At 39.3% G+C, this 288358-nt stretch overlaps 2 protein-coding genes across 2 annotated transcripts; one reads left to right on the forward strand and one right to left on the reverse strand.

Annotated features, from left to right (window-relative positions):
* Window positions 1–2227: 2227 nt before the first annotated feature.
* Window positions 2228–175686, reverse strand: SLC9A9 (solute carrier family 9 member A9). Its single transcript, XM_054282689.1, has 16 exons — window positions 175407–175686; window positions 169573–169775; window positions 166656–166733; window positions 165997–166073; window positions 136794–136909; window positions 127968–128073; window positions 104753–104891; window positions 103822–103927; window positions 94968–95056; window positions 75960–76073; window positions 74338–74449; window positions 68897–69050; window positions 44814–44862; window positions 39658–39737; window positions 3012–3117; window positions 2228–2506 (listed from the first exon to the last, which is right to left on the reverse strand). The coding sequence occupies exons 1-16, from the start codon at window positions 175579–175581 to the stop codon at window positions 2303–2305; spliced, it is 1908 nt and encodes a 635-aa protein (XP_054138664.1). The 5' UTR covers window positions 175582–175686; the 3' UTR covers window positions 2228–2302.
* Window positions 175687–200034: 24348 nt separating this feature from the next.
* Window positions 200035–216241, forward strand: DIPK2A (divergent protein kinase domain 2A). The gene is made up of 3 exons (XM_054282465.1): window positions 200035–200699; window positions 212375–212678; window positions 215152–216241. The coding sequence occupies exons 1-3, from the start codon at window positions 200046–200048 to the stop codon at window positions 215481–215483; spliced, it is 1290 nt and encodes a 429-aa protein (XP_054138440.1). The 5' UTR covers window positions 200035–200045; the 3' UTR covers window positions 215484–216241.
* Window positions 216242–288358: the final 72117 nt, after the last annotated feature.

Here is a 288358-nt window from a genome sequence, read left to right on the forward strand (position 1 = left end):
TCAGACCCCAATGATAAATTTATCCATTTATCATTGTACAAATGTGAGAAACCTGGACATAGGCACAATAAATAAATCAATCAGTAAGCCCCTGTACAGTATGCTGTAGGATGCATTTCAGAGTAGAATCTAAGAGCAGAACTATTGAAGAACTTGTCATTTCCAGTTCATGATGCAGTTGTGAAAAACAGCTTTGCATCTTCGTTATGCTACAGCAATTTATTGATTTCCAGTATAATCTAAGGACTGGAATCCAAGAAGCTTGGTAAGCCTGGTGGCACACGTCAGCACTTCCAGAGGCTGAAACCAGAAACTGGCTGCTGAAATCAGGGTGGTGTTAGCACCTACCCCAAGAGCTTCTTGCTGGGTTGCCACATTTTCACCTCACTCCAGTGTGTGTCTGCTTCTCCTTCCTCTGTTCTGTGCTGTCTCTCAGTACCTGGTGACAGAACCTTCCCTCCCTACCCATTCTCCATCCCTTCTTGCAAGCTGCTGCACATCTTTTCCCAGCCCAGGCAGCTAAACAAAGCAAAGCATGGAGTTGGAAATTCAATAGTTCTTCTAAGGACTTATCTTGAGTAAGTGAATAAGTTAATGCTTGAATATTATTTGTTTTAACCCACATGGGGATTAAGGCCCTTTGAAGATCCTTGATTAGGGTTTAGGAAAACATGAAATGCCAGTTTAAGCTTCTGATTTCTTGCAACAGTACATACAACGCCATTGTGTTCCAATTTATGCTTAAAATGGTTGTTCTAGAGTCACATATAGCCAGAAACTTATTACACTGGAAAAGATGATTAAAAATTGATTATATTTGCACTTTAGTTTTTTTTTTTGGCAAAATTAAGACCTATTCATCTTTAGGACTTATCAATAGAGACAGTTTGATTATTTTATTTTTATTTATTTTCTAGATAAATTTCTTCTTGCGTGGTATCTTTGTATACTAAGGATGATCTTCCTTAAAAACTCTTGATGTTTTGACTTTCTTAGTAGGAACATGATCATGCATAGTTGAAACTTGTGCTGTGACAAAAGGCACGTGCTCTAACAACAGAAGCCTGGCTCTGTCCCTGGTTTTGCACTGCTTAGCTCTGCTGTGTGCCAAAGCTATCTGTACTAATGCCTTACAGTGTTTGACAGCCAGCTGTACGTATGGCTGAGCAGTTGGTTATCCATTTACTGTCTTTATGCAGAACAATGAGCACTTTGATACCTGTCTCTTGTGTGGTGTGTGGCTTTTTCCCTCCCCTCTTTTGTTTCTAACCACCACAGTCCTCGTTTCTAGCATAACATTGAGTGCCCAGCATAAGAAGAGAGACAGACAAATTTATCCTTGGAGCAGACAGTCTGAAGATATAATTGTTTTGCAGAAATATTTGATTAGAAACAACTCTTCTTAAACAGTAAAAACCAGAAACATTTTGGTTCTTAAAGCAAAGTATATGTTTAGAATTATCTTGCAAAACAAAAACCCTTTTCCCCCCATTTAAGCTTTGCATGTTGCCAAGCTGTAAGGACAAATGCCTTTTGGAATTACTGCTGGCTTTAAGCAGTGGTTGTGCTCATTCAGGGCTGCCTGAAGGGTGTTTGTTGCTGATTTCATACACCTCCATGTCTCCTACTATCAGTGTTCAGTTTGTGGCAGCCTAGAGAAACCCTCTGTGGACCAGGCTATAAGGTGCATTTAGAAAGAAAATATTTGGCTGGATGTCAGGACAAGTCTATGCCGTGAGCACAAGGCTTTATCTATGAAGACTGAGGTGCTGCAAAGCATATTTTAAGCATTTTCACATCACAACTACTTGGACAAGGAATCTTCTGCTTTTTCCTTGTAATAGCTGCTGAGTAGTTATGTGTGGATCTTGTCAGGATCAGCCATAGAAAAGAGCTGTCATCATGTGAGCATGAATGGTAGGAAGCTACTTCTCTCCATTCCAACTTACTGAAGACTCGAAGCAATATTCCAAGGCCTGTGTACATGTGAGTGGCAGATAGAGCCAAGTGCTGAGACAAAACATTACTGCAGTGGATTTACAGTGGGCTGGTACTGCCCTATGCCTTTATCCTAAAAACTGATACAGTCATAAGACCTGCATATGGTTGTAAATATATGGATGTGATAGCAAACTCCTTTCCTGGGAGGAGCAGGCAGTTAGTTGCTGAAATCTAATTTTTTTTTGATTCTTGTGCTTAGTACATTTTTTTCTGACCTCTTGTTTACATAACAGCATCTCTTGTTTCACTGTTTTCATCTTCTTTCTTGTGATTAACATTACACTGCTCATGCCAATGAGTTCTAGGGTTGACCTGCAGTGTGTTGAAGCTGGAGTTTGTATCCTCCTAATCCTAGGTCTCCTTCCTGAATATCTTCCTTGCCTGTAGCCTGGGTGGAGGCTGTGCTGTCCTGTGCTGGCACTGCTATGTGAGAAGATGATTCATAGTTTTCAGTCAATTCATCATTATTGATGATATAAACTGTGTCTCCATCCTTCAGTTGGTCCTGTATTGAAACAAAGAAAAAGATCTGTGAAAGAGAGGCTCTTGAGGGAGATTTTTGTTAAAGCTTAAATGAACAAGAACTCTGATGCAATTTCACTTTCATTTTGTTTCATTACATGCTTATTTTCTCAGGTGTTCATTTACCATCTTGTTGATTAAATCCAATAGTTGCTTACCATGTTCTGCTCTCAAGCAGTGTTGAGAAACATAACCTACCCTTCAGATGTTGTAGATAATTTCAGTGCTTAAACATTGCTGATGGGTAGCCAATACTTTCAGCATCTGGATGAATTATTTAGAATATATCACTCACATTTGAAGCTCACAGTATTTAGTGGCCATTCATGAAAATGTACCTTGGTGTCTTCTTCACAACTGAAGAAATGGTGTCGTGCTTAGCATTAAAAGTGAAAAGTTTTAGAGAGGGGACTATACTGAAGTGATCAGTGCAAAGTGGCAGGTTTTGGCCAACACCTTGAAGACAATGAACCAGGCTGGGTACTTACCCCATATGCCCTGGGGCTGGTCAGAATCCTGGCCACCGGGTTGCACCATTCAGGCAATGTGGATGTGAGAGGTGGCCCGGCGTGGGTTAGGAGAGGCTTTAGATATCTGTGAGGTTTGTTAAAGGATATTTGCAATAGCCACACTGGTGTCAACATGCTGCTCTATTACACTAAGAAATTTAATTGTAAAGCACAAAAAATCATCTAACTAAACAGAAGTATATAAAATACTATCTCTTTATGTCCCCCCCCACCTCCCCCATTACTGCATACGTTCACCTGTCATCAGTCTTGTTGAATGCTTTTCAGTAACAGGAAAAAAACAACCTGAAAACTCCCCCCAAACCATCTGATGCTCAAAACCTGTCTTTAAGGGGTATCAGAATGGCTAAAGGCAATGTCATGGCATACATAATGCAGCAGGAGCTGAAACACAGGAAGTGTACACTAGATTGTCTCCTGATCAAATTGCATAAAAAAAAATCACACTTGGAGCAAGACACAGAAGAGTAAACAGGACAATTTAAAATGCCATTTTATCAGCTAATTTATGTCAGAACAGTAGCAAATGTTTTCTTAAATACATATCTTTAGCCTTTTGTAAAATCAATATATTTCTTCAACAGACAAAATGTATTTCATCAAATATTAAATTCCTTTATCACTGGGAGTGTAAGTAAGTTGTTCTCTGTAATACCTGATCTTCAGCATTCAATGCATTTCTTTTCCACTTCATACATCAACTCTTCTCTACATGAAATTATGTAAGTTACGAACAGGCTTTATGCTATTGTCTCATACCTGCCTTTCCAATCTTTTTTCCAGAAGTGCTTTATTGAGATAAAAGAAAAACCTGCTCATCTTGAGCAATTACATCATCTGCATGTCTGTCAATAGCAGCTCTCCCATGACTCCTTCAAGTTGCTGTATCTTCTCTGCCACTTTTACTCACAAAGTAATTTTCAGTGTTCTTTGGGAAGCAGATCTGTCAGCTATTTTTGCTGCTAGGGAAAATTTACTTTATTGATTTGTTGTCCCACTTTCTCTCCCCTGCTCCTTCTCTTGCTTTCTGGCTTGTGCCATCTTCCCCAGTCTTTCTCCCTGCCTCCTTAAACAGGAAGGAACAAATGTAATAATAGTGATTCAGGTTCTGCAGCAATATTGTAGAAATACTGAGGAAGGAACACTGAGTCTTGGGCCTATCCACACCAGTGCCTCTTTTTCTTTCCTTGTTGGCTGTTTATGGTATCACTGCTTTACACACAAAGCACAAATTCTTTATCCTGAAGAGATGTAAAATATGCTTTTGATCTCAGTTAAAAATTGCAAGGCTAAATAATTTTATATGTCCTATATGTTGAAGACATGGAAATTGTTTTATAGTGGTGCTTTTACGTGCACATTTTGTATTTATTTTTAAAATTTAACTTTTAAAAATAAATGGAAAGCAGCTTAAGTCAGGAGATTGGGTGGTTTTTTCACCCAAGGTCATATACCGAGTTTGTGTGAAAAATTAATTAAGTCTACTTCAGAAAAGATGGTGAGATCTTAATATAAATTCTTATCAGAACCATGATCAAGGTGAGAATCTCATGAGATCTAATTGTGTAGGGAAAGTTTAGATTTGTCTCACTTCTGTTAGAGTAAAATCAAGCCAAACAGTCTTTTCTGATCCATTCCCAATTTGATCTGAAACCTCCAAACTGCCAGGCTGTTAAGAGCTATTATTAAAAAGCAAAGTATGAAAGCCATTAATTAGAGTTGCTCTGTTTTCAGCACTTCAGAAAAACCTAATTAAAAGGCTAAAAATGGAAATACAAACCTCATGCTAGGTTTTTAATCTTTGGAAATATTTGCTTTGTTATTACAAACAACCTGAATTGTTTGAACTGAGTTGTCAGACTGAGTGTAAGAAGTGCAGGCTTGTATAGGAAGTTATATTTGATTGTACTGAGTTCTGTCTGCTCTGTCCTTTCATTCTTTTCCAGAATAAGTAATTGAAGATGAGTATTACTCTACCTTTCTTAATCCAGTGATGTCTGAGCTAGGCCTTACTTGTAAGCAGCCTTATGATTTCCTAATGAGCATTTATCCCACTCTGTAAAAATGAGTCCTCTTCTGCCCATGCTAGCACAGAGCCTTGACCACACAGAGCAGGAGGGGCTGTGTGCTGAGGCAGACAATCTGCCCGGCCACCACAGCAATCTGCAGTCCCTTGAGCCACGACTACTTTTAGCTTAAACTTTTGTCTGGTGTGTTTCAGTGGCTGGCGTTTCTATATGTGGATATTCTGAAGTTGAGTGATTACTCCATTTTGCAACAGGTTCTCTAAATCCCCTTCATTTTGCATTTGCTCTGACACATTCATTGTGTGCTGTCCGTGCTTCTGCTCTGAAGCCTCTTGAGATGCAGTTTAAAGTGAATGCAATTTTCTTGTGCTTGTTGTGTTGATTCTGTAATAAATTATTTATCTTTGTTCCTTATTTAACTAGTTATTATTCAGCCCACTCAAGGAACTTAAATTGCACTGGCCTATTTTTCATTGTTTTAATAACCTATGCCATAAATGATTCCTCTTTATAGTTGACACAGTTGCTTTATAGTATTACAGAAATAATCACATCGTTTAGGGCAGCATAAAAGAGGAAGAAAAATCTGTGTGTGCAGTGCTGGCATTTCAAAAGCATATCAGATGTGGGTCCTACAGCATTTTAAGGCTGGCAAGAAGCCTTATCACACTCCAGCTGCTCTGGTTGCATCTCCAGGGAGATATAATTTAAATAGCGTAATAGAAAAAGGTAGATGTTGCACTAAGGCTGCTTTAAAAATTTGGAAAAACGAAGTGCAAACCTCTTGGCATAACTGGGAAATTACAGTCAGACCAAATTTGTGCCTGCCCCGTTCAGGGATGGGAGAAGAGAGCAGGGCAGAGCTGCTTTGCACTGCAGCCCTCCCTGGGCACACAGCCCACCCCAGGGCTGTGCCACAGCGCTGCCTGAATTGAAGAATGACATTAATATTGGAAAGGTGGCGCCTGCTGAGCTCTGAAACTGGATTAAGGGTGCCAGTGTAGGCACGTGCAGAGGATTTTAATCCATGTGTAATGCAGGAATGTTACCATGCCCTGCTTTTATAATCAAATACCCATTTTCCCATTGATCTCTGGCTTCCACTCTCAGTTCACATACCCAGAGATGTTTACCCTGGTTTGCCTCATTGCTGTTTGAAACTGCCCAGGCAGTTTCAGTCTTGCCAGGCGCAGTTCTCCCTTTCTGTCTCACAGAAACCAGGCTCAATATCTAAATCTGTTTCCTCAGTCCTGGTTCAGCTTCTGTCTATTCTGAATTTGACTGGTCTGATGTCCTCTTTACTCGAAGTGCAATGTATTTAAAAATTATCTCATGAAGATTTATCAGGAATCAAACCATGGAGTTGTGCTTTTTTTTTTTTTTTTTTTAGCATTGTCTGAAATAAATATCTATTATTGAAATCTTCCTTCTGTGTAGCTCCTGCTTCACAAAGACACAGGTAACCTGAAAGAACATTTTTAAGTGAGAAGTCCCAGGTAAATCTGAGGAGAAATGCTCCTGCCATCAGCCATATTGCAGAATGTTTAGCTTTTCCATCATACAGAAAAACTGAAGGTGTAAAGAGAAGTTGTGACTTAATATTAGGATGCACGATCAGAACTTAAAAATTTCTGTGGCCACACTTTGTTTAATTGACATGTTCTGTCAGATTTTGAGGATGCTGGTGAAAATCACTATTTTTGATAAAAAAGGATTACCATGTTCAAATAGAGAAAGATATTCTGCCAGAAATGTTGTGGCTGTTTAGACTTGGACTTCAGAGTTCACTTTCTTTTTGTTGGAGGAGCAGAATCCTGGCCCAGTCCTAATCCTAGCCCTGCTGTGAAAATTATCCTAGTAAGAGAGAAATAACTTGCTAGGGGGGACACCTGTCCCCCAATAAACCAAACACAACCACACAGAAATTCAAGCACCCCACCCACCCCCTCAGCAAAGCAGCAGCTGTGGTCCCAGGTGGAAATACATGTGGCAGCTCTGGAAAATCCTGCATTTGGCCCCAAAGGTAGTTTGCCTTTTGCCTGATCACGTAATGGGGGCTCTGTAACTGAAGGCAATCCTACCCTCCTCAAAGGAAAATATGCTCGCACTTTATTTACTATTAAAAAGCACCAAAGTATAGGAATTTTTGCGCTACTAATCCAAATTACATAGAATATTTTTTCAGAGGATGTTTTCCTATATCAGACTGCTATAAGTGCACTATTGTTGCATATGTTGTTTGGTATTCTTCTGCTAGGTGCTATATTTCTGCTGCAGGCATGAATCTCTAGAAGTTAATGTCACCACACCCCAAATTCATCCTTTGTGTTTTTAAGATTTCTTGAGCTTTGCAGCTTTTTGTTTTAGTGTCCTTTTGGTGAATATTTTGGAGTCTCAATTTGTAGATTACTTATGAGTTTTTGATAGTACTTTTTGTTGTGTTTATGAAGAAATATAATTAAGAAAGGTATGAAAGTGAAGAGATCACTTTCTGTTTTCTGTAATAAAGAGAAACCACATTTTGCTCTTTGTTGGAGTTCAGTTTGTGTGTGGGTTTTTTTTAAAGGATGATTTGGTATAAATTACATGTTAGCCTAAAGAGCAAACGTTTCCATTTTGGCGGTGTTTGACAGGGAGCGGGCAAACCGTGGAACTTTTCTCTGGCTGAGCCGTGCACGTGGCTGGCTCCTGCCACCATCTGACTGAGATTGTTGGGGCCCTGCAGAGCACAGCCTGTGTGCAGGACTGAGCTGGGGAGGCACAGAGACATCACCAGCTCTGCAGGGCATGTGCAGCAGATGAAAAATCTGCCCCAGAGCAGGAGAGGGGTTTTAGGGGAGCTCTCCTCTTGGCTTTTGTAAGAGAGGATGCTCTACATGCTCTTGTGTACCATGGAATTTGTAGAGGATGGGGAGCTATCACTATAGACTGGTTGAAAAATTGGGTAATGGTTATTTTGGATGTAATTGTTAGAATAACAGATGTGTGTTTGAAAAACCCGTGAGATCTATTGTGATTTAACATGTAAAGATAAGTTAATCTGCACTGTGGAGAAAGCTGAGGAGGAATCACTGAATCTGTATAAATTACATTTTAATTTTAACTTATAGCTGTTACTAGCAAATTCTGTTTTAGTTCTTTGTAACTTTTTAAAATCTTTTCAAGGAGTGGTTAAAAAAAAATTAAAGGTCTGCTACTGTTGTAACTTAAAATACTAAATAATTGAGGATAAAAAGAATAATACTGTAGCTCTGCAAAGTCAAATCATCAGGTCTCTTTTTTTTAAAGATTCATTCTTTCTGTCTTTGTCTTTCTCATGTCTGAAAACAGGGAGAGTAATGAAAATCAGTATTAATAAGATCTGGTTCAATGTGCATTAATGGGAAAGTCTGTCTGACTTAAGTTCCAGATCCAGATGTAATGTCAGACCCTAAGAATTAACTCTGGCTTTTCTGCAGAATAGGGCTAAAAATTTGCTGCGTTCAACTTTGAAACTGGAAGCATTGTAGAGATGTGGGCAATGTGGAGGAAGTCGGTGGAACTGATCTTAGTCACATCTTTTTATTTATAAGTAGCTGCAGACTGAGAAGTGGCTTGTTCTCTTATGTGTGCTGAGTAAAGTGTCTGGGATATTTGCAGACCACAGTCTCAGCTGATAGCTCCCTGAGGCAGAGCAGAAAATCAAGAGATCTTACTCAAGTTATTTGAAGTCTATTATATCCTGAATATAACGCCTCCACGTAAGTAAAAATCAGAGACCTAAATGGAAACCTGCTTATGTAACTGATGAGTGGTAATGCAGCTACTCTTGAAAGTGGAAGGATAGAGCATGCAAAGGGTGGAAGAATACTCATATAGGATTAAAAAAGAATATATGAAGAGACAAATTAACATTAGAAGGAAGTTTGGAAAATGCAGGCTACGTGAGGCAGATAAAGAATAGAAGAAAGACTTTCCCTGCCATCAGTTGTATAGTAACAAGAAAATGTTACTTGTCTTTTTTTGTCTTCTTCTGACCAAAAACTAGCAACTGCCCCTCAAAATAGCCTTCCAACCCTCCCCAAACAAAACAAGCACTACCACCCCCACCACAAAAAATCAAAACCCCAAACAAATGAAAAATACCAAAAAACTTACAACCGACTAAACAGCACCACCAGAGATGCATAAGTCAGCTACACACAGCGAATAGGTGAGGCTGCTGTGCAAATTACATTGGTGTTCAGGATATGCACAGGACTTTTCTGAAAAATGTGTGTGATGTTAAGTTGGCATCATTGGTATCCCCCTATTTTCAGACATCTTTCAGCAGGTTATCAGGCAGACATCTAACCTGCCAGTATTACTTTTTCATCAGCAAAGAGAAATGGCCAAATCCAAGACTTAATTCCAGCACTGAAAGGAGTCATTCATAATTGGAATGAATTGAGATTAGGATGAGTTTCTTTCCCTTTCTGGACTGTAAACAGTTTAAACAATTCAATTAGATGTAGATGCCCAATAATTAAGTTAGTAAAACTTGGTGAAATGAATCACACTTCAGAACATGAGGATATAGAATTCCTAAGGCAAAATATAAGAAATCAAACACAATGTTCTCCATACCAAGGAAACTAGGAGTGTATAAAAGACATCCATTTTCATAATAAGAAAGCACTACATTAAATACATCTAGAAGAAAAAGATAAAAACCATGTAAATTCTGTGTAATAAGTATGGCACCAAACCCAGCAAAACTGTAAATGTTTAGCTAGTGAGAACCTGAGTGAACATGGGATTCATAAAAAGAAATTTGACCTCGGAAAATTTAAAAGGATTTTCTGGCATGTTTTAAGGCATAGAAATTTCTCAGGACATTCCAAAACTGTTCTGCCTGTAGCTTGGCAATAGGGTTTATTTTCCTACAGAAGAGGAACTTCTGCATTTGGTACATTTAACATGATTACAGAATGGGAGATACCATTGGTATGAGTAAGAATAATTATTGCATTAGAAAGGATGAACTCTGTTGTGACCTGGCTGTGCACAGGCCCTTAAAGCCTTAGGAAGTCTCTGGTACCAGCTGCCTCAGGTGAGATCACTTTGAAGCTCTTCACTTGAAGTGTAGCTTTTGTATAAAACACTTGAACCCTGGTGCTGGCAGAGGGAACTAATTTAGAAGCACAGGAAGTTAGCAGGGCTTTCTGAACTCTGTGTGGAAGATTGCTTCATGATATTGTCCTTGGCATCACCATCTGGCAGAGAAGTATTCCAGAAAGCAGATGTGTGAAGAATGTGAACTGGCAGTGGTTACACCCCTTGTTGATGACAGTTTGATACCAGTGGCACCACAAATCGAATCATTTGTGGACTGCAGGGAGAATAAATCTTAAAAATTAAATGCAGTGAAGTAGAAGTACAAATTGTTTTTGATCAAGTAAATTGCTTCAATATCACAGAGGAGAAGAGAGAAGGTCTGATTCAAGTAAAGTGAAAGCTTTCAGGAACCTTTCATCAATAAATTATGTCAGGTAAAATGAATCTGCACCAAGACAGCTCCTGAGGAGATAGCAGTGGTTGTGGTGTCTCTACCCTGTAAAAGAAGAACCTTGGGAGCACGAGTATGATGGAAGTCGAGGGTAACAAGAGAATAATCTGAGCAAGAGTTTCCAAACCAATGGGCAGCATTCTGCTCAAACTAAAATACTGCAGTGAAAGCAAAGCAAGGAAATGGCTGCTAGACCTTTGTGAGTAACAACTGGACTAATGGACTTTCTACAGGCCTCTGGTGATGGAGAGCTAAAGCCAATGCACCAAAATTATGTTTAAAGTAGAAAAAGAATTATTTGGCATTTTTCAGGAAGTCAGATGAGCTATTTAATCAAATACATGAGATATAGCAGCATTATAGTAGTTAAAATAGTTCACAGATCTGTGGAGAGGGTTTTTGAGAAATCTCCAGCTTCTGCATTGCCACAAGTCAAAGAATGCTCTCAGAGTTTAAAAGGTACAACTTGAAAGGAAAATACAATCCCTTGTGAGAAAAATCCTGTAAAGAACTTCTTTTCTTGCAGAATTTAATAGAAGGACAAGCAACAAACATGGAAAAAGGTTTGGAGGAACAATATCTCCTTTATTGTGATGCTTGCTTGTTTTTGTAAAGATAAAAAATAGAAACAAAAGTGACCGTTCACTACATATTTTAGAAAAGAAAATCTGTATAAAGATAATAGAATCTCTCTTTCTTTGTCAGAAGACTGGTATAAAGAATAAAAAATGAGATTGGTGTCATGTCTGAGGGGAACAGTAGATCCAAGGAAAATGAAAATTCTGAGAAAGTCTCCAAAAAACTGTTTGGTGCAGTGGTGAGGATACACTGGACTGCTGCTCTCTTAGCCCAGTATGTGTGTACAAACAGAACTTGTAGTCAGGGCTGTGTGTGTCCCTGTGGAATGCAAAAGCAGCATCCCAACATGAGCTGTGCTGGGTGAAGCCCTTGAGCGAGCTGACAGCACCTACACAACTTACAGTGTGCTCCTGGAAATGTAGCATTGCTTTTGTGTGACTGTGAGACACCAGGCTCGTTCCAGACATGGAACTAGATTCAAAAGCTGTGTGGCAAGATCAGGACATGGTTTAGCATTTTGCAGAAGTGTATTTTACTCAGTAGCATGCTGTACCTCTGGGCAGATTGGTAATGACTAAGAAGTGCTGGGACTGGCTTAAAATAAGCAGTCCTTACATCTCCCTGTGCTGAGAGCAGAACAACTTTTGTAAAGTCCTGCTAATACAAGACTTTATTTTAATACATCCTCTGAAAATCTCTACTCCTGTGAGCAGATTGGTCCAAGGGCTGCATTCAGATTCTCCAGCAGATTTTTCCAATGTGTAACCCCTGTTATAGGCACAAGTAGCTGGTTGGGTGAAGTTGGAACTCTCTAATAGGCTTCTGAAGAAAGCACATTAAGAAGGGGAGGGCTCAGTGTTGAAGAGGTGAAGACACATTGCCCAGGAATAGGTTTTGCTGTGATCCAAAGAAAGCAGCCTTCTGGCAAGCCAGATCTTTGCTGTTGTAAGGATATTTTAATACAGAGAAAGACCCACTAGAAAGCCCTCACAAAATAATGTTCCCTAAGAGATATGGAAATTCTAGTGCAAAGAACAAATGAGGATAATTAATTATGGCTCATATCTAAGAATAAAATAGGTTAGTGATCATGGAAAGAAATATGAGGTATTTATTCTAATATTAGTTTAAAATTCTGAATAGATAAACCAGAATACTTTATGAACAGTGCCAGATTAAAATAACAGAACAGAGGATACATATTAAGAGATCAAATTACCTTTTGATCAGCAGTGATCAAATATAAATCAGAAATAGGAAAAGTCAGATCTTCAGCCAGGGTGGCTCATCTCCCTGCTCCTGTCCCTCATTAGTCTGGAGCAGGACAATTGTCTTGAGAGGGCCTGAGGTTTCCTGTGAGCCTGTGAATGCTGGCACACTGTGAGTGGGGACAGTGGGATGTGATGGGCAAAGCTGGACAAACGTGGGGCAGGACGTAGGTGGGAACAAGACAGATTTCTGCAAGTGTGAAAAGTGACTTCTGTGGTTGGCATCAGTCCCTTGTGTTGATTGCCAGTACACTGCACACACACACACACTGGTGCTGCCCCTGACACAAATACAGACTGTGATAGAGGTGGGGAAAGTACAGCACAGCATGAATGAGCATGAGGTTTTCTCATTCTGTGTTTGATTACAGGGAGGAAGCCACTTGTCAGGGTTTCAGTCATGAGCTGCTCCTAATACAAAAGCCACCAATATTATGCATGAGCAGGTGTAGCTGTTCTATGAACATGATTTGGTTAAGAAACACATTTATTGAGATCACTGTTTTTCTTTCTCGTCTTTGACAAGTCCTGTGCTAACTCCTAATCTAGAGTGGATACCAAAACTTTGAGTTTGCCACTCAGATTTCACTCTAGTAACTTGGTTCCACACTCTTTCATAGTAGTTCTTGGTCCGCTCTCAAGTAAGCTGATTAGTGAGGGATTTGAACTAAATTTCTGCAAGACGTTAGATTATGATTTATAATAGAAGTATCTTTGATTTCTCAGTAGGAAATAATTCAGGGTTTAGATGCTAGACACTTCAATGAAAAGTCAAAATTTTTCCAAGGGCTTTTTCATTCAGTTGAAAGCTGAGTTTTCAGTTGAAAAAAAATTTGACCATCACATTTAATACAGCTTTGTCTGACTTATGGTAGTAGTCAAGGACAGAGATTTGTAAATATTTTGGATTGAGGATGGCTGTGTATGTCTGACCTCAGTACCAAACAAAGTCTCTGAACCACTTTTGAAGGAAAAGGGTAGTTCAAGGACATGGAGTTACATAGAAAATTGGATAAAATGCAATGTGTTTTTAACAAAAGCCAATTGTGTCAGATTAGACCAGTATCTGTCTTCGATAAGAACTGTTTGGCTGGACAAGGTTGAAGTAGCAAATCAAATCTATATATGTAGTTCTGAGTAAGGCACATAAGGTACCCTGCCTCACGGGATATTACTGTTTGAGAGAGACAAAAGGGAATAGTATGCATTTGAAGACAGACAAGAAATTAATTTCCTGTTTAGCCAGCTTGGGTCATCTTAGAAAGGACCTGTAGAAAGGTAAGGGAGAGCGTAAGGGGTGTGCCTTGAGCCCCAGTCTTGGCAACAGAGGACTTTGAATCTGGTGGTGTTGCATGGCTGTCCTTTGCTGTGTTTGTGAATATCAGTTACTATAAAATATGTTATGCCCTCTCTCTATCATTCCCTCCTTGATTTTCTTATTTCTAGTTGTTTTTCTCAGTATCATGCTGATTGTCACTTACAGTAAAGCACTCTGACACATGAGAAGTGCCTGAGACATGCAGGTTTCCTCTCCTGTCACTCTGGGGCACTGAGGCATTGTCCTGTGAACCTTCTCAGGTGAGCAAACTGAAAGGAGCCTGTGACACATGAAGTGGAAGGAATTTAAGATGCAGAAAGGTTTAGTAGCAGAGCACTCTTTTGACCTCACAGTTTTGACAGAGAAACTCTTAAAACATCACATGGAGAGGCAAGCAGAAGACTTTTTAACCTGAAAGAAAAGATGACAGCAGATTATCTTTTATGGCTGCAGTAACAACGTCTGAATGGTTAAATCCGCCTTCCGTGCTTGTGTAAAGATGAGATGGAACTTAGAACAGACCTATCATCGTTTTGAGATTGTGTGTGTCAGGTTGTTTTATTGGCCTGCATCTCAGCTCTGTCACTGAGGAACCTGAGAGAACTCATTCAATCTTTGGCCATAACCTGCTGAGCTACATCCATGTCATGTTCTGTGCCTCACTTCAGCAAAGCACAGAAAATACTCTGCAGTTTCCTTCAGGAATTGAGACTGGCAGGTCCCAGCTCCCAGGCAGTATCTGTGCCTCTGCTGTATCAACTCATTCTGGTGTACTCAATATTGCATGGTCTGTACCTGCAGGGTTTGACTTTCAGTTAAGGCATGGTTGATCCCTGTGTGTGTATGTGTGATAACATTATGGGGCAGCCTAGCAAAGGGCAGAAAATTCAAATACACAATACCAGTACTAATAGAAGCCTGATTTTCTTATTGGCAGTGTAATGCTTTATATGAGTTCATAATGCTTTATATGAGTTTATATGAGAACTCATATAAACATTTCCATTTTGAATGTTTTTTTGGTAACCAAGGGGTGATTATTTTGGAATACACTTGTGATTCACTTTCTTCCCTCCTCCAGTTCTAAACCCACCCTACTGATCCTTGTCTTTTAGATGCCAAGATAAACTATTGTACATGTGCATTTGTGCTTATACCATGAAAATTAGTGTGAACTTGGAGGAGTTGGGAGGTGATAACAAGGGACATGGAACAGCATAATTGGATGAATTTTGCAACTGGAAGATTCTGACCTTTTGTTAAGCAAGCTAGATGAAGGGGTTAGGAGAGGAGGCTCATCAGCTTGTCATAGTGTACTGACTCCTGATGTTTGTCTGGAGAGTTGGCAGCTGAGCAAAGCCCTCAGTGGGCAGGTGGATAGAAAAATAGTAGCATGTGCACTGATCATTCAAACCTGAGCAAAATAGTTTTAAAGGAAAAAATAGCCTTTGTAGATAAACGTTGGTTTGTACCATTGTGTACACTGCATGCCGAATGAAAATAGTAGAGATATTTTCCAACTTTTGGAGCTGAAACACTGCAGCTTTAGAAGAGCACAGCCTTTAGGTGTGCTGCTGTTACAAAGAGTGGGTCCTGCTAAGGGGTTGTTGCCTTATGCCCTAGATTTGAGACTTGGTGATGATGTGTCATTCTTAATCCCAGGGGGTTCATGTACACTGTTTGTCCTCCCTTTTTGTTTCTTCTTCCTTTTCACTCTTTCTTGTCTTTTTCCCTGGCTTTTCTGCTTGACATAACTTTCACAGTAACTCCCACCCCATCATTCCTCTCTTACTCAGGATTAAGAATTGTCCCTCTACCTCAACATCATCTTAGCACATGTTATCTACATATTACATTTTCCAGACAGCATGTTCTTTGTGTTGTCCCTCTCACTTCCACTGAGTTTTCTTAGACAAATGCTTCAGAAAAGCTTTAACTAGTTTGAGTTCCTTAAAGTATTATAATAGTATATTAAAAATATACTATGTAATAGAGAGAAGTATAGAAAGAAATTATCTGTATCTCTGTATGGTGTTATGTCTTGCAGGTTGCTGTCCTGTAGCGTGTGGGAAAACTTTGGTTTTTGTGCAGTGTTGAGCACAGCAGAGTCTATAGTTTGTTACTGATTGTTCTGAGAACAAAGAGTATAGTAGTAATAATAAAAAAATAAGCTCATGATTTTTCATTAATATTGTGCAGGAGTTTTCTATCATGCTTATACACACATTCACTGTCATACCTCACCCCAAATGTTAAGCATAAAAAGAGATTTACAATTAAAATGGTGCCTACTCACCATTTAAGACCAAAATTAAAACTAGAAAAAGTAAAAACTCAAACCCTTAGAAATAACTAACAATTTGGGTTTTGTTTGTTTGTTTGTTTTCATTCTGTTTTCTCAGTACCCTTTTACCCAGTGCAGGAGTGATTTCCTCAAAATGAGTTTCTCTTTGACTTTTGGGCATTAATGTGCCAATTTTCTTTCTGCTGCTGAATATTATCTGATCCTGAAGCTGGCTACAGTCGAATTAATGTTGCTGTCAATCACAGCTGCTTATCTGAGTCTTATTGGGGCTGAAATTGAAAATTCCTTAATAGTGTGGTGTCAGAGCTTAGGTGTTTTCTCACCATGGCCAAACGGTGTTGTTCCCTCCCTCCTTGCCCTCTGCCTGCCCCATTCTGTGCCAGCTGCAGTGGGTGCAGCCTCTGCCAGGCCTTGGGTCGAACCTGTGCATTTCCCCTGTGAGGAGTGAGGGGTGCATGGCAGGAAGGAGTTGTCAGCTGAGAGCAGGAGCCAGCCAAGCTCTTCAGCTCTCCTCCTGCACTGCAGCAGCTGGAAGGTGAGGCTGCCCTGTCACACGTGAAGGACGATCCTGACCCAGCCTCTTTCCCTAGGTTTTGCAGGATGCAGCTTCCTTCTCCTCTACTGCACAGCTCCCAGGAGGTGTTAGAATCACATCATGTCCAGATATCTGTCCTCAAACTAACAACTCATATTAATAATTAATTTGCTAGTAAGGGTTGTGTTTACAAGACAGTATAGCTTTACATTGTGAGCAAAATTTGATGAAAATCATGCTGGGGAAAAAACGAAAAGAAAGCATTAAAGGGTGTCTATAAAAAGTTGTAGTGGGAAATAGTTATAGAAAAGAAACTAAACCAACATGCAATTTTGAAGTATTGAGAAAGAACTCAACACTCTAAACCCACCATTTTGCTTATCTTTATAATGGAGCTGTGTAAAGGCAAGATTAATTTTAATAGTTTTAAGATTTAAACAGTGTTTATGCATAGCATAATATTAAGTCTAATTTCTACCCAGCTAAAGCATTGATTTCTGCTCCTTCAGAGAAATCATAAAACAAAGATAAAAGATCCTTTTTGCAGCTTGTTTCATGCCTCTTTTCTTTTATATTTGGTATAACTAGGTTGTGTCACATACTCTATGGAAAATTTGGTTTAAATTGGTGAAGCATAGCATAAGCCAAAACAGTCACATGACTTCTAGCACAGCACAGTTTTGGTGTTTATGAAGTCTTGGGAATCTATCAAATGCCCAAGATTCACAAATTGGAACCAAGGGGAAACAGTTTCTCTCAGACAGTTTTTCAGACTCCTTTATCTCTTTACAGTTCTGAGTAAATATCCTCAGGTTTTGATTCGATGGGATTAATGTAACGATTCATGTGAAACAGTTTGCAAAGTAGGTATAAGTTGTTTGGCTTGTTTCAGAAAAACTCTTGGAGTCCCATCCACGTTAGAGTTTTTGGTGAAGACAAAGCATGCTGATGGGTACTGGAGCACACTGAATCCCATTAGCCCACTTGTATGCGTGCACAGATGAATCTATTCACACCAGGAGCCGGTGCAGAACAGATGTTACCTTTGAAAAATTGATTTGTTCATAGAGTGTATTTATTCTGTTTGTGCTATTAAACTTTGGCATCTCTCCAAAGAACTGCTAGACTGCTCAGACTTTTTGCTGTGTTTTGCTATTTAATTTGTTAGCTTTGGGCACATTTATATTCAGGGCTGTACCGCTGAAACTTTAAATCAGGTAATTCAATAATAAATTAGGTACATTGAGTGTCTAGTGCACTAAAGGTGTCCACTCAAGGTTTTGCCTGACTTTAAGTCAGTTTTAAAATATCTCTATGGAGCCAGCGTGACTTTGAATAAAGATTGGGTGGAAGTTCTCCACCTGCTTAATGGGGTAATGCTGAGAACAGGGGAAGAGAGACATTTCACAAGAAACATTACAGAGCAGCAGTCTCATAAACCAAACTGCCAGATGAAAATAGCAAGCCCATGCAACACAGTCCTGCAAAGATGGATTGCTTCCCTTTCCCCTTATCCTGTCTAGCCAGTGTGACTGGGCAGGACTTTGTTCTGAAACAGGGGTGCCCTGTGCCACTGCCCAGGCTGCAGACACCTCTTTTAAAAACAGAGAAGGAAGTAACTAATTTTTGCAATCAGCGGTGAACCAAGTGTGGTGGTAGTTACATAATAATGTAGAAAAGGTAATGGACACCCTCATGTAGTTATGATATTATTTTGTTATAATAGGTCAGGGGGTGCAGTTCTATGGTCCTTGTTGATAAACCATTTTCTCAGCAAGCCCCTGAGCCTCTCATTTGTGTAGGTGCTATGTAGTGTGCACAGGAGTTATGGAACTCCATCTGCTGAGGTTCTCTAAAGTCTTTATGAAATATGTTTGTGAAACTGATTCTTTGGGATATTTGGTTGTTGTCACAGTCAGCACTGCAACACCTAAATGCCAGACCCCAAAGTGCCTGTGAGACAGCTTTGAGTTCCATTGTAACAAGGCTTAGTCATAAAGAGAGTTTAGAGTCCTGATGAGTGAAAATTCCCTGAAGCTACATAAAAATGAGATGCTGAGAGGGTGGGAAGCAAAAGTTCCTCTCCCTGTTTAGCTCTCTGCTCTGGGGGGCACTGACATCAGTGGATCTGCCTTGGGTTTTGGACTAGAGTCTGGTGTTAGATATTCTCTCTGGAAAGCACTGCTGCCTCCCAGAACTCCAGACACCTCTGGCCCAGGGGAACAGAGCACATTCCAAAGCCTTGTTTCACATTTCCTTTGCCTCATCCAGAGTTGCAAGGTGAACCACAGTGAGGGCTCCATGACATTCGGTGATATCCTCTGAGGGTCCCATCTGTGATAGTAGTGGTAGTACTATTTACCTATTTATCCTCAATTTTCCTCATGAAGCAAAGACAGGCTTCAGTGCATTCATCTCTCTGCCTCAGGGACTGTTTAATCATTTAGACAAGGTAAAGTTGTTCTATTGTGAGAAACCAAGAGAACTCTGTAACTGAAGGGGTTTTCTAAAAATTTGGATTCATTCTCTGATGCAAACATGTGGCTCTTTATGCCTTAAATAGCCAGTGAGCTGTGCTGGGATGGGGAAAAGCTGCCCTCAAAGGGTCCTGTCCTGTTGCGAGCACACCTACAGGATAGCAGCAGTGGCAGCTGGCAGGGCATGCCAGCCTGCAGGCACGCTCCAGGATGGCAGCTGGGTTAAGGGCTTTGCGTGCTGGTGGCAATACAAACATCTGGGCCAGGAATTTACCATCACAGAATGTAGGTGCTTCTGGAAACAGTTCACAAATAAAGACTAGCATGTCTGCCATTTAGATTGATAACCATCACCATTTGTAAATGCTGGGAAGCTTTTAACTTATTTTGGACACTTTTCCTGGAAATTATATAACTCTGATATACTGCTTCGCATGCCCTTGTATAATTTTACTTGGGTACACTGAAAGTGTGTTCTTGAATCCAAGTTTTGTTCCTTTGAGTTTATCCTATGAATCATGCTATAGCTCTATGAAACAAGCTTACAGCCCTAAATATATCAGGAGCATAATGCATATAAATATTATTTTATCTCAGCACTGCAACCATTTTAGAGAATTATTTACACAGAGAAGCACAATAATATAAGAAATACATCATGTGAGATGTCTATGCAAATCAAGTCAGTATATACTAAAAACCAAGAAGTAATTGATGCCCTTGGGTGACAGACTAAAGAGGAAATAGAAAAGTGAGAAATAGCATAATAAATCTAAGTATTATTAGAATTAGGAAATCTGTTTAGGATATCAGCCTGCAAAATGGAAGAGTATTCTATGGAATTTTATTTACATTAGTTAGCCAAGAAGGCTATTTATTGTGCAAAAATGGCAGTTATTCTTTAATTTTGATTTGGTCTTCTCTGTTTTCAAATGCAGCATGGTCCAGTGCTGAGTGCACTGATTTCTGCAGGCTTACATGCTTATCCAGAAGATTATTGTCAAGTCACGCTAAGGATTTCCTGTACTGAAAAAGCCAGGTGTGTGGGATATGGTATTTTGTAATAAAGTGAGCCCTTTCCCAAGGTGTTATCTGCTTTTTTCTTCTTAGTATCCAGATACACCTATCCTTTGTGTGTTTGTAACTGGATACTAAGAAAAGAGGCTGTTGGAGTCAGTAAGAAAGCAAATACATACAGAAAAAAACCCCTGTAGCTAAATGAGTATTTTGGGGAAAAAAAAAGTAGCCTAACAACTCAATTTTGCCCACGTGAGGTTGTTCTGCTGTAGGAATATTTTGTAGTCATCTCAGTGTCACTTTAAAACATTTGGCAAGAGGAGTAGTGCTTTGCTAATTAATCAGAAGTAGATGGACCTGTCCTCTCAACATGTTCTGTCTTTAGAAACCTTCTCAGAGCATTCCTTCGCCAGCCAAAGGTCTGCCTGCTCTGCTCAGAGCCTGCTCCCCAGCAGCCAGGACTGTGGAAAGGCAATATCCTACATGGATCAAGCTGCTGAGGAAAGCAGAGGCAGCTGCTAGCACTGGACACTTTCAGTGGGAACACACAGAGAAGGGGGAGGGCTGATTTCCTTCCCTGCTCCCTGCGGTCAGGTCAGCATTCTGGTCAGTCACAGATAAAACAAACATCCTGTCTGTAGCTTTTCCCTGCTAGTTTTTTGCCTTTTTCTGGCTTCTGTTCCAGGCACTTTTCTCTTTCCCCATAACTCACTTTTTAAATGCACAGGTAATAGCTTTTTTTTTTTTTTTTTTTTGACATTCAGAATTACATTCAAAATTTCTGCATTTAATATACTACATTGTAACTGAGGACTAGTAATGTGTTTTACTCTTTTTTTTTCTTTGTATCTAAATGCACAAATACTTTAAAAATATGTTGACCTTTGTGATTACTAAACCTGAAATTTGTTTTGGATGTTTTTGCATCTTGCTTTTCTCTGTCAGCTGAATATTGTTATGATTGAATTAGGTTTGTGTGTTGCATTTCAAATGTCTTGTATTGTTTTGAGTACATGCTGGCTTTGTGGATTAGTTGTAACTTACTCTAGCTATTAGAAACACAAGAACTGATGTCCCTGCTTGATATCTGTCCAAGGAACACCAGGAAACATTCAAGTTTCTACTCTTGAATCAAAACATCTTTTTTAGTTGTAACCTGAAATATGTTTACAAATCTCCTTCTTTGCTGAAAGCATATTCTTCATTGAGAAAAAAATCCTTAGTGTTGTTTGACAGTTACTACAGTATGAGTAAACACAAAGATGTATTTTATTTTTCATTATAGCTTGGATTTACTACCAGGCATCAGATTTAATAGTAGGGACTTAACAGCTTGTGCATTAGGCAGCATAAAATTTTTATCTAGCACTGCGGATTTATCAAATAATTCAATTATATTTGAGACAAATTTTTTCTCTCCTATGAGAAACCCTCAGATGCCTCTACTCAGGACAGAAATTAAATTAGTACAGTGGTTTTACATCTTAATTTTAAAAAAGTGCTTAAAATTGAAAATAATTGCTTGATACCTCATATGTGAAGATAGTACTTATCTGTCCTCTATTCTGAAGTTCATGAGATGTCTTTCACACCTGCCAAAGCAACAGGACCTAATTCTTCATATGGCAGATATCACTGCAGGTACAGACAGGCCATTGTGCTGTGGTGAGAGGGAACAGTGTCCTTGAGAAACTTAAAAGAAAAGAAAGTCTGTCTTCCAGAAGGTCTTCTTGGTCTGGTAGATAAACGTTACTAGATCAACATTGATGATGGCAGCATAACAGAAATTACAGAATATTCTGTGTTGGAAGGGACCTATCAGGGTCACTGAGTACAGCTCCTGGCCCTGCACAGGACAGCCCAGAATCCCACCCTGTGCCTGAGAACCTTGTCTAAAAAATACTTCTGAGCTCTGCCAGGCTGATGCTGTGAGAGAGCATCATGGAGAGCCTGTTCCAGTGCCCAACCACCCTCTGGAGGAAGAACCTTTTTTCTAATGCCCAACTTAAAGCGCCCCTGACACGACTTGAGGCCGTTCCCTCAATCCTGTCACTGGTCAGCACAGGGCAGAGATCAGAGCCTGCCCCTCCTCTTCCCCTCATGAGGAAGCTGTAACTGCAGTGAGGTGTCCCCTCAATCTCCTCCTGGCTGAACATAAAAAAGTGACCTCAGCTGCTCCTCACATGGCTACATATGGCTGGTTTGTTTTAGATTGGCAGACAGTACTGGCTTCTTCACAGAAAAATGACAAATGAAAGGGCAGATGGGGAAGACATTGCTCTGGGATTCTCATCATGATATTAGATAAAATTCAGAGCTCCACCATGAAGTTCAAGATAAGGGAAATAAATCTAGAATACAGTTAAGATACCTGAAGGTCACATAAGTATGTCAGCCTACTGTAAACATAGAGCTTTTGAGATGAGATTCAAAGATAGCAAAACAGAGAAAGTGTCATAAAATGCAGATTATTAGGAGCAGAATATAAGGTTGTGCCAAACTTCTTAGAATTTCTTCCAAATTTAGGGATGCTAGTTAAGAACCAGGGCTTGGATCTATTTAGTTAATCTATGAACACTCTATGCGGCGAGATAAATCAGGCTCTCAAAGACCAGAATTTTACATAAGCTTCACTTTGTTCAAAATTTGCCAGTTAATAGTTAATATTTTATTTATCTGAGTAGTGAAAGCAGGTGCATTTTACTCCCTTTCTTAATAACTGTGGTACTTTAAAGGATTTTCCCCAAATTAGATTACTGCAAAGAAAATAAAACCTGGTGAGAGCTGAAGTGAAAGAAATGCACAGCACCTCTTGAGTATCAACAAGTGCTCACCTGGCTTTTCCAGGACTGACCAAGGCTGACATTCCAGCTGCAGAAACCAGTTAATCATTCCCTTAGAAAACATATACATCATTTTTCCTCCCTTACTTGGAAAGAAGAGTGAGAAGAAAAATGTACAGTAATCCATGGAAAATGGGGAAAGTCTAACATGAATTTTCAAATAGCTAATGAAATCATATTAACTTTTGGGAACTGATCTATTTTTAGTTATTGTAAGGTGTTTGTAGAATATTAAAATGTACTTTGTGTTTGTCATGAGCAGGAAAATAACTCACATCTTCTAATGCTGGCAAGTGTGTGCAGTTTGGGAAGGACAGCTGCTATTAATTTTTTTTCCCAGTAGGAAATACTCTGAGGTCATCAGGCTTCCACACATAAGTAGGTCAAGAAAGACTTCCAAAATTTTTACTTTTTAGCTGCAAACAGGAAACTATTCCTCATTTTTATGTCCAAAAGGCCATACTAAACCTGACCTTGAGCTTGTGTACAGTTTTACTTGACCTTTATTTAGAATCCCTTCTGCTAGAAAATTGCCTTTTGTTGTCACTAAAAATACACTTCACCGTCACACTGAGTCAGTACTCAAAGAGAAAAGCTTTCTATCCAGTATAGAGGTGCAATAGAATCCTGACTTCAGTGATGTCAGTGGAAATGTTTTCAACTGTTCTGATACCACTAATATTTTCTTCCACCTACTTTATTATGTCAATTGCTTTCCTTAGATTTTTTTCCCTTTTTTTTTCCTCTGGATCACAAAAAACTCCCATTTTTTAAATGGAGCAGCATATGTGTTTGTAGATATAGAAGCATTCAGTTCTGCATTTATGGAGTGGCAGATTGTGTAACTGGCATTCTTCATCACTCCCATCTTTATGAAAGCAATGGTGTATTACTTTTGCCTCTCCTCAATTGTTTAACATGTGCACAAAAGCAGAATTCACAAACTTGCTTCTCATTCTGTTATTTCTTCTAAATATCACCCTATTTATTTTTGCTGCCTGCAGGCAGCACACTTGATAGCATAAGAAATGCTCGCTGGCCAGTTTTGTGTCTTGCTTCTCTCATGACAGCAAATCTGATGAGAGAGTTTTAATAAGAGCTGGAACAATAGCAAAATAGAGACCTATGAAGTCAAGGTTTTCTTTCTTTCTAACAGTTTAAAACAGTCTAGGTAATTTTTTTCTCCAGACTGTCTTCCATACCATGAACACTTTTCCTTTCTATTGGCAAGTACTTTTATAACTACTACTTGTGCAGAGAAAAAAATCCTTATAAAAAGTGTGAATCATCTTTGAAAGCAAAGTTGCAGGTGCAATTTACTGTCACTGCATCTGTAGAAATGAATATCTGGAACTTAAAGGCTCTGTACTATGGGTTATTCAGCTACAAAAAGGGAACAGGAGTATTTATATCATGCACGCTTTTGAAAGAATAAATATTGTAGGATCATTTGAGACTTGTGCTAACAGATTTTTCTTACACATGCATTAAAGGCCTTTGGTTTGAAAATTTCACCCAAAGAGGCCCAAATCTGTGCGTATTGAGAGATAAAAAGCTTCCCTTGACTTCACTAGTGCTGATCATGTTCCCTGCATCTTCGGCAAGTTACACAGTGAAACTGCTGAGATTCTGGGCACAGAAGACCAAGGTCCTTTACCTTGCAAATCTCTGTCATATGCTAAAATTTCTGGTAAGTAGAAATTTCCTGAAGATTCTTCTCAAAAGTTCAGGGTATTTCTAAATCAGCAGTTCTCAAATATTTAGTGTATTTTGTGAAATTTGACTCTTAAAGTTAGAGCCATTTTTAAAAGGGAGAAAAAAAAAATCATACAAGTTGGGCAATATTCTTGCTTTTTATGTCCAAGCAGTATTAACAAATTAAGACATATAGCAGCAGCATGAAAACAAACTTACATAGTGTTTTGACATGTGCATCTCATGGAAGGATTGCTAATTGGTGAAAATGCCAATCATTACAGAAAGTGATTCATGCTCAGGGGTGGATGATATCTACTGGTGCCACATGGCATAGAATCAATGCTGTGGGAACCAGTCATGACCAATATTTGAAGTATTTGGGAGAGATTTCAGCATTCAAAATTTTCCATAGGAATAAAAAGCACAGAAAAAGGAGAGTTGGTTTTTAAGGGAACATTGGTGTAAAGAAGAACAAGAAATTGCTAAAAGAAAAAAAAAAAAGATGTATCCATATTTTAATTTTCTTAAAAAGGAAAAATGATGCCAATTGCCCACTGTAGGCAGTGGTGTTGAAGAATCACTACAGAGAGTCACCATGGGAGTGGTGTGGTGTGAGTGCCCAGCTGATGGATGGTAGCTGGGGTTCCCTAAAGCCCTGCCTGGGGACAGGGTGGTGCTGCCTCTGGGACACCCAGCCTGGGCAAGGCTGCTGGGGTTCAGTGGCTGTGCTGTGCTGGGAGAGCATGGAAAAGGCACTGGGTGAGCCAGAGCTCTGCTCTTCCCCAGATATTCCCCTGTGCCCTCAGCACTCAGAGATATTGCTGTGCATCTTATTAAAAAAATAATAAAATAGCACATAATCTTTGCCCATCCTTGCTTCCCAAGACTGGAGACAAAGCTTACCTCAAGTGTCTGAGGAGCTGTCAGCCCCGTGAGGCAGGACATGGTTGGGTTGTTATGCCAAAGTTCATCCTTCTGACTTGTCCCTTACCCTGTAGCTGCAGTGCTGTCCTGGGTACAGCATCCCCAGGGCTCACAGGGGAGCATCCCTGGGAGCTGCCCCAGCTGCCAGAACAGCCCTGCACTGCTGGGAGCACACAGGCCAGCCTTGGCACAGCCATTCCATCCAGGAAAATACAGAACTTGCTCTCTCTGTCAGGGATAAAGAGCAACCGAAGTTTCATTAACGGGTCATTATCAAGTGCTTGTGAACATCATGAAATAGGCTTCCATTCACTCGAGGTTAACAACTTGCCTTCTCCACTGGCTCTTAGTCGCAGCCTGTTGGTGTTAGAGCTTACAATTTGCTAAGCAGGGGCTGTGCTGGGGTATGTTTAACTGAAGAATGAGAAACCTTGAGAGATGTGCACTTGAATTGTAAGGATCAACATTTTGAAAAAGTCTCTAAATGAAATATAAGCTAAAATATGTCATAGGAACAAAGTGCTGATTTTCAGCTGGAGGGCAACTCAGTGCTCTTGGGGGTTGGGGTAGGGAAGAAATTCAACTACTTCAGAGTTTCACAGATTACCAAGACACAATTTTGATAATGGGGTAGTGGGCAGAACCTTTTCTTCCTGCATCCTTTGCAGAGAATTCTTTGCCTTGGAGATTTCTCCAGGTACTAGAGAAAATACCTCAGTGAGCTTTTCTGAATTGCAAGTTTGCTGGCTTGTAATTTTCAGGCTGGAGGAGGAGAGCTGTGTTTAAATATGTGATCCTGTATTTCTCCCTTTATAGATCAGTTCAAAGTACTGTGATTTGTCCTAGTGAGGAAGAGAGGAGATAATTACGCTGGTGGGAGGCTTTGTGTGTAATTATGGAAGTTGCCTTCCACATAAATAGAGAGGTTTTGAATGCCTCATTTTGGAATTGTACTGTATTGTATGTGGCTTAACAAATATTTGTGAAAAGGGTTCTTCTAAGTTTTCACATATATCTAACTCATGCCATTTAACATCTATGAAACTTAAAAAAAATGTACTGCGTGCATATGTGCAATAAAATCTGTGTGTAGCACTTCAAACCAGTCATGAGGCAACATTAAAATCTGAAAATGCTGTAATAATACTGAGAAAATGGATGATTCCAACAAAGATAATGAATCTATGAAAAGAATACCTGTTGATTTATGGAGATCTTTTAACTTACAGATTAGGGCTGATCAAAGTCTTGTTTCTTCTATGCAGATGGTGTTATTAAATAATGGATGACATGCCAAAGTTTAGATCAGTCCAGTAAAGCCATGTAGGATGATCAAAAGGATGAGATCTCACTGATTATTTTCTTTTTGGTGAAGATTTTACATCACTCTTACCACCCAAATGAAACAACTGGAAGGAGTCACCAAGGAAAATTCTGCCCTCAGAGCAATTCTAAGGCAGAGTAACAAACTCCATCTGTGCTGGGTTCAGCACTTGGAGCAAGAGCTAAGTTATGTCAGGAGTCATTCAATTCCATTCATTCCAAAGGGCTTATTTTGGATTTACTTTTTTGTTGGGCCATTTGTTGTTTTATTGATGCTAATACAAGATGACAGTGAATTGTGTGCTATTTTTGCATGAAATGAATCTATATACTTTTCCTGTATGCTGTTTTTACAACAATTTGTGTAACTGTAGGGGTTTTTTTTTAAACAGATCAGAACAGTTACCTGTGTGCTCTAATGCCATGCCTTTTACAAGTGTGATTGATGTACAGTCTAAGGGGACTAGCTGAAACTCTTTGTGGAATCACTATACCTCCTGACCTTCCAAGCTCTTTATCATTTACTGTGATTTTTTTTTTCTGGAAGACTTTACTCACCTCTTTTGTTTCCCCTTCCCTGAAATTTGTGCACTCTAGCAGCAGGCATCAAAACTGCAGGTATTAAGGCACGGGGTACAGAATCACAGGAATCCAATAATCTCCTGACTGTGATAGATCGTGGCTCATGAGAATTAGTCTTGAGCGTTGTTTGATAGTTACAGTTTTGCACACAGGAGCTCTCAAAAATGCTCATTGCTGAGGAACTTACACCCACCCCTGCAAGCAAGAAGAATTCAAATGAATGGTAATAAGAATTGTTCATGCATCAGAAGGGGGAAAGAATGCAAGAAAAGTAATTTCTCTCCTGGAGCAGCCTGTCTCCTTGACTGTCAGGAGAAGGAACGCATACCTTAGGAAATCAGTCTTCTCTTGTTAATTCCAGCTGAAATGGCTCAAAAAGGTTTCTTCCAAGTGTTTTGACAGAAAGTACAGAGAAGGATAAGAGATATATTCCTCTGATACTTCAGCTAGAACTAACACAGGAAGGCTTTTAAAAAATAATATAGTGAGGGGGCTCTATAGTGAAAATGGGAGCTTATGCATTATTATCCAAGTTAAAACTTCTACATCTGAAAAATTAAAAAAAAAAAAGAAAAGAAGGAAAATCTTGCTAAAAAATAGAGGCCTCTTAACAAGTGGAAGTAAGGACTTCATCCTCTTGTCCAGTGCCTGGAAAAAACAGGGCTCACAAAGGTTGGTGCTGACAGCATGTCTTACGAGAGGAAGTCAGGAAGATCCGCATGCATCAAATGCAAAGCAAATAAGCATTTTAATTCAATCTGTCAAAATTAATTAGAAACAAGATTAAAAAGCTCCTCACAATCAGATGAAGCATTAGCTTGTTAACGTTAATTCCCATTCTGTTGTTGTGATAAACTGAGTCATAGCTATTTGCTTTGCAGCTGATCAGCTGCTCTGCAGAAATTTTGAGTAGAAAATATCTATCTGTAGTGACAAGCATGGAGAGGGAGGCAAGGTCTTGCTGCAGCTTCTGCTGCGGGAACTCCCTCCCCACACTGGAGAGCAGCACACCTTTCAGGGAAGGGGATGGGAGAGAGTCCCCAGTGTATCCTCTGAGGAACTCCTGAGAAAGCCCTTGTGATGCGTTTGCCCTGAGCTCCCCAGGCTGATCAGATCCCCAGCTTTTTGCTTGCAGCTGTGTTTCACAGCTGAACTCCCTGACCTGTTCCTGGCTGTGCATGCAGGAGGCAGCAGCTCCAGCCTGGCACAGCTCTCAGGGTGGTTCAGGTACCAATTCCCGGGCGCAGGGAGGCAGAGCTGGCTTGGGAGTGTTTGGGCTCATTTGTGTGGAGTGGGGCTGCCCCAGTGTGCATGAAATCATACCCCAAACTTCCTTCAGGCCTTGTGTCAGGTTTGTCTGAGCAGCTCTGCCGGGATGTCCCTGGACACTCTCTGCGTGCACTCAGAACTGCTGTGTGCCCAAGCTCAGTGCAGTGAGCTTTGGTCCAGGAGATGTCCATTGTCATCAGACCTGTCTAATACTAGGAAAATATTTTAAGTGTGTCATTACTGAAATAGGTAGCAGATTACAATTCTGTGCTGCACACATGATAGATATGTTAATAGAGAAAGTCTGAGAAAAAGCAATCCAAGGCATAATGTTCATTTTGCAGTTGTACCATAATGGAAGCATCCATGCACTTATGCTTAAAAAATAGATCTAGCTTTTCTATGTGCAAAAGTAAAGCTATCACCATAAATTTGTGGCTGTTTTGTTAAAACTGTAGCAACAGAGCCTAAAGCAAAAACATAGAGAAGGAGGTATATTTATTGCTATGTAATAGGTTAAAGTAGCAATGTAATTTTCAGCTGTACTTTGTGTGCTTGGAAAAATTGGTGAACGTGCATAAAAGGAGCACAGTTGGCATTTTACCCTGTTAAGAATAAACCACAAGTCACCTGCATTATTAGCCACTAATCTCCTTAGGCTCCTAATCATATCCCTGGGCTGGGAAGAGACGTATCAAAGTGGAGGATGCCTTAGTGTCCCTGTAACTTGGAAAGGGTTCTGAAGATATTTCATTTCTGCCTTATTTCCTAAAGTGACATGCTAAGTTAGTTGTCCTTGTACAATCCCTAACTCATTGAGACAGCAGTGAGTTGAACCAAAAAACCCCTCATGCTGCCAGGTGAGTTACTGGCCACTTTTTTACATAATAGCCTAGGTGTTAAAGCACTGATCTGTGAAGGGAAAGATCAGGGTTTTTGATTCCTCTTAGCCCAAGAGGGTTTAAAACTGCTGTTTATGTTTCCTAAAAATATCCTAGCAGGCATGATAGAGATCAGCCTGTGTGGAGGCTCTGCTTTCTCTCTTCAGTCCTGCTGCTGAGGTTGTACTGTTGTGTGAGTGAGAATGCAAGTTGGGGAGATGACAGTAGAAAAATATTGCATTCAATGTGGACTGCATATGTGTTATATTTTAATACTATTCTTTCCTTATATTTTAAAATCTAAGATATTATTGAATTGACAATCAAAGATTACTAAGCATAATACTGTTTTTATATTGCCTCTTTAAATTTGTGTGGCAACTTATGGAACAATCTGGTATAGAGTTGTTTTATCTGCATTTTCATGGATCATTAGCAAACAGAATTTTCTGCATCACACAAATTGAAAGTCTCCAGTTTAGCTGGGAGGACCAAGCCCTAGTGACCAATCACAATCTTAATTCACTCCTGTTCCATCTGATACTTGCCATGATACAAAACATCAATAGCAATTTAACTGTGTCATAGCAGCCTGTATGGATGTATTTTTTACCACTGAGTTTTAACTAAGTGGGAATAAGCCTCATATGCAGTCATTTGTGCAGCAAGTGTAACCATATTTTATGCAGTTGAAACTTTTGGATGCCTGCGGTAAATGAAAAGCACTCTATGGGCTCTTGAATTATTGCATATTTCATTATAATGTAACTCTGTATTAGATATTCTATTTATGCAGAATCCAAAAATAGTTCATGCTGCGTAGCAATGCAAATTTTGGTGAATAATCCACAAAGAATTTCAAAGCCTTAACCATTTGTGACATGCACTGTTCTGTATCTTTAATGAGGACTCAACCTTTGAACAAATTATATTGGCCTTTTTATGAGTAAAAACCATTTCTGTGCTTCCCTGTTAAAGAACAGTCTATCACTTCTTAGCTTAATGATATCAGAAATGTTAGGGGTTATTGTTACTGCTGAAAATTCTTAGAACTGGTTTTAGATGTTCTATCAACAGAAGAACAGTAAATCAGGTCTCTGCACCTGAGGGCTGTCCCCCTTCCCACCTGAGAGCTGATCCCCAGAGAAGGGAACAGCACCAGCAAGGCCATGGCTGTGCAGGACAGTGCAATGGCTGAGGAAAAATCCACTTTCCTCACACTTCACCTCAAGGAACCCAGCTTAAACCAAGGTAGAATGAAGGGAATTTCCCACAGTGTGGGGAAATGATGGATGTGAGTAGGGATGGTTTTTTTCACCTGGAGAATCTAAGGCTGAGGACACTGAAGCCCAGATGTGCAGTGAAGGGCCTGCAGTGTGCACTGCCAGCTCCCCTGCACGGCAGGGCTGTGCCACTGGTGCTCTGCTGGTGGAGGGATAGCAGCTGAGATGAGACCACGGGTCCTTAGTCGAACAAGCATCAAAATGAAACAAGAGGGGGACTTCCTCTTGAACTATTTAAGACATGTTGGAAAGCTGGGGCTTTCTACTGTTTAAAATAGATAGCACTGATCAGAAATTTGCCTACTGAGGATATAATAAATAACAATTTACAGAATCAGTTCAGAAAAGCATCAGCTTGCTTTTAGCAAATTGAGTAAAACATTTCTTATAAGCTCCTAATGAACAAATAGCAAAGCACTCCAAGTCTATCAGCACTTGGAATTTTTTAAAATTTGAATGAGATTTTACTATTCAAAGCACAACTGTGTTCAGTACATAATTACATGGAAGAACAAAATAAAAAAATCTGTAGAGCTGCCTGCCTAAATAAGACATCCTTTAAATAAGACATATTTTAAAATAAGTATTTAAGAGATTAAAACTTTTTTCTTTGGGAATATTTGCACAAATGAAAAAATTTGAAGAAAATAATCAGATCAAAATACTTATTCCATTCCTTCATGCATTTAAGCATGCATATCAAGAAGCTTGTATTATAGTGTAAGCTGTAAGACAGCCTTTGTCTTGGGACTTTTACATCCTCTGACAAAAGTTAAAGTGAGCTAGTCAGATGTGAAGGTCTGCTGCAATACCTCATGCAGACTTGTAGTCAGACCTATGTCAGTTTATTCATTCCTCTGATCTGTCCTTTCCACCTTTCCTTGGCATCCCCTTGAGAAGAGCTGAATTAAGAACTGGTACTAAGATTGGTTGATTCACAGTCTGTCTGAATGCAGGATGATGTTCATGTTCCAGTGAATCATGTGCCTATTTCAATATCAGAAATAGAAAATGGCTCTTGAGTTTTTCTGCTGCCAGAAATTGCTTCATTTTGAATTGCTGATTGCCTGAGTGTTCTTAAAAATAGAGGCAAAAAAAGTTTTTTCCTCTCACATTTGCACATTTGCCTCAGCCTTATTGGTGCTGCTGTGTTAAGGTGTTAAAGTAGTTTAACTAAACTTGAAACTATCATAGCCAACACAAACCAAGGGGACCAGTGGTGCTTTTTCTAGAGCAACCACTTAAAATGGGGAGGATGTGCCAATAATACAGAGCAATCTTCCAAATAAGAATTGTGTGGAAGGTCTTGTTCACACCTACTTGAAGGAACTGGAACATATCATTGACTTTATAAGGAGTTTGCATCCAGATATTAACTTTCTGTAAAAGAGTTCAATTCAACACTATTTTCTGATGGAAGATCATTAATGTGCTCTTTGCCATTCCTGCTTGATAAAATTAATCATCCTGATCCCTTTAGTCTCCCAGCTTTTACCGGAATCCCACTGCAATTTAACATTAATAACAGCCCCTTACTAGGAAGTATTACCAATTTCTTGCCTAGGTGAGGTTATAATTAGCAGTATCTTGCTGTGACAATTGCTGCTGTGAAAGAAGTGCCATTTATAGATGGTATTACAGATGCAGATGTGCTGTGTGCACATCCAGGCGTTCCAATACACATGAAATGTCTGGAAACACAACAGTGGAAGACATACATGCAGAAGAACACTTTAAAACACTTTAGATGTACTGCAAAGTAACTTTTTGCATATACAGAGGTGTAAATGAAATCATAGGAGACTTGAAAGAGAATTCTAAGTTATGCTTGATTAAATCTGTGCTATAAGCTTCTGGTACTCTGATATCATACTTGGGTCTCTTGGGTGCTATTAAGTATTGTCAGTCAACAAACTATAATTTCATGCTTGAGTGGACTGATACAAGCCTAGGCTTCTACTTCTTTGTACAGTCAGCCTTCAGTTTGCTGTGATAATAAAGTGAGAAGGGGAGGGAAAGAAAGAATTGTCACACAGAATGATAATACTTATCAGAAAAATCAGATACTATGATGGTTTAAGCTATAATTTGTTCAGGTCAATAAACTGTGAGTCCATTTACTTTACTAAGCTTTAGATCAACTCCTTCAAGTTCTGGGTTTCATTTGACAGGTACTGTAACAGGCAGCTATGCAAGTAGAAGTAAGCTGCAGAACTGGAAGGTGTTTTCTGTTTGGTTTGGGGTTGTTTTTGTTTTTTTGCTTTTTTTTTTTTGGAGCGGTTTTGTACTGGAAAGACTAAAGTGTATTTCCTCTATGAACAATTTTATTTTTAAATTATAAAACTCTATATGAGATTAGTGTTTGTGATTTCTATCTATTGCAGGTTCTAATAGTTTTAATATATTACATGAAAGAAAGTCATATAATTGCATAAAGAGCCAAGTACTTATATTGGGACACCTAGAATCTGTGAGAGGTCTCTGTATTCAGCTGAGGTCCTTGTTATCAGAAATTCAGAGAACAGCACACACAAAAGGTATAATATATCATGTGAGCCAGGATGTTCAATAGAAAAGCTGGTAATTCTAAGCAACTGTCCACAACAAGCTCCAGGCCAGGTTCTGCCTTTGATGCTGTGCAAAACTTTTATAAAAATCAATGAGCATTTGATGCAAAGAAATGAAAACCTGGCCCAGCACCTCTGATAGATGACAACAAGGATTTAGTAACAGTTCAAGGAAAGCATTCCCTGCTCCTCAGACTGCAACAATAATGACATGTTCTCCTGCACTTGTCCCATCCCTGCATTGTTTAACCATTACTTTGAACATTGATTTATTTTTTTAATCCCATAAAGCTTTTCCCATGTGACTATTTCTTCCTTTAAAGGCAAAAGCAATGCATAGTGTTTTGAAGGCTTTAAAGAAATCAAGAAGTTTGACATAATGGCTTTGTTACCAGTGAAGTAACACCTTTGGCAAGAAAAAGTCCTACTCCAGAATGACTTAGTATTTGTATTGTTTTATGTAACTTTAAGAGTTAAGATGAGACTATGAAAAAGCATCTGATTTTTCTATAGTTTCCCCTTGTCTGTTCCTTTCCCCCCTAATTTAATTTTTTGCTTTTGTTTTAAACATGTAAACAGGCCTTTCTGCAATGTACTGAATCTTAGTGTCAGGATGAAAGATCTAAATAGTAAAAATTCAAGCTTTATTTCCTTTTGATTATATTTTGTGGAAACAAAATACCTGAAGCTCCCTTATTCCAGGATTGTGATGAGGAAAGGGTGGGCTGAAAGATTTGCATTTTTTGATAAAAACATCAAGAAATGATAACGAATAATTATGTGTGTCTCCATGTAATGTAACTGTGAAAAGGATTATATGTCAAATATTGTAAAAAACCCAAAGATTTTTCATTTAATACTTTGTACTTAATTTTGCATTCATACTTGTTATTTAAGTCATGCTTAGTCATTTTTCACTGTAAAAAATATCTGGACATGAATGAGACTTTCAAAGAATTGACATAAGTTAAACATTTTAAATGAAAAGGATTTTACTGGCTTATTCAATGTGGAATTGTTTCAGAATTATTTGTCTAGGTTTCTTTCTGTGAATGGAGGACAAATTGAGGTCACTTATTATTCTGGTTAATTATTAGCCATGTTTATTTATTAGATTAATTTGCAGAGTTTCAACAATCCTATGTCCTTGAAAGGGTCAGGAAATAACACCAAATCGGCTATACTGATTATCTATGCTGCAGAAAGAACAATGAGCTTTTCTAGATCATGTTATTGAAAATATATTTTGGGAATGAGCTTTGAACCAAGTCCAGGCAATTTTTTCTAATGATAAAATCCCTTCTGGGACCCTCCCAGTGCAGTTTAAGTTTGCACTGTTTGAGGAAGCCTTATGATACAGGCAGCTGCTTTTGCTGAGCTCATGTTCTGAGATCCACTCTAACTCATTTACTGGTTTGTGCTTTCCTCTCAGCTTTTAGGATCTGCTTTCAACAGCTGCAAAGCTGATTTCTGGGCTCTCTTGGCATTTCTGTGCTATGCTGGCTACCTTTTCTGCCAGCCCTTCCTGCAGCAGTGCTTCTGTGGTACTAGCTTGGCTTGGGCTGTGTTATCTAATGCTGCTTTGGTTCATGATTGGACTGAATTGTCTCTCAGATAAGATTCTTTTCTGTTTGAAAACTGCGTATCAGAATGCGTTTCTGGGCCAAAACCAGGGCCCTATGTGCAATTTTGTTGTTTTCACTGAAGTGCTAAAAGAAGAATAAATCAAAATATTGATTTATATTGATAAACTTTTAGTTCTCCAGCAGGTAAAAGAAAACAGCATGCATGTGCATGCTTTCAGGCTCTTCCTTGCTTTTTTCTTCCAAAGATGTCTGTCTCTGATAGGAAAGTGACAAGCCAGCCCAGAAGGAAAATTCAGCTGAAAGGACCACAAAATGCTGAGTTTGTCTTTGATTGTCAGTTCACCCCAGAATGCACTTTTGCTTTTAGTAGGTTTTCCATTTTCTCCCAGGCACAGAATAGTACTTATCTTGCTCAATAGTCAGCCATTATGTCTGTTTTATCCACGTACAAAGCACAGGAGAAATAAAATGATAGGTGCCCTGATAAGGAGGATAAACTTTTGAAGTCTATGAAGAATGCAATTCTTTTTGGCTGATGGATTTCAGGCAAGTGCAAAGGACATAAACAGTTCTTTTTTTTTTTTTTCTTTTTTCTTTTAACCAAACTTAAAGGCATGAATTTCAATGGTGGACAACTGCAGTTTAAGCAGAAACACTTTAAGGAGTTACTTTATGGAGAATTGTCTCACTCTGCCCCAGACACCTGCTTCTATTCAGTGTAACTTAGTGTTAGTTCCTCACATTGAAAATAAATCTGTATAGAAGGAGAAAGCTCTCCTCCCTCTGCTTTCCAGGGATCAGTGTGTGTGAACCACTCAAAAAGCAGAGTTTTGTGCAAAGTTAGACAGCTGCATTGCTCTTTGGGGGCTTGGGGCAGTACCAGGGGTGCAGTAGGTCTGTCATTGCAAAGCTCCTGTCCAGCCAGCTGACAGCAACCACAGTCCCTGTCCTGCCTCCCCCTCACTCATGCCAAGGACAGGCAGCCCTGGTGCTCTGCTTGTGTTACTCTTGGAGGGCCACACCTTGTGCAGTGCCATCCTCATCCCTTTGCCACAAAAACAGGATTACACTTTGCTGCCAGTGGGACCAAAACTTCTCTTGTAATTTAACACAAAGTATTTAAAGAAACTTACTGTGCATTTGATGCCCTTGTCTCCCTTCCCTTCTTGCTTTTTTTCTGTTTTATCTTGCTCTGCCCATACACACACAGACTCTTGCCCTTGCAGGATGGAATTCCCACCTACTCATTCATTTGTTAGCTAAACTTGCCTACATCTGCTTTGAAAAAAACACAACATTTTAAAGATGTATATAAAATGCTGGATTGTAAATCTGTGATGTCTCTTTCTCCTGATAAATTCTTGAAACCTTTTTGATGCCCTTGCTTTCCCACTAGCCTTCAGTAGGATATTATGGCTTCAAATGGTGTAATGCACTGTAGGCTGTAAAAACTAAACTAGACTCACTGGAAGTGACCCCTGCCAGATGCAACTATTTTATTTTGCATTTTTCTTGTTTAAATTATTGAGATGGAAATCCAAGAGGATAACTCTACCTACTAAAATTGATCTATTCTTCATTTTTGTTATTTCAATGTTATGATTTCTTAGCCTAGATTTTAGAGAAAAATATATTTTTCCAAGGCGTCAATACCTGATTCAAAGGAACTTTTGCTGAAAGAATACAATCTTCATTGAACCCGTTTGGCTCTGGATCAGGCTCCTTATGTTTCTTTCAGAATAGAAATAAAATGTGCTTCTCAAACAGAATTGCAGGGATTTTTTTGCATAGTTCTACCCCAGCATGGCATTTTGCTATTGCCTAAGATCACTGAACTAATTGGGAATCATTCATAAAGACAGCAAAGAACAGCAAAACTTTTTGATTTCCTTAGTGATATTTCCTCCTTCTTGCTTTCCTCCCGTGAAATAAATATAGGCATAAGAGATGTCATTGCCAGAAGAGTGGGTAGATTTGTGTTAATGCCTAAGAGCAAATGTCAAACTATAGAAATGTCACAGTCTTGTATGCTTTGGAAGTATATGAACAGATATGTAGGCACTCAGTTTGTGGTGATTGGGCTGGGCTGAGCCCCATCCCCAGCTGGTTTCAGCTGTGAGCAGCAGGTGAGCAGCACTGACAGCAATGAGCCATGGAGTGCCCAGGGGCACTGACCAACCACCAAAGGGAGCAGAGGGCACACAGGTGCAGGGCATCAACAGGAGGGGATAAAAGGCTGGGCTAAAGAACAAGAAGGGCAGATGCTTGCAGCCTTCTGAGGTGATCTGATGTTACTCTGTGTGGGCAGACACCTGAAGCCTTCTGATGAGGTAAGGTGTTACTGTGTATGGAGAATGCTTAAAGCCTTCTGGAGTTGTATGATAATATTCTGTGTATCCTGGCTGTCTCAACTGTGACACAGTTTATTAGTTTGCTGTATCATTTCTTTGAAAACTTTGTCATAATCCTCTCTGCAGTCTTGTACTGGGGACAAATACTATGCTACGTGGCAATTTCTTCTAAATCTAGCAACATGGCTTTGTAATATTAGGCAAGGCAAAAGAAAGTTTGGGTGAATAATTTTTCTTTCCTTGAAAAGAATGTCTTTCAGAAGTATTCTTACCAAAGAAAAGCTTAGAGCTGTGAGTCACAGCATTAGTGGGTTGAACTATGATTCCATGGAGGAATATGGGCACACACTTTCAGGATTAGTGAAATGTAGATGTATTATTTGTAATAAATATATATTTTAGGGTAAAGGCACAGCTATAATCTCTGAACATCTGAATTCTAAAGAAAGATTACGGCTTGACTGGTAGTGAGACTGACATGAATAAATATGTTCTTTAAAAATTCTATTTTTTAAAATCACTTAAAATATTTTCTTGAAATGCAAAGGGACATAGAAACCAGAATTTATAGAATAAAGCATCAGGCACCCATATTCAAGATCTCTAGCATACAGATCATCTCTGAGAAGTGGTGCTTCTGGTGCCTTCTACAGACTTTTCATTTTGCATGTACTGCTGTCTGACTTTTTCACATTGATTTCTCTTTCCCTCTTCTGCCTCTGTCCCTTGTTTTCTATTTCTGCCCTTGTTCTCTTTCATGTCTTTAATTCATGCTTCTGTCCTGCTTCTGCATTCCACATTTTTTGCTTGCTCTTTTTTGTTTTTTATCTTCAGAGGAAAAATTCCCCCTTCCCCTCACCCTGTTGATCTGTTCCTTCTGACTTATAGTTTCTAGGATATACCACCACCACAGGCTATTTCTTCTGAAAAATGGGTGGTTAAAGCCAGTTGTGTTGGTACTCAACATTAACATTTAAACATATTTTCTCACTTCATATAATCTTTACCTACTATTTCTATGTAATCTTGAAGAATTATCCAAGGGAAAAATTTTAATGCTAAGTCCTTTTTGGCCTTTAAAACTGCTTGAGTAGATGAATTAAGGAAAAACCATCCATTTCTAACCAAAAAGTTGTTTTTCCATCGAAAGTCTCTTTGAAGGATAACTTCAGTTGAACTCTCCAAGGAAGCTGTATTCCCAAAGAATTACATTTTATCAGCTGAAATGTTTCATTCTGGTTTGCTGCAGCTGGTATCAGGAAGAACACACATGCAGCCTGAGCATTAATTCTGCTCAGTGGTGCAGGGTGACTGACCAATGGATGTGCTGCTGGATAATGGGGACAGCATTGGCAGGGCTTTGCCTGCTCAGCTCCTGAGCCAGGATGCACAGAAATCACCAGGTGGGCTTCTCCTGTATCCACTGCGTGCCTGCTAAAGGCTTGGGGGGGATTGTTGCTGTAGGATCTCACCGGCAGCTCTGCAAAGCCTGTGCAGAGTCAGTTTCAAATGACAGTAAATCAGAATGGTTGTGTTTACAGGTTTTGCACAGGCATTAGTGTCAGATTATATGTTCTGCCTTGGCTTAGGGAGGATGTTCTTTTATCACTTAAACTATTTTCCTGAAATGCAAAGACATGGAAACCAGACTTCCTGGAGTGAAGCACCAGACACCCATACTCACGGTCTGTACAGCACATGCCTCAGCAGGAATGTGAATAAAAGCACAAAGGTTTAGGAATCCAGGGATTAGGAAGCATGAGCTTCAGAATGTCCTGGGAGCTTTTCATAGTGGATGCCTCTTTCTCTGTTTTCTTAGAAGTGTGGGTAAACCAGTGTTGTCTTATTTTTTCCTTAGGTAGCTACTGCTTTCTGAGTATATGGTCAGGCAGCAGGCATTTGGCTGCTTCTGGCTCCAACCTCCTGGTTCCCCAAACACAGGATCTACAACCTATCAAAATAATGATAGGGTTGGTTTTATCCAGCAATTTAAGAAGATTCATTAATTTAAATGTATTGTCTATATGCTGCTGTAGCTCAGACCTCCTTACCTCCTTGTAGCCTCAGTCATGGCTGGACCTTGTGCTCCCTTGGATTTACAAGATTTCTTCTCCTTAGTAACACATTAAAATAGATTACACTTTTGTTTTGGTTTATAAAAGTATAATAATTTTTGGTTATTAAACATTTTGAAGGTGAATTGTAGTGCAGCTCTCATTCATGGTTTATAACAGAAAAGGATACTTGTGGTCAAAGCCATACCATATTCTGAACAGCCATGCACTCTCAGCTTTGGTTGTATTTTTATCCAAGTTAGGTGCACTCTGCAAAATAAACAAATGAATGAAGTGAGAAGCATTTTTATAAAATAAGTAAAACATGGAGTTCTGATATTAAGAATACATGTCAGACCAAATTACAATTAAATGTACTTTTTTAATTTAAAAAAAGCTTTTTTGTTGCACAAATGTCATCCCTGTGAATCAGTTCAGGAGAAAATTGGCTCATACAGCACATTTCTCATTGCTGCACTCATTTCAAGAATGTAGCATTTATTCTTATGAATGATTCCAATTTTTTAAGCAGTTGAGAAGTGCTATACTCTGAGATCAATAAAATGATATTTTGATTTAATTGCCGTTGTGGGATTACTTCAGTTTACTCCTACAAGATCAGAGGCTGTTTGTGTACGTCTAACAAAATGCCTTTCCCAAAGGGACTGAGATGTTGTAATAACTAGGAAAGTCCTTTCTACTTCCTTCCAAGGGGAGGGGGACATGAGTTGAATTGAAAAGGCTCAAAATACCCTTTCCATACTACAAGGGTATTAATTCTGTAACATGCTGCACAGGTAGAGAGGTGGACTATCCTTTTCCTCAGGGTCCTAATTTGGAATAATAAATTAGGAACAGTTATCTGTACAAAGACAGGCAGTTTGGTCATACTCTAGGTATCACATCAGTACTAGTGGAAGAATTGCTATCAGGATGAAATTAGGAATAGGGTGGCCAGTTCTCTAACAATATTGAACTGTCTTGGTTTTGTTTTGTGGCAAGTTAGGTTAGTTTAAATGAGAATATTTTTCTTTATGCACTTTTAAACCAATTAATCTGTTAATTTTCATGTTTTAATCTAATAATATATTAAAATAGAATACTTTATAATAGATTAATATACATGTAAATTGGTGATGATAATGTCAATGGTCTGACCCTCAAAAGTGTAAGGTCTAGTTCCCAGGCAACCTGTTCATGGGAACTTTGGAACAATGGGAGCATTGATGTAATTGAGTTTTGAATAAGGTTAGACAGAATCCATGCTGTAACTGTTCTGATTTTGGTAATGTGGTCACACTGAACATGCAAATGCACCAAATAGAACAACTATTATTCTTGGGATCTGTTTCCTGGTTAACTGATTTGACTATTTTAGCAACCCCTCCCAGTAACTGGGGGAAGCTGTGGGGGGAGGGGGAAGAAGATGATACTAATCCCTAACCAAGCAGCAGAACACTCTTCCAAGCTCTAAACATCTTAAAGTGCATTTTGGCAAGGTCAAGATTGGGTTGAAACATTTAAGCAGGAATTGATTGTAAGCAAAATCTGTGTTAGGTCAGAAGAAGAAGAACACTGAATAAAGGAGAGGGAAGGACTTGAGCTCACAGGGGTAGAGATGAGGAAGAGAAGGACAGGCATGGAAATAAACATATTGTCCTCATGTGTGGGGCAGAAGACAGCTTGTTAAAAGCACAGTGAGCTCTGTAAATGGCTTGTGTCCTTTGTTTGCATTGTCATGTTGTTGTTGGTTAATTCCTCTTTCCAAACTCATTGTACCTCTAGCTTCCTCTTAAGGAAGGAGGTTTCCTCACTCAGGAACATGAATTGTTGAAAGCAGTGGACAAAGAGATCTACACAAGAGTATAATCCCCCAGGGGCTTTCTGGTCCTGAGCTGGGCCTTCTTTTATTTCTAGTTTGACATGTGGCACCTTCCTCCTTTTGTCTATGAAATCTGTGTTGTGTTATCAGCTCTTGCAGCAGTGGGGATCTGGGTGGTTATCTGGAGTGCAGCTCCTGCAGAAACAGCGCAAGGGAGGACAGGAGATGTTGGTGTGAATGTTTCAGGGCTCTTGCAGATCCTTGGATCCTATTTTGGATCTTAAGATTTTAAAGAGTAACTTTTCACTTTCCCTACAGTTCAGAGAGGTAAAAGTAGTTCTCTCTGGGAAGGGAAAATGCCAAAGTTTTTCACATCTCTTCTTCCATATGGGAATTGCCCATATGGAGATTACTCTCATTAGTCCTTGCAATAAATTCACCAACCAGCTGGCAGATGAAACTGATGAGAACAGTGTAACTAAATTCCTTATTATACTTACAAAGATGTAGGGACAGTTAAATAAACTATGCAGATTAGTTTGACAGAGATGATATTGATAAGCATTTTGCATGCTATTTAGTTTTTTCCTGAGATCAATAGCCTATCTACGACTTTTTTTCTGAAGTGCTTGTAGAAAATAATTTCTTACCCTCTCTCAACTGAAGTTAACATAGCAGAATTTGAGATACATAAGCCATCTGAATGAAATATCCTATTGACTATGTTTTTTAATGGGAATTTAGTTAAATGGCTCACTTCCACAAAGCTTTTGCCTTTTTAAAATAGACCCACTTTATAACTATGCTTAGTGATTGTGTCCCTGCATTGTGCTTTTCAGAGTTAGCTTTTGGTATTTGTACACTGAATGTACATGATATGCAGCAAAGTGGTTTGTTTTACATACTGTTTTCTATACAATAACATATATTATTTTAGTATGTATTCTGTAGTTTCTCTCACAACTAAGTTATGACAGTCCCTCAATAAGCAAATGTCTATGAATATGAGGCTACTTCCTTTTGTTAATGCTCATGCTGTGATAATGATTTAATGATAAATTTAAGGGTGGCAAGACAGAATTGAAACTGAGATATGCTTCTGATGGATGATGATATGGTGTAGTACAGATGTTAATTATACATGAAAAGATCTGCACCTTTTCTAGGGAAGGAGCTCTGGGTTCCAGGTCTTACAGTTTCAACTGGAATTTGCTGCCAGCTGACTGCCAAAATTATTGGTTCATGTATCCCAAAGTAAAACATAATCAGAAGTGTAGAAATAACTGTGTATATAGATTTATTCAAGAAATCAGATCTCTTCACAGAAAATTGAATTTTTGGGAGGCAAAGGAAGGAAAGAAGGGAGAAAAAGATGATGAGGTAAGGAAGGAAAAGGGTTTTGCACTCATATAGCTGGTGTTGCATCTGACTTAGTACCCATGAGGTGGAAGGTCTCTAAGGCTTCTTCTGCCCCTAAAAAAAAAAAATCTAGGTATGGTTACAGACATGGATTGAGAGACTCCCACAAGGTACCCATGTCCTGGTAGTTAGAGTGGTCACAGAGGAGCTAAATTCAAATCTTGGTAACAGACCTTGTAGCTTTCCCATTCTGGCTGAGTACTCTGACTGAGCAGAGAGAGGCCTAGAGGTTTCTTTTCCATTAATTTTTGCTCTCCTTTAAACATCTTGTTCTTGAAGATATTTTGTTCTTATTTCTGATACAATCTCCCCTGAGCTTCAATTAACAGCACTGAGAGTGGGCATGTGGTTTAAAGTTCATCTGGGCAAGAGCTTTAAGTGGCAGTGGGAGGTACTGGCACCTGACCCAATATTTGTGCAGGGATGGATGTGCAGGAAAATCAACTGCTTCCACTGTGAAAGTCCAGTAACATAGGAAGAAAATAAGCTATGAAAGGTAAACTGAGTAAAAACATCACTTTGGAAATAAAGGGAAAGCAAAGAGAAACACGGGAGGAAGAGAAAATTAGAAGAAACAACCTGACTTGAATAACTATGATAGGTACTGAGCTAAAACAGTGAGGACTACAGAGAATGCAGCAAAGGTTTGAATTACTCAAATGTTGAGATGTCAAATATAAAAAAAATTCAGACAAATAAAAATAAAATTCTATGGGAGGAGGAAAGAATAATCAGAACAGCAAAACTTTTTTCTGAGGTATAATATACTACTATAAGGAATGCTGAACTGGACATGATAGGGCATGAAAAGTGTTATATTTATTTACACCTTCTGTGTTGTATTGCTCAGTTTTGTCAGAAGGGATAGGTGTTAATTCACAGAGCACAGTTGGGGCACTGGATGTGTTACTGTTGTAAATAAACATTATTATTTTCATTTTCAGTAAAAAAATGAGAAAATTAGATGCCTAGCAGCTTCTGAAGAAATCAGGTTTTTGCAAAACATGCATTCAGTCAATTTTATGCTGCATTCCCTGATCTTTGATAATTCATGAGTGCTGAGAAGGTGAAAATTTCTGCGGTTCTGTGTCTCTGTACTCCAGTCAAGAATAGACTATGGTTCTGTGTCCTGCTCTTGTTCAGAATTTGGGCAGAGGCATTGCTGGAATTCCTACCAAGATGCTTAGGGAAGTGAATTTAGCATGAGGCCCCTCAGACTCAGAACAAAACGGTGCCTTGCTATGGTGCAGTGAAGGGTTATGCTAAACCTTATCAATAGTGACTGGGTTGTAGAATGAAAGATGTGGTCGGTGTAAACAATGTTGTTTTCCTTCTTTTAAAAGAAACATTAGGGTAATTAGGCACCTGAGTTCTACTTGTTACAATGAAAATTGAGATTCACCTTATGTGCCTTCAGAAATGTGCAAATGTGTAAATGTTAGGAACACTCAGCACATAGGAGATATTAAAGTTTTGCCTAATGGTATTGCTAATGTATTTTGAAATGAAAAAAAGTATCTTATATCTTACTCAGCTTATTTTCTACATTTTTGTTCTTGTTGGATGATTTCAATTTCAGTTCCAGTTGTGCTGTCTGAAAGGGTGCATGGGATGGTATCACCAGCATCAGGCACTTGTTGGCTTTTTGCTTTGGCACCTTGTCAGCTGTACTGTGGCTTCTCCTCAGTCCCCCTGCTGTTGCACTCACTGTGCTGAGCCACAGGTCCTGTCTCTGTGCATTGACTGTACAGATTCCTCCTGCTGCTGCAGGCAGTGCTGCACTTGAAACTGCACCACATATATAATATTGATATATATATATATATATGACAAAAATGGAAGGGCACAGATGAACAGCTGCAGCTTGTTCAGGAGCCCCCTTCAGAGGCTTCAAGTTCACAATGTACTCAGGCTTCCATGTGAAAAATAACTGAAAAATATTTTCATACACCTGACCTACTAGAGTTGAGAATTAAAAATTCTGCTTTTTAATTCTGAGGTATTAAAGGTTGTTCTGAGATCTCTCATTTCCACAGGTGCAGCCATGATCTGCCAAACACTGAACTCTTTTAAATGCAGCATGTATGTCCAAAAGCCTGACATACCTGGCTTGCAGCTCTAGCTTTCAGATCTTCATCTGGATCTACGCCAACTCTGAAAAAAAGCCCAAAAAACCAAACCTGAGGACATATGGTAATGATCTGGTGTATATTAGACAGCTTTGAGTGTAAAAATGCTTCTTGTGTCACTCATTTCCTACTAGGTGAGAAATGAGGAGAAGAGCTGGGAAAACATCAGGATCACTTTTTAAATTAAGGAAGTTCTGAAGTTTTTAGGGAACTTAAGTTTCCATGTAGCTGCCACTCCTAACACCTGAGACTAGATCTTTCTCCTGGCTCTGATCCATCTCTGGGGAGAGACAATCAAGCTGTTACCCTGTGCTAGGAAATGCTTAATTGCTGTCAGAGGAGCAGGGCTGAGCAACTGCAGTTGGAAGTGGGGGCTGGGATTGCACAACTCCAGTCTGTCTTGCCTGTGCTGCATTGTGGATCTCTTGAGGCACTTGGAAAAGGCTTTACTTGGCACACCAGGTACGAGGAAGCAACCCAGAAGGGAGGGGAGACTGCAGGGAGTGATGTACAACATGGTGATAACCTGGGTGCCACTTTCCCATCCCATATGGATGGGAAAAAAATAAAATTGGCTCTTTAAAGGGATGTGGTTTAAAGGAAGAATTGACATATTTTGATTATGGCTGATACTCAGAGCTGAGGAGAAATGCAATTGAAAAATGTTTTAAGTTGAACAACTGAGGCTTGTGCTGATGAAAGACACAAGAAAGTATGGAAAGCAGTGAGGGATGATAAATAATACACCTTATTATCACCCAAATCTGAAGTCTACAGCTAAGGTGACCAACAACCCCCATGCACCTTGCAAGCTCCCACATAAGTAGTTGGTCCAACCAGAATTTTCTGATGCAAAGAAAATGTAGTCTTTCACTGGATATTAATTTAAGGCCACTATACTGGTTTTCTGATAGTCCTAATTTTTGAGTATAGATTTGCTTTTGGTAATAACACATCACATTATATTTTAAAATAATATTTAATATTAACAATTGCATACCTCAACATTCTTTCCTGTGAATGTTATGCATACACTCTTATTGGACTGGAGACAATGACAGGAACTATATGCAAAGTAGATGCTTTTTATATGTAAATACTGAATGGACAAAAAACCCAGACATTTCTTTCTATCATAGCTCTAGAGCTTCAACAAACCTGAGTCCTTCAGGCATAAATATTTCTATCTTTTTATTAAAAATAACCATCCTGGAGGTGACTCAACAAAGAGACAGAATGAATAGCAGATTCTCATTCTTTTATTTTCTTTCGTTTTTGTCCTCTTGGCCCTTAAATTGCAAGGAAAAGCTTCTGATGACACTAACCCTATTCATTAGTTTGGAATAAAGCAAGTAAGGTATTTCCATTTCATTAAAATGGAAACATTTACATATGAAAAGGAAAAGAATCATTACCCAGAGGTTTAACCATCTATCTGGCAGTGGGTTTGCCATTGCCATGTGCAGAACAGAAGTGTCCAGAGCCTTATCTGTGCTCAGCCCTGTAAAACAGAGCAGTGTGAGAGCCCTGCCCTGCCCAGGCTGCAGGGTAAGGACAGTGCCTGCAGTGGAGGCTGCAGCAGTGGCACAAATGTGGGTGCTGTGGTCCCAAACTCATAACCCAGGTCAGAACCAGAAAGCCAATCTGTTTCCTGAGCACAGGCACTGTTTGCTAGACTGTGCTGATTCATTAGATGTGTGCACCAGCACCAGGCCAAGATAAACCCACCAGCAGCACATCAGCTGGAGCCTGCAGAGCTCTGGAAGTAAAAAAATCCAACATATTTACATGTGTTCGTGCTGCAGCCCTGCCTTTCAGCTGCACCTGACTTCCCAACACTCCTCTTAATGAGCTTAACTTGATCTCAAAAAAGGTCACTTCTGGGACAGAGGTAATTTAGCCTTCATGCAGCTCTCACCTCACTGGAGCTGAGAAACCTCCACTCCTGGCTGTGAGTGTTGGAGTTGTGATGTGTTATTAGAGACTGAGCTAAGACAACAGAAAACATTTCACCCAGGACTCAAAGGACTGTAATAGCAAATGGAAAAAGGGAGAAGCCATGGGGATGGTAGGAGCAGAGTTTCTGGCTGTGATATTGATTCAGTAGCAGGATATAACTAATAGCTAATTCCACTGACAGCAGGAATTAACTGGTATTGTAAATCCTAATTTTTTTCCTGAGTTCTGCAGAATCTGTGGTGTGCTGAAGCTTCTCTGCATCTATAATTTCTCATCCTTATAGCTACAGCCACAGCTAGACATTTTGCTTTATTTATTTTGCAGACAACAGATTATTATAATACAGCACAAATGAAGATTCTCACATGACATCCTAACAGGAGTATTACATTTAAGGCTGGAAAAAAACCAACCATAAATATGGAGTTCAACCTTAGGTTTTTAATGTATGAAAATGAAAAGAAAGCTTCTATGCCACATGAATTCACAGAGCCTGAGCTGACACTTTATTTGGTCTGTTCTTTGCCCTCATTTAAAATACATGGTCAGATGTAATTGCTGTTTTTCTCATGGAATAGTATCTCACTACTGGGAGTTAGTCTGGATACCAGAATATTACCAGGTGATTTAAAGTCCTGTGGGAGAAGAACCAAATTATTCTTTGCATTATATGGGAGAGTTCTTTAATGCATTAAAACAGCAATGTGTTTCTGTAATTTAATGAAGTATGAACTATGTTAACTCAGTCTAATCAGTTCTGAAATTGTGGCTAATTATTTCATATCCAGCCATAGGCTTGGGAGCCTAATATCATGCCCCTAGGATTAAAAGTCATGGTCTTCTAGAATTAGCTCTGATACACTTGACATGAAGTAGAATTTAATATTTCTAAATATTAAATATTGAAAAAACAAACTATACCAAATTATATGCAACTGAAAATAATCATAGATATGCACTTGGAGTTTACAACCTTGAATTCTTCAAAAGGCCTGCTAGATCAAATGCTATTGCCAGTAGAATTTGGAAACTTTAAATACGTGTGAATTACTGTAACTGCCTCTAAGAGGTATCCTGAAAATATTTGTACAAACATCTTTCCCCCTTTAACAGTCTCAGATTTCTATTCCTGTGAGAAAAATCTAATGCATGCTCAGAAAAAATATTTTCTTAGTATTTTTTCTCTTTTCTTTCTATCAACTCTTGTCTCTATTCTCCTGTTGTCTTTTACTTCCTGCAGCCTCTCTTCTGCCTTTCTGTCCCACTTTGCCTGGCTGCTCTCTGTTCCTTGTTTGTCTTCTAAATATTGTATGCTTTTATTTCTGCATCTTATTCTATACATTAAACATTAGGATGATTTCTCTTCCATGAAGACAAATTCAAAGACTTCTTAATCAGTTCTACCCTGCAGTGAAGTTTACTTTATGTATTTAGATAGGCTTTGGCAATACCTCAGGTCCAAATGCCCTAGATAGGGAGGAAATCATACCCCTGGCAGCTACTCCGTATTGCCCTTTTCAGGATTTTGGGGTGGGGGATTGGGGTGTGGTAGGTCATGTGCCGTGTTTTTTTTGTCTTTAAATAAGGACTGGATCAAAACCTGGGTTCAGGGAATGCTTCCAGTTGCTCTGCTCAAAATGTGGAAGGGAAGATTTGACTTCAGGCAGCCTTTAGCAATTAGGCCTAAGAATTGCTGGGAACTGTGCATTAATCTGCACAAGTACCCCTTGCAGTGGATGGATTTAAATCCCTGTGTGCTATCAAGTGCATAATTTTTTTAGCAAAAGTCAGTATGTGCTTGGTAATAAGAGAAGGAATTTGTCACTGAATACAAAGCAGTTGATAACATCTTTCCTTATGTGGTTTGAAAAGAAAATGGATCAAAAGATAAATCCCAAATTGCCAGGGGAATCAGTAATAAAAAATGCACCACCAATCCCTAGGAATACTGAGCAGTAAATCACTATTCAGACATTGTAAACTTTTAATTCCCTTAAATCACCACAAAAACAACAGTGTAGGATAAAATCTCTGCTTTCTAGAGTGGAGTCACATAAAACCTTATATAGACTCACATCTTCATGAGGATCTAGGCACACAGAGCAGAACTGTTGGTGTCTGTACTTACAAGTGTGATTCTCAGCCCTCCCTCACTTTAAGTGCTGGGAAACCTGCAAATAGAGACATTTCTCTGAAATCTGAATTCTGATTACTGAAATTGTCCTTCTGGGCCTGCACAGGCTTTCTGTACTGGCACAGCAGGGCCTGGTTCATGCAAGTTAAATCCTGCTTGCAGTTCTACCCAGTCTGGTTTGCAATTGCCATGGACTCACACGGGTTAGGCATGCCCCAGCTGAGGCAGCCAGGACTGCTTTCATTTGAAACCTTGTCCTGAGAGCATGTAATTAATTCTGTCTAGTTGAAGCCCCTAGAAAAATTGTTTACATCTGTATTATTTAAGGCAGCTAAGGATTTAATGAACAAAAGATCAAGCCTGGGAAAGAGAACTCTCTCCTAATGCAAGTAGCAATCTTCCCCTGCTCAAAGTTATGATGGTAAATGTGTACCTGGTGGAACAGGACATCAGTGAGCTGTCACATGAGGGTCAGGATCAGCCAAGTGTCCTCTGTGTCCTTTTCTACACCAGTGGGGAAACAAAGGCAGTGCAAGAGGTGTGACAAGTCTGGCATCTCTATCCATTTCTGGCCTTATAGTATGAAATGGGTTTAACAACACTTCCTTCACCCTATGGCTCATCTGTTTTGTGTATTTAGCTTGTAAGCACACATCCTTTATCATGTTTGTACAAAATCTAGCACAGCTGTGTTTTTGTTTAGAGCTCCAAGAGTGCTGCTGTTAAGTTAATTAATAACCATATTGGCTTCTTTGCTTGTCAAAGGTTTCACTGGAAGAAGTCACTTTGTCAGTGCAATGGCCTCAGCCTTCCACTGGCTGTCTCACTGTAACTAAGCCAATCCTGAAGTCTGAGCTTGCATCTCAAAAGCTACACATCCCAGAAAGGGTTTTTTGAGTAAGTGATTTAGAACCCAATTTTCCAAGATGGCCATTAAACAGCATTTGCAACAGGAGTCTTGAATATTTTTGCATGAATAAATCTCAAGCTTGTAGCTATCCATCATCAGCATATTGCATTCAGTACAGAATTATTAACTGTAAAGAATAGAAACATGAGTAAAATCCAAAAAAAGGTTGTTTCATCATCTCTAATAAATCATTGTAATTGAAATTTAAAAACCTTCAGGATAAATAATGATTTCTCAGGACGTTATTCTTGTCCATGTGGCAGTAAGTGTGATGTGTATTCCTAGCAAACTGATACCTAAAATCTGCTTTTGCTTCTAGATTGCTCTATTGTTGCTACATTCTGCTTTTTCTGTGGACTGATGCTGTCAAAAACATCTGCTTTTTTATAGCATAGTATTTCATTGACAAACCTATGAGGAATTATGGCATGAGTATAGATCTTCAGAGTTCAGCTGATTTTCTTAATAAATGAAAACACTTCAATTTAAGTTTAAGGCAAGAGTAATCACTAGCATCTCACAGCAGAAAGAACAAATCAGTTTAATTTCATGCTGAGGAGGGTTAAAAGAAATTAGCAGGTAAATGATGCTTCCTAAATGGTTATGACAGCTGTTTGTCATGCAGCTAATGCTTTCTATATGCAACATGTTGCAATGGAATGAAAAGTGTAATTTTAAACTTGTTGAATCATGTAAAAGGTGAAAGTGATATAGTTTGACTTTTGAACTTAGAATTTTATAAAACTGGTAAGATAATTTTTTAAGAATGCTAAGCATTTCTTCTGTGGTCCAAAGTCCATGCCCCATTTTTGGTGGACATATGGAGAACTACTTTGTTGCAGAATTGACAGTTAAATTAAGACACCTGTATAAATGTCTCCAAATAAAAGTGGGGTGAAATGCATGAAGATAATGGTAAATGCAAATAGAAGATAAGACTGAAGAAAGAACTGTAGTGCTCTAAAAGGGATCCAGAAGTTATAGTTTCTAGATGTGACCTTAATCAAAAAGATTGTGAAATTGAGAGTAATGTCACTGCATAAAATGTTACCACTTTCTTGTAGCTGTGTGAAGAAAATGCTAAAGTTATAAAACACATGATGGCTTGCATTTACATGATGAACTTATTTGCAGAGCAGCCAGAATTATGAACTGGATCTGTAGATAGCTGGTATCCTCCATTCTGATAATCCTATTTTATCCTAATATTGGGGCAGGGGCACTAAAATGGTAAGGCCACTCTGGAGTCACAGGGTGCATCTGCATGGCAGAATGCAAGGTCAGATGTCTGGCAGTCAGGGGAGCAGTGCAGCATCCTGAGCAGCAGGGATTTACATCCCTGCAGTGCTTCTGGCACACATGGTAGATTATCAATGTTATTGTGCTGTGTGAATATCCCTGTAAAGAAATCAGGCCTCTTGCTTAAAAATGTGAACCTGAGTCAAATTAACACAATTTAACTTCTGTTAAATTCTGGAATCTTTAGAAATCTTAATTTGTAGTAGTATCAATGCACGTGAATAGAATTGGAAAAGATCAGCATGAAAGTTGGCAGCAACCAAAATAACATAAACTTCTGGTGAAAATGTCAGAACTGGGATGAGTTTTCAGGTTTAAGGAAAGATTATTGTTACAGATTCTATGATGATAGAATAAAAGGTGTTATTGTTTATTATGATACTCAAGTTTGTTATATCAAAGATCATCAAATCTAGGTGGATGGGAAGTACAAGTTGTACTTCCCATGTCCACAGACACAATAATTATACAGATTACACCAAATTTCATGTCAAATTGGAAACATAGCAGCTACTGACTATGCCAAACCACTCTGCCCCAGCACCATGCTATTCACAGTGAGCTGGGGAGGTTTAACTCCCAGAACAAGGCTGCAGGTCAGCTCAGCACTTCATCTTCAGGCAGTGGCTGCAGGGGGTTCCTGTTTTCAAGTGTGATGCTGAAAAATGCAGGGCTTTGCAAGCTTTACATCCCTGTGTCCATATGTACATGTGTCTTTAGGGACCCAAACTCACAGTTGTTTCCTGCCTCTGATACAAAGGGAATATGTGGGAAATTTGATTTCTGTGCTTTCTCTAGAACTGTTGGATTTCACAAGAATTGTACAATTAGATACATTCAGTATGTGATTCACAGCCAACTGGTGAAACCCATAGACCCTTGGCAGCAATGTTAAATATCCCCTTGGGACATAGCTGATCAGCACTATTTTTCTTGTTTTGCTTCCCCCTGCCTTCCTCCTGCCCCCCTTTTGATTTTGGTTTTCCTATTTATATATACTTATATCCTATGTTGTTCCTGAACATTTCATTGCACTGTGGTAGGTGATCCAGCTCTCACCTTCTACTTTGTGTATATAGCTCACTTTGCCCAGTAACAACTCACTTGCATGTTTTATTTTTTTAATTCAGCATTAGGGAGAAGAAAAATCTGTTGTAAAATGATATTTTTAGTAATCCACATTAAGATTAATAAACTTTCTATACTGAAGTATGTGGAAAACACCACCATTTCCCCCTCTTTTTTATGTTCTTATTTGGAAAATGTTTCTCAGATGCAATTGTTTTTTTGGGAATTTTGCAATGTTCAGATCCCTCTGACAGTTTGGCAAATCTTTGTTCTGTTTCCCCCTCTTCACTAAGGACTGGTATGTGCTCATATGTGAGCAATTCCACTCTCCCTGCACCAAAAGAGCAGGTTTTTACAATCTGTTCTTATCCTGAAATGCCCCCCCTGGTTTCTGAGCAGGCTCTGGCTGCAGTGGTGAGGGGAGGTTTCCCAGGGCTGGGCACAGCTCTCAGCTCCCAGTCAAGCAGTGTCACTGGTGTCATTGACTGCACAGGGAGCACACTGACACCAGTGCTGTGTCTTTCCTGAGAATGTTTCCCTGAGGCTTTTGCCAGCTTCTCAGCATTTCTGAGTTATACTGGGATGTGGTGGTCATTTTAACTTTCCACTTATGATTGCGCTGGCATCACTCATCAGCCTGGGTTTCATTAACATCACCTGCAGGCTGGCACTCACTGCCATTGCTGTCATTTACTCACTGAAAGAAAGAGATGGTTTTATGCAGCTCATTTGTGTAAAACCTGAGCTCTGCAGAACAAGGTAAGCACTTTGCTGCCTGCTTTTCAAGCATTTAGATTCTATCTATAATCTCCCTCTTGTTTTGAAGGGCAGGAATTCCAGAGCAGGGTTATGAGGAGGCTCAGCCACAGTGAGTTAATGGGCACTGCCCCTCACAGCAACACTGCACTCACTGAGCAGGGAGGTGATTACTTGTAGGCAATCAGACATAGATTTATGGGCACAGGATGGGAAAGCTTGAAAGGACTGTAATCCTCCTGAATTTTTATTTTTAATCATAGCTACTGAAAAAAGCCAAACCCCAAACCCTCAGTAAATCTAAAATTTAGGATAACTGCTATCAGCAGTCTTCTAAAATGAAACTCTCACACTAACAGTAGATTATTTCATATCAAAATGTTATAAAATTAATAAAAATTTGCTTTGATTTTGATTGGAAAAAAATCTGTTCAGACTTAGTTGAGATGGAGACACCTCTGGAGAAAAATGTGGTTACAAGGGTCACATCACTCAGGAATACTGTGCTCCAATCAAAGAAACTGAAAAATAATAACACATGAAAAATAATGTGACTTGAATAATTTTATAAAACTGCAGGAGAAGTTCAGATACGAGGAGTGTGCATGGTGGTAGCTGAGATATACAGGGCAATTATCACTTTCTCAGCAAGGTGTCATTTTGCAATTCAGTTTTCACCTGAGTTTTATATCTCGGATGAGAACTGGGACTCAGAGAATAAGAGATTCCCTAGATATCATATTATAGTGTTGATGCAGTATTGACTTTGAAGGAAGGATGGAATTGGGTCCCTTTTTTGGCAGTAGTGATGTTACTTCTTTTGAGTGCCAACCCAGTTAATCCTGACAAAGGTGAGCTTTTGAGATACTGAATCACAGCACAGTGTGGGAAGGTTGTCACGAGGTGACTGTGATGCCTCCCATCCAAAATCTTTATTGTTTTGAGGGAATAAAAAAAGGGGGGCAGATACATTTTGATTTCCTTTACTTTAAGTCAAAGATGTTGTATTTTCAATAACACCAAGCTACATGTCTTAAGGAGCTACTGGTGATGGCAGGTGCTTTTTTTGCTTTAATTTGAGATGTTGCAAATGAAGAGATTTAGACACACTCATGCATGTATCATATTTTCAATAAGAGGCAGTAAAAAACCACAATATTGATTAGACTCCATGTGCTTTAAGAACTTCATTATTACTACCATGCCTCTCCCCATGCTGTGAGGAAGTCTACAGATGAAATGCTCTGTACACAATATTGGAAATGTATTAATAAAAAATCCCTGGCATATTATTAAAAATAAATTTTCAGTTAATGCAGAAAGACAGAAACACCACTGCATTACAAAAAGTATCATTTTTGCTCATAGTAAAGATCTTAACTGCTACTTTTATGAACTCTGTGGAGATGATTAGAGCTTTCAAAAGAAAATTAAGGAATTAGGCTGTTTTGTTGGTATCTTACTCAGGTTACTAATAAGCTTTGTCAGCTAGGAAAAATGAGAACTGGTTTTACAGAAGATCTGTATGAGGAAAAGAAACTGTGTGCAGATATATTTTGACAAAATCCTATAGATGAGATTAGTCAATTTCTGCCTTGGAAATAACAGTTTCCTCCAGTGAATTATGTCAGTGATTTTTAGAGCAGTAAAATGTTTGTTCTCTGAATTACTTTAGGTGTCTGTTCCTTTATTTTCCTTGCACATAAACAGCACAGTGTTGGAAAGAAGCCCAGGCCATGGTAGATGCATTATATTATTGCTAATGTGATTAACCCAAAGTAAAACATTAAATCCTCCTGAGGCATTAGTCTAAATAATGAGATGACCAACTCTAAGTTCCCTGGGCTCATGGCATGGGGAAAAATACATCATGCACTTCATCTCTTGCACTGACATTTGAAATTTATCATTTGAAGCTGGTGCAGGGAGCAACTGTGCACAGAGCCATTGGAAGGGCAGAATAATGCTGGTCTGGCCTGATGCGTGTTACAACCAAAGCATGCTGAGAAAATGCCTCTGCCTCTGCTGCTGGGGTCTGCTGCCATGAAAGCCATCACCCCTCTGCCCATTCAGGCTACTCCTTTCACAGGAAGCTTGTAAATCAGCTGCATTGTTTAAGATTATATTTAATTCCTGCTTTGAAATTTGTTCACCTAACTTCTGTCTGACGTGCTCAGAACAGCCGGGAATTATAGTAAGGACTTGTATGGACTGATTGACCCAAGGCTGTACAAAGCAGGTTGAAGGTATATTTTCTCCCATATACCATATAAGATATGCTGTACTGTTTTTTAATTCAAAGATTAAATCAAAATGTGATTTCTGAATTCTCAACACCACGCAGCGCAAGGGTGTGTAGAGCTGAGGTCACTGCTCATAGGCAGAGATGCTGCAGTGATAATCTCAGTAAGCACTGATAGGATCTTTCCATCTTTCCTTATGTAGGAAGAAGGCTCAGACTCAGGAAAATGTTAAGCACTTATACAGAAAAGCTTTGCCTAAATTTTCATTGTCTGATGTACACAGTGCCAATAATTATTATTCTTTTGTTTAAATGGCAGAATGACACCTGTGCACATTTGTGTCAAAACACACTTTAAAGCCACTTTAAATGCAGCAGGATGAACAGTAGTGTCTTTTCTGAAGGCAATGTTCTAAGACACTGCTTAATGGAAAATTGAAATTTTCATTTCTTTTCCACCACTTTGCTTCTCAGCAACATGGAATAAAATAATGACTCAAAGACACCCATTTTATTTAATTTTCTACTATACCATTTAAAACCCCAAACCTACATAGATTATATCCTCCTGATATAGCAAATATCAATTAATGCATAATGGTCTTTTTGACAGAGTGACTACACAATTGCTGGAAAAGTGTGCTTCCCTTTATCTAGTGTTTATGCTGTTCAATGTTGTTTTTATTTAATGAGTTTTTTGATAATTGCACTGTTTAGTTTAGGCAGTGCAGATTTCTGTTGATATTAAATTTGTTTTTGCAATATAATCCTTCCTTAAGAAACTTGACCATCCTTACCAGTTTCAAGCAATACATTTAGATCTTCTGTGACTGTTTAAAATAATATTTAGGCCATTCATACAAAAACTTACTGTATCTAAAATAGATATGGATCTATTTATGATCTACGCATTTGCACTGTTTGTAATGTGAGGGAATGCAAAGCTGTTACTGACATAAATGTGTGCGTGTGTGCATGCTCACAGACACCCTCCAACCCCTTGAGCTGAAGATGTTTCAGAGAGAAAAGATATTTTCTGGTGCAGTTGGCAAATTTGGACCAGATGTCATCCAAAACTGTGAGACCTGCCAGTGGCACAGGGCTCATGGAGCAGCAGATGTGGCTTTGGGCAGAGCTGTTCAGGGAGGGTTTGTTTCCTTCTCACTTTGCAGATGACTTTACTTGTACAGCAACACCAATGTAGGCGGACACTTGTAAGTTAGTTATTGTGGTTATCAAGAACAATAGGAAATCCCCGTATTTCACAGTGTGCAAAGGCCCTTTGTGGAGTTCAGAAAGGGCACTAAATACAAATGTTAGGCTTGGGGTTGTTCTGAATTGTTTTTACTCACATTTTGCTTGAATTGTTTTTACTCACATTTCTAAATATGCATGACTTGGGAAAAATTTGTTTATTTGGAGAGAATAAGAGCTTAAATGGAATGTAAATGATCCAGAAGCTTGGGTCTGGTGCCCTAACAGAGATGAAATTAAACTTGTGTATGTGCATTTGTGTTGTGTTACATTGTACTCAGGAGAATGGAGGAACTATCAGGCATTTGTTCTGCATTTGAGCTTTCTTATTCTGGCAAAGCAAAGGTTTCAGATGTCAATGTTGACTTTTTCCTTTTGTGTCAGCAACTCAGCTGTGGCTGCAAACCTCTCTAGTCTGCTCATTCTGTTGATCTCAAGTCAAAAATTTCCTAATTTTCTTTTGGTAATGAACCAAATCGGCATTTTTGCCTTATTTTCTGGGTGCTAGCTTAAAAACATGTGTTTTGAGATTTTATTTATACTGCCTGCACCAGTCCTTGCAAACTTTTCACGAGCAGCCAGGAGGAGGGTTAATCACCCCTTTGTTGAACAGTTCTTATTAATTGGGAAACACTGGTAAAACAATTTCATTTTAATTAAATAAAGACTTTTCTCACAAGTGCATTTGAAGACACTTCTCAAAGTTTCCAGTGTTTGGGTTTTTTAAATTTAAATTTTATTTTGTCTTCTCTCTGTGGCCATACACAGCTTGAGCAATAATCCTGAAGCACCCAGTTGAAGTTTGAAATGAGTGCAGGGGAAAAGGAGTTCTGGAAGGAAGAGATAGGGAGTGTGCTATTAAGTTTCATAGTTTTATTTAAGCTTCTTGTGTTTCTCTGTAGTGTGTTTGGAGGTGTTTGCTGCATCATTGTTAAGAAAAGGACTCCATTCCCATTGCCTTCTTGTGAAAATAAACTGAAGAATAAACTGCTGTATGTACCAAGTGTGAGCTCTCTGAATTCTAGCTGTGATGACAAGGAAAGCAATAGCTTGCATGAGATTAGGAAGAGACAAAGTGAGAAAGTGGAGTGAGAAATTGCCTTGATCAGGGATTCTGAAAGCATAGTCTACTTCTGCCTACAGGCCAAGAAAATAAATGAATGTCATTATGACACCCTGTACCAGCTAAGGATCTGTCCCCATTTCTCCACTGCCACTCAACTTCCCTGGGGCTCCAAGTACTTCTCTGTGGCCAGTGACTTCAGGCACTGTGATATTTCTGTCTGTGTATTCATAAATATGTGATGGTTTGGTATTGGCTTCAGGTTCCTGCCTTATGAGCAGAGCAGTAAACTTCAGAGCTGAAGGGCAAGTCTAATACCTAAAACAAGTCTAATGCCTAAAACTCCCCATAGATTCACAGAATCATTTAGGCTGGAAAAGACCTTTAAGATTGTAGAGTTGAACCATCAGCCCAGTACTGCCAAGTCCACAACTAAAGCCTGGGCCACATCTACAGCTGGAAAGGCAAGAGCCTTCTTCCCTTCTTTTGTGAAACAAAGAAAAGATTAATTAATTTTACTTTTAAAAGTGCATCATTACTCCTTTCTGGGACATTTAAGTTGAGATGTTTGTAATAAACTGTATCAACATGTGCTTGATCTAACTTGGAGAGCTTGTCACTTTATAGTTCTGCTTTTCAATGTAAGTGATAGGAAAGTGGCACACATCCATTATGACTTAGATTTCAAAGTCACAAGGTGATACAAAGAAGTGCTCTGATGGAGAATTCAATGTCTCTTTTCCCAGAATTGCATTGAGCATAAATAAGAAAATACATTGACTGCAGACTGGAATTAAGCTGAGAAAATAGCATTCAAATTCAAGTATATGCATATGTAAGGGTTACTAGATCAGAAAGCATGTGAGCAGTCATTTCTTCTGTAGACTAACCAACTGGAAGACCTGGATTCTGAACTTTACTCTGCCAAAGATTAATATATTTTAGCTGATAACTCATTTAAAATGGAACAGAAATACTTGCTTGGACCGAAGCTGACACCTCCTTAGTGAACACATTAGCCACCAGTCTACACAATAATTTTATCTCATTTTCTGGTGAATTAAAATTATTGTCTAACTTCTCTATTTTCCTCATCTCATGATGCATATGCAGCCAGATGAAGAACTGATGAGGTCTGGGCTAGAATTCTTCCAGGAGGGTGGAAGAAATTGAATGAGGCAGAGGAAGCAAACCATCAAAGGCATGGAGGGAGAGCAGGGCTGTGGCTGCTGTGTCCAGGTGGGAAACAGGCTGCCATGGCATTTGCAGGGATTCTTTGGGGTGGGGATTAGAAAAGCTCAGGGATTGATTAAGACTCAGATCAAGATGCAGGCAGACTCCCTGAACCCACTCTGTAATTCCTGACCAGGCTTAGTGCTCATGAATAAGTGAATAGCAAAAGCAACTGGGTAGTTCCAAGATCGCCCTATACCCCTTGTCTACTTGTACAATAAGAGCAACAAAGAGTCACTTTTTAGGATTCCTGTTTGGATATTTTACATAAATTTCTACATAAACTTTTGTACAAACATGTTTTCTGTATATTTATTTGCATAGAAACCATTTTGGATTTATAAATCCATAATTTTATGTCTATTTTCAATATCCCTTTATATATTAGTCACTATAACAAAATGGTGTATATTTGAAGAACTGAAAAAATGCAGAAGCAGAATATAATTTTAAGGGCATTGAAACCAAGTACTTCTTGCTGAGATAGGAGGAGATTTTCTCATTTAAAGCTCATCAGTGTACTGACCAGCCAGTCACTGTTGGGCTGTTTCTGATAACTCCCTATACAAAAGTCTCTATTACATTGTAATTATCTGTTTATTAAAAGCTAAAAGCCCAGACTGCCATACAGAGCCTCGATTACTTACTATCTGCTTTAATTAACTTTTCACATTCAGCTAATTCTGGAACAATTTGATAGGCTTGTTATCAAGCATGCCAGACCTGTCCTTCCACTCTACATTTTCAAAAAGAACACAAAGTTCAGAATTTCCAGAGGAATGTTTCATGAAATTTGAAGTCACAGTTCTCTCCTGCCACAAAGTTCCTCTGCAAACCCAGATGTACCCAGTAATGTTTTTATTTTTTAGGTTCACTATTGTTTCGTTAGAATATTTGTCGTAGTCCATATTGTTGCATAAGACCCTTAGGGACTGTAAGACCACAAATCTGCCCAGTTATTCTATACCTTTATTCTTGCTGGAAGACACAAGGTCTGTTTTGGTTAGTTTTTTTTTTTTTTAATGTAGAGTTAAAACTTGGAACGAAATGTTTTTTGTACTTTGTGGAATATTTGATAACAGAAAACCACAGAAAAACTTAAAAAAACTGAGAAAGTTTGAAAACTTTTGGGTTTTTTTCATATTGAAGTGGTATTTTAGGTCATGCTGAAAACTTTTATCCCTTCTAAATGAAGCATTCATTTCATTTTTATTGCTGAAAAAATTCTAGTATTCTTAATTGAGCAAAATAGGAGAAGGATGAACATACGCACTTTGGAAATGATGCAGACTAACAAATGTGAAAACCATTAATTCCATGCTCTATTTTTTAGTCCCTCTGACAGCATCACACAGTTCTTAAAATATCCAAGTTTAGTGAGTTTTGAGACCACTTATTTTGCAGAAAGCATAATTTTCTGAGCAATAATAGAAAGAATTAAGCAGTATCTTGTTCAATGCTTACAGACCAGGAATATAAGATTCATCTTAGTAAAGAGGATCCTTATTTTTTCTAGACTCCAGTTTGATACCACATATTTATCTCAAACTTTTAAAGGCTCAAACTATTTTTCTGTACCTTTTGCTTACCTTCAAATGACACAGTTTTGACAAATGCTTGACATAAGCTGGGTTTATGCTTGCTCCAATTTAATTCTGGCAGAGTAGTTAGAGTTTCAGATTAATTTGGGATATTTTGGTAGAAAGCAATAAATCATCAGTCTCATTCCCATGTTCCAAATAATTAATTTGCTTCCTAGCACTATTTCCAGATAGGTTTATTTGGTTCTTTGTAATTTGAATAACTTCATTATGTTGACTGCTGCATAGCAGTTATCTTTTGTATGACAAGGAGAAAAGTTTTAATGGGAGAATGGTACTGCATTGTATGGAAGAAAACTTTTTTACCATACTCAGACATATCAAAGCAGCAGTATTTTAAAATAGGATAAACTAAATAGTTTAATTGACACAAATCCAGCTGGATGGTTTCTATTTGAAATTATAGATTTATTTATAGTTTTTTGGAACTATTCAGGGTTTTTGGCCTGTGGGAAGTTAATCTTACCATTTGGTGCTAGTAAACTGAAAGGCATGGATCTTTTATTGTTGTGTAATATTCCTTCTCTTTTGTACCAAATAGTCTAGCAATAAAACTGTGTCTTTCATATCTTTTTCTGTTTTTAATAGCCATGTGGAGCTAGAAATACAAGCTGTGTGAGGTGGGATTTAACTGTCTGCCCTGTTAGGAGACTGTGCTCAAAATTAGACCCCTCTGGCCAATAAAGACCAGCAGAGTTGATGGCTGGAGTCGTGTACAAGTCATACACCAGTCACAATTGCAATCCAAAATCTCCTATTCAACATCTGCCCTGGAATGCCTTCACAGTTGCAGTCAGAAAGCCAAGTCCTCTGTATTTTAGTCTTTTTTTTTTTGTTATCAAGCACAAATGTTCATAAATCCTGTTTAGTGCCATTCAGGCAAAATGCTGTGGTGAATAACTGTGAGAGATCAAATGCACACCTTATCTTTGCAGAGAAGTACCTTGCAAATAAATGACAGGCATTTCAGGAGATCACTGAGATTCATTACCTGGATGATTTCTCATTTTCAGATAGAAATGAAAGGAAATTATCCAATTTCTTTTTCTTATAATAACATCCAATACATTTAATGTCCAATTTTATAGTGCTTCTTGATTTATAGCATTTCCCAGGCTCATCGTGCTCTAGCTACCACTGCAAAAGCAGTTACCATCTTAACCCTTTCAGTGTGGCTGTAACCCAAGAAATGTTTCCTTTGCTTAAAGGTAATTTCATGTGTGATGTTGAGCTCCTCTGGGTTTGAAGCAGAATGCCTTTCTAATATGGCTTCAGTCAGGAACTCCAGACCATTTGCTATTTTTTGTAACTACTACATACACATGAAGTGCTTACATACCTGCAAATCCAGAACTGGTGGCAAAACCCAAAGAAAAAGTAGCAAATCTAGCAATATTTTTGTATTAAAAAAAGATCCTTGACTCAGTTCTAACCCAGTATTTTAGCCTGTGCTAGTACAGGGGATCAAGGGTAACAAAGTGATAAACCAGCATCTGATCATCTGCTCTCTGTGACCCATGTGACAACTAATCAATACATTGCCATGCAAATTATACAAATGCTGAATGACAATGATCTCTTGGCTAAACCTTTCTGCCTTTTCCACTGCCTTCCTGGTCCAGTTGTTCCCCACCCTGCTGGGGAGGTGAGTTACTGGGTGCACAGCGAGGGACTGGCAGCCATGCAGTTTCCTAAGTGAATCACAAATTCCTATTTTTCTGTTGCACCCAGAACATTGTGTGCAAACAATGATGCAGCTCATCAGCAAAACTGTGTGTCTTGAAGATAATGTTCCTTCAATAACTCTGGGACAGCATTTCCTCTGAGCCTTTATTGGGCTGTCCATGAACACATGAAAGCTTCCTTGTTAGTTTAATTTTACTTGAATAATTTTCAAGGTGTTCTTCAAAATTGTGAAAAACCCTTTTTAAACAGCTATGTAGATCTTTTGACCTGAGAATCTGCACATTGATCAGTAACATCCTAAGGCTGAGGAGAGCCTGGGGTCAGTAATGTGTTTTCTCATGTATATGCCATTAGTGATAATGCAGGAATATTCAAACTGTCATCAGTATAAAAGGTGCTAGGCAAAGGTTGTCCTGTAGATGTTCACAGGAACAGACAGTTGGCCAGCTAGGGACAGTATACTAAAAATAGTTGCAGCATTTATGGTTAGACTTGTTACATTTAAATTACAGCTGTTTCTGGATTTCAGAGGAGTTTTTTTAAGATTAAATGCTTTCCCAAGCAAAGACAGTGTGATCTCTTTTGAAGGTGTGTCTGGGTGAAAAAATTCTCAGTGGGCTGAAGAGACCTGGCTGAAATTGGCCTCCCAGTAAGAGTGTTTATTGCAGTGGGATTTAAATACATTCTGTACCATGGCTAAAGAGCAATATGACCCTGCAAACCAGATCAAACTTTGTTTATTGGAGCTATATTTGTTACTGAGAGGGAACACCAGTTAGGCTGATTATGACTGTTCTAAACACAAAAAAAATAATAACCAGTACAAAGTGCACAGAAATACAACCATGCTCGAAAATAGCTTGCCTTTAATTGTACTGTTCATCTCTATGTTGTGGTCACTAAAAATTACAGTTGAACATTCTGTTTCCAACTGTAAATAACAGCTTCACTTCAACTAAACTGTTTTCTAGAACTCTAGAGGAAATATGACCCAAAGGAATATGGGTCAGAACCTGCCAAGGCCAGGAAAAAACATTTAGCTAAATCTTCTCTTCTAAGCTGACTTTCCTTCTTATTGACAAATGAGGACAGGAAAATGTGTTCCAAGGAATACAAGCAAAATAATTAACAAGGTTCATAATAGTTTCTAAGTATTGCATTATGGATCATCTGAAGATATGTACACCATTCTTGGCTGGTAGAGTCAGAGTGTCTCATGGACCAGCCATGTTTCAGGAAGGAGAATCCTTGTGTGCCCATGTGAGGGAGACAGGAAAGCCAAGATGTGTGTCCTTAGTTTAGGAATAAATGAGAGGCACTAGAGATCAAACTCCAGTTTGGCTCTAGTTGATAAGGAATGGCTGTGATGAGATGTACTGTCTCATGCTCTCCATGAGCAGAGCAGCACTCAGTGATGCAGCACAATATTCTCATCAGGCTTTTCCTAACCAGGCAAAAGGATCATTCCTCCTTGCCTCAGCTGAGTGCAGCCCAGATCACGTGTCAGGAGGCCATTCTGTCCAGTACCTTTCTTGAACACAGCTGGACACAGGGAATGCTACTACAGAGCAGTATTCTGAATACTGAAAAGAATATTTTTGTTACTGAAGCAGTAGTGCTGTAATCCTGGCCAAGATTGTTGTTACTGTGGTTGCTCTGTCATAAAGTTCTGTCTTGCAGCAGTCTATAACTAGCTGCTAAAGGGCTGAGATAAACACAAAATCATATTCAACTAACCAGGTTTTTGGGTTGTTTTGTGGTAGATAGCCACAGTCATACACGGCACAGCATTTCACCCCACTGCCATTTACATCCCTAATGAGTCATCCTGCTAAACATAGCCACTACCTTAGCCTTTGGTGGTGCAACAAACTATTGGATACTGAAGGACCCAAAATGTTGGCTCCTTCTGCTGAGTGAGATGCTTTTGCTGAGAATGTGAGTTTGGTCAGCCTTGGTCGTTCCCCAAAATGGGGCATGCCAGGCCTCAGTGCTTAGAGAAAGTTGGACGTTTGGAACTGAAGGTGAATTAGAAATGGTGTGATTTTAAGGGCAGTCAGGCACACAGACAGCTCTTTTCTAAAGTACATTTCTCAACAGCAGTGGCCAGAATGGCACAGTAGTAAAAGCTACTATTCAAAGCTGCTCAGTATTTATTTAGATTGTGGAATAAAGTTCTTTCTATTAACTGAAGAACAGCTGCGAAGAGATGCACAAAGAATCTGGAAATCTCTTGACAAACATTTACACAGAAGGTGATGATAAACAAACAAGACCTAATACCTAGCACAATGCTTTTATAGGGCATGTTTTATTAACAGCTTTGAATTTTTGCTCTGCCTGTCAGGAGAATCCTTTATCCTCAAACCTCTCAGTGCAGATTTACTGTAAAATGTAGCTCTCTATTTTTAATCAGAGTATGGGGAATGAAGGGAATCATATATCCAAAAGCATTAGCAAGTAATGCTCAGCATCTCTGAAGGCACATTTATTGAATAGTTCAGTTTGACTGGGAACTTAAATGGCTCTCTCTGTTTTGGTGCTGATGTATTATGGAATTATTCTCACATGCTGATCCAGGTTTATTCATTGTCTGCCAAGGACTGAATATTTTTGTCCTTTCACATGGGGAGTAAAAGCAATTCTTTTTCCTGTTACAACTTTAAGACATTGTCAAAAGACAATGTATTACTTAGGAAGGTGGTGCAGCCAGTTCTGCTCTCAGTGTGGCTGCTGATAGTGCTGTAAACACCTGCACCACCTCTGTGCTGGGAAGTGCTGGGTTAGTGCACCAGATAACTGGGAACTTGTAAATATGACCTCATGGGAAAGAGAACACCCAATCTCCCTGAAACTCAGAGTTTCAAGTGTTTACAAAGGAGACAGCTAAAATAAATAAGACATTTCCAAAAGTGTAGATTTCATTCTTTTAGAATAACGTGAGGAAATATTCAGTCTTTGCCAAGAATTTAAAGACTGATTTTGAAAGGTGTTGTGTGTGAGTAAATGCAGTAGTAAAATGAGAATTATTGGTATGGATTTCTGTTAAAACTGTGTTTTGACATATAGACACATTTAGCCATAAATTCTGTTATCAGCAGGTCATATTTCCAAGGCTTTAAGAACTTTTCTTAGATTCAAGATAGAGTTTAAGTAGGAATATATGTTTTAATATAATTTATTTGTTAAATAAAGGGAGCAAGAATTATTATTAATAAATGTAGTGGATTCCTGGGATAGGTTTAAGCTTTTTTTTTTTACAAAAGCTCTTATCTGGTTTCTTGTGACACAGCTGATTGATGTTGCTGCATTACATGGGAGATGGAAGTTGAGCCTTTTTAGGTAGCACATGGTTATTTCTGATAGTGTATCTTACTACATGTTTTAGCAACAATTTGCAAATGTTGTACAAGCCATACATATTCCTGGAATAAATCAACTGGTAGTTATATCTGAGGATGCATCTTTTCTCTAAAAATAGAGTGACAGATTATATTTACATTATGTTAAATTTTATCTGAAAAAGAAAAGCACAGATCTGATGGTATTGCTCTGAGGAGAGGAGGAAAATTATGGGAATCCAGTTATTATGGAGACAAAGACTGATTTTTTTTCAGAAGAAGTTTCATTCCTACTTTTATTTCAAAGTTGTCATTGTAAAGGAATTAAGGTGTAAGGGAATTGTCATTCCCTTATACACCAAGTGTCCTGATCACTGTTAAGAGAACTTCCCAATGTAAATTATGGAGAGAGCAATAAATAATTGAAACATGGTATAATATGTGGGCAATGATATACAGCAATAAGGCTGTAGAGATCTGAGTAATGTCTTCTGCTCTAGCACTAATGCATTATGGCAGACAAATGTAAATATATGGATGTGAGCTCTTTCTGATTGATGTTATTTTTATGTATCTTGAACTGAATGGATGATAGATTTATTTATCTTTTGAATCCAAACTGTGGGTAAGTTGGTCTGTACCATATAAACCCAAGAATTTATCTCTAGGATAAGACTGAGCTGATTGACCTTGAGGAGTTTAGAGTTGCCTCTCCTGAACTAATGATAGGAGCTGGACCCTATTTCACAGAGGGAGAGGGGACACAAAGCAGTGCTGTGAATGAGATTCAGTCCATCCAAATAGATTCAGAAATCACATTCTCTTTTCTGTTAGTCTCTGAATGCCTCCAGATGAATTAAATGCATTATCTGCTGGATAATCATTTTATGATGAAAAATTGGTAAAAAAAGCACACTCTGCTTGTCACTGTTACTTGCTTGTGCTGTTTTTGACATTCTCTCCTGAGAAGGTTTACCTATACAGCAACTTGTAGTTTCTGTAGGGAAAGCCAGTGTAGTCACTGTGACCATTCTTGTATTTTTAATTTCCCATAAGCACTATTTTGATAAGGTGAATACCTTTAGTTGTTTGGATTAGCTGAGCTGGCACTGTGCTTTGGATTGGATTGTCAGAGGTAGATGTGGTTCCCTGGAGCTCTGGGGAATCCCACAGAGGAGTTTCAAGCTGCCCTGGGAAAGTGCCTGAGCAATGTTTGTCACAAAGGGCTGCTGTGAGACCAGAGCCCCTCTTCTGTGCTCATAGCCATGCCTGCTCATTTCCCTGGCTCCAGCCCTTTCTGTCTGTAATTGATGGCACACAAATCTCTTCGGACACAATCATACCATTTTTCTACTTGTAATGCAGTTTCCTTGGTTTTGTGAACTGAACCCTCCAAACTAGCTTGAAAAATACCATCTTTTTCTTCTAAAGAACCATGGGGATAGCTGCAGCTCAGAGTTGCTGTTCAGGCACAGGTGCCAGCATGCTGGGGTATTATACCAAGCAAGCTGGGGTCATTTGCCACAGCTCCATAACTTTCCTCAGCAAACTCATCTGCCAGAATCCATGCAAGTGTCAATTGTCATAAATTACCACCACCTTTGAATACAATTACTTAGCAAAATTAATTAAGACTAAAAAGATAAATGCTGGAAGCTAAGGACAAAAGTCCACACTGAGGTGTAATAAATTATAAATACAATTAAATATCTTCACTAGAAGGAGAAATCAGAGCCGCAATATAAATTTGTAATTAAAGATGTCTATTTAAAATTTTATCTCTGACCTCCTCATAATTTATGAAGATGTATGTTCCAATGTCAAGAAATTAAGTGTAAATTATGAACCTAATAGCTTTATAGTAAGAAAATCGATATCCTGATTACAAACTCAATTTATATTATTGATAAAAATGTCTGGCAGATCTGATGGGATTCAGAGGAAATCCTTAGAGATAAGCATTTCAAATCAGTAATGATTGTCTACTTTCAGTGTTTTTGGTGAAATCTATTGTACAAGAGTCCAGAGAAAGAAGCATGTGCATTGAACAGTATAAACAGTCAATATGAGAGTCAGCCCCTCACTTGTGCTCTTGGGGGTCTATGCACCTCTGGGTAGCACTAAGGAGCAGAAGAAATGCCCTTGCATCCAATTCATTTTCTTGTTAGTGAAAGCACTTCACAATCTTAATTTAAAAATTCCCTTGAGAGCTAAACCACGAGGGGCATTTAGTGACCCAAGCTCTCAGGCTGCACATTGACTACTCAGACTGCACATTGCTCCCAGCCTTTTCCCCTTACTGTATTCTCAGCATTATCCCTTATCTCCTGTTATAGAAACCAGACTGACTTGCTCCCCAAGATCTACTGAGAAAGCTCTTCCTCCCCCACGTTTCCATTGCCACACAGAAAAACACTTGCTGACTGACAGTGAAGAAGTGGCAAATCTCAGAAAGATGACTGATAGTGCCAGAGTGTATCCAAACTGTAATGGCCTTGATTGACATTATGGGACATGAGACACGTCATAAAGAAGAATCAAGCTGTCACAGAAATAGAAAACCTCCCCACTGTACATGGATGCCTGCATCCGTGTTTATGCAGTGCACTTGTACGCTAGTCCTTATTTTGTCTGCAGTTTTATCTTGCTCTTTGTAAAAGCCCCAATTTGGTTATCTTCAGCTGCTACTTCATAGCAAGAGTCTGACATGAAGGCTTGTAATCAGACATCATTTTGTAAACAAGGAAAACATGCTATATATAGAATAAATGATAAGGAATTGTGAATTGCAGGCCTATCTCGATACTGAGGATTTCTGTGGTGATCTTGCAAATCACAGCAGGGAGTTCTGAATGGATAGTGAAGTAACCAGAATCAATAACCAGCATGAGTACACTCATTATTAAAAGTTGGGTTTCAAAAAAGCACACTTGGAAGGACACTGCATTTAAATTAGATCCTTTTTAGTCCAGTTTTCTATGTCCCTCTCTTGTAATTTAACCTCCCATGTCATTCGTTGCTCTCTGTGAATAGAAGTGACTATGAAGTAATTAAAAACATAATATAGTGAAGAAAAAGATATAAAACAATGCATAATAAATTAATGCCTGAATGAGGCAGCAGTGGAGGAAGATTTTTGCAGATATTCTCATTATAATCAGAAATACACCATTTATTAGATGTTTGTGTAGTAACTACAGATTTTAGGATGAGGGAAAAGTCTGCCAGTATAGCTCCTTCTTCAGCAGCATGGAGGATGCCATTAGGATGTTTGAAAGGAGCAGTAGTGAAACAAACTCTCAGGAAACAAGGATGTGTCTGACCTACATCTGAGTCCATAACAAACTTAGGAAGGACCCATTCCTTGTGGTCTGGAGCCTCTCACAGGTGCATAACCCCTCTCTTTGTGCTAAAGCTCATACAAAGCACACCTATGAGATTAGGAAGTTGTAAGGATGTAGCGGTGCATCCGTAGGGATCCTGTTCTGCTGGTGCTGCACAGACAGTACTGACCTGATCTGCAGCCAGGTGAGCATTGGTGTGGTGCCTCCCCCACACACCCAGACTGTGAAGAACACCACCAGCAGGGCTGTGGTGAACATCATCTGCTTGGGCTGCGACTCCGTGTCACGAATGGCCAACGCAAACGCGATCGCACCCCGCAAACCTGGAACCAGACAAGGGGGAGGAACTTAATGAGACAGAGAAACAGAATTTTCATCTTTTCAGTCCAAGGGCAGGGGAAATTTTCAGATCATAATCCTGCTTATAAAGTGCCGAATCATGCTAACTGAAAGGGTGGGATTTAATGCAGCATATTTGCAAAAGTGAACCATGAAAATACTCTCATATTCACATAATAACCACACTTTTGCTTTAAGTCCACTGAATTCTTTGTCCTGAATAATTGCAAATTAAGTGGTGATCCGAACTTAATGCAGGTTGAAAAAGAAATCTGTATTCTGTTTAAGTGGGACTTTTTCACTTAAGCAAATGAAAAAGAAGGATTGGCATTAAAATCTGTACCTAAATGTGCTACTCATTGCTTTCTTGAAAATATAGACTATGTTCCTTTAAAATCATTTAATGTTCTCAGACTAGTCAGAAAAACATGACTTAAAAACAATGAATGGTTTTTCAAAGATGATTTTAAATACCTAAAAGGGGATGCAGAATAAATTAATGTACTTGAAATGTTATAATAGTTGTAGAATTATACACCCACAGAGACTGAATAAACAAGAAATTACGAAGGTGGTGAAAACAGCTAAATGAGTTTTAAAAAAAAAGCCCCATAGGTAGTAATAAAGGGACTAAATAGGTCTTGACAAAATGCCATGTTTAAAAATTGAGGGGAAAAAAACCTGCTAGTGCCTGCAGCCCTCAGAATGCATAATACAAGTAATACTCCATATTTTCTAATGCCTTTCATTTATCTATTTAAATGTACTTTATTGTTTTCCAGAAAACTTTCACAAAATAATTCTAGAGAGCAAAGTCATTACATGTATACAATACACGCTGAGTCCAAAAAGTACCTTGCAAAGTATTGAGAAATTAAATCTAGTAATCAAACCTCTTGTAAGGCACTGATGACATATGCAGAATCATTTAATTAACTGCTAAATGCAGCTATTTTTGGCCTAGAACTCAAAAGCCCTTTAAGATTACATAGCTAGAATGTGAATTATTTGGTATAGAAGCTGGGCTTCCAATTATTTGGTATAGAAGTTTATGCTGGGAACAGCACAAAGCCATTTCTACTAGGAAGGAGCAGACTGGGGTTGCACTATCTGAAAATACTCAGTGGCAGCAGGTTCAAAACCCTGCAGGCAGACATTGGGCTTGTCCTTGGCTTTGCTTTTGTGTAAAAGACATCTCTGAGGATGCAGTGCTTTACTGTTTTCTAACAGGGAAAGACTCTAATCTCATTTTAAGCTGGGGAGGGAATGAATGACTATTGAAATGGTCTTTATTTCAGTGGTTATAGTGGTAATGTGGATGATTGGAACAGCTACATTTCACTGGAAAACAGTATTGCTTCCCACAGTTGCAGCACATCTTTAATTTTAGATCTAGAACACATCTTTTTGTAAGAGGGGAAATATATATATATATACACACACATATATATACATATAAAAGTAAATTAGTATGTCTTCTTGAGCAGTGGACTGGCTGTTTCTTCAGTTCAGAAAAATAGTGAGTGACTTCTCTGTATTTTTCATTTATAAAGGACTAACATGGTCCATAAGAGATAATTCAGTTTCAACTAAAGAAAAATAAATAATCAAACTAAACAACTAAAGTGCTGGGAAGCAGATGAATACACTTCAAATGTAAAGACTCAATAAGAAGCAAGGAACACTGCTATATTTGTGTATATATATATATATATATCTAAATACTTTCCTGGTAATACAGGTGAAGGAAGGGAATTTTAACAACTTCAGAAAATGTTGAGCTACTGAAATGGTCTGAAGTTAAGGAAGATTAAATTTTCTGTAAAATTTCAGGGAAAACTGCCACCAAAGCCCAGTGGGATGATTGGATGCAGTGGATGTTGGTACATAGCTACCCCTGGACAGAGTGGGGCAGCAGAAGGACCAGCTCTGATGAACCATTAGCAGAGATTCTCTCCCCTCATCCTTCAGAGGTGAATTGTTGGCAGCTCCACATCTGTGTTAATCCATTCATCCTTGGGCTGCATCACAGATTTCCTAACAGATATTTTTTTGTGCCTGCCACTAGGGATTCATCTTTAAGCAATGCCCTTTAATGTGTCAGAGTCTGAAAAGCAGAGCAGCCCAGGGTTAAGCCCCAGAGTCCCCAGAACAGAACCTGTGTGCCCTGTAGGGCTGTTGGCCATCCTCTGCCCACACCTCTCCAAACCCAGCCCTCTGAAGAGCCCAGGAGGGCTGCAGTGTTGGCTCTTGGTGGGAAAAGGATCTGCCAGGAAAGACTTTCTGTGGGCAGCCCTGGTGTTTTGGTTTCAGCCATAGTTTTCTGTTCTTTCCTTCCTTGCTTTCTTTTCTATTTAGCTGATTTCTTCAATTGCCACTTCCCACCTCTGTGTCTGTATGAGTGTGTAGATGTAAATGCCTGCACAACAGCTGTCTGTACATGGGCCTCTTTTGGCTTAATTCTGCATTTGTGTTCATCCTTTCAGGCTCCACTGATGCTGTAATGCTTATATTAACACAACCACCCCTGTAGCACTGTGTCCCACAAGCCTCTCTGTTGCCTATTTATGTGTTGTAGAGAAGAGGAAAACAGAGTAAAAAGTAAATAAAGATGCTGGGAGAAGAGTGGAAGATGTTATAAAGTCTAAGACTTTGAAATGTTTCTTTTTCACATGAGTGGAGACTGCTGGACTGCTCACATTAGCTGATGTTCAACTTAATTTGAGAAGCCTGGGATTAATTAGTCCTTGTATAAAGGACTAATCAAGTTTTCATTTCCAATGGAATGTTATCAGGAATCATGATTAAAAACAGTTGTGAGAAGTGAATCCACCCTCTGTGATGTATTTTTAGAGGAGTGGTAAAAGCAGATAAAGAATGCGATAAATCAAAATACTCCAGCATAATCCACCTCCAAACCCAACTCTTCCACCTTTTCTCAACTGTATTGATATGCATCAAAAAGCAGAACTTAGTGACTTCAGGAGAGTTCTTTGCAGAGTAATGTTTAATCAAAGGCTAATCAACAGTGTACTTGCCTGACCTTAATTGCTTTTCTCAGCAATTTTTCTCAGCAATCACTTTGGTGATTGTGGCAGTAAAACAAGCAGTAAATGTTTGGTGGATTTGGTAATAAGACAGAAAACAAATCTAACCCCAAATTCATTGTTTTCCACACCTGAATGTGTGATGCTGTGGTGAATGAAGGCCATTTTCCCCTGTGATCGATAAGAACCTGATGCTATGCCAGAACAATGAAGATAGTAAAACCCACACTGAAGTGGTGGATGCCCCATCCTTGGAAACACTTGAGGTCAGGCTGGATGGGGCTCTGAGCAACCTGATCTGGTTGAAGATACCCCTGCTCATTGCAGAGGGTTGGACCAGATAACCTTTAAAGGTCCCCTCCAGCCCAAATTGTTCTATGACTGCTGCTAAAGATCTTTGTAGATAATTTCCTTCAAACTCAAATTCAATGTCTTGTTTACTCATCAGAAATGTCTCTCTCCTGGCAGCCATTGTCCCCTCTGTTTATCACTATATGCAGTTTTATCAGTTTATAGCACTATGAATGTTATTGGTAACTAAGCACAAATCTTGGTGCATCTTAAAAATATAGAATTGCACAGAAAATCTGTGTATCCTGTGAAGTGTGCAGCTGCTGGCAGCATGAGAGACTGTCTTTATTATTATAGCTGCAGATTATGCCATTACTTTATTATAATGTAAACACATTTTTCTCTCCAAAATAGAGGGGGTTTTATCTTTGGAAATAGATAAAAATTACTTTTCTGAGAATTTTAGAAGCCTGCAATACTACTGTTTCAGTTCTCAGCTGCCAGATTGTCCTGGAAAGCTAATGTGTGTGAGTTCTCACGTTCAGCTGCAGGCTGCTTTCTGCTCCCGTTCCGTGGAGAATGAAATTTGACTGCAGAAAACGAGGACAGAAAAGTTAAAGAATAAGAGAGATTTCAGAAGGTTTTCCATCCTGTACTTTAGCTGATGCAAACCAAAAGCCAAAATGGAGCCCAGGAAGTAGATACCGAATGATATGAAGCTATTTTTCATGCTGCTGTCTAGCTGGCCACCTGCTAGGCTTACCAGAGACCTCCAGCTCCAGGTCCCCCACGGAACAATGGCAGGGAGCAGTTGGGCTGAAAGGCAGCTCCTGCTGGATGTGTCATCATCCCTCACCCCGCTCTCGCTGGAATTAGTGACATTTTCAGTGGCAGCTTTTAGCAGAAGGATTGAATGGGTATAGAAATGAACTGCTGTGTTGCTCTCTGGAGGGTTGGAATTACATAGGCACAAATGAGGCCCCCTGATGTGGAGTGCTCCTGATGAGGGAGCTTGAAATGCAGCACATTGTATTTCACTCGTTATCTGGCTAAATGGATCTCTGTACATCAAGGCTGTCAATCAAGAACTTTTATCTATACAAATGTGGAATAAATTTTTGCATAAAAACCAGGAAAATGAAGCAAAAAATGTGCTGAGTTTCTAATTTTAGAAAATTATATCATCAATAGCGTAGGGGTATCTGTATTTCTGTCTTTAACTGAACAGATATTCTTGGCTTATAAGTGAGTTTTTCCTAACTAGCATTAGAAAGTCAAGTGGAATTATTTCTAGCTTGTACAAGTAAGAAAATATGTAATCCAGATGAGCCTTAACAGTTCTGGGGATGATGTGCAAATCAGAGTAGAACATGGCTCCCTCTTCTGGATTTTAATTTTTTTTTTTTATTATTCTACAAGGTTAACAAAATCAACAAAATTAAATATCAAGCTGGAATACATATGAAAAGATCTGTGGAATTGAAATGATCTTCTCTCAGATTTAAAAGTAAAACTGTTCCAGAAGTTTAAGGAATTGCCAAAGACCATGTTTGATCTGAGTGTCAGCACTAACACTGTCCAGGTTGGGTATTTGTTTGCTGCTGTGTAAAATACTCTCAGTTATACTACAGGTGCCTCTAAAACAGCACAACTTAAAAACATGGTATTCCCAAATTGTCATGAAGTGTAGACAGATGGGAACAATGGATTGAAAGATAATGGTTTCCAAAACGTTAATTAAAATAGGGCAAGAGCACAGTGAGGTTGATCAGAAGGTATCCATTTGCTTCTGTAGCTTTGGAGAGATGACCTTGAGTTTTAAGATAACAAATTCTTTGTGATAGATGTGGCTTTTTCTAGTGGTAGATGGCTATTTTTGTCATTCATTAAATGTGGACAGGAGAAATATCAAAAAAGCCAAAATAGCTCTTACCTGAAAACATCATCATGTGCTGAAAGGTCCTGGGAATCTTTTGTTTTCGTCCCAAATTCAAAAGGAAAGAAAGTGGGTATATGTTGGAAGCTCTTGCTACAAAAACTGCCACCTAAAATGTAAGATGTTGAGGAAAATAGTGGACAAGCTACTGACAAAACAAGAATTAACCCAAATATTTCTCTAAAATTATTTTTAAGGTGTAATTAAACAAATATGACATTATCTTTTTAACTTTTACATGCCATGTTCCAATGCTCCCTGTGCAGTGGCAGAGACCTGCCTTCCCCAGACATCCTGGTTTTATATTCATCATTCTGTATCTCACTTCAATCACTCTACTTCTACTCATCACATTTGTGTCACATGTGGCTTCATCTTCAGCTCTTCAGGAAAATGCCCATCATCAATTGCAGAGAGAGCATTATGTCCTTGAGCAGCAATTTTCAGAGAATAAATGTACTTTTGGACCTGATTATTACTACTTTATTTCCTGGTGATTCATATTGTCTATACCCAGCACTTTTTGCTATTTCTTCCCCTTCTCTGCTGAGATTCTTCCGATGAAGTTCTTTCTTACTCCTCTGTGAAACTATCCCAAAAGTTGCCTTAATTGGAGCCATGAGGCCATTATCAGGTTTAGAGAAGCCAGTCTGAGCTCCCTGTATATGCTTTTTGCACATTTTGCACATTTTTTGCCCTCCCTTTGTCTTGCAGCTCAATTATGGCACTCCCAGTCTGAGCAGCCTGGACTGGAGAGCAGGTGAAGAGTTTGGGAGTTGATGTCTGAGTCCCAGCAGCTGCCCCAGGAGCTGCCTGCAGCTCTGGTGCAGTCCTGATTATTCATTTAGAAATTACATATAACAATTACTGCACATCAACAGTGTGCTCCCAACTTTCAAAGCTATTACAGTTCATTTAAAAGTGATAAGCAGAGGGCTGCTGCTCTGGGCCAGAAAAAAAAAATCATTGAATAAATTGTCAGTGTGAAAAGAATCTATACTGCTCTATGAGTAAGATTTATTGAGAAACCATGGCAGAATTAAAGACACAGAGCTTTTCTTACCTCTTAGGCACATGATGGGGTAAATAATTCCATGTATGCTAGAGATACCAATTATAAAGAAGGAAAGATGTGAGCAAAGCAGAACTGTGTGATTTTTAAGGGCTTCATATCATTTAAGTAATTTTGGGGAAGTCCTGCTTATGGCACACATCTGTCTGGAGGCAGCTCTCCAGTTTGTGGATCTGCACTGGCTCCAGACAGGAAAAGAGGTTTTGTGTTGCGCCTGTCCCCACAGATGTGTCCCAATACTTATCCTGATTTCCCACTTGTAAACCACTGGCAAAACTTCCCCAGCTGGTTTAAAGCTATTTGCCTGTAGCAGAGCAGCAAAATAGCAACTGTCCAAAGAACATGTGCTTACATGCATTGGGGCAGTTATTAGCACATAGGTAATAGGTGATTGTGCTTGGAATTGACAATTTACTGATCTTTACTATTCAAGGAACAGATTGGTTTCCTTGTTGACTTCCTGTTTTACACAGAACATGCATTCTTTTTATATATATATACACACACACACATAGAGAAATATGTACTTCTTTAAAGCAAAGGATACAAGAGCACCAAATATGAAAAGAGGATTGAAGATGTGATTTTGAAATGTAAATAGTGCGAGCCCCATGTAACAGAAGATGACATTCTCAGCCAAAAAATTCATGAACTCGAACAACTTAAAGAAGAGAGAAAGAACATAATTATGACTCATGTCTACAGCAAACTACTGATTATCCCAGGTTCCCTTGGAATACAGAACTGTTTAGATGAAAGGAACAGAAATTGCTGCTGTTTCAAGGGTGGATTTTAAACCCACCTAATTTGCTGACAAATTAGACACAAGGTGTCTTTTAGCTTTAAAAATCATAGTTGCTTGCAGGTTTTTCTCTGATTTGTATATGAAAGCTTGACATAGACAACTGGTAAAATACATAAACAGCAAGTAAGTTATATGAGCTTCAATGCAAACTGCAGGGAAGCTGAGGGAAATTAGCTTCACTCATGTTTGCAGGGGGAGCCTGGGAAATGGCTCCTGGTAACACCAGTGGCTGTGCATAATGTCCTGGGTATGGGTACACCAAGGCCTAGAGAGAAAAATAATCCTAAATGGACTTTTAAGAACTTATCCCTTTTAAAATATAGCACAGCCTTTCTTATTGCTATGAATATTGTCTTGCAGATGGAAATTCTATTTGCACTGTATGGACATCAATATCAATACTAATTTCAAACCAAACTATTTAAAATGTCATTTAAAGGTATTATAAAATAAGCTTAAAATGCTTGAGTAGGGTAGAATTTCTTGTGGGAAAAATCAAGCAAAGCCAAAATATTTGTTTTCCTTGAGGGGATGTTTTTGATTATATTTGCAACTGATTATATTAAAACTAATAAAATAAATTTTCCTATTTAACCACATCTGGAAAAAATCAATCATTGCTGCCAAATAACCACAGAGAGGAAAAAGGGGCATTTCATTTCTGAAGTCACTTTTGAGCTCAGGATTCTATGCTAACAAATCCTGATGCAGAGTTAGGACTGAAGTTTGTCAGTCTGTCTGCAACCAGCCATACATCACTATCCACAATGTTACTATGGAGATATTTTATTTGTCCTCAGTGGGCTTATGTATTTTTTGTAATATGTTTGTGCTTCTAAAAATAAATATCCAGTAACAGTCACTAAGATTTAACAAAGGAAAAATGAGAGCTGTCAAAATCATTAAAACAAATTTCAGAGGCAAAATGGCATAAAACCCATTAGTATATGGGAGGATATTTTGGACTCCATGGCAGCACCATCAATTATCCCAAGCACACATTCCATAGCCCTCATTTTGTGCTGCAATATTGAACAACATTAAAACAAACACAAAAAATATTTGCAGGTTGGTTAGCAGTCTTAAATTATTTGAATTAAATTAAGATGAGAGGAACCAGTGGTCAAAAACTTCTAAGTATGGGATCTTGTGACTCATAGAAATTATGATAAGTTCTTTCATTTCCACTTGGGAGCAAACATGATCCCATGTCTTTGTGGGAATATCATCTGATGCATTGTTTGAAACAACTGAAAAATGTATCAGGAGTGCCATGACAGGATCTACATCTCTATAAAATAGATATCTGTGAATATATGAAAATCATTTGAGAGAAGGATATTGCTCTGAGGAACCACAACTGCATACTTTAATTATTGGGATGAGATAAAGTACTCCACAGGTTTTAAAGCTGAATGATATTTTGTTTTTCATTTAGAAAATCTCTTTCAAGACTCAAAAAAAATTAAAGTAGATGTACTATTGGCCCATTTTAGAAACACAAATTCTTAAACTAAATTCCTTTTCTTGTATTTTCAAAACTTCTGTTAATGTACTTTTTTTTGAGGAAAAGAGATTTTTTTTTCTATATCATTGCCTTTGCTGTATACTTTTTCTCAGCAATCTTACTAAATTCAAGCTTTTACTCTTGCTTGGAGTGCTTTCTTGGTGTAGCTGATTTTAAACTTCTCACCCCTTGTCTCCCAGCAATCCCATCAAGATAGAATCTTTATGGATCTCTTGCAAATCCAGTTCAGTGCATCTTTTCCATTTCCCCACAACCTTACCTCCTTTTACTCACTACATGCCTCCTGCTTCTTCCTACTTCAGACTTCCAGGCTGATTTCAGTAAATTATTGTTAAAGAGAAAAAAAAAAAAAAAATCCCTCATCCTTGTCTGGGTGTTTTCACTCAACATGAGCAGCACATTTTTTCTTTGCTCTCTGGGTGAACGTGTCGTGTCCCACAGCACAGCCCTGCTCTGCTTTCCTTGGCCTCTGTTCACAGTGGGTGTAACATTTGCAGCCACAGCATCTCTGTCAGATGCCTCCAACGTTGGAATTGAATTGCTGGACATAAATCTTTTTTCTACCCCCTGAACAAATATAACCTAAATTTTTTTTTTTGTTTCTGTGAGCTTTTTTTTTTTTTTAATATGTATCTTTGCTTAACTGTGCCAGTTTTTCCTCTCTTATCTCTAGTTTCTCTGTATTTTGATCTTTCACTATCACTGCTTGCTTGCTAGAAGATTAAATCCAGACTACTTTTCTTCCTTTGTGTTGCAAAAATCCCGGTGTTATTTCAATAGCTAAATTAGAGCAGGCTCCACTCCTTCCTATTCCAGGCACAACCATGATATGGTCTATTATCAAAGCTTCAGCTCCTTAAAATGGTAAAAGTAGCTTGTTAGCTTAATTCAGACTCTTCTGTGTTCTCCACATAGTTTGCTCTCTTTTTAAAAAGTCTACCACTCACTCATATGACACATTTATTCACTGACTGCAACTTAGTCAAATTTCTCATGAGTTAGAAAGAATTAAATAAAACAATTGCTTCAGAACTAGTTATTGTCATAAAAGGAGTGATATCTGAATGCTGTTTCCTGGAACAAGACACTTGCTGATATAGCATAGAAATGACCCACTGTTCTCTTGGCTTTACTTTTATTAGTGTATTTAAGATTAGTGTTTTATTTAGTGCTCAGCTTCTGTGTTTTGTTCAACAGTGATACAGAGCCCATGGAGAGATTCCATTTAGCACTTTACTGTCAGTGCTGTGCAGCACAGACCCCTTCAGAGCAAAACAATTTGTTCTAAAGAGATCTTCTGAAAACCACGTTAAGAAACAGTTTCCATAGGAGCTTTTTTCCCAAATTTCAGTCAGATGCCTTTCAGTCAGATGTTTCTGGAGTTATTTTAAAGAGGAGATGTCAAGACCTTTGGATGAGAAGTAGAAAAATAGGAGCAATAGATTTCAGCTGGAATTTAAAAATCCCTGGGTGCCCCAAGGAGTGGCACCATACACAGTAGGATGTGGGTGACATCCTCTCCTGTCTGAGGGGCCACGAGTCAGGGCCATGCTGTGGCCCATGGGCTGCTTAAATGCCACTCAAAATTTCTCAATATTTTGAATATATGTACTTGCAAGTGGGATTACTTTTGTGGGAAGGAAAATTTAGGATTAAAGTCCTGGATTCCAAGTATTTGGAAGTATTTTCTCCATAACCATAAATTTCCTTCCCTTGTCACCCACAGACTACCAACCTCTTTCTACTCTAAATGAAATTGCCATAAAGTGCTTATACACCACTATTAGTTTTCCCAGGGCTACCAGAAAACCATTTTAACATAGCAATAAGACATTTTTTTGTTATAAAACTAAACCCCCTCATTTGTAATGTGGCATTTCTAACTCTCCACAAAGTCTATAAATCTGGTTATACTTTTAATGTAAGAGCTGTAATAAATCACCAATGCCAGCACATTGCAGAGTAGACCATTAATTACAAGAACACCGGTTCAGAACTAATCTGGGCACTTGGTTTAGGTGTTTAGCTCAGTGAATTACTGAGAATGGTATTTGCTTTGCTTTGGTAATTTCCTCTGTAAGTAGTGGTTATTACTAAAGATTTCTAGTAAAATTGACATAATATTTATGTGTTTAAAAACACATCATTCATGAAATATGCTTTGCTTTTCTATTACTCTCAGCTGTTGAAAGTTCTAAGAGAGATTAAAAATTAGAAAATTCTTTTTTAACCTGGGACATCATTCTAGAAAATGCCCCTTGCAGTTCAGTTCTCACTGGCAGAGGAAGGAAGCAACCTGTATGTTAAGCCTTGCTGTAGCCACTGAGTTTATCTTAGATCAATGTTTTATTTTAACTCAAGTGAAAAAATTTATATCATATAAAGACTGCATTAATTTTAATTTTTCAGTGAGATAAGGCGAGCATGATCTTTTTTCCTCTCCATCCTTTCCTCCTCCCCCACAGTTAAGTTCCAGCCAATTAGAGCTATAATCTATGCCAGAATGGCTTTTGGCACTCAATTTATTTTCTAGAACCACTTATATTTTCACTGAGTGTTAGAGAGATTTTCTAGGTAAGTAATTAATGCACCTGGAAGATGGAACACACTAAGTACCAATCTTACCTGCAATGAAAATAGAATTCCTTAAAGGAGCATCAAAAGGAGAAAATGAACATAATCATTGCCACAGTCCTCTTGTGGCTGGGGAGATGGAAAATGTAAGATTTTTCAAATACTGATATTTTAAGGAACACTTCTCATCTCAAGAGAATAAAGTTAATATGACAGGACTGGGTAAAAGCAGAATGGCAAACAGTATTCCTTCCTCTTGAGGGAACAACATTAGTACAGAGGTATTGAGTAGAGGCTGAATTACATCCTCAAATTCCTTCCAGCAAAATTGACTGAATTTTAATCAGTGATGGCAATATTGCATTCATTCACTTGATTTAATATCTGCTGAAGGAATGTCATCCACCTCTTGCAGGTACCTGCATGCCTTCTGCAGCTGCACTGATTTAGCCAAAAACATGGGAAATGCCACCTCTCTGGGGGATGCACCCTACAGGGATATATTCCTGCATCAAAAGAGGGAGTTTCCATACTCCAACAGCACCTAGGAAGCTAGGATGTAAAACTGAATATAGCTTTAAGAGAGATCTAAGGGTGGCAGAGCTGCTAAAACCCCAAGAATTCAGTGTTAAGTGATGGTTATAAAATTTATTATCTTTGAATAATTTAAAATTTATTATCTATTTAAATATATCACAGATTTCAAAATACTCCATGAAGTCAAGGATATTGATAAATTAATAATTGATGAAAATTACTTTTCCTTAACTCCTTAACTCTTTTGAATTAAAATGCAGTGAGAATTCAAGCTACTATAATTTTCCTGAGATCATAGAAACCTTTATTATAGCATAATTGCTTTATTTTATTTCTCTTCAGATTAGAAGTTTCAAAATTGGGAAGAGATCTGGATTTGAACATTTTTCTTGAAAACTTATACAGCTATAATGAATGCTCACAGCATAATGATATAATGCTCATTTCTGAATATGCTTAGATGAAAGAATCAGCAAAAGTAACTCAAATTCATGATAGAATATAAACTTGTTTATGGTGTTCATTTTGATATGCAAGCATATCTGACTCTCAACTTGCAAACACACTAGCAGAGACAAATTCTTACAGGATCTTCAATATCCTGGGAAAAATTCTGGTCTTTTTTACCAGTAGACTTTGCTACTGAATTAAATGAATTTCAGCCCAACAGATTTCTGGAAGACACACAATAACTTTCTATTTCCCTATAGATCTGAGAGGTTTAAGGGATTCATAAGGCCTGAGGAAGAACTAGGAAAGGGAAAAGATCTGAAAAAAACCCCAGTAGCACCAAGGGGAAGGAAAGGCCAGCAATATTTTGCATTTCCATGGTATGGCTTACTCTTTCTGGCATAATCTACTCACCATCACCAAAGTTCAGCTTGGGAGAAGCTGGACAAACTACTGGCACAGAATACACTGCTGACCACCAACAGCAAAGCAAAACTGTTGGCCTCAGATATAAAGGCAAATCCTACTGTTAAAATTATCATAGGTCTTGAATGGCTTTGCTTAAAAAAAGAACTTTAAAGCAAAAATGTTGAAAATTAGGCAGCCAATAAGAATTTGGTATTTAAATTAAATGCTGTCTTCAATCAAATTTGGATCTAGCTCTGGATCATTAGTCTGGTTAAGTTGCTTAGAAAAGGGGATTTCTGCAAAGTTGTTTTTTTTTTTTTCCCCCCAAACGTGTTCCAGTATCTCCTTTTCATGCAGCACAACCAACTTTTGCTACTGTACAGCACCTTAAATGGTACCTAAAAATAACCCCAGAATGACCCCTGAATGGAAGCTGCCACCAAAAGAGAGAGGTGATGGGCCTGTTCCTACAGCTTCTCAGCCAAGTTCTTCTTTGGTTCACAAACTAGAAACAACCATTTCCAAAGTGCTTATTTATCTTAAATTCCTGGACTGAGATGTTGCAGGCACAAAGGAAGGAGTGACCCAGTGCTCTGTTGTCTCAAGATTATGTGCTCAGGGATTCCTGCAGCTCAAACTCGCTGAGTTTATTTTAGCAGGACTTTCTGCAGGGATTAAGGAAGGGTTCTGCTCCAGATGGGGCATAATAGAGTGCAGCTGGAAAATTGTTTGATGGGATATAAAGAACTTTTCACTGGCCAGAAAATAGTGGTAGTACTGGAATAACTGTGTTCAGGCTGAATTTGGACATTTTTGTGAACGTTGATGCCTCTTCCATTCCCTGGTAGAGGCAATGATGGTAATGGAAAATGAAGAGACTGTTAACAGCTTATGCTGTCCAGGATTAAATAAGTATTCTTATGAAGCTGAAACCAGACTCTGTGTAGAAGAAAAAGAATAAAAAACCGCCAGATAATAATAACATCACTGAAAATGAAGCTCAAGGATATATTCTGAACAGTTCAAATGATACTTTCTTGGAATGTTCTTCCTGGGATGGCAAATCCATGATCATGTGGAAGTGGGGACATGAACAGAGCGTTAAGAGCTATGTGGAATAATGGTTAAAAAATAAGCAAAAGAAAGAAACAAGTGGTGGCTTTGAGAAAGCAAACTTCCAGTAGCAAAGGAGACTTAGCTGCTTTAAGACATGCCTCTTCTTCTTCTGATCAAAGAAAAATAATAATGTTGTCAATTTAATATAGTTATCTTTAAAATGACAACGACCTAATAGATCATTTGCATCTCTGCTTTTTTATTAGAATTAGAGGAACTGCTGCTGATATTTCAAAATTAAAACACAAAATCAATCTCATCTTTCCCTTTCATTCCTCTCAAGTGTGCTTTTATTTTTTCTGTGATCTGCCACCAGAGTCCTAACCTCTTGCAAGCAATTCAATTTCTAACAAGGGAAAATGCAATTTATTCTATTTCAATTTGCTGAGAGGAAATATACTCTAATACTAATTATTGAAGTGTGTCCTTAAAAACAGTTTCCTTTCTTTCCAAGTTTTGGATGTTGGAAAGAAATTCAGTTAGTCTTTGACATATTAGGAATTAGTGACTCATATGGGGCCCTTTAACCTATCAGGACTAAAAGCAAAAGGTTCTTATGAAGTCTGTGGGGTCTTTTCTTCATGACTATGAGATTTCACTACCAATCTGACACTACAGAACAAATACTTGCTCTTTTTGCATCTGTTCTATTGACATGATATTGCAGCTCCTACCTACCAATAGTAATGTTTCCCTTCCAAGTGTGTAAAACTAAGTCTGTGGAACAATAAAGCTGTAGAACTATAAAATAGGAATTACTCTATTTTACCTAAACCAGACAGCAGTATCAGTGTTCACATGCAATTTTCTGATGCCGTGTTGTTGTTTTCTTTATTCGGGGCCTAATCTAAGAGAAAAGAGTTTTTACAAAATAACTTGTCGAGTTTCTGTGCAGCATTTACTTGTTCAGGGTTTCCCATATTTACACTGCTTTGTTTATAGAAGCTAAGAATAGACACAAGGCATTACCAGTTTCTAACCCAGGCAGAGCATCCTCATGCTGAGAATTGCTCTTGATCTGAACAGTGTTGAATAGTATGATTTCCTCATGATATTAAGCTCCTTTTATTTTTCTTTAAGACCTATTATTGATGAGTCACCTTTTATTTACATTACCTTGGCAGAATGCCACTCTGGAGTTACATTGGACAGAATTATTTGCAATTAGTCTGCAATTCTAATATCAGTATCTGAAGCAGGATACTGAATTAGTATGTTCACTGATCTGCTCTTATATGTCTGTATGTGGGAATTTGGGGAATTCTTTTGTTTCATTTCTACAGTCATCTTTAAACAGCTTGCCTGCCTCCTGATGTAGGCTGCTATTCAGGAATTGAGATGCATTTGAACAAGAAGTCTGAGAAATGTGAATAGCAGCTATGCTCTGTGTGTCACACTTTTCCCCTAAGTATTAGAGTACATGGCTTTTCTCATCTAACACTCCTTTACACTTAAAGCTCTAATCTAGAGAGCTCTATGGAGATGTGATAAATGAGAGATAATTTGACTTCAGCTGAAACAGAATAGAAGATGCTGAACTGTTGGAAAAAGTATTGCAAAGATTTCCAGTGTTTTCAGGTCTGCTCAATTACTTATGGTCTCACTGGTGATGTTTTACTGACATCAACAACGGGAAAAAGAAAAACAGTAAAACAAGCCGAAATTAAAATTGCTACACTAAGATACATCTTCAACTGTGCTTAAATCTGAGAGCTTAGGTGACTATTTTACATAAAATTAAGAATATGTAGTGAAATGATTAAAATACCTTCTGTAAGATTCTGTGGGAAAGCAGAAGGAGGGTGTACTAGGGACATATCATTAGGCACCTCAGAAAAATGCTTTTACAAGAAAAATTGTAATTACTACATGAGTGTGTGCTTCTGAGGGTGCTGATTGTCTGTTTGGAATTTTCAAACACTCCTTACTCTTCTCAGGTTCTCCGGAGCCATAAAATGGTCAATACCTCCTTTAATTTGTGTGACTGAAGCTGAATTAAAAGTCCAAAGCTTGAAAAAGCTCCTCCAACTTGTACCCCAATTATTGTAGGTAAGTGAAAGTATATAGGTACCAAAATACATGCAAAGATAGGGCACTTATTTGAATCCTACTCATGATTTAGACATTTAGTCTGAAAACTTTTGACAAAGGGCATTTTAGCCCTTAATTATGTGCACAGCCGGTGCCATGAGGAAGAGATGAGCTATTGTCAGCTGTTTGGTATGTCTTGGACTGTGCTACCATTTGGTACAAATGTCTCTTTGGAAGGTAGGAAAGCCATTAATTGTGCAATGGAAACACAGCTGTGCAGTCACTAAAAAGACAGGATGCTGGCAAGGCCTTTAGACTATTATAATGCCTTATTTACATGTATTTATTTTCTTCTTGCAGCTTATTGTGTGAGAATTCTATTGTTACCAACATACTTCTAAAAGTTTTGACCAAAGCCTTTGTGAAGTTCTTACAGCTGATAGGGAACTTTGCAGATAACAACCCTTGAAAGAAAATTGTGAGGAATCAGCATTCATGTAAAAATCATGTAAGTTAAAAAGGAGAAACAGACTGCAGTAATGGATCTTTGCCAGCAGCAGTTTGGTGCTGGTAGGAATCACACAACAGCTCAGATTCCTTAAGGGCTCCATTGCCCCAGGGCTTCTGGGCAGGAAAAGCATTGCTGTTTAAAAAAATATCAAGTAAAAAGTAGCAAAGCTCCCAAAGCCCTCAGACTGCTTTGGGTGAAGTCAGCCCCATCTGCAGCAGAACTCTGGATGCTCTGCAGAGATCCCAGTGTAGCCTCCCCAGCCAGGCCAGAAATAGCATCTTAATTGTGTTTCTAAACACAGCCCTCTCAGGAAGAGCAATTATGAACCTGGTGACACATACTCATGCAAGTGTAAGGCAACACAGGGTTCTAATTAAAGTACCTATTATGAATACCCTCAACATTAAAACCTATTTTGACCTATGTGCTGAACAATTTTACTATATTCCAATTTAGCAGTATAATGTACTATGCACAGAAATACTTACCAGACAGGTTTTTTCCTAGAGATTTGTTCCGTAACTGAAGAATTTAGTGATAAATCTTGTATTAAAATCATCTAACACAATAACATGAAGTGTCAGTGTTTCCAAACTGGAGAAAATCAATCCCATTGGGAGATAAGTATATTTTAAGTAAGAGGCTGAGTGTTTCTAACTCTGTTGTCATTAGATATATTTAGAACTTGCTCATTTATAGCATAAGCCAAATGTCATTGAAATCAAAGGATTTTGGTTCATTATATAAAATTCTACTAAATTAGTTTTCCTGTATGAAAAATTAAGGAAGACTTAAAAGAAGAATCCTACCTCTATTTTTTATCCTCATCACAAATTCTCAGACGAGGGAGTTCTGACTGATTATGTTTGAGGGAATTGTTGTAAATATCATCTTTTACAAAACATGAGTTGCAGAAGTTATTCTTCAAACTAAAGTTAGCCATATTTGTTCTGAGATGTAAAAGTGCACCCCCTCTGTTTCAGCAGTACATATTGATGATGTGAGAATGTGCTCCTAACCCAGCACTAGATTGATTCTGGTTTGCTTTTTCTCTTTCTGCATTGCACAGTTGCTGTTATCAGTGGCAATAGTTAGCATGGGCTTGATTTCACAGGCTACATACATAGAGAGGATTCTCTTCACAAAACTAGATGTGCTTCACACAAGTGGGGCACAAGGCTGGATTTTTGCATAGCTGAAGACTTAAAAACGAGGGATAAGTGTTAACTGCTCAAAGTAGGGAGAAGTGTCTCAGAGGTTGCTCTTCAAAGCTCTGGTGAGTTCTGTAAAGCTGTGTTGGTTCTGCAGGAGCTCTCACAGCCCCAAGCAGTCTGACTCCACTGCACAGAGCAGCGCACATGAGAGCCTCATTTGTGATCCAGGGCAGTTCCAGAGCAGCCAGGACACAGGTCTCACTTTGCAAGTTCCTTACACCTTTCTCCACATGCCAGTGTGATTTTGGCCTATCTGTTATAATTCCAATTGGTATATGTTAGCTAACTGCTGGCATCTGATACTGTGCTGGAAGAGTAAACTACAACCTTAACAATCTAAGATCTTTATTAATATTTAAAGAAAATGTTTAATGTTTAAACAGATTGTAAAAACTTTAATGAAACCATTTGGAAACTAGTTTGCATATGGTATTATGTTCCTTAGCCTACCAGCATCAAAAATGACATCATTTTTTAACAAGATGAGCTTTTCTGTAGAAATACTGCTTCATTACAGTTCTGGGTTACTTCAGGGTATGAATTACATTTCAGTGTGTTATTTTCCAGTTTCTGTGCTTAAGCAAAATTAAGGAAAATATTTATTTCTTTGTTTATGAAGAGAATTTCTCTTCATCATAGGTTCAAAGTACTTTTCTTTATTCTCTGTGTGTGTATGTGTTTAAGACACTAGAATATGATATTCTTCATAAAATGCTGGTGACAAAGGGGCACATGTCTTATGGGAGCTAATGAGGCCAGAGCACATCTGCACATTCTCACTTAAGGAATATCTAATGCAGGTGTACAAAAAGAGGGAAAATGGAAACTACAGAATGGAGTATAGAAGTGAATATTCTAACAAGATTTGTGTATATGGACACCCAGGGTTTTTAGTATTATGGGTAGGAAAGCAGCTAATTTATTATATAAACCATAAATGATGCAGGTAATTACTGATGCACCAGAGTTATGAAGTATGCTGTTATTGGTTACTCATAGCAATGATTTCTAGCTGTTTACCATCCATCATGTAGCTCACAGCTGAAAGAGAGGAAACAATTACAGCATTTTCACATAAATTTAAGGGGAGTCACATGTAAAGAGACTGCAGATTAACATTCTTTTAGTATGGTGAAGTAATCAGGAACATCAGTCAGATAATGAGGGATTTTGTTAAGAAATTCAGATTGAAAGACATGGTAGTATAATTTCTTCTGCAGAAATCAAGATTTTCTTGTGTTATTATGATTCTTCTCGTTAAACGCATACAGTAAGCAGCTTCAGATTTCTTTATAGCATTACACTGTTCTACAGGGTTCCATAAGATCTTATGGTACATCTGGTCAAACAATGCACCTGGCATGTCTCCAGCATTCATCTTTTTCTGCTAAACACAGAAAATAGCTGTGCAGAGGACTGGAATTCATTGTACACTTCCTGTCAATTGCAATCCATTTTAAAGGTAACAATTATTACAAGCACTCTGCATGTGGTGCATATTCAATTAGAGAGGAGAAGGCAATTGCTGAACGAGGGCAGGCTGTTTGTGCCAGAGCCAGGGGCTCTGCAGAGATGCTCTGGCTCTGCAGTCAGGAGCACAGGGCTCAGCCAGCACATCTGACACTGCTGGAGCTCAGGAGGGAGAGCACAGGACAAGAATGAGGGGCTGCTGCTCCTCAGGGTACATAGGCTGCTGCTGTAATGATAGCCAATGTCTAGAGACCTCAGCTTCGGACTTTAAGAAGGGTAGAAGACTCTGGCTTGTGTTGTTTTCAATGTAGGTTAGTTACTTCAAAATTAGAAATAGATTTTACCTACAGTTTCAGGTATCTGATCCTGATAGCCATAAGATAAATGATGCATAAACCATTATTTTTTAAACCGTGCTTACAACCCTTTTATGTATGTGTAATTTCCTTCTCTCAAAAAGAAAAAAAGTACAAAGGCATTTCTATGTTCTCCCTGATTGTTTTCAACAGCTGCAAAATGAAGATTTTTGCTATAGGCCTTGTTTCAAAAAAAAGAAAAAAAAATCTGGGTGAAATACCAGAAAACAAGATCAAGGTTTTTCCTTAATATTACTAATTTCTGAAATATTTAAGCAAAACTGTGTAAAACATGGGCAAAACTATACTAACGCTGTTCCAGTACAACAAAATCTTTCCAAATGCTATTTTATTTTCGGACTCTTGTTATCAAAAGTATCTTCTCCAGACCTTTCTGTTGAGCCCTGTTAGTTGGTCACCTGTGCTGTTTCCTGGGCAGCACTGCCTGAAGCCTCAGTCTTTATCACTTTTGAGTCTGAACTTGCAGCAGATCAAGGAGGTTGGAAATCAGAGAACTTTCTTTTGTTCAGCTGCAGAAAGGGAACCATGAGACAGTGGCCATCAGAGCTAACTTTTATGCTCAGTCTCCACTTAAATGGAAAAATGTGTTTCATGCATGCAACCTATTTAATGCTTACCAAGAATTTGGACTTTACTGGATTCCTTAGGCAAAGACCTCTTGTACATTATTGAAGAGTGCCAGACCTGAATGCCATGCATTAGCCAAAAAGAATTTCCAGTTTGCTCTCAGGGGACTGTCAGACAGCCAGCTCTATACCTTGGAAGATAATAAACCCCCATTCTGGTATGAAATTTTCCTGGTAGGCACTGTGATTGAGGCGTGCTGGGAAAACAGATTCCCCCTGCACAGCACAGACACAAAGGCAGATTAGAATCTGGTACTGGTGGTAACCTTTCTGAGAGATAACTTTTCTTTCAGTCTTTTTCTTTGCCAATCATTTGTGTTGGAAATACTGACCTCTTGCAGTGCCTTAAAGGTCATTTGTCTCTAAGAAGAGGGGACAAATCACAACAGCTGTCAATTAGGCTGCTCATTTCAAAAGGATGGGAATTATCCTTGTGTATCCTTAAGTTCTGTGGTAGTTCTGCCTTGCTAATAATCTAGGGCATTTAGAGTTTTCCTCTGCCTAGAAATACTCTCATATTTTTTTTTAAAAATTGAGTTTGAATTATGAGAGCCATTATAACCTGACATTTGTGCATGTACTTTTCTTCCTAGAAGCATAAACTCATTATCTATAAACAGTCCAATGTTTGATAACAGAAAATAGTAGGCATTAACCAGAGATAAATTAATATAGGCTGTGTAATATAGCAGCAAGCCCAGCTCTCTTGGTTTGATCTCTTAAATGTTCACACAAATAGGAGAGCCAAAGCCCCAGGGCACACACACGTCCAGTGTGACTGTGGAGGGTTTAAGATAAAGGCACCAAACCATTTCATTTTGTGCTGCAGCTCCCTGAGAAATGAAAGGGCTGCTTCTGCCAGGGATGGGTGCTGGATATCTGGAGTGGGACCCTCACAAAGCAGATGCAGTTTGGGGGTTGGTAGTGCAGTCGCCTCTCCCCAGCTGCTCTCCTCCTCTCATAGAAAGGTAACAGCAGTAGCTGCAGCTCCTGGCATGTGCTTTTAACAACAAACTCAGGAGACATCATTCTGCTACTAAAGCAGAATTTGCAGTGCATTATTTATTTTCTTCTCTAAAGACAGCTGATGGGAGACTCCTATAAGACAGAATTATGTATCTGAAGAAAGGAGATTTGTTGTTGCACTGCTGGCTGTAGGTCTGCTTGTGACTGGTTTACAAGATCCACAGGCCAGCAGAAAAGCAGTAGAATTTGAGATCCCAGTGATGGTGCTTCATTGGGATACAGTGACTTCAGTCACCTCTCTGCCTTTAGTCCTGCAGTGCTCTTTTTAGTAAACATTGTCTGTTGGCATTCAGGTAACTCTCCTCTGATTAATTTATTTTTTCCCCTTTCAGTTGATTTGGATACCTCTATTGCCATACTTTACTTTTGCTCTACTGTTTTACTTTGCTTCTGAAGTGAGTCCATAATCATGGATGGAACAGCTCCCCAGGGAAGTGGTGGAAATGCCATCCTTGGAAGTGTTCAAAAAATTAGTAGATGTGGTATGGTAGTATTTGGTTGATGATTGAACTTCATGGTCTTGGAGATCTTTTCCTACCTCAATGATTCTGTTATTCTAAGTCTAAAGTCTGTATTGAGACTAGACTATAACATATTAGGGTCAAGAGACTATAAAGATTTGATTTGCAGTTTTTGACAAACTACAAAAAGTTTTATGATTGTTTTTTCCACATGTTTGGATTAATGTGATTAATTAGAATTAAATTAATATGCTTAAAACCACAATCGTTTTACACTAAAGTGTCTTTGGAATGCAGCTTAATTTCAGATCCAGAAATCAGCTGATTGATCCCTAGCCAGTGTCCTTGTTGGAAGACATATACTAGGAACCTTTTGAAAGCTTCATGTATTTTTCAGGGATTTCCAGGAAATATTAGCTGCTCCCCTGCAAAGTGATGACTTTTATTAATCAGAGATAATCATGTCTGTTTTATAGTGCAGAGATTAAAATTTGAAGCAATCAGTACTGTGTCCATCAGTGAGCAAAGCCCAAGAGTAGGGGCTGAACTTTGAGCCCTGTAGTGCAAACTGATCTGCTCAAGCCTCTGAGTGAGACTGCATCTTGGTAAAGTTACTCCCAAGTTAAGCAGCAGTGATGTTTATCTCATTCTTCTGCCTGTGTTAAACCTTGGAGGTGAAGGGCCACTGAAATCTTAACTTGGAATCTTGTGCACACAGCACGCCCAGTGCAGCTGAACAATGAGGCCAGGAGCTCCTGTCTCTGAGGCAGCTTGTTCCCTTAATGGGCTTGCTATCAGGAACAGCAGCACAGGTGAGTAACTGTTTAACTCCTCATGAGATTAGAAAGGCTACTGCACCTCATTTGAGAAAGCAACCTTCACCAGAAGTTAGACACACCTGTTTCAGAGGTGACCATGAGAACAAGGCTTAGCTTGGGGAATGAATGGAGACAGGCAGGGCAGTGTGTGACATGCTCCCTTGTTGGCTGGACATGTTTTCCTCTGTCTTCTTGTAATTCCCTGGCTCTTCTTCCTTGGGTGATACATTTCAGAATTCCCTTTCCAGAATTTGTAACTTGCTGACACTATTTTGTCTGCAAAGAGAATTCTTCATACCCTTGCACACTTAACCTAAGGGAGGCACTGCCCTGCCCCACTCTCATTGTTGGAGTTGTTCCCCAGAGTTAAAGGACCACGACCAGAAAAAGTACAACTCAGAAGTATATTTATGGCCATTAGTCAGTACTTCACCACTAGGAAAATGTGCTGGTCTTAGCTAGGCGTTTGAGTGAAAGTGATAAAGGGTAGAGAGAAAAACAGAGCCAGGAATCTTATCTTCCTGTAGAAAACACAATCTTATCCATGAATCCTTTTCTAGAGGTGACCTGTAGGGATTTACACTCTGCCCACTTTAAACAAACCAGGGATTTCTGTTTATCTCACAACACCCTGCCCAGCCTCTGACTTTCTTGTAGCAGAGCAAATCAGCCCCACCCAGCTGCACATCTGAAGCCTAAAGTAAAATTGGAGCTGTGATGTCCCAAGATTTAGAAGCAGCTCTCTGGCTGCAGCATAACGTGAGGGGAGATAGCAGCTGTAAATAATTCTGGAGAAAGCTGCTCAGAATCAAATAGCTTTCACTCACATCCCAGCAGTTTCATCTTCTCCTTCACTAAAGATACATTGGACAAATTAAACTTTAGGTGCCTGAAATTCAGGAGCACTCGTGTTAGAGCTAACCTTGCTGCCATGGAGGGCAGGGTCAATCTCACTGTTAAAATCATGATGGCTATAGTCAGGTCAGTGATGATGACTTAAAATGACTTCCATAAAACATCACCCATCTTAAAAAATGACAGTAAAACCACACAGAATGTTTATAAATACATAATGAAAATTGGGATAATTGAATTGAATGAAAACTAGCTAAAGCCTCCATTTTCACTAATTTTTTTAGATCTACTTTTCTTATGAGAGTGTTAATTCATTTTTTTGTGAAAAGATTAGTGTTGCTTTATAGTTTCAGATTCTGTAAGTTTCAGATGCTTGAAATCTAATATTTCTCTTTCATGAAATCTTAAACAGTGATTGACAGAATAATAAAGGATACATGGGGACTAATAATTACATGGCATCTTTTAACAGACCTTTTTAATAGACATTCTTAAATTTAGGAAATGTAGATAAGTTCTCATTTTACATCTGTGACTGAAGAGAAACTTTTTACTTCTTAGAGCAAAGGATGATGTATTATGGGAAATGCAGAACTTGGCATCAGGGTCAAAAATACCTCTATAACTCTATACCAGATTTTAGCATCAAGCTATAAAATGTTAAAAGCAAGTAAAAAATGTAAAGAAAATTATGCAAAGTAGTAAAGAAAAAGTGTTTGTTCAAAAACAGCTAACACAATTTTGCAATCTGATTTACAGTTTTAAGTCTAATTTCCATAGTTTTTGTAAGCTTCAGCTTCAGCCTTAACTCACTGTTTTGTCAGTGTGTATTGCAGTTCAGCACTCCTTTCTGAAAGATCTGTCATATTGTAACAAAAGAGACTGCTTTAGAATAATTCTATAAAAGAACTGAAAAGCCCTTGATTTTGGCCAGTAATGAGTAATAAAAATGACTTAGATTGGGAGCAAATCCAACTGTCTGAGCAACAATATTCATTGAAGATGCACTGAAGTTATATATGATTAGAAGAATGCCAAGTGTGTGGCTTATTAAATTTGCTTGAAGAGAATTCTTGGGAAGAGAGAAGGAAAAAGGCAGTGCAGGTCTCACTGAATCAGCTGCATATGAAAGGGTAATATTTGGATTAGAAAATAAATTAGAAGAATTCAAAGGAATTCAACGACAATGTTTGAACCATATCATAAAGGAGGCTGAGGATTAAGGGCTTATGGGCAAGAGAAAAACAGAATAGGAAAGTGTGCATAAAACTCATAGCTCCATAGAGAAACACATAATCCCTTTTCTGTGTCTTCAAGGGTAAATTTGGTTTATTTTCACTATTTTGTTTTGCACTTGTTGAATAGAAGGGAATAACAGAACAAAACTAGGATGCATTTAAACAAGATATTAGTTGATTCTGCTGCTGAAAAGCTTCATTGATAATTAAAAATGCCAGCAACCTTGGCTTTTTCTGTCTCTCTCTGAGGCTATGCATCATTAAAACATGCAGATGAATCCCTGAAAAAACTTCTGTTCAAATTGTAAGTTATATGCAAGGGGAGTAATGGCATATGTAATGCAGTCTTTCTGCAGAACAGAAACAATTCTGTAGTAGATTTCAATGTCATTCCCTTTCAATGCAGTTATCAGAGAAAGGTTAGCTTTCTGCTGGAATACTTTCTGAAAGCATCAGACTCTCCTGCTATGAAGAAATACAATTGAAAAGACTTATACTGTTCAATAGCTAACACTTTATTATGGGAGTAGTGACCAGAAACTTTTTTGTGATCTAAAATCTGTGAGACTCTAACAGTTGAGCTGATACTGTGGTCAGTACTTTTTTCTATCAAGCTGTTTTTTATAGAAAATTGGATTTTTGATTAAATTGAGATGTGCAAGAAGCGATGCATTTTTCTATGTAAAATTTCAAATGCTTAAAAGAAAGGAATTGCTGAAAAAGGTATGAGATTGCATCATGAAAATTATAGTGTTGGGCCATAAGTTTCCATTTTATTCTAGGAGATAGATTTCCTACAACCTGGGGGTTTTGGGACATATGAGTCAGTGTTAAAAGGGAAGAAAACGGCATTTAAATTACTTCTACCAGGCTCTAGGTAGTGGCAGGGTTGTCTAAAATTACTCATGCTGAAAAGTATTTTGAACACTGCAATGCCATAGACCTGAGAACAGCCTCATGTTTTAAAAAGAATTACAATTGTACTAGTCAATTCTTAAAAAAAACCCCAGGTGATCGAATTTCACATTTCTAAACTCTAAACAACACAATGGAAAGAAAAAAATCTTTATCTTTCTAATTATGACAATTTTTAATGAAACAGAAATTAAACAATGTTATTGCTTAAATGTGTGGGCCAGACTGCAGTTTATACAATCCCTTTGCAAAAATCTACAGGGATCCAATCTTTCAGACCCCTTCTGTTTTACTTACTGGAGCTCTTTGATTTCCTGAATTTTGAAGCATTTTTGCATGGAAGTTGGTGCAAGCTGTTATCTCCACACCTGTCTGGCATTTCCGGTCTCTTGGGAAGAACAGATTCTTATATTCTTATTTTTTTTTGCTTATCCTGATAATTGTTACTGTTTTCTGGCAAAATCTCCAGTCCTTCCCCTGATGAAGACATAAGCCTCTTGCTGTGCATTGAGGAAATCCAATCCAGCTGTATTGCAGTGACTGTTACTCCTTACACACAGTTTAAGACATGATGCCATTTATTTCCATGTCCTACCTGTTTAGTTCTCATTTTGGAATCTGTTGACAGATTGTTGTAGGTATAATGGGCCTGTGTGACTCCACAGAAAAGGACAGCAACAATACCTGGAATTAAAAAAAAAAAAAAGAGTTAGCAGCTTCTGTTTTCTTACTTAGGCTTGCAAAAGGCTGCATAAAAAACCAAATTAGTCTGTTAGTAGCTTTTTAGAACAAAAGAAATTAGAGATATATGTTCTAAGGCCAATCATGCTTTCATAGTATTTCCACTGTAGTGTATTTGGAAATTCAAAGGCCGTAGAAATTTTTTTTCAATTAATGCATGGTATGATCCAATCATAATCTGACAGTAATTGTAAGTGTAGGACTAACATAATTGTAACATGTAGGAATTTGGACTATTTGAAAGAATTTGGCAGGGACTGAATGGGGAAGGAAAAAAAAGGTTACTTTTAAATGGTTTGGGATCACTTGGTGGGGAATGACTGCAACAGGGTAAAATCATTCCAGTCTGTGCCTGATTGTATCTTATCACAAGCAGTGTGTAACGATGTCAAGGTGAACAACAACACTGTGCTTTAAAGGGATGCTCTGGCAGGTGCGAGCTGTGCTGCCCAGAACAAGCAGGTCAGTGACTGGGGACTCAGTTATAGTTCCAGGTTGTGGAAGGTCTGCAGGGGAAGCAGGATTGTCAGGAATAATAGTAACAAATTTGTTTTATAGGGATTTTTTTTAGTACTGCCTTGGCCCTGGTTGTAACTCACTGGAATCACAGAGTAACATCACTGTGTGCAGTAGTATAATCAAAGAAGCTGATAAGGTTGTGAGGTCTGGACACAGATAATGCAGGAGGAACACACATAGGGAGAAAACAGAAATCCAAAACCAGTGTCCACCAGTAGCCATATGTAAATGGCCATGGAGGGAGAACGCTCTGTCTTTTTCTTAAACTTGGGACATGTCTGCATAGATAATTATTTACACAACAGCTCAGGGCTTCCATATGTCCACTCTGATCATTGTTCCCTGCAGACATTTTGTTAGCTTCTGAGTTCTCTTTATATTTTAAATTTACCTGTACTGTTTCTACAGAACACTGACTCTTTAGCCAAGAGCAATTCCACTGAACTTTTATTATGCCTTTGTTTCTTATATTTATTTTAAGTCTATTTTGATTTATTTTCTAGCTACACTAAGACTTTTCTTCATGGTAAATATTGTGGGGTGTGGTGAGATTGTCACTGCTGAAATACATTCCAGGAAGTTTATATTTTTGTGAGGTCTAATTGCTCTCATGAATGTGTCTAATTCTTCTTTTCTCAGTAACTGGATTTGATTGTGCAGAACTGATCTGAAAAGTTTAAAAATTCTCAAGGCATTAATAATATGCACTGGGATGCTCAAATAATGACATTTCAGTTAAAAATACAGGCAAACAGTAATGTTGCTAAGTATCACTAGCTCCAGGCTCAGTAACTGAAATGGAGATAAGAGTTTCTGATGCAGTTTCTTCTCTATTAATCATCAGGATGTCAAGTCTTGCATTTTAAAAACTGACTATTAAATTCAGCTGTGATTATAAACTGGTTTTGACTGCTAAGAAACTGTTAATTATGGGTAGTGAGGAAAACCAAGAGAGTGTAATGAAGAATAAAATGGCTTAAATCTGATTTTGCAATAAGAATAAATGAACTGAATCATGCAATTATGCAAGTGTAGAAACTAGATACCCTGTTTCCAGGGAAGACTGGGGGAGTGCAGTGGAATATTCCAATTGCTACAATTGAAAGCTTAATATGTACCAGCCATGACTCTCACAATGAATAGTTCATTAAAAGTCTTGGAGAAAATTGTTTGTAATGAATATCCATAAAAATGATTACTTAAGAGTAAGGATCAATTACATGCTAACTGAAAAGGAAAGAGATGCTAACTGAAAAGGAAAGAGAAGTACCTGAAGAGGCAAACACAGAACTCTTTAGTTACAAGGAAAAGGCAATCTGGATTTCTTTGTAGCACTATAAAAGCTGGAATTGAAGTTAGCTGGGTAGCAAAATACTGTATGAGCAGAGTGTGGCACAGAACGAGGCTGTTTTTGTGGGCTTGCTTTCACAGAGAAGCAGCTAAGAGCAGATATGGCAATACTGGGGTTGAAAACAGAAATATCCATTAGATGCAGGAGGCAGATAAAGCAAGGTGGACCTTTTACTTGTCCTCATTTCAGGCTGTTGGAGGCAGCTCAGTCATTCTTTACTTAGTGGAAAAATCAGCAATTACTGAGACAGTACTACAATTGCAGAACAAAATGCTAGCTTGAAGTAAGCAGGGAATGTTTTGAGTTGAAACAAGTGGTAAGTTAAGTGCAATACAGCCCATTGTGTTTATTAACAGATTACTGACATTTTTCTCTTAATATAAAAGATGAGACATTTCACAGAAAAATGCTTTTATCACTAGTAAACTTTCAGCTTCAGATCAACCTCTTTTTTTTAGAAATAAAAGCCTTACCATTTTATTTGATTTTTTAACAGAGAAATTGAGACAATTTGTTAACTGTTAATACAGCTAGAGAACTTATTCTTACATTAGTTTTTACAGTTATATGTAGTTGAAATGGTTGTTGAGTCAAAAGCTAGTAATATAAAAAATATAGCAACAATATAGGAACTTGTACATTTAATAGTATTTTCCTGATAGTGGGAACCTTAAAATTATAGTGTGGGAATTAATTTACAAGTGCTAATCTGAAAATAGCTCCCATATTAGCTCTCACTAATAGACAAAATCTTCTTTTACACCATTTCACAAACATGCAAAAAGGAATATCAGAGAAGAGCAGCAGGTGCGATGTTCTTTTAATGAAAAACTTGAAGTGAGTGACCACAATCAAAACCTCAGAATTTGCTAATTTGAGAGATTAAACCAGACATTTTTCTCCAGCTGTCAGGTCTTTTGGTGGTAAAAAAGGGAATTTAGGAAAAGAAAACCCCCAAGCTGCTACCTTCTGGGGGAGTAAAGGAATAGTAAAAAGTGTAGCTTCGTTTCAAAAGACTTGTAAGCAAACCAGTTTTCATCCCAACTTAAAATCTTTCCAGAACCTCTGGGATGCCTCTCTAAAGATGCACAACATCCTGAAATCTCTCAGTAAAGCAGCAGGAACTGGTCTTTCATCAGAGGTGGGGAAATGCGTGGAAAAAGGAACAATGAGGATTGGGTAAAAGAGAAATTGTTTAAATCAGATAACATTTACTTTGGAGTCATGCTTATGTCAGAATCTCCACAGCATCTCCTGGGATGCAGCTGAATGTGTGAGTGGCAGGAAATGAGACTCTGAGTGCCTCCAGTTGCTGCAGTAATGGGGCCACACACCCAGAGGCAACAACCTCCCTATCCAGGCTGTTTGAGGGTATGGAGTGTAACTAATCATTTTCTTGATACTAAAGAAAATATTTAAAGTTTCTTACACCAGACCTGCACCAATGCAAATCAAAGCTCGTGCTTTGTTCATGAGGCTTTTATCTCTGGAGTTATCTGAGGCTGATTTTATTTTGAAGTGACAGAAAGCAACAAGAGATGGAGCTGAGGGGATTTTTTGGGCCCTTATCTGAGGACAGTTCATTGGTATTGTACCTGGCTGCTTCAAGTGAGACCTGGGCTTCAGTGTTGTACTTTTGTAACCCCAAATGAATTTCTGAATTCAATTTCCCCTGGAACTCCTATGGTGACATAGAACAGCATTTACTCTGGCTATGCTAAGAGTGCTTACCCTGTTTATCCTGAACCTCTGCACTAGCAATAAGACTCCACTATCCACATTTTATGCAACTGATCTTTGGTCTCAGCTTAATGCTTTGCTAGTATATGTAATTTTCTCCAAAACATACACGTTTCTCTTTTTTTCTTACTGCCTTAGAAGACTGTGCCTACAGCAGCCTCTAAATTAGCCAGACCCAAGCCCTGACTCCAGTAAGGGATTGGCAGCAGACCAGCTCAGTTGTCATCTGTCTCTGCACAGCTGGGCAAATGCCATTTTCTTATCTCTTGTTTTCCTAATTAGACTTAGATTCCATCCTGTGCTCCTGGGAGTGGCAGACCTTGAGCTTACAAGAGTTGTGGTCTCTCTGCTTTTGAGCTGGAAGCCAAATTATCCCCTCTCCCTCCTCCCTGGCAGGAGTCTGCCTACTCTGCATGTCACAGCATGGCACATTACTAATGAATAAAGAAAAGAAAGCCACACAGTTTAGAGCTGAAAGCCCAGAATATCTTCCTTGTATAGAATAATGTCAGCTCAGTGAACTGAAGCCCAAACTGCCTTGGGCTCACAGTGCTCAGAACTGCAGAGAGAAATGTTTTGGTAGATCCCTTCTGAGAGTGTGCACAAGACCTGCTCACAGCATTTTAAAAAAGCAATGAGGTAGATGACAGATTTTAGACAAATCACAGCAAACAGATAGGAGAAGTGAACAGCATGAGGATAAATGCACTTTGTCAGCAGTATTAAAGAAAATGAAGTTGGTGACATTCATGCTTGCTATGTCCTAAATAGAAAAGTAGCACAAAATTGCCCCAGGGAGAGACCAATCTTTGGACTCATCCTGGGCACCTCATTCATAATATGCTGCTTATTTATTTTTGGAGGAAAAGCTTTCCTGATAGATAGACTCTGCTCTCCTGTGAGCTCCTGAATAGGAAGGCAGCTGTCACAAAGGCAGAAACATCACAAAATGTCCAGACAAGAATTGCTGAAGGTGAGGAAGCAGCAGTAATTTATTATCACAGGTTTTTTGCTTTATAATGATCAGGGCTCTGAAAACTAGTAAAGGAACAAAAATTACACTCTCCAACAATTTTTTCCTTCAAGGTCTATTGTCTTCTTTGTCTTCATAATGCAGGTCTTTACTGTGTAAAATCAGAGAGCTTGGCTGCACTTTTGATGCCTTTACACTGAGTCACTGTGTGACTTTGAAGCATGCACCAAATAAGCACATACATACAGGTCAATTCCCATGTGCTTAAGTGTATTTCTGCAGGTAAATTAATCTCCTTTTATTTGAGTATCTGATAATTTCAAACAGCTGTAGATAGAGAAGGTCTAAGTGAGATGACCATTAAATGCCCATGTACATCATGAAACCTTTCTCAGACTGAGTGATCATTCAAAATTTAGAAAATGTTAATTATAAAACAAGATAACAAGCAATTAATAAATGCAAGATGTACTTTCTTTATTTATTTCAACAAGTGTTTAATTTAAATTATTTATGATTTTTTTTCATAGCCTACTAGTAAATACTATGTAATGAACTTTGCAAATGAAAACATCTCTATTAGCACTGACCTTACTCTAGTATTCTGCTATTACAGCTTTGCTCAGCAGTCAGGATTGATATGCTCCAGGGCAAATGAGAAAATGCACAAATTAGATTCTACTGTATAAGAATCAATTTATCATGCATGTGTCACAGCTTGATGATATAGCTATAAGATTAATAACCATAACATTAATTTATAATTTCCAGTTCCCAGTATAACAGTAATTGTGTAGTCATCCCAGATTTTTGTTTTGATTTGCTGGTTTGATCACATCCATTTTTCAACCAGGGTCAGGCCCATATATTGTGTGTTATATATCATGGGATATCTTGAGGCAGAGAAATGAAATATTTTCTAAAATATTGACCTGTACTACTCTCCATTAAATTTTATTTTAGAAATCTGCAACCTAAACAAGTGAACACTACCACCTACTTTACCCACTAAAAAACCCAGTATAGCCCATTATTTATAAATTATGAAATACTTCAATATTACACTTCAAAAAGCTCAGAATGATTGAAGGACTGCTGTGGAAAGGATTATAAGAATAAAATTATTTTGCAATTACATTACTTAATAGCTACAGGGAAGTACTAGTCTAGTGTTAATCCTTTGAAGTTCATTTAGAAGGAATGAACAGAGAAAGCACAATGTCCAAGGAAAAGGAAGATGAATAGAGGCATAAATGTCTAATGGAACCAGTTGATTTTTGAAGCACGTTGACACTAGCAGTGTGGTGCATTGAATGCACTGGTGCAGCTGTGCCACTGCTGGGCTGAGGCTCTCTGCATTCTCACAGCTGCTGGTAAGGACAGGCACAGGGCTGTAAAACCAGAACCTGCACTCACTGAGACAAAGGGCAAAGCAAGAAAGCTGGGAAAGACTGGAAATTAGAGTGTGGAGTGAGAGCTGAGTGTGTCCTGGAGCATGAGTGCCCCTTTGCTGGGCTCCCCCTGCAGCAGGTGCTTTGTGTGCACACATCTGCATTTTGCACACATTTCCTCAGCATGGCTATGAGAGATCAGGGCTGAACCCAAGTCTGGTGAAAATCTTAACCAACAGAATATTTCTGCTGCTGAACTTGGGGTTTAAAATAGTATTTTGAAAGGAGGAGAGTTAGAACTATTTCAGAGGAAACTGAAAGACAAAAGCAACATCAAAACTGGTTAAGCCAGGCAACTAAAGGGTAATGTCAGCACAGTACTAATAAAGTAAATGCAGTTATAAAACACAGCTTTGAGCTTCTGAAGCCACAAGAAAGGCCCCATGATTTTTTTTCCATAATAACAGCTTCTGACAAAAGCCTTTTACAGAAATTAAGTGGCAAAGATTTAAGTGATAAAAGTTTCAAGATTAAACTTTGCCTTCTCACCACAGTGTAATTAAACAATTTCCACATGAAACTCAGAAACCATGAAAAAATACCTATGAAAAAATGCTAGTGACAGAACTAAAAATGCTTGGTACTTTTTATTGAAATATATATGTTGGTGAATTAATTATCTTTCCTCTATCAGTTCCTGTTTTGTTAAGAATTAGTTAAATTTCCCAACAGTTTTCTATTTTTCCCTTAAATTGAAACTTTACTTTGGTTCCACTCTATTCCTCCTTCTCTGCCTCTGTCCACTTAGAATTCCATACCATGGCTTCTACCACCATCTGTGGTGTTCAATAATTAAGTCTTTTATTTCAGATATTTTATATATTACAGCAGAAAAGAGCAATGAAACACTCTTCAGGGTAACTACCAGGAGAGACTCTGCTGTCCATCATCACGTTTGCAGCATGCAAAAAAGACACATGCCAATTATTTTTGTCAGGACATAGAGTCTCTTCCTATGCCTGAGAAATGGAAATTACCTTTGGTGCAGCACCTGAGGCTCTGAAAGATATGAGTGTTTCCTTTACAAATCTACTTTTTGTGTGTAATGTATAATCAATTGTTCAGTTGCTGAAACACGGCATCCTTGTGCTCTGTGAGGAATGCATTTTAAAACAGTCTTTACTTGGAAGTCACTGGATTAGAAATCTGTACCTCCTGTAGCAGGAAAGTGATCAACAATCCTCCTCCTCTGCTTGCATTTTATTGCAGTATTCATGCCACATTTTTAAGAGCTTGTTGAGTGTAACCCCAGGCAGCAGCTCAGACTCACAGCTGTTCTCTCCCTCTCTCCCTTCTCCTTGGTGGGATGGAGAGAGAGTGAGGCAAGAGCAAGAGTGAGAAACCTTCCTGCAGCTTCTCGTGCTCTGGGGTCAGCTGTCCTGGCACCCTCAGCCCCTCTGCTGCTGGGCTGAGCAGCAGAAAACCCCTTGGCTCTGTGTAAGAGCTTCTCAGGGACCCCCGAAATATCCCTGATTGACCAGGCTGTTCCAGCAACACATTAGCTGCTGTGAAGAAAATTAATGCTACCCTTGCCCAAACCAGTACAGAGTTGTTAAGAGACAAAATGGACTTTCATTCCACCTGATATCTGATTTTCTTGATGAAATGAAACACCACCCTTTTGTTCAGTTCATGTACCACTGTTTTTATTCATTGGCCTGAAGAATTTGGCAGTCAACAGGATGCAAAGTTGTATAATTAGTAAGACAAAGATGCAGATATTAATACCCATTCAGAAATGGTTTGATTGTGTGGCTGATATTAAAAAAGTAGCATGCTGACTCCAGAAAACTCAGTAAAAATATAACTGTTGCCTTCAAAAGGCTTTGAACAATTTTGCAAACAAAGCAGCATGGGCTGCATTACACTCCATTAGGCATTTTTCTTCTCCTGATTTTCCCTGACATTAATTAGAGCACTGGATTTCAGAGGTGACAACCTCAAGAGCATTAAAACAATCAAGGCCATAGAAACTTTGTTCTTCTGAGTCACACTATACAATAGATTGCTGTGGAGGTGAACTATATCCATTTACAAATTTGGCCTAAACTTCTGTGTGGACTTTAATGGAGGCCCTGGGTACATAATTGACTGTGATTGTACAATTTGTTTCCTGGCATTAATGAAAAAACTATTGGCTCACACATCTTTCTACCTGTCATTGGGACATGGCTGTGCCAAAATGTACATGTAGGTGCACTGAACAAGATGACTTTTTTTTTTAAGTATAAAGGTTGATGCAACCCACCCTTAGCCCTGTTCTTGGTTTACTATTGGTAATTGGTCTAAATTATTGATAATTGCGATATGGAGTGTGTGCAGAGGAGCACAGGCTGGTAATCACAGGGCACTGCCTCCTTCCTTCCTTGCCTTACTGTTATCTTTGGTCTCCTAGCTGGCCAGAAAATAGGGGGATTAATAGAGAGACATTAATAGGGATGGGATAATGCAAGGAAGAGAGACTGAGGACTTGAGCCTGATCTATTATGTCTTTGTCTGGAAGAATTATTCACTGGCACTACAGAATTGTTCTTAAAGATGAAACAATCTCCAATATAGCAACAGGCTTTTAGGAGCTTAAGATATGATGTCATGCCTAAAATAAACCATGCATTTTACCCACACTGGAGGCATAATACAAAATTGCTTTTATTTCATTAAATGCAATACTTACCTGTAAGCCCAGCAGCTTCTGCTGATAAGAAGGCACTCCAGGATAGGAGGAAAAACAGACCTGTCTCCAACATAGGAAACTCACACAGCTTTGTGAATTTGGTCAAGTGCTAAAAGATAACTAAGGAAAAATAAAAACCCAACTGTTTTATAAGCTAAAATTACCCTCAATCTGAGAAAGGATGAAAGAAAGAAAACAAGCTCCCCCACCATACTCATCTAAACATTGAATTTGGGAAGAACTGCACAGCTTCTGACTTATCTCAAGGAGCAAAATCCAGAACAGATTTTAAAGTCAACTATTTTAAATACTTTTGTGGAGTTTGAATTAATGCCTAGTTGGTTGCATTTGATATTCTTTTTCCTAGAAAAAAGGAAAAGGAAGTAATTTTGCCCAGTTTTATAAACAAACTGGCATTTGTTTACATTTGTGTGAATGCAAGAAAGATCAAAATCACTGATCTTTCTACAGTAGCATTCTGTATGAGCTGCAAAACACAAGGAAAAATGCAGGGCAACAGAAAGACCTTTAATTTCCAGCTTAGTTAAACTGATGGGCTTGTTGGTCACACTGACACGGTGTAGTGTTTGCCTTGTCGTTTTGTATAATTGCTGCTAGCCTGGAGTTCATAAATAAGTTGTTGTTCCTAATAACTTAATGTTTGAGCCTCAATATACTTCAAAACACTTTCCTTAAAATACAATTATTTGCAAATAGGATGATAAAGGCCAGAGTCCTAGCTAATGAAGAAATTTGTAGATTCTGATAAATGACATTTCCTGTCAATTTATGATTTTATCTGTTTGTTTACAAACACTTGAGCCTCGAGTGAAAAGCTTCAGGCTCAAACTAAAGATGGTCACTCTCAGATATTGAATATTTTTTCCAACATATATAGATTTGCTCCCTGAAAACAAACCATAAAGGATATTAAAGCTGTGACAATAGCATAAGAAGATCCCATGGCAAATGATCCAGCAAAGATGCCCAGAAAATTTCCCACTGACTGGAAGAAAGCTGCAGCATCAAAAGCATTAGGATTCTCCTTGGGACTGTAAATGGATATAGAGCTGAAAAGAAAACAAAGGGATGGGGGAGAGGGAGAGAAAAAGGAACAAAAAATTCAATCACATTGTAACAATTTTGGAATCAATAATTGCAAATGAACAGTATTAAGCACTCAAAATGCAAACCAAGACTTCTGTGGGCTAACAGCAGATGAGAGCAAAGCAGATGGAGACTGGGGAGAAGCAATTTGTTTTCAAGGTATCACACTGGAAATAGTCTACTGCCAGTCAGCAACACTTTTATACTAGAAGTGCCATAAACAATATTGTTTCCAGGCCAACAAAACATTAAAAGGTGGTAGGTGGATAAGAAAACTGCAGGGAAGATAGATAACTCTGAATTATTTATTGGCCATATGTCCTCAGAGCAGTTACATATTCACAAATATCCTTGATAAAAAGTGCAGCTTTGTGGCTGAGGTTCAAATGGGTGACACAAATCACAGCAGGTACCACACATGCAGCAGCAATTTTGTCTCAAACCACTGAGCACTTTCCTTCCTGGTGTAACCCTTCATAGCCAGGGCTGGAGCTGTGGCAGGAGTTCAGCATTGTGGACAGAATGAAAGTTGTCCCACAGAAAGAAACTGCTGCAGTTGTCCAAGGTCATCTCCTGTTTCCCAACCCTGAGTGCAGCCACCACAAGTGTTTTGGGATGGGAAAGGATGCCACCAAAGCAAAGGGAATGTGCACTAAATAATTTGAGTGTCTCAGAGTTATTAGCCAGCAGTCATATACCAGAACACCAGTAACTCCACGTATGTATGTCCTTTTGCTTGTTGAAATGTTATATTGAACAGATACAAAATAGCTCTAGGCCTCACAAACTAAGAAACATTTTCCATCTTTGTGTTCTGTTGCTTTGAGTACTCTTTTGAGTACTTTTATGATCCTTGTCAAAGAAAACGTGCTGAGCTTGGCTTTGGATTCCAGAATGTGGCTTGGATAGATGGAAAATGACTGGTATTTTAAGAATTGGAATTTTAGGATTTATTAAAAGTTGTGAATATTTTAAGCTTTTGGATATTAAGAATGCAATCCTTGTAGTCTGATGATTTTCATTTGGAAATAAGGCTTAGGATTGAAATTCTGTATAAAGGATTTTCTAAACAGATGCATTGAAATAACATGAAGATGTGAAAACAGTTCTCATGCTTTCAGTCTGCAGAAATGGCACAAGGTTCTCAAGGCATATGGGGGAGCACCACAAATATGAGGGGGAAATGCTCAGGTACTACAACAGAAGTAACTAAGCACTAAAATCTCTTATCTCCAGTTATGCTGATTAGCACCATCACCAATCAGTGAGATGGTTTCTGCTGGAAGGTGCTGTTGATACGAGGACACAGAACCCTGGCAGCAGAGGAACTGGTGATCAGCAGCATGTTGCCATCTAAATTTTCTATCCTTTCTCAACTGTGGCTTTCTTAGACCAGGAGATCAGTTATAATTCTTTGTTCCTCTTGCCTAGAAACTCGTAGGTGTGTCTTGACAGCAAAGCAGCCACTTGGTGCTTTGATGTTTGTCCCAGCCAAGTACAAAGCCTGCAGCTGCTGCTCTGTTTTGCTTAGTGAATTATAAATCAGGAAATGATCTTTTGTGCCACTGGTGCTCTGGTCTGCATTGAGTGGTGAATTCAGAGAGATTCTAGAATAGAGGAAAATGGTTCTGTTAGAATGATGGGTTCTGACCATGATAGGGATGCTCAGTAATAAAACAGGTCTTGGCATGACATGGAGTGAGAATTTATTAGTCAAATGTAAGCCATAGTCAGTAATTTTTTTTTTTTAAAGTATGTTAATCTTAGGGCAAGAAAAGTTGGCTTTATTAAGCAGTTAGGGTTACAATTTGCCCTCCAATCTACCAACAGATTTCAGTGATGAAGAAAACTACAAGAAAGCATCCAATTCTTAATGTAGTTATTTCAGGAACAAGTATGAAGTGACTCATTCTCACTGAAAAGTTTTTTTACTCAGGGTGCCCCCCATGATTTTTAAAAGCACCATAACATGACATATGCTCATTATACTACTGTGGTTTCTGGTCTAAATCTTTCCAGAACTCCTGTTTCCCTGCATCTCAAAGAATATCTACTTCTATTCTTCATTTCACATTATTCTCTACTAGAGCTATTTATTTTTCTGGATATGTTTCTTTTTAGCACTAACTTTTAATCCTTTCAAGCATCCAAAACACACAGTAATTTATCTGAGGTTTTCTATATAAGATGCAACTTAACAGAACAGGATTTTATTCTGTTTATTCCACTACTTCCTGCCAAACCAATTATTGGACCTAAAAACAAAATGGCAAAGTTTAACACTGGAGAGAACCATCATTAAAATTATAGTGCCTCTACTCTTCTTCCTTTTCCTTGGAGAGCAATTTGAGGTCTGCTAGCATGACTTGCCCTCTCTGCTATCTGCTCTCTGTGCTCTTTGTACAAAGGGAATGATTGCAGTTCATTAATAAGCAGTGTGGGTTTGATACTAAATTTCAAACTGTTTTCAGGTTTTAGAGGCTTTCTAAACGCTGAACGAGTTTAAGAAAAAAAAGGGTTTATTTCTGTAAATTTGTATCAGAGGTGGATTAAGGGAGTCCTCAAAGTAAATTCAGCAGAAAACTGTTTTAGAGACTGATAAATGAACAGATTTAATGGCAAAGGCCTGCTTTATCTGCCAGCCAGAATGAGAAAGAGTGCAGGGGTAGGAGTGAGAGATTTTTGTTGGCTCGTCACTGAATACTTAATATATGTGTCTCACCTGTCCCAGTCCCTGCTGTCTGTGTGTGTGAGCTTGGTAAGCTCTGCCTCTCCTTCTGGTGGGAATAATACTTCACCTCCTGGCTGGGTTCATTAGGATTAGCCAGCACTTTCTAGATTAGACAGCTGTTTAACAGATCTCTTTTTATTTCCAGTTTTTCTGTGTTTCCTTGAGTCAACAACATTGGACAGGCTCAAGTGCTTTCACAGCTTTCAAAAAAGGAAATACAGGCAATATTTGTTTATGCAATATATTGCAAGTTGGGGTGGTAGTTTTTCTTGAAGCAGATAGAAAGATTAACAGTTTGTGTCAGTTGTACCACGCTAAGCTTTCCACTTCCCTCCCCTCTTATGCTGAGATCACTTTAGGATGAAAGCTCAGCATGACAAACACTTTCATTCTACACATTTTATAGGAATTTAATACTAAAAGTCTGCATTACAGATGGCCTTTTGTAATAGAAAGCATCCAGTCACATTTCCTGTTGCATCTTAATTGATTAATTTTTACATCTTCATTTATTAAAAAGATCTTTTTCTTCCTGTTGGTTTTCCCAGCCTGTAAGTACAGCACAATGTATTTTCCTTTGAAAAAAGAAATAAAATAGAAAGCATTGCAGCAAAATTTTTCCAGTAATTCATGCAAGTTTTTTGAGGAAAAATCTGTTGTTGAGGTTAAATCTTGTATCCTACTTTTGTTTCTGTCCAAACCTGCATCAAATAAAGAGATGCTAATCGGCCTTAACTAGCAGAACAGCATAAAGATTCTTTGTTTTGATATAAGCCAAAGTGAAGCAACACCTGTATCAGATGAATTTTAGAAAAATGCATTATGCTGAGGAAGATACACTCAAGCATCAGAAGCAAAGTGTGTGCAAACAGCAGAAAATTTCCAACAGAATTATGTAGAGTCAGTTATTAGAAATAACCAGTAAACAGACTGGTTTATTCCTGTCTTTTTGACCAACATGAAAATAATAATTTGAGAGGAACATTTCTTTGCACTTGCTAAGCCACAGGGCTTTCTTTAGCCAAGTGCCCTTCTTCCTCCTTGCCCTCCATCATGTGCCATGTAACACTGCACAATGTGAGAAAAGAAAAAAATACCTAAAAATACAGGAAGGTCAGATGTTCCCTAAAATACCTTCATTGAATACAGTGGGATGTCCCTCAGGTGATAAATAATTATAGAACTACATGGTGATTTCATCAGCTGCTAATTAAGAAAAATAAAGCAGGCCAGAAAAAAGTATTCTAGGGTTCAAGGTTGGTTTTAAGAGGGAAAGAAGGTTATTTTTCCTGAAATTATAATTATGCAGAAAAAGGTAGGTCACTACAGCATGTTGGAAAACTTGGATCTTTCAGAGAAGTGGATGGAATCAAACAGTTTCTGTTCCCACACAACTTTTTGGCTATATACTTTTCCTAAAAGTGTTGGGAGGAAGCCAAAACATCAGAGCTGTAATTTACCCCCAATATGTGTTTGAACTAGAAGTGAAAGTCCATTCATAGCACCAGACACCCCCACCTTCTCTTTGCAAGTTGGCAGAGCCTGCTCAGGCTTCCTCACCAAAGATCTCCTCCCACATGAGGAACAAGCAGATGAACTATAAAGGTAAAAACAACTGGGGAAGTTTGGGATGTGACTGTGCCAAGCCAATAAATCACATATGAAACAGAGGTTTGCAGGCAGCTAAGGCAAAGCAAAGACACACCAGAGCAGGAAGGCTTAAGGATTAGCAGAGGCAGCCAATTTTAACAGTTTTGAAACAAATATGTAGAGATCTTCTAGATAAAAATTTCAAACAACAAACAAATGCATTTTTCAGATGTGTTAAAACAGTGATCAGTACATTGAAAGAACACAGAGGAGTCTTTTCTACATCCCTCTGTGTAAATGAATCTGTCTCCATGGAATTTATTCCTGACAATATTTGCAAATTTTTAGACACTTAAGGTTCCTGAAGCAGAGACTTCACTGAAATATAGATACTAAGCTTTCTATTTATATAGAGCTTTATATATAGATAAAAAAATAAAAGGAATGAAAAAAGAAAGGTGCTGGTAGTTGAATTACTGCCCAAGTGGCCAGTGTCTGAACCTTCATTATGGATACCCAAAATTTTATTCTTCTTGGCAATACAGCAGGTCATGGTTTTTATTCCACTTATAGCCTGGTTTCATCACTGCTATTATTAGTACTACTATTATTGTTTTTAATTCTAGAAAAAGATCTGGCAGTTGTTTATAGAAACTATTTTTTATCTGGCTTACACTCTGTTTCTTTTTCTCTATGCCATCACTTATTTTCTTCCTCTGTTTTCTGACCTTACTTTGCTCCTTTGTAGGCTTTTCCAGAATGTCTAAAATACCAGAGAACATTTTATCTTGATTACTTTAAACCAAGATAACACTTACTGTTGTTGTATATGAGCTTTTATTGCTTTTACACTGGTAACTATTTTCAGTTTTCTTCTGTGTCCAAGCCTGAGCTGACACACAGCAGCAGCTTGTCAGAGAAAACAACAAATAGTTTGTGTTGTTCCAGGTGGACTTTCCCTAATGCAGATCTCAGTTGGTCACCTAGCCCCAAACACAGGGACTGCAGAAAATCTGCCATCCTCCCTCCTTCTTCTCCGTCTCCCATCCCGTCATCCTTGGAGGCCTCCTCTACCTCCCACGGGAGCCTTGGAAGCCATCTCTGCTGGTGATCCCATTCTTGCCCTCAAATCCCACACCTGGGCCATACAGGACCTGTTATCTCACTCACCTGGATGGGGCTGAGCTCAGCTTCAGGTGAGCTGGGACATCTCTGGTGCCCAGGGACAGCTCTGCCAGTCCCTGCTGGACACCCTGCATCCTTCTGAGCCTGCTCAGAGCTTGCTCACTACAGGGCTGCGGTCACTTTGCCTCACAGGAAGGAGATTGAGATGAGAGTTGTGACAATGATTAAGGACCTAATGGGCGTGCAGGCAGAGCAATTTCAAGTCTAACATCATCTCTGATCTGGTGTGGAGCTTCTCTGCCACAGTGCACCTGAGCAGTGGTGTGCACTGTCATCTGTACAAGTATCTTAGCTTCTCATTACCTTGTTCTAACCTGGTTTTATCTTTGACAGAAAGAAATCCTGATGAACAGCAACATGGGCTTAAAATCTATGCAAAAGAAAATTAAGGCTTTAACAGTAAAATTTGTTCACATATCTCTGAGGCTTGGCATAGAAATATTTCATTCTCAAATGACTGCTATTGCTTCTAAATGCCTAATTTTCATAAATCTATTTGGAAATATCACAGTCATAGTGACAACTCTTTCCTGTCCCATATCTTTGAGAGGAATGAAGCACATCAGCAGAAAACAGATGGCTGATAGTGGGCTGTCTGTGACAGCATGTGCTGCATTCTGTGTTATCCCTCTGACTGTTCTTATTTATGAGCTGATCATATCCAAAGGCACATAATTTACACATCTCTGTGCCTACAAATACGATGCCTTCTCATTTGGATATCAGAACTGTAATCCAACTCACTGTTTAATTTCCATTCTTTTTAAGCCTTGCATGAAGAGGAAAGGCCTGTGTCTGTCTAGAGCAGCTTGAAGTCTGTCCCCCCAGTTAGGGAGCTTTCAGTGGCTTCAGCAAATGGGGAGATGTGGGATCTCAGTCTCTCAGAACTGGGGCGCAGGGTGAACCAGACCCCCCCTGGGGGGCTCGGGAGTCCTGGAATGCTGCCAGAAATGTCTGGTGGCTGGACTTTGATCCCACATGGGAGATGACATCAGTATGAGGACGGGAGGATTTCACTGGGGTGAATGGTGAAGGGACAAGTTAATTGGAGTGTGAGATACAGGGTTTAAGATCCCTGTACAGGGGGGTCTAGAGAGGCAAGATGGAGGGATTGGGGCGTGCCCTTCTGCTTCTTCTTCTTCCTCTAAGCCTCCATCTTCTGTGGTGATGTTGGCACTCCGGGATTGGACCTTACTAGGGGAACACTGGTTAATAAGGGTAGAGGGTATTGGAGAAAAATGATAAATATTGTATACGTAACTCCGGGTATAAAGATAGGTGACCGCCCCAGGGGCTTTCAGTGTGTGCCCATGGCTGACTGCTGAGCAGAACTCTGTCAGGCCAAGAGAAAATCTTTTAGATAAGCAATTAATAAACACCAAGACCAAGAACAAATCTGAAGCTTCCTCTCGTCCTTTCGAACCCGGGGGCCCAAGGCCATCTTTGGGCTTTTCCCAGACCATCTAAACAGCCGAGAAATCCAACAGGGAGATGCACATAGTGCTGAGAAAGTAGAAACAAAGAATCAACACCAAGGAAGAGATAAATGTATTTATGGTTCTAATGCAAAGAGCCTGACTTCTCCCCTGCCTGGCATCTCTCTGTAATCACTTATGCTTATGCAAAATAGAACAAGGTAGAACAGTGCTGTAAAAAATATGCATTTTTTCTGCAAAGAAAACATGACTGTGAAAGTTACAACCCATCAACCCTCTGAGTTAACAAGAAATAATGAACAAGTTAAAAATTCATCATCAATAATCTAGAAGGAAAAATGAAATAGTTTTCTATGTTATTTGAACCGAATCTGCTGCATGATGCTAATTGTGCTATAAGGGGAGTTAGATGTGCTGTGTGTTTTAAGACTCTTGCTGATGTTGGTTCATGAGCCTGAGCAATCTTTTTGCCTCCCTACCCCTGACACCTGAGTTGGGAGCTATTGTCCTCTCCCAGCTCTTCCACTACTAAATTTACATTCTTCTTCATTATTCACCTTTGTTATCTTTCAATTTTTTACTTGTGAGCCATTCATCTCCAAAGTTACTTAAAGAGCTGAAAAATATTTATCAGAAACATTTACACAACCTTTCCCTTATGTGACAGTTCTTCCCATTAGTGCAGGGTGATGAGACTCTGGAATAAGGATTTTCTGTGAAAATTATATATCTCTCTTGAAATCCAAAAATTGACTTAATGTGCAATTGCAAGTATTCTGTGAGCATAAGCAAGAGTTTAACGTGTTCCTGGAGGCCTAATTCAATCCACACCTCAGGTTTGCTTCTACAAAAGTGGCAGAATGTGATACCATGGAACTAGGGAAGGTGATTACTGGAAGAATGGGTAATCTTAATTAACCCCCCCTTTTTCTACTAAAATTTTTGAGATGACTCAAGGATGAGGTAAGAAAGCCTTCCAACTACACTAGTCTTTCACAGTGCCTTTGTTCCTGCAAACAAATGTTACATTTATCTATGTCAATTGAACTCCACCTGCCTGTTGACAAAATGCTGTGGGCTGCTGGCTGCCTGCATGGAGCAGAGCGTTGGGATGCTGCAGCAGATTACCAGAAATCACTGTGATTTACTGTCATCCTGCTCCAGAGGAGAAACTGCCTCAAATTACCCTTACAGTGATGAGTGTCTGAGTAACTCCACTGATTCTGTGCAGTTGGTATAAATGTGCATTGGCCTTACAAAAAAAGCAGGATATGACCCAAACACTTTAAGGAAGGTTTTAAGCAGTATGGTTAGCCATGAAAAATCCTTTCTCTTATGGGCAACTAGCAGAGATTGAATGGAAAGAGTTTCCACTAAATCTTTATTAAATAGTAATTTTCTTATAATCAAAGAGCCCATGATTTTGTTCAGGAGCAGTTTAAGACTGAAACAACAGAAAATTATGTATAGTTTATGCCAGACAGTATTCCCTTCATTTGGGCTTTGACTCATCCTCCTAACACTGCAGGAGAACCCACTAGACCTGTGAGCACTGTGAGATACCCAGGAATGAAAGCAGCATTTCCTTTGTGCTAACAGCTGCTTCTTATCCTTCACAAATGCACAGTCCTACTCACCTCACCCTCCTCCAGGCTTTAAACCAACTTGTCCCTGAGATTGAGCTGGTTAAACAGTACCACAAATACGCTGTAATCTCTGAAATCCCCTTGAATGAATAGGGACAAAGGAGTGAGGAGCAGTATCACATTGCTTAGTTGATCAATGGAAGAATATGTACAGCAGGTTCTTGTTTAATATTTAAAGGACTTTTTTCTTCTGTGACCTCTGCTTATGAAAATCTGATGTGTTCAAGGCTACTGTACCCCCTGTCTTTTTACAGAGAACATTCCAGATTCCTGTTTGTGCTGAGCTCAATACTCCCAGAGACAGGGAGAGGAGGCTCTAAGTGCCCAGTCCTGCTCACCTTGAGGAAAGCAGGCTGTCCTCTCCCTGCTCCTCTCCTCTTGTCAGTGGAGCAGCAAAGGACCCCACTGTCACCACTGCTCTGCCAAGCCTCAAGTGCCCCAGGTCACTGCCTGAAGTGTAACAGGGGGGTAAAGCCTACCTGGGAATGGTTAATAGGAGGGACAGAATTGGGAGCATGCTGCTGGGAATGTGCTATAAAGAATTGAAAGGTTAAGTGAGAGAGCAGGAGAAAGAAAACTATCTTTGTGATTTCTACCAGATGTCAGTTTTATATTCTACCAGTCATGTATTCTACTAGATCTCATTATAAAAATATAACATACTAATTATACGCTTTCTTAGATTTTTCTCAGGCACTAGGTGTAATTTTGTTTTTTCTTCTGTTTTTCCTGTTATCACCCTAAAATAAACTGTCTGTTACCCAAAAGTAATCTAGTGAAGTCAGACCATATAATAATCTATGTTTGCAACAAACCTAGACCTTAGTAAGCATGGGTACTCTGTTTTTTAAGACATTTTTACGCTACTGTTTGTGTTTAAATTATTGCATCCTAGACACAGCTAAGTGTGCTGCTAGAGGATGCAGGTTGTCCCTGCAGCAGCTGGGTAATCCACTCACAGTACTATGGGGCTGTGCCAAATTTCTGGCCTATCAACAGCCTTGGGCTTTTTCACCTGCAGAATGTTTTCTGTCAGATTTAGAAAGAAGTCCCTGATTTACTGCCTTCACTGAACTTCAGCATCTTTAGGAACTTCTGAACAGAGCAGGACACTGGGCAGCCTGATGCTGAATGTAATTGATAAAGATAAGGTACACAGAATCCTACAGAAATTAGGGTGGAAGGAAAAGGAAAGTATGTCTAAAGTTTTTTCTATTTCAGTGTTCTCCCTTACTCTGCCTAAGAAACTCTAATGTGTAATAAATAGGAAGAAATTTGGTCTTTGGTATGTGGTATATCATCCTTGTATAGCCAGTGCATGCAAAACAGATCCTTTCATAGTCAGAAGAGGGTGAAATGAAAAAAATCTGCAGCTCATGTAGCTTTTTAATATCTGGAGTACAATTTGTCTATCTCCTACCCAGATTCTTAGAGAGATTAAAAAACCAAATTAATGCTCCAAGAAATATTGTCAGTAGATGCAAACAAAATGGCCCAGATGATTTCTAATGTGCCCAGACCATGCATTGGATGACCCCACCTCAGTCCTGACTTGGAACAGCCTAACCTTGAGGTTTTGCCAACCATCCCTTTTTCTTTAGCCCCATTTCACTCAGGAAAAGTTCCCTTCTCTCAGGTGACAGTGCAGGGGGTGTGAAGGGCAGGACAGCTCATTGGAGCTGCTCTGTGTTAGCACTGCCAGCTGCCTGTGCAGTTTTCCTTTGCATTCACCATTAGCACTCCTCAAGGAGGGCTCACATGGTTTTTCCCCCAGTGAAGACACACCCTGTGCTCTCACTTGTCAGTTTCTGTGCTGCAGTTGAGAGCATAGCTGCTGTGGGAATGGGATTTTCAGAGCTCCATAGCCCTATCGATTTTTCCATGTGCACACCAAACAGCTGATAATTTCTGCCTCTTGCTAATCTGGATTTGAGATGTAAATCTAAAGTAATCTAAAGAAGAAAATCTTTTTAATCTCCTGAGCTGTTCAGTCCCACCTACATTTTGTTATTGAAAATATTTTCTATATTTTTCTTTTAAAAAATGGAATAGCTAGGGAAAAATGACTCGGGCATTGTCTGAATGAAATGCTATCCTGCATGATAACACAGCTTCTCTCACAAATATTAGTTCCACTTCTATTGCTTTATAATAAATGGTTGCACCTGTTGCCATGGCAATTTTAATTTTTAAAAATGTATCCAACTGAAGACAAGAAATGCAGCTGTTGTTATGAGAAAGTCTAAAATAAATCCAGATGTGAATTGCATGATCTAGTGTTGACAGCAATAACTTCAGAAACAAAACATGTTACATGTTTTGCTTTCTTGATATACTGGAGCTGAGGATGGGGATTTAGGGATATTCTGAATTGTAAGTCTCTGTTTCTGATCCAAATATAGCAAATAAACAGAATGAAATTTCACCTTAGGGAAAGGTACTTACTAGAAAAGCTGGTCAGCCTTGCATAGAGAATGGCAGTAATATTCCTGTAGGAGAAAGGTGAGCCTCAAGCTCTCCTCTACCTTTCTGCTAATATGCTAACATTTTATTTTTTACAGCTTATAAAAAGAAAAATCCTAGCCATGGTAGAACTCTTAGGATTGCAATATTGCCTATTGTTTACTACCTTATCACTCTACAGACTGAAGTTCTTTAACCTGCTAGACCTTTAATGTGAGAACATGAAAACAAATTACTGAGCAGTGCTCTACAAAGAAACACAATCCAACAAGTCCCAGTACATGCACTAATAGTCATCCACTGGAAAAACCCACTGGGCTGGGCAGGTAAATAGTCCATGTAAATCTCTTCTGGGAAAAAAACATTTAAAGATAGAATTTCTGAGAAGGTGATAGAAGAATAGGTCCAGGCTTATTTGAAAGTGAAGTTTACCTCTGGTGAGTGCTGGCTGAAGAGCAGTAGCTCCCACAGGAGCAGAGAGGCGTTGGGGGCAGCCTGTGAGTGTGACAGGGAGCGGGACCCGGGCAGGGCAGCACATGGGCTGAAAGGTGGCTTTGCATCCATCCTGGACCTTTTCTCCTTGCCTTGGAACTGCAAAGGCTGCTCTGCCTGGAGCCCTTTGAAGCCGTGGCTGGCTCTACACAGCCTGGGCGGTTCATTTCAGCAGCTTGGGGCTGCTGAGAGCAGAGACAGGGCTGCTGGACCTTGTGGAAATTGGTTTGCTCAAGCGTGAAGTCAGTGCTGATTACGGCACCTGCCAATAGTTCTTGGCAATCTGCAGGATTGCTGAACTTCACTCGTGGTAAAATTAAACAAAGAGAGGAAATCACCACTTAGGCAGGGAAGTTGATGTGGATAGAATTTCAGTCCCAAATTCTAAGGCAATCAAAACAGCAAAACCTTCTTTTTATCCTTAAGGATTACAGCAAGAAGAGAAAACAAGAAAACACACAAAAATATACACTCACTCATTCTGTTTCTCTGACTTCCATCCTTGGGGATCTTTTACTCAAAATAACTGGAAGTCTGTATTTCTTTATCCTTTGTACAGGAATTTTGAATGATAAGTCACCTTTAAGCCTTGCTACTTAAAAATATTCTACTTGAAGGAAATCTAAAAGTTAATGGGAATCTTGAAAATAATCTGGATAATAAAATCCTACCATCCCAATTTCCTCAATATAAATCACTTGATCAAAGTGATCTAATGCCAAACATATTGGATGAGAGGTTTAGCTTTGATAAGAATGAATTATTTGTAAGTACACATGGTAAGGCTTTTGGAGGCACAGCTGCCAGCTGATTGTGAATTATTCCTCAGTGCTGAGACTGAAAGAGTTAAGGAACATCTTCCTTTGTTAAAATGAAGGTATATGCTATTGGCCTTTCCAATGCACTGTGAAAAACCTCACAGAAATGACAGGCAGCCAAACAGATAATTTTTCTTTCTGGCTTTGTAAAGACTCCATTGATTTACGGATAAACATGTAGTATAACACATTAATTTCCACCACTTAGTTTAAAAATAAATACTTTCCCCAGACAGGAAGTTCTATGAGGCTTAAACACAGCTATTAATAAGAGGAAAATTATTCTGCCTAGCTTCATTACCCTCATAATTACTAGAATGTAGGAGTCTTGCCTCAGAAACTTTTGCATTCACTTCACTCTAACAATGCTCAGGGAAAACACTCTCCAAGCTATGGACAAAGTCCTGCTAATGCTAGAAATAAAATGTAAAACATGTAAAACTGTGAACATCCTAAATGAGAGTTTAGAAATACCTTTCACCTTACTCTCTAGGAATAAAAACACTGTAATAAAGAAGATGTACACTGTTAAACGGTTCAGGAGGCTGACATATTTCTTCAGGAATATTTTCATCTAGCTGTAACCTTTTCCCAGTGTGTCTGAGGCAGGAATAGCAGCCTGCTAGGCACTCCATTATTCTCATTTCTCTCACTATTGCTTCTGGCTGTGCTTGCTACAGATCAGTAGAACAATGTGGAAAGAAAACCAGGTTGATTTCTTTTAAGTGAAAATAAAGTAAACTTTCAGTGAATGGGGATACAAAATTAAAATGCTTTAAATTCTAAAACCTATATTACTTTTGTGAGATTTTGCAATGGAGAAATTACTAAGGGCAAAATGTGAATATCAGTTTATTCAGTGTATTGTTGGGATACTACTTTGTTCAAAGTTTTAATAATATTTAAATCTTCCTTTTCAAAATCCAAATTCTAGCATCACTATGTCTCCCCAGAAACATGCTGAAATTTCATTAGAAATCCAAATAACACATCCAAATACACACATGCACATTACATTCAGAATATGTAGATCATTATAATTAGCAATTAGTTAGGGAACATCAATGTTCCAAATGCATTAAGAGCAAACTGATAAAAAGAGTGGATGTCTTTCCTTGGTACCATGGTCTTCACAGGGAATGTTCCCAAGTCCCATTGCCCTGAACACGGCAGAACTGAACCAGCTCTGTCACACGGAGCTCTCTCAGGGCCACTTGCACAACTGCTGCCCTGAGTGTTTTCTGTCTCTGTCACAGCTTGTGACTTTGCCAAAATGTCACCATTGAGACTACATTGCCATGTTGTATTTGCAATTTCCATGAAGATTTTTTCTCTCTCTTTTTATTTCCCTCTTTAAATTGGCATTCTGCAGAGCCATTATAGAGAGGCTACCTCTGTGCTTATCTTGGACAGAAACCTTACAACCACATAATTACAAAGCTTTCTCACTGAACCACTTTGAAATTCAGGCTTGAATTTCATTTCCAAGGGGAGGAAAGAGGAAATTATCCATCTGTTTCCTACATAGCTTTCACCCTTGTGAAAATGTGACAAAATTATGCAAATTTTTAAAGGTTTCCAAAATGTTTAATTGACAAATCTCAGTGGAGATCTGATAAACTTCATCAACTAAAAATCTACCAAGATCTCATTTTTTCAGGCATGTACCATCTAAAACTTAAATATGTGGCTTTCCCCCCTGCAGCTGCTGATCCCCAGACTCAGCCAGCTGCTGTCCCCAGTGCTGTGACTGTCACATCACCCCTGTTGTCCTCATTACCTCCTCTGTTTGCCACAACATAATAACAAGGATAGTGAAGAGGTGCTTGCACCAGGAATGAAGTCAGGGTCTCTCTTGACTTTAGGGTATGAAGGAGGTCGGGGTTTACAGTCCTAGATTATCTCTAGAAATAATTTCTTTTTATCTCAAGTGGGAGACCTAGGGACTGGAGAAGAGTGCCACAGAAGTGGCAGAGCTGGTCATGCAGCTCAGGGCAAAGGGTAAAGTGAGATGGAGATGCTGGCCATTGTCTTCTGGAAAGACAAAGGAGAGAAAGACTGAGACCAACAGAAAAGCAAGTGGAAACAAGGAGAGAGTGGAGTTTTGTTACCATTGGAATAAATCCCAAGAATAGAAATTTGCTGACTCTCATCATTGAAGCAGCTGTGAAGTGCAGTAACTGGAGGTTTGCAGTCACTCCTGCTGTGCCTGGCACTGAAGGAGGCAGCTGATGCTGCTGTTATCAATTATTCTCTTTGCTCAAGTGACAGAAGTATATCCTGAAACCATTAAAGTTCCTACTCCAAAAGGTGAAACATGCACACTGAAATGATGTCTTGGGTATGGAGAGAGGGGGGTGTCTGTGCATGAAAAAAATGAACTTAAAATAACATTTAATTAAAATGTTTACAAAAGGTACCTCTCCTTTGTAAGATATGAAAATCTTTGGGTATTATGTAACTAGTGAGTGTCTGATAACATTTGCATTATTTTTATGTGCTTTATGGACAGATCCTCATGCATATATATATATAAATATGCACATGCAAAAGAATTTCATGAAGACTTGTGTCAGTTCTAACAGCCTCAGTAGTTCAAGGATTTGAGCCTTAAAAGATCAAGGCTTGCAGGTAGAAGCAATTTACCTGATATTGTTGGTAAAAAAAATATGCTTAGAGCAGGTCAGAATGATGAAATTCAAATTGAACTGTAGCACACAGGTTCTGGAGTGGTTCACAGAGGGATCACAAGAGACACAGTCTTTCCTAGTGTTCCTGCATAGCCACTGGAAATAGTCCATTCTCCCACAGTAGGAATGGGTTCTTTGTTCATGTAATCATAACCTGATGTCCAAGGAATAACAGCATTTTTATGGAGTATCCTGTTGTGACAAACTCTCTGTCTCTCTGAGATAGCTGTGCTCTCCAGGACTGTATTTCTGGGAAGGATTTGGGCAGTGAACAGGAATTGGTGGCTACCTAGCAAATGAAATGGCAGAAAGGACTCCCACACCTTTCTGACACACACTCCTCCTCTATCTTCTCTGCTAGGAGACAAGATATGTATGTTAATTTATTGCAAGAGCCAGGCAGACTCTTACATACAGTATTTCATCCAGAGAAGATGAAATCAGCTTTTTTTGGGAACACAAGGGAAATAATATCAATACTATAATTTTAAAATAAAAGGGGTTGTCTCTATAAGTAGAATCAGACTCTGTATGAGTTGTCTCTGTAAGTAGAATGAGACTCTGTACGTAATTATCTTGCTCTCAGGAAAAATCTGTCTTATTCCCTAGAAAAAGGTTATTTGGACAAGAAAAACCATCTGAAGAGCTCAAAACCCAGGCTGACTGGTACCATGATGTACTTCAGTTCTGAAGAGTTCCCAACAGAAATCTTTGAAATGAAGAAGCTTTGATGCCAGTTTGGTCATTTGCAGGGAAAGTGTAGCTAAATAAGTGCCACTTAGATGTGATTTGCAAGGACTGCAAGCAGCACTCTTAATTCTGAACTTAAAACTTCTCTGTCTGTTTGTGTACAAGTGGATGGAGATACCTGCAGCTCCTCTGGTTTGATTGGGTCTGACAAGTACAGACATTCCCAGCTGATTTGAGCTAAACTCCATCTTCATACATCCCTCAGGGCAATCTCCATAACGTTGCTCACAGAAATCTACTCTAGCTTAGCAGTCTGCAACTGAGGGCTGCCTGTTCAAACAAACTGCACAGACAAAGCAGCGCCAATTACAGAACCTGGGGTGGGCTGGCCCTGCCTGGGTGACAGGTGCCCACCCGGCCACTCCATCCCTCCCTCCTCTGCAGGATAGGGTGGGAGGAAGAAAATAAGATGGAAAAAAGCTCAGGAGTGAAGATAAAGGCACATTAACACAGCAAAAGCTGTGTGTGAAAGCAAAGGAAAGCAAAAGTTCTATTCTCTGCTTCCCATTGGTGAGTGATGCCACATGTGTGGAGCAGTTGCTCTGGAATATGAATGCAGTAACATTTATCTGTCCCTTCCTCCTTTCTTTTAGCTTTTATTGCTGAGCACATCATGTGGTACAGAATATCCCTTTGTGTCCTCCCTGTGTCCTCTCCCAAGTCTCTGCCCACCTCCTACCCCTGGGATGCTGGGGAGACAGAGCTGCTGCTGGGCCAGCACTGCTCAGCTGCACCAAAACACTGCTGGGCCCTCAGCAGGGCAAAGCACAGCCCTGTGAGGGCTGCTGGGGAAATGAGCTCCAGCTCACACACACCCAGCCGCACAGAGAGTATGGCCTTTAGCATGTATCAACTAGATCCTAAGTAAAATTTTAATATGGCACTAATATTGGAAAAAGTGATATGAAATACTGAAATGTGAAAAAAATTGAGGAGTAAGAACTACTTCCTGAAAATATTCTCTTCTGAGTGTCCATTTTCATACTGAAATTTTGGCTTTAAGAAGCATTACAGAAATTCAACAGCATTTTTTCCTCTGGTTTAAGTATAACACTGGTCTGTACAGTAAAGCTTATGGAGGAAAAAAGAAAGGAAGTTTTTTTAAGCAGAGATACAAACATTTTATGTGGGATTTCCTCTATTCTGGGAAAGAAGCTCTTTTAAAGTTCCTGCTAATAGCAAGTTTGGTTAGCTTCCCAGTGCTCACATCTCCTGTTCCAGATGGTCAGTGACGTGAAACTCTAATTATCATCAACAAAATAAGCTGGGACTAAACCCTTCCTCAAAGGTAAAAAGAGCAGATGGACAACCAAAATTTCATTATTAGAGAAATAATAGAGGAAAGGACTCCTCATCTACCTTTCAAAATCACTCAGTAACGTGATGCACAATTAACTCCTTGTTCTATTAATATATAAATTACTTTGTTATTTGACTGTATAAATGGCTGCTTGTTATATAAACCTTTCCAACAATATTTGGAATAGCAGCCAAATCCATCTTGTCTAAGGGAACCAGTAAATGAAATGATTGGGCTGAGCTTCCATCCGGCATTTTGTTTGCTTTCAGGTTTTCAGGGGATTCTATTTTATTCTCCTCCACAATGTTACAGACATCTCTCCTCAGGAATATTGGTGGGAATAAAATCACAAATAGCATTTATCTGGAATGAGGCACGGCCTGTATCCAGAGATCCAGTTAGTCATTGGTCCAGAATTGTGTCTCCCAGACACTGAAATCCCTAAATATTTGTCAAGGATTCCAAGCCACGCAGGTCAGGACCATGGAGCACTCTCCCTGTCTGTTGGGTTCCAGTGCTGGTCTCACTTTGAGCTGGGATTTCTGGGTCAGGCTTTGCAAAGGCAGCCCCTCATCTAAGCCTGCCCCTGCTCAAACTGAGCTCATAAAGGCCTCAGAACCCCCAGGGCTGCCCAACCAGACAGCTACAAAGAAAGGGTCTGGGAGCACCCCCTGCATTTCTGGCAGAATCTCATTCATTTTCTGAATTCAGGTTCACTGCCCGATTGCAACATACCGCTCTTTAGAATTAGCTGTCCTAATTCCTATTCTGTTGCCAGTTTCCAAAGTTCAGGAGCAGATTTTGATGTACTAGTTAAGGATTTCAGTACAGATATTCATAACAAAACAATATAAAACTGAAAAATTGCATCAGAGAAAGATAATCAGATTTTACTCTGCATCTTTATGAGTAAACAAGCTTTTCTTCTCTCTAAAGAGTTCTAGCTACAGGTTTATGTATCACTGTCATGATCTGTAGTTACACAATGAGCCTTATCTCTGTTTCTTGCTTCTTTTTCCTAGCCATGCCTTCACAATGCCCATTTGTTGCTTTCACCAGCTCATTTTCTTACATCTTCATTTCACTATCTCTTCTCACCTTAGAAATCTATTTTCTTTAAACAGGAAAATTTTGCATGTGTTGATACTTTTTACCTGTCACCTGTCTGATGGCACAGGTGCTTTTATTTCCCTTTTTCCTTCCTGGAAAGGTTCTGTGCACACTTTGTACATTAGTTGGCAAGGAGTGAGGCTTTTATCCTTTTGAAAAAGAATTCCTAGGCTGAAGAGTTCTATGTGTAGGCACACTAAAGCTATTAGCTGTGTGTACATAAGGGCCCACTTGTGGATAGAAGTGGTTTTTTACACTGTTTCTCTGTACTGATATGTCTAGGATGTGTGAATAACATCTTAGCACTCAGGTACATGTTGAGAATAAATAGAACTTAAATTAGTTTCATTTTCACTCCAGTGGCTGAGATAGTATTGTAAGAGACACTAAGGAATTGCATGAATACATACAGGGTTTAAAAAGTGGCTAAAATATAAGGGCCATTGAGAAACCAGCATCCTTTTTCTTTTCTTATGTGATGACTCAATAGTATTTGTCATTTGCTAATAGTGCCTAACAAATCTCAGCGTGAGGAAGGGGATTCCGGCTGACAGAATTCCCTGTGTTCTTACACTCAACAAACTTACCTGCAGGTGGGGAGGAAGCTGAAACAAAGGGTTAGCTAAGAGAAAAGTCTTTGTTTCTTAATTGATACACATGAAACAAAAGATTTTGACACAGTACATATGGAAACCCACAACGTCGCTTTCAAAGGACACTTTCTGAAATAACTGCAGTTTGTGGGAAAATATGATGTGAGAACATTCAGGTGTCTTTCCTCTGAAAAATTTGTTATTCAATGTGCTCAGGAATCAAAGTGTGACAAAAACTATACAGAATAATGCTTCAAAAGTGGAAGGGCAAAGGATCCAAATTAGAGACAGTCCACGACAAAAGAAAAATATAATCATAAAGGGAGCTTCACATCTACTGAGATATACATCAAGCAGACACCCATCATAACTTTCAAAGACAATATTATTCTTGCAACTCCCAGCTCTCAACTTAATTATTCAGCAGCATGGTTACAATATCTCTTCTTTTCCTTTGCAGAACAGCTGATTTTAATATATAATACTCAGGGAACAACAATTACAAATTGTGAAAAGTAGGGAAGTAACACTTGCAGATAATGGACAGTTACATCAGTTGGGCCAATGACCACATGAAATACAGACTGAATTCTTGTAACTGCATTTGATGTTTGTCCAATCTCTGTTTCTCACTCTCTGATTACATTTCTCTCTTGTGTATGCTACGTTCAAGTTCAGTGACATAAGAACAGAATTAAACCCATTGAAATAATAACAACAATACAGGTAAACAAGTACTTAGAACCAGAAAGGTTTAAAGATTCTTATTAATTTTCTATTTGTGGTCCATTATATCACAGAAGATGTCTTAACTGTACTAAAATTAGCAATACAATGTCTGTGCCTACCAGTGTGTCAGAACCCCCAGTGTGTCAGCAGGAATTCTCTTGTCTGCCTAAGAAAATTATAGGAATCACTGTCTGAGAAAAGACAGCCTTAGATGGTGCTCAGCCCAAACTGAGCTGAATTCCAGCCTCTGAGTTATTTCCCCTGGAAATTGATACTGTTTTTCAATCAACTTTCAATAAATCAGTTACCTTTGCCATGTTATTTCAGAAAGCCTTATACAAGCTTCTGCCAAGAAAGAAGGGTTTGGGCATGACATTAACTTCTATAAGGAATGTCTAGACTAGGATGAAAGTATTTTTTGAGTGAAGATGTACAATGACCTGATTTGCTATATGTTTATCCTGGAAATATTTAAGAGGAACCACAAAACTACTTTTGTCAGGATTTTCCTCAGTCAGTATTCTGGAAAACAAAGTATGTAGGAAATATTTGTGGCATAATTAGTCATATGGGTTTTTCTGGGTAAAAGCAGACATGTTTAATAATCTAATATGTACTGTCTTATAAGGGTCTGCTATCAGTTTTCTTAAATACTTGGAATTCTTGATGTTTATTTTCTGTGAGAATTCTCACAAGTTTTTATTAAAAGCAGAATTTTATCCCAGTAACAAAAAGTTGTTAGAAACTCTGGAAGTGATTTTGATATGAGGAAATCCTCGTTGCATCTCCCATGCCCTTGTTTAGAGAGGCCCTTGTGTGTGTGAGCTCTCCCAGATGCAGAACAGCTTGTCAGCCTTCCTGCAGCCACTGCTGTCAATTCGAGTCACAGTGATCCCTCCTGCATGGATTATCTTAAAATAGCACACTATAAATGAAACCTGCAGTTAGCACAACACCTAGGTGTTTGGTGGGGCAGGATGGCCACAGGAGAGCTGAACTGGTGTCCCTGGTTGGGATTTTCACTGTGTGCACACACTCTTGCAGCAGCACAGCTCCTGTGACTTGCTAAATCCCTAGAAAAATGCAGGGGTGGCTGCTCCTGCTGCTGTCCTTCTTAAACTAAATGATAAACAGGACAGGAAAAACAGAGACTGGAGGGAGAAGCTGAAAGAAAGGAGAGAGATCAATCTAAGCCCTTGTTGGCAGACAGCCATGCTGCCTCACCTTGCCAAACTGCCACCTCCTGCCATAAGGGCCTCCTCTCTTTTCTCTTCCTGTGTCTCCTGCAGTGAGTCACTCCTGCAGACATTATCTTACTTATTCTGTTAGATAATGAAAAACAATGTGTATTTTCATATTCTATTTTACTGGTTATCATTATAGAGTGTACTAAATTACTTACTCTTGCTTTTCCAGATTGTAAACATTATTCTCACACCTTTTTAAATAGACATCTATTGCTGTAATTATGAACATGTTGTGTTTGCACACAAGAATGGTATGGGTTACAGGAGAAAAAATAGCTGTTCTTTTGCAGTGGCAGAAAAACAATTTTCTTCATTTAAACTCTGGTTGGTTTAGTAGGGTTTTAATGACCTGAAGCTAGAAATATTAACAGTATATCTTTACCTAAAATGCTACAGGAAGATTATATTGGGTTGCAGAAGTATTGTATTTGTGCAGAATCTGATTATTTAAGCCAGAGAGTAATGAAATGTGAAACTGATGATGCCAAGTATTCTCTTCAGTCTCTGCAAATGACTTTAGAAATCAAAGAATTGGTCACAGTGAATATATTAAAAAATCACAACAATCACAACAAAATTTTCCAGTGACAAGAGATTCTATACTAAAGATTTGTAACCCCCCATGTAACAGCAAAGAAAACATGAGGAGTAGATAGGCTGAGGTGCATAACCTAGCCTTGAGTACTGGGAAGAGCAGGGCTTAGAAACTCATGAATCATGTACTGGAATTCTGGTGGAACTGGAATCTGATGGGACTTTTCCTTTTAGATTTGCTCTGCAGCTGAGTTGCTCCTTTGGGAGATCTGTGTGCTTTGGCATCAGGGTGACAGAAAACTAGAGAGATTTCAAACACTCTGGGTTCCTTGAGCTGCTTGGAGCCCCACTGTTCCTCTCTGGGAACCTTGCACTAACAGAGGAGGAGCCTCAATGAGCTGAAAATGTCTTGGCTGTTATTAAACCACAAGGGAAGGAGATAAAAATCTCAGATATTGCCACCTACACACTTCTTCCCAATTCTAATAGCTGCTTCAGTGCTGTTCTGTGGCTCTCTCACCGAGTTGTCTGGTGTTTGCTTACTTTTCCTTTTGTGCATTTTATTATCCGGTGTACCAGAGCTCGCCAGGTGACACATTCCAGCCCCAGCCCCAGGATGTGACAGCCATGCTGTATCTAACCCTGGGCTGTATCTAACCCTGGGCTGCTGTGCTCAGACACTCAACAGCATCTGAAAACATTGCTCTTGCTCTGGAAACTCTGGGAGGAGTTCAGTGTAGGTGAAGGCTACTAGACTGATAATTGGAGGGTGATTAAATAGGAATGCTAGTTCTTTTTTGTACTGTGAAACAAGTTTGGGTCTTTTTGCAGCAATTATTATCAGTTGAAACTTCATGAGTTTTCAGACAAAATATTAAGCTCATCTTTTAACTACTGTAAACACTGTAACTCTGAGGGATAGGATAAATCCTTGTTCAAGGAACCATGTTTTAAGGAGAAAGTTGGCACTGAATTGAGGCTTACTGTGAAGCACCTTCAAACATCGTGGAGAAGTGAATTTGACTTTGCAGTTCTGTTACTTTTAAGATTATCTGAGAGGATTATTTGTATTTCTGGCAAAGCTCTGGGAAGCATATAATGCATGTAGAGTGGAGTAAACTTGAGATCCCATTAATCATGTACTTAGCATCTATATTTTTAGGACAGCACATACTTGTGTGATTTTGGCCCATCATTTGTGATCTGTTTGAGGATTCCTGAGAATAAAAAAGCTATATATAAATTTAAGATAATATTATCAGCTGAAGCTCTGCCAGCTTCCATAGACAGATGTAGATAAACAGATACCGTGTACCACTTTGTGGTTTTAATATTGGAAAATAATAATTGCAAAAAATAAAAATAACCTGTCTTGAATTTTATAGTTGCTCTATGTCCTAAATGTTAGATTAGCATTTTTTTTCCAAGTTACCTTGTTTAGATGAGGAAAGAAATGGTAATAAATTAAGTTCACCATTTTACAGAATGTGCTGCTTTCTGGGTTAAAGAACATGAACTAAAATGGCATTCTGGATATACAGTTGCTATGAGCAGTATTGGAATTCTAGTGTTAACAAACCAAGAAAAGTTCTAAAACTACATCTTTGTAACAAAACCTTCAGATGATATAGCTGTACTTGAACAAACCATATCAGTGAGAATGGCACCAGTGAGAAAAGCTTTAATGATCTCCCCAAGTAAAGCAAGGAGGTGGGTGTAACTTACTGTGTCAGCACGATAGCCACAGCATCATTTAGGACACTCTCTCCAAACAGGAGTGTGTACAAATCTGTATCCACATTCAGCTCATGGAAAATAGCAAGGACTGTCACTGCATGGAAAGAAAGCAAAGTGAGTTGGTATTTTCATGTTCCTCTGGCAGTTCAAGAAATAAAGCAATGTTAGAATACAGGTTTGGGAAGCCCAGTCCTATATATTGCCTAAGAGCAATTGCCTAAGTGGACAACAATGAGTTAAGAAGGATCAACTGGAAAATATAAGATCCTTAAATTCATCAAGTCCATGAGTTTTGCTGCTGCAGCTGAGTTAGGAAGAAGCTTTCCCTCTCACACAGAGAATCCTACAGAAATGAAAATGTCACAGCATGTTCACTGTGCATGAAATACTGCGATCTGGTGACCACAGAGGAATAAGCGTGCTGAAAAGAGTTGGGTTTGCTGTGGATTTTGTGTGTGATGAGTAGGGGTCTACCTGTTTTAAGAAGGATATAATAACACTTACCCATCTGTTACACATGTCCACTAAGGGATGTGCAGCATGCCCACCCTGTCCTGCCCCACATTCAGCAAGGATGTGGCTCATGGTAGCCAGGAAGCCTCTGACCAACCAGGATATTTGACACCTACAACCCATTCTAAGGCTCCTTTAGCATACCAGTAATTTCAGTTCCTTCTTTCTCCCTGAGTTATCCCTACATTTGATTTTCAGTTCATCAGTGCAATACAAAAAAAATAGTGTGGTGAATTTAAATTGAAGGTGAGCAAACGATTTAGACACACATCATCAGGAGTATTCAGACATTTGGTTCCTATTCAGGTAATTAAATCCTGTAGATATTAACTTTGGCCTTCTCTGTTTTTCCCTCCTCTCTGCAGACAGGGGATCACAGTCCTTCCTATGCTCTATTTTGCACTTCAAAAACTCCAGCTGAAGAAGGCTGTCTATGTTCTGTGTATGTCTTATTTGAGTTCTTTTTATTCTTACTATTTTCTCTTTGCATGGACAAAGTAGAACTTTCTCATTTCAAACAGAATTCAATGTAAAGACCCTCAATTACTTGTCTGGTTAAAAATTGCATGGTAACTCACTGCTTCACTGGTGCTCATTCTAGTACATAATTGTGCAATTGACTCAGTCCTTATAGCCCAGGAATCCTAAAGATTAGGAGTGCCTCTGGGATGCCATGTTCACATCTGACATTTTGGAAATAAAAATAATGTACTTTTACAATCACATGACTGCTGATAATTCATACAAGAGCATGACCAGCTGATTATGCTTTGTCTTAATGACATTTCTTGGAACTTTCAAAGCATTGCTGCTAAGATTTTCTAAATGGCACTTAAATATCTATGTAATCTCAAAATCAGTTTATAAACCCAAAATAGATTCTCAGTTCTCCTGTGAGATTTTATGTTAAAGTGATCTCTGTTGATGTGTTATCTCTGAAGAATTTTGGAAGTGTTATTCTACAGAAGACAATTTAGGAGATGTGTGTAGCTGAACATTTGCTGATATAGCTATATTTAAATTAGCTAGTTATATTTAACCATCCTGGTAACCTTACCCATCTACTCCCACTGCAGTTATAATTTAAACTAGGAAAAGAGTTCTTTGCCCAGAATAGCTCAAAGGTGTAGGCAGAAGCTTTATTGACAAAAGATATTTTCTTGGTTCACCAACATCTATATTCAGGTTTTTGCCTGATTAGCAATGCTGACTTAATGTGCTAAATGTGGACTCAGTTTGGTCTCCTGCTCTCTAATGTCATTGGCATAAAAACAGACTTGTTTTCTAAAACTATTTGCCACTTTCAGCTTTTGCTTATTAGCTAATTAGTTGGGGCTCTCGTTAATAGTCCCTGTGATACTGATAGAAGGAAAAGAAAACAGTAATCAAAGTCAGTGTACTGCTGGGGTGTGTGTGGAGCAGGCCAAGGCAATTAGACAGATGCCTACACATTCCTCTCCTTCCTCCTCCCTCCTAAATAAACAACTTTCTCTTCTTGTTTCTCTTCCAACTCTACCCCAAAAATATTACTTTAATCTTTTCAAATGAAAGCAAAATAATAAATCAAGCAACACAGTAATGCATCAATTGACTCTTCTGGGAGAAACTCCCCAGTTCACCCAGAACTGATATATTCTCAGAAAATATCTTCCATTTCAAATGTTTTCCCATTTCCAGGGGAGGTTATTGGATCTTCTTTACCTGTCCCTGACTGAAGGGTCCTGGTCTCTGCTCTGTCCCTCTCTTGTCTGGCCCAAGGCAGAGCAAACTTCAGCCCCACCTCTGCTGACAGACATTTATCTGATTTGTTTTCAAAGAACTGAAATGATGCTGGCTGCATGAAACTCAAGGGAGTCTAACTTGCTCTTCAGTATTCATATCATTTATAAATGCAATTATTCCTGAATCATGTCTAACCCAAATCTCCCCTCCTGCTTTTCAAGTCTGCAATTTCCATTCCTAGCCTAATGAGAGACAAAAATTTGTCATATTTATTCTGATTTTCTTTCAGCAGAATTTGTCTATTCAAAGACTCATTTCAGACATCTCCTCCCTAAATGACTCACTTCATTCAATCTCCTCCTTTAGTTATGTTTTCTTGCCCTCTAATCAGCTCATATCTTCCCTGAAATACAGTGCCTAAAACCACGTCCCAGTAATGCAGTTGACACTCGCTGTCAAGAAATAGAAGGAGAAAATGCTGTAGAACACGCTAATAAATCCTGTTTTCCTTTTTTTTTTTTTTTGCTATGTATTGGTACTCATGACTCATTTTCATAGGTTGTAAACTTGAAATTGTTTTCAGAAGTGAATGCTCACTTCTTATCTGCTGTCTATGAAGATGCTTTTTTTTCAAGTGTAGCGTTTATCCTTGTCTGTTTTAAATCATTACAGCAATCATACTGAATTCTAACCATGCCTTTCAAAGTGTTTGCAACCTCCTTTCAGCAGAATATTGTACCATAAAGAAACACCCTCCGTTGCATTAGCCAGCTCATTAATGAAAATTATAAATAGTGTCTGCACAAGAACAGGATCTTTAGGTCTGCAGGATCCTTAGCACATCCACCCTTTTAAGAGCTCCAGGAAATATTTTCATGTTGTTTTGACCACCACTGTCTGGGCACTTCCCCATAACCACATTTGCCTTCACTAATTATAAGAATCTCTAGGCATAGGTCAGAATGGACACATCAAAGGGGATGTGCTGCTGTGCTATGGAAGAAAGTTAATTTAAGTTACCTCTGGACAGAATAATGCTCTAGGAATAGTCATCATGTCCAAGGAAGTCACATCATGTTTTGTCAAACAGATGACTTTAAAACTCAAGGGAAATAATTTAAAAATAATCCTGTACCACAGTAACATGTCCAGTCTGTGAGAACTTTGATATCTAAGTCAAGTTTGTAGATGTTGCACTGCAGTCAGCTTGGCCCCTGGCTTTCTGAAGGCACTGCAGAGCAGCAGTGAGTAGGGCTTGGTTTTTGTGTGGTAACTACTCATATAATTCATTAGATACAACATGTATTACAAGGATACCAACTACTTTTCTTTACAGTACTCAGCATCTCTTGTTTCAGTGTAAGCAGATGAGGACAGAAAAAGAGGTGGGTAAAGAAGTGGCTGGAAGGACAGGTCATTGAGGGAGCACCAACACCTTTTGTGGCAGTAGAAAACTGACACCAACAGAAATAACATGTGCCAGAGCTGCTGACTCAGAAAGGGTTGTGAACTTCAGTTAAAATTCAGTGATGGGAAGCAGGAAATAGTGAGGCATCTAAGATTTTCACAGATTTTATTTATGCCAACAAAAGTCTGATTCACTTCTTCCCTGACTTCATGGGCTGAGGTAACACCTGTCACATGCTGAGCCCAAGATGATTTCAGTTGTACCCAAGTCATAAGAAGTATCTGTGGAGCTGCTTTGTGAAAGGTATCTTTGGACAAATGTAGAAACAAATTGGCTTGTTAGAGATGCCTGTAAAAAGTATCTATAACTGAAATATCACCAAATGACAACAATCCCTATGCTAACTGTATGCAGTGCTACTTTGCTGTTACTTTTAAAAGAATAGGGAAACAAAAAATAAATTACAGCATTATATAAAGTACTGGTATTATTGTACTTCAGTCTTCTGACTAGGGCTATTAATATCTTTCATAGCTCATGGGCCTAAATTCTTTTAGGAGTGCAGTATCAAATGAGAAGAAAATAAGATTAGAGAAATCTAACTTTTATTTCCTAGTGACTTTGTCTAAAAATAAAGTTTCCAATTTGAATTATAGACTCCTTTCCCTATTAATAAGTCACAGTCCTCACAGATTAGTTCAGTGGTAAATAAGATGAAAGCAGACATATATTTTAATTTAAAACACATTTATAAACCATCTTATATAGTGTTTGAAATGCATTACCTTGTTGTATTTGTACATTATGCTTCTTAATGCAAAATCCTTTGATTTTATGAGAAACAGAAACTGCTCTTTCTGATAAATATCCAATTTTATCAATAACAAGAGCAGTGCAACCCACAGCTCCAGTTCAGCTGTAACCATAGTAACTTCAAAAAGGGAAGAGCCTTGTGATTGTCAATGTGACCAAAGGTAAGGGAGTTCATATAGCTCAGAAATAGCTGTGCTTCAGCAAACCCTCTGAAAGTAAATCAGTTTTCTATACTTGAAACGTCAAAAATTAGAAAAGAAAACAAAAGGAAGGGCTAAAGGTATGTCTTTGGATGCGAAGGTGGTTGCCCAGAAGATGTTACTAGCAGCAGCCCTGGAGGCTGCCCAGAGTTGTGCTGTGTGTGTATTTTTGGTGGCTGGGGCAGAGGTCCCGTCCTACTCCCCTGGGCCAGGTCTGTGCTGTTCATTGTCCCATCAGAGCCACAGGGACAGCTGGGCCACCAAGCCCTGTGGCAGTGTCACTGTGCAGCTGGGCCACCAAGCCCTGTGGGCAGTGTCACTGTGCAGCTGGGCCACCCAGCCCTGTGGCAGTGTCACTGTGCAGCTGGGCCACCAAACCCTGTGGCAGTGTCACTGTGCAGCTGGGCCACCCAGCCCTGTGGCAGTGCCACTGTGAGGTCTCCGAGGGGCAGTGTCACTGTGAGCTCTCTCAGGGGCAGTGTCACTGTGAGCTCTGTGAGGGGCAGTGGCACTGTGAGGTCTCTGCTGGGCAGTGTCACTGAGGTCTCCGAGGGGCAGTGTCACTGTGAGCTCTCCGAGGGGCAGTGTCACTGTGAGCTCTCTGAGGGGCAGTGTCACTGTGAGGTCTCTGAGGGGCAGTGTCACTGAGCTCTCTGAGGGGCAGTGGCACTGAGGTCTCTGAGGGGCAGTGTCACTGAGGTCTCTGAGGGGCAGTGTCACTGTGAGCTCTGTGAGGGGCAGTGTCACTGAGCTCTCTGAGGGGCAGTGGCACTGTGAGGTCTCTGATGGGCAGTGTCACTGAGCTCTCTGAGGGGCAGTGTCACTGAGGTCTCTGATGGGCAGTGTCACTGAGCTCTCTGAGGGGCAGTGTCACTGAGGTCTCTGCTGGGCAGTGTCACTGAGGTCTCCGAGGGGCAGTGTCACTGAGGTCTCTGAGGGGCAGTGTCACTGAGCTCTCTGAGGGGCAGTGGCACTGTGAGCTCTCTGAGGGGCACCCAGAGCTGGGGCTCCCCAGTCCCTTCCCGAGCAGAGGCACCTGTGTGAGCACAGAGCACAGCCAGGAACTGCCCTGCCACCTCTGAAGGGAGCCCAAAACCCCTCCCAGAGTCAGGGCACATCAGAAACCAAATCCCTGTGCTAACACAAGACAACCCTTTCAACAGTGAAACAGGGAAATCTGTGCTGGTTTATGCAGATGAAGCAATAAGACATGATTTCCTTGACAATGTGATGAATTATGCCTATTGATCAGAATAACGAAACATGTAAATGCTGGTGTCATGTTTTAAATCAAGAATAATGAAGGGATAATTTGGGAATTTAGAAATTCTATTTCTTAAAATTTAACCTCTCACCTGAAATCTTAAAATGAGAAACTTTCTCTACTGAAAATGATAAATTATTGGAAGGAGATGTTCTCTCTAAGATGAATTATTTGGTCAAGAGTGACCTTGTTTTGTCCCTGAAGTTTCTAACTGTCCTTTCTAGAAACATGAAAGTCTTTTGAGGCATCACAAAGTATTGTTGATATTTAAGGACCACAGTCTATAATGGAAAACATAGGCCCAAGTATATCCAGTCCTAAATTAATTTCTTAATCTTAGTTCAAGTGTTAGTTTTCTATGGAAGAGAACACACAACACATAAGAGCAATTCTAAATTATTTTTATGCCAAAATACCTAGATTAAAAATCTTCAGATAAACTTCAGAACTAAAACCTGCAGAGTGCTGTGATATTATTTCCTTCTTCTTAGAAATACTAGAAAATTTTACCTGGCATATGTTTGTTTACTACCTTGAGATTAAAAATCTTTGTTTAACATGTAAACACCTACCAGTCATCTTTATTATCACAAATAAGGAGCTCAATCAAACCAACTTCTGTCAAGTCAACAAATCCGTTTTTAGCATCTTTTGAGACTTAATTGCTTTCCATAGCCAAGGGAAATTAAGTCTCTTTTTGAAATGAGTTCATAATCCTACACAGTGAAGAATTAAATGAAAAATCATGTAGCAAATCTGACAGAAATTTATTATTTCATCTTAAGACCAATTCATTGTTGATAACACTAACAACATTTTGCTAAAATTTTCTTAAAAAAACCCCAAATGAACCCTAGTTATCATAGATAAAATCTTTATACTGATTACTTTCTGCCCTAATATGTATCAGTTCTCTAGGGAGCCATATTTGAACTGATTTTGGAATGCCAGTGAGCTCTTTACACACTTGAGATTATACTTCACTAGCAAATCCTAAAACACAATGAAATATTTTCAGCAGTGTCAACCATTTAATTAATGAAAAGCTTATTTCAAAATTCTCTTAAGTCTTTGAGGGGCTGAAATTTATGGATAAGATTAGTGAACACATAAAACAACTTAGGATATTGTGAATTGATAGCAGAGGGAGCAGGACTGAACATTAAAAAACTCTTGGATGTGCACAGACTATATAAGCAGAGAAGTAATTAGAAACAATATTAATCTATGACAGTTTGTCACACTAAAAATAGTTTTCTCAACTGCAGCTTTAGCTTTTTAAGCCTGTTTAAAACTCTGGGAAAAGTAATCCTTGTAACTTATTCCTTACAGTGCAAGAGGAGCTTCTGTTTTGTTGATTCTTTCCCTCTTGATTGTTCTAGATTAATCAGTGGTGATTTAATACTCTTATAATCAAAATCAGTGCATTTGTCTTATACATTACTCATCATAAGTCAACATTTGTGAAACTAAATACTCTTGGACTGGGAAATGGGAAAAGAAACTAAGCCAGCTGCAAAACCCTATTCATAGCACTATCAAGAAATAGACTTGGAAATTGTAAGGATGCTTTTATTCCATAAGCAGTTTATTTTCCTAGGTTTTCCTTGTGCTTCCAACTTCTGTGTTTTTCTCTTGCTCTGAGGATAGGCTTCAATCATGTGCTGAATCTTATTAATATGGCTGGGTGACTGAAGAAGTGGCAGCATATTGGATGTGTTGATTAATTTGAGAACAACAATTTCATGCAGCTTTTACAGTAACCTTGCAACAACTGGCTTTGTAGAAACAAACTGTTTTATACTGTATTTTTAAGCTGTCAGAATGATAAATCACAAGCCCAAAATATTTTGTTAAATATTGAGACTTCATTTAAAGACTGGAAAAAATGTGTAGAACAATATTGCTTTTTCTCATTTCTTTTAAAAGTCGGGAATTTGAAAACTTTTTTCCTAAGTCTCTCAGAGAATCTTCTCAAGGGTAGTTTTTAAACACTAATGCAGAATTTCACATACATCACAAAATGTTTTCTGTTCTGTCTCCTATAACAGCTCAGCTGAAAATTTTGCAAAAATCCATTGCACCCTTGCAGATTTTGTATTTTGTCTTAGCAGATAACCTCTAAAAAATATCTGTTCACCTTCTCCTTTACTGTGTTCCCACAGCTGCAAATAGCAATACTTTTATTATCTGAGTTATTGACAGTTTCAACATAACAAAACCTGGACAGATCTATGAAAGCTAGGCTAGCTTTGAGATTAGACTGTTTTAATGAGAAGGTAGGACTAGAAGACCTCCAGACATCCCTCCAAATCCTAATGATTCTGTAATTCTTTGATTCCAAAATTGACTGATTCTGCTTCCCAGAGTTTGCCATTTACTGTAACTTTGGGCTTTAAATCTCACATCTGCAAATTCAAGTCAATTTCTTGGTATCTGGTTTTTTGAGTTGTATTTATCCTGAACATTGATATCACATAAACAGTATTTCTATGGCCAAACTGGAATGCTCCATTCCCCATATCTTTAAAGGGGGTTGGGTCACACATGGATGGGAGGTTGTGATTATTATCTGTGAGGCTCCAGCAGTTCTCATATCAGCAAGCAGCAGGTGGTGTCCTGAAGATCAGAGAACATTTTCCCAATCTTTTCAGTAACCTTAATTATAGAGTTTGTGATCTCAACCTAGGAAAACCAGCTACTAAAAGCCCACAAGGAATTTCAGGAGCTGACTTGGACTTTTATTGACTTATGATTATCAAAATACCAGGTATTTAACAGCTAAGGGAAGGAAAAAAACCCCAAGAACAGAGAACTTAGAACATTTCTATGGCATCTACAGTTCTTATTTACTCTTCTGACTTTTAAAAAAGTAATTTATTTGAAATGGTTACCTGGATCTGTGGCAGACATCAGCGATCCAAAAAATAAACAGTCAGTGAAGTGGAATTCCCATTGCTTTAACTGGCCAATGTGTACCATAGCCTTCACAAAGCCATACATTATCAACCTGTCAGGGCAAGGATAACACTGGTATTTAGACAGAGAATGTAATATTTATGTTTAATTTACAGTATTAAACAGGTTCTTATTCTCTTCAGCTTCTTTTCAATAAATGTATCACATGAATACTGAACATAAACTGGTATCATATAAAAATTCTATTTCCTGTTCAACTGTCAAATATTGTATTGAAATGTCAGAGACAATTCCAAATCAAAGGTTTTCTGGGTAATTTTCATCTGCTGTTAGCAAAGAACAATGGTTTGGGCTGTTTATTTTTCAAAAGGGAAGATAAGGTAAGCTTAGGAAGACATTATTAAGATGAATTTGTCTAATGTAGAACATTCAAACAAAGGCAGTTCTACTATCAGCTCTGTGGCTTGCTCTGTATTTCCAAATGAATTGTGTTATTCTATCAGCTTTTAAATGTTAGCAGCACTGAAAGTTCCACATAAGGTCTCTAAGTGGGCATATTTAACAACTAACAGTGACAGTGAGCCAACAAAGTCACATTTCAAAATGCACTGCTACAGCCTCACTAGTTTCACAGGAAATGTTATCTCTGGTTTATGTAACTAGATAGTGCTCTCTGAGATGTGTATTCAAATTAGAATCTTGAAATAACTTGGAAAAAAGAGATGCACTTGTTAGAACCTGTTGCAGATTTTTACAGTTATTATTCATGTTCAGTCTAGTTAATAAGAAACCCCATTACATTCAATGCCTGTTCCATAAACACACAGATTGACAGTTGTGCTCTTCTAACTCCAGGCTCTAAAACAATCAACTTTAAACAAGTCCCACGCATGCTCATCCTAAGCCTGGTTTTGCCCTCAGCTTTCCTCCTAAGGAGCTCCTGAATTCACATGAGCACCGACCTGAGGGACAGATAAAGCACAATTAACAAACAGCCCGAGAGTTAATTACCAATAGCTTTCAGATACTGCACCAAGCTCACTGTGTTGCACAAGGAGAGAAGCAGAGAGGTCACCACAGCCTTCCCCAGTGGCCCTGAGTATTTGTGTCTATATTTACAGAAGTTCTCTAGCAAACAGCGCACCGGCAATCACCCTACACCACTGTTTGCAGCTCTGGGTCTCCTTGATTGATGAGCTCACTTTCTCTCCTTTCCCAAAGAATAATGGCTCAAGACCTTGCAGTGAACTTAGTCTTCTTATCCCCAGAAAATTTTGTCAGCTCTAAGCAATGAGTCCTTCAAAACCTGACTGTGGTGCTGCTCTCCCAATTTTCAATTATATCCAAAGCCACAGTAATGGAAGTGAGCACAGCCAGGTCTTTTAGAAATAATTGTCTAAACCTACTTGCAGGTTAGACCAGAGATACTCTTCTCCCTAATTTAAAAAATATTTTAAAATATTAAATAAAAATAAGTTCTAACTATTTGGCAAATTTAGTACTGATAATTCTACATATTGAAAAGATGGATCCCAGTGGATACCTGAGCTCCCAGTGGTAATGATATTACACATCATCCATGCTGGAAACATAAGGAAAGCACACCCCAAAGACAGCAGGACAGTATTCCCAAGGAAATGTTCTGCACTGATGGTACTACTGCTATTATAAAGTAGAATTGGAAAAAAAAGTCTTATTGATTTTTAGAGCTGCTGTCATTTAATTTGACACATTTACTATCATTTTAGCAAATTTACACCAAATTTCAGTAAATGAGATTGCTTATTAACCAAATATCCATTTAATATATGTTAAAAATTTATGAAATTTATATTAGTAAGTTGTAAATAAATCAAAGCATTAGTGCTCTGAATTTCCTATGGAATGTTCCTGTCCCATGGGAACATGTTCCCACCCAGAGCTCACTGCTGACACAGAGCAGGCTATTGACACCAAGAGAGTCAACATAAGAAGCTCTGAATCTGTTGAGTAGGACAGCACTTCTATTTCCAATTTCTGTCTGTGAAATCATCTTTTTCACTAAAAGAGAATGCTAAATTCTATTTTTCATTGTTTTAGAATTTCAGAACTGAGATCTTCAGGGCAGTGTAAAGGAAACAGAACTTGAGTGGCAAATCAGTATAACTCCAATTTTCAATGTGGCTTTGAAAATCTAATTTTAAAATAATACTGCAAAATAATTTTATACACTTTTTGAAAACATTTTTTTAAAAACTTGTATTGCAAATACCTTGGTAAAATTCTTGCCTCTTAAAATGTGAGATCTTTATATCTGTGTTCTAAATGATCCTTACCTGATAGTTTTATAGAGTAAGAGCTACTTTCTGTATAAGCCTGGATTTTGCATTTATACTGTGAACAGTGCATCATTTAGAGCAGTGTATTTACCACAGGAGATAGTGTCCCTTCATTCTCCCCAGATGAAGCAGTGGGGAGGATTCTGTGTAACAAAAATAATGAGGCACAGAGCTGGGCAAGGACTTAGGAGAGGAGACTTCTGTTGAAAATCTGAGTCCTCAGAGCTGCTGCCTCAGGTCCCTGCTGCACTTTGATCCACAAAGCCTTTTAACTCCCAGGAGGTTTTTGGGGGTTTGTCCAGCACTGTGTGTGTCCAGCACGTCCTGCTTGCCTAGGGATCCTCTGGGATTCACAAACTGATGAATGGCCTGTCTGCAGTGAGAACTGCAGGGACATCCTGACTCTCACAAAGCCCAGAGCTGCAGGAAAAAGAGGTGGTTCCACTTTACAGTCCCTTTCATTCTACTCTGATTGAGCAGGACATGTGAGCCTCAGAGCCAAACCTTCCTTCACCCCATTTATTTTTCCTACAGATGCCAAACAGGGTCCCAGCTCCTACAAGCTGCTCCACCTTGCTCATAATGAGCCATTCTTCATTAAATTAGGCAGCTGGAATGTGCATGGATGTGACAGTGGGATGTGGTACCAGGCACCATGGGTCCTATCCTGGGTGCTGGAATTCTGACCTTAAGCCTACACTTTGAAGTCAAATTCTTTTCCCTCTGTCTCTCTAGCTTTGTGTGTCTCAAATTCTGCTAGGTGACAAAGCCAAATAATGCAAATTTTTTTTGCATCTAGGTATATATGTCTGTTCTAGAAGCTACATAGACTCAATACAGAGCAGGGAGGTGATTTGGAATTGTTCTACCTCCTTATAACTTCTTTTTGTCATGAATAAATCTTCAAATTCAGCAATGTATTTTTGTGATCAGAAAGCAGATTATCAGAAACATTATACTTTAGAAACAAATTGCAGCTAAGTTGATCAGTAATTAAAAGTTGCTGAAAACTTCTCAGTTGGACTTAGTAATGGTTTGGTTCCTCAGAAAATGTGAATAACTGATTTGTCATAGACTTGGAACTGTCATAAAGTAACAAAACAGAAGAATAAAATGCATATTAGCTTTGCTGCAGGGGCTCTGACATTTTCTACACCCAAACATATTTTTAAAGTCTGGGGAGGAGCCCATCAAGTTAGAGCAAGTATTTTACCACTTCAGCAGGAAAAGAGAAAAACAGTAATGTAATATAATGAAACACATGAGAATTCAGAATTTTCCAGATTACACAAATCTGGCACTCACAAAGTGCCTCATCACTAAAAAATGCTACATAGAATGCTGTCATTACACAGTAGAGGAGACACCATATAAATATTTGACTTGCTGAAGTAAGACTCTTCTGGGAACCATCACAATTTCCATATGAACCAGCAAGTAACCCACACAAACCACACAAAATCTCAGCCCAACAACACAAACCCCCCCTTTAAACTGACAAAACTAACAAAAATAGAAGTAAATAACAGACAGTGAAGAACCAGAACAAAAACTCTTCAAGGCTTTAATTATTCTGGGCATTGGGTTGTCCTTAGATTTTTGAAGCCAGACTGAATTTTGAAGCTCGTTAGTGTAAAATGTGGGGGTGAAGAGTCTCTATTTGTGCAGGGTCCTTTTTTTTTACCTAGCACAGTTCTGCAATGCTGAGGAAAGGAGTTTGGAAAGCACACTGGCTGTCTGTGTACTGCTGGGAGGTTCCAGTGAGTTTGTTTATAAAGCTGCTCTCCAGGAAGGCTTCTCTGGGACTGGGACATCGCTGGACTAGCTGCAGTTTACATGTAGAGGGGAAAAAAGAGAGCCATCTCCAAAGGCCTTTAAAGAGTAATTACTACACACAAAACTTTCTAAGTGCTCAGGAAGAGCTTTAGATGCAGCTCAACAGAAGCTTTTTTTTTTTTTTTTTTTTTTTTTTTGTGCAAGTGTTTCCTTTAGTAGCATCTGTTTCAAGGGATCTGAAAAGAGAGAGCAGAATTGCTTTGGGGGTTTTTGGGAAGCTCTTGTCAGAAAGCTCTCAATAGCAAAACCTCTCTTCAGCAAACTGCCAGTGGAAGAGAGATAATTGGTAGTTTTGGAGCAGAGGAAGTGGGGTATGTCTGATGCAGAATGGGGAGGCTGCAGGAAAGATGCAAAGGACAGAAGCATTGCAGGCGGTCACAAACAGGATCAGAGCACACTGGGAAGGGAAAAGAGGAAAAGATACCACAGTCTTCAAGACAGGGAGGCTGAAAGCCTGGCAGGAGTTTTGGTCCTCTGGGTGGCCAAGAAAGGCCATGTTAGTAACAGGCAGTGAGCACAGCACACCCAGCAGGCAGGCACACAGCAGGGCTGGGCTGTTCCCAAGGCAGAGCCTGGGAGCAGCACCCCTGGCATGTGAGACTGCAGGGGTGTCCAAAAGAACTGCTGGGAGCAGATCTAAACAGTGCACAAAGGGGACAAGATGACAGTGCAGAAGGTACCTTAGGTACATGTGAGATGACACAGATGCAAATTGAAAAAAATCCTTTAAATCCCTTGTGGTAAAAAATATGCCTCACTGGTGTAGTCAGGCAAGAAATCTGTGCTGAGCTTTGCCTCCTAAAAATCCCAGCCACACCTGCAGCTTGCAGGACCTGGCATCACAGCACCTATCCCTCCACAACAGAGCAAACTGAAAAAATTATGGCAATAAATACATATTGGCAGGTTAGTTTATAGGCTACTGCTTCTTTGAAAACTAACTGCGTTCTGTCATGCAAACTAAAATGGGGAAACCTACCAGTTCTAAAAGAATCTCCTCCTAATTTAAAGCTCTAGGGGACATAAACAGAATGTAACAGAACCTGCTAAGTGAAGATATACAGCACACACACATCCCCTGTATCCTCAATACTGATAGCCCCATCTGCCTGATGATTTTATCAGCAGTTGTATTTCTTCAGCTTTGTTATTCATTGCATTATCACTGCTGAATCTCACCATGGGTCTTTGTTGTGTTAAAGGTTTTAAAAAAAATAATTCCAGATTTAAAGTGTTTGTGCAATTATGCTGTGTAGCATGGAAGAGACTTGTAATTTAGATCCTTCTTGCCAAATATGTTTTCTAGCCTGCAGAGAATTTTTTATCTCATAGTCTAACTCCCTAAGGAATTTTGCCCTATCTAGACATGATTATCTTGTAGCTTGAAGCCAGCTGAACATAGCTACAGATTGTAATCACGCAAGTAAAAGATGAAAAAAAAAATTCTTCCTTCACATTTCTTCTTTTTCACAAGGAGTAGTGATATTAATAAACCAACAATAGGAAAAGGGGATGATTTTATTCTCACTTGTATCTGAAGTATCATAGTGATTGACTGATAGCAGAGTAGAAATAAAAAGTAATTTTTCAGAATTTAAAATATATGCTGAAAAACACAAATAGTAGAGATGAAAATTAAAAATGTTTCTTTGTTTTGCTCTTTCTGTTTCTAACATACCAATATATTTCTATAACTTTTTCCACATAATAGAATTCTTCACATCAAATGCTCTGGCTGTAGTGATCAGTGATCCATTATTTCAAATTGCTCTATGTGCTACTACTTCCTTCTTTTAGTTCTCTTTTAAACCAGTTTTGTCACTAGAAAGGGTAGTATCATGGGCTTTTCTCCAAAAAATCATTTTCTCACTAATCAAAGCAGGAGAAAACCTCACTGAAGTGTGTCAGGTAACAATAAAGCAATAGTAACATCACCTAAAGTTACTCTGTATAAATCACACAAGAAGAAAACCCCTCTGGCTATAGAAATAACAGAGATCAGAAAAGAGCCTGGCTTTACAAATCACTGCATCCCCAGTTACCTGGGGCACAGTGACTGTCCAAGAGCTGAGCATTAGAGCTACAGAGCTGCAGCTCTCACAGAGCTTCAGCAGATCTGACACAGCTCCAGGTACCCTGCTGTGCTCAGGGAGCCTTGGCTTGGCTTTTCCCAATGGCACTGCCAAAGATCTATCACAGAGATTTTGGAGGCAGTCACAGATCATCTTCTGTGTGCTTCTTACATCACAAGTTGGGATGGGAAGGCTAAATGGAGAGAAACACACTTTACACTGCAGAGATAGGGAAAGAAAGGCTGTGTTCCAGTAACCTTGGGTCCACAGGGAGCTCCTCAGACAGTCCTGTGCTACCAGAGCTTTGGGAAAGTGAGGCTGTTCAGAGTTACTCAATCAAGCAGACAGGTTGTAATGTAAATGAAAAAATCCAGCCCAGATTTCTGTATCAGTCAATTTGGGGGCCACTGGTTACAGAAAAAGTGAAGAGATCTGAAAGAGGCTTCAAAATGGCAGGGCTATCATGCCCTGTTGTTTCACTTAAGGGACAACCAAACATGTTTGTGTTCAAGGCTTTAGGACTGGCTTGAACAAGATTATGCAGAAGGCCCGAGCGCTCAGAAAGCCTCAGTGCCTGAGCCTTTGCTTAACTAAAAATATCTTCCTATGGATTTGTCCTCATGAAAGTAAAGAATAGCTACATGTCAGTATGAATTTTATTTTGGTTTGTCTTCTGTAGTATATTCTACCATGGGTTGAATTACTGAAATACAAAGATGCTTTCCTTTAAAATGGAAAAAAATCCCATTTTGCCCATGTTAAAATTTCAAGATACAGTTGTAGATTTTGCTGATAAATGCTAACAGTGTAGCAAAAGTGAGGAGTGAAAAAAAAGGGGATAAGGCATGAACACACATGAGATGAAAGTTAGTTGAGGTCACCAATCTTCACTGGAAACTGTCAATAAATGGTCTTTCATGGTTTGTTTTTTTTTTTAATTTCTTATCTCTATTTTCAGCTGACTTTGAAATAGCCTTACTGTATTAGAGGTTTACAACAGTGTGCACCACAGACATACAAAACAATTCACCACCACTCACGACTGCACGCTATAATTTAATGTATTTTTAATACTTCTCTAATGAATATAACACAGCTTCAGGATCCTGTGTTCCTGAGTTCCAGTTAAATTAGAGCCATTATGCACTATATGCATAACAACCTGAACCTCTGCAATGAAAAACCTGCACTTGATCTCAGAGTGCTGAGTAAAATGTAATAATTATTTGGGTAAATGAGCCATGAAACACTGTCAACTGTACTGTGTCCCAATCATAGTGCCACTTAATATTTTATTGCACTACACAAATTTAAACATTACCTCAAGATTTATTTTACTCGGTGTCATAAATGGAGAGAACCTTTGAAAAAGGGATGAATTACTGACAGTGTTACATACATACTTTGAGACAGATATCCTCATGACAGTAAAAATTAAATCTAGAAAAAGCAGACATAAGATCTTTCAGGTAAAGTAATGTAAATTATTTTAGAAATTCCTAATTCACTGTTATACAGAAGGTGGTGGCATTCTAAAAAAATATTAGTGACACCAAGAGACGTTCATTAGGAAAAAAGGAGGACTGAAGATAGCTAGTTTACAGAGAGAAAAAAAGGCAGTGATTGTATTATCTACTATCTAAATGTAATTAAATTTCAATAACTTGGAGTTCTCAGATGACACAACTGTTGTCACATCCTGAGCTAACACACAAAGTCACTCAGGGCTGGGTAAATTGGCTTCACTGGTTAATTGGCTCCTTCAGTCAGTCAGCAATGAATTCACTCCACCAATCACATACTCCAATGATTACCATAATTCTGGCAATCAGAACATGCAAGATTTTGCTTTACCTACAAGAAGTCAACATTTTGAAGAATTTAGTCTGGTCTAAACATTTAGGGGTTTTTTAAGTTCAAGAAAACCTGCTGCAGCTCAGAAAATTGCCTCCAATACGAGAAGTTTCTCTGTAGTTCTCAGCTGAGTGGGTGCTTTGTATTCTGAAATGTTAAGACCCCTAATCCCATCCCATTATCAACATAAATGTCTGACTTCAATATTAAAGACTCTGCTAAATCCATGGCTTTAACCACATCTGATAGCACTAAGTGTCTCAGATTAGCTGTGGACTCAGAACAAAACTTTGTATCTGTTTTCTTCACCTTTGAAGCTTCAAATGTGCCAACATTTAATATCACTGTGTATCACCTTATTATTATATTGACAGAGGGATATATGAGGATAATTTTATCTTTTCAACCTCAGGAATATTGTATGTGTGAAAAAAAAAAACTCTATGAGCTTTCTTCAGAACATCACATGACAGAAAAATCCTACTTTCAGAAATAGTTTTCAGGACAGTCAAGAATGCAATATAAAGACCTGTCTATGGAACGTCCTCAAACCTTTGAGATCTGAGTGATTAAAGGAAAAAAACAAGTCTGATCCAGGAGAAATTCACAGGAAAACTATTTTGAGTCAAGAAAGTGAAAACCAATAATGTTTTGAACTCCCTCTCCAAGTATATAAACATTGCTGCATCCTAACTGCTATCAGTCTATGTTAAAGGCAGACCCATGCTTCTGATTATTATTCATGCTGAACTAATTAATGAATAATTCAGCTATTCTCTAAATTTCAGAATGAACTCCTCCAAAGATTCTGAAACAGTAACACTTTTGCCCCACATATGAAACTACAGTGTAAGTATTGAATTTTACACATAAAACAAGAAAATATTTTCATTTAATATTTCATATCAAAATACATAAACCCCATGATCTCATTTGCAAGGAACTTCTACAATAGGTTTTCACTGCAGCACCTGATGTTTCCTGTAAATTAGCTTGTATTATCATTAAAAGGTAATTAGGAGCAGTTTGTGATTTCAGAATAATGTAAATTGGATTAGAGAATAGCCTGCTGTAAAATAGGGCATGAAATGAACTATAAAGAAAAATGTTTGAAATAGTTTTAGCATTTTTATTGGATTAGCTCAGTCAAACAGTGGTACAAGTAGCTCAAGAACAAAGAAAAGAGGAATTCATACCTGCATTATAAATGAAGATTGCCAGGTACCCTTGGCAGGCATTTAAGTTAGTGCACTTTTCAAATGTAAAATTTATTGTTTGATGAAAAAGTTAAATGTGTTTAGGACAGAAAGGGGTATTGCCAAGGCTTGACAGTTTCCAGGTGCCTACCTGGGCTTGGTTCTGTCTCCCTTAGAAAATAGGGAACACTTTGGAATATCAACCAACTTTAAAACACTGCAGTTCTACATTTCTAAATTAGGGTGTGGTTACATCTTGGGATTTGGATCTTGCGCCTCAGTAATTGAAATCTAAAATTGAGACCTCTGAAAGTGTGAGAATTTCTGTAACTCTATAGACAGGAAAAGAAACACATCCAATTTTTAACAAACATTTCAAGTTTGGGTTTATTTTTAAGCAGAATCCTTGCTCTGATGAACAAAGATGGAGGTGAATGATAAAATGTCCTGTACCCAGGCTAGCTCCTGTTTCTAGGGATGTGAGAGTATTGATGTGCAATGATGGTCATTGCTTAAGTGAAAACAGGTTTTTCTGGCTGGGAAAGAAAAATGAACTGATGGACAGGCTTGCAGGTAGGCCTAAAGTGACATGAAACTACTGTGATGAACTTTCAGAAACAGAAACCTTCCAAGCCAATAAATAACTTCTCAGGGTGGAAGTATTTGTGGTGATATGATTCAGAATGAGTCAGCAGCACATGAGCTTCAAAACATTTACCCTGTGGCAAGCAGGTTATCTCCTGCTTATACAGTTATCTTTAACTGGTGTGCCAGATAGAAATGGTTTTTAATACAGTAAGAGTGGGAGCAGGGTCCCCCAGAAGCCTACTATTGTGCTACTGTATTTTTATTTTAAACAGTTTTACTAATAGGTTTGTGGCTTCTGAAGCTGTAATAATGAGTTTGACAAATATCAGTGCCCTACAGAGGAGTCTACTGTCTTGTGGGAACCCCCACCAGACTGAATCACATGGATCCAGTGCCAGTAGAACACAAATATTTCAGTCAGCTCCTTCACATAGTGGTGTTGGTTCTTCTCCATAGCACACAGTTGTTTCTTCATTCTAGTTTTGTTATTTTTATATCAAAGTGCATCAAATATGTATCTGTTCTTTAATTATGGCTAATTATGATAATGGGAATGATGTGCAGAAGATTTGACATTTTTATCTGATGCCTCAAAATGTGTATGGCCAAGACCTGGGCAGCTCTGGGAATGGGTGAAGAGTGAATTTGGATAACAAGAGGGAAGAAAAACAAGTTACATTTCTATGTTCCTTGTCCATTCTAGTGCCTCAGGGTTTATGCCAGTGACCTAAAAGGTCCCAAAAATTTCTGCCATGTTGGTTGCCAAAAATATCCACCTTCAGCTTCAAAAGGTGCAGCATTTTCATGGCAAATCCCTTGCGGCAAAGACTCATAATAACCAAACACGTGGAACATCAGGCATTGCTGTTTGTGGAGTGTGAGGGGTGGGACAAGAGAAATCATTCCCTAATCCTCTGCTTTTAAGTGTGCTGTGAGCAACTGGACAAGCTCAAGGCAGTGATGAAAATGCCAATAAAACATCCTGTCCCCACTACCAAGAAGCTTCTAGATATTCAGAGTGCAAGGTGCTTTCTGTCAGACCCAGTCATACCAGGGAGATCCTCACAGGCTTTAACCACATAAAAAGCCCTTTGTAGAATTCTTTTTTCCCTTCTTTTACTATAGCTGACACTGCACAAAGCCCACCCACACAGCAGTAAGTGTATGCTCTGTGGCTCTATCCTGAATCCATGCTCCTCACTGACAGCAGCCAAGGACAGACCCCATTTAAGCTTAGGAATTGCCAAAACATTTGGTTAGTTATTGCTAGCAGAAGGCAGTAGGTGGAAGTTATTTCTTATTCCTTCTGAGATTTAGGATATAAACCTATAGGATCCAGTAGGATATATGATTGAACCTCTAGCATAAATCTACAGATGTGTCAAGATCTACTTCACTCCCTGTCCAGGTTTTCATTTCCTTTTCCCTGAAGGCAGAAAAACCTTCTAAATAAATATATTTTAGTTTTCTAGTACTGGGGTGTGATAAGGAGACTTACACAGGCACAAGCTGGATGTATAAAAGAAAGTTTTACCACAGTCTTCCTGACCAGTTTGTGGCAGTAACATCTGTAGGACAGACTGATTTGGTGCATCTCATGGAGGTCACTTCTCTAACTAAGGGATGCCCATGCCCAGTTACAGGACACACTGTTCCCAGTACAGGATCTGTCATGATTGTTGTGTCTCATTTAACAAACAAAGTTTCCCATTCTACAGGATGAGGTTTGATAATCCTTAAAATCCCAAGCTACTGCTGTAGCTTTGAGTGGAAATGATTAAATGGAAAATTGCCTTAAATGCTTCCTAGGCGAGGCAAAAGAATGATAATTAAATTCATTAAATGGAAATGCAGTTGTGATGCGCTGGCTGCTTTCTCATGGAAAAAATTACTTTGTAAATACATGAAAAATGGATTGTTTTGATGAGAAAAGATAAGAGATATTTGTTTAAATTATTTTGACTTTGGAACAAGGCTAAGAGTGACAGTGGATTACAGGAGATAAAATTCTTAAATATGTATGTAAAAACATCATGGGACAAATGATTTTTGTCTGAGTGACGTACATTACATATCAAATTAAATAGACGTGTAAATAAGACAAATATATGGGATTTGGCCAAATTACAACACTTCTGTGCTGGGTGATTGAAACCAAGCAGCTTTATTGATCCTGAGAGCTGTATACTAAGCTTAAACTGTCCTTAAATTTCCAGGGTTTGCGAAGGCAGAACAAAACAACTGATTAGTAAAAAAGCAGGTGCAACTCATTGGAATTCAGGGTAAATTTACAAATATGTGTCACACTGTGCAACATCAGGATGTAGCAGTGGCTTGATAGTGCTTATCACTCTGATAAAGCATGCAGAACAGGGAATGAGAAACAGCCTACAGTCAAAACTGCTGGGCAAGTCTGGGTGAGGAAAATGCAATGTGATTATTCAGCTAAGGCCAGCATGGATTCTGGGGTAAATATTACTATTCTTGCAAAGGTGTGTAAGGGGATCTTTCCACACCCATTATTTAGGGTTTTACAGTTCTAGAAACACAAACACCTTTGCATGTTACACTGGGCAGGATTCTGTTGGAGCTCCAGTTGCTGAAGCACTGACAGACACTGCTGTACTGTTTCCTACCCACCAGCACTGCCTTCAAAAACTCTCCCCCAGCCCTGTGGTGATGTGGGCCAGGGCATGGGTGAAGTGGTTTTGCAGTAATGCACTGCAATCAGACATAGATTTGACAAGAGGCTGGAAATATTTTTCCAGCAATAGGACTGATTAGGCATTCACAGCTAGAGCTGAAGCACTGTAGAAATGCAAATAGATTTGTTCTCTATAATGGCAGCAATTACTGCTTTGCTTCATCCTATAGCTGGATCAAAGCAGAGAGAAAAGGACTGACATTTCTGCACACTAGAATTGCTCCTTCATTCTTCCCATGCTCCCAGGGTTTTAGGTATACTGGACAAAGCAGCCAAGAATGAACTGCAAAGTAGCCTTTTAGGGGTGGAATAATGAGCTCTACAGTCTAATAGCTCTTTTACTGCTCTAATTTCTATGCCTCCATGATCTACTCCTTCATTTCATCACTTCAAAGATCAGAGAAAGATTATATTCTTAAATGAGCAAGACTGAAGTGCATTCCCTCATTGGGAGGACACAGACAAATTAACTGATACTACATCACTGAGTATGGCTTACCATGAACTACAGTAACTTCTGGGACTGGTTTTATACAGCAGCTCCAGGCAAATTTCTTTAACACTGTACTGGCTTTGTGTGGTGGGATTTTGGTGGTGAGAGGGACTAAAGGGTGGCTTAAAGGGGTGGTTGCTGTGAGAAGCTGCTGGAATCTTCTATCTCTGGTGGAGCCAATGGCTGTAGACTCCAGGACAGAGCTGCCCAAGGCTGAGCCCACTGGCACTGGGGGCAGCAGCTCTGTGATGAGGTGTTTCAGAAGGGGCACAAACGCTGCACAGATGGAGAAAGGAGTGAGGGTATGGAGAGAAACAGCCCTGCAGACACCAGGGTCAAGGAAAGGGGCAGGAGGTGCTTCAGGCACTGGAGCTGAGATTCCTCCTGAAGCCCAAGGAGAGGAAGCTGTGCCCCTGCAGCACCTGGAGGTCCATGGAGGAGCAGAGATCCACCTGCAGGACCCCAGGCAGAGCAGGTAGATCTCTGTGCCTGAGGGAGGCTGTGAGCCCATGGGAAGCTGGAGCAGGGGAAGAATGTGAGGAATCCTCCCCCTGAGGGGGAAGGAGCAGAGAGACAAGGTGGAAAGGTGTGATGAAGTGACCACCACCCCCATGCCCTGTGCCCCTGTGCAGCCATGGGGAGAAGGGAGTGAACGTGGGACTCATTAAGCTGGGGAAAAAGAGAAGAGTTTTCTTAAAATTAGTATTTTTTTCTCATTATCCTACTCTGATTTGCTTTGCAATAAGTTCAACTGATTTCCTCAAGTTGTGTCACTTTTGCTGTGACAGTAACTGGTCAGTGATCTCTCCCTGCCCTTATCTCGACCCAAGAGCTTTTCATTGCATTTTCTCTGCCCTGTCCAGCTGAGGAGGGCAGGGACAGAGCAGCTTTTCTGGGTCAGCAGGGTCAGCCCAGCACAAGAACAGTTTAGAGAGGGTCTATTTAGACCTCACTGTAAGCTGTAAGTTGCAGAAATATTTTTGCCCCTTTAATCTCATATGGACAACTGATTACTCAAAATGCTTGCCAGTAGCAGTTCTTCTATAGGTTGAACCTCAGATCATCAGATAATGCTCAAGTCACATTAGAGAAGTCCTTAACTCATGGAAAAATATTTGGGACTACTCACAAAACTTAAGAGTGCTTCAGAAATCAGTAAGCATTGTTTTATGCTGCCTGTTGGTACAGCTCCAGGTAATTCAGTTAGTAATTATTTCTGGATTTTCTTGACAAAATTTTAACATTGGTCTTGAGATCTCCACTTCCTTCAGTTTGGAGTTCTTGCTTTGTTAACTTTACATGATATGTTTCGTATTAGGTGTCAGGTGTTTTTTATGCAGCATATTATTTTTTTTTTCGTGGCGGTCTCTTGTGTACACTGGTCTATGGGAGCTGACAGAGATGTTACAGATTTACTCACACCCCCAAACTGGAGACACCACTCCCTTGGGCAGAGCAAGGGGACAATGATGGCAATGTTTGCTCTGTATCTGAGTGAGCACAGCAGAGCTGGCTGCAGGCAGGCAGTAGCACCAGCAGCCAGAGGTCAGGGGACACATTTGGATCCCACTGGCAGGCTGAGGGAACCCTGGGTGGGCAGTGCCTGTGGGATCCTGGCCATGGAACCCAGGCTGAGGGAACACTGGGATGGGCAGTGCCAGTGTGGGATCCTGGCCTGGCCATGGAACCCAGGCTGGAGAGTCCCAGCACACCGAGCCTGGATTTGCCTGGGGTGAGGCACAGCGTCCATGGGAAGGCAGGATCCTGCTGGGCCCAGATGCCAGTCTGGCACCACCATGCAATGTATTGTAAAGAGTCCCCTAGGATGGATTATTCCCAATTTTCCTGCCCTTCCCCATCTTGTTGCAACTTGAATCTGAAGAATACCTGTGCCTCGTTTGTCCTAGAAACACTGTTTGTGCCTGCTTTTGCTGATTGAAAATATCCAATCTGAAATTAATTTCAGAGAGTGTTAAAACTTCTGAAGGATAAAAAAACGGATCCAGGGGCTCCATTTACATTCACTGAAGCTTGAGTCTATTCGGTGGCACAGAAAGCAGAACTGCCTACAACACCTTGCCAGGAGAAAAAGCACAGATGAAAGGAGGAATCACAGAACTAAGGATTTTACATTTCCATTGCACTTTGATGTTCAGCTCTTGCTGCCCTCCCTCCCTGAAGCAAGCTAACACCGCTGTGTGTGACTACTCCCCTCTAAGTGCTTGAATCTGCCTCCAGGCGTTCTCCTCCCAGTCTTCCTCCATACATTTGAAAGATCCTCTGCCTCCCAGCATCTGTTCCTGAGTGATGACGGTCAGTGGGAGAACAAGGGCATCCCAATGGCAATTTTATCAACTGGAAATCATACACGAGGCTTTCAAAACGGGCCAGCAAGAGGAAATTAATAACGGGTTAGAATATAATGATCAAACAGATCAAAGAAGTATGAGAAAGCAGCTCAGAGATCTTTTTAGAGGCAGAAAACCCTGCAGGAAAGGAAGTTTGAAGGCACAGATACCTCAGCACAGCATCTTGGCACTGCACTGTTACATATTCCCTTGAGATAGCACACCTTACATAGTATCACTATGGCAAGAGAAAAGTATTCCAGCAGGGATATTTGCTGAATAATACTGCAGTGTTTCCATCCCCAACATATTAAAAACTCAGCAAAAGATAAATATTAAGTCCTTAAACAAGATTCTTATTAAACTACATAGCTTTTATCCTTTGGATTGTTCAGCTTTTAGTTTGCACCTGGATCGTGTTTCCCAGTTTTTTGTCTTAATGTGGCACTAAAAATAATTCAATATGATGCTTTTGTGCACCAAGAATATCCTCAAGAGTGGCACTATAATTAAAATATCAAAGATAAGGAGGTTTGCAAATAAGGCCAGGTTTGATAACACAGAGGTGTGGCACTCCTCTGAAATGTGCTGCCGGGCTTCAGCCATCTGTCCTGGCTGTTACCAAAGGTTTTTGTCCTTGTAACACAATGGAGCTGGTTGGTGTTCAAAAAAGACATGTAGGCACCTGAATAATTCATTTTTTCAAAACAGAAGCCACACAAGGGCCAGTAATGAGAGGAGGAAGAACACAGAGGAGAAAAAGTTTTGAACGGTGTGGCTATGGACACCTTTGTTTAGAGCCCACGAAGAGCTAACCTCAAGGTGTGGCTTTTTCTTCTCCTTGGCACAAAAGCCCTCCTGAGACTCTGTAATCAGGGAGAACATTATCTGAGAAGCTTTGTGGAACTGTTTGTCCTTCATGAAGCATCTGTGGGCAATTTTTGGGAAATGTGTTGAACTGCTACCAGTGCTCTACTGACGTGGAAGGAGCCTGCTTGGATGCTCTGCAGCTCCCAGATCAGTTTATTGGAAGAACAGCCAGGTTTAAAGAATCTACAAGAAAAACTGAGGCACAGTGGAGAGATAATGATGTTCCTTGACTACATGCATCACCACCTGCTGTCAGCCAGACTGTGCTGTGAGGGACACCAAGGGAGTGCTTGGGGACAGCAGTGACAGATGGATTCCTAATTATATAAATCTCTTGTCTTGGTGGAGTACCTGAGCAGGACCCCCTACTGCCTGCCTGAGAACAACTGCTACTGCCCTACAGTAATGTTAGTGCATTCAAGCCAGTCACTGTGCTGTTGATAGATAATTATGATTTTCAATTAAAAAAAACCAAACATATATATATATATGTGTGTGTATACATATATATGTGTATGTCATCATTGCATATAGAAGAGTTCCAAATTAACTAGAACATCCACACCACTAATGAGAGAGTTTTGTGGGGAAAGGAAGCTATTTTATGTTACTGCATGTGTCTTGGCTCACTGGGAAAATACTACAAAATTTATGTGCTTACAATTATCATTAGATCCTAATTTTTGGCAGGTTTAACTACTACCTTCTCTTCCCATTTATTTTTAAGTGAGTTGTGAGTTGGTGAATGTGCCAGTTTGATGGCCCCAAAGACAGAGAGTGTCTGTTTGCCTCTAAAGGCAATATATTTACAACATTCCCTTCCACAAAGTGCTCCCGAAAGAGCGCTTCAGTGGCACACTTGAGGGGCTAACAAGAGGATCAGTAATGTAAAACCCCCGTCATCTTGCCAAGATTACTAATGAGGCTGCAATTTGCCAGTGAGAGGTTGCAACTGTAATGGCTCTTGCAGTTTATTCCTTTTGCTAGGAGCGCATTGTAACTCCTGCAGGCTTCTGAGTCACTTCCAGTCTTCCAAGCGTTCCCACAAATGGTGTAACTTTGTTAGTGATGTCCTTAAATCGTTGTGTCACAAACTAAAGATCCAGAACTAAATCCCTACTTAGAAAACGACATGAAAACTTTTGAAAATCAGACAGATTATTAACATTCTGATAATTTTGAAGACTGGACAACAACTTTAGCTAAGAAACTCTGTTGTATCCCCAAGACATCCATAGTTTTCTAATAACTGCTCATCAGAATTGCTTCATTTATTGAATTATTCAGAACCTCAGGGTAGATCAGTGTTGGAAAACTGACAAGAAAAAGATGACGCTTATTTAGTAACTTGTAGCACACCCAGTACAAAGTCCCAGAAAAGAGAAGTGGGAGCTACAAGTGATGCTGCTGCAGACTTTTGGGAGCTGCTCTGTCGCAAGATAAACGAGAGAGCTGGCGCTGGCTCCTCCTGATCTGGAACAGGAGCACAGCTGGATCGGGATGTCCCAGACCAGACCCCCGTGTGGCCTGGTGTCCCCAGGACCGGCCTAGAGAAGCCGTGAAGAGGAGCCCCGGGCAGTTCTGAACTGCATTCAAAAGAAGTTAATGCAATTTTGCTGGCAATGAGCTCGGTGGGCTCCCCCGGCTCGGCCTGGCCTGCCTCAGCACAGCCGAACCCGGCCCGGCCCGGCCGCTGCCCCGGCTGCGGGCCCGGCCGCACGAGGGCGGAGCGCGGGCGCCGCCCGGTGGCGGCTGCGGGCACTGCGGGCCCCGGCCGCGCTGTTCGGCTGCGGGCACTGCGGCACCGAGCTCGGCCGGGCTCGGCCTGCTCCCCCTCTCGCCGTTTGTTTGTGTTTTAAAAGTAGTCGCGATGGGTTTTTTCTCCCCTCTCTGGCGCGTGGGAAGCAAAGCCGACGGCTCGGCTCTGACGGCGGAAGGAGTTAAAACTGCAGCCCCAGCCACGCGTTAAACTGCGATCAGCAGCGGGACGGGAGCGCTCAGAGTCTGAAGGGCAGCAGAAAGGAGGCTCCCGCACCGGTCTGCGGGGATCAGACACAAACGAGCCTTTGGCCGCAACTGCGGGTGTTTTGGAAAGGTGCCCAAGTGGGATTAGGGCAGGAAGGCGGATCCCGAGTATCGCAGCTACAGCGATAAGGCTTCTGGCTCCGGCGGTGCTGGCCCGTGCCAGCCTCTCTGAGGCTGCTCTCCCTCCGTGATACCCGAGATTTTGAGCCATCTGAATGTGACGGCGAAAGGCGCTTTTCAGATAGCCGCGGTTGAGCTGCAAACGCTGCAGCACAGCCCGGGCAGGGCAGGGGGCTGAGCCTTTCCCCCTGTCGCTGACACCAGTGAGCGGTCACACCCTGTGCCCTGTCAGCCAGTGCGCTGTTCCACATCTAGAGTGAGATCAAATATTCTGCTTCCTAGAAATCAAGCCCAGCTTAAAAGCCCATTTTAACATGTTTGAACGAGAAGGTCTGAGTAGAAGGGAAGTTAGATAGCTATTGTGTTATGCTTTAGCACAAACCATGGATTTCTGTATGGGCCAGACAACTTTCATAGGGAGATTACTGAAAGCTGGTTAAGTCACCCATCTCGGAAGGACTCGGAAGGCGGCACAGCCTCCCTCCTGCTGGGCTCAGAAGGGAATGAGCACTGGTTGGAAAGCAGCTGCACCTGGGTAATAATGCTGCTCCTCAGAGAGGGACACCGAGGTGCATTCAGAATGTGACCAGCAGGCTCCTGCTCCAGCTTTTGCAGTAAACCTTGTTTTTGTCAGGGGATTGGACCTAAGTTAATTCCATCCTAAATTATTTGTTGAGTGTGACAAAAGAGTGGTGAAGAGCAATCTCACTCTGTTACTCACAGGGCAAGATACTGAAACCAGCTGTATTCACACCCTGATGAACAACAGAGGGCAACTGCATGAACCACATGACATGATCTACTAGAGAAAACAACTTCAGATACGTTCCCCTCTTTCTTACTTTCATTTTAGGATACTTATTTTTCATTGAGGTTGCATAAACCCTCTCAAAATTAAATAAAAGGTGATCATTCACAGGGAACACACCTAATGTTTTCATGTGCAGTCCCACTTGGGTTAAATAAAATAGAAATCAGAATGAATCAGAATGCATCCAATGAATTTTATGAATACAGTGAAAATTATTCTGATTTATTGGAAAATCAGCTCTTTCCTTGTTTTCATCAATGAGTGGGTAGTAAGGATGGAAGAAAGGAACGTGAGAAATTAAAAAAAATATGTTTTTTTCATTTGAATTCTGAAGAATAACAACTTTTTCATACATCAACAAGGCAACAACAAGGCATTGCTGGTGCAGTCTCTGTGCCTGTATGTGACCCTAAACTCTTGTTGCCGAGGTTTTACTGTTGCTCATTGTCTTTTTGCAGATCAAGTGGTGTTTTATTTTTTTTTTGTTCTTTTTTTACCAGTGACATCATCCTGCTCAAAATTTTGAGTATGCACATATAAGAGATAAAAGCACCCATGCTCTCAATAATGGAGAGGTCAGAAAGGAGTGGCAGTTGTGGTCCTTTCACATTTCAATTTTGGTTGCTGCTAAGCTTCAGCTGGAGAGTGGTTAGCTGGGGAGAGGCCGTGTTGCAAAGAGCAAGGAAGTGCCCAATCAGTGTATTTCAGAAAGGAAAGGGATTTTTTTTGCTTTTTAAGCTAAGGAGCTGACTAAGAATTGAGATTAATTAGCATTTTGAGAGCCATCTTCATGCATAAAGTACTTGCTTCAGAAGGAAGTGAAATAATCCTAACTTTTCTTCAGAAAGACCTTTTTATTGCAGATTTCAACAAAATGTGAGGAGAAAGAAAAATATCCTGCAAGCTAAGTGTTGAGTATTGGGGGATGAAGACCAAGATAATTGAATCAGAAGAAGTGGCAGAAAAATTAAAGTAGAAAAAGTCTGAAAGAGATGGACTAAGGACAGCATATGTTCTGCTGTAAGGTTTGTTATTTACAGCAACATAGAATTTAGAGTAACTTATGTTATAGAAAGGACCAGAGAATGTCTCTAGTCAATTCCTACTCAAAGCAAGGTTCAGCTATGAGCTCAAACCAGAGTAGTTAGGGCCTTAGCCACTTAGGTTGTGAAAACCCCCAAGGATGGAGATTACACATCCAGCATCTCTGGACAATCTGTTCTGATGCTTGAGTGTCCTCATGAAGAAAAATATTTTGCTTATATCAAGTCAAACCTTTTTAAAATACAGTTTATGTCTGTCAATTCTGTCCTCTCACCATGTACTACTCTGAAGAGCCTGACTTTTCTTTCTTGGTAATCTCCCCTCAAAGCCCCTCTTACTTAGGCTAAATGAGCTCAGTTTCTTCTGTTTCTTCTTTATAGGGCAAATGTCCCAGCCCCTGGCCATTTTGGTGGCCATCCAATGAAATTGCTGCAGGTTATCATCATTGTCAAATGTATGGAATATGGAGTCAATGTAATGGAGTTCTGAGACACGCAGTATTCTAAGGAGAACTTAGGCTAGGGACACACCTTATATGGTTTATTGTCACCTTAGTAATCAGAAGAAAAGCTCTGTGTACTATTTAAATGTCATCTGCCTCTCACTGTGTAGGATCTGGTTACCTGACCAGACCAGCTTTTGTAAGTTTTGTCTCCAATGAATGCAGCATCTGTCCCAGGGCCATCATGAAAACTGCTGTGTTTACAGAACATTTCAGGCCACAACCAGTTGTGCTCAGTAAAAGACTTGTCAGATACAAAAGCACCATTTGATCAGCTGGCTCAGAAGTGGGGTATGTAAAATGGTGGTGAGTGGGAGAACAAAGCATCCTTTGAGCTGGTGTATTATGAATTTTTCAAGGTAACAGGCAGGAGATCTCAGTCACCCCCTCTCTGCCTGCTGCAATGAGCTACTTGCTGCCTGTACACTTCCCAGTGTTGCTCAGCCTTTGATCTGAGAGCAAACCTGCCAGTTTGAAGAGATGCAGGTTGCAGGTAGCTCCATGCTACTGTAGTAGAATAGCTTTTTCCTTTAAATTTTCTGCTTTCAATTTCTGTTGCACCTTTAACCACGAGACAGCTCAAAGCACTTTGCAACCAACTCACAAGTCCAAGTGCTCCTGACAGAGGGCACACAGTTGCCTGTTTTGATTCAGAAGGAAACGTGGCCTGGCTCACTACCTAGCAAAGCCATACAGGTGTTTATGGACTGGAGCAGTGCACAGCCAGGGCTGGAGATGCCTTCCCCAGATACAGGCTTGGTGTGCAGGTTTCTCATGCAGTATGGAAAAATATCTGTAAGAGGTGGAAAATGAACTAACATTGACATCAAAGTCAATGCAGCTCCCTCTGCTTTCATCTCCTCTGTAGCCTGGAATTGTTCTGGAAAGAAAGGATGTACTGAGAAAGGCAGTGGATTTCAGGATAAGGAGCCATAAGGGATGCATAATTTCCATTTCACCAGCTCTGTAAAGATGTTTTCCCTGAAAGTCATTGTGGAGACTGCAAGAGGAGATTTGCAAACTTGAGACTGCAAATGATGCTTCAGCCAAGGAAGCTTTTTTTTCACAGGTGCATGGATGATCTCTTGCCAGAGAAAGAGGAGACTGGCAATCTTTGGAAGCCACTCTGAATGTTAGTTCTTAAAGGATGCATGAACATCAGGGAAGAAGACATGAGGAGCTCTATTCAAGAGTATTCATTCCTGCAGTTAAAGCTTTGACATTCAAGGCTATTGGGAAGACATTTAAAAAAAAAAACCCCAAAAGCCAAACAAAAACCACACAAACTCTTTCTTCCAGGATAGGGTTTCTTATTGGGAAATATCTGGACTTGAGTGTTTAGCCTGTTTTGCAACAAATGGCATTTGCATGTTTTTCAGAAGAGCACATGATTTAAATTCTTTGATGGATTCCTGGAGAACCTGCTGGCTCTATCAAATACCACATTAAACATACTTTTAATTTTAGATTAATCTCCTGCTATTCCAGGTTCTGTTTGTCTCTGCAGTCCCACACCTTTGGTGTTCCCTATCATACATTTATTTCCTTTGTATGCTGAGGGGTTCTTCTGGATGATACAAATAATTACTTCCTGCTGCTTAGCACATCTGTTTATGAGAAGAAAAACTGGTTTTTGCATGATCAGCTCTGCTGCAGTAAACAATGTCAGATGCTTATTGCGAAATAGCGACAAATTCTGGCTGAACTTGCAGCAACACATGCTTGGAGGCATCAAAGTACTCTTGGAAGAACTTTCCACTCTGTGTGGGCGTCAGTGGTCTGGGAAACACTATTTTATATCACTGCCTTGATTTAATCCAGCTTTTTATCCATAATTTCACATGTCATACAAATAGGAGGTGCTTTGTAAAATACTTTATAACTTTTAGTCCTGCCAGAACTCTCTGAGTTATGGCTATGAGGAAGCCTCTTCCCTCTCTACTCCCTGTGCAGAATTCCCCAGCCCAAGTAATCACAGTGTATAATTTCAAGCTTCTCTAAATTTACACTTTACAAACCCATTTTGGATTTACCACACACTTTTGAACAAAAGTGAGAAGCAGCAACTACCCCTTGTAACTGCAGCTCTGAGCTGCAGGTGGCAACTCCAGAGACTGTAATGGAATTACCTCAGATTTGGGCTGACCAAAGAATCAAAGCTACTGCTTTGGGCAACTGAGCTGCACATTAACATGTGCAGCATGCATGCAGCATGTTCATCTGCCTTTGGAGAAATCTGGAGAGACTTAGTCTGATTTTTCAGCTGAATAATCTCTGTTGAGTTTCCTCAAGTTAATGCAAAACTGGGGCAATACTGTCTGGTAAATGAAAAAAATGCCTTTATTCACTCCAAGATGGGACATGGAAGCAGCCATAACCTCCAAAAAGGGTACCAGCACAGGCACTGTACTCTTATAACAGTTTTACTACATTCATTTCATGTTTTCTTACTAGTTTTGTCTTTATTTCCACTCATAGGCTGAATATCTAGCCTCAAAATATTGTTAGACATTATTGAAGTCAGACATCTGATGTTCAGGGGCTTTTAACACTGAGGAGGGTAAGTGGTTTATATATAATTTTTCCCTCTTTCTCCTTCAGTTAATTTCTACAGCACTAAGATATTTTAACACTTCCCCTCAGCAGCTTCTGTTTGTACCAAAAAGAAAGATGTTATTCTTGCTTGTGGGGAGGTTAAGCATTTGCTATTTACAAGTGGAGTGTGGAGGAAAGATGGACCTGGGGGTTTTTTATGTGTCACTTGATGACATGCAGTACAAAAGAGTATTTTATTAAGGAAAAAAAATTACTTGTACATGAGTTAAACCTAAATTAATACAAAAGTTATCACCTGGGAGGCAAGAGCTTAGCTGGTGCAGCAACGGATAATCCTTGTAAAGGTATTTGCTTACTTTATGTAGAGCTCTGTAACAGAGATTTTGTTTTTTGTTACCCTTAACCTGGCCCCATTTTCCCTTGCAGAAACAGCTCCAAAATCCAGAAGAATCCCATAGCACCACACAGTAAATTCAAGCCAAACAGCATTTGGCTTTGCTCTGCTGGAGCACATAGGTACAAGTGTTTCATTTCCAAGCTGTAAAGTCTATCCATAGCCCTCCAGTGAGAAAGAGCACCAGATTATAGGGCCACTACTGCTCCCTGTCAGCAGACCCCATTTGGATATTCCATTAGGCTTCTGGCAGAAAGTAATAAACACATCCAAAACCTCCCTAAACTCCCCTCTAGCCCAAAGTACTTATGGAAATAAAAAATATCCCCAGTCTTGCAGAGCTCAGTAACCACAACTCCTGCCTGCTGAGGCTTTTGGGTACGTGTCTCCTCACCTTTAGAATAATGTTTGGGCAGGTGAAACAGTGATTGAAGTGAATCTCTGACTGGACAGTTATGTCAGGATGCATCTCACTCAGGTAAACTGTGGAAAGGAAAGTCGAACTTTTCTTGTTAGTGCCGCATTTGAGCAACAGTGTTATTAATTTAGCCCAAGCTGTCCTTCTTTAGAAGGCACAGAGGGACTGCTGTAACAGTACAGTTAACAGTGAAGAAAAGAAATTCCATGTGATGGTGGAATATTTATAGCATAGACATTTCAATGGAAAATGTCTACTTTCATAGAAAGTTATGATGGAAATTCTAATCATGATCAACAAAAATATCTGTATTGGTATTTGATATTCTTGATACTCCTTTATCTCTTAAAAATTTTTACTTGTATATGTCCATGTACAGAAAGGAATAAATGGCTCTGGTTTTCAAGTAAAAATAATCTAAGATTCAGATTTTAAAAGAGAGAATTTAAAAAGTGTATGTTTATATTATATTATATTATATTATATTATATTATTTCATATTTATTATATTTATTATGTTGTATTATTATAGTCTCAGCATTTAGTAACCATATGTGGACAGCATTTGAATATTCATTTGTCGAATGGTGAGGAATGGCAAAAGAAAGGATTCTTGATTGCTTGTGAGAATCAATTATAATGACTTACTCCTTACATTTGAATTTAAATGTCAGAAGAGACTTTGTCCAAACTTCTAGTCACTGCAGTTAAACACAGATATAAAAAAGAAATACTTTGATTCTATGAGGGTTTTTTAATTAGAACTTGAATTTTGAGCACTGATTGCCATGAAGTGATCTGACATGGTTACTGTAATCCAGCATCCATGTGTTCACAGACATACTGGAATGAATCAAGCCAAACTAACCACCTGTGGCTCCAGCTGAAATAAGGAGAAGTCCTGTCTCCCCAGCCAGAGAAGGTTGTGCAAACTGAGCAGCTAATAAAAACACCAGCATCCTTCCTCCTAAAACAGGGATCATCCTGGCATGATTTTTCCTAACACCCCTATTATCAGTTATTTGCATTTCATAGCTTCCCTCAAAACAACAATTACTCTACTTTTTCTGATCCAAACCCCAATTTTATCTCAGCTTTATTCAAGCAAAATTCTCCCTGCAGCCACAAAGATAGATCAAACTTGGCCTACGCTTTCTGTAAATACATTTGTTATTTGAGTTGCACGCTCAGAGAGCTTTAAATTCCAGAAAAATCAGGCCTTGCCAAATGTAGTAGACAGGCTGGAAAAAATATGAGTGAGTGGCTGCAAACATGCTGCATTCTGAATATCGAAAATGTGGCTTTGGCATTGCAATTCGAGAGAACCCAAGTGAAACCAAATAAAAAATCACAGATAAGACCAACTTAATGATCTCAGTGCTCACATGCATAGGCATCTTGGCCCTGGCTGCCACTGAGAATGCTGAGCAAAGAAGTCCAAAGGATTTCAAGAGGGGAAAAAATGCAAATGGTTCTACACCCTCTGCCACTCAATATGTTGCTCTGATAGGTTGTAATCACAGTGTCAAGATTTTTCCAAATACTTAAGCACTCTTCCATTATCAAAATAGAAAATTTCTATTACAGACATCAATTCTGGAAGATGCATCCCAGCACAGTTTATTAAAAATAGAATCTAAGAGAAGAGAACACTATTCCTTGCAGAGGTTAATATTAGGTCCTTTTCCCTGCTTCTTCCTAAGATGTAAAAGGTTAAAAAAGACAAGAGGGGGCAGATGTTAATTTAATACTCCAGCAGCCCAGTTTTCATGCGCTCACTGGGTAGCATCAGCTCAGTGGTGCTTCAGTTTACCATGGTCATAATACACAGCTAATAATGAGGTACCTATGGAAAAATACAGCAACTCTATGCAGCAGCCCCACAGAAGCAGGGCTGGCTACACAAGTACCTGCAGAAAACCCCTGGAGTCCTGGGGTATATCAAATGGAGCACAAATCACAATGGGACTTCACAAGAGCAGCTCTGACTGCAAACCACATTGTGTTCATGGAAGCACAGTGAGCAAACCAAGAGAAGCCATTAAATCTTTTGTTGGCACCTGGAGGTGACATGTGGAATAGAGTGTTTCAGTTTGGACTGCAGGACAGGGAAAACAGAGAGGGGACAGAACCACCAAGGTAATTTGATATGAGAAGAGACAGAAGCTGAGCTCCCTCATGTAGGTGGGAGTGGAGCTAAGTGCTGTCCTCAGGTGGGTACAGAGAACATGAAGCCCCTTCTGAAGGCTGCATAGGAAAGGATGGGAGGCAAAACTTTCAAGGTGAAGCAAAGAAAATTGCAACTTTAAACACTTTGAAAGACACTTTGTAGTGAGAGTGGTTAAGACTGGAACAGATATCTCAGAGCTCTGGATGACTGCAGACATCCAGACATTGTTTCCAGCCAAAGTTATTCTCTGAGTCCATGAAACTCAAGGAATCTCCTACAGCAGAAGACTGCCTGCCCTGTGTCAGGCTGAGCCTCACAGAGACTTGGCCTGGATGGTTTTTCTCAGGAAGAAAGAACAGTCTCAGTGGTTATTCCACACTGCTCTTCAGAAGATAGGAAGCTGGAACCACTGAGAGAGAAAAGATCTATTGAAAGACTGGATCTTCTATGATCTTACGTCATGCAGACCCAGGGACAGCAGACTGTTCACCGTGAAGGGGACCACTTCAGCTATTCTGCAGTTAAAATAGGGCCTGGAGAGGGGGAAATTCCCCTTTCCCTCATGGGATCTCTCTGCATAGATCCTTGCCAGTCAGATTTGGTGTGAAGAGCATAATTTGTTTACTTTGCTGGGAAAGGTTTATATCTTTCCTGTGTGTTAAGTGGCTGAGGACAGTCTTACAGCAAATATGGGCAGGCACTTGTTAGAGCAGTACTTAGCTGAAAGCAAGTAGATTTTGGCACAATCTTCTCTAAAAAAAATCAATCTCTCTTACTCCTCCTTCCCCCAGCCTCAGTGGGAATATCTGATTATAGTCTTTTCACTCAAATTCCACACAGCTCCTCTTTCTTGAGGCCTTTCACACAAAAGCAAAGACTCACAAAGAGCAGACAGGCACCATTGTATCCCTGTGTTCCATGGCAACGTTTTAGCACTCCAAGAGTTTGCAGCAAATCCAAAAGATGTTTCTGTTCTTTATTAATGATGTTTCCCAGCTGTTTCTGGTTGACAAAGAGAGGTCTGGTCCTTCTTTGTTACAGGCTGTCCCCTGCCACTTCAGGGAGCCCCAGAGGGGTTCACACAGAGCTCTGTAATTCAGGCAGCCAGAGCACAGCCCCAGTGAGAGGCTGCAGACAACAGAGCTTGAGCCTGAGGATATCGAGGTACTGCCTGTGCTTGTGCTGTGCTCATATGATGAGAAGAAAGCACAAGTTTAATCATACCTGTGCACAATATATTTGTCTACAGCGATGATACCTAGAAGTACCTCAGGGTTTTGTCTTTTTTTTTTTTTTTTTTTTTTTTTTTTTTTTTTTTTTTTTGTAACAGAACTAGTTCTTCACCCTTTCTCTCTTAGGACATAGTTTTCTTTTAGGGCTTACTTTTCATTCCCTTCAGTAAAGTTTTCATGTCATCTTTCTTCTTCATGCAGTCATTATCTCCTCCTTATCCTGACATGCACATTATGCAAACATGCTTCACATTCACACAAGCCCTGCTCTGAATACATGTATTACTGCCTTCTCTGCAGTGGTTCCAGAGGGGGCTGTGGGTTTGTACAAGAACACAGTGCAAGGCCCAGTGCTCACCACTGTCTACCCTAAGGTTTCCTTTGGATCTTTATCCCTGACTTTGGGCTTGAACTTTGAACTGCTATAGGAATTGTTTCTAGTAGGAACTTTTTGTAGTAGATTCTATCTGCATTTATTCTGTTTTAGATAAAATGGCATGGATCTAGGAATGAAAGTATTGGGAATAACGGCTGAATTCAATATATTATGTTTATTTTAACAAACTTATCAAAGCTGCTCTGGCATTTTCCATTTACAAGGGGCAATGTCAGAGTCCTAAACCAAATGCACATTTAAAGGCATTAGTGGCTGGACCACCCTAATGCTTTCCTGCAGTCTCACAGATCCACTGGCTTTGGTTTATGTTCATAGCTGAGACAAGAGAGTGGAAGCACAGGAAGAGTCCAACTGAGATCCAGAACCATTGTTACCTCAGAAATGTGCTACCATTTGGCTCAAAATGTTGTTTGGATGTAGATTTTCTTACTGAATTTATAATTTCAATCTTAGGGGTGCTCTCTGCCATAGATGGGTATGAAAAAAAAAAGAGCAAGGGTCATAGATAGAATACAAATAAAGACAGGGGGAAAATATGAGTGATGGAGCTGCCCAAGCTGTGAACCTCAAGAAGTGATGAGGTGCCATTTCTTGAGAAAAGCAAAATTTCAGAAAGCAAAGTGAGGTTGAGCTTTTCCTCCCCAATAAATGGGACACATGGCACAATGCCTCTGGGTCTGAAACTGAAGGCATCCTTTTTCCTGAGCCCAGAGATTTCAGTGGTTTTTCTTTACATGAAGGGGAGACAACTATGTTGAGAGTTTACACTCCTCTGTATTGCAGCACAGATGATGATCATACTTTGATTGCAGAGTCTAAATTTTCCTGGCACTTGGAGCAACCAGATCTTACAGGACATTTAATACCACACAATGCCTCTGGTGCATTATGCTTACTAAGCTTGATGATTAGAAATCTAGGATTTCAAGATAGATATGATGACATACCCATAAAAGAATGGTTTTAAAATCATTGAACTCAAAGTTATAGGTCATTCATGTATTTTACTATTATTAAAAGGACATTAAAGGAGAAACTTCCATCACATATTAATGCCAGTAAGAGCTTTATACATTTTCCATCTCAGCACTCCTTGAGAAGGAATTACTTTGGCTGCTACACCAGTTGCTAAGTATATGGACCATGCAGGCTCTGCAATTCTTTTTACAGTTTAGTTTTTAATTGAAAGAAATACCAAGCATGTGATAATAGCAGAAGGCACTCACTTACCCTATGACAATGCAGGAGATGGCAGTTCCCAAAAAGGCGTAGGTTAAAATTGATCCTAAGTTACGGAAAAAATGTCTCTGGGGAGGAAAGTTTGAAGGAAAGTCCTTTGTTATACAGTAAATAAAAAAGCATTCAGACCAAGTAGAAACACATCTAGAACTGTCATTTGTTACAACACATTTCTCATCTAGAAGATGGAGCAATATTGGCTACCTGAGTTATTTTGGAAATTACAACTTAAAGATGTTCAGTTTTTCCCCCCAGGTGGAATGCTATCAAAATTCCCTCTTCTTTATGTATCTGGCCAAATGTTTCAGGATCATGGCAGATTGGAAGTACCTGATGCAAATGGTATCATGACCCCATCCCTAGAACAAAGTCCTGATCAGGCAGGATATGGAACACAGGCTGTTCCTGCCTGCAGTTCACAGCACTCTGAGTGGTCTCTTCTGAAAACAGAGAGGCCTGAGTGCTGTGAACTGCACAATCAGATCTTTGCACAGGGACAGAAAGAGAGCAGAATGAGGGCCATGAATCATTCATTTTAATCCATTCCTTCCCAGGCAATGCAATTGTTAGCTGGTTGTCCTCTGTCACTGGCCTGTTGGGTCTAGAGAGCAGCAGCCACACTCAGACCCTTCTGTCACAAAGACACATACCTTCTTCAAACTATATCCAGCATGAAATATTATGGGTGGCAGCAGAATGTTGAAGAAGATGGAAGGATCAAAGGTCATCTGTTAGGAAGGACAAAAGAGAGGGTAAGGACAAATAAAGTAGCATTTAATTTGATATGATAGTTTTTTAATTGTGTCTTCTTATCAGGACTGATCTCAGGCTCAGCTCCACTGTTTGTGAGATTATTCTGAGGTGATTTTTTGCAAGTATAAATGTGTAGTTCCTTACAGCTTGTAGATGCAGACTACTACTTGAAAAGTATTCCTTCAGGAAGGAAATCAGTTGTGCTACATTACAAGGAACACATAAAAGCAGCCTAACCTGTGACAGCAGCTGCCCTACCAGACATCCAACTTGCCAGTCCCATGACATAACTCCTGGTTCAGACACGATCTCCTGGTCACTTCCAGGAAAGACACATCAGTAGTGTTGTGCCTCAGTTCCCCATGTACAGAAGGGTGATAAATGACCTACATCACCAAAACCAATGTAACATTTCCTTTGAAGGAAATGATTTATAAAATAGCCATTAAAAGTTTTAAAGCAATGCTAGAATGAGGAAGTGCACTGATCATACTGGCCTTCAACTTCTGGCACAGAGAAAGACCAAGGACATTGCTCAGCCATTGCAAGTCAATAGAATAGAACAGAATTATCTTTAAAATTACAGCATTGCTGGAGAAAAAAAAGCAAAAAAAGCCAGCTTAAATAAGCCTGTGTACTGCTCAGTGTTCTGTCAGTGGGCTGTATTATACCAATACTTTTAAGAGACAGGAGGTAATTAGTGCAAAGGCTTGCAGCTCCTTTGTTCAGATGAAGTGATATTTTAAGGCTATGGTATTATAGATTATTTTCCTTCAAAAGAGTAAGACCTGCCTACAGAATTACTTCTGCCTTCTTACTAACAGACAGCTTGATTCAATAAACAGGAAGTGAGAGCTGAGACTTTTTTCCATCCTGCTCACTTTGAATTATGAAGCTAAAAATTTTAGCTAAATTACCTGCCAGCAACCTTAGCTGTGCTGACACCATCATTGAAAACCTAATGAAAAAAGGATTTTCTTCATTTATGAACTAACATTCTCAAATGTTAATTTTGGAATTAATTCAGCAGATATGTTAAAATATCTTTTCTGGGGGCATCAGAAATCCTGACTGCGTGTTTTATTATTTAAAACATGTTCTGAAGAATACATGTTTGTAAGTCATGGCACAATCTATTCTCTCTGATAAAAGGCACTAAGTAAACACTTTTAGTGCAGTCAAAAGGGAATTACAGTTGTACAAAACCCAGAGCATGGTGTGATCATGCTTTCTGTTTTTTACATTAGTGCTTTTGCCAGTCAGGAAGGCTGCCAGGCATTGTTATTGTCTCCTAAAAACAGCTGAACTCATCCTCCTTTCCTTTTCTATTTATTTTCTTTTCAAGAGGGCATCTGCCAGGTAATTTTAAAGGAAAAACAAGTGAAATCCAGGCAGACCGAGGTCTGTGCAATAATTTAGAAGAACTGCAATTCACAGTTGAGACCCTCAAGAGCCTTCCAGCAAAGTGAGACTATAGAAACAAGATTGGGCAGTTCCCTGTAGGGGCAAGAGAAATTTCTGTGCAAGTCATTGCTCCTCCTCTCTCCTAAGTCAGCTCCAGAGCCAGGTCTGGTGAAGAGGATCAAATGTAATGGATTAGTACACGTGCCCTGGAAATGAAACACACACTTTGGCTGAGACAGAGCTGCAACTGCAACCAACTAGCAGGAAAAAGAATGGAGATTCAGCAAAACCTGATTAGTCTGACTGCCACAGTATTTTCCTGTCTCCACCCACCACAACTCTAATGGGCCTTGACAGTCTGGTTCTTTCTGAGAAGGGCAAGTCTGGCAGTAACAGCAGACAGGCACACAATGCTGCTGCATCAGCAAGAAATTTGAGCAGATGGTTAAATGCAAATTCTGCTGAGCTCCACAGTGCACAGTCTAAGCATAACTTAAAAGTTTTCCTAGCAATAATTGTATAATACACAGGATCATGCATTACTGTGCTAGACAAACAATAATATTTGGAAAAAAGCTAAATAATACATTGCACTATTGTAAAAAGCCATAGGTAGGGGCTTTGGAGCTTCATGTGAATATAAAATGTTTTTTAGCACAAAATGCAGGTTTACAAAGTGCTTCTGCACTCCAGTGTTCTTCAAATGGCTGCCATTGAAAAAAAAAAGTGAACATTATAAGAAGCAAATATTATGTGACCAGGGAAACATATACTAAAAAAGTGAATTTCTTTTTTTATATACTGGAAAAAGAAAGGGCCATGGCATTGTGAAAGACTCCTACACTTCCCTTGTTGCATCCAGCCTGAATTGCCCCAGTGCTGTCTCCCTACTGAGGACCACTGCAGGAGTGGAACAATGTATGAGAATGCTGTGATGAATTTAAGTGTACATTAAGTACATATTTATAAGTTTGTGTTTTGAAAAATGTTCAGAGTTTGCAGTTTCCTGTGCTATCCACAGGAGGTAACCTCCTTTTGCATTTTCCTGCCAGAGCAAGTCACTTTGAAGGCAGAGGAAAAATAAAGATATCAGTGGGGTTTATAAAGGTTTAGTGGCAATGAATCCAAGTTAGCAGCTGTGTCTGCAGTGAACTCAGTGTCTGCAGGAGCTGGGACTGCCATTTGAAACAGCTCAGGAAACCATTCTGTGAGTGCACAGTCAGCCTGGAGGTAAATGATGGTCAGGGCTCTACCACACTTCCTTTCCTTTACTGTTCTTCTTCCCCACCCTAAATTCAGAACAGACTCTCTCTCTGTCTCATTTTAACTTAAAGCTTGTTTTCCTCTCTCAAGCCTGAAAATAAAAACAGAGTTTAGAGCATAAATAAGATAAAATAAGATAACTTTTACCTTTTGAAGCATTGTATTGCCCTGGTGACCATTGACATTGTGGTGGCTGATCTCTCTTTTGTATTGATATTCATAGACCTGATTAGTTATATTAATAAGCAGAGTGGATGGCCCAGATTTCAGTTTTTCACATTCATAAACAGTACCACTTTCAACATCTGGTGATTTTGTCACATATCGTATAATTAATCCCATTACAAGGCCTGGAGAGTAAAGAAAAAAAGAAAAATTAAAGATATTCAAGTACTTTTAAGTATTTGATGCCACACATTTAGAGAAAAAATTAGCTCTGCCAAAACTAGGATACCTTTTCAGTGTTTCTACATCTACAGAACCTCTCTCAACACTTCATAGATGACCACAAAATATTCTCCCAAAATGGTAATTTCATTAGAATGCAGATGTTGGTTTGACATATGCACAGTCATACTCCTATTTTTGTGATCCAGTTGCTGGCATAATAATTATCCGAGTTTCTCATCCACTGCATTTTCAATAGTTATTTAGAGCAGGGAGATGTCTGCACAACTCCTGTGCTGAATTGAGCATATAAACATTAGCTGTGCTGTTGGGTATTTTACACACTTCATTTGTGGGGACAAAACTCTGACACATCCTCAGGCACATTCTGCTTTCTGTAGAAGATTGCATTTTTGAGACTGCAAAAACATAGAAAAATAAAATCAGGAAGAAGGGAAGGAATTATAAGACTATCTACAATGTAGGGGTCTTACAGGTATTTTGTTTCCCATTACATTTAACAGAAAGGAAAATGTATTTCTGCAGCCATCCTCTGGACAGTATGACTCTTTCTGTGGGCTCTACTGGGAGGCTGCATGTTTATTTTAGGAGAGGTAATATTTAGCTAGATAATATTACTGAGATTATTTCCACCCTCAGAGACTTTGATTTGGTTTCAAATTTAATTTCCATATTTCTTTTATGTCATGTATGCTTTCAGTCCCATGTATAGATTGAACAGCTTTACAGCTACTAATTATTAGCATAACCATAAAATGCTAAGAATGCTCAGATGAAATATTGATGGAAGACACCTAAAAATCTAGATAGATATACTTACTATTAAAAGACAAGAAAGAAATTAAATTACATGAAATATCAGAGAAGCATCTGCAAAATCTAATGTTACAGTTTCAGTTTGATCCCATAATCAGAAGGGGAATACAAGTGATCACAAGGACCTCAAGAATCCTTGTTTTTGTCACATCTCCTCCTAACAGGGACTTTTGGAACTGCAGATTCCTGACATAGCGGTAAGTCAGGTTTGTAGCTTCTTGGAGGGATGCTGAGTAACAGCTGTAGTGTCTGTTTTAGTGTGTGGAGGCATTTGTGCTTGTTTAGAATCTATTGTTTAGTGTGGTTGCTTTCTAAAATGATGGAGGATTTCAATAACTGTAGAAAATCCCAAGACCTCTCTCCTATGTTACACAGCATTCATGCAATAAATCAGATAATAAATCTAGCTATAGTAAAAGACAGAATTCCTCAAAATGTTAGGGGAAGGTATGTGTATGTAAAGGGAAGCAAGCACTGCATGTGCCACTATGAAATATGACTTCCACAGTGCTCAGCCCAGATGTCCAAAATCATGAGTCAGAAACCAGGAAACCATTCATTAGTTAGAACTGTCAGGGTTTTCAGCTTATTTTTATTAGATTTCCTCCAGAAGAATCACATAATTAATTTTTAAATTCAATTTCAAATATGTTAAAAATTCAGTTTAATTTTATAAACTTGATATTTTTCATTCTCTGGAGCAGAAAATGTACAGGTTTTCCTTTACCATTTTTTTTCCTTATGACTCAGTGTTTTAAACTACTACTTCTATTACCAGGAATTACATAATCTGCTCAGGTAACAGAAATGTTTTGTAGACATTCACCAAGGCCTGTGTGAGGACACTGGCAGAAAAAGACTATTCAAAAAGTGTTTTAAGCACATTTATTTAAATGCAGCATTGAAACAGAAAAGGCTGCCACTAATATTACAGATTTCTTTAAAAAAGTCTCAACTGTTCTATGAAGTCAGATCTTGCAGCAAAATCTCACTCTAACTACAGCTCAGTCCTGCTTCAACTGAAGGCAATGCAGGTTCTCCAGGTTCTTCAGTAGAAGCAGGATAACATCATTAATTACAGATGTGATCATTGGTGGGATTTTTTGTGTCAAATTGTGTCAAACTCCTGAGCTAAACAGGACTGTTCTTTCCCCAGGATTTAATCCAGTCAGCTGTTAAATGCTTTCTGTAGTAGTACTCAGGGAGGCAGTTTTAGTCATCACTTGATTTTTCCAAATTTAAGGTTTTATTTCAAATTTCTAACTTTCAACAATGATGTTCCTCTCTTCACCTCACCACTACAAAATTTCTGCCTTAATTGTGATTTTCCTATGTCTCTTCCGAGTCCCAACAACCTTTCTTCATCATGAATGTTCTAATCAGGAAGACAATGAAATACTGTTTTATGGAGGTTCAGAGATTTCTCCTTCTGGCACCTGTTCCATCCATTTCTGCCTGTGAGGTATGGGGATACTCAGAACACACCATCAGAAGGCAAACAGAATTATTTCACACAAGAGGCTTGCTGGATTTAGAAGGTATAAGAATGAGAGTGTTCATCATTAGACACCTCCAGCAAAGCTGAATCCAGAACTGATTGTGCCTCACTCCCAAATAATTGGGATGCTCAGGAGGGGCTGCAGAGGGTTTCTGTGAGTCAGCTTTCCCTCTGCACACCTGTCAAAACCTGTCCCCTCCAAACCTGCTGAAACACCTCTAGCCACAGTAACCCAAAGCCATTTCATGTCAGCACCACAATGGTTCTTCTGTCATTCAGCCTTTTTGTGTTTTCATTCCTGTCTCACCAACTAATGCCATGGAGCACAGCATTGAAGGCTGGTACACCTGCAACCAGCCCCACCTTCACCTGGGGGGTACCACCCACTCCCTAGGGGTGACAGTTACTCAAGCTGAGAACAATTTCCATTTAAATTTGGTAATTAACCTCCCATATAAAAGGCACAGCTTGAGTTGCTGCTGGTTCGGCTTTTTTGTTGAAGTTCAGTTCTGGCTGCCTACTTGCCAGAGTATTTTAGCCTCTTACTCAGTGCTGTGGTGGTACCTCTGTGTGAGCCTGACACCTGAGTTGTGGGGAGAATGAACAGTTTGGATGCTTGCACTCAGTTTGTCACTGCACAGCTCTGGGTTATTGCTGCACTGTGAAGAGCCCTGACTTACATCTTACATGGGGGATTTGGTGCCTAATGGTTTATGGCTGAGGCATTTAAAGCTGTGTGGCCTGGCAGGAGGTGGCTGCAGGCACTTTGGTGTTCTCTTGGCTCCTTGTGTCTTCTCCAGGCCCAAGAGGCCACATCCTGGGGCTGGTGTTCTGAGAGGGCTCACCTGCTCTGACCCCAGGCAAGGGGCTTTGTTTTATCAGTGCCGCTGTAGATCATCCCCACACTATTCCTGAGTGTGCTCTTGTATAGGAAACTCTCTCATACCCACGTGTCTCCCTGGTCTACAGGAATCAGGAATTATTGAGTTTACTATTAGTGGTCTGTTTATCAAACCCAACTACAATGTGAAGGGAAACTTGCTTTCTGAGACTCAGGAAAACCAAGGAATGAATGAATGAAGGTAAGTCTGTATTCTTCCTTGTTTTTTGTGAGTGATTTTTCAGTTTGGTCTCAAAACAGACAAAATAATTTGAGTCTTTAAATACTTTCAAGCTAAATGCCTTGCTGTATATATATATACACACAAAAACATATATGCACTTTGTGAAATAATGTTGAATTAATTCTGCATTATTCAAAATGCTTTTTTTTTTTTTTTTTTTTTACTTTGTGGAAAGATTTAAAAATTAAAATATAGCTGTACTTATTGTTGAACCATTGCTTTGCTTAAAAAAAAATTAATGCACCTCAGTTATTTAGGTTTCTAAACAGATAGTATGGTTGTGTTTTTTTTCTAGTTGGAACTATTCAGCCTAAAACTGAATTCTGCTACTAAGCCTATAAAATAAAAAAACCTAACCCTAACCCCCCCTTTCATTTGTTCTCTACTTTAAATAGCACTTTCTATCAGGCTGTGTTCTGTTTGTGGCTGTTCAGCATTTTGCAGTAACTGTAAAACTTCCTGGTTTTGTCTTTCTATGTTTGTTTTTTTCTTTTCCCCTGGTGTTCCTCACACTTTGCCTTCCCTGTCCTCTCCACTGCTGCTCCCCTGAGGGCACAGTCGAGGAATGGGGCCCACCTGCCATCCTGTGGGACACACTGTGCAATAAGTGCCCATGTCCTATCACTTGAAGGCAGTTTCTCAGTTCATTGGATTGCTATTCACATATCTAATAAATAGCTCAATGGGCTGGAGCAAAGCAAACTGGCAGGACTGGGACCTCTTTTTGTGCAGAAAAGGTAGAAATTAGAATTGTTTGGAAAGGGAAGGAGAAATTAAGTGAGGGCAGGACTTGTCCCACTGTCAGTGCTTGCTTGGTGCCATGAAGATTTTCTCCCAAAGTGGCTGCCAGCTGATCTGACAACCTCTCTTATGACCTCTGAAATTTCACTCTTTTTAATGTTTCCATTCCATGGTGTTAAAGATAACTATGCCCATATCCAAAGTTTTGAAGGATAAGAAGGGGCAGTATTAGCTTTTTAGATCCTACAGATAAGCTTTTTCCTGTTTGAAGACTGCCATCAATAATGCAAGACTAAAGAGATAGTTTATTTGCAATAATGAGGAATGTTTTAACAATTCAAAAGCTTTGTCCTGCTGAAGCACTCATCTCTTAACCAATCCAAAGAATATGAGCAGGTTATCCTCATGATGTGCAGAGTATGTTCTGGGCAGGCAGCAAAACAGAATCAAATGATGACTAAAACTCTATTTCCACACTTGTTTATTTTTGTTTTGTTGTATTCTCCCATATTTCATTTCTGTTTTGGCTTTTGTCTCAATCTTGAGGAAAATGCCATCAACTGCACATGCAAACAGCACAACAGTGAGAAGGAAGCTCCTGCAGTAGAGGCACCCATCTTAACAAAAGCAGCTTTGGGTATTGCACTGCTAGAGGATGTGGTGTGCACAGAATGTGTCAGGCTGGTACTCAGGTAATGGCTGAGATGTTGATTTCTATCTTCCATTTTGACAGTTTGCCTTCCTGTATGTATCTTATGGCAGCAGAGTCTCTCAGTGAAACAGCACTAAGAGTGCCAAGAGAAGTCATTACACATGTAAGTGTGAGCCATTAAACCAGAGAGTACTTGGGGAACAATGCAGAAAGTTCTGTGTGAGAGTGAAATGCAACATGGCAAAACTTCATCAAAGATTAGAACTAGGCAGGCAAGCTAGAGTTACCCTACAATGACAGCATTGAGAGCAAACTCGAGACACATTCTTCAGTGTGCTTTTCAAAGGCACAGAGCAAAGCCAAGAGAAAGCTCTGAAGATTTAAACTTTATTAGACAGCATGTCTGTATCCACAAGGCTCCTTAGACTAACAGCTTTGAACGCTGGACAAACCCAAGCAGGCTGTTGTTGTAAACAGTGAAGTCCCCAGCTCTGCTGCCTGGGCACAGGGAGCAGAATGCACATGCTGGGGACAACCAGCTCCTCACAGCTGCTCCCCTACCCAGGCAGCCTCTGGCTACTTCAGGAGAGATGCTGTCACATCATTATTTCACCCCACACTTAGGGAGCTGATGACATTTAATTCAGCACATTTCTGAGCTTTGTCAGCACTTGATCTCAAGTGCCTCATCATAAATATGCAACTAGTCCAGTGTTATGCTGGCCCTTGAATTTATACTCACCATAAAGCATAGCTCCTCCAGTTTCATGCAGAAAGCGGAATCGATGGTTTTTGAACAACCAAATTGTTAATATTGTAAGAATGAGCAGAAAGTTAAAGATTAGTAGTTCCACAGCTCCCTGATGATAAAAGTGATCTTCATCTTTCACTGATACATATTTCTTCAACTTCTCCATTTCATTCCCTTTATAGAAAGTTTGTGAAAAATAAAAGAAGAAAAAAAAAATCCTGGGAAGGAAAGTGTTGTCACCTTCAGTACAAAAACTCCAGATAGTACAGAAATTCACAGCAAGCACATCTGTTTCATTTGCAGCCTCATGGTGAAGTGCCCCAGCTCAGAATTCAGCTGGATTCTAGTTACAGCTTCCTGTTTCTCTCTTAAAGCTGCCCTGTCTCATTTCTAACGGTGCGATTGTGTCGCTGGACTGCGCTTGCTCTGGCTGTGGATGCACAAATTGCCTCCAAGGCTCAGACTCTCCATCTCTCAAATTCTGTTGCAAAACTCAGCGTGCGTTCATCATGTTTTCTTCCTGTAGTTTACAGCCCAATCTGAATCCTAGGAGTCCTATTTTGTCTTCAGAGTTTAAGGTGGAAAAAATTATGTTAAAAAATGGCATAAAAACTTCCACTGCACTTTGGAAGTTTAAGCACCTTTCCTCTTTCCCACTTCCCCACGTTTAGATGTAAATCACATAGAAAAAAGGTGGCACTTCTATGGTGCAAAGACAGAAGAAGAAAACAAATCAGGAATATGGATTTCAAGATTTAGGCACTTGTATTGATCCTGCCAGAAGACAGATCTCTATAAAAGCAAGGGTCCAATTACCTGGAATTAGAAGTACTTAAAACCCCCCCTATTGAACAGAATAAAATGTTTGCACTTTTTGATTTATTAAGTTCATTATCCCATTATGCCAGAAAAACAGTAAAAAAACTCTATGGATAGCAAATACTCCTGGGCTTTTGTCTCTGGTCAAGGCTGCTATGCATTTACATACAGAGAATTTCAAACAAGCTCTAGTCTTCATCAGAAAACCAGCAATTTTTATGCTCATTACAAAAGATAATCTTCTCATTGTTTGATGTTAAATTCTCATAGCTTTATTTTAAAACACATTTTGGAGTTAAATAATCTGTACAAAATCTGTTCCAAGTCAGGTAGGTGTCAAAGGGGAATAACCCAGGAATACCCAGCTGTCCATATCTCCGTGGTTTTGGGGCTGTAGCTCATAATAGAGTGTTCCCAGGGAGGCACTGGTTCTTCCATCAGTCTAAATATTTTGTTCTCAATAATCAATCAGTTTTGTCTTCTGCATAAGCAGATTTCAGCCCCTTTTTTCTTTCACTTTGTAAGAATTATTTTCCTCCTAATTTTTTTTCATCAATGCTTTTTCTTTGCTTACCAGATATTTTTTTTAATCTCTGTCTCGTTCTCTACATGTTTCACTATTTTCTCTCCTTTGTGTTTCCCTCATTTTCTCTTTCTTTCTGTAGGTTTACCTTACAATTTGCAAACGTGATCAGGGTTAAGTCAAAACTGTATTTCTCAACTAATTTTCAAGGGACCCTCAGTGAGATGCAAAGCTGGCAGAAACCAGAGGACACCTCCCAAACTAATGAACTGCAACTCTATTTTAAGCAAGAGTAACAATTCTAACTGGTACTTTTTGAGAATTATTCAATACTGTATTTTGAATTAAAAAAATAATGTAAGGGAATTTGGTGTAGCAATTTCATATACAACTAATGCAACTGTTTAAAAAAATGTTAGTCACATAGCCAAGGCTTATAGCTTTCACAGAGGAGAAAAAAAAATAAAGGCTTGATATGGTTTTCATAGTCCCAATTTGGAAATGCCAATGACCTCAATTTTGTGGGTCTGATCATTCATCTCCAATGTGGAAGTATCAAAAGCAAGCGAAAAAAAAAATCAATTTAAAAGAATCACATTCAGTTTCTTTTGCAATAAAACCCAAGGATTTGTTTATTATGAAAGCCACTTCATTTCCACCCTGTGAAATAAGTAATTTGCAGGCTCTTGTAATAAAATCAATGGAGAAGCAGCCTAAAACAGTGAAAGAAGGTAATTTTGTTCTGAAAATCCCAGTGATTGGACTATTCACTTCAGATTTGGGAGACCAGGCTCAGGTTTTCATTTTAATTTACCCAAACTCATATTTTTCACTAAGTAACAAGGAGTTCCTTAGTCTTACTGCTAGAGCAGGTGTGGTATGAAATATCTGAAACACATAAGTGTCAATTTCCAAAGCTGCCTTTTCTCTTTTGCAAAATAGGGCAGATTTATAATCCTATCTCAAAAGATAATGTGATACGTGTTTGTGAAGCAATCACACGTTACAGCAATTTGCAGCAGATCAGAGCTTGAATGAGAACAGAATTTCAGGTTTGCATCAGGCTTGCAGGTGTTGGACTTGGGGCTTAAACTCTGCCAAAGCTCCTTCCATAATTTTGGGAAGGTCTGGTTCTAAACAGCACTCACCATGTCACAGGACTGGGGTTTCAGGTGTTGCTTTCCTCTCAGAGGTGTGAGACAGTTTCAAATCAGCTTTCCAGACCCAGCCACTCTTCATAGTTGCAGCTTCTGAGGAATCCAGAATTGACATCTAAAAACTATTGTTTTTCTTTGCATTCTCAACCACTGTATTCATCATTACTATACACTATCTGAAATATGCCAAAGATGGAATGGTTAAGGCAGAATAACTGTTGCAAGATGTTTGTAAGTGATAATTTTATACATGCATTGTTGGGGGAAATGTATTGGCATGAAGTAGTGCAGGATCTTAGGAATGCTTTTTGCTTTTAATAATCTGGTGTCATTTGGTACCTATAGACTACTTAGAGGGATGCCTCAAATGTTCAGTCATACATGGAGAGCAGCTAATGTGAAAGCTGTGGGTCATAGAAGAGCCTGCATGAAATGTTTCAATCCTGTTAGTTTTGTTACACCCTGTCCTGACTGGTATGGCTGTATTATTGTTCTCTGTATGCCATGCGATTTTATTAGAGGTACACAGAGCCAGAAACCTCTTGAGCTAAATTAAGCCATATCACCTCTCCAGTGTTTCTTAAGCAAATTTTTTGTTATGTACAGTTTTGTAAAGAATGATGAGTCTGAGTAGATTAGGAGCAGCTCTATAGAGAAAAGAGAGCTACCCATGGAAAATACACAGAAAACCAGTATGGACTCAGAAAACCTTTACCTGGGTTTCCAGTAAGGTCTCACTTGAAAAACTGTTGGCAATGTGACCAGTTAATGTTTTTTTTTTGTGCTCAGGTCTTTCCACATTATTTCAGATAAACCTGCTTTTAGGGATATTGAGGCCCTGCAGAAATTTCTCTTCCTAAAAATGGAATAACTTCTTTCCAAGTTCTGGTTGGTTTGCAGGTTAATTAGGAAAACTGTCTGTTGCAACAGCTGCATCATATTTCCAATATTGATAACAGATGATAAATTAAGAAGGAAGAGAACTTTATAAAACAGAAAGGTACATTTTGACTTTAAAACAGGCTACCAGGTGAATAAAGAAAGTATTCATGGGGAAGATATTTTCAATATTACTTAACAGGTGAAAGAGAAAAACAAGATTTTGTGGAAGGCAGTATGTCAAGTAATTCTCATAATACTATGTTCTTACTACAAATAGTATTTGCTTCATCTCCTTTGGCATGTAATTTTAATGAACAAGAGGCAGCAGTCTAATTTTCTGTGTCCACCTTATCAACTCTATGGATTTCACAGAATAATAATCCTTAGCTTGGCAGATGTAGAAGTCTGCTGTAATAGGAACTCTCAAGATGGAATAAAAAGCAAGAGGAGTCTTGTAAATCAGTAGAGGGATTCTCACCTTGGAAGATACAAAGTCAGAAAAGGAGCATAATGTAAAAATGGTAATAAATTATAGTTAGTGGGAATTCCAAGCAAAGATACTGTGCTTTAGCACCACTGGCAGCTCTGCCAGCATAGGAAAAATACAGACAACAGTAAAAGCAAACACTGAAAACAAGTGCACCTGTATATATAATTAAAAGACCAAGCCAAACCAACTCTGAACCTGAGAAGTCAATCACTTTGTGAGTACACAGAGAAAAAGTGTTCTGTCACAGCTCACTTGCCTGAAACCCCCAGACAGACTGGAACAGGATTAGTGGGATCACAAGTGGTTATCCTTCTCTAATCCATTCCAGCCAAGAAGATCTGCCTTGCTGGCTCCTGCTCTGATACAACTGCCCAGGAACCACTGTGGGCTAAGGCCACTTAAGGCCACTAAGCCCACAGTGGTGGGCTGAGCATCATTTATAACTGCCAGGCCTCTGTGCATTTTAAAATTCCTTCTTCTACTGCTTAGAATAGTCCTCCTATGAAACCAGTTTTTGCTGGTTGCTTATTCTCTCTTTTTTGTCTGAGGTCAGACTCTGGTTCTTATTTGATATTGCTGGTATTCAATCTACATGGGTCACAGAGCCTGTAGAGACAGAAATAAATCCACATAATCTATGTATCTCTATGTTGCAGCTATTACACTTAGCTGAAAAATAGCTTTAAGAATAATTTCTGCTCACTGGAATACAGCTTTCTATCCAGAAGATAAAATCTGGTTTGTTTTTTTTTTTTTTCCTCTTTGGTTCGGAGGCTGTTTTACTGATTTATTAAAATACTGTACTAATTATGATGAATACACATTGAATTGAGTGGAACTGGACTTTTAATCTCCCAACACTTGTGATCCTTCTGCTCATATGTCACTGTCCAGAGGCATTGTATCAACACAGGAAAATCTTTTCTCCCCTTGGAGCATGAGTAAATTTGATGCACCCTGTGATGTAACAACCAGCTCATGCTGGAATCTGCCTTCTGAGACCAAATTCAGTTTAGACAGAGCTGAAAGGCTCATGTGTGCTTTTCTCACTGATAAGACAGAAATGCCAGCATGTCTGAAGAAATAAAAGCTTCAAAAGACAGGAAGCACTTTGGTTCTATGAGTAGTTACAGGAGAGTTAATCTGTTTAGACAGTTTCAGCCACCAGGTTCAGAACGAAATTACTTCTTACAAAATTGAGGAAAACTAATATTACCTGTTTATGCAGTTAAAATTAATCCACACAATTGAATGTCAGGATTATGAAAGAAGTATTTCTAGGTTTACTTCTGTGGGTTTAATGCTCATTGTCAGCTTGAACTGCTGCCCTGTGGTATTACTTTAAATTTTTAATAAATGAAAAAAAAAATCTAGATAATTTTTATCATTTTATCAATTGTGTAAATTACAGTTTCCTGGTGGTAGACTACTTTGGGGAGCTGACTCATGTTCAACTCTTAGAACTGTGGACTTATGCATATCTACTGGTTTAAGTTTAGTTTCCTGTAAAAGCAGGCAATCCATCAGTCACAGACTATGCTACAAGCTGGAATGTGTGTGCTGAGAACTGGGGCAAAGAGGTCATTGAATTCCTTTACTTTTCTGTGTCCTTTGTCAGTAGTTTCTGTGCCCCACTGAGCCTGGGTGTGCACTTGCAGGAGCCACTTTTGCTGCCCTTTTCCTTCCATCCCCGCTCTGCGTGCTCAGGCAGGGTCTCTGTATTCCTCTGGGTTACCTGTATCTGCTTCATTTCTCTCTTTCCTTTTCCTGTTTGAGCTCAGCCAGGTGTTCCTTCATCCTCACCAGCCTTCTGCCAGGTTTGCTTGACTCTCTGCATGTTGGGAGGTCCTTATGGTTTGAACCAGCTCTCACAGAGATCAATCTCTCCTGGGCTGATGATATTTATACCCCACACTTCCATATTGATGGTGATATCACATCACTGATTCAATTGTGTTGAGTAAAGAGCAACTACAACAAAACTGCTGAATTCAGGATGGCCACACCACAGCAGCAAACATCCTGACTATCATTGCCATTTAAGGCTTAAACCTCCCTCAAAAAAATCACAAAATCCCCACCAAACTCACCTCCCCCCCCCCCTCCCCAACCTTCAAATGCTGCTTGAAAAAGTATTTTTGTACAGTTCTTTTTGTTTTACTTGGGTTCTTTATTCATCAGTGTGTCATTTGGTGACTTCTGTTTCAGATAGAAATGGTATTACATTATTGCATTGTGTTGTAACAAAATGCTAATGAATGCAGGAACACACACCTGATTTCACTGCCTTGCATGACAGGGGCTGCTCTTTAGCATCAGTCGAATCTGAGAGCACATCCCACTAGAGGGCTCTCGATACACGTGAAATGGAAATCTGACTCGAGCACTGCTCAGTCTTTTATCAGTTTTCCAGGTTAAAGATAGGTTTAGGGTTATTTAAACAAAGCATTGCAGTGCATCAGTGTACTGGTGTGGATCCCATTTGGAATTCGTAATTACTTTTTGGACTTTATTTTCAGAGAAAGCATGCTGATCCCACTGAAGTATGTGGAGTATTTTAGTTAATGAACATGAACATATTGAATTATTCCTAATTAAACTAAACATCATGCCCCAGTTCTTATTTCCATTAGAGCAGTAGGAATCAGGTAAGTCAAAAGTTATTATTTTATAGGCTCTGCCAATATCACTAAACTGTTTTTTGTGGGGATTTAGGTTTACATATGCTGGCCTTTCTTATTTGCAGATAACCCTGCTGCCTACCTCAGAGCCTAAAAGCTCTGTATTTTACAGAAATAGACCTGTAATTAACACTGCTGTTTTCATCTATATTAGTATCCAAACAGCAGCTGTTCCTTTTTTTCATTTCAACACTGTTTAAAAACTTGTAAATAAGTAACATTGAGCAGTTCTCATCATTTCTGTATAATTGTACTGTGCTATCTGCAGCCACGTTTCAAGAGAATAGATTGTGTTCTTCCATTTTGAAGACAAACAGGGCTATGTTTGTAAAGGAATGTGGGCACAAGAAATGCAAGCAGGTGCTTTTGAAAATCCTGGTGGACTGTAACTCCTATTGCAGACCAAGTTTGGCCTTGGACTCTTTTGTAGTAACCAGTTTTTCTTTAAAATAATTATTTCTGAAACATAAGTAATTTAGATCTGGGAGTGTCTCTTTGGAGTGCCACATGGCATTCCTTACCCAAGGGAATGCCTCTCTCATCTCCAGTTGAGTCGCTGGCCTGTGCTGTCTCTTCCTTTGCCATTCCCTGTGTATGTTTGGGACAATCATTTCTCTTTACTCCCAGCCATGTTTTACCACAACGTTGCGCTTGCCTCCAACCTCCTAATTCACAAACCTCTTTTCTTCCAACTGACAGTTTTCAAATATTTTTCTCTTGTTCTCTGGAAACTCTAGTTGCTATAGAGACACCTGATGATTACAGAGACAGTGACTACCTTTGTTAGAACCTCAGTTGCTATAGCAATGACTGTTGGCTGTGGGTTCAGTGAAATCTGCTGCATGGTTCATGCCCTTTTACACAGCAATACAGCTTGTAAAAGCTTATTTTAATTGTTATGCTCAGTAATGAGACTGTGAGCCAAATTCTGTTCTAATTGAAGTCAGTGGGAGTTTTGCCATTAACTTGGACCACAGTTTGATCCTAAACTCCCCTGTCCATAAATAACAAAAGGAATCCACTTTCAGCACTGTGGCCAACAGGGTATGGCTTCATTCAGTCAGTAACAGCTGAACCTGGGAACAAAGCTTTGATGTCTGTGACTGTATTTCAGTAAAGTCTGACTTAAATGATAATCTTTTTCTTTTGAATATTATAGAAACTCTGTGACTAAATAGTCAATTCTCAGATCAGTCATATCGTAGTCCTTGTGAGGACCTATGTGTATTCTTTTAAACAAAAGAACTGTGAAACAAAAATGTAATCTTTAAAGTACTTAGACTATTTCTTTTTCTACTAGGAGAAATGTTTCCCTTTTGTTGCTTTGTGGGAAAAGTGACAAGAAAGTAAACATTTCAAGGAGATATCATCACTTCACAGAAGAGGTATCCCCACTGAAAAGGTAGATATAATGCTGTTCTTCCAAAGGATGTTACTTCTTGGCAGTATCCCTGAATTTTTTTTGACACTGTGGGAATGACCTCCAAAGAATGTCTTAAAGTCAACTTTGTCCTTGAGCTATTTCTGTTCTATTTAAGGTATCCTGGAGATATTTTCAAAGTCACAGGAATCTCATTCAAGTAGAAGCTGAGGTTGGAGAGTACTGTATTTGCTGTGTCCATCCACAAATGTTTGTTTCATTTGGGTATACCCGAATTATCACATACTATGACTGTTGTAGTCATTTGTGCTTTTATCTGGCAGCCTCTTCAGGAACTCATTATTTTTCTCTTCTTTCTCCTCTCTTCTTCACTGTTTCTGTGAAATTATGGGGAAATTTGCCATGAGTGTGTGTCAGAACAGTTCTTACCCTTGATCCCATCTGTAAGGGTTAAGTTACAGGCAAGATTACAAAATGTCTCATTTTCAGCATGCCCAGAATAAAAAATCTGACATGCCCACTTCAACAGCTGCTACAAAATTAAAAACCTAAGAAGTCCTTTTACAGACTTGTACCATGCATATTTTGTGTGACAATCTGCTCATTTTAAGCAGTCATGACTAGATGAAAGAAAAGTACCTAAATAAGCGCCATTGATCTCTTTTGGAAGAGCTAGGCCAGAATGAACAGAGATTTTCATTTGCTAAGGGGAAAACAAGAAATTGAGAAACCTTGCCATTACAGCTGAAAACTGAAATGACACCTTGTACAAGCACATATTGAGTGTAAATCTCTACAAGAGTCACTCCTCAGGTACTGTCAGATGCCTGCAGAAAGAGCATCAGGAACTCATGGTACTCTGATGGTACTCCCATGCTTTTGGTGTGCTCACTGCTCTGTAGCATTTTTTTTTTTTGTACCCAGACCAAGATACAGAATGAATTCAGACTCACCTATCTCTCCTTTCCCTTAATGTAATTCCCTCAAAACCTGGCATTTTTTTCTTGCTGCAGCAGTCATTTTCATTTTCTCTTTCTTCTGCTCTCCAAAGATGAGCTGTGCAAGACTCCTAAGATGAATCATGAAAAAAATCCTTTCTTATGAATTCTGCTGTCCTCTGGTGATCAGTTTCATGTGCTGGTCAAAGAGCATTTAGGCACTCCTTTGTTTGTACACAAGCCTGTTGGTCAAAGTGCTTGCTACTGTTTATGAATGCCAGGCTTTCTGTGAGCAGAGGCTCATGAATTGTAAACAATGATCTATTGTGAATCTTGTGCAATTATCTTATTGAATTTCTGATTAATTTAGCACTAAAAAATCAGAATGAAAGAATAATTTAGATTTGAAGGGACTTGAAGGGTCATCTCATCCAAAGTCTGAGCCAGCTAAGGTTGGGCTCCAAGATGCTTAGTGTCTCTCTGTGTTTTATTATTTTTCTGGGTATTTAATTTGCAGGTATAAGAGAGAGGAAGCAAAAGTACTGCATTCAGGAGTGTTAGAATCTCGAGTTGTATACACAAAAAAAATTTATAATGTAGAGATGAAATTCAAAAGTCATACATAAACTCCACTGTACTCAAAGCATCCTCTGCTGACTCCAGCATTTTCATTCCTCTGTCAGTTTGGAGATGGAATAACATTCCAACTTCTGCTTTTCTTGCTTAAGTTTCACTTTCTGAGGCTTTACATGAACATCTTCCACCAGTCTGTTATGGAAGACACAGGAAACTGAAATACTAAAAATTCTTGGGGATCATTAATTTTTGTGAGATTTTCTGCTTTGCTAGGAAAAGCTTTATGAATTGTGTTCTGTGTAATCTGTTCTATTTCTGAGCCATATGAGGAATTTTGTCCTGTCTTCTAACATGCATACACAATGTATTTCAGAGTATTCACACAGTCTGCTTGGATGTCTAGTGAGTTCTTGTGTGATTTACAGACAAACTGTGTTTTGGTATTTGAAAGAGAGATATTATTTTCTATGCTTTTCTAGTAAAAGTATGTTATCTGACGTGAGCAACAAACCAACCCAAGGCTGTGTTTGTTGCTGTGAGAGGGGAAGGAGAAACTTATTCCCTGCTTGAGGCTGTTCTTTCCATCCATGCCCCACATTAAAGCTTGCAGCAGTTCTCTGGCCCTGGTAGGGAGAGGAACTGCTGGGGCTCACCATCCCAAGGTACTAAAGGCTTGGAACAAGCCAAATTTGTGAGTCTTCAAATCACACCTTTTTTCTGACAAGTGCTCCCTAATAAATGCTCATCTGGTTAAACAATGCACTGCCAGGACACTGAGACTGCTGTGGATGCTCTTGTCTCTCACAGGTTAGACACTGGTTAGGAGAAAGCAGGACATCTGCTCCACATCCTTGGGAGCACAAGAAAACGATTTTAGGATAAATCAGCTAAGTATCCCAGACAGAAAGTGGCAGGAAGTTATTCAAGCTGAGCCAGCACTTGTGGCTTTCCTGCTTTGTTCCCAGATTTGCTGTTAACAGTGCTCTTTATCCACCTTGTCCTTTCCCTTGCCAGTCTCCTGCCTCCATTGCAGGTCAGGAGAAACAATTGCTCCTTATAGAGCAGCTCTAGCAAGAAAAAAAGGGAAAAGGGTGTTGGACTTAGATTTACATCTGTTGGTGCTTGACATGGCTTCTCTGGAGCACAGCTTGAACTCTTGCATTAATGTTCTCTCCACCACGGCTGACGTCCAAACCTGGCAACACTGCCTGCTGAGCACAGCCCTGCAGGTGTGCAGAGACTGCAGGGCAGGGCCTCACCCACCAGGAACAAGAGTCTCTGAAATGGAAAGAGCCATAACTAAGGGATTATTAGATTAATGTCTCACAGCAGTCCTTTTGAAATTTGTTTTGGAGCAGCAAACCCCAGATCTTTTGTGCATCCACATATTCTGGCACTTCAAAGAGGAGTCAACTCAAGTGGCCTCGGAAAAGAGGAGAAATTGAGAGGAGAAATTGGAACTTACTGACCAGTTACCTTTTACTGGATGTGAAGGCAGAACAGTCATAAAGATTGAGCATTCCTCTTGTTGCTTGGAGCTTCTTCCCACCTTCTAAATGTATAGAGAAATAGCCTTTAAATGTACTTCTTCCTATATTTCATAATATTCCCCAAGGGAAAAAAAAAAACCAAAAAAACCACCAGGGTACTTCTGGGGTGTTAAATGGGATATATTACATCATAAAACAAGCTTGCCACATTCCTCTGCAATCTTAAAGGTTCTCTTTGTCACTCTGGAAGACTCTGCCAGCAAAACACAGGCTATTATGTTTATCTGCTCTCTGGTTTTGAATATGGCCTTTTGTTGAAAGATCCATTTCAACATGGGTGAGCAAATGGTCACTTATTGCCTTTGAAAGAAAGCAATTCCTTGAGATTCATTTACATTTTGCATGTTGATTCAATTTTAGGGGCTTTAAACAAAGGTAAAACTTAAAATACCACTATCTGGCTATGGGAGCTGTTCCTCTATCTAGGAATTATGATTTAAAAAAATATTATTACTAGCAACATTTGAAATGTGGCTATAACAATATTTTATAACAATAAAACATTATTTTTCACATGTTACAATAGCAGTAAAAAACCAGTATGTTGATATTCTGAGAATACAATGGGCTGCATTTTCCCAATGAAAGTTCAGATTTCAAAATCTCCTTCTGAATTCTCCATAGAAAACAATTCCATGGAATTTAACAATGACCCTCTCATATAAGAGCCAGACTTCTCAGGAAAAAAAGTTAGCAAAAATGTTTTAATATATTATTTAAAGTTACTAAAACATCATTCAGCAAATCCTCAAAATGAAATATTATATGCTGACACAAACCTCTTACTACATTCCTTTTTTAAATGAAAGTGTATCATAGAAGTTTTCATGTAATATTTCAACTGATATATAGCATTTTAAAAGGTAGGTTGAGATATAATTTTTAAACTGAATTGCAGTCATGGTAGACAAATAGAGGAATATTTGGATATCAAATGGGAATTGGCAAATTTTTATGTCCTTCCTTAACAATTTTATAATTCATATTAAAATTATAATTTTGTAAAGGAAAATAGGACAACTTTTGATATTGCAAGAACTCCCTGAGACAATCCTCAAATTTATCACTCATTTGCAGTGGATGGGAAGGAACCATAAGAACAGCTAGCCAGGTAAACAATGTATTTTAAACAGAACTTTGGCTCTGGAACTAAATCTAGAGTTAGCTTGATTTGCCATCTGCTCAGCCATAAATTATTGTTGTTTTCAGCTTGGCTTTTTCTTTCTGTGCAATCTAAATCTAAACCAGACACATTTTTTTTTTGCAGTTCACAGAGGTGATATTGCCATGAAAACAAACAATCACTACTTGTTACTTGTGTTCTGTCATTCTATCTGAATTCATTATAAAAATAAATCCCGTTTGACATTTTCACATCGGAATTTAGGCACTCAAGGCCACCTTTTTTTTTAATATCACATACTGTTGTTATATAGAATATGTTCTTTGTCCTAAGGAAGCAGTAAAATGACTTGAAATAGTCCAAACATCTTCCTGTAAGCGAGGTAATAGTTTCAAAAGTACTGTAAATAATGGATTTTGTTTCCAGCATTCATATCTGTAAGCAAAAGTTGCTTTTTGAATAGAAGTCAATACAGTGTGAGTTAGTGGGGAAAGAGATATTTATTTCTTAAATAACAGTAAAAACTTGGGGCTTTATAAATAGAATCTTTTCCTCCTACTCCTTTTCACATGATGGATTTTCTTACAAAACCCCAACCAAACAACAAACAACAAAAACGAGACAGTGATTACAAAATCTTGAAGGAAAATATAAAAGGGCTTTTGGAATTAAACTAACCTTCACAAGAAATCACCACATATTTTTCCATCTTGCTTTTCTTGAAACATTGGACAAATGTTACAGCTCATGGAAGTACATCTACAGAGAAAGTGGGAATTGGTCCCATTTCTCTTTCATGAAGTGGCAGAAACCATTTCCTATGGGACAGTCACATCATGTTGTAAGAAAACTCATACCGGAAGGACAGGGAAATTCAGCTAATTTGTAGAGTCAGGGAAAAACTCTGATCCCTCAATACTGAGACTAGTGTTGAGATGGGACTGGAAGCAGGCAGCATCACTCAAAATTTGGATCCTGTAAACCAGGAGAAAAACTGTCTCAAAAGCACAGTGGTGTTAGGAAGCCACTTCCCAATAACTGAATGGTTTTGTTTTTACTTTGAAACCAGCATGACTATTTGGGACCTATGGCACTTATTTTTCAGAAATTGATGCTTTTGGTAAGACAAACTCAGAGTGAAAATTGCTAATAATAAATGTAGAACTAATGATGTTAACTTCTTCCAAAGTCCAGATTTGAGAGAGCTGAGACATCTGAATTCCTTTCCTGACTTTGCCACATATTTTAATGTTAGTTATCATAAATGACTTGTAGGGTATAATTTATTTCTGTTTGCAAATGATTTTGGGATTCCTTAGTAGTTACAGGCCAAGTGTTCAGAAGTGTAAAGAATTGCCAAGCAATTCAACATCTTTCTAAAGTAACGTATCCAGCTATAGACGGGCTTCATATTTGGCTGTCACCATGCCCAACCCTTTATTTGGAAGAAATGCTGCCAATAGCTGTACAGAGGACTTTCCCTCCCACTGCCCTCTGCTTCAGTCCCATTTGCAGTAATCAAAGATGTCTTTGCTCTCTAAGCACTTAACTATGGAGTGTAATTCAGAAACCTCCATTTTTAAGTTACTTCCACAGTGTACAAAGGTTTGCATGAGAGAATGACATTTCTAAAACTGCAGAATCACAGAAAGCTGGAACCTTGCCTGCAGGAGTACAAAATTATGGTTGTCAAATGTGAGCATGCCCAATTTCTTTGTGTACCTCTAAGTGTGAGATGTATATTAACTTGACTGAACAATATTGTATCATAAATGGGTTGAAGGAGCACCTTCTGTTCACTTGAATACTGAATAATATACTGAGGAAGAGGAAATCAACAGCAGTCAGTGCCATACATAAATAAGTGTGGGGGAAAACTGGCATGGAATCTATGTATTAAAAGGTATTTTTTAGAACAGCCTCAATGTTTAGCATGTCTTCATACGTGATGCTTTTACTACAAACTCTGCAATGTTTTTTTCCTTGCACCATTAATGTCTAGGAAGCAAGATTTTAATCTTCAACAGCAGCATTTGGACAGATACTTAAAAAATTTAATTGAAAGAGAAAAAGCTGTTGCAGTGAGTTGGTTTTCTGTCCTGTCCCTGCTGGAGACACAAGGTTGGACTCTGAGTTGAGTCACAAATGAAAGAGTAATTTTCTGCCAGTCACCATCTGTGCAGCATCCCAGCAGTGCCACACATCCGAGCATGGTTCTGCACGCCCTGAAACCCAAGGCACAAGGACACACATCCTTGCCTCAGTAGTGAGAGGCACTGACAGTGCTGCTTGGGAGCACTTGGGCAGTGACTGCATGATGGTTCATTGTGGTACTGCTTCACTTATTAAAAGCAGATCCACATCTCTCTCATGTCAGAGGAAAGCAAGATCACAATTTGGCACCACAGCAGTGAAATAACTCATTTGCTGCCTAATGCATTATTCTGTTAAGCACCAATACACCAACCAGTCCCAGATATAATCCCCTACTTTTTGTTTTAATCCTCCTGCACTTTCAAATGTACTTCCAATGTTGGAGATTTTTTTCTGCTTGGAAATAGAATTACATCTTTAAGTTTGGGCAATGAAGCATTTGCATCTGGCATGAGTGACTTTGATACCTACAGATAGATTGCATTAAGCTGACTTTGCGGCTGAAAACTGACAGGGCTTACAATTATGCCGTCGCTGGAACTGCAGAAGCAGAGCAGGGAAGCAGCATTTGTGAGGCTGCTCTGTGCCAGATGGCACACCATGGCAGAAAAATCTATTTGAGCCCTTGTGTTCTTGCATTATAACCAGCAGATTGTCAGCTGGAGTAAAGTACAGCAAGTATGTAATTTAACTGACCTTGTCTCTGTAGGAATTTTCAGATCAGAGGATGAAACTCTTGATGTTTTTCCTTGGTGAGACAGTTTCATTTTTTCTTCTCTCCCTTGTATGAGATGTATCAGTAGTAGATAAAGACTGCTGCAAAACTTGCTCTGAAATGTGAGTTTTTGAACTTGAAAGACATGCCATTTTAATAAAATGGCACTCTTTAATACTGCTGCTCAATCCTATGACCTCAGATCCCTAAAAGTAAGTTTCTTTGTACTGCAAATTACAAAGTACAGCTCTATTAATTTTCATGAGTGCATGCTAGAAATGGTGTAATTTCATGTTGTGATCTTTGAGTCAAACTTCTGACACAAAATCAGGCTGCTTTGTAATTTATCTGCAACTTCCCTGGATAAACCACTTCAGTGTGAAGACACCTTGTGGTGTAACACAGAGTGGCCAGCAGGTACCAACCTTTGAGCTGAATTTGCTGTGGTTGTGATGTACCTAAACCCACTTGTGTGGATGCAACCCCCTTTCAGTGAAGCCTGAGGCATGAGTAACCAGGATCTCTTATTCTATCATCCTTGTCACAAGGTCTGCAAACATGTAGGCCTTGTTACCATGTCCATCTGCAAAGCTGGGTAAGCACTATATGTTTTTCCATATGTGAAACTGTTGGCTGAAGCCAAAACCAGCTAGAACTGGCTTTCAAGTTACACAACTTGACAGCAATTTGTTATTTATTTCTCAGCAAAGCCTCAGCAGAGTGTTAAGCAGATGACTACATACCACAGATTCATTTTTCTCCTTCCGGTTTATTTACTATTGTTGGGCTTTCATGAGCTTCACATTTCCTAGACCAGAAAGGACACAGACAGTATGCCTTACATACTGCATACAATTACATTTAAGAAAGCTACCCCTTGATTAAGCTAAATCCATTGCTTAACAGATCAACAGTTTTTGGTCTGCAAGTGTGAGTTGGAAAAATCACAGAATCACAGATTAATTTAGAATGCAAAGGAAGTCAGAAGATCATGTAGTCCATTTCCCTGATGAATGTGTGCCCAGTGTGAGTTGATTTGAGCTGATTCCATGAAACCTTTCTAGGCTTGTTATCACCTTGTTCTGAGCCTGTGGGACAGCAGTGGAAGGGCTCTGTGGGACTTTGCAGGTAGATGGAAGTGAACTGTGCCTCCATGGTGAGAACGGTGTCAGCTCTGACCCAACAGGCACTGGCTGCAGCAGGTGCTGACTGACACACTGGATTCCACCTCTCAGCAAAAATTCATTTTCCAAACTTGTAAACCAGCCTGCAACATTGAAAGAAAATTCTGCTTCCAATACACCTTGGTTGTTTTATTGAATTTTTAAGAATCCTCAGTGGTTTCTTGACTAAGAAGACGATAAATCTGCCTGCATAAGTCAAGGTAAAATTGTTCTAGATAATTATTTCCTTGCTGCAGATAAATTTCTCTTTTATTAGACAAATACTTTGGAAAAAAATTTTTCCTAGACTAAACTAATTCATCTCATGAGACAATGTGGAACTTTTCATAGCTCCTATATAGTAATAGTGCTGATTCTGCATTAAATAATATTTTTAACAGTTAAGGAAAAAAATTAAATTCTTTTTGAATTGTATTTTTGGGGAAGAGGTGTACTAATTTCTTATGTGGTCAGACTTTTCTTTGAAAGTGTAGCCCTTACAATTCTTTAAAATCTGTCTGTCCTGGTGTGGTTTATTATTCTCCAGGTTGCTTCTCTATCTGTTCTGCATCATATAAGAGTAACAAAACTAGTTTGGTTTTATCCACTACTGTAATACGTAAAAGCGTCATTTCACCTTTTGTGGATTTTCTCCATTCCACAGAAATTAGAGCTTTATCCAACACTTAGCATTAAAGCAGAAATACCTTAATTCCCTTTAGCAGTGCTGTTTTCAGTGACTCAGTCTTCCATGCCTTTTCAAAACCCCTCTGCTGTTTGTTGCTTTGGCACATACTTCCTTGGTGCTCTCACTTCTCAGATATAATTGTGTTTAAATTGAGTGCTTCATTTATCAGTGACACTTGAACCTGTAAGGAATTAGCACTGGTACCTCCAGAACACTGCAGCAGTGCTGACAGCTGAGATGTCCGTGACTGCAGTTATGGCCTACACAGGAGAAAACAACTTGGGAAGAGTCCTCACAGGAAAAAAGAGGAGCCTTAGTTAAGGAGGGACATGTAGGCCATTAGTGGATCTTGGTAACACTTTCACAGTTTAAACCTTTACTTTGGAAATGTGATCTTGACTGCAACATATTCCAATTAGAAGCTAATTTCAGATCTTCCTTTCCTAAGCAAATATTCTTAAAAAGGTGCAGTCCCTTGACTACAATTATTATCAATAGTTAGCAGTGTTTTCAGAAGCTCTGCTTAAAGACAGATAAAATCAAGCTTTAGCATAGGGCTGCTATACTGGCAGCCCTATGCTAAAGCTTGAATTTATCTACCAACTCCTACCTGTGTTCTATCTTTTCTACATTAAATCTTAATATTTAAACATGTTTATCAGCATGCAGTATGTTTTTTTCACTCTTTGTATGTAACCCTCCTTACCAAAACTTAAGTCCTATTATTGTAGTTTAAAATTTAGCTTTCTATTTCTCATTACTATTATTCTCATTATCTGTCATAACTTGTTTTAGCACATACTTCATACCACAGTAAAGTTGATTTAATTTCTCTTTTACTTTAGGTAATTTTTAATCTTCTAGGTGAAGTTTTAAGATTGGCAAGTATAGCATATTCAAATACTTAATTTTCTCAATGATTTCTGTATAGGGTTTATGTGGTGAGATTTTTCTCGCAGGGGCATGATGTGTATGCTGCAGGGCTGGTATTAATGTACCTTATGTGATAGTGAAAAAGGAATAGGAAAAACCCTCAGCTATTAAAAAAGTAGCATCCTTTGTGGCAGCTATTTCTTATTCAAGGTCTGTGTTTCATGTCTGTGGTTAAGGACTTTCAGAGTCACCAACTGTTTCTTTGTTTCTTCCAGTATGACTTAATTTTAATGAGCTCCTTGATTTCACATTGTTCCCTCTCCTAGAAGTTATCAAAATGCAGTTAAGAGAACTTCTACATCCTTTAGAAGATGCATCCCCATGGCAGCAAACTTTCAATTAGGTTTTAAAAAAATATATCAATAAATGGACATGAAAGCAAGTGTTTTAGGCCTTCAGTTTACACTGAACTTGAAGCGTTTGAAGATGAAATGTTTTATAAACAGAATTATAATGGACCTACTGTCAAACAGTTGATCTGCCTACAATGTTCAAATATTTGCATTTGTTTCATGTGTGAAAAACAAATACAGTAAAACTAAATATCTTATGGTTGTTTTATACTTTGGAAGGCGATACTGTTTGCAGGGTATGGACCCCTAGGGACAAGCTACTGGGCCAAAGCAGATGTCCCTGTAGACCAGCAGCCTGTCATGAGGCACATCCAGGGAATGGATGTCTAGGAAGCAGCAGGAATAGGGTGTACATGTTCTGCTGCCTAATCCTTCTGCAGGCTTTTTGCACCTGAGCAATCCTTTCCAGCTCAGGGAATTCCAAAGTCAGCTTTCATGTACTTGGTTAGCACCAATGTGCTTCTCTTTTGTGAACTGCCCATTCTTCTTTGGAACCAACAGGAACTCTGGCCTTTTGCAATGCCTGGAGTTCCACAGCTCTGTCACCCAGTGCAGCCCTCATTGCTCTGAAACAGGATCCTACAAGCTTAATTTGGGGGAGCAAGGTTAACTGGTTCTTGTAGTTCTGGTGGTAGGAAAACTGAAGAAATTCTGAGACATACCCAGCCTTTCCACTTTGTACTTTATCATACCCTTCCATGATATCTTTTTCTCAAACCCAATAGTCCTAGTTTACTTCATGGCTTCTAGGGAGGAAGTTGTAATTTTGGTCAACCTTTAGCTCTTCTCTGAATCTTTTCCAGTCCTGGTTTATGGTTTGTTTTTTTAACAGGATCAGCACAACAAACAGTAAGTTCAGATTTTAATTCTTTCAACCCTTTTCGATGCCACATAATACTCTACTTCTACAACTAATACTAGATATTTCAATCTGACTTGTAATCCCTCTGTGTTATATTTTCCTCTTCTTTAAGGAAGGGATAACATAAAATACTTCTCTGACAAGATTTTTAAGAAGATGAATGTGATTATTTCACTCTGACTGACATAAGGAACACATTTCATATCTCCTCTGCCCACTGGACCAAAAGACACTCTGTTTAGGAGGTGTCTCAATGGCACAGCACAATGGCATTGCTTAGATCTAAAGGCATCTCTGAAATGTAAAACCAAACAGAGCACAGAGCTGGAGGCCATCTGACTGGATTTTACTTCTTAGAGTATGGGACATTAAAAAATGGAACAGAAGCCCCAGCTATAGATTCCTCCCAAAAGGGCTGGCAAGGGACAAAAACTTTTTCATAACTATTGACTATAATTGCTATAACAATCAATAAACATAGATAGCAAAGGCATTTTCTGAAACTGAATTGGTGGAAAATCTTCTAATGTTTTGAATGACAAAACAGTATAGAAGAGTAAGTTCTCATGGCACAAAACCATGCTAAAGCTAAGGTTCTATCTATTTTTCAACAACTCTAAGACTGAAACCAAAACACTAAATAAACCTAACTCACAGATTGGCTGCATTTGACATCAGATGTGTAGCTTTTGAAATGCTGATGCCTTTTTTCAGGCTACACATGTTAAAATTGAATGAAGAGGCATTGTCAGCTTTAATGTATATATGCAACAGCAATGAAGAGCAAGCAGCTGCTGTTATGGATCCCAGTTACCATAGCAATGCATTCCCATAGACATTTTCAAACTCATTTATAATAACAGTGCCTTTAGTAAACAAGAATGCAAAGTTGCTGATAGCATTCATGTGGTTTCCTGTGTTATGGATTTTAGATGTTTACAATAAAACAACTTCATTACCGACGGACAGTTCCCACTGAAGGAACTTGATGAAGTAAATTATTAATTGAATCAGTTACTTCAGACACAGGACCACTCCACAGAAATCCAAGCCAATATCCAAACAATGATATATTACATTTGGTGCAGTTTCATCAGGTTCATACTTATACAAAATAATACAAAAAGAAGAAAGTTCACAGGCCCACAATTTCCATGCCATGAAAATTCTGATTAGTATAATATAAAACAGTCTGATCATAGAGTGGTATATAGGAAGAAAGAAATAATCCAGCCTAAACCCTCCCAGCAGACAAACCTGAAAATCCATGTTAAGCAATGATACTTCTAAATGAACAGATGTCAGATGCTGTATAATAAATGTAGAGCTAATTGAACAAAAAAATTTGCACATAAAAGCAGCAAAATTCTCTACTGAAAGTAAAGGTGCTATGTGTTTATGGTAAAATTATTGTGTAAAGTTTGAAAATGAAAACAAATTATTTTACTGAGAATCTAAAAATTTCCATCAGAAACAAAATAATTAGACCTTACCCAAGGACATAAGCACTATCTCTCTGTTCTTACACCAACATAAAGGACATACTGCACGAATTCAGGATAAAAATAGATGTTGACTTTAAAGGACAAAGACCATCCTTAATCTGTACTTGAAGATGTGAGGAAAGAGAAAGGAGAACTTGAAAATACTTTGGCAGCTTTTGATATTCAATTTCAGTGCAGTAACCAGGCACTGTCCGATTCATGATGATAAAGCATATTTGTTAGGATGTTTATTCAGCTAAATAATCTGTAATGTTGTTCAGCTGCTCAAGGCTGTAAGAGGCACCAATTAAAAGGAAGTAGAAATTGAAGAAAAATGCCAGATTACTAAAAGGAAAAATTCTACAGAACCAGTATTTCTGTTACACTGCACCAAATACAGTATGTTATGTGCATAAAATTCAACACAATTAAAAATTTTATGATAATTTATGAAATTATCATATTGTTGCTTTTTTTCATTATTGCTTTCACTCCAAGCAAGGAGAAATTGTACACAGAAAACTAAAACCCTAATTGACTGCAATTTTTATTGGTTAAAGAAAGACACTCCCTTCCACTAGTAAGTTTAACAGACTTTTAGGTGTTATTTTTCCAGAAGCACAATACTAATTTCATTTTGCCATCAGTAAGTGGCACAACATAACAAATGAGATTTTCAATTTGCAGAAGGTACAGAGCAGAGCAAAAGTTGTGCTATACATCCTCAGAGAAGTGCTAACAGTGTCCCTCTGGGTGTGATGGATGGTTGGTTGGACAGATCCTTTACACAGCCCAGCCATAGATCCAGATTCCTTCAGATACAGATATGTTCTACTTTCTGCACAAGGCTCAAATCTGGAAGATGTCTGAGGATATTGAGTGTTTGTCCCAACCTGTGGCTGTCCCCCAAACATAAAAAGGGAAAATATTCTGAAATCTCAGGCATACCCATGTTCCTTGCTGGGACACAGGCTTCTGAACTATGTGTATGCACTTAGTCTGATGTGTGTGAACATAAATATGTAAAGTCTGGGTTATAAAGGTACAGAACTTGGAACTGTTCTTCCAGCACATCTTTCAGACCTGCCTGGCTAAAGGGACAAAGATCCCTATTTTGAAAGTGGCAAGGTGGATTTGGTGACTGAGTGTGGGAATGTCTAGACAATTAAGAAAAACAGATACTCCAAACTCTTTTGCAGTATCTGCAAGGATTTTGAGATAGCTGCCATTTCAAACAGCTGCTTATTCCATAGTTTGGAACAAGAGCTCAGAGTGAAGTGCCCTAGTAAGAGAGAGCCTGTTATCAGACATTTCAATAGAGCTGCTGGATTATCTTTTCTTTCTAAACTGTTTAAATTCTGAGTGGTTGTTTGCTTTCTCATTATGGAGGCCTGGAGCTATTCAAGTCTTCTTTCAAATCAATATACTGGATAATTTAATGTTGTGTAGGAGGTCTCTGCAGCTGTGGAGTCTGTGATCACCATGAGGCTTCTCCATGTCTCTGAAAACACTGGGAATATATTTTGTCTTTTGTATAAAAGGTCTGTGCATAACTCCAACCCACCACTGTTACGGGAGATGCCAAAAATCCCCAGATGGAGGCAGCAATATTAGGTAACTGTTGGAACAGCCCTTCCTACCACACAGCAAACTGAGACCCTGGTGCTGTGCTGGGGGCCAGCCCTTTGTGAGAACCTGCTGTACCCCAGAGATCATCATGCACTGGCACTCCATGGCTGGCCTGTTTGCATCCCAGTCACTGCAGGCTTTGATGGTTTACACTGCCAGATATAATGAAGTCTTCACAGGAAAACTACTGTAGTTGATTTTGAAGGCTAGTCAGAAGGTGGCAACTCTAGAAAGACAGGAAATGCATGTGTTATAATGCATTATCTAGTTTATTTTGCATTCTCCTGCTCTTTGAAATGGATCATTCGCAAATCAGGCTTTTAAACACTACAAAATGTACCTGTCATCCTTTCAGAATTAACCATTTTTTACTCAGTTGGTCCCCCTCCTTTGCTTTTTCTTTCCAACTCTGCCTTAACCTTTTCTTTCCACACATTTTAGTCTTCCAAATGGTTGCATTTCCCCTTCATTGTCCTTTCTTTTGTTACCCAGAATTTTTAAATTTGTGAAACCAAGTTAAAGAGACATTGAAAGGCAGCCTCCACCTTTTCCCTTATCCCTCACAGACAATCCCCACAGTCCCCAGTGAATGCCAGTGAAACCAGAAATAGCTACAGAACAAGTTTTCTGATCTGTTTAGAAACAGCTTTAGAAACAGATTTATTTGTTTATGAATTTGCAATGTCAAATGCTTTAAAAACACTACATTCTTGTTGAAAGAATGTATTAAACTATTTAAATGATTCTTTGTACTTTAAAATGTTTTCATCTAGTAAAGATTAAAATATTCTGTTTGCACTCAGAAGGATCAAGCTGTTTCCCTATAAATGAGCAAATGAGAAAGCTTGAGAAATAAGCAATGCAGAAAATAAACATTAATTCAGTATATTTGGTTATATTTGGATTTGTTAGTGATTTAATAACATACAGATTAGATATTGTTAGATTAAAAAAACCACTATCAACATGTAAAGACCAAACATGTTTAGCTAGCGAGTTTGGAATTTCCATGCAGGGAAAAAATCAGTTCATCTTTCAAGATCAATTATGATTATTTGAGATATAGCATCAAGCAGTGCATCTCCTAATGAAGACTTGAAATAAGGGAAATTATATATATTTATGTATATACTTAATTTGTCAGAAACCCACTGGTTTGTAGACTGCAGCATTTGCTGATGGAATGTTTTGACCCTAGGAGCAGCATTTAACAAGGCATATTGAAACAGATCCCGTCAGTGACAAAATCTCAGTAAGAGAAATACTTTAGACTAGACAGAGAAATGTCAAAACACAGCATATATACATATCAGTACATGCCAATATGAAAAGACAAATGTATGTCCAATATTCTAGATACTAAGCACTCAAAGTTTTGTATAGTGCATTTAAAATAACTGGAAATTAAGCAGTCTGCTACACTTTCTCAACAACCATATCCCTACTGCGCTTTTGGGACTGGACAGGTAATAAAGTGAGTTACTTCTCCCAATGTGAAGGTTGTCTTTAACTTGTGAGAGCATAGTGTAGACGAGATTAAGACTTTGACCCTTTTTCTTAATCTCTGTTGCTCTGTTGTTAGTTTTACAGAACGGCTCTTAGCCTGCGGCAGTGCCGGTGCCAGCACTCCCGGGGACGCTGTGGGGGCAGCCTCACAGCACGGAACGTTCCTCACACGGGGACTGCACCTCAGCAGTGACTGTTCCCCCGGAGTGGGGACAGGTTGAACACACTGCACAGGATCAGGTGTAGCGCGTCCCGCGGCACCAGCAAGCCAGGCGGGGACGCGCCGGGACCCGTGAGGGCGCTGCGCTGCGGGGCTGCGGCGGGCGCGAGGGGCGGGCAGGGACACGGCGGGTGGCGGACACTGCTGGGGCAGCGCGGCCGTCCCGGGCCGGCCTCGGACAGGGCGCTTTCCGGGGGCACCGGGAGAGCGCTGCTGCCCCGGACGGGGCGGGGGCGAACACAGCGGACAGACACGAACACAGAGGCTCAGGCAACATGGCGGCAACCGGCGCCAACCCCGAGCCCCCTCCCCCGGCGGCCCGAGAGTCCGGCGGGGCTGGGGGCTGAGGGGCGGGAAGGGCACCGCGCCCCGCCCCCCGCGCGCGTGGCGGCCCCGCCCCCGAGATGGGGCGGGAAGGGGGCGGGGCCGCACGCGACCGCGCCGCGTCACGCGCAGCCAACCGCTGGCGCCCGGCGGCGCTCGCGCTAGGCCCCGCCCCCGAGGGCGTGTCCAGCGGTGGGCGGGGGAGGAGCCCCCCGGGGCGGTGGGGGGGCTCGGCGGCTGCGGGAGCGGCGGCGGCGGAGCCCGAGCCCCTCCCCGGGGGCGGGTCCGCCCGGGCCCGCGCGCTGCAGGCGCCGCCCCCCCTCCCCTGCCCTCCCCCTCCCCGCCGGCCCCTCAGTAACTTGGCCGCCTTTTATCGGGCGGGCGGCGAGGCGGGGAGTTTATTGGAGCCGGAGCCGCGGCGCGGCCGGGGCGGGCAGCGAGCTCGGCGGAGGGCGGGGGGCCCGGCGCGGCCCGGGACGATGCTGCGGCTGGTGTCGCTGAAGTTGGGGCGGCTGTACCGCTACGTGAAGCTGGCGGTGCTGGGCAGCCTGGCGGCGGCGCTGGTGCTGAACACGCACTCGCTGCTGGCCTCGCTGCAGCGCAACGAGCTGTCGGAGCGGCGCTTCCTGCAGCTCAATAAGTGCCCGGCCTGCTGGGGCACCAGCTGGTGCCGCAAGTTCCTCAACGGGCAGCTGCGGCTGGAGAGCTGGGGCCGCCTGCGCCTGCTGGACTTCTTCAACGTGAAGAACGTGTACTTCGCGCGGTACGGGGAGCCCCGCGAGGGCTCCCGCCGCGTCGTGCTGAAGCGCCTGGGCTCGGCGCAGGAGCTCGCCGACATCGACACCAAGATCTGCCGCCGCGCCACCGGCAGGGGCCGCTGCGACCTGCTGCAGGCGCTGCCCGCCACCGAGTTCGCCAGCCTGAACGGCGACGTGCGGCTGCTCACCCCCGGCGCCGTGGAGGGCTGGTCCGACCTGGTGCACTGCCCCTCTCAGCGCCTGCTCGACCGCCTGGTGCGCCGCTACGCCGAGACCAAGGACTCGGGCAGCTTCCTGCTGCGCAACCTGAAGGACTCGGAGCGCATGCAGCTGCTCATCACCCTCGCCTTCAACCCCGAGCCGCTGGTGCTGCAGGTAAGCGCGGCCGGCGGTGCGCGTCCCGGCGGGACCCTCGCAGGAATGGCCCTTCCTGCCCTCGCCGTGTCTGCGAGCGGGGACGAGGGCTCCCGGGCAGTGGCCCCAAACCCCGGCGGATCGCGGGGCCGCCTCCGGCTCTGTGCCGTGACTGACTCTCCTGCGGAGGTGCCGGCAGGGCGGGCTGAGCAGAGGATCCCCAGTCCGTGCCTCGGCCAGGAGGCGTTTCTTTAGCTCACTCAGCCTGACTTTCCTTCCTCCCTCAAAGAGTGCGTGTTTTCCCAATTTGCGGTCCTCCTCAGGGTTTAACTCCATCCCCATTCCGCTGTGCCGCCGGTACCGAGCGGCAGCCGCGGTCCCCGGGAGCGAGGATGCTCTCTGCTGACTCGTGCCTTTGGCACAGTCCGGTGTCAGCGTGTTCACACATTGCCGGGCAGCAGTGCGTGCCCGTGATTCATTTCTTAGGGTCTAGTTTGGGAGGGAGTGCGTAGAGACTGTGCTGCGATGCTGTTGTGCTTTCCTTGTCAGAAACTGACTCATGTGCTATGTCATGTTCTTAATGTGAACTAAATATAGTTAGTGCTGGTAGAAGTTAGAGATTGGTATTTGTAGCCTGAAAACAGACCGACAGATAAATGAACAGTGTTCTCTTTTCAGCGATTACATGTTCTGTATTCTTTAATTAGGGGGATGGGTTATGTGCGCACACCTGAAATTTGTGCTTTAATATGTTATAGAAATTTTTAGGTGAAAAATGCTTAGGAAGCTTCTATTCTGTGGCACCACTCTGTTGTTTCTGTTCTATATCTGTTTAGATGAGGAGCTTTGCATTTTGGTTTTTATTATTATCAAGGGAACTCATAAGTGTGCTTTTAGCATGTAGATTTGGAATCAGAACTGTTTTGTCTAACTACTGAACTGTCCTTGCCTTTATCCAATGTATGATTAAAATGATAGTTGCAAATATGTTTTGAAAACATTACCTCATGATTACTATTAACATCTGCTGTTTCTCTAGTGAGAGTAGTGAGAGGCCAAGAACTGCTCAAAAAGCAGTGCTGCAGGCTTTACCCTCCGGAAAGTTTGCCTACTGACTAATTTCTAGAAAATCAATTTATGAACTTAATTACAAACATGTTTTTCAGTAGTGTGCCTTCTGCCCTTCAGTCTCTTCGTGTACAGCTCTTTAGGTTTGTTTTCAGAGTGTGTTTCCAGTTTGCTTCTCAGCAGACTTGAGGGTACATTGTCTCCCATTTTGCTGTGAAGTTCCTCCTGAGCACAGTGAGTAAGGAAACTCCACTTAAGTAAGAAAATCAAAACTGCTTTTGCTCTGCTGAGTATATTCAGGAAATTCTTTGAGAAGTGATTTGTTTTGGCTGTGTTTCATTCAACTTACTTTTTCGGTTTTGACCAGTGGTTCCAACATACTGAGTGTAGACCTCGACAGCCAGAGAACAGCTGTGTTTCTTCATAATCCTTTACAGGCAAAGGCTGTGGCACACTTGTGCCATTGACTGTAATGGGCTGGATCATGGGTGGAGGGCAGTGGGTTGATTAGGAGCTTTGATTCCTCTCAGCTTCTTGAGGGACTGTAGATGAGTCCTGAGACTGTCAAGCAAATCTTTTGAAGAGAAAAAAATCTTGAGTGGACTTGAGCCCTCTGTTCAACATTTATCTTAACAAGGGTGCAGCTGGAGAGCAGAGCAGGTCAAATTTGTGGGAAGTGAGGCAGCCTTTAGCAGTTCAGGGAGAAGTAAAGCAAGTCTGTTGCCTTTTAACAGATCAAAAGTGTTTCATAGAGTCTTGTGAATTTTGATGTTTTGGCATGTCTTGGACAATATTTCTGGGGAGGTTCAGGCCAGCTTTGTGTGCCTAAACACTCCTAATGGTTTCTCCAGAAAAATGTTAATTAACTTTAGTACTGAGTACTTGACGTTTGAAAATCTTCCCTCAATTAGGAATAAAATATGTGAAGTACATGAATCTGTATGATCCCTTCCCCATTCCATAGTGCTCCAGGTTTAGTCTCCATCTGAGAAATATTTAAGGAATGAGTAATTCTGTGTTCTGCAGCTCTTGCAACAGCAACATGCCAGACACTCTGAGAGGTGGTTACTTTCTAGAATTGATAATTGACTACTGAGAAGATTGTTTATGTTTGTACATAACATTTGTAAGACATTTTTATGGTGTAGGTTCTGCGGTATTGATGAGGGCAGGTAGTGCTGTTGGAATGAAACTTGTAGGCTTGTTTTAAAAATCAGCTGTTTCCAAGAAAAGAAACCTTCATGATGTTGTATGAAGAATCAGATTTTAATTTAAAGTAAAGCAATCAATAAATTGATGCATTTAACTCATGCTGTCTGTCACCAAGAGGGCACAGGGGAAAATACTGCTTGTTTTTGCCTCGAGCCTTTCATGGAACACTACAGTGACTGAGCACTGTCATTCATAACAGCAGAGATGATGTCTAAATTCTTGGTGTACAGTGCATGCAAGTTCTGTTTTGCTTAATTGTGCTACAGACAAATGTAAATAGGCAATTTAGTAGGAACTTAAAGCTGAGTCTTTCATTTATAGTAGAGAATTCTCTGTAGTTGTCTACAAGAGCCAACAGTTTGTGGATTGTGAGGTTTTTCATCAGAGACTGGGATTTTAGCTTGAAGCCTGTGAGAGTATGGATTATTCCTGAAGTGGTGTTGCTCATGAACTGCATCATCACAACTGATTTACAGCTGCTGCTGTGGGAATTTTTCAGGTGGGGCTTTAACCCATAGCATGATATTACTGTTCAGGGATTTGTATCAAAAGTATAACACTGCACATTTAGTACAGATTACGTGTTGTAATCCTAACTCATTATTTGTATTTTTTCATAACTTTCTTGTTAACCTTCTTTGTTTGTACTTATTTATTGTGTAGGTGTACTCAGGGAAGAATTCAGCCCCTTTTGCCATTTGACTTTGTTAAGCAAATGGAATGACAGCTGCAGTATTTTTCAAGTCCACTTAAGATTTTTTTTTTGGATATTAAAATACTAATTTTTCTTCTGTAAAATCTTGCTAAGCTTCTCACTAATTAAATCCTCTCACAATTTTCATGCGAATTCACATTTGAACCAAAGAATTAATGTGCTAAAGATTTAATTTCTGATAGGCTTGGGGTTTTTTCATCTCCCTTCCTAATAGTTGTTTTCTTCAAAAAAGATGAATACTTTTTAGTAAAATAAGGTCAGATTTGTAATCAAAATGCTACATCTAAACCAGTATTTCATATAGGCATGAACAGCTTATTTGGACAAATGCAAGAACAAAACTTGCTGCTGTTTCAACTCATTCAATGATAAACAGTGTTGTAAATGGGAATCACCTGGAGGATAGGATCTGTGCATGGCATCCTATTTCTCACTGAATATGATGATGGTGTGCATCAAACACTTGCAAAGTTAGGTCAGCTGAAGTTGCCTTAGGAAGAAATAGAAAAATTGAAAAAATAACTTGGATTAGAGACTGAGTGCAGTGTGACTGTTCAGAGAACCATTCTGGATGTAAGCAGGTTTATCCTTGTCCTTTGACTTTCTATAAACCACCAGCTTCTAGTTTGTCTTGTGAAATAGATGTAATGGAGAAAGGTTTTGAAATATTTTCAACATTTTAAATAGTGGGTGTTATTCAACTTTATCAAGTAACTTGGTTAATTTTTATCTTCACTTGCAAGTTGGAACATAAACTTACTGTTAATAGAACTGAAGAGTGTGATAGCTCATTTTTCACAGAGCTTTTGCACTGATGGTGTCAGGCTCCAGATTTCCTCTTTGGAGGTGCTGTGGCCGTGTCCTGGCAGCTTGGATGCAGTTCCTGAGCTGCTGCTGTGGTGGCCCTGTGGCTGTGCTGTGAGCCCTGGTGTGCAGCCACGCTGTGTCTGACTCCTTCTGCAGTGGCCAGGTGTTGTGTTCTCTGCTGAAACATGAACAAACAGTGCCCCAAATCCTTGCTCTTGGTGTTAGGGGTAGTACAATGGGACTTGACTGCTGAAATAAGCAGTTGTTTCTTGGTAAGAACGTTGTTTTTCAGTAAGGTGGTTGTGTTTTTCCTAAAATCTTATGCTTACCTGAAAAGACAGTTTACATCTGTACTGGCAAAACTGAAATACAGGATTTAGAAGTTGTTTTGGCAAACGGCATCTAGAGCTGGTCTTGCAACCCTCAGTCTTGCCTTTGTGTTGGCTGTGCTGTTGGCTTACAGTATTGCCAGGTGCCATATGGAAATGTCAGTTGTGTTTGCTTTGTTTGCAGTGCTGTGGTTTAACCCCAGCTGGGAACTCAGCCCCACGCAGCTCCTTCTCCTCACACTGGGATGGGGGAGAGGAGAAGTGAGAAAACTTGTGGGTTGTGAGACCAAGACAGTTCAGTAAGGAGAGCAAAGCCAAAGAAGGGATTCATTCAGCAATGCCCATGGGCAGGCAGGTGCTCAGCCATTGCAGGGCTCCATCACACGGAATGGTGACTTGGGAACACAAATGCTCTCACTCTGGATGTGTCCCCCTCCCTCATCCTCCTTCCCCCAGCCTCACATGCCGGTCACGATGCTGAATGGAATGGACTGGAATGGAATGTCCCTTGGATCAGCTGGGGTCCGCTCTCCTGGCTGTGTCCCCTCCCAGCTCCCTGTGCTCCCCGTTCCCCTGGCTGCTGCGGTGAGGAGCAGGAGAGGCCTTGGCTCTGTGTGATCGCTGCTCAGCAATACCTGGAACATCCCTGAGTTACCAGTGCCATTCCAGCACAAATCCAAAACACAGACCCACACCAGTTGCTGTGGGAAAAATGAGATAGGCACACAAAGTAAACTTGGAATTTGCACATACAGCGTGCAATTAAAATAAAATGCTTGCCTGTAATGAAGCTTTTTCAAACTGTAGAAGGTATCTATCAATTAAATCCAGAGTGCATTAATGCAACTTTGTTTCGAGCTTTAGCTTTTAACAACCTCTTTAAATGAACATTCTTCAAAGAATGATGGTGAACATTTGTGTCTTGTATGTAAATTACAAGTCTCAAGGACTTTTATTTCTCTAAGAGAAATGCCAATCTCTGTGTGCCAAATAGTGGTATTTCTGCATTTTTAATAGACTGTAAATCATTGCCCCTCCCTCAGATATGGTTTTAGCTTTCTGAATGCTTAAGTTTAATGACTTCATTTTTCTCACAACTTCTGATCGTTGTTATTCCTTGTGGGGAAAAAGCAAAACAAAACAAACCCAACAGCTGTATCTCTATTCCTGGTATAATTACTCTGCACGAGCAGTCTGTTGCCACATAACCTAAAATTCTTCTGGTTTCTCTACATGTCATTGTTGGGCTTGATGTTTGGTTTTGTTACGGGAAGAGCAATAGTTGACATCTGGTAAACATATATTAAAACTTTAACTGATCAATTTGAAACAATTTCTTGCACAGAATTCACTCAAAGTAGCAATTTAGCCAAATGTTCCACAGAATCTTTTTGCTGATCCATGCATAAGTAAATGAGCAAATTCCTCTTTTCTGTTTTTTTCCATACACACTCTTCTAATCATAAGTTATTTTCTGTAGTTCTATTCTAAATACATTGGTAGAGTGTAGAATGGCAAGTCAGTATTAATACTTGGTACCCTTAAAAGTGTCTTCATTACTGAATTTGGTGTTTCTGTTCCATAATTCTGATGCTGTAAACCAAGCAGTGGATTTAAGGTGATATCTGCATTACCTGACATGTCCTTGGCTGGACTTGTGTTATTGAAGTTCTGGCTCTTACAGATACTGGGATTTTAATAGACTGAATTTCCATTGTGAACCTTTCTAAAAGGAACGAAAAATTGGTTCTTTGTTGAATTAAAATTGAGTGGCCTCATGTTACAAGAATATTCCTCTAATGTGGTTCTATTGAAAACTGAAGAATCATTTTTTTGCAGTGACATATGACTGTACATATTAGACCAGAACTGGCTTGTACTTGTCATGTTAACTGTCATATTTAATTATGCTCCCTAAGTTATCAAAATTATTTTCATCCTTCTTTCATAGTGAAAGTTCCCTAGAGTAGAAAACATGTAGGGTGAATTATAAGGGATATTTTAAAATTGTCTAGAAATTCTTGAAGTTATTGTGGGGTGTATATTATGATGAATGGCTGTCTGAATTTAAAGGCTGCTGGGAAGTTGCTATATAGACTTCAATAGAAATTCTCTTGAGAAATTCTCACTTGCAGTTTTCAATAGCAGAAAAAAGTTTGTTACCCCACATTAGAAACCTTGCAATGTTGTTCTGGTGTGTCAGATGTATAGGGATAGTTGTGTTTTACTTCTCTGAATTAAATAATTGAAGCTTTGTTTTGGACTCCAATTTTGCAAAGTAACTTTAAAAATAAGGCCATCTCTGCTAGGACTCCTTGATAGTGACATATTCCAGGCTCATTACTGATGAGAAGTAAATACACAGTGATTATTTGCATCTGTTGCAAATTTAATCTGAAAAAAACTTCTATGAACTACAAACCCAATTTGAACAGGTGACAACCAATAATGATACTAAATTTTCTTTATTATGGCTCTTGAGTTTAATCATTGTTCTTTAATTTATTTGGAAAAGAGGCATGTCTCTGCTGATGTTTTGAAATACAACTTTTACAGCTGGAGTGTTCATCTTAACAACTGAGTATTTAGAATTTTGTGTGTTTTTTGTCCTTTAGTGTGTCGAGCCTGGTATGAACCTCTTGTTGGCATGAATTGCGTATAGTAACTGGTTGAAATGTAGTCAAACTTGAAGAAGAGTCAAATAAATTTAGAAAAACATGGTTTCAATGGGAACACCAGTATCTGGAGCACTCAGTGAAATCCACTGTTCACACTGTGTCTGTAGGCTATGTGTGTATAACCCCTGTGGGAGTTCCAGGTAAAGATCAAATGCTGTGGCATGTAGCTGGAATTACATGGTTTCCACTGTACTCATGAGCATTCAGGAAACTATTTCAATACAAATCTTCCAGAATGCAGATCAGTTCCTGACAAAAGGAGGCACCTGTGTTTAGACTGTGCATGTAACTCCTTTGATCCAAAGACCATCATGGTAAATCTGCTCTGCAGCTCTTCATGGCTCCAGAGCTTTGCTCATTTGCCTTGGTGATTAATGCAAGTGCTGCTTTTGTTTACACTGTGGAATCAGCAGTACTCTGAGACAGAACTCATTTTCCATTTGAGGAAGGGCATGTTATTTGAATTCTGCTCGTCCTGCCTGCTGGTGCCTGCAGTTCAGCAGGATGATGCAGTGAAGGTGTCAGGGAGGGGTCATTTTGCCATGAAGTTCCTCAGGGTCCCTTGGAGACAAGTCCCTGCTCTGTTTGTGTTTTTAAAAATTCCTTCACATAAAAGATGAAGCTCTTTGTTTGGGTAGGTTTTTTGTCTGAGGTGTTTTTTCTGAGCAGGAACTCACTTTATGCAAACACTGGAGGTGACAAATAGAGCACCTTCTGGAATAGTTTTGAAAATGAAAAGCATGTTTTTTAACAACAGAAATGTCAGTTGTTACTTAAACTGGTTTGGCTTTTTTGGTCTTGATTATGAGGATGAATTATATGCTTCATTATGATAAACTAATATTCTTTTAAGTGTTTAATTCAAGGGGGTTTGTGTTACTGCAGAATACAATAGGCTTTATCAGCTGCAAGCTGGTGAGTCTTCACTGCCTGATCTAATTCACAGCTCTGAACAAAAAGCACTGGCACATTTGTGTATAATCTCAGGTTTAGACAGATGGAAGTGAGGAAGACAAATGCACTGATAGTGTGTTTTGTGCTTCAGTGAAGTGATAAATTCACTCTGTTAATTCTTAATATCTTTTCTGAGACTACAGTGTATTTTTAAAGATATAAATGCAGCATTATTCTTTCAGGAACAGCATATCCATTGTCCCTTTGACAGAGTTTGTTTAGGTTTCTAAGCCTTGATTAGAGAGATATGTTGGAGCTACACTAATTAGAGCAAGCAAAATATGTTTTGGGGGTGTGTCACTGGGAATGGAGGTAGCAGAAGTTTTTGGCATCTTTACTGTTTTCCATCTTTCTGTTAGAAGATATAGATATTTCTCTGAATACAGAAAAAAGATAACAATGTTAATGAGAAGAATCTTACTAAACTACCTGTTTTTAGATTTTCATATGCATTACCTTATTTTAAAACAGATGAAGTTTAATTGTCTGTGGTTTCTCTGGCATTTGTATGTTCATGGATAAAATGTGAGGGGGTGCATCAGAATCAAATTCTTTTGTCAAACAGCTGCTTCTTGTTTTGAACAAGAGCTTAGTTTTTAATTTGATTGTCTTAAAGTCTGAAGGTTTTAAAGTCTGAAAATAGCATATTCAAGTACAAAATTATCTAATTAAATATGTGGCCTACTAAAATAAAGCATAAAATAAAGTTATGTATTATTCCCCAGAAATCAGATTTTTGACAATTATATAAGAAGCTTTTTGTTTCTAAATGCAACTTGTTCATGGAATACATGTTCATTAATCATATAAATTTGTTTTCAAAATTTTAATGCATGAACCAAAAAATCCTTGTCAAGTTAGCTGCAGTTTCCTCTTAAAAAACAGCTTTCAAAATAGAACAGTACAAAAAGTTACAAGCTGCTGCTTGCAAAGACAAGAGATCTGCAGTTCAATTAATATTCTTGTCAAATTCACCAAGTGAATATAAAAACTACTGAATGAGGCACTTGTACATATTTTTATCCCCTTCTTCCGCTACTGCCTTGGGTAATGAAGTGTAGATGTGGCTGTTACATGCCAGTTGGAAGGGAGCCAAAGCAGAGATGTTGTTTGTACATGTGCAGACCTTGGCAGGATTCCCCGCACTCCTGTTGTCAAAAGATGTTTTTATTGCCACAGCGTTATAAATATATCTGTTACAGCATGGCATGCAGATATTCTGCTGGTAACATGAAGGTGAGCACTTCTGAATAAACCAGACTGCTTCTAGAATTTCTTGTCTGCACTGAAATTCAGTGTACACAGTGCAGGAAGCATAATAGATGTGTTTGGAAGATCAGTGACTAACACTGCACTTTGAAAATCAGTTTAATCCATTCCATAAATCCCTGCTGCTGCTGCTGGAAACTTCATCTTAGCTCCTTCCCTCTTCTGCACCCAGCTGGGGAGGCCTTTTCTTTTCCTCCCAGCAGAGCATCCTGGCACAAGGTGGGGATGTGGTCTGGATCAGGCTCTGATCCCAGGGAGCACCAGCCCAGCAAAACGAGCCTTGCTTTGCTCATGGTGTGCAGGGCATGGAAATGAGCGTGCTTGGTGGGCTGCGAGGGAGGGACACCTGTGCTTCCACTGGTAGCACATTCCTTGCCAGGTTCAACTGTTTGTGGTTGCATTTGTGTTTGAAAAGGGAGGCAAAAAGTCGTAAACAGGGCAAGATTGGAAGATTGAAAAGGACAACTGTGGAAAATAAAAGGTGCGGGATGGTCCAAAGTAATATTTAAATAAAAATATTTAAGCATCATTGAACTGAGTGCTGATAAAATGCAACGATATGACAATGTCATGCAGGTGATGGAATTAGTTAAACTTGTGTTTATCAGGAAATGTAATCAGGTAACTTTTCCCCATTTTAAAGAGAAGTTTGTATGATGTAGGTTAAATAAATACTTTCATTTGATGGACAACAGCTATTTGCTTCTTGTTTTGTTTTGGTCCAGGACTGAATACACATGATACATGCCCATGAAATCCCTCTTTGGTGACATTTACTGATGCCACAGCCATGTTTCTGTTAGATAGTCTGTTCAGAATAAGTAAGGAAGACTGAATTACCACATGCTTCAGTTGTTGGAAGGTTATTTTGTTGAACACAAAACAAGTGACAGAAAAAATTCCAAAACTCTCTTAACTGTGGAATGTGACACTTGACATGAGCTGAACTGGTGGCTCTTTGGCTGTACTTCTTCCTTCATTAATTGCCCTGAATCCTGCAGGCAAATAAGCCTGGAGGCTGGATAATGTCTTCACTATTGCATGGTAGATTTAGTTACTGAGAGAGATTTAGTTCTGCTGAGTTACGTGGTTTCACAGCTTGAAAATACCATACTGCTCTCAAACCTGTCAAATTAGTTTGTATTATCCTCAGGATTTATCACAACCTGTTCTGCTTGTGTGAGTAGAATATGTGATAAAAATAGAGTTAAAGTTCAGACATGCAGACATGTTAAAAACTTTCTACCTATTCTGTTACCAATGTGGCTCTGATGTCCTTTTTGCCCAGCCAAGAAAGGAGGTTCTCTGTAGTGGTAAACAATGGTTACTTACCCAGAAATTGTCTTCTGAAGTTTGCCACCTTAGAGAGCAACTTCATGGCTTTTGTCATTAAAATAGCAAACATTGTCAGTTATGTATATTAGTTAAAATTTTAGTTTCTTCTGGTGTACCACATAGACAAAGTTGGTTATGTTAGGCACCTCTTCTCTGCATGGTCTTGTAGTTCAGTTCCACATGGTATGTTTCCTTCCAGTCTCTTTTCCTGGGTGACAGTAAATGTTTTCTGCCATTGTAGATTCCAGAAGGTCCAAGGCTTTCATTCATGCTGAATCCCACCATGCTGGTGGTAAAAATCCCCAGCTGTGGTGAAACCTTTGCTACATCATTACTGCAGAATGGATCCTGGGTGGTGTCTGGTGACAGCATAGCAAGGCACAGCAGGAGGAAGGAGCATGGGCTCCTGGTGGTATCTCCCAACAGTTAAAAGTGGTGTACATCCTATTCTTAGAGTGCTAACTTCTCTAAATTTGGGGTTTCTTAAATCAGTGCTTTTGTGGTTTCTTCTTGTTGCATTCCTCTCCAGCCTTCCTCTGGAGTTTGGAGGGTGCCTTTCAAGTGCCTGTCTGTCCACGCTGAAATCCTAGAGCACGTTCAGCACAACTAAATTAGGAAAACCATGCTGGTGTGTTTTGTGTGTTTTGTGCTTTTTTTGTAATTTCTTGTAGTGTGTTGTTTCTACTCAGTCTCTTATGTTAGCTTTGAAGAAAGGTACTGTTGGAGACAGATTTTACTGTTGATAAAAATGTTATGTGGCTGTGTGTAATAAACACACAGTATATATATAGCAGTTAATCAAGAGATAAACTGTTAAGGTATACAAGAAAATTAAGAAACCTCAAAGGAATCCCATCAACTGGGAAAGTGGAAGGGGTGGTGGTGGAGAGAAGGAGGTGCCACTTTGTAGAGTTTTTTTTTCTTTAGGTTGTTAAAAGAACTGATTTTAATTAAAAGATCAAATGCAAAAATATTTTGATGGGAAATATACTTGCATTACTACAACAGATGTGTAATAAAACACTAAGAGAAAAAGATGGCTGGTGAAATTGTGTGTGTAAATATGTGTGTGTGTGAGTGTAGGTGGAAAGCTAGATATGGGCTATGTATTGTTTCTCAGGTCATCCAACTTCTTTCCTGCATTAATCCAGCAAGGTCTGTTGGTCACAGAAATACATTTTGTATTGTTTTTCCTTTCTCTTCAAAACTCACAAACATATGGATTATTGTGTTGATGGATATTTGCAGCTTTCTCTAAGTTTTATTTAAAAGCCTTTTAAAATCTAAGCTGTTTTGTATTAATTAAAAATTTAAATTTTTTATATACAGAGCTTTCCATCTGATGAGGGTTGGCCATTTGCAAAGTACCTGGGAGCATGTGGAAGGATGGTGGCTGTCAACTACGTGGGAGAGGAGCTGTGGAGTTACTTCAATGCACCGTGGGAGAAACGAGTGGATCTGGCCTGGCAATTAATGGAAATAGCTGAGCAGCTGACAAATAATGACTTTGAATTTGCACTCTACCTCCTTGATGTCAGCTTTGACAACTTTGCAGTGGGACCAAGAGATGGGAAGGTTATCATTGTAGATGCAGAAAACGTTCTGGTGGCAGACAAAAGGTTGATCAGACAGAGTAAGTGTCTTCTTTCACTCCCCTCACCCCCTGTGTCTCACTTCTTTCTCTGCAATATTTAAAGTATGAGTGGTTGCTAAATACATATTTGGTTTGCTTTACAACTAGATTGCTAATTAACAAATGAATTAGCTTTCTTCTCTAATTAGACTAATTAGCTTGACCAATTGGTCAATTTCATGAGCTGTTGAGCATACCTGGACACTAAGTACTGTAAATGTGCATAAAGGAAGAGGTGGGGGTGGGAAGAGAGGGTGTTGGTGCTGAGTGTGTTTGGACAGGTGGATGGACAGATAGACAGATAAGCAGCCTGGCTTTCTTGTCCTCCTTAGCTAAGAGAGAGAGGCTTTTTTTGTCTTTTCCAAGCACCTATGTAACAATGGGAGTCTTGGAACTCTACTTTCTGTGAATGACAAACAGCATTAGTGCCTGCTTTGCCTCAGTCCCACAGCCTGACTTTGCTTCCTGTTGGTTTTCTGTAATAATGGAACTGAAGGAATGGGTAATTCTAGTGCTGGTTACAAATTAATTTTCTTTCTGTCACCTGTAAAAGCTGAAAGCAGTGGCAGCAGGAGACGTGTTTGACAAAGTGGCATCACATAGGTTTATATTCTTGTTGAGCTTATATGGAAAACTTAGAGACCTGAGGGCTGGAGACATTGAACATGAAACTGGATTCTGCAGAAATTCATGGCAACAGGCCAAGTGATTCCACTTTGCTTTGAGTGAATGGATTATTTTAAGCTTTGCAAATAGACTTCTTATGTTGTGCTGTGGAATTAACTTTTAGACTGGCTTTTTCTATCCACACACTTTTCTGCAAGGAAGTGTGTTTTGGGTTTGTTTGGTTGGGGTTTTTTATTAGATTTATTATATGTCCTCAAGCAGCTTAGATTAAAACTACATGAACCTACCAAGGAAACCTTTTAATATATTGAATATCCAGTACATTTACTGTAGAACCCTTTCCTTTGCTTCTTTTCCTTTCTCTGCCATTATTTCCTTCCCTCTTAAAATATTACTGAAGGCTTTCATTTTTGGAGTCTGTCTGAATTGCTCAAGCAGAAGGATGTTCAGATGAGCTCTGAAAATGTTGATATGTACATGGAATAGGAGTGAGTAGCTCCTTGCAGAACCTGAATGCTGCAAGTGTCACATCTGTTGTCCCAACCAGGGTTTTGGTGTGATTTATGATCTAACAATCAGGAACACAGACAACAAAAGAGGACATGAGAAAATTCTTAGTCTCTGTATAAACTTGTTGTGGTTGACATTTACTGCTGTTTTCATGGATCTTTGGGAAGGTTCCATGGGCCAGTCTCTGTCCAGGTGATCCATGTGCCTGTTCAGATATTTCAGTGTGTACCTTCTGTCCAGTTGCACTGCACAGTAACACCTGTTTGTACTCTGTGTGGGATATCATATTTGAGTTTGCTGAAGCCCTTTTTTCCCATTCTCCATTGATGGCTTTTTTTTCCACATTGACTTTGCTGTTAATTCTGCAGATCTTACATCATGTTTTAATAGTTTATCATCCTTCTTTTCCTAAGCTGTCTCTCAATGTGCTGTGAATGAGAAGACCAATAGTCAGCTCAGAGACTGCCAAGCACAGATGAATTTTTCTTTGTACCTCACACTGCTAAGAGACATCTGCAAAACTCTGAGACTCCATGATAAGGACCTCTTCTCACAGCTGGCAGCAGTCTGGAAACTTTAGATGAAAGTTTTCTAACAAAAAGTAGTAAGAACTGAGGAGAGTTCATATTTAGTAACCTTTTCAGTATTACTGCATGAGGTATTTAATATAAATCAGGTTTTAAGTTAAAGCTGTGAGAGGAGAAGGGTTTGTGTATAAATGCCATTTGCCTTGTTGAATTTTACTTTTTTCAAAGATTATAAGTTATGTATCTGCTTTTTTATATTCTTTCTGGTTACTGCTGTGTTGAAAGTAAGATGGAAGATAAAGTTTCAAAAGTTTCTACCAATTACTTTGCAATGTTTTTTTAGTCATTGGTAGACCACTTGCTAGCAGTAGTTGCCAGGGCAACTGGAGAACCCAAATCTATGTTGCTAAAATAAATCATGTTGCTTGTTTGTTTTTCTCTGAGCTTTGGCTCTGGCTTGTTCTCTTGTACTTGCTCATGCTACATTTTTTCCTCTGGGTATGTGTTAATGTAGATTTCATGTGTTTACTGTGCTGCTTTTTTTCCTGCTTCCTCTTTGCTATTTTTCCCTCTTTCTTTCTTTCTTTCCCTTTTTTTTTGTTTTGCTGGGAACATTTCAGCAGAAGGATGTATCAAACTGTCAGATGCAGTCTTAGGCTCCAACATTTCTGAGTTTCTCTAAACAAAACTGGTTTTAGTTTAAATATTACCAGTTTGCTGTGCATTGAGCTTCTGATTGCCTTCAGACACACAGACATGCTCTTTGCTCCCCTCCCTCACTTGTTTCACTGTCTCCCTGCATTCCACAGACAAACCTGAGAACTGGGACGTGTGGTACGAGAGCAAGTTTGACGACTGCGACAAGGAAGCTTGTCTGTCCTTCTCCAAGGAGATCCTCTGCGCTCGAGTCACTGTGGACCACAACTATTATGCCATTTGTCAGAACCTTTTGTCCAGACACGCCACGTGGAGGGGCACCTCGGGGGGGCTCCTGCACCACCCCCCAGCTGAGATTGCCAAAGAGGGGCGCCTGGAGGCCCTGCTGGATGAGTGTGCCAACCCAAAGAAGAGGTACGGGCGGTTCCAGGCCGCCAAGGAGCTGCGGGAGTACCTGGCACAGCTCAGTAACAACGTCAGGTAGTCCTCAGTGAGGGTCCTTGGCACCACTGGCTAAACACTATTGCAAAGACACGCAGAAAACACAAGTTTTGGACTCCTCTGTTAAAAAGAGAGAATAAAAAACTCTAGTTTATCAGTTTTCTAAATACTGTAAAAATAGAATTTTATGGTGTTATAATGTTCCTTTGCAAACAAACAAGGTACTTACTGAATTAAAACTTGAGCTACTATTGACTGTCCTCCCTAGGTGTTTAAAAGGGAGTAGGTCACAAAAGACTGTGATAGCTTAATTGACAGCTTGTGTGTCAAAGGGTACTTTACCTAAAACTGCATTAGTGTCACAGTTTTGTGAAACTGATGTTCTTACTTGGAAAGTCAAGTTAGACTGGTGGCCTGTTTTAAAGGCCTTTTTTCTGACATCATTGTCTCATTTTTGTGTTTATTTAAACACCTTGAAGTGGCATTTACATCCAGGTAAACCTAGCTGTCTGCATTGTTTCAAACTGAACAGGCTTTCATGTTAATGCTGTGCAGAACATTCCTACTGTGAGCGCAGAATTCCTGAGTTTACTGTCTGATTTTAGGGGGTTTTACACTGTATTTTATTATGCTTAGACATTGTGGTTTGTTTTTTTAAGATCATCATAAGCTCAAATCTCACTTGAACTAACATTCATTTAATGTCTTCTGTGGTTCTACCATTGGAAATATCACTTAATGTAACTATTGTACAAAACTTACCCTTCGTGCCAGTATATACACATGGCTGTTTAACAGGAAATCATGGTATGAGCAAACTCTTACTTTTAACAGAGATAATTTGAAAATTGAATTGGAAAGACACTACAATAAAAAGATCTGTGTTAATTTAAATTTGGGATAGAAGATTGACTAAAAATCACTAATCTGGTGTAGTTTAAGTATAAGCCAAAGAAAATGGTTTTGTTTACTAGTTTTTTGAACATACAGTAAACAAAGAATGCTATACTCTAGTGAAACTAATAATTTTCAAAATTCAGATTTTGATGGTCCTTGGTTACTTTCTGAAGAACTTCTGGAATTGTATACTTAAGCTAGAGAAAACCCTAATTTGCATCATGTCAAGCAAGTTAGCAGTTTGTTTTACATCCTTCCTAAATGTGTTGAATGGAATTTTCTGAATATTCATCTTTTGGTTTACCAGTAAGCTGTACTCACTCTAGGTACCTTTTCTTGAACTAAGTTTGGCTATTCCCAGTACAGTTGAAATTAACTTGTTGAGGTTTGTGTAAATATGGAGTTGTTCTCATAAATCACAGTTTTTATAAAAGCCTCAGTTACTGCTACAAGAACTCACTTGAAAGCTTGCTCCTCAGTTTTTGGTTTTGCCTTTTTTTTTTTATTTTTACAACTACTATGCTTAATTTTCCTCAAATTTTGTTCCTACAAAGATGCTCTTAGGAAATGTGTGCATATTACTTCTGGTAACAGTAATGAAGGAGACTTAATATTTCTTAAATGCCTGTATATTTTGTACAAGCTAAACTTAATTCTGAGCAAGGTAGCGTGTGCTGCTTCCAAGAGCAGAGCTGCTCTGCCTCCTGTACTGCATGGAGCCTGGTGGAAATTGTTGTGCAGGTGAGGAAAATGGCAAACTCACTGACTTGCCCTCCTTTCTCAAAGCTCAGTGGAGCCACACAGAGATGCAGAGTGCTCTTTGATTTCTTAGTCACTGTATTTTGAGGACATGCTTTAATGGTGAACATGGTGGTGGTGCTGGGTTGCTGGTTGGACTTGATGATCTTAAAGGTCTTTTCCAACTTTAAAGATTCTATGATTAAGGATATTTTGGAATTGGAAATTCTCACTCTTATGTCATTGTTGCCTCTAGTCTTAATTTGTTCCCAGTCCCTTTTCTTGTTTTTTGAAGTTAGACTGCCCAGTGCAACTTTTAATTTGAATTTCTCCCCTCATTTGAACAGTTTTATGTGCTTGTTCTGGCACAAGCTGTTGTTCATAAAATCCACTTATTTGAACAAAGTAGACTAACCCTCAGACTAGGTACTACTGATGCCTTAAGTTTTAGCTTTCATATTTTCCAGATTCTGTACTGCATTAGTATGTAACTCTGAACTTCATATAAAGTGTTAGCAAGTTCTCTTCACAGTTTATTTAGACAAAACAATCCTTTTGCAGCCTGAGAACCAAGGACACTGTTGTAGCTTTGGGCTCAAAAAGTGTAAACAGGGAGTTGAGCAGTCTGGGAGGATGGGACTGCATAGCCTAAAGCTGTAATTGGATAATTAACCCAAATATGGAAATGGACCAAAACTTAGAAAAGTGTGAAAACTCTTGGCCTGGTGTCCATGTTGGGTGGAGCCACTTGTGCTGCCCAGGGTGAATCCTTTGAAGGCCTTTTAATAAATCCCTGCTTTATTCCTTTAACACTGTCTGGCCTCTGTTCTAGGCAGCCTCTCAAGGCATCACTACCACCCTACCTTAAAGCCTTGACTTACCACCACAGTTGATTTTGAAACATCTGCCACATTTCCCAAAGAGAGAGTGGACTGTGATTGTTAAAGTTATGAAAGAAACAAACACTGCCAGTTTTGGTTACTACTTGAGTCAGTTCTGTGACTGTCAGAATGTTCTCTTAGATTTTGTTTGGGGTTTAGTCCCTCCAGAAACAAGTTACTAAAGCCACTTGTAAAAGGAACTTGGAAGCGAAAGGAAAATAAACCCCAAACCCCCCACTAGAGCAAAAACACTACAGGGAAAACATTGTGGAGAGCAATAAATCTTGTTCCATTTGCACCTGTCAGATATTTATTGTACAATAACAATTTATATTTTTAGTCATTGCCCATTATTATTGATAAACATGGTGAAATATTTTTGAATGAGATGTTTGGGGTTTGTATGTGCATTAAAATTGTCCTTTTGTACTGTAAGTTACTGTTTGTTTGGAATACTTTATCAAAACTGTCTCCCTGTGCCTTTATATTACAAGAAAGTTGTTTCTGCAACTTCTAATGATATTAATAAAGAATACTTTAAGAACCTCAGCTCAGCTATTCATTTTCAGATCAGTAAGTCTTTCAGAATTTTTTTAGTCTAGGATGCTTTAAAATACACATGGAACTAACTACTTTTGGTAGTGTTGCAGAATGCTCCATCATCAGAAGTGACAGATAGGAACCTTTTTCCCGTCCTCCTTTCTAGTTTGATCCCAAGTATGAACGGTCTGTGAGGACTCTTGGTGTCCCTGTCCTTGCAGGCAGAGCCTTTGGTGGCTCCTGCTGTCCCCGCCTTGGCTGGGTGCAGAAGGGCCCTGTGCCTCTGGGGTGTCTGCAGAGGGACAGGGCAGGGCTGTTTGGGCAGCACATCAGTCTGGTTCTCGTGCTGAAGGTAAGAGAAGGTACCTGTTTGTGTGCCTGGAAATCAAGGCTAATTTTAAGGGTGTTACTAATGGACATTGCATGGTCAGGTCAGCAGGGAAGTTCTGGCTTTAAAAGGAAAACTGTCCAAGGCTGTTTTTTATATTTGAGTTAACTCCAGTGTTCTGAGAACAGCACAGTGAAAGCAGAATATGCTTCAAAGCAAAACAGGCTATTTCATAAACAGCTTCTGTTCAGAGAGGAAGAGCTTTTTTGGGTGAGGGGAGTATTAGTCAAACAATATAGTACACATCTTTCTATTGTGACCATGATGCTTATGTAGAAGTTTGACTTTTACTACAAATTCTATCTTTTGGTATTAATGGAGACTTGTTGCATCCATTTAATGTGCCCTTGGTGTAACAACACATTGCCAAATAGATACCCTGAATAATTTTAAAGGAATAGGATTTTCAAAATGTAGTGCCTTTTTATTTTGTTTGATCAAATAAAAATCAAACTATAGGAAATCATATTGGTCTGCTTTACTCCTCCTGAGCAGGGTTAATGTAAACCCAGACTCTGAGAGCTAAATGTTTTCTTCACTAGGCAGAAGGAGGACCCTGCATTTTGACTGAGCTTCCTTACAGTCAAGTTTGTGTATTATTTATCTTTGTTTTTGCTGATATCATATTCAGATTTTATCTGTACATATAAATGTACACATATGGGTGTATTTAGCATAAGCTGCTATTGCAGAATTCAGATTGGACTGCAGGCTCACAACTAATGATGCTTCAGTCAATTGCTTTACTTGTGGAAAGTCTTGATAACCTAATTTCCCTGCCTTCTTGTCTTTATCTATGGGACTTTGTTCATCAGATCTGGTGTCTTAAGGACCTAAAAACTGATCTGTAACCAACTATTTGGAACAAACTAAGGATCTTCCTGTTATTTCATTTTCAAGTTTAAATTTTTGATTTGCAATGTGATAATGGAGTTTACATGGCACTGTTGTATTTACATTTTGGTGCTTTACAGAAAAGGAACTGTGATTTCTGGTTGTTTTGGTAGTTACAAAGGTATTTTGATCTGGAATACTACTCTTACAGACTTGCAGATGTTTTGTTAGTACTGTCTGGCTTTTAGATGTCCAGAATTCCTCAGCTGAGTCCATCGTAGGAATTGTGAAATGCTCCCACCAGGGCCACATCTCCTGTAATTCACTAGATGTACAACTGAGGCAGAGTGTTTCCTTTGATGCCTGGATTTTTGAGACACAAGAAACTGCAACCCATCTCCCTTGAGGCAAAAGTATTTTGAAAAGGAGAAGATATATTCTTATAGGTGATTTTTGGTTTGTTTGCTTGTTTTTTCAGTATTCGATACTTCTCTGGAGTTCAACTGATTACATTTTGTGAGATGAATCTAATTATGCTGCCTTTATAACGTTAAAATCTTGCAAAAGTCACTTATTAGCAACTTTTTATTGCCTTTTAAATAGAATTTTTAAATTTTGCTGTGATGTATTTCCATAAATAAGCAGTAATTACAAACAGTTTTGCAAAATGTAGCCAAATTTTTTATATTATGAATTTTATGTGCTCTTTTCTGTATGTGGGCTAGCAGTTTATTCTGTACACTGAATGTTGGCTGCCCACATCACTAAAATTGATGTGTAGTAAGGACACAATTGCAGTTACACATGGAGTAGTGTGTGTTTCTGCCCTGCAGCACAGCTCTTCAGTGGTAGATTACCAGAACTTCTCTATTCTACAGACAAATAAGCAATGTGCTGCATTTGTGTATTATTTATGGGTGTTTGGGTACCAATACATGAGCCACAGTCTGAGGTGTGTTGGTGTGAACTGCAAGGAGCTGGTGAAGTTGGAGACAGTGGATTAATCACCAGTATACAAAAGCAATGGGTTTGAAGTTAAGCTTTCACTTCACATGCATTGCAGGCAGAGTGAATCATGTTTGAATAACCCACACATTGGAAAGTCATCCAGAGAGAAGAGCTTTTGTTCCCATGAGGAACACGTGGTAATTTGCATGTGGTATACAATGCTATCAGCATATGAATTGCAGGAAAAGCAGGTATTGGGGGGTCAGGGTCTGTTTTTAAGATTTGTTTTTGTGCTTAATATTTAGCAATAAGAAAAGAAGTATAATTAGAAGACCATGAACCAGGATAAGAGTTTTTTCTTCTAAAGCAGAAACAATGAAGGGAGGATGTTTGCTGAAATAGCACCTCGGTGCAGGCAGCTGTCACATCTGCAGAAGGAAATCTGTTCAGCAGCCCATGATCATCCTGTGTTCCACGTAGATGTTGATTTTTTTGTTCTGTTGATTTCATTTTGGTGGCTGTTTTCTGCTTTGCATTCAAGAGCCAGAATAAATTTGACTTCTGCTTTTCCTTACCCAGTGACAAAGGAGCCTCAGGCCAGGCGTTGGTGGGTGCTGGTGGTGGCTCTGGGAGCAGCATCCTGCAGGGAGGGCCAGGGGCTTCACCTCCACAGCCCCCCAGACTGCAAAGGCCTTGGGGAATCATTTCCTAGTTCAGGCTGGTGACAAGTGGAGCTTGCCAAAGGAAGCTTGGGGCAGTTTATCAGTGCACCTTGTCAGGTACCAGATATAAACAAAACAGTGTTTAACTGTGGGATAACAGCGTGTCTTGAAAATTCTTTTGCAATTCCTGTAGCTGGCCAGAGCCCAGTTTCCAGGGAACTTTTTCTCTACCAATGTCTGTTGGGAATGTAATTCATAGTGGCTGAAAGATATGGTCAGATTCCCCTAAAGGCACGCCACTTAATAGTGTGCAGACCATGTGTTTGTAATTCAAATATCTGTGTTATTTAATGTTATTTATTGAGGCCTATTCTTCTCTATGCTTTTTCAAGGCCTCTAGATTCTTGTTAGTTGTCCTACTTACAGACAGCTAAGTAGCCCTTGATGTCTGTAGCAAGCCACAGGGCAAAACAAGAACAACAGCTCACCCATGCCTTTTGTAATTTGGATAGATGTCCAAGGTGTCAGAAGTGCTTTGAAGTAATTTGGTCTCTTAAGAAATGTATTTCATGCATTCAGGGGTTTCAAAGCCAAGCTCTGTTTCTAAAGTTTATTTATTTTATATATTGAGTACAGTTTTGGGGTCAAAATGTTCACAGATCCCCTTTATATTCATCCTGGTTATACGTCTGCAGGTATTTTTCCCAGTGTGTTTGGGAATGTTTTAATACAGACCACATTTCGAAGCTGAATGGAATCTGGTAGCATTTACCCTACTTGCTGAATGTGCTAAAATCCAGTAATATTTAACTGTTTTGGTAGTGTGAATTCTAGACTGTAACCTCTTAACTGCTAGCTTGTTTTCCTAGTGAAAAAAGGTAGAATAAAAGAACATGTGCATTAACTGCTTGTTAAATTGTACAAAAGGCTGTGGTAAACCTCTCACTTCTCCTGTTTGCTGTGTAGAATGTCTCTATGCTACTCTGTACAATACTGTGTGATAGAGAATCTTATCATTGCAGTGAACCCATGCACAGCAGTAAGATTTGCATTAAAAAAAACAACTTTGGTACCACCTTGGTTTTCAGTGGAGGAAAACAGTGCCTGGAGAAATTAAAAAGGAAAAAAGATAAAAAACAATCTGCTCAAGTTGAGTATTGATGTGGCCGTGGATGGATCAGCAAATGGTGTGGGAGGAGGTGGCAGCAAACAAACCTGGTGAGCTCTGGAGGTGCTGCTGTGGGTCCCTGGCTGAGCTCCTGCCCTGCTCTCCTGGCCACAGGCACCCTGGCTGTGGCAATGAGGGAATCTCTCGCCACCTCACAACTCAGCAAGGAAAGGGTGAGCTCCCAGCAGTGAAGGACACTAAGCAAACCACTGCAGTTGTACAACATGAGGGTTTTGAGCAGACTGTTCTAGGCCAAGTCTTTCCCCAAGGGAACTCCTGGGAGTTGCTGAAGCTGTGGAAGGGTGCTAAGCAGTCCTTTAGGGTGAGTAAAGTGCCACATTCAGGGTTTTAAAGTGTGGCTCAGCTGTGAAAATCTCTCACAGAGGACTGAATGTTCAAGGTTTGTGCTACAACATCTATATACTTCTTTATTTTTGAAGAATGAAGCAGGAAGTGTTTTCAAACCCAGTAGGATTGGGATAATAATCTCCCATCTGGTTTCCTTTGCACATTCTGGGTTTCACAGAAGGAAAATACAGATGTGTGGGCTCAGAGCAACCCAGGAGTCCTCTGAGAGCAGGGCTTGAAGATAGCTTGTGGTTTATTGCAGCAAGTAACTTGAAGTGCAGGAGAGAGGCTGAGGGGTGGCAAAGAATTGCTTAATCCTGAAATGTAAAGCACATGAAAAATCCAGACTATGATTCTGATTGTCAGAAAATGTTTTGCTTCTTCCCCACCTTTCTCCCTGGTTATGTGTACACAGCTTTCTTTATAGTTTTTCTTCAGCTTTTAAATCCACATGTACAATGCTGTGAAGTGAATGCATTTTTGTGCTGTGCCAAAATAAGTTAATGTTCTCCTGTACAGAGTTTTACAATAAAACCTCTGTGGAAAAAGGTAACTCAAGAGCTCCAGCAGGAACTTTTCCTTGTTCTGTGTTGGGAAAAAGATAAACATTTGTGCTCCCAATTCCATTTGCTCCAGTGCTGTCCTGTCAGCTTGAGAGGAGTTCTCTCCTATTAGAACTGGGTTTGAAAGATCAAGATTTGAACACTGTGATCTTCCCTGTACCACAGGACTGAAGGGATTCAGCAAAGCACTTAGACACTTTAAATTGAGGTTTAAATGAAGTTGCACAGAATGCAGTTTACATTTGTGTTTGTTTAAAATGCATTTGAGGACCATTGGCATATTCATCCTTTCTGTAAACCTATATTAGACACCAGAGAAAATTGATTACAGCTAGTTTTTATGTGGCCTTAACGTGCACTGCAATTGCTGTCCATTAAATTTTGGGTTTAATGATCAGAATAGAAAATGAAAAAGAAGCAAAATATTTAGGAAACTATTATTATAACTACATCAAGCTAATAATGCAGATACAAGGCTTTAATTATAGTGAGAAGATTATCCTCTGTAAATTGTAGAGTCTCTATGTTGCATTTTCAGCTGTTGAATATCCAGAAGCTGGCAGTACCATTTGGTTTTGCTTCTTTGCAAAGTTAAGTCGATAATCAAACAACCATTTAAAGGAAGATTGATCTCCAACTTCCTCTTACAGTTGGAGTAATATTTGACTGAAAGGAGGCAGCAAATTGAGTAGACTGATTTAAAAAAGAATGCACCATCTTTTTTATATTTGTAGTACATTCTTAGCAAAGAGTTCCTGTATCTATGAGATAAACTTGCAGAGGGGAAGGAGGTCTCCTTAGTAGGTGGTATAGCACAGTTCTTCCTTGGTTTACAAAGGAGACATAATTTTTTTGATTCAATTTTTTGAAACTGTCTTTTGAGTAGTTATTGTAAAACTTTAACCTCAGTGAAAATAAAACTTGTTTTAGTTTGGCACGACAGCATTCATTTTTAAAAATATTGGCTTCATTGAGGGTGCAACTCAATACCACCTCTTAACTACGTTCTTAAACTCTGGTCCTTCCATACATAATGGAGAAGCTCTTTCAGACAGCAATTAAAACCTACTTCTAGAAATATGAATTTTTCAATATTAACTAAAAAATAAATAAATTAAAAACTGAAACAATAATATTCAGGAAATTCTGCTAAAGGAATAGCAGATATATACTATATAAATATAGCAGATAAAATACATATATAAATACATATAATCTATAAATATAGCAGATAAATACAATGCTGCTGTATGGATATAAAATTTAATGCTGGGGATTCTCTGACATAAGAGATACACATGAATGTGGGACGTGAATGTCATTTAGTATTTCCCAAATGCAATTGAAAAGGTAAAAGTTAAAAGTGATTGTTCTGGTAGTGTGTGCATAGGAGAGCTGGCTAAAATTGAAAAAGGTTCTTCGGTATTTTGAACTTGGAAGATGAATATTTCCTGAAATGTCACAGTTCCATTACATATGGCTCATAACCTTTAAGTGTGGTTACAGTAAACCAAAATGTATTTCAGATTCAACACACTAATCCTTGATGAGAGATGTGCAGAGCTGTCATTTTCTCCAAGCATTCAGATATGATCACTGGGGTTTCCACAGACCTGTTCCACAGAGACACTCTGCCTTTTAGCAGGTAAACACAGATTTATTTTTTTTTCCTGCAAGGAAACTGAGAAAAATCTGTCCTCAAAAAAATGTAGGTCCATACAATCTCCCCTTGTTTCTGTTTAATTTTCAAGAGCTAAGAAACCATTTCTTACAATGCTGCTGTAAAACTTTGTCTTTATTTGTTTGTGGTTTTCTTAAACATTTTTGGCAAACATTGTCAGTGAAGCTGCATGTTTTCACCCAAGTGCCATCTGGAACTGTCCATCTTTCAACCTGACTCCTTTCAACGAGGAGACTTGGTGAGGAAATCTATTTTCTCTGTTGGTTTGAAAATGCCTGCATAAAATGTGCTAGCCTGCACATCCCCAGCCTTTCTCAGTGTTTTGGAAGAGTGGCTTTTCTGTTGAGTTTATTGTTTGCCAAGAGTCCTCTGTGCATATGTAGGTCATTGCATGACATGGCACTGAAGCTCTATTGCTTTGGGGGCATAGAAGCATTTCCAGAAATATTTTTAAAAGAACAAAGACAAATTGTTCTGAGGCGGAAATTTAGCAGCAGTTGGATCCCTCTGCTCCTATGACTCTTATTCTATAAATTGTGATAATCATTTCTGAGGGAGGAAGGAAGCTGAATGCAGAAACATCTGTGCTAAATGTCCAGTGGCTGAGCAGTGAAATCTCATCATGTGAATAGGCTCTGGCTGGTGGAGACAGCAGGGAGAGCAAGAGCAAGAAAACTCCTGGGCTGACATCAAGACATTTTAATAGGTGGAGGAAAAACCTCAGTGACACAACGGGAGTCACCCACCACGTCCCACCAGGCAGTCCTGGAGCAGCAGCTGCCTTGGCAGGACGGCCCCAGCTCCTTGCTGTGCCTCATGGGGCACAGGGGTGTCCCCAGTGTCCCCTCCCGGCCTCCTGCCCTCCCCTGCTCCTGGGGCGCTGTGGGGACTGCAGAAAGCCTTGCCGGGATGGCAGCAGGGCTCAGCAGCAGCGGCTGGAACACTGGTGCATTATCCAGCCTGGCTCAGTCACAGTCCCAAACCTCACCCTGGTCTGGGCTGCTGTAAAACCTTAACCCAGGCCTGGCCTAAGGCAATGCTAAATTAATCCAGCTGGAACTGTGGAGGGGAGACTCACAAAGGTGGCTGTTACAAGGGAAAATGTGTTTATTTCAACAATTTATGCTTGGTTTAAGTCTCTTGGATTTTGGAGGTGATATTGCCCTGTTAGGAGGGCTGATGAACGAGCTCAGATGATGAGTGATTTATTGAACATGACCTAATTATACTGAGGGAAATGGGAAATATTTTCTGACAGGTTCAGAAAAGCTCTGTGGGAAAGAGCTACCCAAGGTTGTCTTGGTGTGGCAGGAGGGGATGAATGGAAATCAATGCCTGAGGGACTGGTTCAGGCATTTGGATGATGGGTGCTACACAGAAACAGTTCAGCTGTGTCTGAACTCACTGAAGGATTAAATCCCCTTCAGAGCAGCAGCGTGATTTTGAGTTTCTTTGGAGTTCCCTGTGGTGAGTGAGTTTATATCTCTCAAAAACAGACAGATAAATTAGTGCCTGCAGTATTTTTCTCAACTGGATTTGAGTTTGTAGCAGTTGAAATTCCCTCCACAGAAATGAACAATTGCCCATTACCTCAGCAGCCCCAAAGGACTGTGCTCTGTTTTCCAGCACGAGGTCCTGGAGGCTGCACAGCTCAGCACTGATTTCAAACACCCTGAAATGTGCCAGTGATCAGTGGTGGAGGTTGTGATCTTCCACTGAGTCCCACACATGATTCACATTTCCTACTGGCTGCATGATGGTAAAAATGGTGGCAAATGGCCCCAAAGCTGGACCAAGGGAGGAGTGGAAGGCAGTGGCTGCTCTGGGGTTCCTCTGCTGCCAGGGCTGAGGGTGCAACATGGCTGAGGAGCTGCAGGCATGGAGCATCAGGGACCCTCAGTAAAAGTGTGGCCTGGCTCTTCTGGCCTCTATTGTTTATCACCTAAAGCTGAAAAACCTATAATTGCCCAAAGGAATTACAGTCTTAGTCTTAAGCTCTCAGGATCTCTCGGTTTAGAAACTTTTCAACTGATTTCGAGAGTGTGACTGTGAGAAATAATATAATACATACGAGACTGTAATTCTAGAGACATTTGAAGGAGAGAATACAGTGAAATTGGTTGCAAATGTCTCCCTCATTTATTTTTTAAGAATACAGTGTTCATAATACCTTGACTTTTAACCTGTAGAATTGCTATTACTGTAAGCAACACCATCATGGCAAACAAATACGTTTTTTCTTTTTGCTCTGATTTTATAATAATGATAGAGCTATAAAAAAAACAATTTCACAGAATAACTGCAGATTCTGAAAAGAATTTTGATCACTGTTAATATTTTGAAAAGTAAAAGGTGGAATTTCTGGATAACTGCACTGTAAATTCTCACAAAAGTATATTTAATTTATCAATTATGGACATTTTAAAGCTCCTGTAGACCTGTATTTGAATGCATGGGTAGAAGCTACTGTATTGCCATTATGATTATTATAATATTATTGTGATGGCTTGATTTCTGTGTCACAAAACTTTGGTTTCAATTGTCACCCATGTAAGATCATATTAAATTAAATGGCAATTTAGAATTGATGCTGATAATTTAGAATATGGATTCAGAAAAAGTAAGGCTGGAAGACGTGCTAAATACAGAATTTCAAAAGCATTCCTATTGTGGATCACAACAATTTATCTTAGATGAGTGAGTAGGTGAGTCTCATGAATGCAGCGACGTTTGGCCAGCAGTTCACCTGCTACATTAATTTTCTTTTTTCTTTTTTTTTTTAATATTTATGGACTGAAAAATATATTTTTTAGCTAAGAGCAAGAAGTTGTTTCTTTAGGTCTTAAGCGAATTAAACGTGTTTGCTGTGGACTGTGTCGTATCCTAAAGTTGTTTTCCCCTTTTTTCCATTTTACCACAGGACAAGAACAGCAGTGCTGGGGTTTGGAGGGAAGGCTGCAACTCTCAAATAGTGCTGATGGGAAAATATCTTTAGTTTTTGATTCTGCTAATCTTCCCTCTTAGGATTTACTAATTTGGCTCTCTCTTCTCTACAAACCCAACTTGACCAGAAACCTTGAGAGGTAAAGTTAAGTTTGAAGCTGCAGCTCCATTACAAAACAAAAATCACTGTTCTCCCACCAGTGTGGATAGGATGGCTCAGTAATGTATCATTTTGCCTGAGCTTTAGGGATCTCATGGCATATAGGGAACCAAATGTTATCCTCTGTTATTTTAGTGAACTGACTTAAAATATATCCTTTTAGCCTCATGGGGAGATTAACACTCATTGTGTTTTATAAACTGGACATTATTTCTATGCAAACAGTAGGGAAGCTCAGATATTTTAGTCAGCATTCAAAGTAATATTTTTGGCTTTTCATGTGGTACTTTAATTTTTCCCCCATAGATCTGTAAATATTTTCTTTCTCTGAACAGGTAAGTAGTTTTTGGTCGTATGTTAGAATAGATTTGCCTCCCCTAGTGCCTAAAATGAGTCCTTCATGATCCTGTATTAGAAGTGTTACAGCCTCTCCTCTGCAAAAAGCACATTCAGTAAGAAGTTAATAACAGTAGGAAATTAAGCTAAGAGGCAGGTGCCAAATAACCCAACTGTACTTTTCACAGTAATGAGTAATCTGTGCTTCTTTTCCTAATGCCTTGACTAAAAAGGCTGGTTTAGTGTGTGTGCTTCACGCTGCAATATAGTGCTTCATTTCCCTCATAATTTCTGGAGCTAGGAGCTAAAGTAATGGTTTTCTGGGCCTTAGCACACTGCTTGATCTTGCAAAGTCTGTTTCATGGTCTGCTAGATCCTAATGGAGATTGTTGGTAATGAGATAACATTTATTTATATAAAACAAAATTTACTGCCAACTGCCTAAAACTTGCAAGGAATTGAAGTAATGAGTTGTCTTAAGTTTTTAGTTTATTTTATCAGGATGTAAGAGAATATGCAGAGCTCACAGTTTCAACTCCCTAAAGTACCCAAAATATTATATAGGTCAGGGTACCAAGACACAGTGTCTGTGCAAACTTTTAAATGAGGCTGTATATTAATGGTTCTGCTGGAGATACATTTGTGTCTGGAGCTTCTGCTTCCCAAGCAATTAAATAATTTGGCAACAAATGTTACACCTCACTGGGTAAAATCAGATATTATGTGCATCTGTTAATGGAATCAATCTTAGAGCTGAAGCAGGAGAGAAAAGTTGGGAAGGAACTTGAGCAGCTGCTCTTGAGAGGCTTTGGGGGTGACCTTGGGATCAGCTGTGCTGATGCATTTCCAGCAGAGCCTCTGCAGGAGGCTTTTGCCCAGAGCCACACTGTGAGCTATCCCTGCACTGGAGATGGCACAATTGTTAAGGGAAATGAGGAGAAAGTGTCCTCCTGAATTCCCAGGTGAGATCCACAGCACAGCAGTGGAGGCCAGGCTGCTGAATCCAGCCTGGCAATCTCGATGCTCTGCAAACCAAGGAGAATCAGAGATCATTCCCCGCCAAGAGCTCGTGTGCAGTGCTCACCATCTCGGCTTTAACTGATGCAATGTGTCTTTCTAGGAGACACACAGAGATTTATTTTTCAGTGGTGGTGCTGTGGATGCCACATGTCAGATTTTTGAGGAGGTTTTGTTTAGATGTTGCTCATTTTTGGTTGATAAACGTTTTCTAATCAGAGAGATTTCTGGTTCGAGAACCATCAAAATTGCATTCCTTTTGCAATCATGAAAAAATTATAAACAATGAAACATTAAAAAGTCTGTCGGCCCATGCATGCATTTACAGTAGGGGGAAAGAATGTTGAAAAAGATTTCTCTGTTGCTCACAAGGTTAGTAATTGGATTATATATTGATTTGAAGTTCAATTCTGTATCTGTAGAACAGAGTAATAATGTAATGAATGCAGAGGTTTCATGAGTTCAACTCTGAAGTAGTGAAGCCATGGGTTAATTTTGTAGGTCATATAAAATTTGTGCCAATAATTCTTCAGGGGATAGCACATTATGTGTGCACCTACCACTTTTAAAGGCTAGAGACTCTTAAAAATATCTATTAGCTGTGTTTTAATAAAGCTTTCATATCCAAAGTGTTGGAGACACTGATGATTAAGATTTCAAGTGGAGTGGCCTCGGGCGCTGTATCTAACTTTCAGAAACCTTTCCAAGTTATCTAAAATAATAGCAACTTCACTTTTTACTGTCTTGTTAAAATTTTCAGGATCTCAGAGCTTTGTAAGGCTATGAAGTTAGCAGATTTTACTGCACAGGAAAGTTTATTGAGCAACTTAAGTTTTACAATCAAAGCTTATTAGATGGCTTAAGATATGTGTGTTACTTTTTCATTTGAATTTATACAATGCACAAACAATGTGGAAAATATTTTTAAGAGGTTGCAAGAGAAAGTTGATAGCAGCAAGAGGGTGGGGCAAAACCTGGCAACCTTTGCCAGTGTTATGGGAGGTGATATTTTAGGTTTTGCAGTTTTCAGGTTTTGCTTTGTCTTGTTCTTTGTAAATGGCATTAGGTTGAAGCTATGGAGTTTTATTTTGTTTTTCCTGGAGAGAGCATTTGTTTAGGTTGGGTTTTTTTTTTTGTTTCTGCTTGGTTAGTTAAGAGAGAGAAAAACTATGCTTTCAGTTATACTGATATGCATCTAGAATAACTAAATATTCGTGTGTTGTTAGCCTAGACTAGATGGGACACAAAACCAGAACCTAGCTACAGTATTTGTTGATGAATAGGATAGAGATGAGGCTTTAGAGAGGAAGATCTTAATTCCTGTCCAAATACTTCTGATACTACTGATATTAAATTCAGGTTTTCGTTGTAGAAAAGATTTAAAATACTGGTTCAGGAAATAAGTGTAAGGAAAAGAATCCTCTTTGATCTGCACATATGCTGCTGGGAGAAGAACCTTTTGCTCCTTGCCTGCCTTTGTAGCTGTGAAAAGCCAAGCAAGCACAGAAAAAAGTTTCCAGAAAGCAGCTGAGCCTGCAGGTTCATCTCTCCCCTGTGGCACCCTCAGCTCTGTATCCCTGCCATCGCCCTCACTCAGACACTGGCAAACCTGCAGTTGTTTGGGCAGCTGAACTGAAACTTGTGAGGAAAACCAAGCTCCAGGATTTCTGAATCAGCTCCAGGAACCAGTTCACTTGGCAGTTACATCCTAGGTTTTTTTCCATTGCTGGGAAAAACCCTGGGAGGGGTTGGGTGGGGCTGGGGTAGGACCCAGGACACTCCTGGAGCTGACCTGAGTGAGCATGGATGGTCAGCTGGGAGCTGGATGTTATTTATCTCTGCTGGAGAATACGTTAGTGATGTCTAAACCCAGCAGTGTATGCTCTGTGCCCAGAGGTGCTGGATGATGAACTGGTGTGGCAGGGGGGCTCTAAAAATGTGGCTGGCACTTGTCTCTGTCCCCAGAATGGCTTCTTCCACTGAGGCTCAGATTTTACACTAAGGATAACATTTTACTCTGCATCAGGAAAAGCACAATTAAAACTGCACATGAGCTAAGTAGTTCATTTTTTTGAATGTAGGTTAATGCCAGAGCAACTTTATTTTCTGTTAGTTTTTCTTCTGAATTTATAAAAGGACCAGAACTCTGTTCTCTGGGCATGTCAATCAACCAAATTAAAGCACAGAAAACTGATGAATAAACACTACAACCAGTGCAGAAAGAAAACAAGTAGAGCAGCAATCACCCAATATCTCACCGAGTAACTGTGCAGAGCCAATAATTAACACTAATGACCTGTCCCTGTGGTACAGCTGTCCTACAGCACTTCTAAAACACAATACCCAAATCCCTCACAGCACATCCTTTGGTCAGACAATGGGCTATTTCAAATCAGTTAGGCAGAGGTGAAGTAGGGGTGCTGAAGTGTCTTCTTATTTTTGCAGAGCAGGGCTGGCCTTGGGGCACTGGCTGCTTTCAGCTGCCTCGGTGCTTTTGGGGGCCAGAGGGAGCCTCTCAGCAAGGCAGGCGGCATTTCTGACAGGGCTTAGGTCAGAAACTGCACCTTGGAAAAGTGCAGGTCCCTCCTGCTTGCCATGAAACCCCCACTGGGTGTGTTCATGTCACTCGCTCGCTTGCACGCTACAGAAATTCCCTCTGAGCTGCTGTCTTGTCCTATTTCAATCTGCAGATGGATATGAGCCCTGTCTTGAGGCTTGTAGAAGCTGACCAGACACTGTAGAAGGTAATGTCAATAGCAGTTAATAACTCATATGAAGAAAGGTGTCATTTTGTGCACCAAAAACATGGATGGCATTCTAAGCCTATGGGGTCCCCAAGAGAGGAAATGCCTCTGTCCTGCCTTAAATGTAGAGGTGCCACTGGCACCACAAAATCATTTAGGCTGCAGCTGAAACCCATTATAGCATTGCGACAGCCAAGGCTCTCATCCATGCTTGTGGCTTTTGGAACAAAAAATGACATTTGAGATTCTGAGTTTGTTTTTCAGCCTCACCGTGGCAGAGCCGTCCTCACCATGACAGCCAGCCCCAAAGAGCAGCACAAACCTGTCACAGAGCAGAGACTGCACAGGCTCCATTCTGCATGCCTAAAGGGGAGAGCTTCCCAAGGGTTATGTGCAGGACTCCACTCCAGTATCAGCCAATGCCCCAGTGTGCATTTAGAGTACTGCACTGACATTAATTTATTGAATTTCCAGCTTCAGCTGGAACAATAACCATTTACTTTCTGTCAGAGGTTGCTATCATTAAATGCTCCTTGTATTCAACGTTATTTTGCAGGCAACTCACTAATCCATAAAATTTAATTTTTCTTCATGAAAGGTATTATAAAACATAAATGATTAATTATTTCTCCTATATCTGGATTTTTTTTAAATTTTAAGAAAGTGACTTAAGTTCTTAGAGTGTAAAATCAGTAGCGCAGATCGTACTGAAATGCTAGACTAACAGCTCTAGCAGCTAAGAAGGTGTTGCATTAAAATGTTAAGTATATATTTTGTATCAGAAATGGGGGCTTTTCAAAGTAACAAAAGTTCCTGTTTTAGTTGGAATAGGAAAAAAAGAACTTTATGTGAGAAGAGCATGTTCTAGGAACTACAGTACTTTGATCATTATATCGTTTACTAGAATGCTGCATAATAGAAATTTCTATAATAAAAATTACATAATTTTCAAAATAATCCCTTTAGGTTGATTTTGAAGACAGAAAAACACACCAATGCTGAGAAAGAGATGAAATGACAAAGCTGTTGTGGAAAAGAACCAGTATGGTAAAATATTAATAACAATTATTTTAATCTACTCTACATTGCCAAGAACTGAGATCTTGAGAGAAGGTTGTCACAAAGAAGTGATGTAGCACAAGCGGTAGCTGAAACTGAGACTGTTAAACAAAAATCTACATGAACCAGAGCTAAAATGACAATTCTACAATGGTAACCGTGTGTGTGAAACCCAAATTGAAGGTTATGGATGAGCTTCAAACCAACAGATCTGGGACTGGTGTAATTATTGTGCTGAGCTATTATCGCAAGCTCTTCATTCAGCTGAGCCTTCCAGGGTACCACATGTAATGAAGTTTAGAGGCTCTTACTTAATTTAAAGCTGCTCATAGAGGTCAATGCCTCCTGGCAATGCTGCCAAGTCTTGTCAATCTTAAAAGGGAGCAGCAGGCTTTAGGCTGGAGGTGGTAAATGTGGGTAACTTCAGTGGATTCCCATGGGTTCAGAGGTGGTTTTGACATGCTGAAGGAATGTAGAATGTGCTGGTGTCTGCCTGGGGATGTGAGCAGGTGAGGCACACAGCCCCCAGCCGTGCAGGGAAATGTGGGTGTCTGTGCCTCTGAGGGCAGTGCCTGACTAAGGTGCAGCTGTCAATGTCCCTCTGTTGCTACTTGGATTCAGTGCCTGCTGCAATTCCCTGCACTGCCTGGCATGGAACTTGGAGCATTTGATACATTGGAGATTTTGGGCCTTTTATAATTCTTGTCATATTAAACCTTGACAGATAGAGTGCTAAACTTCAATCTGTTCCATTCCAGTGTCTCCATTATCACGTTATACATTCCCTTTATGATAATTCCTAAATTTGTCAATGGATTTTAAGACCTTCCCACTCAGGAGACTGTACTTCTATTCAGATACTCAGCTTGCAGAGTCGGGCTGTGCTTTAATGATATAATAAATCCCAATTTAGCACTCCTTCTTAGTACTGAAAAAATTGCTATGGGCACATGGAAAAAATGCTGACTCTGTGTAAAATCTGGGCACGTTCTGATAAGTTTTTAAATTATTGACAAGTTAACATTGTACCAGTTCATTTATGCTGAACAGGTATTATTTGTCTTTTGCAGCCAGAGTAATCTGAACAGAGTAATGTTCCATAAAACTGTAAGGCAGGCTGAATTTCAGAATTGCTGCTTTGGCTAGCTTGGAAAATGCATCTGGATGGATCCAGGTTCAGGTCCAAAGGCTTTGACACAATGACAGTGACTGTGAGAGAACAGTTCCAGCACCATGTATGACAAGGACTGTAAACAGTGCTGTGAACAGTGGATACATTGGAAGCTGAAATGACAATAATTACTGACATATTTTTATGTAAAAATCATTGCAATGAAATTTTGACATAATTTTAAAGCCCTTGTTGTTTTCTGCTCAAGTAATATTGGAAATTACAGAACTAAGTTTAAAGTGTTTTCAAGCAGAAACACAAAAAAAGTGTTTCTATTGAAAGGAAAAAAAAAGACATTTAGGAATGGCTGGGAAAGCAAAGTTCACCAGTGCACTTTGGTTTAAAAGTTGCTCTTTCTGAGCACAAGAAGTGGAGTTGGGACGAGTGTTTAGATAAGATCATGGTTTATCTCTGAAAATTGTACTGCTGCATCTGGCTGGAAGTTGGCTTGCTTTGTGTGTCCATGTGTTTTTAAATGATAGATACCAACACAAATCTTTAGAGCACTGTGAAATGCTGATGCTTATGGCAAACAGTAATTTCTAGAGGTGTTTTTTCCTCATTACTAATGGACTTATATAAACCTTACACTTTGCAGAACTGGTTGTGCTCTAGTTGCTACAGTCACATTTTCTTCCCTGGTATAATTTAGCTGTGTAGCCTAACTGCAGTACTGGGGTTTCTGGGTTTTTTTTCCCCTATTTCATGTAAAAGTGTGAATGTCCTCCAAAAATGTGACTGTAGTGACTCCCTTGCAGAAAAGAGGAGAGGCCAGGTTACATCCATTTGGAGGAAGAAGTAGTCTGGGCAAACAAAATAAGTCTTTCTAAAGTGAGGTCTTGGAAAACAAGACACAGCAAGTTGTTAGACTTCATATTTGGCTGCAGTGATGTGAGAGGCCTCTGCAGGGCAGGGGAAGTTCAGCTCTTCCTGCCTTCAGCTCCTCCTAATTGCTGAACTCCCTTGTGTTCATCAGAACTGGCTGGTGGTGAGAGGCTGCCAGATTTGATAGAAATAACCAGAAACCAGAAGTGAAGGGTGAGAAGTCTGTAACATGGACTTGCTGTAATGACTAATGTAATCAGAATGAAGGCTGAATGACACTGACTCCTGCATGATAAACACTGATAAACACTATGATGTGGATCAAAATCTAAACACTACTGTACCCTAGGAAAATGCAGTTATATTTAGGAGAAAAAAAAGCCTGAAACATTCCTGTCAAGTCACATTTCTCTTACTTATGTTTACTCTTTCGCTGTTGTCTCTTCAGCTTTTCCTTTTTTGTGTCTTTCTTTGTAAGCCTTGACAAGATAGGCAATGTTGCAGCAATATTGTTACATTGACACATTAGGATAGAATAAGAAATGCAGGAAAGCATTGTGTGAAGATGATTGTCAGCACAACTTTTCTGGTGTTTTTCAAGACTTTTAGTTAAAATATTACGTACTGGAAACTTTTTTCTATCTCTTACCTAATAATTTAATCTTACCCTCTGGGTCACTGCACCAGTTTTCTGTAGCTGTTCCTTTTCTCATTTCCTGACTTCTCTTTCACACTTGGACACTTCCATGAAAGAAAAATCAGCAGTGCTGCCTCTAAGGGTTGTCCTGAAGTGTCCTGCATTTGTCTGCTTTTTTTGGCATGTGCTGATGCACCAGGGGCACACAGGGGATGCATAGGGGTCACACTGTGGGGCTGCTGGATGGATGAGGGGATTTCATGGAAGTTACTTCTTCATGCCACTGCCTGCTCAAGTGCTCAGCTCAGTTTTAGGAAAAGCCAACTATTCATAGTGGCATTTAAGAACACATTCAGTACTTTACTGGGTCAGAGTTTCAATGATCTGTTTTTTTTCCTAAATTATACCAAATTATGTAAATTACTTACACATGGCTTTGGAACATAAGTCACCTTTTTGAGATGTAAGCCTTGTAAAATAAGCAAAACAAAATCCCAGAGGGAAGAAAACCCACAATCCTTTTCTACATTTTAAGCACAGCAGCCAAACAATCTTCTTCCAATAAGAAGCTATGTGGTGGGTTTAAATATATATATTTATATATTTCAATTTTCCCTAACTTCTTTAGGGTCATTCGGAGAACTTGGAATTAAGGCTCCTCATTGGAAAACTTCTAAACCTTGTAGTGGAATGGCACAGGGCTGCAGGCCAGGAGACCTGAACACAGCTCTGTCACCTCCTGTAGGCCAAGGAGATGTGCTTTCAGTTCAGGCTTTTTATCCAGGATGGAAGTGGATTTGAAGCCAAAATGACACTCTTGGAAGTTTCTGTCCTTGAGGCAGGAGGCTCTGTGCTCTCTGGGTGATGAGCTGTGAGTTGCAGTGCAGTTGTGAGCACAGCCCTTGTGTTTCACTGAGGGTTTGGGGTTGAGCACACACTTACACTGAACAGTGTTTGCTCCTTTGGCAGTGTTGCCAATCAAGGATCAGCCCATCCCAATACTTTCCTCTGATGCTAAAATATTACTACTAAACAATTCTGCTTCTGACTTTCCCCAGTAACCAAAATTAATACTTTAAAATCCTTATCAATATAATGAATCTCATTCTCATATAAAGCAGGCTTTTATTAGAAAACTGTAGTCATATGTATTTTCTTACTCAAGGCTGATGGTTCTGCAAGTACAGACAAGATGAATGTGCTTCATTCTCCCTGGGATTATGTGTGTGCCTTATTTCTCACAGCTCCTTCACTTTTAGGATGGTCATTGGTTTAATCAGAGCAGTCCTGCCAGTCATACTTGGTTATTTTTGGAGACATAACCTTGGCTAGTAATTAATTGTGTTCTGAATTTGTTACTGAATTCAGGTTCAGAACATGGTAATATATATTCTTATATCACACACTGTTCCTATACCCTAATCAAACATACCTAATTGTCTCTAGTGTTCTGATATTCATGGCAGAATTCTTTGAAGATTTAAGGTTAGGATTCTTGGAAGCTCCTGGCCTAATGGCATATTATTTGTTAGAACTGCTCAGCAGCTTATACTATTAATGCTTTTTCTGCTTTTATCCTCATATATTGCATTAGGTAAATATTCTTCTCCTCATCTTTTGGGAGAACAAACAGAAGAACAGCAGCAATGCCATTTGCAAAAAAAGCAGGACTTTTCTGTCTGTCTCAAGCCAGAAAGTCACACTTTGTCCTCGTTTCCCCCTTTATTGGTGGAGGAATTCCCTGTGCTGACTGGGCAGTGCTGCAAAAGAAGCAGCACTAAAACTGTCCTTGCTTTCTGCTCTCCATTCAGTCAGGGATTTACCAGTCTGGCAGGAGCTGCTTTCCTTCTAACTGTGCAGCCTTCACAGGAGAGTAAATGCCTTTTTATTCTTCTGTGGGAGTTTATCTCAGTTTCCAACCCATGAATAAAAACATTAGTTGGGAAAATGAAAGATTTTCTTATCGATAAGCCATGAAAATAATCTTTGATCTTTGCTGGAAACCACCATATACCTAGGTTTCTCTGCTCAAAGAAATAGAAGAATTATGCATTAAACATCTAGAAAATAAAACAAAAGCCATGACCGTTTTTTTCTGGGAAACAATGGTGGCACGTTATGCTTTATCAGTATAATTTAGCTATGCATTATATAGAACATAAAACCTTTTAAGGGATTTTGTGAGGAATAATTAAATAGATGAAAAGTGGCATTGTTGAAAATTATCAAAAGAGATTTTTGTCAGTTGTGGGCAGATGCAAAACCTGTAGAAGCCAAGGAAAGTCCTTTCAGTGATTTAAGCTGTCTCTCCTATCCCCCACAGAACAAGAGTGTGCTGCATGGAGGCTGCTGGATTGCTTCTCTCCCCCATGCCAAAGAGGAGGTGAATATTTGTGAGTCAGAGCAAGCGGCAAAGAAGTTTATAAACCAAGTGTCACTGTCAGTTATGACTTAATGCCAGATTTTGGGTATATTTAGCTGCCTAAAGACCAGCTGAGGAACACACTGGGCTTTCCCAAATCATGCAAGTGCTTTCCTGTGTGATCCAGTGGGCAGCAGGTCTGTGCGTTGAATACTGGGGGTACAACATTCACAATTGGGCTCCTACATAAAGGCCAATTTAATTGTAAAAAGGATATGTAGGCCTTAAAATCACTGAGGTGCCATTGCAGATGCTACCAAGGAAAGCAAGTTCTCATACTAGAATATTTTTAGATTATCAGTAACTGCAATATGCAAATTTCAGTCAGACCAGGACCCTGTCTCAGTTATGAGTGGTCAGGAATCATTTTGGAATATATGAATGTAAAGTAATATGACTTACAAATCATGTCAAGCAGAAATTGTTTCTTCTATTTTTTAAAATATAATTATTATCCCAAATGAATTATGCTTTAAGAAGAAGAAAAAATATTTTAAATGGTCTTGGAAGAAGGCTGCAGAAAATATTAACAAGATGCTAGTGCCATGAGAAAATAGAAAACTTGCTACTTGAAGCAGGATAAATTGTTTTGACTCATGATGCTGATGGTAATGGAAAGATATCTAAAAAGTGCAACTTAGAAGTTATGTCAATTCAAATTTTAACTTGTCTTGGAAAATGTCCTGGGAAAAGTCTAAATCATGAAATTCTAAATTTAGCAAGCAAAAATTATTATATTTCTGGAGTGGTATTTGAAGGTTTTCAGACATGCTTTGTTAGCCAAGAGCTGAAAATTTGGAATCTGTGAAGTCAGAAGGTGTAATACAATGCTACCATTTGTGGGAACTCTGTGTGTTATCAGATAGTCCCAAAAGGCTCCTGGCTACAAAATTTAAAGTTAAATAGGGAGTCAATGTAGAAGCAATTTTATGTTTAAAACTGTGGAATAAGGAAGAAAAGCTGTCAAGTACCCAAGAAAAATGCAGATCTCTTTTCATTGGCATTTTTTGGCATATTCTAAGACTTTTGGATGCGGTCTTAAACCCATAATTTGAGATGCAGTCTAATTGTCTATTGTCTTTATCTCTCATTGTGGACTTATGCAACAAGAAGATCTTTGCTTCCAGGCAGTGTGTGGAATTTGCTAGTCAAATTAACGACTCAGGGAACATGAAAGACTCTGTAGAATTAAAATATTCTGTATATCAAGAACACTATTATTAGTAAGCAAAGGTATGTATTTAAACTTTGTGAAATGACTTTATTCTCAAGAGAAACTGCTTTACAGCAGAAGCCTCACTTTCCATTATCTGGATTTAGCTGTGTCTATTTAGTAATTTAGTATAATTAATGCAATGTAGCTCACAAAGTTGATGCACTAATAAAATGTCAGGCCTATGGTGAAGGTGTGAAGTTATACACTCATTATATTATTCTGAGATGTCACTGGAAGTACAGCAGTTCAGTGATAAAGCTGATCAATGAAGCAGAGGCTCTCTTGCTGCTATCCCAAATATATAATCTGAAAAGGAGCCAGCACTAGGGAAGCACTGCAACCCCCAGCTGCCCATGAAGTGGCAGCTTGTCTGCTTGAAAGGCTAGTTAAAAGGTCAAGTTCTGTACTGAGTCCTGATGTTACCTGGTAGCATTCCTGTGCAAAAATTGTGTCTAAGCACAGCAGAGTGACTGGGAAAGGGAGGACAAATCACCCCTGCCAGAGAAAACCTGTCTTTGGAGCTCAGAGGTAAGGAATGGAACTCATTTATGCTCATTTCTCTTTTATCTTTTTTCTTTCCTTTGGGGAAAGGAAAATGAAAGAAGATCACATTCAGCAAATGTGGAACTAAATAAGCAGTGACTGTTTGGCTGTAAAACTCAATCAATTCTGGTCTTACACTGACTATGTGTACAAGATACTTTATTGTTGACAGTAGAAAAAACTATCTGGTCAAGTTCATTAAAAACAGGTTTAAAGCCTCACATAAACCTTCTGTTTCTCCCATGCAGAATCTTAAATTAATCTTGAAGGATCCTGCTGAAAATTTGATCATTTATTTCTTAGCAGCTGAATAGCCATTGACCAGTGGCTGGAAGCTCTGCGACGAACAGAAAAATGGCTTGGCTTAAGAACTGGTTAAAAAGTTACAGGGTGTGGGGAAACACAAACATCCAAGTCTTTATTAACATCAAAGGAAACAGTTAAGAGTGCCCACAGGTAGCTGTGGAGGTTGCCAGAGCCTCACGAAGGTACCAGTAACCTCTGTGGGATTTTCTGCTTGAGGAATGGCAAAGTGGTGCAAAGTTACCCATACTTTGACAGTATTTTGCCTGTGAAAATGGAAAGGTTTTGCTCACACAGAATCTAAACACCAAATCTGTGATTTAATCTGACATGTATCTGATTTGCATCCATAATCAAACAGTAGAAATACATGTGTCCTTCGCCTTTCTGTATCCATTATCCATGAGGAAACTGAGGGCCAATCCGACTATGGAGATGGACTTGTAATTAAAGCATGGTGGTCTCCACTGTCACTTATTCAACACAGGCTGCAGGATACAGGTCCTGTAATGCACCATTTTCTTATCTAGGCCACAAGAACAAACACAATATTTGTCTTTAGCAGTGGCTGGCAGCGTTGCAGTTTGTGCCTGCACTGCAGTTATCTCTAGACTTTGTCGCAGGAATGACCTACCTAATATCCCAGACATCCTTTCCTTAGGGGTAGGGTAGAACTGGATATCTCTGAAATAAAATAATCATGCCTATTAGCTAATTCTGCAGGCAGCTGGAGGGAGTAAATTTGTACCTTCCAAAATGTTCTTCTCCATGTAAATTGAACAATGTTGACTAAACCACTGAAAGCTGAAATGTGATGCAGTTATTGCTTAGCTGTGTGAAGCAACATCAGAAAAATGCTTTAGAACAGCAAGTGAAACACTTAGCTAGGATTTTAGAAGAAATGCATACTTCAAATATAATGTACTTAGAGATTTAGCTAAACTTTGCTTTTTCATTGCAAAAAATATTCTAAAATCTTTAATAACTTCAAAGGTTGAGGGCTTCAGTTTTACAGTAGCGAAGTGCTGACTGAGCCTTTCCTCAGAATGAGTTCAAAAGCAAGAGCACAACTTTCTTTGATCAGAGACATCTCTCTAATTTTATTACGGTTCTAGTGAAGTCTGCATTGCCTTGACAGCTGCAACTGGTACGTTTTGCCCTTCTATTCCTCCATCATCCTATACAAAATAATCACGCCACATAAAACTCATGAGCTAATAAATTATCTCCTTCATTGGGTGCCCCTGATTTCTGATTAGAAGATCAAGGTTTTCAGAATACTGTTGGAGAGCCTTCAGTCCCACACATTCTAACAAAAAACAAGAGAGGAAAACAGCCCTTCCGAGGCAGTGTATGCCTAGGTCAACCACTTCCAATTTCTGAAACCTGCAAACTAGAGAATGTATTGTTGTTTTATTTAATAACTAACAGCTGTGCTCAAGTCTAGCAGGTCTTGGCCATATTCCCCAACAAAGGGTTACATTGGCAGGAGAAGGGAGAAACTGTACCCTGCTGAGAAAAAGAGAACAGAAGAGTGCTATTATGCAATTTAATGCCCTTACTGGGACTACATGCCTGCCAAGGGTTGCTTGCTTTGGTAATCCTTAAAACTCCACAAAATACTCCACCTTTTATGACTGTGAGTTGGGTAAAAGGAGATGCTGATGAGCTATTGATCTCTTCTTTTCAGCAGATCACTTCTTGAGCACAGTGAACGACTTCAGACGAACCAGACTGGACCCAAACCCTGCCAGCTGGAGAAAGGATGTGAAGCATCAGAGATGCTCACATAAGTAACAGAAGTCCAAAAATGTGCACGTGTTAGCATCTGTCTGGGATGTCACCTGTTCTGAGACAACTGCCTGGGGTGTCCACAGGGACCTTGGTAACACCTTCCCTGCCTTGTCCTGGTCCTGTGTTTGTACCTATCCTGTCTCCACACCATTCCCCACTTGTTTTCATGCCTTCCCTTCTAAATTGTATTCTTTTTATTTTCATCAGTCATTCTTACTAAACTTTTTTTCTATCACTGTTACATCTTTCTAACTTCTTGTCTTTCCAAATTGTTCCAGCTTTTTTCTGCTGAATTACACAGCTCACTCTTGTCTTCAGAGCCAAAACTACAAAAACATAGGAGGAGTTTCTCTTTTCTTGCTTCTCAAGTGTGGTGTTAAATTAACCGTGGCAATTGTGCAATTGCAGAAAAAAACCTTTCTTTAATTCAGGCCAGAAATTCTATATTCAAAGCATTTTACTGTCAGGCTGTACCAAAAGTCTCAACTGTTCATGTGGGAACTGGAATTTTGGAAGCTTATATTTTAAACAAATTTGGAGGATTTTCACACCATGATACTGCAGTGATATTTTCCTTCTGCCACATTTCCATTTCTTACTCTCTAGCTTGAAGGTATCAAAAAAAGAAATTGTTTTTTCTTTTTTTGTTTTTTTTTGAATTGTAGAGCATTATTCACTTGCATCTTTCTTGAAATTGGCTCATTTGTTTAAGCTGACGCTTTCCAGAATCTTTCAGCTTGCGGCAAGCACCCAGCAGCGCAGGAAATTCCTCAGAATGGTCAACACTGGCAAAGTTCTAAACAACTAAAAATAGGTCTTATCATGGAAAGCTTTGAATGTGCTGACTGTAAGAGGTACTGTCAGCTCCACATGTAAGAGACAGAACAGAGATCCTGGCTTTCTTTAGAGGTACTTTGGCAAAGACCTGCTCATCTCCTGAGGCAGTTCACATACACTGTTTCTGGGCATGTTTCCAAACAGAAAGTGGAGTAAATGCTGCTCCACAAGCCAGGACAGGATTGAAAAACTGGCTCTGTAGCCCCTTTCTCTCAGAGCAATAAGCAAAAATGTTAGGGTGAGACTGTGGTTTGTATCCTCACAGATCCCAGAGATTACTGTCTCCAGCTGGTCATCACCACCTCCTTTGGCATTCACAGTCTTTGTTGATTTGCCCGTTGCAGGAAAAGTGCTTGGTTAGATGAGAGGGCTCACTCTTACATCAAATATGAAGGAAAAAAAAATATCCACCAAAAAGCTGCAGAAAGTTTGTTCTTTTTCTGTAAGGACAATGGTGTAGATACTCTGTGGTGCAGAGGCCAGCTTACTTCTGGTTTGCTTTAAAGAATTTATTCTCATGGAAATGTTAATGTTACTCAGTTCATCTTCTAGTGCCAATAGATCAAGCACTGGGGTATTCTTAACCTCAGCTCTGCTGCATGAGATCAATAGGAGCCAATGGTTTTCTGATTAGCTCTATATTGATTGACCTTAATCTAAGAGTCATGTTCCTTCCTAGTAACAATAATCCCTCAGGAATGCCGTGGCTTACTTGATGATAGGTGACATAATAATCTTCATTACATTCTTTTCATTGTTCATTTTGAGCTGTTTCTCCGTGCAAGTCATGTCTTATCCTTATTGCTTTACTTTGGATTTGGATTATTAAGGTTAGTTAATTAATTTGTAAAACTTTTTATGTAGATACCTGTAGTTAATACTTCTGTGGAATGAAAAATTGCCAGTTTTTTAATAGTCATTATCTCAGTAAACGTAGTTTCTAGAAAGAGAGAGTGATGTGCCATTGTGGACAAGGGATGATAGGATAAGAATATACTTTTGCCTTCTAGAGATCGGTCTCTTGAAAAAAAAAATCTCTCAAGCCAAAATCAAACCTGGTTATTCTAGGTCTGTAAAGGTGTCAAGGACTCAAGGAGACTTTTTCTTTTGTCATGAAATTTTATCAGCTGTCCTCTCCTTATGCATAAAAGATTTTCTATGATCCCTGTTAGCTCTGTAATCCTCACCTAAATCTGAAAGCCAAGGTGGATATGTTTCTTTCCAACTCCTCTGCTGTTTGCAGGAACACCACAGGCTAAATTAGGCCATCACAAAAATTTTTTTTGCCCCCATTTATTTCTCTCTTAAGAGACAACTTTGAATAAACTTGTCCAAACCTATTCACTTTCAGCAGGATTTGCAGAGGTGTAACTGAGAACAGCCTGGCCTGCAGCAGTTAGTGCTCTGCAGGTGACAGCACATGACAACACATATAACCAACACATGACCTGAACATCTCTGTCTTTCACCGTGCCTTTTGAGTTTTGCAAAATTAAACACTTGTTACTGCTTCTTTACAATTGCATTGTTTTAACCCAAATGGGATAAATATCAATTCACTGTAACAAAGAATTCTCTTCCTTTTCTAGATCAATTTCCTGTCTGAAGAAAATTGCTGTGTACCAGCTTTGGTGTTTTGGCTAGTACAGTTTTAAATTCTCCAAGCAACAAGACATCCACTGATGCTTTTTAAAGACTATTTCATTTTATTAGCTTCTATTAGGGAAAATTTGCAGCTTCCCTATTTTTTAACTTTACATTAGCAAAACCTGTTCTTGTCACAGGGAGTAATGAACTAAAGAAAGTTCATTCTCTGTTCTCATCTCCAATTACTGTTACAGCACAGCAGTTCATGGGTGCTCACAGGAATCAAATGTCTTTAAGAGGTATGGAACAAAATGTGTTTCTGTTTAATTTGCTATAAACCCATTTAGCTTATTCACTTATAGCACATCTGGCTACAAACTGGCTTTTGGTCCAAGAGTGGCTTTTGGGACTGCCTAATCAGACATCTTGGGGCATTTCAGAGTTACCCCAAGTGATGCAATTATGCTGTAGGAAACTGAATTCATTCCTGGGAAATAAAAACTGTTTCAAATACAGTAACTGTTTGAGGGCTGCAGGTTTTGATGGGAGAGGAAGATGGTGGTCATTTGTGCTTGCAGAATCAGCTGTGCTGGAGGAGGGGTTAACACCTTTGTGAATACGGCAGCTGTGCAGCTGATTCCTGTTAGTTGGGTTTTTTTTTGATGTCATCAAGAAGGTTTAAGTTGTGCCTGCTTAACTGAGGAGGTCTTCTAGGTGGCTGCCTGGAAGGAGTCCATTTAGGCATGGCCTAGCTCTACTTCTTGTTTGTTGTTTAAGACCAATGCATCAGATAAACTGGAACATGGAGCTGCAGGTAACACCAAGAATGGTTTTTAGCTTTTGCTATTGTGGGAGATAATTCATATGTGTGCACATTTAATATTTTGGGGTGGAATCCCTGGAGCTATGACCAGCTGGCAGAAAGCACTGGAAGCATGTTGGTGTGGGCCTCCCCAGCTCCCAGCTGGTGTCTGCCTGGGCCCCACTCAGCCCAAGGGTAGGAAAGAATGTTGGACACTGGTTCCTTCTGGGTTTTACCTGAACAGTCCTGATAGCAGCTCAGAGATGTTGCCTAGACTTGGCACAGACAGCTGCTGGGGTCACCCAATGGACTGGCTGGTTTTGTTGGGGCTGTGTGTGGCTTTTGGCATTTGCTGGCCTCGGTGTGGGGAAGTGCTGTGGGTGAGTTCTGCTGCTGTGGCTTTCTTGGTCTGTCTGCAGGCAGGCTGAGATAGAGCTTAACCCTAGAGCTGAGGTGAATCTTATTACTGAGGTCTACATTAATCTCTCTGACAAGTGTGCTGTACACCTCAGTGCGTTTCTACTGGATCCAAATGAATTATTTTTCCTATGGACAGTAATCTGCTTTAAATATAGCAAGTACCCACACAGCACATGAAAACACAAGCAGGAACTTATGCCAGCGTGCTTCAGCTATATATTAGTGGGATAGTTCTAACCAAAAAAAAAGCTCAGCAAATAGGAGAGAAATGATCTTTTGTCAATCCTGTACTGGATCTGTCCACCATTATTCTATGTGTAAGGTTGTGTGAATAATAAATCAGGAGCAAGTGAATTGTATGAAGGCAGAAAGCAATTCAATCATTTCAAATAATCTCATTATGCTTGACAATATCTTTAGAAACTGCTTCTATTATGATGGGGATGAAGGCAAACTTCCTAGCACAGTTACCAGCTTCTGTGCTTTTAGAGGTCTAATAAGATGATACTAGATCTGAAAGATAAATAGTAAACTAAAAAAAAAATTGAAGATTTTTTTTTTTTTAATGAGTAAATCTGATAAACATGGTAGCTGGTTTGAGAGTGATTTGGGAACAAAGCATTTGGTAGCATTTGTTAGGCTTCACAGAAGCAGAAAATCAATTTGCCTCCTGCAAGGGTGGTTGTTATCTCTGGTGTGTATACTTACTGCCCACGTCAGCCCATCATTTCTGGGGCCTCTTGGTTAAAGATACTATCATCTTTAATGAAATTTAGCTCATTTCTCCAAATGATCTCAAAGTCAATTACTATTTAAAATACACAATAGATGCAGTCCTGTTTTACATTTAAAAAGATTGATCTCATTCCACTGGTTTAAAAGGTCTACCAGTGAGCATATTTTATGGGCTGTGTAGAAGAACATGGATCAGTAACTCCAAGAGGCAATGTTCCTTTTTGCTTTTCCCATCTAATTCTCCTTCCTAAGATCTGATCTTGGCTGGTTGCTGTGCTGCCTGTATGTTGATTCTTCAACTGGATGGACACATTGGGTGTGGAACTACTTATAAGTTAGATTATGAAATGTAAAGAAAAAATTGATCTGTGTAAAGATTCCTTGTTATTTCTGGGATTGTGTACTATTGTATGAGACTGAGGTCAAACCATAGTGCCGTATGAGTATAGAAATTTTAAAAGAAAAAGAAACAAATTCAGAATGGCAATTTAACTGAAATATGTTTATTATTAACGTGAAAAAAGAGATAACTATTTTTGAGATAACTGTAAGATCAACTTGCCTGTTGATCTTACAGAATATTTCACAATTTCCTATTAATCCATCTTCTCTCCAAAACTATGCCTAATAAAGCTTACAGGAATCCCATGAGATGTGTTATTGGAGAACACAATGCTCCATTTTTTTCCAGACTTTAGTTTGTTTTGTATCAGGTACCAAATTTCTGGTTTATTTCAGGTAACACAGAAATGAAGGAGGGAATAAGAATACGGCCCTCCTGCATATCAAACTAACTTAAAGTATGACAGAGTAAATCTGTATTTAAATACTTTGATGATTGACCCTCTTTATAACCTGTGACAGCTTAATCTCACAAGCTATTTGTGCAATGACTTCACTAGTTTCTAGTTTGGCAAAATACCCCGAAGACACATCACTTAAAATTTGCAGTCAGAGTTGAGTCAGCAGCTGTCTTTCTTGAAAAGAAGAGTCAACAGTTCAGCATATTTTCATCAGCATAAACAAACTTTGAAGAAACATGATTTTCTCAGAATTATTTGTTTGTCCAAATCAATTAGCCCCTTTTGCCTTTCTCTTTCCTCTGTAACACCTCTTAGCATAGATATGGTGTGGAGCCAGGCTCTGTGTGCCAGCTCCATGTCTGTGTTGCACTGGTATAGCTCAGTAGCAGAAAAGAATGCTCCTTGACATCATTCCAATTAAAAAAAAAAAAAAAGTACTAGCAGTGAGATTCTGGAGATGGCTGATGAGTTTTCCAGTACTAATTTTGACTTCTTAGAATTTGATAACTCACTGGCTGAGTGGGAGAAATGAATATTGCAGTAAATTCTTGCTTAAGCATATGTTTGTGTAAAAGCTTTTGGTCCATGCATCCATTTGATTGTCAGTCCCCTCTAGGAATAGTTATTTTTAAAGCTAGGTGGCTGTTGCTAGAGCTTGGCCTGTCCCTAAAGGGTACCTCTGGTTTTCTCTATACCATCGCTTGCACTGTGCTGGGATGGTCAGCACTTACTGACCATTCTGCCAGTTAAAGCCTTGCTTTTCACACCGTTCTCCTCTTCTTATTTGTGTTTCTGGGTTTGTTTTGTTTTTGTTGTTGTGTGTTCCTCCTGGGAATCCTGCTGTGCCGCTAGGCCCTGGGCCGTGGTGATGCCGTTTCCCTTGCCCAGGAGAGCCCAGCTCTGGGCACACAGGGACAGTGTGGTGACAGCATCACAGGAGAGCACAGGCACTCAAACCCAGCAGTCCAAGGGGTGGCATGGCTGGGAGAAGGGGGGAAGGGAGAGGAGAATGAACATGAGAGTCCTGCTGGTGTTTGGCAGCCCTTTGACTCTTGTCTCAACTGGAGAGCCTGTGCCCCAGGGAGCAGCCATGCCCTGCCCTCCCTGTGGGGCTGTGTGAGATGCTGTTGCTGTGGAAACTGTCTGTGCATTCCATGGTGCCTGTGACATTTGTGAGGGTGAGCAGAGCCCGATCTGGCAGCACAGCTCCGGGGGGACAGGTGCTGGCAGCTTTGATGGCGGGCATGTCTCCTGCTCCAGGGCCTCCTTGTCACCCTGTGACAGCCAGGGCCGAGGAGGGCAACATGCTGACTCCTGTGGGAGTGCTGCTGGTGTGGCTTTATCCTGCTCTCCTCTGGAGCTGCCTTTGCTTGTGCTTTGGGATTGTTTCTAAGTGTGCACACAGACACTGCAGGTGACAGCAGCGCTGACATCCAAATCCCTCTGTGCTGGCCTGAGGCCCAGCCATGGGAGGCCTGGGGAGAGGCACAAACCACCCAAGTACCTCACCTCACTCTTATCAACTAAAAACCTTTCAGTTTTTAAAGTTTTTGTCTAAAAACTTTCTAAAAAAAAAAAAAATCATCCCAAAAGCACACAGTGAAAGTGATCCACAAGTATATGGTGAAGTGGTGCTTCAGTTTAAGCTCATAAATGCTTCATCATCAGTGTATTCCGTGCACAGCTTGGCTGCCTAAGCAGCTGTCAGAAAACAACAGTAGTCTGGAGACTAATACACTCTTCAGGCATCATTTCAGATTATGTAGATAATTTAAGATTAACCCTTCAATGCTTTAATTTAAGATTAACCCTTCACTGCTTTAATAAGATTCAGTTTTTTACACACTATCACAACATGAATGAACCGTTTGGAGTGATGCCAAAGGCAAAATGACTTCTATTAGTTTCAAGTGACAGCAGTAGTTTGTGTTGATATTGTGTCAATATGTCAGTATATCTAGCTGTTTTATAATGTTTCTAGTGTGAGTTTTATTTGCAACCTTGTCTGTCTGTATTTTTTTTAATATCAGAACATATAATAGGTTGAATGAGTTTATATGAAATTCCTATTTGTACCAGGTAAATCATTAAGACATTTTATTTGGATGTAACTACATGACTTAAAATGTTAGGACTACTATCAAGTATAACTGGGTAAAATAAGAAATAATTATTTTCTACCTGAATGATGCTGTTGGGATCACTAAAGAGACAACGAATTTTATTGCTTTATATTAACTCCATCTGCCTTATTGTCCTTCTATTCTAATTCTGGTTGCTGGTTTGCAAACAAGATGCCTTTCGTACTTCATATCCTGTGAGTGTCTTGTTAGTAATGTATTTAGACTCTAGTCTTAGATTTTTGTTGCTTTTTCCTAAGGCAGTTGTGGACAGATTTTGTCCTAAGAATATTGATGAAGCAACAAAACTCTGTCCTTTATTGAAAATGATCATAGAGATCTGAGCAGCCAAAACACACATGGTAGTCTTCTCTTGTGGAAATCTCTAAAGCCATAATCAAAGCTTTCTTTGTTATTACAGGCTGATATTCTTGTCTGTATGCTTAAGAGGAATCCTACTGCCTGATCTTATATAATATGAGTGAATATTTCACAGATAGCTCCAGTACCATGCCCACTAGCTAAAATGATTGCTGATCTTCAGTCTTCACTTTTTGATTTGCGACATGGTGAGTGTTGGAAGCCTGCCACATACCTTGATAAACTGTTATAAAGGTTAATTACACATTATTTTACTTTGTTGAAAATCTGTTTCATTTTCTGATGTGAAACTTCCAGCTGCTGTCACAATGGGGCATATTCCTGCACAAAATGTGTTCCAGTGGGAACATTTATGGGGCCAGAGTTCAATATATTAATGCTTTTCCTCTAAGGTGAAGTCAGGCAAGAAATATGTGAAAGACTTGCAATAGGTAATATGTATCTGACATGGAAGGCCACGAGAAGCTGAGAGATCCAGATTGGAGGTAAGGAGGGAGAGTAAGATGCTAAATTTAGGATGAGTCCTTTTTAGGATATATCTCCATTTTTAATGTTACTTGGATTTCTACTGTGCATACCTGCAGAAGCCTCACTGGGTGGCTACTGAGGTTCATGGCGCTTTGAACTTTGAGCTAAGTGTAAGCATACAACTGCAAGGTGCCCTGGCAATGCAAATGTGTTGCTTGTACAAATGTGTCACTTTTGATGTGGAAGTTTTCTGAATCTTAAGGTGGTGTATTAAAATTTTCCCATGTTCCTGCATATCATAATACCATTTGAGTTGGAAGGGAACTCAAAGGTGATCTAGTTCACCCCGTGTGTATTTTGTGGAAGCTATCACGGAAGTGGGTGCAATTCATCTACAAGGTTAAACAAAGTGCATGTCACTTTTGAAAGTTCTGTTAAGGAGCCAGTGCTGGTTTCCTTCATTGCAAAGATTAACAGAGGGTAATTGTTGTAAAGAGCACAATAGTGCAGTGTACTTTAACCTGTGATCTCTAATCTGACTGGACTGCAAGTGAGCTCAGAGGCGTCAAAACATTATCTGTGAAATGTTTGCCAAAAACCGAAGTGCTGACAGGGTTAGCTGGAATCTGGCTCCTGGTGATTGTTAGCACTTGCTAGCAGCAACAGCTACAAATTTCTAGAAATTGCCAGCAAGCAGTTTTAATGCTGAAGTTACAATGCTGTGAACCAAACATTTTCTGTTTAGCCTGGTGATAAGTACTGTGGGGTTCATGTATCCAGCAAAGAATGAGGACAACTACTCTTAAAGCAAGTCAAAGCAATTAGACTTGACCCTGCCTCTTCCTCTCTCCTTTTCTCCTGTCCTATTTTGAGGTTTCAGCATAAGTGTCCAGAATAGAAACTTATTTACTCGCTGATGCTAATTATGAATGCCTTTAGTTTCCTGTTTAATTTGGAGTTGTGTTGGTACAGAAATGGGCAGTGGCAATTTTAAATATGCTCAGGTGTTTTAAATGAAAGTTCATGCTGTAACTCTACCACCTTTTCAAACTAATAGAAAACTAGCAATGAGTGAGGGAGTGCAAAGAAAAGGAATATGTATCATAAAAATTGCTTTGGACACTTGTATATAACTTCAGACATTACATTTCATCTTGAGAAATAAATACAGTGTCTCTCTGGTCAAAATCTGTTTTACAGACAGTTCTACCTCCAGTGATTTCTAGTTGCTGTAAGGAAAAAGTAAATTCATTATTTATTCAGCACAATTGTAACACACAGGACACATTTTTATCTGTGCACAGCTCCTTGGTACCTTCACAGCATCATGCCTGACATTCAAGAATGTTGTGAAAATACAGAACAGGTTGCTATTTTTATGAAGTAGATTTATACACATATTCCACAGTTCTTTCTCTTTGGACTCATCCCCGGTCATGATCCTTATTCCAAACAACTTCTGTTTCTTTCATTTCCCCCTTCTCACCAATTCTTATTGTAGCAGCAGTGCCTCTGGCAATATTTCTCCTGTGGTCTTGTTTTGATAACGCCACAGCTTCCCTGGAGCGTGGGGTTGTGATGCTGCCTGTGACCTGCTTGGTGTACCAAGGTCACTCAGCTGCCCTGCCCACGCTCTGTCTTCCTTGGGAGAGGCAGCACTGCCAGGGACTGGAAATCTGCCACTCTCTGGTGGTGCTTCCTGACCCAAACAGATGTGCTCTCAGATCAGTGCGTTCTCTGCGTCTCCCACACAGATACAGCTTGCAGACATGGTTTAAGGCTGACTCCCAAAATCCTGTAATACTCTAAAGAGGAAAGCAGATCCTATTAGAGTGCTGAATGGTTTAGTAATTGGAATTGTCCTTGTCTCCAGAATTTCTTCACCAGGTCACGAGAACCATCAATAATATAAATTTTCTTCACTGTTTTATCAGTGATTTTAGGCCCACATGAACAGCTTTTGTACAGGATTAAGAGTTCTAATTTTTTTAGGAAGGAATATGATTTCTGGAAAGGAGATTGTCTATTTAACACCCCTTCAAAAGCAAAAAAGAGTTGCCATAAGGTAACAGAATTTCAAAGATGTATAATGTTGAGTTATAAGTGCATTTACATGTGTAAAAGATTTCTGTACTGTGCTTTTACATTTTCATCCAGGAACTAGTGCTGTAGCTTGATCCAAGCATTGAAACAATGCCTAATGTTAAAAATGCACATGGCCAATTGTGATCAGCAAGGACTATCTCCAGCTGAAATGGTTTCCTGGATTTGGTCCAGGGGGCCAGACAGGGGCGGGTGTTTAATTCCTAAGAAATAAAAATGCCTTGGTTGCCCTGATGTGATTCCATCCCCTCCCACCTTTGTCAAGCCTTGTTGCCATCCACAAGGGTGGGATGTGACATTGGAATGATGGCAGTGTGCTCCTTGCAGTCCTTAGCTCTCGTGGACAGAAGGAGATTTTAAAAATTGCTGAGGGGTTTTCGTTGCAGATCTTCCCCTGGAAGCCAGTTATTCAGAACTGCAGATACTGTTAGGAGGTAAATAAATAATTTGGCCACACTGATGATTAATTTATAAAGGGCTTAAAGGCATTAAACCAGTGACCTGGTAAAAATCATTGGTGTCACATAAAGGGATGCCTGCATTAACAGAGCTGAGGCCTTTTAACAGCTTTAAGAGGAAAAGTATGTGTTAAAAGCATGCTAAAAATGACACTTTTCAGAGAACAAGGCAGCCAAAGTAATTTGCAAAGAGAAATAGTATGATATTTTTGCATACAGATTTTGATTGTTGCAAATACTAATCTAGGCCTACAGCAATGAGAGATGAAAGCCAGAGAAAAATAAATTCCCAACCTCTGTTTTATAGAAAGACTGTTCATTTTTCTTTATTATTAAATGCTTAGAAATAGGAAACTCATCTCCTCTTGCAGATTTGGATCCATGCATCCACCTGGAGTCTCACTTAAGCTATTCCCAACAAAAGTGAATAGATTTAGAGAGATTGTCTGTCTGAGAATTGTGCCTTTTAGTAAAGGGGCCTTATTCTGCAATTTATGTCTATTTCCTCAAACTGTTTCTGATGTGTTCTGATGTTGGTGGTTGTCTTATGGCTCATATCTGTTAATGACATTTATGTAAAGAATTTATATAAACTCTTTACCACTCTAGATAGTAATGTAAAAACTTTAATATTTTTAATATTTAATTAGGCTTTTTTATGTTAAATTCTGCAATTCCAAAGACTTTTTTTTTTTTTTTTTGGAAAGTGTAACCTAACTTCTTTTGTTAAACAATTGAAGAAACTCACATGTTTTGAAACATCTGCCTCAATACATCAGCATGACTTCTCAAATACTTTGGCAAGCAGTATTCCAAACTGGCTTGCTTGGGAAGGAAGGTAGGCAGCTTGCATTTACTTACAGATTGACTGTGTCATGGATGGTGTTGGATAGGGTCTGTCAGGGATATTTGCTTGCAGGCAGCACTAGATCATTGTTACATGACAGCCTCACATGTTGAAGTTAATATTCCCAAGCCTTGCAGACCTGTGCATTGCAGAAATAACCATCTCCAGTGCCTCAGCACTGCCTATTCAGTATGTAGTTCAGGGAAAGCTGCTCCTCTCCAATGGTCATATTTTGTAACTTTCTCTCTTTTAAGACTGTGACTGTCACAACAGTATTCCTTCCTTTGCATTAAAAAAAAATAGCCTGGGATAATGTAAGTTTTAAGCAGTAATTACAACTACATTAGATACCTTGTCTGCTCCAAGGAACGATCGCACCAATTAGATTCTAATGATTATGTTTAAAATTAGAGCCACTAGTCTCCATATAGGAAATGCCTACTGAGATAATCAGTTATTGCAAGCAGGGAAAGAAACAGCAATTCATGTTTGTGGTGTATAAATGACCACATTGTTTGCCTGAACCTGTGTTCAGTTTCTACTATTCAACAATGCTGTAACAGAATATCAAATCTTGGGCAACCCCTGCAATAAAGAGAGGCAATTATCACAGTGCTGCAGTTAATGAATGACCTTGCTGACAGAAACAATCATTACAATTAAACATAGCAAGGTTGTTCTTCTGTTTGTTTTTTTAAACCCTTCCTTCTTTAAAGAAAAGTGCCTTTGGTTTTAGGAAGGAAATACTAATCAGATTGTAACTGAATTGTAAATGAAATAGTGCATCTCTTTACTTTGAAACATCACTGCTGGTTTGTATTTATTAGCAGACAATATGCGTTTGTTGATGTTCTGAAAAGGATTTTTAGCCAGCAAGTCTAGAGTCCATTTTATAGCACACTCTGTCCTGGGGGCACTGATGCTGAAGATACATATCCAGGAGTTATTTTGCAATTGTGGTACAGGCTTAGTCAGTTCTATTCTCTGCCCTGCCTTCTCAGTTCCCATTTTTTGAGCAGTCAGCTTGGCCACAAGGGTCAAGAACTTGTTTGAGCTAAAAACAGACACTTCCTTGCTAGGCGAAAGGTTGTGTTAGATAAAAGGTTCTACAATGAAAGGATACTTTTGCTTAAATATGCATGTATTGCAGTAGATAATTTTGCATTATCTTCCTACAGATGGGAAATGGAGTCATTATGTCCAGTGACACTGCCTAGATTACAACACAAGATAGATTTAGTTCCTTTTTTATTTGTTCTTCTAATTGAACCTTACAATTCCCTGAAAACAGTGGAAGTGAGAAATAGTACTCCAAGAAATATTAATAGTGTGGCGTATAGAAAAATATTTATAGAATTATTTCAAATGTCAATATTGCAGTGTTTTGTTTAGTTCATGGGATCCAAGTTAAATGGAAGAGTGGCAGTATTAGAAGTTTTTGAGGAAACATCTGTTTTCCATTGTGCTTGAATGAAACTGCCCTTTCCATGTACTCTGTATATAATGTGAAAGGTTTTTTTAAATGTAACTGTTTATATTGAATGAGGATACTGTAGTCAGTATGGATAAGAGGGTTTCTTAAGAAACTAAGATAGGAAGACACTGTTTTGCCCATGAAACATCACAACTGTCTTTGTATGCTCGTTCAAAATGATTTTTATTGTTGAGGCTGAGCAAAGTAAAAGTGTAACCAGATGCATTAATTTCTGAAAAGGGAAAAAATATTTTACAATTTTGCTTTTGTTATGAAGGTAAAAGCTGGTGGCTTTTAAATACATGAGTCCATAAAATTCCCACTGGATGTCTCCTATACTGTCCTGCTTACTGTTTATCAGGCACCCTTATGAGACAATAACCTGACCTCTGTGTGTTGTCAACATGAGATTTTGTACATGTTCTTTCAGGGAACATTGCAATTGGGGTTTGGGTTACAGTTTACCATAGCAATCCTTCAAATGAACATACTATCAAGAGGATATGTTGCTTAAGGTTTTTTAAACAAATTGAATATTTTGAAATGTTCATTTTCGCTGAGCAAGCTCTATTCTAGGCTAAGTTTTAGAGGGGAAAAATTGGCACGCTATGTTCACTATGCACCATTGTCTAAACTTAGCAATTACTGAAACAGCACTTGGTTGCAATCTCTTCCTCTTTCTCTTTCTTTCTCTTTTTTAAAAAGCATATTCAGGCTTTGCAGAGCTGAATGATTTTTGAAAAATTCTTGCAATTTCTGACAGCCACCTGCTCTCTTGGTCATAGATTAATAACACCTGACCAAGCATGAAAACATGCTGAGTCCATCTGCCTCTCCCCATGCAGGGGGCATTGCAGTGTTGTCTTATTAACTCCCCAGCACAGCATCCCGTTCAGAGCCGTGTTATCAGTCCTGTGCAAGCAGCTCGTTTGACAGAATGTGGGATCTGTTCACAGCACCTTGGAAACAACCTTTTTGTCTGGACTTCTTTTGCCATAGTGCTGCCAAGTCCTCGGTGTGACCATTATTTGAGAAGAGCTTTATTGTTAGAGATTCCCTGGAGATTCTTATTCAGCCTCTTTCAATGAACTGCAGGGATGCTGCCTGTGTCTGTGGGACCCTGTCTCACAGGACTGCCTGTGGATTATATGTTCTTGCTTAGCTCTGAAAAGTGCTAAAATATGTTTTCAATTTCAAGCACAAAAAGTGTTGCTAGTGAAATAAGTACTAGGATGGAACAAAAATGATCACTAAATTAAACTTTTATTGTTATTTCAAAATAAATTTAAAAAAGGGGAAAAAAAATCCCCTGAGATACCTGTAACTGGCAAAATGCATGAACAAGTGATGGCTTACATCTGCATAGAAGATATTTCTTGAAATAGTAATGATAATTAGTACCTTCAGGTGCCATCTGCCTGTACCGTACTTATATAATACCCAACTGTATAATTAAGTGATCTTATTTTCAGCTTGATCCTTTATTTTTCCATAATTATCTGTTAAAATCCTACACTTGTGAAGCCTGACACTTATGTTTGCAGTGCAGTTAACCCTGGCTCAAGCTGTGCAGAATAGCTTTTAGTGTTAGTTCAAAAGTTTGAGCTCCTTGGGCCAAAGGCCCCTTCCAAAGTTCCTTGGTGCTCCAGAGCAGACCTTGGCTGGGTTCTTATGGGCTCTGGCAGTGCTAATGACTGACTGGAGCTCTGTGTCCCAAAACTTTTCCAAATCTAAGTAGAAAACAAGGAAGCAGTTGAATTTGTTTGTAGGAGCTGTTATGAATAACGAAAGATGTAAGTCAAAGTCTGATTCTAAGGCTTTTAAAGCTGAACCATAGTGTTGAAAGAAGACATCAATTTGAAATGAAGTAAATACCTGCTTGTTTTAGGAAGATTTTAACCCCTGTCCTACCCTCTTTTTAACTTAGCTCTGTACTGAAAGTCCTTTTTGATAAAGAGAAATATGTATCTTCTTTTAAATGAACCAGAAATTGCAGTAATTTTGGAGGAATTAGAAGGATATATACTGATATCTCCTTATCTATCCAATGTAGTTTATAGGTAGTAGATGGGCTCTGAAAGGATTTCTCTTTCTCACTGTGTAATTCTGCTTTTCACATTGCTGCTCTTTGGAACTTTTAATGCTCAAGCTTGTGAACAAATCAACATCTGGACACAAGCACTGTATGTGGTTGTATCTCATGCTGACTACTTATGTCCAAATATTTTGCTACTGTTCTTTAAATTCTAGGAAAGGAGAATGAAAATTACTTTTTGGGAGAAAAGAAATTATTTTTATCGACTGAGAACAATCGCTTGATTTTTAAAAGAATGAATTCAGTTCTGGAAGCAAAATTTGAAAGCATACATGTTCTCCTGTGATGAGACTTCTGTTTTGTGTCATCTCTGATCAGAAAACTTATTGTACTGGTTTTTTTTTTTTGGGATAGACTTCAAATTACTAATATTATGATAGTAGCCTAGGTGAAGTGCCTGTAGAACAGGAGAAGTTAGTAAAGAGATGTGGGTGGTATATTCCTGTATCTACCCTTATTTAGATTTGCTGCACAGCTGCTTTTATAGACAGTGGAGAAAAGAGACCATTCACTTAGAGGAACTTCATTGGGGAAAAGAAGGTGATTGAAAGGAAAATGCAATTACAAGTAATATGAGTCTAAGCCCATTTTTAGACAAGTGCTATTGTTCAATATAGAATGGAATATAAAAAAATAATTTTCTCCATTTTCACCACATCTTAAGCAAGCTTTTTGTACTGAGAATTTGCAAAATTAAATTCTTTTGACAATGGATTTCATTTAACTATAAAAAATTAAACCTGTTTCATGTGTAAGGTTTGTATTATGCAGTGTCACCTCTGCTAGACATAACTGTTCATTTTCTCTCCTGACTCTCAGATCTCCTCCTCCCTTTTTCCTTCCACTTTGGATGACTCCTTCATCTTAAACAGGTGACAGCTGTATCTGACAGCAAAACCCCCTTTTTAGTAGTCTGTGAGGTCACAGATGTTTCAGGCTTGCTTTCATACTCCTGATGTTGGAATCCCTGTGTTTAGTGGAACTGTAGGTGGAAATTAGATATAGTTTTGAGTAACCTTTAGCTGCCTTGCAATGCTTAAAAATTATTTTATCCCCCGCACAAGATAACATGTTCTCACTTGAAATAATTGTCACTATTTGGCAGATCACAATGAAAGCTGCTTGTTCAGGTTTGAGCTGCTCTCATTGTCTGGCTGTGAGGAGATGCTTGCCACACCTTTTTCAAGGTGGAATGAGTTTTACAGTCTCCATCTTCCTTGTTATCTCTACCAACATACACTCAATGGCCAGCTTTTGTTGTCATGATCAAACACCACAAATTTTTCTTTTTATATGCTGGCAGAATGCAGATACTCTTATAATTCAATTCAGAGGGCCTTTGGATTTGGCTTTGATTTGGGGTATATTCTGTACATTTGGTTTGCTTTTATGCCCATTTTAAATTACTGTTTGCATCTTTTAAATTAGAAAACTCTACTTGAGAAAGTGGGGATGCCAAAGAACCTATGAAAATGTCAAGTCCTCTCTGCCTGGGGGTTTTTATTTCATAAATGGGCTCCAGTGTGTTGACATTTCGTCCAGGATCTCACTGGCTGCCCTTGGGTGAGGCTGCAGGCTCTTGGCACATCCCCAAACACATCATCGGTCAGATCCATCAGATTTCTGCTGCTGGTCAGTCTCCTTGGCCCGTGTTTTCATCAGTGCAAACTCACTACAGATCTTTAGCCTTTGGTTCATTTGCTGCTCTGCAGTCTTTTCTCTGTGTATGGGAGCCTGTTTTGCAGCTGGGTGAAGAGCTTGTATTGTTTCACTTTAAATTAATGCTTTTCCAGTTTCATTCCCCATGCTCTCTTGCTGCTGACCTGCAGTCAGTGGAGATCGGAGTACAGTTCCCTGTAGTTTCCAACAGCAAGGTTCTTCTACATAGAAAGAAGCTCTCTGTTTTGCAACCATCTGTGGAAAAATATCTCACTGTTATGATACGTATAGTCTAGGATTTGTTTTCCTCTCACTACCTGTGGCCTTGTCAAGAACATTCCTGTTTGTGTAAGCAGAATTTAACCATCAGTGTGGCACTATTTACCTCTTGTGCTCCTATGTGCAATGTGTTAAGTGACACAAAACCAGATGTGCATAATAATAAGGGCGTTTATCACCTCGAGTCTGATGTAAAAAATGCTTTAATCATCCTAGTTGGTGTAGAATTACTGTAAAAATTAACTGTTTTAAAGAATGAAAGGAATATGCTTAGTTTAGAAAGTGTATGGTAGTGAATTAATACTTGAATCCAGTATTATTGAATCTCTGCCTCAGGATCAGAATTTGGCATTCCTAATAACACTGGTTATGAGCTGCCTTTGGGGAAGCTGTAGAATGAAGCACTATTACTGTAAGGAAGAATTGAAAAACATTTCCCCAAAACAGTAAACCTAAGCAAGAATTGAGCGAGTATTAATCTGACATGCAGTCACATTGTTTTAGGCAAATCTGTCTATCTTGCAGTTTCTAGATGGAGGAAAAGTCCAGCAAAGCACTCAGACTGTCTGCCATTTTCTGAATGATTGCCAATAATTATGTCCCTCTTTTGAAATGATCTACAAGTAATTCAAACTGATGAGAATGTGAGATGTGCCAAATGATTTGGCAAAATATCAGATACCTCTGAACATGGTGGCTCCTGCTGACCTGCTGTATAAAATGACACAATGTGGTGTGACTGACACTGCATACATTAAGCAGCATGTAGGAAATTGGAAAATGCAGTGTTTTCAAGGCCAAGGTACTGAGGAAAAATGCATTTCTGATGGATGCCTACTTAAAAAACTTGCTGTTTGTGAAATGTCATTTTGGCCTTTTGCTGTATTGGAGAATGGATTGTATGTCTGGATATAAGCCTTGGCTCTGATCAGCTAAAAGATACTGTTGAAAATATTGGGAAAGGTGGTAAATTATTGGGTAAACAGTGGGATCTATGTAAACTCCGTTTTCTTAATAGGGAGAGAGAAGGAAGTGAAATTTCTCTTATGAATCAAAAAGCTTAAACAAAAATATCATAATATTAGCTATTATCCAAGACTGGGATTCTCTCTTGGATTCAGAGTGTTGAGCTGAAATTTAAAGAATAATCTTGAAGCAGTGAGATTTACCTATCCTCTATTATTTATTAGGCTTTTCCCCATGCCCTGACCTCCCTGTCATGAACCCAACTGTTCCCAGAGCAAGGGGACACAGGGTGTCAGTCTGGATGTGCTGGCTCAGAAGTGAAGAGCATTCACCAGTTACTCAGAGGCAAAGGCTTACCTGTGAATAGAGGCTGATGGAGATGATTTGTCAGCTTGCCAAAATGTCCCAAGAAATGCTTAATTGCCTCTGGAAAAGGTCTCTGAAATTTTTTCATGGTTTCATTCTTCTTGTGGTTAGAATAAAGAAAAGGGAAAAGTAGAAGCTACATAGCTAATAGGATCTTACAGACTTGGGTTCAGGTTAAGAGCCTTTGGAGGTGAATGGAAATTTTGGACCTAAAACTTATGAAGGCAGCCTTAAATGTTAAGAATAACAGCCTTGTCATACAAGGAACTAAAATGATTGAGTTTCTATATACTACAGATAATTTAATTTGTGTTTTGAATAACTTGGATTTCTCAGTAATGCAAAGATTTATATTTTTTTGCTGGAGATTTTTCATAATTTTTGGTTTTGTTGGAGCAAAATTCTGAGCAAGTTTCAAGTACTTCAGGAAAAATTCAGCAAGCACTAGCTCAGAAGCAGTCCTGAGTGTCTTCTCTATAGCCTCAAACAAGTGTCTTAAACACATGTTTAAGGCTATAGTGATTTACATGCCAGTGATATTTAACTTCTGCACTGTTTCAGCTGCCCTTCTTGAGAAGCAAGACTGGAGCCAAACCTCTCTTCAGTGCTCACCTGGCTCTTTCAGTACTTTGATAGGTATCCTGCTGAATTTTGTGTTACAACTTGAGGTCTGAGTACAGCACCAAATGAAAGGAAAATTGTACCTTGTTCATATTCCCTAGGAAGGGAGGATAGTCTACATATCAGTTTAGCTCAATAAGATGAGACTATTGCACAAGAGATTCCTGAGGAGAATGGGAGCAGTAGAAAGAGTACAAATGAGATGGGAAGGGGTGCTGTCATCCACATCAAAAAAGATGCCCTACCTTGGCAGTGAGAACAGAAGTGAGCTATGTGATAGCAGTTCACAGGCATTATCCACCTCTGGTTTCCCTGATTGGATACCTGAGCTAGAAGCTCTACAATGACTGTAGAGCTGTCTGAACTGTGTCATACACATGAGAACACTCCAGGGGTTGGATAAAGGGAGTTCATTAGGTAAAGCAAAAGCTGAATGCACAAGCCAAGTAAAATAAGGAATTCATTCTCTGCTTCCTGTGGAAAGGCAGATATTTAGCCATTTTCAGTGAAGCTGAGCTTCACCACAGGTAATGGTTGTTTGGGAATCCTAGGACTGTACTGCCAAATTTCACTCTCTTCTTCCACCACTTCCATATGCTGAGCATGATGCAGGATGGTATGGAACATCCCTGTGGTCAGCTGTCCTGGCTGTGCCCCCTCCCAGCTTTTCCTGCCCCCCCAGGCTCCTGGCTTGCAGGGAGTATGACAAATGGAAGAGGCCTTGATGCTGTGCAAGCACAGACCAGCAACAGCTGAAACACTCCTGTCATCTTGAACACTCTTCTGATCACCTCTCCAAGCCATGGTCACACACAGTGCTGTGACAGCACCATGATTTGTACTTTTATATAACAGCAAGCATTTCCGGTGGCCTTGCCACTGCCTGCCATGACCTCATAGGACAGCAGCTCTGGTAGCAACGCTTCTGTCTCTATGAACCTAAAACTTTGAGACAGCTTTATAAAAACCTGGTGCTGTCAAAGATGGTATGATCAAAGTGGTACTGAACCTTCTTTTTGCATATTTTGAGTTGTTTTGATGCACAGCAGCATATGTATAGTGAAGAATATGAAGCCAAACAAACAGGAAAAAGAAGTCATATATTTTATGAGCAGTCTTCAGAAAAAGAATGGTAATATTTGATGAAAGCTAATTAGTACTACTGTCAGGTTTTATATGTTTGCTCTCCACCATGACTTCCCTGTTATTCAACCCTGTTTTTATCTGCATTTTGGTCTTAAACTTGCAGGTTACCTCAACCTTTTCCACCTTTCATCACTGGCCCAAATGTAATCAAGAAGTGCCTCGTAATTCTGCAGTTTTACTAGCAGGTGATTTTTAATGAATTATGATTTCCCATTTCCTAACCATGCTTTCCTCATACTGTTCCAGGACTATGGTCCTGTGTAGATATTATAAGTTTTAAAACTGAAAATTTAGATAATATATTTTTCCGTTGTCTGTTTTTTTGTGCAGTTCATATCTCTCTAAACCAATGTTTGTTATTCAGTGTTTGTAGAATCTCCTCAGATGTATGGAATTTACAAATAGGTGGAATTGGATATAAAGGCTGACTCTGCTTGTATTGAAGTCAATGGGGATAATCTTGGATGCAGAATTATTCATCCACTTAGTTTTTGCAAGATTGAAACCTTGAGATAAAATAGCAGGAATTATTTTAAGCTTTTGGTTTTGTGTCAGTTAATGGTGAGTGGGCTGAAGTTATTTTTAAGGTGAATAAGTAACTCACTTACTTATATTGGCTGGAATAGGGGTGGTAAGGGATAATTTTATAACCCAAATGATACAAATGGACACAGATTTTTAGAGTTTTTTTAAGAGAAATTGAGAACATCATTCATAATTTTTTATTTTTCCTTCTGCTTTTATTTTTAAGTGTGGCTGCAGTGCAGTTTTTCTGTTTGATTGTAAAGAGATAACCATGTTTGGAAGCTGCTTGCCAGACTCTGCCATGGAACTTGCTCATCAGGTTTTTTGTCCAGTCAGCATGGTTTCAAGTGTCATGAGTGCCAGTGAGCCTGTCAGCTCAGTCTCTTTTCTAAGAAGTCCAAAGTACTGCAGAGCCTTTTATTTTCTGACATGAGCAAATGGAAAAGTTCAGTTCAGTCTGTAACCCACAGCTTTATGAAGTCATTCAGCGTGAAGGCAACAGCTCTGACCTGCACAGTTGTAGATGGGACATGCAGGGGGTGCTCAGTGAGCTCTGCCCCCCTGCTCTGAGTGCTGCCTGCAGGGCTGTGGGTGGGAGCTGCCAGCACTGCCACGGGGACTCTGGTGATGCTGGCCTTCACTGTCCTGAGGGTAGAGCTCAATAATAACTGCCTCACATCCATATTGCTGTGGGGCAGCGTCATTAACAGGGAAACTTGGTTTGGCTCTACCATGGACCCTTCCTGCTGATTGATTCAGCAGCCCAGTGAAGATTTGTAGTCTCTGTGCACCCCAGGAGGGCACTTGTAAGAGCTGGAAAGACAAGTGCAGATGAAGTATGAAATGGCCAAAGTGTGATCATGTTAGTTTACAAAAATTAAGCCATAATCTGTGGTAATCATAGGTGTAAACAAAATTAACTTATTTCTCAATTTGGGCAAAAAAGAATTTACTACTTTTTATTGTCAAGGTTGGAACAACACTCAGGTTAATTTTCTTTATTTTCAGTTCTTATTAGTCCATAGTAACATAGTAATGATGGATTCCTGCCAAGCAATAAACAGTGCCATTCACAACTGCTTTTGGGCTTTATTTATTTATTTATTTTTGCATACGCTGATACAAACAGTGAAGGTAATTTTAGTTTTAATTTTTGTCCATGCTAGTAATTTTGGGCAGCCAAAGCCTTATGTCCCATTTAATTCTGAGTCAAGACTGGGCTCAGTCATGCCTGCAAAAACTTGTCAGTTTTCCAGCCATTCATGTTCACAGCCAAGGAGTAGGAAAAATGTCTGCAGCTAAATGCTGCTCCTCCCCCAGATTGCTTTTGTCTCTTGTTTTGAGAACTCTCCTTATGCAACGTGCTTTGGCTGTGGTGTAGTGCTGACTCCAGAGAGGCTCTCTCCCTCCGAAGTCATTACTGCCTATTATATTCTTCCTGCCTCGAGAGCTGTTCTAATTATGTAAAGAGAACTGGCTTTTCATATAAATAGACATACAAATCACAGCCTGCATAAACTTCCATAACAAAAAACTAAGTTTCTGTCACTTGGTGTTAATTTCCACTGTATGCTTACTGTATAAAAGGGATTTGTGGTTTTGGTTTCACACAGTGAGATTCTTTTAGCAGTTATAGTTCTGTTTTTACCAGTTATAGGAAGGAATATGATATAGGCAAGCTGAAATGCCAAAATAGTCATTGTTGGTTTACAGTTGCTTCAGGATTTGTCCTTTGAATGATACATTTTACCTTCCTTAAGAATACAAGGAATACCTTACGTAATAAAATACTACTACATAAAAGGAATAAATAGAAAATTGAAGTTGCCATTGAATGTCTGTGGAAGAACAGGCATCTCTGAACAACATATTATTTTAGCTGCAATATAGAAGGGCATTCTTTCCAGCTGGGAAGAATGTTAATGATGCCAATTACCCATTTATGACAATGAATGAGGAAGGCTGGAATGCAGGGCTCTTTTTCTGAGGATGATGTGACTGCATGAATGATGTTCCAATAACTTTCAGTAAGATCCACATTATAGGGCTGATTTTTAAACAATGCCTCTCAATCCCCTTTATTCTGTCCTTGAAATGAGAGCATTAGAAGGTCAGATAGCGTATCCATTGTGGGGTGAGGGAATCCATCAATGATGAGTATTCACTTCAGTGCTGTGACAAGTGGCATGAGACAGTACTGGCAGTGAGGATGTTCTCAGGAATAAGCATTGGTCTGTGATGTTGGCACTGACACTTTGCAGCAGGACAGTGCTGGAAGTTCCAGCAGTGGGGAGGTGCTTGTTCTCCCCCAGGTGACCAAGAGGGTCTAGACTGGAGAAATTGTTTTGGCATGAGCTCTTCAAAGGCTGCAGTGTTAGTATTGCTGGTAAAGCCTGAGTAACTTCTTACCTTCCTGCAACTGTCCTTTGGTAGAGCAGATAAATAGGAGACTGCAATGTCTTTCCAAGAATAAATTAATTTAATAATAATAATTAGAATAATCAAATAAATAATTAGCAGATCTTGTGTAGTAGAGAGGTTGTGGTAATTGGGAGTGGGACTGGGCTGAGCCTCATCGCCAATTGGTTTCAGCTGTGAGCAGCAGGTGAGCAGCACTGCCAGCAATGAGCCATGGAGTGCCCAGGGGCACTGACCAACCACCAAAGGGAGCAGAGGGCACACAGGTGCAGGGCATCAACAGGAGGGGAGAAAAGGTTGGGCTAAAGAACCAGAAAGGCAGATGCTTGCAGCCTTCTGAAGTGATATGATGTTACTCTGTGTGGGCAGACACCTGAAGCCTTCTGAAGTGGTAAGGTCTTCCTCTGTTTGGGCTGATGATTTCTGCTACTGTGTGGTGACACTCCGTGTGTCTCAACTGTGACACATGCTGTGACAATCTTGAGACTCCTTATGTGTAGAAAAGCTTTGCTAAATGCACCAAAGTTTTGGCTGTGGAAACTAGTGAAGCTCCATTGCGTTAAAATAGTGACTTTAAAAACATAACCTGTGTTCCACGTGAAATTATAGACTTTTTTGTAGTCTCCTGCCTGCTGAGAGGGAATTATAAAGCCCCTGACTGCAGAAAGTGGTAGAGGATTGGGAAAAGAAATCAGAGTAGAAATTGTTTTTCCATGTGGGATGAGCAGCTTGAACATGAAGCATAGAGGAAGGAAATAGTGGATGTCTCACTGCTCTCATGGTGGTTAAGCAAGCACTGCATTTCAATTTAGAATAAGTTAGTGTGGGCTGCACTGATCAAATTAAAACCAGAAACCATAGAAATGTACTGTAAAACTTCTGGTTGATTAAACATTGTCTCTTATTCTCCAGCCTGCTTACTGCCAGGACAGTGTGTTAAAAGTTGAGGGGTGCAGAGCTCCTATCCATTGTTCTTCTGCTCAAAACCTCCCTGACAAATTCTTCCCCTGAGTGAGAGTTCACCAGAAAATTCCAGTAATGTTCTGGGTAGTTGGTGTGTCATGTAAACTTCCCTCTTAACCCCTGAACTCTGCTGTTTCTAATTTCAGCTGAACACGTGTGACAGGCCAGGGCTGTGGCTTGTGAAACCAGCTGTTCTGAGCTGCACGGCAGCTGTGCTGGGCCACCAGGCACTGGCTCTCATTCCTTCTGCAAAGAAAATGTTTATTCTTCTACTCTGGTCTTGAAATGACAGGATTCATGATGGACACATGGCGTGATTTGTATAAGCTTTCCTTTCTTTTGCTTCTGTGTGTGTTACAAACGTACGTATGGCAAAATTTAGGGAAATGGTTCAGTAATAATGCAATGATTGACTTTAAAGCCAACTTTCTGGTTCCTGTTTATGTCTAGCTGCAGCAGAAGCTTAGCCATTAAAAAGAAAATAAAAAGGAAAAGGGCAGAAGTTTTGCTTTTTTGTCTAGATCTGGTCAAATTACTCCAGTTTTGCAATATCTTTGCACAAATCTGTGGTTTCTATTATTGGCATAGATTTGCTGTTGGAAGCATTTCTTTGACCTTTCTGTTTAAAGTACCTCAGAATTCCATGCTTATTATTTTGATTTAATAGCTAGAGGTACTAAGTTATACTTGGACATCATAACACAATTAAGTTCCACAATTATTTAAATTTCTTTTTATTCTTAGTAAGTTATCTGTAGCTTTGCTGCTTTCTATGCAAATGAAATATAAAAGAATTGATTTTTTTTTCTGCATTTTTTTTCTTAATTTCTCCTGGCTTTTGGTTAAATTGAATTTTATAAGTAGCTGAATTATTTTGGAGATAGCCTTTTTCTTATTCTAGCTCATGACTCAGCTGATTTCCAAAGATTGCATTTGGTGCTCATACTCCCCCCACCTCCTGGAAATGAAGAATATTTAGAAGGAGAGATTTCAAAATACATTTTTAGTTCAGTAGCTTAGAGTGCTGAGCTTTAATTGGCATGGCCAAATTCAAGTTCATCCCATCCAAGCATATAGAAGTGACTCACTCAGCTAAAATTACACGTACCAGATATGGCATGTCTAGATGCTATTTAAAATGATGCTTTTTAAACTGCTCTACACTATTGCTAATTTAACAGTCCTACTGCCCTCCCTGTTTAAATATGCTGCTTATTTATTTTTATTAGGGAGATATGTTTGCCTATTTTCCACCCTGTCCACAAGCGGGTTTTTTTTTTTTGTGTTGAGGTAGGCAGTGAGGTGAGCCCCTCTATCTGGTGGGAGATCTAGAAATACATGAAGAACACTTAAGTTTTGATTTTTGTTTGGTTTATTTGGGCTTTGGTTGGTTCCTTCTTTTTCCTTTTTTCCCTTTTTTTTGTTTTGTTTTTAATTTCTTTTTCTATGGAGACAGATGATTTTGTCTTTTATTTTTAATTGGCTGTCTTGGGTTTGAAAACTCTTACAGGCTTAGGAAGACCTGTCAGTGGTTTCTAGCCCTAATTTCTCTCAGGCCTTCCTTTTTTACTGTGCATGCTCTCTGCAGAAGAGAAATAAAAAAAAAACCCTCTCAAAAGCGAACAACAAAACAACAATACTTGCTGGTGCATATGTTGTTTGTAGTCTGATTTGAGTGCTGCATGTTTTTCTGAGTCTTCAGATGTCTATTGAGGTCATATGTAGTAGAGAGAAAGGAAAAGGCTGTACTGGAGCTGTTTTAGTTTTCCTTCATGTGAGTGGACGGCAGGGCACGATGCTGAAATGAGAAAATAATGCCAAAAGGATTTCAGGGTTAGTATAAAAGAGGGAAGTACCAAAATGAAGCAGTTGTATAACAGAGCTGCTGTATAACAACAGCCACGCATATCCAGCTGTACAACAGGAGTTAATGCTCACCTGCTAGGGAAGTGTGGGGATCTAAGGGCCCCACAGTCCTGACCGGCCTTTGCAGTAGGGAGGAGCTGGGTGATTGTGGGGTTTCCCTCCCCACTGCTGCCAAATTGGTTCTCATCCACTCCTTACATGTTTTGTGGGTTTTTTTTTTCTTTTTCTGCAAGAAACTTCTCTGCTCTGCTTGCCTTGTGTACAGGCTCTGCCCCAGGTGGCTGATGTTTCTCGGTAGAAAAGCCAAGGCTGCACTTCTTATTTAATCTTTGCAAATGTGTAGCACAAATCCATGAAGTTTTCTGCTTTAAAACACAAGCATCCCTTGAAAGCTTTCATAAATATAGGTAGAGTACATTTGAAACCTTGTACTAGTATCAATTACTTCTTTCTTTGTCTATTTAATGGTAACTTTCTTTAAATAATATGCTGTGACATCTTTATTATCCTTTAGTGATGAGGACAGTGAGCACAATAATAATTTTAAGCCTCAGTAGGTTAATGGAGTTAGGCTTGTCACCATACATTATAAAAGCAATCAAAAGTGTTTTTAATGATCTTCAGTTAGTGTGAATCCCAGCTTTATACAGCTCAAACTGGAATGGCCCTTAGAACATATCTTACTGTTTTGGAAACCCAGTAGAGGAGGAATTTTCATCTTCTGTCCCCAAACAGAGGCAGTTTGACTCTACCTCTGAGCACTGCTTGTGTAGAGAAAAGAGAAATTAAATGGAGTGATATTTGAGGCCATATTTCACTTAGCCACCTTATTTTCCTGTCTCTATATTTGTTGTGACTTAAAACTATGGCTGAAAGGAAATAAAAAAGTAAATCAAGGATTTTTTTTGTTTTGCCAGGAGTCAGATTCTATGTGCTCAACTCAGGCCAAAGGGAATCTATAAACACTGTTAAACAGTAGTGACAATAGTCCCTTTCCTGCAATATTTATAATAATCCAAAAACAATGCTGCTATTTTAAGTTGTGAAAATCTCCTGAATGGGCCTGGTAATTTTGGTTGCTTTATATCAAGTCCCAGTTTGCTCTCTCAGGATATTCATAAGTGATCCTGCAGGAATGCCATGTTCAGTATTTAATGTATTATGTCTGCATTGCAGCTATCAGAGTGGGGGTGTGTTAGCACTGCTGAGGCTGGTGGGAGAAATACACAATCCTGTAGTGCCCAGCTATCTACAGATCTCAAAGTTTTCATCTTGTGGCATTCCCAAGGTAGTGGATTTGGGCCTATTTATAGGCAAAGCTGGGCTCATGCCCAAGCACACTATTTCCATTTTCCTGCTTCAGGATGATGCATCTTTCCTAATCTTTGTAACTGGACTTGGTGATGTCTATGCTTGACATTTTGCCTTTCTCTGTGAGGTCTTATGATACAACTTATTTTTTCCAATCCATCTAACCTAAAATATAAAACTACTCCATTGGTGGAGAGAAAGGTGAGGAAGAGCTTACTAAAATATCTTGCCTTATCTAGTGACAAGCAATGAAACCTAGGGGAACAGGTCATCATTGGACAGATATTTTTGATGCTGCTTGCCATTGCTCTTAAGGCATTAATCCTGCTTTTTTTGTTATGTGCTGTCTCTGTGGAATTTTCTGACTAATTTGATGTGTTTTGATTCTAGATTGGTGATTATAGCATTGCAATTGCATATGGGTGTGGAGATGATTGAATTGCTATTCTACTGTAATTAGGGTGATAAAGTTTCCAAGTCTTTCTGTGGTGGTCCTGATTTTATGAATTACTTCTTTGTCCTAGAATTTGTATTACTTGTGTTTCACAAAATGAGATTGAAAAAAATTGTTATCAAACTCTTTATGCCATTTGGGATATCATGACTCTGAAAACTTGGGCATTGAGATGATCTTAGGGAAAGATAGAGGTTTATTTGAATAATTATCACCCTTATAACAGTTAAAATAGTACATGTATATACTAGATTTATTTTGATACTCAAACTTCACATGACTGGTGCAGATGTTGATGTGTGAATCTAAAGCTCAGGTTTGGACTGTGAGCTCTGGAGCTCAGCAGATTTGAAATTACTTGAAACCACAAGTTAGAAGATATGGCTTTCTGCATATTTAATTTCTAATTCTGTTGGGTGAACATATTTGCTTGTCAATCAGCCCCTGAAAAATTTTCAGATCTCACTGTTTACAGTGCCATTCTCTGTTCTGCAGATGCCAATGATCTGTTATCCACATTCCTGCTCACAGCCTTCTCTGTTCCGTGGTTTTGTCTTCCCTTTCTCAAATGCCAACTACTCTTTCTCTCAAATTTTCCAGTTAATTAACTTAATTAGGTTAAATCATGGTCTCGGAGGCAGTGATATTGAGGAACCTTTTCTTGGCAGTTCTTTTTCTCTTGAGCAGTTCCTGTGCTTGTTCTTCCTGCTTCCCACCACTTGTGTTCCCTGATGTAGCACATTGTAACCAGATTCATGCAAGTCAGAATCTCTGCTGTCCTTTTTAAACACCAAGCAATTAATTGAGTGTTCAGCTTCACGGATCAGCTCCACAAATGGTTAATTTGGCACAACTGGAAGGCAGCAGCAAGGGGGTGGGTGGGCAGGAGCTCAAGGCTAGTGGAAGGGGGAGAGGAATGACCTGAGCTACCCCTGGTGCTAAAGGAGAGAAATCCTGAGGCCCTATTTTCTCCAGAACTTCTGAAGGGAGGCATCCCAGAGCTTGGTGCTTTTTCCCTTTTTTGCAGATGGTTTAGTGCTAAACACTCTGTTCCCTCACATCAACTAACCTTCAAATAGACAACTCCCCTTCCCCCAAAAATCAAGCCAGAAGAGCCAAATCTTATTTTACAGGGCTTTCAGAAGTTTCTTCACTTTCTTCTACCACATTCTAGTCTGAGTGGAAGTGCCTTAAAAATCTCCATGGAATTGTCCTTTGACTTGCTTGCAGTTATGCCATAGACTGACCTGAATTTCCATCAGTGCCGCTGCTGATTTAAGCATCCCCTCTCTGTGCTGGCGGCACGGGGAGTCACCATGGCCCTTGATAGGGGTGCTAGGATGAGGGAAGAGACGAGGACCTGACTCCATGTTTCAGAAGGCTTGATTTTTTTTTTTTTTTTAATGATATATATTATATTAAAACTATATTAAAATAATAGAAGAAAGAATGATAACAAAAGCTTGTGTCACGGACAGAGTCTGAGCCAGCTGACTGTGATTGGCCATTAATTAGAAACAATGAGACCAATCACAGATGCACCTGTTGCATTCCACAGCAGCAGATAATCATTGTTTACATTTTGTTCCTGAGGCCTCTTAGCTTCTCAGGTGAAAAAATCCTAAGGAAAGGATTTTTCAGAAAATATTGTGGCTACAGCCCTTGATGATGCCTTGTTCATGTGGTAGCACAGTGAACATGTGCAGGTGAATTTCTTTAGTGCATGGCACAGTTAAGGGGATAATGAGAAGGCAGGCCCTACTCAAATTGGCACTGCCCCTGGAAGAGGTGCTCTTAGAACTGCACTTGTAGGTGTTTCTTGCTTGGCATACTTGGCCTCCCCAGCAATTGTGTTTTCAGTTGTTTTCAATTAATAGCTCCATAGAATGCCTAACATAAAATAACAAAACTGATTGATTGCTCTTGACTGGTGAAGTTTGGAAGTTTGACTTTCCATTTTGGTTGATCTACCTCTGGGTTTTACTGTTCTGAACACACTGTTTGGGAGTAGGGCTAAATCCATTTATGAGGCTGAGTCTCTGTTGCTCGTCTCCTGAATAATCACCCTGGCTTGGGCTACTCCAGACAATGCTCTGTTGTGTGCCTAAGAACAGCAACAGGATTTTTGTGTCTTTGCGTTGTTTAGAGGCTTGTAAGGTCTGTCCTGATGAGGGCTGATGAAAAGCACTCCTCCTTGACAGTAGCTGTGGGAAATTTGAAGGAAATCAATGGGAATTGTCACCTACAAGAGAGGCACAGGTAACATAGGCAGCCAGCTGAGGGTTTGTTCTATGGTGCTGTGTCTTCCTGTAAAGCACTGCAATGATGTCAATTAAAATGAGACAAAGGAGAGCAAGTAACAGTTTTGGTATGAAAGAGGTGGAAAAAACCTTATGTCCACATTTCTCATTCCAAGTGCTGGCTTCAGCAAGTTTATTCCAATCTCTTTAAATCCCTACAATATGGGTGGGATTGAAGTTAAAAACCATATTGCTTAACAAGATTACATTGGTATTTACCCTTATTACCTGGGCCCTGTCAATATGACTGGGTCACCAAGTCATCAGTGTGTTTGATTATACTGCACTGAGATTAATTACATTGTGGCAGAGCACTTGAAGCCGTAAAAAGGAGCTGTTTCTTAGAAGCTTTTAATGTTAGCTCTTCTTTCTGACTTTGTGCATGAGCAGTGATTGAGTACAATATCTGCATGTCTGAAGATGCAAAGCTACAAATCTTTATTTGTGTTTTCTGTTTTATTTTGGGGGTGAGCGAACACTGAGTCTACCCTCCCACCCCTTTTACTTCTCTAATGTGAACTTTGAAGTCACTCTAGTTGTGCAGGAAAGCAAACATTTAGTTCTGGAGGACAATTTAGAAACCTAAATATTTCCTCTGCTTGCTTTCAAATTTTAAGCCCTTGTTTACTTTATCCATGGCCATCATATTTATAATTTTTGTCTGAAATAATATCTTTGTCATGCTGTACCTTTATTAGATCGATGTATTTTCACCAGAGGTTTTAAGAATTTCATTGAATCAATTTGAAAAGGTGATGACTTATACATATAACTAACAGAAGACAAAGTCTTCCAGTACATTTTGGTTTCAGATTTTGCCATTTTCAATAGTAATATATTACACTAAATAATTTATTACACTAAACATGATTCCACATCATCACAGAAAAATGTCTGTGCATATTATTTGACATATCATTGTTTCTTTTGCTTGTGACTCAGATGAGCATTAGAAATGTTTCTTCATATGGCTAATCACATAAATCCCCAGGATCTAATTTATGTGGCTGAGTATGGATTCAGCAGTCTAGTTTTAAGCATTATTTTTGGCTATACTGATCTTTAGCATTCTTTTCTTATTTTAATGAAGAATTTAACCTTTTAGTTGCTACTTCTTTTTAACTGGGCTCATTTCAAAAGGAAATGGCTGCACAATGTTTCATGCAAACAATTGGTTTTCATCATATTTTCCCTGAGACAAAAATAGTGGCATGTGAATGTGTGCCTTTTTATATTTTTTTGCCAGAGAACCAGATAAAAAGTAGTCAAAATCTATGTTAATGTTATTTTGTTCAGCTTTAAGTAGTTTTCCACTCTTCTATTCACTCAGCAGAATAAACCAGACCCGTCTGACCCAGAGCCAAGAATAACAGCAATGCCTCCTCTGTCTTCTCTGTTCTCCTCCCTCTCTCACAGAAATAAGAACAATATTTTTCTTTATTATTTGGAAAGCCCAAACAAGTTAAGGCCCTGCATCAAATATTTTCTGAACCCTTTAACATTTCTGAAGTATGATAACATATTTAGTGTTGATAATGTGACAAATGGTTGACTTATGTCATGCTTGTAAAAGTTTCCATTGCCTTTATTGGTGGTTGGAAGCACTGCCAGAATGCCTGAGTAATCACCAGAGCAGCCTTTGGGCTGCAGATGAAGTCAATATTTGCTTGTGCTGCAAGTTGTGGTTATGTTTGTGTGGGAGCTTAAAGCAGTGTCAGTCAATGCTCTGAGGCCATCTTTATGTGGAACACAATAGTAACTAAGGCAGTTAGTTACAACACTGGGTTGTAATGGTGCACAAGAAATACACTCCTTACTCAGTTTCTTCTGAAACGTGACACTGAACTAAAGGTGAGCTTACATTATTTTCACTTTAGTACTTAATGCTAGTGAAGTCTCAAGGATTTAAAGAGTAAAAAAAATAAAATTCAAGTATGCCTGTGTGTTAATTCAATAACTAAATTTAATATTCTAGTTTAATCAATATGGCCAGAATTTTTAATTTTCAGATTTCTTTTTTGAATTGTTTTCTCTTTATTTTTGCATTAAAAGCCCTATTAAAAATACCTGCTGGGGCACAACAAAGGAAAACTCTTGAGGCATATTTGGATTCTAGCTTAGGGTATAGATTTCACTTTTGGAGAGGATGTTAGGGATGAGGTGACTGGAAGGGTCACGTGTACAGTGCTCATTGCTGCTGCTGGCAAGAGGAACAAAGCAGAACTTTTTGATATTTTAATTGTACACTGAAGTAAGAAGGTGGAGGGGAAGAGGGAGGGAACAGACTCAGTATATACTGCAATGCAAATTTGCATACATATGAGATCTCTGGTGTATGAACAGCAGCTTTCACAGCCATCTGTTCTTTTGTTGGGGCTGCAGCAACTTGCATCAGTTTCAAATATTCACTGGTGTGGGCTAAACATGTTTAATAAGCCTCTGCTGAAACCATAGGTTATAGGAAGTCAATCCTGTATTGTTCCTACACAAATCTGGATGATTATTGTGGTGTACATCCAGCCAGCAGGCTTTTGTCCATCCTTTTCATGGGGAAGACTGTGGCTGTTTGGACATGTTTATCTGCTTGTATTGGCATATTTAGAGATCAGGGAGTTTTATTGCAAGGAGAGGAGTTCTGCTGTAGCTGAGGTCAAGAGCTTTGCCCTTTTAAGTGGGGAGAAATCTAGGGAGGGAGCAGAAATTGACAGTGTGATGTGATAGTTCTTGAAAAAAGGAAAATGGCTTTGAGAAGGATACAATCAAAATAGTTCTCAAACAACCTCTAAACTTCTGGGGGTGTCTGACCACTGAATTGGGCTCTCCAGTTTTTAGACTAGGAGCCTGTAATTGTCCCTTATCTGACAGCCAGCCCTATGGCAAGAGGGTTCTGGTGCAATCACCTGGATCTAGAGCTCTCTAATGCAGTCTGCATCCCTTCAGATAAAATCCAGCTCTTTTGTTGCTCCTATAAACTAATCTTAGGGAAGGATTTAGCCCAGATCCTCTCTTATTGAATTGTACCAAGTCCCTCAAGCAAAGCATCCAAACAAATAGGATTGTTAGAATGCTTGAAGGTAACTTGTGTTGGCTATTGATTATTCTCTGTGGTATTGGAAAGGATGGGCCCCTTGGCTTCATTGTAATTAGGCCTGTGTCAGTCTTGCCTGTCTGTGGTGTGCCACCACCATCCCCCTTTCAGACCCCTGTAACATATTTCATTCTGGAAATGTAAAATATTCAGGCAGAAAACCTAAACTGAAATGTACTTTCTGGGGAATACTGACTTGAACATATTTTCTCTTCAGACCTTTGGGCTAACATAGGAATGGGAAGATAATACTTTTTTATTGAGTTAGTGTTAGCTTTCTCCCAATTTCTGGTTTTCAGTAGTTACCTCAGATTTCAGAGTATCTGTCTGTAACTGTGAATGTGTTGTCAGAAGTTGCTAAGAAGCCTGTATAAGTGTGAAAAGTTAAGTATCAATATTTTTAATCAAACTCATTCTTAAATTATCATAGGTTGTGAATGAATAATAGCTAGTTTGCCATTACAATTTTTCCAGTGATGTCTGTGTTGGGGGAACTGTGACCACTCTATGACCCAGTGACCAAGATCTGGCTACAGCAGATGTTTAAGTGTCTAAAATACAGCAAAAAACTGAATTGCAGAGCTCAAACAAGCAAAGAATTCTTCAGATGAAAAATGTCAGGCTTATATTTTTTTCCTAGCCATATATTAAAAAATTTCTGAATGCAATGTTGTCTTTTAAACCTCTGACCATAATTTTCTTTAAAGTGTTTAATCTAAGGAATGTAAAGTATTACTCCATGACTGGCTGTTTATTTAAGACAGATCTGAAGACGGTAGAAATATAGTTGCCTTCCCTGCAGACATGTAAGCAATATATGCCCCCTTAGAACACAGGAAGCTTCTTACTAAAATAAATGGCATGGTGACTGTTACATACTTCAATCAACATCTATGAAAGGACTAATAAATCCGTGATTAAATTAGAGTCTTTCAATCACACACAATCAAGCCTTATGTAGCTGCTGAAAACATATATGGTAAATCCAAACTATTTTGACTATTTTTGCTCTGCAGGATTCAGTTATCATATAAGAATTTAAATTTTTTTCAATCCAGTCAAAACAAAATTAAGTTTTCCTAACCCTGAAATTATGAAGATGATAGTTTGATATAGTTTGGAGGAAAGTGTAACTGATTGCTTTTGATGACAGTGACTTTATCTCTGTGTCCCTTTTTTCAAAGGATCCATCAGTGTAGAAGGCAGTTTCTGGAATTAGCTATAAAAGTTCACAAGTTCGAAGTTGCTTAATTAATGCAGACTGTCATAACTCAGTTATCTGGTAGCTGTATGAGTGTATCCAGTGTGGTGAAGGTTTTCAGACAGTTTTTGATGGTTTTGATTTATAATTGGTTGCTAAAGGTTTTTGTATACTTGCTGTCCCCATGCAGCTGACCAGACCTCAGTGGAGTTTTTTGCTGTGTAACTCTTAGAAAATCAACCAAAACCTAAATATCTGGGCTTGTTGCATTGGCAACTCATTCCATTTAATGAGGGGTTAAAAAGGAAAGCTGGTGCTCCTGAACACCTGCCTGAAGTAGCTGGAATAAACATGCAAACCTGAAGATGTTTGAGCAGCCTTTGAAAGGCATTTGGAAGTGTAAGTCTTTACAATACATATTTCAGTTTTAACCTAGATAGCATCTAGTTACATGGAAAAATTACGTGTATGTGACTGATTTGTATTTAATCATGAAGCAAGACAAAGTCACACTGATGAACAAGCAGTTGTACAGGCACAATTTAAGCCTGTAGGTCATGAGAGCTGGAGATTTTAGGCATTGGGATTAATCTGATTTTGTGTTCTAATTTGCATATTAATGAATATGCACCATAATTTGCATACATGACATGATCTGTAACATCAGGTCTTAGCCTAACAACATATTTCCTCAGTGAGAGGCCAAATGACTGTGCTTTAATCTTACAAATGCTGGAAGCCAATGCACTAGAATTAGATAAAATCTCTGTACTGTGAGTAACTGGAAGAAAGTGACCCTGAACCTTTCAGTCTGTAAAAGCGATTTGTAATTTCTTGGAATGACTCCCTTCCCACAGAGGTAATATTTGGAGATAAAGAGAAGGTTAGCACTCCTACATATCTTAGGTCAATATTCTTTTGTAGCTGGATGTCCTTTTGCCTTCTCTGTGCTTCAAATCCTGGAGCAAATCAGACCAGTAACTTTGTTCAGCAGATTTCTAGAAAGGCTTTTGTTTATCTGCCTTTGGGACCGGATGGTTCACTGCCCAGAGCTGTCCTGTCAGGGTGCTTCCTCTAATGTGGTGACAATTCCCCTGTTCTATCCATTCCCAGTTCCAGTGGCCTTCAGAGGTCTGTGTGCACAGGCTGTGCTGGGGTTGGCAGGAGCAGGGCTGGGAGCAGCAATCAAGGGCTGCCAGGGACAGGATGGGATGAGGGACAGTGGGGACTGTGTGCTGTGAGGAGCCCTGTGTCTGGAGCAACTGGGAGACACAGTCCCACCAGTAGGCTTGTTGAGTTCTGTGTGGGATTCATGGTTTCGGAATACTGAAGAAGTGGCTGTGCCTCTCTATTTTTGCATTATGTCCTTTTCCCAAAACAATGTCCTTGCTTTTATTTGTCACAATTTCCTCACTTTTTCACAATCCATTGTAACTAAAGAAATTCAGCCCTGCTTTGGTTCGGTCTCCATAGGTACTGGTTTCCCAGGGCTCCTGCTGTTTGTTCTTCCCAGCTGCTGGTGTTTGGCTGCAGTCTTTAGTCTGGGTTTTTCTTCAAGCCCAGCTTCTGCTCCAGTAGGTTTTAAGAGATGCTGTATGGAAGATGAATGTAGCACAGACTGCAAGACTCAGAAAAAAGATAATGTGCAGGGTTAAAAAATGTCACTAGAATAGCATTATCCTGATTAATTCAAGACTTTTATTGCATTTTTATACTGTTTCAACATGCCTGAGATAAAAGGCCAGGCAGTGGCTGCTACCCTGCTTCTAGAAAAGCAAGCAGGAAGAGGTGTTGGAAAGGAAAAGCACATTCAGGCCTTTGGTTTAAATTATAAGTTTAGATGAAAATAAAGGATGTTTCCTCATACCTTATCTGACACGGGAAGAAGTGTGAGACTCAAAAAATTGATACTCAAAATTAACGGAATGACTGACATGAATACTTGTATTGTTTGGCTGGTGTGTGGCAGAAGAGTGTTTTAATTTTTGTTTGTCTATTTATTTTTGTATATTGTGTCAAGGAAGTCTGGAATGTTAATGTTTTCTGTGAGATAATGAACAGCTGCTTAAAGCTTATTTTCTTGGCTTTTCTAATGAGATTGTTTTTAAGAACTTTTTAGCCCCTGTAGAGTTGACAAGAGGTGAAGCTTCATTGTTGCAATTTGTTTAGGAGCTCTAAACATGACCTAGGATTTTACTTCATAAGTATTAATAACCATGAAGCAAAAGCACAGATGCTACATCCCCTCCTGCTCACCTCCAAATGTTTCACATGTAAATAATACCTTCCTTCCCCTCTTCCCAAAACAGGAACTCTGGTTGTAGCTCTAGTATTTGCTGGTTAGGGTTCATTACTCCAGATTTTTTCTTCCCAGGAATGTTTATAGACTGTCCTGGCACCACACTTGATAATGGAAGTTCTGTTTCTGCTTTGGGTAATATTCAGCTGATTTACTTAAGTGCTTAACTAATAGTGTCCAACAGATCAAACCCAAGCATTAAGGTCTGGTTTTGTGGGGTTTTTCCTGTCCTGTTGGGGGTTTTTCTCCCACTGTTCTTCTCCCTTCCATTCCCTCTCTGGGGAAGTGCTGCTCAGCTCCTAGCTGTATTCAGTCACTGACAGCAGTGAAGCCTTCCCAGAGCCAGTAGGCAAATACTTCTTAGTGAAGCTTTATTTGCTGTAACAAAGATATTTGGTTGCTCTCATCAAGGTCATGCTTTTATTTATTGGCAGCCTAATCCTACTCACCAGGCCAAAAGAACTCTCCACATTCTGGAGGACTGAGACTGAACTTGGTATTTTTGACCAGAAGAATGTTACTTTAGTTGCAGCAACTTTTAAGATTCTGGCCCATCTTAATATCTTATATTTGTTTTAATATTTTAATCAACCCCAACAATATAAAATACTCTCAACTAATAGCTAGTAAAAGGAAAGAAATCTTTATTGTTAGATAAATATGTTCTAAGAGAAACAAATATTCTTCCTAGCCTACTGAGATATTTGATAATAAAATGTTTCTTCAGTATGTCTCTTTTCTTTAGTCTGTATTTAACTGTCTGATCTGCTGAGGATCCAGCCAGAAATGAGGAAAACAGAAATGCATCACATTTAGATTATTATGTTTTCTTCATTATCCAAGGTGCTGAACTGTCTTTCAGTAGAATTTGTCATCAACTTTCATCAATCCAGCCTTTTTTGGAAAGTACTGAAAGCTTGTGAGTGGGATCGTGCCTATTTCCCAAGGCAGCAAATTGTGTTAAAATTAATGGTCATGTTATACTTCAGAAGAAGATTGATACTTTTTTTTTAAGGTAGGATATTTTGTTTAGACCCACATAGCATCACTTGTGATTTAAGTAATGGGCCTGCCTGGTACCTCATTAAAGACCTTTTCTACTGAAAGATTGCAGAAAGTGGCAGCATATGAAATAACCTAGGCATAGCTGAATAAGGCAATTTTCTAGAATGCTTGAAAATTAGACTAAATGCACTGTCTATGAAAGATAGCAAGTCTCATTGCAATGGACTTTGTCAGAAATAGGCTGAGTGATGGGACCTGAACTGACAGATGTACTGAAAGATATAATATACTTATTGTTTAATCATGTGGATAGAGCAGAAGATGGAAACATTGAGAATAAGAAGATTACAGTAAGAACTAGTGCTTAATCTGAGCAATAGCCTCTGAGGCTTCTTAATCTACTAGGGGAATTGTATAGATGCAGTAAGTCTGACAAGACAAATAAAAGAATAAAGAATCTCATAAGCAAGTGAAATTTTAGATTTTAATTTCTGTTATTCTACAGGGGATTGAGGAAAGGGAAATAAAAGAGGAAGGCAAAAGATAAGCCCTACATTTCTGCTGTTGATGATGTGGAAAACTGATGAAGGAGTGTAAGATGTGCCATTTTTTGCTTTTGGAAGCATATTAGCTGCAGGCTTGGCATCCCCAGCTCTGACTGAGGAGTCAAGAGGACTGTGCTGCTTGTTGATGCAGTTTGTGGTCAAACATTGCCATGTGTCAAAAACCTCAGCTAGGTCTGAGGAAAACGTGGTGAATACCTGTCCCTGTCCCACAGAGTTGTGGTTTAGGAGTTTGTGATAAATTAAAGGATGTCAAGACCTGCTTGAGGGTTGTGTGGCTGCTGCCCCTAATGATGCGTGTTGGGTAGGCAGGATTGAAGTAGTTCAGCTTTAACCAGTGGGGATGATGTGGGATGGGTGGGAGTGGAGTGAGGAAAAAAGCAGTAGGTCTTAACATGCCCATCTTAATAATGTAAACACACTTACAAAGCCAGGATTTTCAATGAGTTTGCTTGTGTGGGAGTACATCTATATTATACTTGTGGCCACAGAAACCAGGACAAATAAATGCAAACGAATTTCAGTAAGTCTGCTGGTAGGTGCAGGGACCTCAGATAAAGCTTCCCCTTACGTACTGCAAGAATACTCTACTTATTGCAACGTGCTCAGAAAATCATAAATTTGTGTAATTTTTACAAGCTACAAATCATATAAGCTATTTATTATCACTAAAATAAGTTAGTAATGTTGGAATCTGTGTAAAGTAAGCAGAGTGCTTTCCCTGACTCATGTATCATTCATTGTTAAATAGCATGTTCACTTAAACAATTCCAGCAGCTTTTAAATGTTCTAGGAAACATCTAAATTACATCAGTAGGAAAGGTATTTTGGGAAATTTAATTAGATACCAAAGCATGCAGGTGCTTGCAATGTAATTGCTGAAAAAGGAGGGATTGCTAAACATTAATAATATTATTTTTATTCATCAGATTTTGCTTAATGCACACTGCTTCTGTGAATGCTAAGTAGCAGAATTTTTAGCAGAGATGTTAATGAACGCTGCAATAAACAGTTAAAAACTATACAGCCTTTAAATCTTAAGTCTAAAATAGCATATGATGCAATAACTTAAATTCTTCTTCATGTTTTGATGAGAATCCTGGGAAGATTTCTATCCCATCCAAGTCCAGAAAATCCTGTGCCTTATGAGTTCCTGCACTGTTGAAGGCTTGTAAGTCAAAAGAATTCAAACAATATAAGCCTAAAAAAAAAATTAATCACTTCTACTATGCTTTCCTTGGTGCATGTTTTAAAAACTTCAGCTACAACTTCTCCTTTTTAAAAAATTTCTCTCAATCCTATGTTCTTCTCACCCCTTCATCTTCCTGTCATCTTAACTTACCATGTGTCTCTGCCTTTTTCTGAGTTCCTACCCACAAAAGCCTGGCTTGAGCTGCCTCTGGAGGCAGTGGTGAAAGGAAGTATGACTGTATTATCATGGGGAACCACAGAAACTTAGAATTCTTCTGTGGCTGTTGAAAGAGATGGCCAGAAATCGTCTTTGTAATTACAGTAAACATTCACAGCAGTTGGCAGTTGAAGATAAATTTTCTCTCTGCTAGACATCTTTCTCTGCTTGTAAAGCAAGGACTTGACTGTGTTGCTTTCCAGACTGTAGCTGTTGCCCTACCCAGAATAACTTCAGGACTCATTCTTTAAGGTGTAAAAAATGAATCTAAAATATGTTTAATTATAGCTTATAGAACTAATGATTTTATCTCCCCTTTCCTCCTTTTAGTACAAGCAGTGCTGGAATATCTTCCCCAGGAGGGCTAACACCAGTTTGTTGGTTCCCTTATTGCCATTCTGGCTTGCTGGGTTTGGTGCCTTCAGCGCAGATCCATTCTCCCAGCAGCAGAACAGGAATATTTCTGTATTTCATAGGGAAATGTAGAAAGACACCATTCATCCTGAGAGGAATGATTCTGATTGTGCTATTTGGACAGTCATTTTAGAACATGAAAGTGTATCTGTTTTTGAAAGATGAGAGGAAGATTATATTAATGAAAAGATGGTTCAAGGTTAGTTCAGTGCCTGAGCATTTGTGACTGAAGGCTACTGAGAAATATTTAAAAGCCTTCAAAGTCACCCATCTCACTGGAGTTGGTGTGTCTGAGTGGCTTTGTTTTGTGCTTGGTCAGCTTTGCAAACACAGTTCCCTTCAATACCCACCTATTTTTGGTTTCATTCTGATATCCAAGGGTTTCACACTAATACTAATCCATCTGCTCTTTCCTCCTCCCTCCTGGTATTGCCATGCTGTTCCAGTGACTTTTCTTGGTAAAAAATGAGCTATGTGAAAATAACAAAGAAAAGGTTTGTAGTTTGAAAAGTATGGTGCAGATGAAAAATCTACTTATTTTTGTATTATTTTTCTTTTCATTTGGTTATGCTTCCTTAAAATTAGAACTGTAATGAAGAATGAACTAATAAGGAATGATTAAGGATTAAGTACCTATAATCCTAAACTGCTCTGCTATCTATATTAGGCTTATATTAAAATACACAAAATATTTATATTTCAGGACAAATGAGATGAAGGAGCAATGGATAACATGTAGCAAAAAAGGACTCAATTATCTGGCTACAAGATATTGGATAATCACTATGCAAGCGCCAACAAAATCCTTCATTCTCTGACTGGTTTGTCAGTTCTCAGTGTTTATACAACTAATTCAGAAAAATATAGCATCTGTGAGATTATAATATTCAAAATAGGCTTTGAACCTCTAATCATGCAGGCTTTTAAATGTTTATCTCCAAGTAATGGGAGTAGTCAATATAATGCAGGCAAGTCTTTGGCCTAGAGTATGAGCAGAGCCAGGTCTTCTGTGGTTGTTAGCACTATTACTTCACTCTGATATGAATAATCATCTGCTTAAGATTTGTGTTAGCAGGGGCAAAATGAAGCCAGATGATTTAAATTGGATGTTGGTGTGTTGAGAGGCATTGTGATTATTAGAAACTCTTTAAAAAGTTCTCAATAAACTTATATATAGAAATCTTATTTACAAATAAATATATGAAAAAAAGTATTTGATTTCTGTATATTGTTATTTCCAAAAGTGATGTAGATAGAGGATCTGGAAAGGCAGATGTCATTCCTGAGGCATCCATACATTTTTCCAAGTTCTATAACTGTTTTGTAGAGCTAGGCATGGCCAGATTTCTTTGTAAATTCTTTACAGATTTCATTGTAAAGAATCTTTTCCCACCCTTAGCTTAAGGCTCTTTCCTAGTGTACTGTAATAGAGCCTTGGTTTGCTTCCATTTTTCACTGAATTCATATAAGAAATCCCCAAAACAATGAACAAGGAATGAGGGCTTGCCAGTTTTTATTCTGATCTGATCTACTTTGAATTCCTGCCCAAATACTGATGCAGTGGAGAGTCAGTTCCATCAGCTGTGCAAGAAATTTACAGCTATAAAGGGCACCTGTTGTACCCTTTCTATTCCCTCTGCCTTTGTGGGAAAAAGCTGTTGATCTATGACAGCTTTTTCATGGAAAACTGTACAGCTGGGAGGATCAATCTTTCTTGCCAGCTATTTAATTTCTATGTCTTTGTGCTGCATAGAGTTGATTTGTTTAGCTTAAATACTCAAGTGCTTTTTTGGCTTGGTTTATTTTACTGTTTTTTTGTGGGTTTTTTTGTGGGGGGGTGGCCTTGGGGAGGTGGGATGTCTTTGTTGGGATTTTGCTTTGTTTTGAGGTTGTTTGTTGGCTTTGGTGATGACATCTCTGTGGAAAAGTCCAGTTCAAAACTACTTATTTAAAGCCATGAAAAATATTTTTAAAAAAGATCCTGAAACAAATATGTCCTGTCATGTTTAAGCCCAAATAAGTATCCATCAGTGGAATCTAAAGTGTCTGCTTTGTAAACCCAGTCTCAGGGTGGATAAACTGGCAAAGAGCTGTTGTTTCCTTAGACCACAGAGAATTATAGCAGTGAGGATTCAGTTCATTTATGTCTTTGATAAAGCCAGTGGAATATTTCCTGAATCCCACTGTTGGTACTCTGAAGAAGGGAGATGAGGAAGACCTTATCAGTAGATAAGACCTGATAAGCCATAAGCAAACTGCATGTAATCAGCTCCCAGGAACATTCCAGTCATTTAGTGCCCCTAATTAGGGTTTATGGTTCAGGTTGAAGGTTACTAAAGCCATTGTGAAATAAAGAAAAATGGAGATAGTTAAAGCAGATTCATAGCCATTTGTGATATGCGGTTTTGCAATTAACTTGTGCTGTTTTCTGTTTATGAACACAAGAAACACACTGACTCTGTAAGATAGATTGGCACATAGCAAATTGAATCTATTTACTTAATCTCCTTAATAGTTTCTGCATTAAATGGGGGCAAGATAGCTGAATATAAGAAGGTAAATCAAAGCAACTGTCTGCTTCCATTTGGGATATATAGAATTTTAGACTGCAAGGGGTGTTTCACTGCTGGACAACTTATTTTATAAGGCAACCTAAAGAGACATTGTCAGAGAAAATCTCTTGTTCATTAGAAAACAGCTTTAAAAATACTGCCATAAAAATCCCTGAAAATCACTGGTTGGAGTTAGATAAATTAAGATTTACATCATAGTTAAGTCTCATTAAGTTTCATTATGTTTTTTATGTTCTTACTGAAGATTTATAAGAGCCATTAACTCACATGTTGCAATTCTATGAAGATGCATCCTTCTGAAAAGAAAAATGGTTATTTTTTGGGTCGGCTTAATGCCAACTTATATGTGGCACATATTCAAGCCTTTTATAATTCTTTGTGCTCGAATCATGTCCCAGGCTCTATTCCTTACTGTACAGTTAAGCTGATAAAATTGTTCTTAAGATGTTTCTAGCTAAGATACTTTTAGCAGATTAAAATGAATAAGCAGGATGAACATCTGTTTAAGTGTACAAAGAACCCAGTATTCAGCAGGCATCTCCTGCAGCCACCTTGGAAGATTTCTGCTCAGTGAATTTCAACAAATCCTAGTTACAGATGATACCTGTTATCATAACTGTACAGTTCTTTATAATGAGGTCACTATCCACGGGAGTTCTCCTACATCTAGATTGGTCCCAGGAAAAGGAAAAACATATGTGGCCTTGTACTCTGCTTCAAATTAGGAAATGCAACTTGAATATTCTGGGAAATGTATTAATAAAAAGAGAAATCTAGAAGATAAAAGTTTGGTGGTTATTGTAGGATCATCTGTGCTGATGATTGGAACCAATCAAAACTGTCAAAATGTCCCAAAACTACATTTGGGTGGTTAGATATTTTTTTCCCTTGAGGGAAAAATGTACAAGGGTTTTCAGAATGCCTTGGGAATACTGGGATTTTTGAGCACTAGAATTTCAGGATTGACTTAAGGAAGATTTACTGAGCTGAGGGTGTTTTTTTTTTTTTTTTTTTTTTTTTTTTTGTGAAGAAATGTTTGGTTTTTTGCTTGCAGATGCAATAACTGCAGTTCAGATTACTCACAAGTTATATAATGTATTTTTTTTTGTCTTGTGTAAGACAGCCTGTCGCTTTCCACTTTCTAACCAGTGGTCTGAGGTTTTGTTTTTTTCACATGTAAAAATTGACATAAGTGGCTTAATTTTTTTTTTTTTTGTTTCACATAATTCCTAATGGAAAGCTCATGTGTTTGTGTCAGGGAAATGATAATATTTCCCAGAAGTAGGGATCTGCTTTTTCTGGAAATTGCTAGGAGCCATTTGAGTGCTGATGTGCAGCAACCTCCTGTATGTCCTGTACCTGAATCATCTCGGTTTTCAAAGCTGGTCAAGTGGGTCTCATCCATTATTACGAAGGACAATACAATATCTGTTTGGATCTCAGAAAATCTTCTATGGTAATTCATGTCCATTTCTTCTGAAAATTATACTACCATGATCTATTTATGTAGGATAGAAGATCAGAAAGTTAGACAGCTAAAGCAGATCACTTCAATAAAATTTCATTCAGAAACTGAGGTTCAAGGAGTGGTTCCTCAAAACTGAGACAGCTGCAGTAAGGTCTTTTGGGTTGATGTTGTTTATGACCTCCATCTCAGAGCAGACATGAAAAAGGTCAGGATGCTTGGTGAGAGTGTAGAGCTGTACAAGAGAATACTGACTTTATTTTCAGAGAAGGAATAGCTGGAGAGAAGAATGATAGAAAAAAGTGTTTTCCTGTACTGTTTCTTTTTCCACCTGATCAATCTCAGGACCTTCACGGAGGTTATTTTGGGCATGAATAAGAGATGTATTAATACCTGTGCTGAGCAGCACTGCCCTGCTGCACGAGAGACACCTGCAATCTGCACTGGCACATCTGGAGGAGCTGAGCAGCAGGGCAGGGCTCAGCAAAAGCTGAGGCTGTGACTGGGCAATGGCTCTGTGCTCACACCCACATCCCCTGGCACCTCTGCTGGCACTGAGAACCAGCTCCAAAGTGTCTTGGCAAAGTCAGGCTGCACTTTGCTAAGGTCCTGCAGCTGTATGAAAAAGACTGAGGAGCAAAGAAGTGACCAAACTTTAAATGTAGAAATTATGTATGGGAGTTTTTATACAGAAAGAATCTCTGTGCTTCTGTTGGTTCTGCTTAATCCTGGGAGAGGAGGAGGCTTTTGGGGAGTGTTAGGTTTACTACTAAATTCCTTTTCTGAGGCTTTCAAGAAGGGCATGGTACATGCTTCCCCTGAGCAGCTGCAGAAGGGAAGGGAGTGTTTTCTATGCTTTTAAAATGCACTCAACCACTTCTAATTCTGAAGTTTTCTATTCTGCCTGATTTTAGTTATTGGCTTAATATTAGCTGGCTGATTTGCGGCTGCTTGGAAAAAGTATAGGTCTCTTCCAAACCACCAAGAAACACTTGAAGCAATTACTTTACCTGATTTTGTGATGCTCTCTGGTCAGAATGGAGGTGTGAGAGCAAGGAAATTGATGATAGGGGAGCAGAGAATGTCAATGCACTCCAGTTAAGCAGATGGATGGCTGTCTCTGGAAAAGCTGGCCCATGCCCAGAACATTATGCAGTTTAAAAAGATGATCATCCTACTCAGCAGATTTTCCAGTTACTTAGAGAACATCTCCTCCCTGCTCCATGCTAGTGAAAACTAATACAACCCCTTTTACTCTCTCGAGGCTGATTATAAAATTACTCACATTTCTCTTGAAACTGCTTTCAGAAATTGCGTAAGGGGAGAGGACACGCTAAGAGCAGCTGTAGGAAAAATATTTTTTTATATATATGCTTTTCCAAATGTAAATTAAACCATTTTGGGGAAGTCAATCAAAATTGACCTTTTCATCCAAATTGAGACTTTAACTTCAGTTAGTTTCTTAAGATTTAGGGTTCTTTCTTACTCTATAGCACATTGACCTTTTATATTTTTTTCAATTTAAAATAGATGTATTCATATACATATAATTTAGACCTCATTTGTTCTAGGAGGGCCTAGTTGTTTTATGGTCATGGGATTAAGCAAACATTTTTCAGAAGTGCATGTACTTTATCTTTTAATAGAATGAAAATTTGTAATGTTTTGGGAATCTAGAAAATTTTTACTTTGTGAATTATTTCCTCTCTTGGCTACAAATTTCCTATAAACCACACTTTAAAAATGCATTTATTTTGTTCACATGATGGAAAAAAGTGACAAAGGAGCCAGCACTTGTGTGAACTGGAAAATTTTGAAATAGTGCATGAAAAAGACAGCTCTCCTGTCACTGATCTTCTGTTAAAGCATGATTAGTTTATTCGGTCAACTAATTTATTCTACCTGGTGGCAAAAACCTTCACACAATTGAACACCACCTAGCTGCTTTGCTGTGGTAGTTCTGTACCTGCAGAATATATTTATTTAAGTAGAACACATCCTGGCTTTGGTGTGTTCCTCAAATAGCAGCATACTGTACCTGCAGCTGAGGTAGGCTTGACATGGGAAGTACCTGAAGGCC

Source organism: Melozone crissalis, unplaced genomic scaffold, assembly GCF_028551555.1.
Source record: "Melozone crissalis strain CALT ecotype California unplaced genomic scaffold, PUWL_Pcris_2 ptg000034l_1, whole genome shotgun sequence".
Taxonomy (NCBI): Eukaryota; Metazoa; Chordata; class Aves; order Passeriformes; family Passerellidae; genus Melozone; species Melozone crissalis.

Bases quoted from the DNA above. Each gene is read 5' to 3' on its own strand.
- SLC9A9 (XM_054282689.1), bottom strand. From the start codon at position 175,581: ATGGAGAAGTTGAAGAAATATGTATCAGTGAAAGATGAAGATCACTTT. The intron at 39,738-44,813 runs GTATGTCAGGCT...TTTATTTTGCAG, and splicing joins AAGCTAGAGCTGCAAGCCAG to AGTGCACCTAACTTGGATAA. The intron at 2,507-3,011 runs GTAAGTACCCAG...GTTTCAATACAG, and splicing joins CCAGCCCCAGGGCATATGGG to GACCAACTGAAGGATGGAGA.
- DIPK2A (XM_054282465.1), top strand. From the start codon at position 200,046: ATGCTGCGGCTGGTGTCGCTGAAGTTGGGGCGGCTGTACCGCTACGTG. The intron at 200,700-212,374 runs GTAAGCGCGGCC...TTTTATATACAG, and splicing joins CCGAGCCGCTGGTGCTGCAG to AGCTTTCCATCTGATGAGGG. The intron at 212,679-215,151 runs GTAAGTGTCTTC...TGCATTCCACAG, and splicing joins CAAAAGGTTGATCAGACAGA to ACAAACCTGAGAACTGGGAC.